A 288358-nucleotide genomic window follows, 5' to 3' on the forward strand; every position below is an offset into this window, starting at 1 on the left:
AAGCTGTGTATTAATGCTTTCAGTGTGAGAGGGATTAAAGTAACTGTGCTGTAAGCACGCTCATCTTCAGAGAAAAGGCAGTGTTTACATTAAAGTCTAGGAATGCCTCTAGGTGCAGTCACTCAGACGGCCACTGGAGGTGCTTCCTATCTCAGTGCTGCACAATGTGCATGGAGACATTAAACTTTTCTTATTCATTCAATGCATCTCTATGAGGAGACGCCAACTGGTGCAGCATTACGTTTTGATGGTGTGGTCAAAAAAGATAATCAAAATACCTTTTAAAGGGAGACAAGTAGGGGCCGGTGACCTATTGTACATGTTTGTATTCCTGACACGATAGTGTTCCTTTAATGAAGTGGTTTGTTTAGAAGTGGATTGCAGTCTCGCTGCTCAGTACTCTGCCATTTAGGTGTTAAATCACTTTTGTTTATACAAACCTAGCCACACTTCCCCTGAATGAGGCTAACACAGCCTGCATTAAAAAAAATGGTCTTATTTTTCAATCAGCTGTTGTGGCTTAGTCGAGAAGTAAAATAAGAGATTAAAAATAAGAAAAGGGCATTTAAAGCATTTAAATCGGACAAATCAGATGCATCCTATAAAAGATATAAGGAAGCAAATAATGCGTGCAAAAAGGCGATTAGTTCACTAAACTTCAAAATGAAAAAATTATAGCCAAAGAGAGCAAAACCAACCCCAAAGCATTCTTTAAATACATAAATTCTAAAAAAAACAAAAAAATGAAAGTGTAGGTACACTAAAAACTGAAACGGGGGTGTTAGTTAATGAAGACCAGGAAAAGGCAGGAATTTTAAATAACTATTTCTCCTCCGTATATATTAAGGAAGAACCCATGGCAATGGATGTACAAATGATTGCTGCTAAAAACTTGCAGAAAAATTGTAATTGGTTAACTCAAAACAAGCTGCTGCAGCAACTAAAGAAAGTTAATATAAACAAAGCTCCAGGGCCTGGTGGTATTCATCCACAAGTACTTAACCCCTTAAGGACCAAACTTCTGTAATAAAAGGGAATCATGACATGTCACACATGTCATGTGTCCTTAAGGGGTTAAGGAACTAAGTGTAGAAATAAGTGAACGTCTGTTTTTAATCTTTCAAGATTATTTCAGGAAGTGTTCCGGAGGATTGGAGGAAGGCAGATGTGGTTCCTATATTCAAAAAGGGTTCAAAATCCTTGCCTGGAAATTATAGACCTGTGAGCTTAACTTCTGTGGCTGGAAAATCATTTGAAAGGTTATTAAGGGATAATATTCAAGAATTCATTGAGAAGAACATGGTTATCAGCAAAAATCTGCATGGTTTTATGAAGCACAGGTGTAAAATCTGGCTGGCAAATGTAAAATCTGGTTGTAATCGATCGTCAACGTTAAATCTTCTTGATTTCTACTTGTCTTCAGTTGATTGATATATATACGTCTTTTTTATATATAGTCTTGGGCCAAACGCTCACCACATTAATATAGGTCTATATTAATGAAAAGTACTAATACGCAATTTGACTTACAGTTTCTTCAGGTTTAATCTTAGTTAATGATACATAATAAAACAACAAAGGATGTTACAGGATAATGGACATTCAACAGAAGATGGTAATTGCTGGACTCCTGACGGGAGAGTTACATCATTGTACAGGAAAGAGAGACAAGAGACCAGAGCCAAGAGAGCGAGAGACCTCGTGTTCAGTTACTATATAGATATGACCATAATGACGTCAGACTATAACTCTAGCCATATAAGGACAAAACCCCCAACTTACATTCCAGAGCTCTCAGACAAAGAAAGCCATATGACTTATACCATCTGTTACTAGTGATGTCCCGACCTGTTCGCAGGCGAATAGTTCCTGGCGAACATCGCTTGTTCGCGTTCGCCACGGATGGCGAACACATGCGCTGTTCGGTCCGCCCCCTATTCGTCATCATTAAGTAAACTTTGACCCTGAAAATCAACAATGAAAACCTGCGTTTTCTTGAGTGTAGCGCTAAATGTGATAGAATAATACAATAGTGAATAGTGCTCTTAATTGCACTTACCCTCTTTTACACACTTGTATACATGAAAAAAAGGGAAAAAAAATAGACAAATAATTGTGCAGTATGTTTAAGCTGAATTAGAAAATCTTTTGTGAATTCTGAAGATAGAGTCAAGTTCACTCACATTTGTTAGAGCCTTTTATAGATATAGGGCTCTAAACTTCCTGGCATCTGTGTCTTTTAGGGTAGACCACACGACCCCCCTCTCACGATATACGTATACGTGTTTTCCTCCAAGTTTAGATAGAAAAGAGACACAGGTAATCTGATCTGAGCGTAGTATTCCCAAATACTATAAATATCAATGAAAAAATAAGATATAGTATTGCTCACCTTTTTTAGAGCCTTTGTTAACCGGCTCTAAGTATATTAGCCTAGTGTCAATTTGTGGGGTGACACTACCCCTTTCTGGAATCACTTCGACAGGATACAGCAAAGAAGGTTGAGTATAAAAATATATTTATTATAAAATGAATATTCTAAAATTATGTATACAGTTTTACTAGAAAATAATAAAATCTGAAATATCATATATAAAATACAAATATTTGTTGCCAAAACGCGTTTCGCCGTCACACGGCTTCCTCAGTCGGCTTCTGATCTTCTTCTGAATAAAATCGCTTATATGTCTTTAAATCGACCGCCAAAATCTCCTAATTTTTAGTCCGGTGTGTTTCCAGTGATTCGGGTTGATGTCGTCGCGTCACTTCCGGTCCTCCGTACTACATCTCCCATGGTGTTGTGCGGATCTCGGCGTCACTTCCGGTGTGTGTCAGCGGTGTTATGGGAAATTGAGTCCAAAGTGACATCGTTGTATAGTTCGTTTTTAGTCCGTGATTGTATTTCAAGCATATAAATCATATGTTCCGGGTAGAAGTAGAACGAGATAATTGTAACGTTAGTATTCAGGAACAGTTTGACAGAAATGTGCAAATATTGAGATGACAATAGATAGAAATAAAATTATAAAAACAGAGAATAATCTATTATAGATTTGTCTATATTTGATTCCTTTGTTTAGTGTCATATGTCCACCTCTGCAGGTTTGGCTGGGGGTTGTTTTTATCCTTTAGACAGTGAAAGTGGAATACGATAAAGGTGCAATAGAAGTAATTGGATCCCTTAATATTTCTAGCAGCATACATTTTGAAGATTCTCAGGGTTACAAGTTATTTCTATTCTAAAGAGTGTAGAATTTGTTCTGACATAAAAAGTCTCTGAGTCTTTTCCAATATGGGTTGTGATTATATGAATGTCCTTAATTGTTATTTAGTCTGGGGTGGGGAATCGATATTAGTAATGTGATATATTAGTAATAAAGTTTTTTGGAGAATACAGTCTGTTGAAGGAATATTTGACTTTGAATTAGTCTTTGAATTTATTTTCAAGAAATTCTTAATTTGGTTACGGTACAATTGCTGTAGGCGTAAAATTCTTAGAAGGGTTTGGTTTTAAAATTAAGATTTTAAAATTTAAAATTTTAAAAAGATCTTTTGTATATAAATATGAACTGGACCTCACCTTTTTTAGAAAATTATTAAAAAGTCTAAAAGGTTAAGAGGTTAAAGGAAATGGCAAAGTTCGAAATCCGCATTCAAACCATGGGGGGCTAGGGTGTTCAAATTAAAAATCCACTTTGTCTCGATTTTTCCTAGCTTCTTTATTTCATCCTCCCCTCTCCAATTTAAGGTGATTTTCTGTATAGCTGAAAAACTTAGAAATTGGGGATCGTTGTTGTGTACCTCTTTGAAATGGTTGGAAACGCTATGTTTATCATATCCTCTCTTTATGTTTCGTATGTGTTCATTTATTCTCACGTATAAAGGACGCTTGGTTCTGCCCACATATAGGAGATTGCAGGAACATTGTAGTAGATATATCACTCTCTTTGAAAAACATGTAGTAATTTCTCGTATTTTGTATTTGTTTTCTTTTTTTGAATCCGAAAATTCTATAACGTGTCTTTTTACACTCTTTGTGTTTTTACAGGCTGAGCATAGGCCACAGCCGAAAAAACCTTTCTTTTGAAAGAAAGGGGTGGGTTTTTTGTCTTTTATATGGTTGTGTACCAGTTTTTGTTTCAGATTGGGTGCTCCCCTGTATATAAATCTAGGCTTCTCTGGTAGAATCGAGTACAGCATTGGGTCGTTCCTAAGCATCGGCCAGTGTTTATTAATTATTCGTTTTATTCTGTTACTTTCTTGATTAAAATTACTAATGAAGGGTAGGATGTTGTGTTCTTTTGTGGTTTTCTGTTTATATTTCAATAGAGAGGATCTGTCCATTGTTTCTATTTGTTTAATAGTGTCCACAAGGGATTTTTCTTCATAACCCTTCTCTATAAACTGTTCTTTTATTCTTATGGCTTGGGTTCCAAACGTGCTTATGTCTGTGCAATTTCTGCGGATCCTCATTATCTGTGCTTTTGGGATATTTTTTAACCAGGGTGAAAAGTGACAGCTGTTTAGAAAAATGTAATTGTTTACATCTACTGATTTAAAAAAGGTTTTTGTCTTAATTTGGTTTTCTTCTATAAAAATTGTGAGATCTAAAAAATTTACGCTTTCTTTACTGTATTCCGTGGTTAATTTAATTCCCCAGTCATTAGTGTTTAAAAAAGTTAAAAATGACTTTAAAAGATCCTCTGAGCCCTTCCAAATAAAAAATATATCATCTATGTACCGCTTGTAGGAGACCAGGTTCGTCTCCCAGTCCTTGTTGTTATTTATGAATCTCTCCTCCCAAAATGCCATGAAGAGATTTGCATAGCTAGGAGCGAACCTGGTCCCCATAGCAGTACCGACTTTTTGTAAAAAGAATTCGTTATTAAACCAAAAATAGTTATTATTTAAAATGAGTTCTATTCCCTCTGTTATAAAATTAATTTGTTCATCTGGATAAAAATCATCATTCTTCAGAAAAAATTGTGTGGCTTCTATTCCTCTAGTGTGTGAGATGATTGTGTATAGTGAGCTCACATCTGCGGTGACTAGAATGTAGTCTGGTTCCCACTGTATTTCTTGTAAAATTTGAATAATATTGAGTGTGTCTTTGAGGTAGTTTCTAGTTTTTTGTACGATTGGTTGTAGGCACTTGTCCAGGTATTCCGATAGTCTACTTGATATCGAGCCTATGCCTGAGACTATCGGTCTACCTGGAGGATTGGTGGCATTTTTGTGGATTTTTGGTAAATGATAAAAAACAGGGATTTTTGGTTTCATGATGTTGAGGTATTTATATTCTTTTTCATTTAATATCTCTATTTCTTTTCCCCTCTGTAATAAATTTTCAAATTTTGTCTTAATGGTAAATGTCGGGTTTCCTGATAACTTTTCATATGTGTCCCCATCTCCAACTAGTCTTAGGCCTTCTTGTAGATAATCCTCCGTTCTCATAACTACAATCCCACCTCCCTTATCGGCTGGTTTGATTACTTTTTCTTTGTTCTTCTGAAGTGCTTTTAGTGCTAACCACTCCTCTTTGTTTAAATTCATTTGTCTCTTATTTTTGGGTTTGATTTGATTTATTTCTTGCATGACCGCATTCTCAAACGAAATCATCTCTTTGGATACAAAATTATTTGGGAAGAAAGTGGACTTTTCCTTAAGGTCAGTGTGTACATATTTTGAAGGTGAGGTTTGATATGTTAATTTGTCTGTTCTCATAAAACATTTTTTTAAACATAGTTGTCTTTTGTATTTATTTAGATCTATAAAAATGTCGAATTTGTTTAAGGGTTGTGTAGGAACAAATTTTAGTCCTTTGTTTAGAACCTTTTGTTCGGCCAGTGGTAGGGGATTCCCCGTTAGATTAAAAATAATTGATTGTGATTGTGCTAGTGTTTTTCTTATCTTGTTGTGTGTCTTCCCTCCTCGTGTGCCCCTCCCCTTAAATTCCTTTGTCTTTTGGGGGTGGTATTCTGAGGGGAATTTGTATTTTGTGGAGATTGTGCTGCTTTGTATTTCCCTTTTTGGCGTCCCTCCTGAAAAAAATCATCTTCTTCAATATTTCTGTTTGTTAAAATGTCAAATCTGTTGGAAGTGAAATTGTTACTTTTTTGTGTTTCTTTTCTATTTCTCGTGAGGATGGGTGATCTTTCCCTGGCTTTTCTATTTAGTTCATATCTTTCCTTTGTAGGGGTTGTTGCAAATTTATTGGTTCTTGGTTGTGGTGGAGGGAATCTTAAATGTGGTGACCTAGCTCTAGAGTGGTGTCCCCTATCATGTGAATTGTTGTGCTCCCATTGAGAACGTGTGGGGTTTGATTTGTAGTTGTTTTCCCTTCTATTTGTATGGACATGGTTATTTCTGCTCTGTTGTGGGGAGTGGTCTCTTCTAGTGTAGTGTTTTTGGTGATTATTGTTATGTGTATTAGTTTGTTCTTTTGTTGCATAGGTGGTAACTTGATTATTGTCATAATCGTACCTGTCCCTCTTATATTTCTTTCTTTTGATATTTATGGTCTCAATTTCTGTTTTGTCTATTTGTTTTTGGATTGTCTTTGTTATGGTTTCATATTCTTCAGAGGTAGTATGGTTTACAAGTTGGGTTTGAATTTCATTTATGTCTTTATCTAATTTCTGTAAAGTGAGTTTTCTCCTTTTGATTATCATTTTCATAGTTGTGAAGGAGAAATTCTCTAGCATCTCCTGCCATTCTTCTATAAATTCTTCTTCCCCTTTATCAAATGTGGGATATTTGTTGTATCTTAGGCCTCTAGGGGTGATTTTTTCTTTAATATATTTTTCTAGGGTCGCTACTTCCCAAATTATTTTTACCTCTTGGTTCATGCATTTGGTTAATTTGTATTGACATTCTCTTAGGTCATGGGTATTGGTCTGAGGTTGAGAGTTGTGCATTAAAGTGGGGGTGTCAAACATAGTGTCTATATTTGTGCAGTAGTTCTTTCTTCTTTCAAATAGTGACATTTTAGCTGCCTCCACACTTACAAGGAGTAAGATATACAGAAACAAGTTCAAAATACACAAAAATGTGGAATAGGTGGCGCTTTTTTATATTCGTGTACAATTTAGAGAAAATAGCCGCTAAAACACTCCGTGGGTACTCCTATAAAACCCACCACATATAAAAGATCACCAAAAAATCAACAATGAAAACCTGCGTTTTCTTGAGTGTAGCGCTAAATGTGATAGAATAATACAATAGTGAATAGTGCTCTTAATTGCACTTACCCTCTTTTACACACTTGTATACATGAAAAAAAGGGAAAAAAAATAGACAAATAATTGTGCAGTATGTTTAAGCTGAATTAGAAAATCTTTTGTGAATTCTGAAGATAGAGTCAAGTTCACTCACATTTGTTAGAGCCTTTTATAGATATAGGGCTCTAAACTTCCTGGCATCTGTGTCTTTTAGGGTAGACCACACGACCCCCCTCTCACGATATACGTATACGTGTTTTCCTCCAAGTTTAGATAGAAAAGAGACACAGGTAATCTGATCTGAGCGTAGTATTCCCAAATACTATAAATATCAATGAAAAAATAAGATATAGTATTGCTCACCTTTTTTAGAGCCTTTGTTAACCGGCTCTAAGTATATTAGCCTAGTGTCAATTTGTGGGGTGACACTACCCCTTTCTGGAATCACTTCGACAGGATACAGCAAAGAAGGTTGAGTATAAAAATATATTTATTATAAAATGAATATTCTAAAATTATGTATACAGTTTTACTAGAAAATAATAAAATCTGAAATATCATATATAAAATACAAATATTTGTTGCCAAAACGCGTTTCGCCGTCACACGGCTTCCTCAGTCGGCTTCTGATCTTCTTCTGAATAAAATCGCTTATATGTCTTTAAATCGACCGCCAAAATCTCCTAATTTTTAGTCCGGTGTGTTTCCAGTGGCTCGGGTTGATGTCGTCGCGTCACTTCCGGTCCTCCGTACTACATCTCCCATGGTGTTGTGCGGATCTCGGCGTCACTTCCGGTGTGTGTCAGCGGTGTTATGGGAAATTGAGTCCAAAGTGACATCGTTGTATAGTTCGTTTTTAGTCCGTGATTGTATTTCAAGCATATAAATCATATGTTCCGGGTAGAAGTAGAACGAGATAATTGTAACGTTAGTATTCAGGAACAGTTTGACAGAAATGTGCAAATATTGAGATGACAATAGATAGAAATAAAATTATAAAAACAGAGAATAATCTATTATAGATTTGTCTATATTTGATTCCTTTGTTTAGTGTCATATGTCCACCTCTGCAGGTTTGGCTGGGGGTTGTTTTTATCCTTTAGACAGTGAAAGTGGAATACGATAAAGGTGCAATAGAAGTAATTGGATCCCTTAATATTTCTAGCAGCATACATTTTGAAGATTCTCAGGGTTACAAGTTATTTCTATTCTAAAGAGTGTAGAATTTGTTCTGACATAAAAAGTCTCTGAGTCTTTTCCAATATGGGTTGTGATTATATGAATGTCCTTAATTGTTATTTAGTCTGGGGTGGGGAATCGATATTAGTAATGTGATATATTAGTAATAAAGTTTTTTGGAGAATACAGTCTGTTGAAGGAATATTTGACTTTGAATTAGTCTTTGAATTTATTTTCAAGAAATTCTTAATTTGGTTACGGTACAATTGCTGTAGGCGTAAAATTCTTAGAAGGGTTTGGTTTTAAAATTAAGATTTTAAAATTTAAAATTTTAAAAAGATCTTTTGTATATAAATATGAACTGGACCTCACCTTTTTTAGAAAATTATTAAAAAGTCTAAAAGGTTAAGAGGTTAAAGGAAATGGCAAAGTTCGAAATCCGCATTCAAACCATGGGGGGCTAGGGTGTTCAAATTAAAAATCCACTTTGTCTCGATTTTTCCTATAATTTTAGAATATTCATTTTAAAATAAATATATTTTTATACTCAACCTTCTTTGCTGTATCCTGTCGAAGTGATTCCAGAAAGGGGTAGTGTCACCCCACAAATTGACACTAGGCCAATACACTTAGAGCCGGTTAACAAAGGCTCTAAAAAAGGTGAGCAATACTATATCTTATTTTTTCATTGATATTTATAGTATTTGGGAATACTACGCTCAGATCAGATTACCTGTGTCTCTTTTCTATCTAAACTTGGAGGAAAACACGTATACGTATATCGTGAGAGGGGGGTCGTGTGGTCTACCCTAAAAGACACAGATGCCAGGAAGTTTAGAGCCCTATATCTATAAAAGGCTCTAACAAATGTGAGTGAACTTGACTCTATCTTCAGAATTCACAAAAGATTTTCTAATTCAGCTTAAACATACTGCACAATTATTTGTCTATTTTTTTCCCTTTTTTTCATGTATACAAGTGTGTAAAAGAGGGTAAGTGCAATTAAGAGCACTATTCACTATTGTATTATTCTATCACATTTAGCGCTACACTCAAGAAAACGCAGGTTTTCATTGTTGATTTTTTGGTGATCTTTTATATGTGGTGGGTTTTATAGGAGTACCCACGGAGTGTTTTAGCGGCTATTTTCTCTAAATTGTACACGAATATAAAAAAGCGCCACCTATTCCACATTTTTGTGTATTTTAAACTTTGACCCTGGCCTGAACCTCACAGTCAGCAGACACATTCCAGCTATTCAGCAGCAGACCCTCCCTCCTAGACCCTCCTGGACAGCATCCATTTTACATTCATTGTGAAGCTGCATTCTTAGTGAGAGTAGGGACAGTGTAGCTGCTGCTGATTTGATAGGGAAATTGATAGCTAGGCTAGTGTATTCAGTGTCCACTACAGTCCTGAAGGACTCATCTGATCTCTGCTGTAAGGACAGCACCCCAAAAAGGCTTTTTTTAGGGCTAGAACATCAGTCTGCTTTTTTTTTTTTCCTGTGTAATGTAATTGCAGTTTCCTGCCTGCCAACCAGCCTGTGTGTCAGGCTCACAGCATATACTGTGCCCACTTGCCCAGTGCCACCACTCACTCACTGGTGTCACAATAGCTTGCATTTAAACAAAAAATACCTTTTTTTAATGTAGTATAATAGCAGTCAGTTTCCTTCACTAATGTGCTTTTCAGGTCCTGCCCAGTGCCACCACTCACTCACTGGTGTCACAATAGCTTGCATTTAACAAAAAAAAACACGTTTTGGACTGTAATATAATAGCAGTCAGTTTCCTTCACTAGTGTGCATTTCAGGGCCTACCAGGGCACAGTGTCACACCAGTGCAACTCATATCTGGTGTAACAGTAGTGAACATTTAAAAAAAAATACAATTTTGACTGTAATAGATTGAATAGCAGTTAGTTGTCTGCCAGCGTGTGTGTCAGGCTCACAGCGTATACTGTGCCCACTTGCCCAGTGCTACCACTCACTCATTGGTGTCCCAATAGCATGCATTTAAAAAAACTAAACTTTTTTGACTGTAATATAATAGCAGTCAGTTTCCTTCACGAGTGTGCGTTTCAGGGCCTACCAGGGCACAGTGTCACATCAGTGCAACTCATATCTGGAGTAACAGTAGAGTAAATTTTTTTATTTTATTTTTGAAATACAATTTTGACTGTAAAAGATTGAATAGCAGTTAGTTGTCTGCCAGCGTGTGTGTCAGGCTCGCAGCGTATACTGTGCCCACTTGCCCAGTGCCACCACTTATATCTGGTGTCACAATAGCTTGCATTTAACAAAAAAAAAAGTTTGGACTGTAATATAATAGCAGTCAGTTTCCTTAACGAGTGTGCGTTTCAGGGCCTGCCCAGTGCCGCCACTCACTCATATCTGGTGTCCCAATAGCTTGCATTTAAAAAAAACTAAACTTTTTGGACTGTAATATAATAGCAGTCAGTTTCCTTCACGAGTGTGCGTTTCAGGGCCTGCCAGGGCACAGTGTCACACCAGTGCAACTCATATCTGTTGTCACAGTAGCTTGCACGCATAGTACCACTAATCGAAAAAAAAATGACAGGCAGAGGCAGACCACCCCGCAGGGGCCGTCGTGGTCGTGGTTCTGTGATTCCCTTTGGCCCTAGAATAATGACCAGTGTTCAGAAGCCACGTACCCTGAACTTGAAAAGTTCTGAGGACATAGTTGACTGGCTAACACAGGACACCCAATCTTCTACAGCTTCCGCTCGGAACCTCAACGCACCATCCTCCTCCAGCTTAGCTTTGGGCATCTCTCAAGTTACCACTCGCCCGCCTGCCGCCACCACCAACACTAGCACCACAGCCGCTTCACTTGGTATGTCAGAGGAGTTATTTACACATCAGTTGGAAGAAATGAGTGATGCGCAACCATTATTGCCAGAGGATGTAGATAACAGGGATATGTCTCAGTCAGGCAGCATTACACACGTACGGTGTGATGATGATGATGTTGTACCCTCTGCTGCTTCCTTTGCTGAGTTGTCAGATACAAGTGAAGCGGTTGATGATGACGATGCGTCCGTGGATGTCACGTGGGTGCCCGCTAGAAGAGAAGAAGAACAGGGGGAAAGTTCAGATTGGGAGACAGAGAGGAGGAGGAGGAGACGAGTTGGAAGCAGGGGGAGGTCGTCGCAAGGAGCTAGTGGCACAGTCAGACAGCATGCATTGGCACCCGGGGTCAGCCAGACAGCACGCCAATCAACACATGCTGTTGCCACCACCAGAATGCCGTCATTACTTTATTATGTTCTTGACAGAACAGAAATCCAAAAGAACACACAAAAACCTCAAAGGAGTACCAGAGAAATTAGATACAGTATAAAAAGAAGATAGGATATTTAGGCTGGAGTGATAGTGGTAGATTCTCTAAACAGTGAAAAAATAGAGAGTCCACCAATGTATAGATGGTACACTTACAGAGATGGTACCATGTTGAGTATAAATACAAAATCTTAAGTCTCCTAAATACGACACCTTCAAGGGTGTATAGAGACTTAAGATTTTGTATTTATACTCAACATGGTACCATCTCTGTAAGTGTACCATCTATACATTGGTGGACTCTCTATTTTTTCACTGTTTAGAGAATCTACCACTATCACTCCAGCCTAAATATCCTATCTTCTTTTCATACTGTATCTAATTTCTCTGGTACTCCTTTGAGGTTTTTGTGTGTTCTTTTGGATTTCTGTTCTGTCAAGAACATAATAAAGTATTTTGATTATAACCCAATACCCCATACTTGGAGTTACCTACTAGACTAATATAGATACCGCATCAATATACAGTGCGTCTGGTTTAGTCATTATTATATGTATCAAGTTATTTAGTATTTATTGTATCAAAACCAGCTTATGAGCCTCACTTCGGTGAGTCTTCAATTTATTCACTTTTTGTTTAATACTGTTGTACCTGTCCTCAGAGAGCCATCTCTTTAAGCTACCTCCCCTTCCAACTACCGTCCCATATTCCTGCTCCCTTTCTTCTCAAAGCTTTTAGAAAGACTTGTCTTTACCCGTCTGACTTGCTTCCTCAATTCCAACTCTCTCCTTGACCCTCTTCAGTCTGGATTACGCCCCCTGCACTCCAGAGACTACTCTGACTAGAGTTACAAATGATCTAATTGCAGCTAAATCCAAAGACCACTACTACATACTAATTCTTCTTGAACTCTCTGCTGCCTTTGACACCGTTGATCATGGCCTCCTTCTCCTAACTCTTTAATCACTCGGTCTCTGTGACACAGCCCTCTCGTAGTTCTCCTCCTATCTCTCCCAACGCTCCTTCAGTGTCTCTTTTTCCAACTACACCTCCTATCGTCAAGGTTCAGTTCTTGGTCCTTTTTTGTTCTCTCTCTCGCTCTATATATAAGCGCTACAGAATCTGTTGGCGCTATATAAATGGCAATAATAATAATAATATACTGCCTCTCATGACAAACTCATTAATTTGGATTCCACTACCACCTGTACGCTCACGACACCCCTATATACTTCTCCTCCCCTGCTGTCCTACAACGTGTCACCAATTGCCTTTCTTCCATCTCTGATTGGATGTCCTCGCGCTTTCTGAAACTCAACCGCTCTAAAACTGAGTTTCTTATTTTTCCTCCTCATAACACTGATCCTCCTCCTTCACTCTCCCTGCCAACCCCATCCTTTCAAGCTCGCTGTGTTAGTGTCATTTTTGATCCTAACCTCACCTTTGCGCCTCATGTCCAGGCTGTTGCTAAAACCGGTCGATTCCAGCTTAAAAACATTGCGTGCATACGCCCCTTTCTTACGCAAGATGCTGCCAAGGAGCTTGTTCATGCTCTAGTAATCTCTCGCATGGATTACAGTAATTCTCTCTTAATTGGTCTCTCCAGAAGCCATACTGCCCTCCTACAATTGGTTATGAATGCCGCTGCCAAGCTGAGTCGATCCTTACACTGGCTTCCTGTCCCCTACAGGTGTCAATTTAAAATACTAACCCTTACCTATAAAGCTCTATCCAACTCTAGCCCCTCTTACATTCCTTCACCGATTCATAGGCATGCCCCCTCTCGGTCTCTCCGCTCTACTGGTGACCTTCTCCGGTCTGCTGCTCGCACCCTTACTGCAAGACTTATCATGGGCGGCTCCTTTCCTTTGGAACAGCCTGCCTACCCCTGTCAGACTCTCCCCTAGTCTTCCATCATTTAAGAAGTCACATTTTCAGGATTGCTTATGGCCTCCAAGAGTAACTTCTCTCTCTCAAACCTTCCTCTCGCTCTCTCCTATAGGGCCACACTCCACTCTCACTACTTTCCCACCATGTCTATTTGCTGTCTTTCTCAATACCCATGCTTTTGTGTTTTTACACCCCACCTCCTCTAGACTGTAAGCTCGTTTGCACAGGGTCCTTAACTACCTGTTGTTCCCGTTACATTTTGTTATGGTCTCATTTGGTAATTTATTGTAAAGTGCTGCAGAATAAGCTAGCGCTATATAAATACCAATAATAATAATAAAATTAGAAAGGAGGATGTGTATGATGGGGTGTTTTACCATTTATAATAACACAGTTATCGCTTTTCACCAGTTGTGCCTCAGTGCCCGCCCTCATTCCAAACAATGCCGACATTCCTCCAAATCTGGCACTCCAGGAATGCGGAGAGACTCCATTCTTTTAGAGGTTGTTCTTGTTTTCTTTCTCTATCAATAAATACCTGTTTACATGTAAAATCCAGCATTAACCCAGGGAGCGATATTGACATGTATTCAGAAGGCTTTGACCTTTTGAAACCAACCCCCCCCTGTTAATCCGGTTTAAGGTAGATTCCAAGTCAGTAAAGAAATAAAGCACACACGGTGAAGTATTCAGAGACATTTTATTTTTGTGCAGATGGGGAGAAGTGTTACCAAGATATCACTCATGTTAATCAGATCCAAACAGCACCAGGGAACCTTTTTAATACTTTTAGCGTAAAAAGACAACCCCCACCAAAAAACAGGGTTAAATCCTGATAAATTACCCCAAACAAAGATTTCAGACCCCTCCAGAAGAAAGAGGTTAATATACATATATATAAATTATACACTATATACAGGGACAGCGGCATGTCCATCATTAGTTTCACATCTTTCAGGACGTGTATCAGACGATATGTCGAGCTGCAGACTGGCCATGGACATGGGGCCTTTCTGGGTGAGCATGACCAGAGACTCTCCCAAGGTATTAACCCGATAAATACCACCCACCACAAAGCGGTAACCACTCTCTGAGCCATGGGTCATAGCTTAGTAAATCCTGAATCTACCAGCCTACATTTATGCAGAATATTAATATATATATATAGATATATACACACATGTGAGATGGGGGAGAGGCATATTGATCATGTAATTCTCAAATTGAACTATTATTCCAGTTTGACTATTTTAGCCTGAAAGTTGTAATTCCATAATTCCTTGTTTAGTGCATAAATCCCATCAGGGTGTATCATTGATCCCCGGATAGGCCTTGTAAATTATAGAATTATATCAGAGATCAAGTCACTAGCTGCTTGTGATGGCCTCCATTCGTTTCGAATGTCCCCCAGGCCGGACTAATCCTGATTACATTTTGGGTTAAATGAATGCCTGTTGCAGTGTTTAAAGCCACAAACAGCAGACAGCATTCCTCATCACAATAATCCACTACAGTAAATACAGTACACTCTGCCATCTGACCGGCATTGTGCGTGTAAACAGCGAGCAAACAGTGAGCGCAGATCAAATGCAACATTTCATACGTGACCCCCTTCTTTAACAATATTCAAAGACCCCCCCAATCCGGAGCACCCTGTATCACTGGCATCAGTCTTTGACATCATTTAAAAACAATCAACGTGGTGCGTGGTTTACAGGTCACACAGAGCAATGGGAGTTACAGGGATTGCAAGAACTGAAATCCCAATTTTAGAAATTCTGAAAAAAAGCATTAAACAACAAATAAAAGGGGAAATCAGTTAATAAAATGGCTGTAATTGGGGTTAAAAGAAGGTGTGAAGGTAAACGTCATCGTGCAGAGATCAATATGTAACGTGTCATAATGCCACCTTTTTACAAAAAATGATACCAAAATCAAACTTTTTTCTTTTAAACAGTTTCATTGGAAATGGTTGCCTAGACGCTAATTTTAGAGGAAGTAGCGGGTTGTGATATTCTATCTCAAGGAGCATTAGGTGCCCTTCCAGTTAGGGGTTCCAGATCCGACATGTTTTCCTGGACAAATAGAACTGGTTTATGTATTGTACAGCGCTACGGAATTTGCTGGCGCTATATAAATAAAATAACGTTGCTGCGCAGCACATGGAAACGGCAGTGCTGTGGGATGTGGAATTCAAAGGCAATTTCAGTCAATCAATATAGGAGATCATGGAAACTCTATTGATTGGTGTGTGCCCTCCTGAAGCATATGAATTCTGCATACAGGCAGTACTCTTCCTCTGTTGTTCACCAATCCAAAGATGCTCTATTTGACCATCTATCATTACAGAGCTGATGCCCTACCTGCGATACCTGTATTTTGTTCCTCAGGCTGTCAACATGTAATCCTGCATTTGTAGTCAGCAGCAATTCAGTATCCAGCCTTTGGGGCCTGAGAATGTAATCAACGGGAAATCTGCCCAATGCCGGCTGAGAGTGCTGGTCTGACACCAAGGCACAGGTCTGGGTCCTGAGTAGCAGATATTGGCTATCAGGCCAGTTACTGTGGGAGAGTGCAGGCTCTGCCCCGTTTCAGTTGGCACCAGCCACACAATCTCTGATACCAGCTGTAATTCATGGGGGGGGGGGGGGGGGGGGGGGGAGAGAGAATATATAAAGAGAGTGGCCTATTTTAGTCACTTTGCTTTTAAAAGAAAAAGCTCTAGATTTTACTAATTTCCTGCATATTTCTATCCATTCAGAGTAACGCTCAGCAGGTGGGGACCCCTTGAATGGTGCAGTGATCTGCTGAGCTGGCTGGAGCAGAATCAGCACCTCGAGAGGTGAAGAGATTTGCAAACCTCGTCTCTCTCTCACTAATTGCTGGCAGAGTCCCTCGCAATCACTACGTGTATGGCCCATTACGTTAACAAATGAACCCAAAACCCATTAAGGAGAGCACTTTGTGGACCTCTCTAATGGGCACAGCTTAATCTCACATGCATTCCTGCCCACATGAGGACGAGATCCCCGCAACTGCAAACAGGCAGGTCTCTACTGGCCGAGACATCTGGGGACTGTTTATCATCAGCAACGTGGAAGACAGCACAAAAAGAATCTATTCCCTGTCCAAAACTCAGATTATCCTAATGCCAACACCAGGCAGGCAAAGCAGAGAAACAATATAATAACCAGGAGCCTGTGACTAATAGCCAGAATGAACAAATAACCTGTGACTAACAGCTAAAATGAACAACCATTAGTAAAAACCATGAATACATATCCAGAGGCCAGATTCCATAAATGCCATATTCTGCCAAAAGGGACCTAATAATTGTGACTTTAATTTCTTTTAGCCATAGCCGCTGTCATGGATTTACTTTATCAATGATTTTCATTGAACACATGGCTCCGGATGGCACCCAAAGAAAAATTCATTTTCTCCATGGAGCAAGATGTCCAGCACACATGTGCTACCTGGACATGCACAGGAGCCAAGTGCATTTTATATTTATGCAGTGTCACGGGAGCCAAGTGCATTTTATATTTATATATATATACATATATACAGGGGGGGGGGGGGGGGAGATAATTCAGTGCCCATTGCTGATTTAAAAAATTGCTAAACATGCAGATCTTTGAGAGAGTAAGTACTGTCTGCATTTAAATCTATAACTCCTCATTCTAATAATTCTGGTGGCCGATATAATCTTAATCCTAATCAAATTGATGCAACTAGTAACAACATTTGTTCAAATTCATCACCAGATTATATTCTTATACTCCACTGCCCAAATACAAAAAAACAAACAACCCATAAATGTATTTAATTATGCATTTTTTTCATTTGGGTATACTTAAAAACAGTTTGTAAAAACTGCAGATCTCAGCTGTAAGCCCTCCCCTTCCAACCCCGCCCAGACTTTCTGTGGCTGTCCAATCACAGACTTCCCAATGCAGCTCAATGAGAAGTCTTTGCAAGGCAGGTGCTCTGGGCAATTGCTGCCTCGAGTTTATCTCCACTGAGCTAAACAAACCAGGAAGTAACAGGAACAGTTATCTGATTGACAGCCAGGGGGGTGTCACTGTTTATTTGTAAAAGTGCCAATTTCTATTTAAATCCACAATTTTTGTAAAAAAAAAAAAAAAAAAGACACACTCGTCACCGATAAAGCATTCAGCAAGATAAACTGCTTTAGGTGTGTATATCCCTTTAAAACAACTTAAAGGACCACTATAGGCACCCAGACCACTTCAGCTCAATGAAGTGGTCTGGGTGCCAGGTCCATCTAGGATTAACCCTGCCTGCTATGTTTACATATGGGTTAATCTAGCCTCTAGTGGATGTCTCATTGACAGCCGCTAGAGGCGCTTCCGCACTTCTCACTGTGATTTTCACAGTGAGAAGACACCAGCGTCCATAGGAAAGCATTGAGAATGCCGCGCATGCACATTCAGCCCATGACAACCAAAGGAGGAGGAGAGTCCCCGGCGCTGGAGAAAGGTGAGTCCCCCTTCAGCACGGCAGGAGTGGGACCCTGAGGGAGTTTGTTTTTCTGGCACTATAGTGGTCCTTTAAGGGGTTTAGTAACTAAAGATTGTGAAGTGCTGACAACAGAACTAAAATTTTAAAATGTAAAAATGTCTAAACTGTGAATCTACTCCGACTCAGCCATTTATTGTTTAATATCTGCAATTCTGTGAACTATCCATAATTTACAGTCACTGAATAAGCCTCTATCTGGGTCATGCACGAACGTGTGAATTCAAAGTGAATTTCACATTTAAGGTAAAAAAAGCCAAATTGAAAGCCTTCTACAAGTCAGCTATGCCTCCAGTTCGGCTACCTGGGCCTTACAATTGAAATTCACTTTGAATTCTCGTGTGAATAGCACTGTATGTCTTTGGAAATGAGAACCCACAAACATAATTCCTCTATAAAATGCCTTCTAATTAATTAAAACAATGAGTAATGAAAGCTAAAAGATTTGCTGTGACGAAGGATTGGAAAAGGCTGCAGTGTAGAAGTAATCTGATTCTGTGCTGAGAGAAAGATCTGCTTACACCCAATCTGCGATATCTATGAGCGACGGTCCCACGATGGCATTACAGCGCTCTGCAATGACGACGACATAACCAAATAGCCAATGCTAAGCAGGAGATAGAATATCAGGCTTGTAAAAATTAAAAACAATAAGAGACGTGGAATCAGTTATGTGTTTCAGTCAATCTGTACCCACAATGCTAGTTATCAAAACTGTAATTAGCTAATTTTAAAAACATTTACAATATCTGGAGAGACTGCAAATAACTGCAATCTGTAGGAGGCTGGCTGTCAACAAAGGGGTTAAAGTGACAGAAAACGTTTAAAAAAGTGAATTCATCTTAATGCCCAGCACAATCACCAGAGCTTTTATCAATCATTAAACTTTGCTTTAAAAACCTGACGCACTGGCAGGAAAGCGGCGTCTAACAAGCACACTGACATAACACCACGGCCAGAGCTGCACATTGCTGGAGTTGGTTTGGAACTTGATTATTTCTATCAGAACCTCCTTCAGCAATAACTCCTTGTTTGGCCCTCTGAGTGCACTGTCCAGGCGGGCCCCAGAATTCCAGGCGGTCCTGCTGGTGTGGGGGATCTGTGCTGAGTCCCACTCTGCTCCAGGTTCCCATACACAGTGCCCCCCTCTGAGAGCAGGCAGTGAGGGGGCATGTAGGCCATTCTTTGGCCTCCTCCTGGGGGAGTCTCATATGTAATTAAAGGGGTCTCTCTGGCTTCAGGGAATTTAGGCTGAGTTCCCCACATGGCTGAAGGAGGAGGAAGAGGCGGGCGAAAAAAGTTTAATGAACCTTCCCGACGGAGTGGGTGTGAATGTTGCTGCTGCGTGTGAATGGGTGGTGGCCCTCCAAAACCTTCTTGTCGTCCAGGTGGTGGAGGCTGGCCAGGGCGCTGTTTATGTGGCAGGTCAGGTTTCAAATCTGTAGAGTCCCTGGGTCCGGGATAGTTTCCTCCCATTTCACTCTTGGGAGGAAGGTTCATATATATTGGTTCTTCCCTTCTACCTGTTGGGAGAAGACGGGAGTTTTTTTCTGGAAAACCCACTTGTCCTCTGCTTTCAGGAGTCCCCACATATTGATATCTGACCCCTCCTCCCACAAAGTAGGGACGCAGTTGTGCAGGGGGTGCCCTATCCCACCTCTGGTAGCAGAAAAGTTCTGGGTCAGAAGGAAGGGCTGTTCCATACCAGCCACCAAGGCCCGGTGGAGGTGCAGGATGGGGGTGAGATGGAGGAGACTGAACACATGACCAGGGTGTCTGGATAAGTCCATAGGATGCATTGATGGGTGCAAGGTGAGGAGGATCCCCCAGAATCTCATAATAAAGACCTTCAGGATCTGGCCATGGTGGTGCCGAGCGCTGGGGAGGCAGTCTGGGCCCTTCCTCAACGAAGCGATAATTTGGTGGTCGAGGCCTTGGTGCACAGAAGCTTGGAGGCACAGGAAGGCTGCCTGACCTGGTGTGAAGACGGGGGACTCGAGATGGAGGGGCGACAGTTGGGGTAATCTTCCGGAGGTCAGCTGGGGAGTTTCCAGCAGCCTGCAGAGAAATGGAAGAAACGAAACATACAAATAATCACAAAACAATGTCAAAACGCAAGCATTTCTATTCAAAACATGGATAGTGGGGTCGAAGTGCAGGTTAATAGAACGAACATTAAACTGATTTAATATAGTGATGAACACAATGTTAACTAAGATAATGTGAAGGCCATTTATTTATTTTTTAGCCAAATAAATTGTGATGCGATTCCCTGCCAGAGGGGGACTGATTTCTCAGCAGTATTGCAGCTGGAAACCTTGCCACCCTGTCTGAAATAATCGGGACGGCGGATTGTGGCATGAATGTACTCCAATCTCTGGAATGGGCGTTGGCGATTTAACAGTCTGGGCCCATCATTGGCACGGGTGCAACTTTACATCTTAAATCTTGCTGCTTAATATTTAAACACTCAAAACAGTCTACACGTAATGCTAGCAGAATGCAAACAAATCTATGTATTGAACAAAAAAAGCCAACTTAAAAGGTCACTGGCCACATTTATCAATTAATTATACAGAGCAGTAATTAGTATATGGCGACCTAATGAACAGGTCACTGGGGGCATGAACTGGATCCGCAGCTCCGGCCATATGTGGTTAAACTAGCAATATTCATGATAAAACTATATATATGTATTCTGTGTGTTTAGAGTGCTTGCAGGAAGAGCTCAGTACAGAAGCTGCATAGCCGCAGGATTTGGAGCAGTTTTAAAAATCTTTATTTTGTTTTTAATTTAATACGTTTAAAAGAATGGGTTATCTTCATGCATAGACAGACACTATGCCCCTCACCAGCGTACTGTGTGCAGGATTCCTCAGGGGCCGATGCTGGGTGGGAATCAGCGTGGGAGGGCGCAGTTCTGAATAGAGAGGTCCTTCCTTGGCTAGCGTAATCTCACTACACTCCATAGACAGAGAGCGGCGAAACACAGACATCGCGGGGTGAGTGGGCCCAGATCTCAGGGATGGTTTAGCTGGGACGGTGCCAGTTGATATGGAAGACTGCAGGGCCCGTTGAGCACTCTCTGCCAGCTTCAAGGCCATGAGCCGCGCTGGGTCTTTTGGAGGCGGAGGCGGAGGGACCTGGCGGAGGAGGGATAGGGAAGGAGGATGGGTAGATTGCTTGGGAGACACTGTCCGACCTGGATGGAAAATAATATGTTTGCAAATAAATTCTAATTACTTCTACAATTTATAAATAGACTTTCACTCATTGTTGTGAAGAACAAGAGGCTTAGAGGACCCGGGCACTGTTTTCCATCACATCCAACGGTACAGAACCATTCTTTACAGCTTAGATTATATTGTGACTTTAAAATACTCTCTTTCTATGGAACCAATACAAACGACCAAGCAAAGGAAAAAGCAGGAGCAAGAGAAAGTATGTGGGGCAAAGAGAGAGAGGGCTGGGGAGGGGACAAAAACCAGAGAGGGGGGAAGAGCAAAGTGAGAGAGTGGAGGGGAATGCGGCAGAGAGAATACATGTTTATATCTAAACATTGCTAAAATAAAACAGGATTCGTGAAGCTTTACTCACTTGTAGGAGAATCCTGTTTACCAGAGACTCCACTTATCTTCCCTTTGACGTCTCGAACGGCTGTCTCATTCAGCTGGCAGGACTGCAAAAGCAAGGATAGCACTTGTGGGGGAGGAGAAAGGCTACGGGGGACTGGGCACTCCATGTCCGCCACAAGACGCTCTGGAGGGCTGTGGGTAGGAGATGGAGTGCACCCTCCCATGGGCGACAGGCTCAGTCTGCGGGGCAGGGAACGAGACGGAGTCTGATTCGTCACTTGGGCTTTAATTGTTCCAGGAGAGCGAACCTCTTCATGGTCCGAGAAGGAGAGACGGAAGGAGAGAGGATCGAATCCGAGACCATCTGTGTCAGGAAGTGGTGGCGAGAGATCAAGATCTTCTTCAATCCATGCAGACTGTGGACGTGCAGAGCCTTGGGGAGATGGCACACATGGCGGAGAGGGTGAAGTGGGTCCCAAACTCTCAACTGAGTGACAATGAGGCATTCGAGATGGGAGACCATCACTTGTAGAGCGTGGGCGTCGGAGGCGAGAGGGTCGCTGAAATCCTGTCAGTGGGAAGCACACAATGGGACAGGCATTAGAACGAAAACCACAACACAACGGCATGACAAAAAGAGAAAAAAGTGAAATAACATTGAATTTAAAAAAGGGCATTTCATAGAAAATGTACTTCCTTTTACCACGATCCTTTTAGTAGAATTAAATTATGTTTAGATTGCTTTAATGTTTATCAGAATTAGTTTCCAATGATAGAGGGGATTTACAAAAATAAAACAAACAAGCAAAAACTAAAATTATAAAAAAAAAAGACATTACAGTTATGGATAATGAGAAACGTGCACTAATCTCCATTGTATGCCTTCTCTGTGCCTTTCCAGAAAAAGGCTGTGATGTCCAAGTGAGATTGTATTAATAAAATACTAAATTAAAAAAAGCAACATTTACAAAATAAAACAATGAGTACGGACTACTTGTATTTGTTTGATTCAGATATACACTGACTGGGGGACATTATAGCAAATTAAAAGAATGACAGAATTTTTACAACCTATGTTGACTGATTCATCTGCACAATAAGCCCAAGCCAGGATCTCTGCACTGATAAACAATGCAGACATGTGAAGCTGGGTGGGTGCCCCCTGCTGGTAATCGCACAGAAATATTTTGTGAAAATCAGAAAAATGCTACAAATAAACATAAAAAAAGCTTGCATTTTGCAACTGAAATCACACATCATTGTATTTATAGTTTGGAGGTAGAGATAAAAAATGGCTGAGAAAAAGTGGGACAGGCCCATTGAGAGTCACCGAATTTCCTCTACGATGCGTACCAGTTCCACTAGTGTGAGAGCACAGAGACTCCTCGCTTTTAGCAGACCGCAGAGTGACTGTTTCAGAGACTGTTGGGGGAATGAGAGAATGCAATATGATGAGACAATATGCACAGAGTGAGTGTGCACTTAAAGAGACAGATGGGTGTGGAGGGAGAAGACAAAATGCAGGTATGTACTTACTTCTTTGGCATGCTACAGAGTCCCGGATACCACCGGGTCGAGACTTTTTGTGTTGAGACGAGTTTTTTCCAATAGCAAAGAAGGTCCTCCAGCTGCTGCCTCCACTCGACTTCTTCCGTCCACGAGACAGCTTCCTGCGAGTGAGATAAATAGAGGCAGACAGTAAAAACCTGGAGATCAGAAGTAGCCAATATAGCATGCATAAAATTAGAAACCGACCTGTCCTCAATGTTCTCCAATATCCGCTCCTGTTTGCTTGGAGATGTCCTCTCTGCACCCAGTTTCTCAGCTGCTTCCCTTTGACTCTGGCTCCGTGCCTGAGCCTCCTGAAGGCTGACAAGACGGCCAGATGGGCAGCCACCCATCAGCGAGCGAGGGCGGATTGGCCCACAGCGACCTAGGCAGGGAGTGACACAGTTTAACAAAAGGAGCAAAATACAACTTAGTGTTAAACAACAATAAGCAATGCCAAGCTCTGCAGACAAGAGTTGATAACGTGCTAATCTTTTCTAATTTAAAACAGAAAACAGATCAGTGTAATGGCCTTGTAGGCTCTGATGGGACAACACTGTACAAACAACAAAAGGAAAAACAAACATCGGCCTTTGTAATGTGAAAAGCTACCTTAATACACTTCATACAACCCCTAACAGACCAAGCAGCACCCAGCCAAGCTGACTCTGTACACAAACACCCATTACCTCAATGCCAGGCCCCCATTAATTCACTTTGCATTAAATCCAGGCCAAGACTCCTTGGGGAGGAGAACAGAAGAGGTGTGCTCTCCAACAAGGTATAATCGGCTGGGCCCAGAATGCCGAGAGATACATACCAGTACAGCACGTGGTGGGAATGGCTTGCAGAAGATATAAAGCTCCTTCATTCAGATATACACCCTGGAAAGGAGTCTCCGTGTTCAAGAAAATGGACAGAGAAATATACTGTAACTTGGAGCTAGACAATGATCTCTATTTATTGTGAGTAATTCCAGGACAAACATCTAAAAGTGAATAAATAAGAAGGAACATTTTGTTCATCTCCGTGGTGAAAGCTCCACTTTTAGAACTTTGACCCAGAATTGCTCGTTATACACAGCCAGGGCCTCAATACATTGTAACACCTCATCCAGCAGGGGCAGAGAGTGAATCTTCGCTGAAGCTCATGAAATGATGTATGGAGGAAAATTGCTCATTTTTGTTATCCTGTTTTATTGCATGACGGACATGAACATTTTCATAGATCATCGGCTTGTCTGAAGGTATTCTATCACTAAAGTGAGGATTTTAAGTTGTTCTTAAACTAAACAGGTTAGATCTATTGAAGAGTTTACTTCCAGGAAGTAAACAAACATCATTATAAAATATTAAAATCTGTTCACATTCAGATAGATGTCTTTAAACATTCCACAATGGTGGCCTTGTAATGTGGGATGCGTTCATTTGACCCACATTCGGTGTTCAATCCGCGCACTAGCTGTCAGTCCTCACTTGTTCGGTCTCTGCTGCAAGGCATCCTCCATCGGTAGGGGACTGAACCCCACATCGCCTGTTCTGTACTTGGTACCAGGCTTCCGGCAGTGTAAGAAGACGAGGTCTAATTGAGATGCAAGATGCTCTACGGAGGCCGGTCGCTTTTGCTGGTAAAGAGGGATAGAAGACAATGTGGAGAAAGATAGCGGCAGGTCTCTTCCATTGACTTTCCAAGCTTGCGTGGCGAAGCAGGTCCAGCAAAGGATAGGGCAAGTAGAAGAAAAAGAAGCCGTGGAAGTGGCATGAATAGAAAGGATTAGGGCAGAAGAAAGCAAGTGGCAGCAGCATGTATAGATCAGGCAGGGAGGCGTGGAGACCAAAGGGGACTTCAGCAAACCACAGATATATCTTGTCCAGCAGAAAGCCAGAGGGAAGTGTGTGGGCAAGATCCAGAAGCGCCATCCAGTGACAGATCAGGTGCAATAGTTTAACAGATTGAGAAGGAGCGTTTGAGTAGCAATCAGCTGCTGCAGGCTGGGGATGGAGGATTAAGACTGAGCATTCACTAATGCCGCGCCCCCTCCCCCCCCCCCCCCCCCCCTCTTTATACAAACATCTGTTTATGGTAAAGTGCTGTGGAATAAGTCTATATAAATGGCAATGACATTAATAGTTTACAAAAAGCTGGATATTGGAGGGATAGTCTGTCATGGGGGTCTGAATCACAGAAAATACACATCCCACAACTCTCAGCAAGCCGTTTGACTTCACAGCAATACCTAGGCTCCATGGACGGTAACAGTGGCAATGTTTCTACACTATATAGCAGTCTACCCAATACCACAAGTTCCTGGCCAAGGGTACGCCTGTGTGTTCTGTGCACACTGACAGCACCGTACAACCAGGTCTGCTAGAGAACTAAGCTCACTACATGCAGGTGTTTCACCAGAGAAATTATACTGGAAGTTAATTGGAGCTTATGTACATCGGCAATCTTCTGACAATTAGGAGCAAATGTATCAGGAGGCAGCCATTGCTCTTTTGCAGCAGGCCTCCAAAGTTTCAGCCTGTTAATACATTTCTAAAAATTATCTTCGTTCATATTACAGAGGAGTTTAGCTCTTTAGTAATGACAGAAACACTAGATATCCAGTGTTAAACAAAATCAGTGGATTACATGATAATTAGAGGAATCCAAATTAGCCAGTTTATCACGTGTTATTTAGTGGAATGATAACATGTTTAAATGGACAGTGCATGGCACCTTTGCTCTGCAGGTAATTTTAATGTAAAAAAACAAAAAAAACAACACTTGGTCTATGCAGGATTTCTCATCCTAGCAAAAAAAAAAAAACTTGCCCTCCTGTGAAATTATGGGAAATAAAGATGGACGACGTCAGTCACTTTATTTATATCGAGTTTAAGCAGATATATCAGAATATTGAAAAGAAGATATAATGAGCAGAAAGGTCTGGTATCTGAATATCCAACTTAGTCAACAAAGAAGATCCTTCTGGCCGACGTGTTTGTAGGGATACAATATTACGGTTTGTTTTACCTTCATGGAGGAAAGGTTATGGAGACCGTTTACACACAGTGTTACGATAGAAACTGGGTATTCCGGGAACAATATATTATTACGACATCAGGGGTTACCAAACCAACAGATTATAAGCTAATTTATTGTAATCTGTACCTGCCGCATACTATTACTTTATTGTTTGTATAATACGCTCTGCCATATATATATATATATTTGGTCAAGACACAAAACAGAATTACCATTATTTGGAACCAGCACGTAAGATGTGTCCAGCTTACCATGAAATCTGTGCCTTGTCTTACACATGGCAGGATTGAATGAACGGTTACATTATGGGTCTGTGAGCTTATCTTCCAACAGAATAATTTAACAGCACGCTAAAGCCATGTTCTTATTTTGGGGTCACTGTCACAATAAAGGTTAGGAAGAGCGATCTAAAACAAACACTAAATTCTAATAGTGAAACCTTAAAATAACTAGAATGTCATTAAGATGGAGTAACATTAATTGGGAGATATAAAACATGCCATATAAAGTGTGATTATATCGGAAGTTTACTCACCGATAGAGGTGAAGGTATCGCTAAAGAGCGTCTCCACATTACACAGGAGAAACTCCACGAGCACAGATTGTACGCGCACTTCACGAAACGCATCTGCTCCAGGCGTTCCCACAGACTCCATGTCCCGAGACCTGAGACAGAAGACAAAATAAATACATGTAAACAATATCTGTACGGGCATGAAAAATACCTGTATAGGTAAATTATAACCAGTAGAATATTAGGTACATTCCCTTCCACACATGTCCAGCTCATTACTTGACAAAAACAATTGTGTGTAAAATCACAAAATGGGATTATCCTGCCTGGCAATATTCTGATCTCTTATTAGAAACATAGAATGTGACGGCAGATAAGAACCATTCGGCCCATCTAGTCTGCCCAATTTTCTAAATACTTTCATTAGTCCCTGGCCTTATCTTATAGTTAGGATAGCCTTATGCCTATCCCACGCATGCTTAAACTCCTTTACTGTGTTAACCTCTACCACTTCAGCAGGAAGGCTATTCCATGCATCCACTGCCCTCTCAGTAAAGTAATACTTCCTGATATTATTTTTAAACCATTTTCCCTCTAATTTAAGACTATGTCCTCTTGTTGTGGTTGTTTTTCTTCTTTTAAATATAGTCTCCTCCTTTACTGTGTTGATTCCCTTTATGTATTTAAATGTTTCTATCATATCCCCCCTGTCTCGTCTTTCCTCCATGCTATACATGTTAAGATCCTTTAACCTTTCCTGGTAAGTTTTATCCTGCAATCCATGAACCAGTTTAGTAGCCCTTCTCTGAACTCTCTCTAAGGTATCAATATCCTTCTGAAGATATGGTCTCCAGAACTGCGTACAATACTCCAAGTGAGGTCTCACCAGTGTTCTGTACAATGGCATGAGCACTTCCCTCTTTCTACTGCTAATACCTCTCCCTATACAACCAAGCATTCTGCTAGCATTTCCTGCTGCTCTATTACATTGTCTGCCTACCTTTAAGTCATCAGAAATAATCACCCCCTAAATCCCTGTCCTCAGATGTTGAGGTTAGGACTCTATCAAATATTCTGTACTCTGCCCTTGGGTTTTTACGTCCAAGATGCATTATCTTGCACTTATCCACATTAAATGTCAGTTGCCACAACTCTGACCATTTTTCTAGTTTACCTAAATCATTTGCCATTTGGCTTATCCCTCCTGGAACATCAACCCTGTTACATATCTTAGTATCATCCGCAAAAAGACACACCTTACCATCAAGACCTTCTGCAATATCACTAATAAAAATATTAAAGAGAATGGGTCCAAGTACAGATCCCTGAGTTACCCCATTGGTGACAAGCCCAAGCTTTGAATATACTCCATTGACTACAACCCTCTGTTGCCTGTCACTCAGCCACTGCCTTACCCATTCAACAATATTGAAATCCAAACTCAAAGATTGCAGTTTATTGATAAGCTTTCTATGTGCAACAGTGTCAAAAGCCTTACTGAAATCTAGGTAAGCAATGTCTACTGCACCACCCTGATCTATAATTTTAGTTACCCAATCAAAAAAATCAATAAGATTACCGTATTTTTCGCTCCATAAGACGCACTTTTTTCCCCTCAAAAGTGAGGGGAAATGTCTGTGCGTCTTATGGAGCGAATATGAAGCTTTACTTACCTGTCTTGTAGCGTTGGCCGGCAGCACAGGGCGCACCGCGGTAGTGGAACTTGAATTTCATGTTCCGGTTTCCGGCGGGACTGAAAGGAAGTGTGCACAAGCTGAGTGCGCACTTCCTTTCAGTCCCGCCGGAAACCGGAACATGAAATTCAAGTTCCACTACCGCGGTGCGCCCTGTGCTGCCGGCCAACGCTACAAGACAGGTAAGTAATTATGGGAAAAGGGGAGGGGGACAGTATGGGAGAGAAGAATATGGGGAGGGGGTTGAAGTCTATGGGGAGGGGGGGGAGATGAAGTCTGTGGGGAGGGGGGGGAGATGAAGTCTGTGGGGAGGGGGGGAGATGAAGTCTGTGGGGAGGGGGGGAGATGAAGTCTGTGGGGAGGGGGGGGAGATGAAGTCTGTGGGGAGGGGGGGGAGATGAAGTCTGTGGGGAGGGGGGGGAGATGAAGTCTGTGGGGAGGGGGGGGAAGATGAAGTCTGTGGGGAGGGGGGGGAGATGAAGAGATGAAGTCTGTGGGGAGGGGGGGGAGATGAAGAGATGAAGTCTGTGGGGAGGGGGGGGAGATGAAGTCTGTGGGGGGGGGGGGGAGATGAAGTCTGTGGGCAGGGGGGAGATGAAGTCTGTGGGGAGGGGGGGAGATGAAGTCTGTGGGGAGGGGGGGAGATGAAGTCTGTGGGGAGGGGGGGAGATGAAGTCTGTGGGGAGGGGGGAAGATGAAGTCTGTGGGGAGGGGGGAAGATGAAGTCTGTGGGGAGGGGGGGGAGATTAAGTCTGTGGGGAGGGGGTGGGTGAAGACTATGGGGAGGGGGTGAGTGAAGACTATGGGAGGGGGGGACACTATGGGACAGGGGAGAAAAAACATAAATTTTACTTACCGAAAATTTCTTTTTCCTGAAGATTAGAGGCAGTGCTTATACCACAGGGATATCCAATCTGGAGGGAAAAAACAGGCAGGCAAATCTCCAAACATTTAAACCCTCCCCTAATTACCTCCTTTCCAATAAGTAGCAGCTCCTCCTGATCATACCCAGAAAATACATAAGCCAAATAGCTGCAAAACTACTGAGTATATTAGAAAAAGGGGCGGGAATTGTAGCACTGCCTCTAATCTTCAGGAAAAAGAAATTTTCGGTAAGTAAAATTTATGTTTTTCCTTTCAGATTAGAGGCAGTGCTTATACCACAGGGATATAATAAAGCAGATCCTGAGGGCGGGTTTCAGTTCACTACTGCTTGAAGCACCTTGCGCCCAAAAGCTGCATCCTCCGAGGCCAGTATGTCCCACTTGTAGTGTCTTGAGAACGTATGGAGAGAGGACCGATTAGCAGCTGAACAAATCTGAGAAGGAGAAGCAGCTGCTCGCAGAGCCCATGACGGCGAAACAGCTCTAGTAGAAGGTGCCTTTATAGGGCCTGCAATTACTGTGCCACTCTTAGAATAAGATAACAGAATACAATCCTTCAGCCATCTAGCCAGAGAACTCTTCGAAACCATCATACCTTTTCTTTGTGCCTCTGAACAAGACAAACATACCGTTATCCTTCCGGAAGGATTCAGTAGCTTTTAGATATTGCAAAAGACATCTCTTTACGTCTAAGCAGTGAAATTTACTTTCCAAGGCATTAGACGGATTCCGACAAAAGGTCGGCAAAACCACTTCTTGTTTGACATTCGCAACAGATAAAACTTTAGTGATACATGAAGGATCGAGCTTCAGAACCTCCTTGTCCTGATGAAAACCAAAAAGGGAAAATTCGCCCGAAGAGCTTGGATCTCACATACTCTTTTAGCTGACGTAATAGCCACCGAAAAAACGGTTTTCAACGAAATCATCTTCAGGGAAGCTTCCTCCAATGGTTCAAAGGGCGGCTCACAAAGCGCGGAAAGGACCAAATTTAGATCCCAGGGAGGACAGGTTTCCCCAACATAGGGCACTAAACGTGTCAGAGCTCTGAAGAACCTTGAAATCAGAAAATTCGAGGCTAAGCATCTGAGGGAGACGAAACTGATAGCAGAAACTTGTAATTTCAATGAAGCAGGTTTAAGACCTATTGCAAATCCCATCTGAAGGAAGCTTAGAATCTTCTGGATGGATGCGGAAACAGGGTTGACTTTAAACCTACAACACCGCTGATAAAAAACTTCCAAATCCTAGCGTAGATCCTTGAAGTAGATTCCTTGTAAGTTGCCAATAAAATTTTTATAACTTCAGGATCCAGACCTTTACTCTCTAAAATCTGGAGTTCAGAAACCAGGCCGTCAATCGGAATCTCCGAAGGGTCGGAAGAGGCACCATGGCTTCCTCTAGAATTCCTCCTGAAAGAGGAAGCTTCCAAAAGGTGGCCCCTGGAAAGTTCAGAAGAACCGAGAACCAACTTCTTCTTGGCCACCAGGGAAGGATTAGGATAATCCTTACAATATCCAGCCTACTATTTGAAGTATTCTGGGAATAAGAACTACTGGCGGGAAGATATATGCCAGGTTGAACTTCCGTGGTACCGACAGGGCATCTATGATATCTGGCTGGTCTGCTGGATTTAGGGACGCAAAACGACTTGTCCTCCTGTTCATTCCGGAGGCCATCAGGTCTATCTCCGGAACACCGAAGCGGTCTGTAATGAGCTTGAAAATTCTGCATGACAAGGACCAATCTGCTTGTTTCAAATGATGCCGGCTCAGGGCATCTGCCACCACATAGAATTTCCTAAAACGTGAACTGCTGAGATCGACATAAGGTGAACTTCTGACCACAGCATGATCATTGAACAAAGGCTTTCTAATTTTGTTGATCTTGAGCCTCTCTGTTTGTTCAAATATGCCACTGTCGTTCGATAGACTGAACGAATTTGAATATGTTGATCTTTGATGAGAAACTGAAATGCCAAAAGCGCCATCCATACGGCCTTTAATTCCCTGAAGTTCGAGGAATTTCTCATATCCTTCTCTTGCCAACACCCATGCTTCATTCCAACCGACAGCCGGGATTGAGGCTGTAAACAGACCCAGTAGGCACATGGCTTCTCTGATCGAAAACACACCTTTTTCTCTGAGATTCCGGATTAAACGCTTGATCTTTAGTTTCTTCTCTTCTGGCAGGAAAACTTCATAGCGATAGAATCCAAACTTAGACCCAAGAACTGGATCCTTGAACTGGCACCAGTTCCGATTTGTTGACATTTATTAGCCAGCCATGTTTTCCAGCGATTATATAGCTGTCCCCAGGACTAACTGTAGCCGATCCTGGGACTCTGCAATAAACAGCCAGTCGTCCAAACAAGGAATGACAGCGATGCCCATACCTCTTAGAAAAGCTGAGACGACTACTAGAAGCTTTGTGAATACCCTGGGCGCCGATGACAGGCCGAAAGGCAGTGCTCTGAATTGGTAATGTCTGGTTTACCGATTGGCAGCACACAGCAAACCTTAGAAGATTTTTGCTGGATTCTGCTATGGGTACCAAAGATAGGCATCTTTAAATCCAGGGACGCAAACCAACCTACTGGATGAATAAGCAGAGTCGCTGATTTTATTGATTCCCTGAGGAATTTTAATTTGATAATCCGCCTGTTTACGGCTTTTAGGTCTATCATGGGTCTGAACGATCCAACTGGTTTTGGCACCAAGAAAAGTCCTGAATAGGTGCCTTGATGTCTTTCCTTTAGAGGAACTTCTTCCACCACTCTTTATAGTAACAGACTTGATACTTCTCGCATCAGGGAGAGTTCCATATCCAGAGAATGAACCTCGGAACATAGAAACAATTTCTTTGGGATTTGTGATAATTCTAGAGCGTATCCCTGCTTTATCACTGCGAGGACCCAGTGATCTGATGTTGTCTCTTTCCAGTGATCTAGGAAGTGACTCAACTTCTTTCCTTCCTCTGTTTTAACAACTCATCCAATTTCGAGCCGAACAGTCTACCTGGTTCAAAAGCTGGTTCACACAGTGAATTTTTAGATGCCGCATCTGCTTGACCAATTTCTAAGCCAACGCGCTCTTCTGGTGACTGTTGAAATACCCATATACTTGGCCGACAATTTCAGGCTTTCTGCAGAAGCATCTATTAAAATCAGCTGTCATCTTGATATTTTTTCATAGTTTTATCGGGTCTTCCTGTTTCTCCCGTATAGACCTTTTCTAGTTCTTCCAACCAAAGTTTTTGGGCCTTGGCAACGGATGCCCCCGCAATCAAAGCTTTAGCTTGGGCTGCAGAAGAGATGAACAACTTTTTTAAGGCGGAGTCCATGCGTATTTCCATGACATCCTTCAGCCCGCTTGAGTCTCCAATCGGTAATGTAGTCTTCTTACCTATTTGAGCAATAGGAACGCCCACTACAGGGACTGTATCCAGCTTACAGTCTTATTCCGCTTCTATGGAAAAGAGAGTTTTAAAAAATGTTTAGAAGTAAACGGCTTGTGACTTGGGAATTTTCTATTCTTTTAAATCAACTCCCTAATCTGTGGGTGAAAAGGAAACATTTTGGACTTTTTCCCTGTTTCCTCAATTTCAAAAATGCACTGCACTTCTTTGGATTCTTCTGGGAATGCAGATTCCACATTTGATGAGTCACTACCTGAATTATCGCCATAATCAGAACCACTAGTTCCTAACTAGTATCGGAACTTCCCAAGATCTCAGTCTTTTCTTAGCATGTATTACAATCTGTGAATCCTGGGCAACCGAAGGCTGGACTGACTGTAATGCTGCCGACTGCATATCCACAACTGTTTGCTGCATACTTTGTTGCAACCAGCTGAGAAAGTGGACATTTCTGTTCTTTTTGCTTCCTCTGAAGCTTCTTTTGAACACAATGAGCAAAGTTTCTTTTAACAACCATCTGTCATAGGATGGCCACACACAGAGCACATTAAAAGCTTGGCTTAGATGTACATTTCCCCTTCTCAGCAACTTTATCCAAATTTTCAGGATTACATACTGGGAACAGAAAACAAGAAAGGGAAAATAAACAAAATTTTCTCCTTAAAGATTCAGGCTAGAACCATTTAAATAAAAACTTAATCAGTCTTACCTTAAATGGCCTGAGAGTGTGTTGGAGGGCAGGTGAGAAACACACTTTGCAACCGTTCTGAGAGCTCCTGGCAAACAGAGGTTGCTGCTGGTAATGCTCCTTTTAAGTCCTGTAACCAAACAAAAACGCCAAGTTCAAATTTGGCGCCTGAATCCAGGTTCGCATTGCGCATGTGCATAGCGCTCTGCGACTCCCTGGTGGAACGCAACGCAACCTGTGCGTGCGTTCCACCGACAGGACCTCCCAGCCGACGCACGCCTGCGTCCTTCGTCAGACCGGCACCTGGCACGGCAAGAGACGGCATAATAAATTCTCAGGGACCACGCCGTCCGGCGTGTTAAACGCTACTTACCCGGACATCAAGGAAGCAGAGCCTCCCGAGCCTCAGCCCTTCTCACCTGCTTCCTGGAGAACCTCCTGTCTAACCTCCCCTGCCGAAGGCAGGCAAAGAACTGGGTATGATCAGGAGGAGCTGCTACTTATTGGAAAGGAGGTAATTAGGGGAGGGTTTAAATGTTTGGAGATTTGCCTGCCTGTTTTTTCCCTCCAGATTGGATATCCCTGTGGTATAAGCACTGCCTCTAATCTGAAAGGAAAAAAATGTTCTGTACAAACTGTCCCATAGTAAGAAACACTATGGGTCAGTTTATTCAGAATATTTTTTTTCTGGGTTTCTTCCTCTAAAAACTAGGTGCGTCTTATGGTGAGGTGCGTCTTATGGAGCGGAAAAATACGGTAGTTTGGCATGATCTCCCTGAAGTAAACCCATGTTGTCTCTGATCTTCAAATCCATGGGATTTTAGATGTTCAACAATCCTATCCTTTAACATGGTTTCCATTACTTTCCCCACTACTGAAGTAAGGCTTACTGGCCTATAGGTGCCCGACTCCTCCCTATTACCTTTCTTGTGAATGGGCACAACATTCGCTAACTACCAATCTTCTGGGACTACTCCTGTTATCAATGATTGGTTAAATAAATCTGTTAATGGTTTTGCTAGTACACCACCAAACTCTTTTAATAGCTTTGGGTGTATTCCAGCAGGTCCCATTGACTTATTTGTCTTTACTTTTGACAGTTGAAATAGAACCTCTTCCTCTGTAAACTCACGTGTAACAAATGACTAATTTGTCCTTTTTTTTAACAGAGGCCCCTTTCCTTCATTTTCAGCTGTAAATACCGAACAAAAATATTCATTGAGGCAGTCAGCTAGACCTTTATCCTCTTCTACATACCTTCCTTCTTTTGTTTTTAATTTAACTAATCCTTATTTTACTTTCCTTTTTTATTTATGTATCTAAAAAATGTTTTGTCCCACTTTTTTACTGACACTGCTATTTTCTCTTCTGTGTGTGATTTGGAAGCTCTTATAACTTGCTTAGCCTCTTTCTGCCTAATCTTATAGATCATTCTGTCTTCCTCATGCTAACTTTTTGTTTTTTTACTATTTTGGCCACATTTGCGGAGTACCACAGTGGTTTCTTGAATTTTTTGCTTTTACTGACAAGCCTAATGCAATTTTCTGTTGCCTTCAGCAGTGCAACTTTTAAAATAATCCCATTTCTCTTGGACTCCATTTAAATTGCTCCAGTCTGATAGTACAGTCGGAGCATTTCATTATATAAGATTATAGTATACCATACTCAACAGTGCTGTGGTTAAGGATTTTTTAAATCATAAGATTATTCTCTAAACAGTGAATTTTAGTTAAATCAGACGGCAAAGCTGTGGCTATAACAGAATTGGAGAATTTCTACAAATCCACTATTTTAGCCTCTGTTTTCCTGTGCACAGTTAGGCCTTGTTTTCCTGTTTTTGAACAAGTTTGTCAAATAATTTAAAATTTTTGATAAACTTTTAAAAACTATTTTATATTTAAAAATAAATAAATACATAGAGGAATATTTTTGTTATTTGTTTTTTTTTGTATTTTAGAAATGCTTATCCTAAAATATTTAAAAATCAGGACTTTAATCTGCAAACATTTGCTTTTAGCCCTATAACCGTCATCATTATGGTAAAGAATACGTATATATAAAATTAAGAATGTCATGGTCGGGAAGCCAATTACTCCATAAGAGTTTCTCTTGTTTCACAGCTTTCTTCTTACCGCAGCAGGTTAGGAGCCCAGATGATGGCGAGATTGCGTGCGTGCATTCCAGTACGCTCACTGTGTGCGCTAAGCTGTGACAGATGCCTCAACAAGTACTCAAGTGTCCTGCGGGAGTTAAAAGGTTAAAGATAAAGAAAAAGTAGAAACACAAACTTAGTAGCAGGAATGTAATACATCTATACCTACATAACACTGTGCTTAAACATTACTGTATTTAAATAAAAACTACTTTTCCTGGAGGCCTGTTCTGTAAACTTTACCTGTATGGATCTGCATACACAGTTACCATTCTGATTTTATTAAATCACTATTTTAATGAATGTTAAAAACAGCACAGCATCTTCCCAAGCAATTAGAAAGGCTTTGACAAAGCTAGACTCTGCGTTTTGTCAAGCAGAGGAAAAAATACTGAGACACAGTAATCCATACTTTGTGTCAATAATCTTTTGATTGGGTTAGAATTCCAATGAAGGACAAGATGCATGAAATCTAAAAGCAGGGCCAAATGACCGAATCTTAAACCACCTGCCTTTACTTATCAACAGGGAGATAACTCAGTAGTTAGTGCTCCAACTTCAGGTGCCATTTCTAGCAAGATCATCTTATTCTTTCATCCTTCCAAGGTCATTAAACTGGGTGATAACATCCAAACTCCAGTACGTACGTGGAAACTATCAAGGCGCACAAAGCAAGCTTCTGGTTGGATAATTTGCTATGTTTATTACCTGTAGTGCGGCGGAGGCAGCTGCTGGATAAGATCGTGCACATGGATTAACTTCTCCTCTTCGGTGGCCGCAGACATGGCTTCCTACCGCAGTAAATGGAGAGAGAATGACGTGTAACAATGTCACAATATTGACACAAGATTTATTGTCACTTGGTGTATTAACCTGGATATGTCCACAAAGAGTACATCTGATATCTCCCAAATGTAGCAGAAATAGTGTTCTTCAGTACAGTCTGTACAAATAACTAAACGCTGCTTTAGACAACGGGGTGACCTGTCCCAATTGAGAGTAAAGTATAGCCTTGTATTTAAAAGTCCCCTTGGAAAGTTTAATTTTTAAAGGCAACACACAGAAAAGATGACAATAATAATCTACAACTCGATTCGGATCCATGTCTACAGCTAGAATCAGTTGGATTCAGGTAGACTGAAACGGACACAATAGTGCACTCACTTTAATGCAAACTAAGAATAATGCGTTTTATCACGTTTGCATTTACAATAGATATCGCACCATCCTTTATTACTCCTTAAATAAGACCATTTACCTAAAACAACACTTCAATAATCAGAATAACAAATATAGCAAGTAAAATAATTTGTAAGCTAATTAAGATATTGTGTATTGAGGACATTCAGTATGCAAAGTGCATAAATTATCAAGAGCAAACGGCCTACGAGGAAGAGGTTAGAAGCCTACTGGGATATACGGTTTATGACAAAGAAACAAATATTTATATAAAAAAAAAAGCACAGATCGTTTCATTATTTGGTAACATTCCATTTGAGGACTCTTGGCCTAAACTTTACATTTACAGTTCTTTAGAACTCAGGGTATAATTGTAGAAGTTGTTGTAACAGGGTAACCGTATCACAGGGGGAATCACCACAGTTAAACTGCAATGCATTGTAATGACTTGGGCTCACTGTAAATGGATGGTATAAGCGATAAGTCAGCAGTGGGTTAGGCAATTCACGGAAGTAGAGCTTGCAGAGGGAGCTGACGCAGTGCACGTCCTGCAGGTAAGTGTCTCTCGAGAGATCCGGGATTCGCTCGCTGTCAAATTCGTGTCTAGAGAGACAGAAAACAAGAGTTATGAATTAAGTAAAAACCCCAACATGCACATTTTTTTTTTACAAAGAGAGAAAGTTACAAACCAAAAACAGCATCATAATAAATCAGTGGATAATAAATCATTATTATTGGGGCAATTCCATGATCCAAAATCAGTCCCTTACCCGACTACATGTTATGGCATTACACACCAGTACCTTCTATGATTTATAACAATGACACCCAGGGGCACAAAAGGGAGCAAAATACAAGGAGGACATTGTCCCTGCTATCAGAATAGCACATTGAGCTCTCTTTAAAAAAATAGCAGAGGAAACCAAAATTGTAAGAACACAGATAAAGACGTCATGGTCACCTCAATTACTGCGCCATCTTCTACAAAGTGATGTAATAAATAAATAAATAATAACATAGTCTTAAATTAGAGGGACAAAGGTTTAAAAATAATATCAGGAAGTATTACTTTACTGAGAGGGTAGTGGATGCATGGAATAGCCTTCCAGCTGAAGTGGTAGAGGTTAACACAGTGAAGGAGTTTAAGCATGCGTGGGATAGGCATAAGGCTATCCTAACTATAAGATAAGGCCAGGGACTAATGAAAGTATTTAGAAAACTGGGCAGACTAGATGGGCAGAATGGTTCTCATCTGCCGTCACATGCTATGTTTAAATATAAATATATATATATATACATACACACATACACATATATATATATATATATATATATATATATATATACACACATACATATACATACACATACATACATACATACATACATATACACACTGAACACAATTATAAAATGCAACACTTTATTGTTTTTCATGAGCTGAACTCAAAGATCTAAGACTTTTTCTATGTACACAAGAGGCCTGTTTCTCTCAAATATTGTTCACAAATCTGTCTAAATCTGTGTTAGTGAGCACTTCTCCTTTGCCGAGATAATCCATCCACCTCACAGGTGTGGCATATCAAGATGCTGATTAGACAGGATGATTATTGCACAGGTGTGGGATATCAAGATGCTGATTAGACAGGATGATTATTGCACTGGTGTGGGATATCAAGATGCTGATTAGACAGGATGATTATTGCACAGGTGTGCCTTGGGCTGGCCACAATAAAAGGCCACTCTAAAATGTGCAGTTTTATCACACAGCACAATGCCACAGATGTCGCAGGTTTTGAGGGAGCGTGCAATTGGCATGCTGACTGCAGGAATGTCCACCAGAGCTGTTGCCCGTAAATTGAATGTTCATTGCTCTACCATAAGCCGTCTCCAAAGGTGTTTCAGAGAATTTGGCAGTACATCCAACCGGTGTAACCACACCAGCCCAGGACTTCCACATCCATCATCTTCTCCAAGATCGTCTGAGACCAGCCACCCGGACAGCTGCTGCAACAATCGGTTTGCATAACCAAAGAATTTCTGCACACAGTGTCAGACACCGTCACAGGGAAGCTCATCTGAATGCTCGTCGTTCTCATCGGGTCTCGACCTGACTGTAGTTCGTCGTCGTAACTTGGACTTTTATTGTGGCCAACCTAAAGCACTCCTTTGCAATACTCATGCTGTCTAACCAGCATCTTGAAATGCCACACCTGTGAGGTGGATGGATTCTCTCGGCAAAGGAGAAGTGCTCACTAACAGATTTAAACAGATTTGTGAAAAATATTTGAGAGAAATAGGCCTTTTGTCTACATAGAAAAAGTCTTAGAACTTTGAGTTCAGCTCATGAAAAATGAGGGCAAAAACAAAAAAGTGTTGCGTTTATAATTTTGTTCATTGTGTATGTATATGTATATGTATATCTCATTTTTTTTTAATTCATAACAGCTTTTGCAGAGTGATAGATTGCTTGAGTCAGAGCGAGAGAGCGACAGAAATAGATTCACTAAACTCAGAAATGTAGGAAGATGAAATCTGAATATCACAACTCAGGCTACAATTGCTAAATGACTTTACTGCACTGACTATTTTAGACTAAATGTTGCCATTTGTATTTCAATTTACTGTAATTCACAGTTTAATGAATCAACCTCACAGGCACAGAGGTACTCACCGGAGTTTCTGTATGTTGGACGACACTCCCGACAGACGATAAATTCCATCCACTATCCCAAACTTCTCCAGGAACTGTGAGCAGGAGCTAAGGACTTTGGGAACTGAGAGAAGAACGAGGAACAGAGGTGAGAGAACAATACAGACAGGGAGTTATGTAATGAAAGACATAACAAGATCTTAACCCCCACAAAACTCTACGTATACAATGTGTAACAGACCAAGAGAACTAGTAATTAACATAACGCCTCCTTTTATGAATAATTCATATAAATGGTGAGAACACAAATAGGAGAGCAAAGAAAATGAAAATCTCTTTTCTATACAGTTCCTTTGCAATTCTATCAAGATAGAAATTCTATTCTCTAACCATCTTTCCAAACACCCCTAAACATGATGAGGCTCACAGATTCCGTGGAATGGTTTATTCTATACCTACTGGCACACCTCTCCTCAACCAGGAAGATACTCCACCATTAAGGAGCTTTTCTATGGGGTCTGATCTTCTCTCATAAACCTTTGCTGGTTATCCATATATGAGATAAGTAATATATCCATCACTCACGATTCTACTCATCACAAAGGATGCATAAAACTGCTCATTAGGGACAGAGGCCATAACGTGAGAGGGAGGAACCTCACCATCTTCTCCAGAATTCAGCAGGTGCTCTCCTAAGTCTGTCCCAAATACTCGCTCTCGAAGAATCCCCCGCTGTCTGAGACGTTGCTTACTGGGCCGAGACGCCATGAAACTGCGCAGTAACCCGGCCAGCTTTCCATGTCTCCTACAGACTGATAGAGAGATTACACCATGAAGCAATGAAGAGTAACGTATACACTGGAGGGGTTATAGACCGAACAGCTGGATGGAGAAACAAGACAAATGGCTAGAGAACTTACCTGGTCTGGGGGAGTTGGAGCCATGGGGAGACGAGACAGCCAATTTTACATCACCCTCTGTAAACAGACAGACAGGTAACAAAGAAACAAGACCGCTCAGCAAGCCGTGCATAGAGACAGCGCAATGATAATAATCATTCATGGAGATCCCCAACAAAGCCAGCACACGTTGGGGGTTACAGGATGGGACACAGTGAGACTTATGACAGGCAAGTTTAAATGGCATTCACATCAGACAGATACTGGCAACTAAGCATTTAGCCCAACATATATCACAGCTCATTAAGTAGACAAATGAGAAACAGAAAACCCTAAAAATCTGCTACTCAATAAATACAATACTGAGCTCAATCTATCCATAAACACAGAAGGTGACCAAAATTTATAGGAGATGGATGCAATCTGAGCCATCACAAGGGTGAGAAAATCTTGTACAAGGCGCAAATTGTAGCCTTAGCAAAAATAAATAAATAAATACACAAAAACTATATACATGTGGCTTAATGCTGGAAGTAAAACGTAAAGCAATACTAGAAATCTCCCCTGCAGAAACAAGTAACGACCCAGACAGATTGTTTACAAAGCATCAGCCACAATAGCAGCAACCAGAGACACACAGAACTAGATGCAGAGCAGCAGCTACAGACACACAGCGCCAGCACAACCAGACACACGCAGCACAAGCCACACTAGTATAAACCACAGACACACAGCACTATTCACATTAGCACAAACCACCATTTACACACAGCACCATTTACACTTGCAGAAACCAGAGACACACAAAACTAGATGCAGATTACTACACTAAATTGTATAACCACACTAGCCCTGACTCTGTTAATGCTCAGGAGGAAGCTGAAAATATTTGGGCTTTCCTGCGCCCAACGTTGGTGGGGGGCAGATCCGGCTGACCTGGGGAAACTGACTTCAATTGAAGAAATTGATTTGGCCATATACTCCTTGAAAGGCCCTAAAGCTGCAGGCCCAGACGGCTTTGATGGTAGCTATTACAAGACGTTTCGTGAGGAATTATCGTCCTGGTTCAATGACCTTATAGAGGGTGCCGCCCCGGACAGGGACATGTCTTTGGCGGATATTGTCTTATTGATGAAACCCGGCGGAGGCAATTCGGAACTGGCAAACTTTCAACCAATTTCGTTGATAAACCATGATTCCAAACTTCTAGCAAAGATTCTTGCGAACAGACTGAATCATCTGCTACCACGATTTATCCATGCTGACCAGGTGGGATTTGTTTCAGGCAGACAATTGTTCGAAAATACCAGACCTAATGTGGATATCATTTGGAGACAGGTCACCACTAAAGTGCCTTCACTGATCCGGTCACTTGACGCCTAGAAGGCGTTTGACAGGAACAAGTGGTCTTATCTCTTGGAACTATTGGCGCATATTGGCATCCCTGTTCCGTATTTAACAGCAATTCAAACTTTACACCAATGTTAGGGCACAGATTCGGATCTCGGGGGCGCAGGTTGTAACGCTCACACCGAGTAATGGCACCAAGCAGGGGTGCCCCCGGTCACCCCTGTTGTGCGTGCTACCATTGGAGCCCCTTCTGCAAGCAATCAGAACCAACCCAGGGATACAGGGGGTAATGGTGGTCAGGCAGAAATTTGTGGCATCAGGCTTTGCAGATGATGTGCTCTTAACCCTGACACACCCTAGAGACTCCATGGCGACACTGACGGACGTGTTGGAGAAATATAGTGAATAAGCGGGCTACAAAGTAAACTTGAACAAGTCAAGTGCACTTCCCATTGGCCTCTCGGCAGCAGACACGACACACATTGGTCACACATACCACATTCATATAGTTCACAATCATCTCAAGTATTTAGGTATTTGGCTGACAGCAGATCCTACCCGATTATACCAACAAAATTACATCCCTATGTTCAAATCCCTCATTGACGATATGGAGAAGTGGGTCGACAAACCAATCTCGTGGATAGGCAGTATTCAATCTGTGAAAATGAATGTCCTACCTAGAATACTATTTTTATTCCAAGCTCTGCTGGTCTAAATCACCAAATCCAATCTGGCGACTCTTCAGCAGGTCATAGGCAAATTTATATGGCAAAATAAAAACCAGTGTCAAGCAATGTCCTCTTTTGTGCTAAAGCGCGGGGGGAAGGGGGGACTTTGGTTTGCCCAATCTGTATTTTTATTACCTAGCGGCACAACTGACCCAGATCGCATTGTGGCATTCTCCCCCTGAGGAAAGACGATGGGTAGATCTGGAGTCATTGTTAATGGGTTACCACTGTTTTTCATGTGGATACCTAAGGACTATCGGCCTCCCCTTTGAACGACATGCCCTGCAATCCTGAACACCCTGAAACTATGGGACGCTAATGCTTTAAAATATGGTTTAGCATCTTTCCCTTCCCCGTTGACGCCGTTCCAGAAGAATAGGACGTCCTCCCCGGGGTATGAGAGCACACGATTTTAAAGGTATAGAATATGATTGCAGCGACTTTGCCATCTATATGAGGGAGGTTCTGATATACCCTTTGCGAAAATGAAAACTAGGGCTACCCTAAAACCTTTGGATTTCTTCCGATATATTCCACTCAGGGATTAAGCTCAGGAGGATCAGGCTAGGAAGGCTAACTTTTTTGAAAACATGTGTATACAGGAACAGTTCCCAAGGGGCTTGATTACTGCATTATACACCCACCTTAGCACCAATACCTTAGAATGGGGTGAAACGTTAGAAGGGGTTGAGTGGGAGGGAATTTGGGATCCATATGTGTCACTTTACAGCAGGGATGGGGAACCTTTGGCCCTCCAGATGTTTTGGACTACATCACCCATAATGCTCTTACAGCCATAATGTTGGCAAAGCATCAAGGGAGATTTAGTCCACAACATTTGGAGGGCCAAAGGTTCCCCATCCCTGCTTTATAGTACACCACCCCTGTCAAATTGTGTAGAATGAATATCCCCACAGACTTGTGTTGGAGAGGGTGTGGACAGAAGGGGACTTCTATTGACATGTGGTGGGTATGTCCAGACGTGCAACGATATTGGACAAAGATTAAGGATTTAATAAGGGACATTCTCAGTAGAGATGTTAAGTTTGACCCTTGGGTGTTTTTGTTGGATAGACTCATGTATGATTGGACAAAAACGGATCAAAAACATTTACACAAATTAAATTTGGCAGCTAGCTTTGGCACAGGTTAGGCTTCAGAGGGAGATCCCTTCAGTAGAAGCGGTTCCCCAAAAAAATCAAGGATACTTGCCTAATGGATAAGCCAACGGCCCAAGTGCAGGGCACCATGAAGACGTTCAAAAAGGTTTGGGGCCCTTGGATGGCCAGCGATGTAGGCAGCTAGAGGATAAGCGGGGTGGGTTCAGTTCCTCACCTCAACCGCTCTTCCGCTGTGCTCGCCTCATAAGGTCTCTGGTTTCATCCTTTATCCCCTACAGGGGGAACTCTCAGGATCATACCCCTTCAGGACGGGGGACATACCCCTGCCTAGATCTCTTTTCGGAGAGAGATTGCTTCTGGGCACTTTTGGGGTTCTCCTGTCTGGACCGTCCCGCCCCCCTGCCTCCTTTTTTGGGGTATCTGCGGCTTCCCCCTCCCATCTCATCTTTCTTCCGACTCACTTCAATCTCTTTCTGTCTGTGGTGACCAACATCTTTTAGGTGGGGCCTATAACAAAAATGGGTTTATGGTTTTCCCTGTTAGAAACATAGAATGTGACGGCAGATAAGAACCGGTAAGTCTGCCCAATTTTTTTTTAAAATACTTTCATTAGTGCCTGGCCTTATCTTGTAGTTATCCCACGCATGCTTAAACTCATTTACTGTGTTACCCTCTACCACTTCAGCTGGAAGCCTTTTCCATGCATCCACTACCCTCTCTGTTTGCTAGCTGGAGGGACGATATTGGGGCTGGTATAGAGGCGACAAAATTTGCCTTACTATTACTTTCCTGCTCACTAGTGTTCTTAAGATAGACACCGATTATTTCTTTCTTAATGTTAATATTGTTGTATTTTATTTTACGCTCAATTAAATACCCTGATGGATCGTCTTTTGGACTGGAGACACATCTCAGTTACTATGTGTAATATCTGTGTTGTAACGAATGTTTATATACACACACACACAGCGCAACCAGAGAGACACAGCACAATCCACACTAGCAGCAGCCACACACACAGCACCAACCACAGACACACAGGGCTAGCACAAACCACAGACACACTGCACCATCCACACTAGCAGCAACCAAAGACACACAGCATCATCCACACACCACAGACACAGCGCTAGCACAACCACACAGCACCATCCACACACCACAGACATACAGCACCAGCACAAACCACAGACACACAGCACCATCCACACAGCACCATTAACACTAGGAGCAACCACAGACACACAGCACCAGCACAACCACACAGCGCCATCCATATTAGCGGCAGCCACACAGCGCCATCCACACTGGCAGCAACCACAGACACACAGCACCATTCACACTAGCAGCAGCCACATTGACACAGTGCCAGAAAGCAATAACCATAAACAAAGCACCAGACAGCAGATGCAACATACATACAGAACCGGCCACAGACGCTACCAAAGACAGCAGCCCCTAATAAAGCCAGACAGATCTATGCACACACCATTTCAAACCTGGATTTCTTATTAAAGACAGTACTCACAACCCACAGCGCCATATATACTGCTTGCCAAAATGCTAAACGCACCCTGTATACCTGTTGTGGGAGAGGGGTTCTTGCTGTCTGTGATCAGCTGCACGCATTCACTAGGGAAAAATCCCACCTGGGAGAGAAAAAAGGTTACCCTGATGTCTCACTGCAGCCAGTCTTATGCAGGATGTGAATGGAGAAACATTAGAGCCCTCACCTGGAAGCTGTGTTTTCCTCTCCACCAGCTGGTGTCTTCCCGAGGTGGCATATCAATCACCGACACAATGTCTCCAACCTGCAGGAAAACCAAAACAGCAAATGGTCAATACAGCCAATAGACAACAGCAGGACAACCCAGAGGGCAAATGGCACTTCCTGACAGCCAGTGCTGACACTACATGGCAAGACCCAACCCAACCCTCCCAAATTTAATTTGAAATATGTTCCCTTTCCTGGAGATTAATTATGGCATGTGCTCTCATGCCATCAATGCTTAAAATAGAAATGATCAATCTCAGGAAACATGGTGCTCCGGCTAAGCAGAATGTAGAATATCTGCTAATTAGCCTGAATTTCACACATTTGCCACAGAATGTTTAAAAAGCACCCATGATTGCATTACACCAAAATAGCACAATCTATAAAAACCCAGCTTAAATTGTCACCTCAAAGGAAAGCTCATCAGGTGCCTGCGCAGTGTATCTCTTTATCACATGAGCAGCCGCGATTGCCGGCACATTGATAGACGCCTCTTCATTTACCAACAGGCGGTTCCCATGATTATCGATCTAGATCCCAAAGAGAAGAAAAAGAAAATAGTTTAATCTCAGCAATGCTTTTTATTCAAACAGAACCATTCCTCCTCCTGTGTATTAAATATACTTTCCTGGAGACTCCCAGTCATTCCAACGATAATCTATTTATTTACAGTCCTTTTATCGCCAAGGAGGCTCGGCATACTGTTCTAAATTTAACCAGACCAGCAACTAATTAATAGAGGTTACTTATACCCAGTTTATAATCGGCTATGTGACTATTGATACAGTGTATAATTGGCTATAATCGATAGAGTGTATAATCAGCTACGTGACTATTGATACGGTTTTTAACCGGCCATGTGACTATGGATACAGTGTATAATCGGCTATGTTACTATGGATACAGTGTATAATCAGCTATGTGACTATGGATACAGTGTATAATCAGCTATGTGACTATTGATACAGTGTATAATCAGCTATGTGACTATTGATACAGTGTATAATCAGCTATGTGACTATTGATACAGTGTATAATCAGCTATGTGACTATTGATACAGTGTATAATCAGCTATGTGACTATTGATACAGTGTATAATCAGCTACGTGACTATCGATACGGTTTTTAACCGGCCATGTGACTATGGATACAGTGTATAATCAGCTATGTGACTACTGATACAGTGTATAATCAGCTATGTGACTATTGATACAGTGTATAATCGGCTATGTGACTATTGATACAGTGTATAATCAGCTATGTGACTATTGATACAGTGTATAATCAGCTATGTGACTATTGATACAGTGTATAATCGGCTATGTGACTATCGATACGGTGTATAATCGGCTATGTGACTATTGATACAGTGTATAATCAGCTATGTGACTACTGATACAGTGTATAATCAGCTATGTGACTATTGATACAGTGTATAATCGGCTATGTGACTATTGATACAGTGTATAATCGGCTATGTGACTATTGATACAGTGTATAATCAGCTATGTGACTATTGATACAGTGTATAATCGGCTATGTGACTATTGATACAGTGTATAATCAGCTATGTGACTATTGATACAGTGTATAATCGGCTATGTGACTATTGATACAGTGTATAATCAGCTATGTGACTATTGATACAGTGTATAATCGGCTATGTGACTATTGATACAGTGTATAATCAGCTATGTGACTATTGATACAGTGTATAATCAGCTATGTGACTATTGATACGGTGTATAATCAGCTATGTGACTATTGATACAGTGTATAATCGGCTATGTGACTATCGATACGGTGTATAATCGGCTATGTGACTATTGATACAGTGTATAATCGGCTATGTGACTATTGATACAGTGTATAATCAGCTATGTGACTATTGATACAGTGTATAATCGGCTATGTGACTATCGATATAGTTTAGAAATCGGTGATGTGATTATTTATATTATTTATGATTAGTGAAGGGGTCAATAAAAGTCACAAGTTACCTCCATCCAACTTAGTATGGGGCCACAGTTGATATTACTGTCCACAATTCCCGAGAGACCCTTCAAATACCGAGCAAGAAGTGGGGCGAGGACCTGGAGACAAAAAGAAGCATTTTACAAACTATACCCCAGCTCCGATATAAAGTATTGAGAGGAGCAGCACATGTTTTCATGTAACAGTGATTAAGTTGCTGCAAGAAAATTTACATTCTTTAAGAAGATCAGAAAGCATGTACAGAGTGACCCTAGACCTCAGAAGTTTGACTCGGCAATGAGGATTTTGGGTGGTAGCGAGCTCTTCCCTGGCCCCCACAACTCAAAAATAAATAAGGGAGTTGTGATGGCACTGTTTAATTTGATGATCTCCTGAATTTAGGGCCGTTAGCCAACACAGTTCCCCTGGTGTAGAAGAAGGGACCACCAATTGATCCTTTAGATGTAGTGGAATAGCAGTGTGGAGGCAATATCTGCTCAACCTTCACACATTGTTTCAATGCACAATAAATATGCAGGTTATTACCCATCTTACTGGTCCTCGTTGTATTGACCTAGAAATCATGAAAGACTGAGATAGCCCTGATGAAAATGAGCCGGTTACATGGAGATACAAACAGGTGGTCACTAAGATCTTACCCGCATTAATACACTTGCCGCTGGAAGAGCAGTTTGCATGAAGGAAGGGAAAGCAGGAAGGGACTGGTGAATTCCTTCAGCAGTCCTTGAGGAGGCAGATTAAAGCAAGGAGCACTAAAAGGGCCATTTGTTAGTGACTGATGAATTTTACCACCTATCCTATACAGGTAGGGCAAAGAGAGTTTTAAAGGTTTGGGGCAACTGGAAGGATTGATGGCTTCCCTCTGTTCTCTCTAATTCGGAGAGGAGCAGTCTCTCACCTGTCCCTGAGAGGGCAGCTCAGAGCGGGGCGGCAGTTCCAGCAACTGAGAGAAACGCCTGTCAAAGATGCAGCGATGAAGGTTTGAATCAAGCACTCGAAAATCTTCATAATTCCGCAAGACAGACCAGGAACGACCCTGGAGAAAGCAACAAAAAGCAAGGGCAAGGTGAAAAAGGAACCAAGAAAGGCTGTAACAATGGAATAGACAGAAATGGATATAAAAATAATGATCATGAACGAGTTAGAGACGTATTTAAAAAAAGAAACATGGCATTATCCCCTGGGCAGGACAGCAGACCTCTTCCTGCTCTTCACCACAACAAACAATCCCTAAAAATGGTCTGCTAGGCAGTATTATCGATTTTCTAATCATCATCCTAATCGGTGCACATGGGCCATATTCCCCACTTTCATTTAATTAAGAAAGATCACTGAAGCAAGTTAGTTAACAGCTAATTAATAAATAATTTTCAAGCGCAGCTACAAAATCTAATGAGTTAAACAAACACAGGACCTTAGTCTCAAATATTTACGGGTCACTAAAACGGGGGTTGATTGAATGCTGGAGGGAGGCAGAGATCATGATTAAAAGATGTGAAAAAAAAATCACCAGGAAATGTATTACCAGAGAACCTCACAAAAATAGCTGAAGAATCTGTAACAGCAGGGATTCAGCACATGATGGAAGCAGGAGGCTAACTTCTCATCCACCAGCTAGGTAAAGTCATAAGGCGTACTACGGTGTGATATAACCGTCACTGCATAGAAATGATTCACAAAGAAATCAGCGTAAGTTTAACGTCCCCGTCTTATTTTATCTCTCTGATCATTTCTCAGCTGATCAGGTTGACATGCTGACAGCAGTAAAGGGCAATGGTGACTCACAATCAAATAAATCACAATCTTTTAGCAACAAACATGAGTATCCAGCTCCATTTCTTAGTTTTCTGCCATGGAGTCAATGTGTCTGAGTTCTGAACATTAAAATAAGTGTTTTTTTAAACAGAAAACCAACAAAAAGGTATTTTTCTAAATACTATTTTTTTATCATGGATTAGGAAAACATAGCTGGGTAAAAAGATCCTCCATGCAGTAGAATAGAAATCACGTATGAAGGGGTTTCCCTGTAATCTACATGGGATAATAGGCTTGTTGTTTTATTAGAGACAATCTTCTTTCTTTTAAAGAAACTTCATATAAATCTTTTTATTTAACCCCTTAAGGACACATGACGTGTCTGACACGTCATGATTCCCTTTTATTCCAGAAGTTTGGTCCTTAAGGGGTTAAGAAGAAACTGTCTTATTTGAGAGAATAGCAAGTTTTATTCTAGCACAAAAACACCCAAGACCCTTATTTTCCAAACATTCAAGAATGTGCTAGAGGATTATGGGATATGCAAGTGGATTTGCATGGAATGCCCCGCTGGTGCCTTTCACAGGACAGTTGTGTTGTCAGAGTATATTTTTATTAATCAAAATATTTAAAAATAAAAATAAAAAAAGAAATAAGTGTAAAGTATTTGTACAAATGTTAAGATGCACTCATATCATCCGTAAAGATGGCAGATCCTAAATAATGGGTTGTTATTTTTAAAGAAAACATATGTAAATTGCTACTGATGTTGGTTTAACCCCTTAAGGACCAAACTTCTGGAATAAAAGGGAATCATGACATGTCACACACGTCATGTGTCCTTAAGGGGTTAAAAGTGCTCCTCGGTCACGCTGTGGAGTTTATTTGTGTGCAGCTTAGTAAAGCTGACTCACTGCTTTGTGCGCTGTGAGTTCTCACCTGTCTGCGCTTCAGAGAAAAGAAATACAAACAGATTTACAGAAAATACAGGTCTTAGAAACAAACAGAAAAGGAAAAAGACCTGAACTTTAAACAGCAGTTAAATCGGACACGTCAGCCAAAAATCAAAGAGGTTTCATATTTATAATGTCAACCTCACTGGGGTTTATCCACTAAATTGGAAATTGCAGAGAAATGGCGATGAAGTGCACATTTTAGGTTTAAAGAGCAGAGTCATGAATTCTGGGTAAATGGCGTTATGTAACAGACATTTAAGATTCTTCTAACGTCCCTCCAGCGGTTGGAATACGGGTACCAATCAGTCAATCACAATGTGCGGATGGATTGTGGGAAACCTTTATTCCAAGCACAGGATACAGTAACGAAAGCATTGTGCTGCCTAACCACGGCCGCTACACTGCAGCAGTATTTATTCCCAAGCGATATAAACAGATTGCTTACTCAGGACGCAGTTATGGAAAAGAAACAAACTTTGAAATTAATGTTTAATGTCACTTTAAATGTGTTTGTCAAATGTCAAAAACCTGCCAGACCTTCTACAAAACTGCATTAAAAGAAATGCATGCAGACAGTCTTTTATGCTCTGCCGAGTTAGAATAAGGAGCTTTCAGGTCACATTAATACTGAAAGGTCTATTTTTACCTGTCTTTTGATTTACATGGAGCACAACAAGGCGGACACACAAAAGTGAGTAATTCTATTTAAATGGAGTGCCGCCAGCTCTGATCCTGAGATCACAAACTATGACAGTGTGAATCACAAAGCCGTTTTAATTAACGCAGGATCAGATGGATTTTAGAGAAGGGCACTTCTGAATGCAGCCTGTAAATATAATAAAATATATAAACTTCCAAGAGTCCCGCACTCACTGCTCCTGGTCTTGTTTATGCCTCGATGCAATCTCCGGCCCTTGTATACAATGTCTTGATGGAGAGCACTCACAGTACTCCAGAATATTTCAAAAGTGCTTTTTATTTCAGCAATCAATGTTCAAATACAAAGTGTCGACATTTCAGTCCAACCAGACTTTTATCAAGATATAGATATAGAGATATATATATTAGTTGTGTTTGGTTTTTTTATGGCTTTTTTGTATATACACCGTGATTTTAAAAATGTAACTTTAAATGACAGTTAATCGTTTGTTTCCCTCCTGGTTACTACGGGTAAATCGCAGGCTGCCAGGGATCCAGCTGCCATCACGGCTAAGACAGGCAGGCAGCCATATTGATTATGGATTTCTTACCAATGTACTAAGTTGGGCTTATTCTCAGAGATCGAGATTAATCAGACACACAGGCATTTGATGTTATCAAGGGTTCACTTGTCACAAGGCTGTAATATCCCTTTAACCTCTGCTTTTTTTACAGTCTCACTTACCTGACAGGTAACTTGAACAATGTATATAGCATCCGTCTCTGCAGCAGAAGAATCCTCTGGACGCGAGTCAGAGATAGACAGCTGGGATATAAAGAGTTAAAATGTGTCAGTATATAGTTCAGATAGTAACAATAAAACATTAAAGTATTATACACTGCATGTTGGTGGAAGAGAGGCCTGAAACAAATCTCGCACTCATCTTACAGCAACTCCCACTAAGCGGAGCCAGACTGACAGAGAGTAACTCTTATACCAGCACAAATGTTTCTGTGTACACGAACACCAATTCCCAGCCAAAGTGTCATTTTACATTGGTTGGCTGACAGTCATGGGAGCAGCAGTCCATAAGCTGCAATACTTGCCGCCCTTGCATTGGATACAGCTTGATTGTTAGCCCTTTACCTGAATGGGACCATAGTTAACGTTTTCGTAATGATAGTGAGCGCAGTCCGCCAGTTTCACAAATGGTCCTCTGGTTATTCTGTAAACGACAGAGAAAAACAAAGTGTCTGTCACTAGGACCCTACACGGTCATTCTGTTCCGACCCTGTGGCTTTTTGTAGGGCTGACAGGTTATTCCTGCCCTACACCAAGCTACCAAATATTGAATTCTCACCATTCCAGCCCTTTTTAATCACATTCTATTTGTGAGTCAGTCCAATTAAATAAGATTCCTAAGACATTACCATTTCCACATGTATTGTGTGTGATCCAGTAACGCTTGCAAATTGTGGAATAAACACTGATCTAAACATACGATCCTGCAGTTTACACAGCACTGTACAAGAGAGAGGACCACAGACGTGCCATGCATGTTAGAACAGTGAAAGTTATGTCTTTCTGATCAGTTTTTGGTTGTTGGTAATAAACACTGTAACCACTGAACTATTTATTTTAAAACATAATAAAATCCAATAAAACAATCCATTTTCTAGAGGTTATATAACAGATATGATACATAAAACGCCACAGCGTCAGATAATGACTTCACGTTTTAATTGGACAATAACTCCCAGGGATTTGTGGTGGGTTTGGATTGAAAAGGTATATTAAAAAGTAATCCATTTGCCCCGGCCATAAAGGTACGGGTATGTTAAAACCACAATGGCCCACCTCTACCCATCCTACCGTTTGCTGGGTTTTCCCTTCACGCCGCCGGGTGCGGTGGATGAAATAAGACGGTTGGAGCTTTCAGTGCCTGAATCCAGCGTGTCCGATCCGCGAGCCTACGTGTGTAAAGATACAGACATACGCTCAGTATATTTAGGCTGCAGGGAATGTGACATGAAAAGTATGTACAGGTTTCTATCAATTAATCATTAAGAAATAAATGGCTGTAATGTCTTCACTCTGTACCATCACCGCCAGCAAACGGCAGCAGAGTCAAATCACATTACTATCACCGGGCCTGCGGGGAAAAAGGCTCAGTTAAAAGGCAAGCCATGAATAATTCTCTTCTTAAGAGCAGAAGAGATACACTCAGGAAACAGAACTGGAGCATAAGGAACAGCGCAAACATTTAACTTTCATTGCCATGGTCATGTGACAAGTTATCTAATGAACGCAAACTACATATACTGAATGCAAATCCAGGTCAGAAAAGGTGGGGAGAAATGATTTATTATCATCAACAAGTGGCTTAGCATTTGGTCACCTGGCAACAATTCACAATTGTTAAAGGACCACTAGAGGCACCCAGACCACTTCAGCTTAATGAAGTGGTCTGGGTGCCAGGTCCAGCTAGGTTTAACCCTTTTTTCAGAGAAACTGCTATGTTTACATATTGGTTAATCCAGCCTCTAGTGGCTGTCTCATTGACAGCTGCTAGAGTCGCTTGATTTTCACAGTGAGAAGACGCCAACGTCCATAGGAGAGCATTGAAAACGCTTTCCTATGGACTGGCTGAATGCGCGCACGGCTCTTGCCACGCATGCGCATTCAGTCGATGACGGGAAAGGAGGAGAGTCCCAGCGCCGGGGGAGCCCGACGGTGGAAAAACCGTAAGGGTAACCCCTTCCTCCCCCTTCAGCGCCACGGGAGTGAGACCCTGAGGGTGGGGGCACCCTCAGGGCACTATAGTGCCAGGAAAACGAGTATGTTTTCCTGGCACTATAGTGGTCCTTTAATTTAATTAGAATTTGTGATAGTTACATTTTTGATACTACCACTTTACATGTTCTTATTCCTATTAACGTGCTGGAAGTGAAGCTGGGGAGATCTTGTGCCTCTCCGTCCCAGGTTATCAGTAATGAAATAAGGGTTAAAATCAAGGAACACTGCAAGTATCTTGATAACAGTTTGACCCCTTACCTGGGTCCGCTAGGCAATGGTCCCTGAGAGCAGTTTCCTTTGTTTTTTCTGAGCTTTCCTGAGCTAAGAACTGTGGTGCAGAGGCAACTGATTGGCTTCGAGAGTGTCAGCTGATTTCTCTCAGCCAATAAGCTAAGCCCTGCACTGCTGGGTTTAACTCAGGCAGAGAGGAAGGGAGTTGTGCACCCAACTGGACCTAAGCAAGAAGTCATACTGCCCTGAAGTGGTTATGGTGCTTTGATTGATTGTTTAATGTCAGCACTGGAAGTCACACCAATGAAATCGTCCCAATAATGCATGGAGGTTAGGGTCCTGTACAGCGTCAGCCACAGCGAGCAAACTGGTTTTCAACAGATTAAAAGATGCACTTAGAGAATTAATGTGAAATCCATATTAAACCATAGTTCTAGCAATAAAGGACTTTAAATGAACAAACAATTGACTGCCTGCAATGCATGATTATTTCATGCCTCAAATTGTCATTATCTGTGAGTTTATATAAAGCCAGTCCAGCTTCTCTGTGTTGCTGTGCATTGTTCAGTAAATGAAGCCAAAAAACATACGCAATGTATTTTTAAACATTCCTTTTTTGAACATACTGCGCTTCTGCTCTGTTACCATAGTAATTGAATCACATCAGATTCCTCTTATTGCCAATCTATGCACACTCATACTATACATATACAGCACACCTACACAGACACTCTACATATACAGCACACACTCACACTCTACATATACAGCACACACTCACACTCTACATATACAGCACACACTCACACAGCACACTCACACTCTACATATACAGCATACCTACACAGACAGCACACTCACACTCTACATATACAGCACACACTCACACTCTACATATACAGACCACCTACAGACACACACTCACACTTTACATATACAGCACACCTACACAGACAGCACACCTACACAGACACTCACTATCGACATGCATTCACTATACAAGCCCACACTCTGCATACACTCACTATACAAGCCCACACTCTGCATACGTACATACACACGTTGCATTCATGTACACATTATCTATAGAACTTAGAGTTACATAATAACCACATGGATGCACATTAAACCACTTAGAATCCCCATTTTGTGCACTTCTTACAGATTCCAGTGCCTGCTACCTCCTTTGCAAGCTAAAATGAGTATATTTGTCAGATAGCACAAGCAGAGCTGTACAGCCCTCACCTGCTGTTAGAATGGTTTGGTGTTAGTGCTTACAAACCTTGAGTCATTAAATGGATGAATGCCATTATTAGAGGCTTATAGTACTTCACTTCCTGACCTGTACGAAATGATGTCACCCCTTCACTATTAATCCATGGTGAATTATACCAAGTTTCTTAAAGGGACACTATAGGCACCAAAACAACTTTAGCTTAATGGAGCATTTTTGGTGTATAGCTCTCACTGCTCAATCCTCTGTCATTTAGAAGTTAAATCACTTTTGTTTCTGTTTATGCAGTTCTAGCCACTTCTCCCCTGGCAGTGGCTGACATAGCCTGCATGAAAACAAAATGGTTTCCTTTTCAATCAGATCTTAACTTGCTTTAGAAGTTATCTCCTGCTCTGTACATAGAACATTATTAACACACAGAAAGCGAATAATAGTGCAAGACATAAACAAATATAGGTTAACCAGATGGTGCAATACAGGAACCTAGAATATCTAGGTTATTTACAGTGTTTAGGAAGGCTGTGCAAGTCACATGCAGGGAGGTGTGACTATGGCCATTATTATTATTATTACTGGTATTTATATAGTACCAGCATAGTCCGTAGCGCTTTACTATATTATCAAAGGGGATGATTTAACAATAAATAAGACAATTACAGAAATAATATGTTGAAGAGGACCCTGCTCAAACGAGATTACAGACTATAGGAGGTGGGGCACAAAACCCAACAGCACAGGAAAGAGCAATTAAACAAGGTGGGGTGAAGTAGAGCTGGATTAGAGAATAGAGTGCTGCTCTTTAGGAGAGAGCAAGAGACAGGTATGTGAGGTAGAGGTTACTCTGGGAGGCCATAAGCTTTCCTAAAAGAGATGGGTTTTAAGGCACTTCTTAAAGGATTGAAGACTAGGGGAGAGTCTGATGGCGGTAGGCAGGCTATTCCATAGGAAGGGAGCTGCCCGCGGGAAGTCCTGCAAGCGTGAGTTGGCCGTACGGGTGCGAGCAGCAGACAGAAGGTGGTCACGGGCAGAGCGGAGAGCCCAAGAACGGACATACCTATGGATCTGAGAGAGGAAATGGAGTGTTGCAGAGATTAGAGATTGTACATTCATGAGAGAAAATAAGATCGAGGGTATTGCCAGCTACAGGGGTGGGGGACTTAGCCCACTGCGATAGCCCAAGGGAGGAGGTCGTTGGAAGTAGTTTTGAGGCTAATGCGGACAAGGGTAGGTTAATGGGAATGTTAGAGTCCCCAAGAATTGGGGATGGAATATTAGAGGAGAGAAAGTAGGGAAGCCAAGCAGCAAAGTGGTCAAGGAAGAGGAGAGGGGAACCAGGGGGACGATAGATAACGGCAATGTTAGTAGAGATGGTCTTGAAAAGGCGAATTGAATGAAATTCAAATGAGGAGAATGAGAGGGAAAGGGGGGTGGGTAGAGAGGTTTGAAGGAGCAGTGAGGTGAGAGCAGAAACCCTACACCACCTTTGCTTTCAGAGTCTCTTGGGTTGTGAGAAAATTGAAGACCACCAAATAGCGGTTTCAGAGGAGGAGAGCCATATAAACAAAGTGATGTAGCTCCTTAATGGCAAAGAACTGAGCAGTTGGACTGCAGGGACATGATCTGTACACCAAAACTGCCTATAGCGGATTTACTAGATTTTTCCAGTTTGGCCATTTTAAACTTAAATTTTACTTTGAATCCCCACTTTAATAAATAACCATGACATGTATTTTTCAAACTTCACACACGCTTCCTTGGTAAATATAACAAAATGTATAAGGAACGCTACAAACACCTTTTCAAGAGAAATTGTCACTTTAATATTGCTCCCTGCTGTCAGACAGTTTGGGAGCGCTAGCTGAAAATAGGAGTAGATTTCAGCAATGGCCTCCCAAAGCTTCACTATGAGATCCATTGGATTGGCCGAGAGACCATGACTAGTGATGACCTTCTGGGAGTGGAGCAGAGCTGCAGCGAGTAGATGGTCCCACCGCTGGATTAGAGGTAAGTAATAGGTGAAAATCTATATACAGCTACAGAACACTACAGTGTTGTAAGGAATTGTATTAATTTATAAATGATGGAAAGTTCCTTTAAATCATATTTATAAAGCAAGCTGAAGCGATTAAGAGCACGTTAGGTCCCTTTAACAAAGTCCCTTAGTCACACTGTAATACAGAATTCAAATGTATGAATATAATATTGTTTAAGGGGTAATTGAGTTGGTATAAAATTCTCATTAATTACTAATGAGTTAATAGTAAAATAATGAGGATCCTATTGTGTCTGAGACTATTAATCAAGGCATCGAGAACAATAGGGCTACAATATACCATATACAGCGTGCCATTAATCATAGATTAGATCTGATAAATGAACTCTATTGCATGGCTAAAAAAAATGATCACAAGCTGCCCACTTTCTCTTTAACCAATAATTAGATGGCTGATGGGGTTATTTCAAATTTCCACACGTTAGTAAATAAGCCTGTGAGACTGACATTGGGATATTACTAGGCTCTATACAGCGCTTAGGAAAGAAAAAGGTGGGTACAAACCCACCTAATGAGGGCGCTGGTCACTACAGACAAGTGTATAGACGTAGTGAAAATATCAAAAATGTATTTGTACACTTCACAATGAATACAAATATATAAAATTAATAGCAATATTTGCCAAAAAGAAATACAAAGCAGTGCAATTCTAAGACCGGGGAACAAAGCCCGACACCAACCACTCAGCTCACAAGTAAACAGATGCGACATACAGCCCTTGGTCGCGATTCCTAAGGCTGAGATATACTTGCGGCTCACAGTACAATACAATCGTGGTGGTGAGATAGCAGTCCAGGCATTAAATTCAGCAATCCAGAGACTGCTATCTCACCACCACGATTGTATTGTACTGTGAGCCGCAAGTATATCTCAGCCTTAGGAATCGCGACCAAGGGCTGTATGTCGCATCTGTTTACTTGTGAGCTGAGTGGTTGGTGTCGGGCTTTGTTCCCCGGTCTTAGAATTGCACTGCTTTGTATTTCTTTTTGGCAAATATTGCTATTAATTTTATATATTTGTATTCATTGTGAAGTGTACAAATACATTTTTGATATTTTCACTACGTCTATACACTTGTCTGTAGTGACCAGCGCCCTGTGTTTGTACCCACCTTTTTCTTTCCTATTTTGCTTTATAGGCTATTTGGGGTGTGCCTATTGAGTGGCAGCTTTTCACCTATAGTGTGCATCTATAGTACCTTTTTTCTGGATCTATTCTTATTTGTATTGGATTTGATATCTATACAGCGCTTGCCAGTCATCACATCAGAAGCCAATAATTCCAACATTTATACACCTACACCAGCACCATGAGCCTCAAAGAGTCAAAACAGCTCCCAGGAAATACAGATCCAAATACGTACTTCAGTACAAATGAACTCTGTATATATAGCAGCCGGCCATTAGAGAGCCAATGGTTATAGTCTGACTGGAGTCTTCACTTACACACTCCAATAGAATGGCAGAACGGAGGGAAAATGTGAATACAAGCTCCCAAAATTAAACTCTGTGCTCAAAACCCCCACTACTCCTGGGTGGCAGCAATGGCTACAGTATACAACAGCCTAAATAAATGGAACAAAAGCAAAAATAATAAAAGAAAATAAAAAAAAGTTACCTGTGGACTACTCCTACATTTAAATAACAGCAGGGTTTTTTCTTTGCTTTTGTTAATAAAAAAAAATAAAAAAAAAAAATGTAACCCTGACCGAATTTTACAGATAAGTTATTTTTTGCCACAGTTTCATTCAGGAATATTCTGACTTTTAGTGAATAACGCGGTTTGTAATCCACTGCGATTTTCTGACACGCTATTTAGAAACACTTTTCACGTGTTGGGAGGAAGGCCAGGCGGGTACCGCACGCTGTAGTGGAAATTGAACACACTGTTATCCCATCTATTTTGCCCCTTCTTTAACCTGCTGCGTTTTTGTCCCAAATCTTGCTCTAGGTGATGTCATGACGTAGTTTTGTGGACAACTCCCGCAAACCTTTGCAGGTCCCATAAAGCACTGCGGAATGTTAGGACTGGTTGAGAAACTTACGGAATGTTAGGACTGGTTGAGAAACTTACGGAATGTTAGGACTGGTTGAGAAACTTACGGAATGTTAGGACTGGTTGAGAAACTTACGGAATGTTAGGACTGGTTGAGAAACTTACGGAATGTTAGGACTGGTTGAGAAACTTACGGAATGTTAGGACTGGTTGAGAAACTTCCTGGTTTAGTGAAAGCTCACTTCGGAAGCTGCAGACCTTTGGAATCAATGCAAATGAAAGAATCTCTAACGTAACGCAAGTATCATTTTTATGTTTCTTAATTTGTTAGGGTGATGATGGCTCATTCCTGGCCACAATTGTCTCTAATTTGCATGGTAAACAAAAGAGCCCCCCCACCATCCCCCATTGTATATACAGCCCTGAAACCAAATGTCCATCCTTGTAGCATGCATGGACTAATTCCAGCCTCTCTTAATGTGTATTGTAAGCAGGCTGACTTAACTTCAATAAATACATACCGGTATATCTATTTATTAGTGAAGTCTTTCCCTTGCCTAAATAACAAAGTCTACTAGGAACGATCACCCCAAGGCTCATAAGCTAGATATCATAAAGGTGAACAGTGAATCCAACCTTGACCTCACGTTCTCCGTGCCAGAAGGAATGAAACCATCACCGAAAGACCCAAATACAGTCCGGGCTTTCTGCTTTTCAGAGATGGACTGTTGTCACTGAGACAAGATGGAAAATAGACTGATGGGTAAGAAGCGGTATTTTATACAAAATATGGTAAAATACTTGGGGTGTTAGCTTTCCATTGGAAGCACTGAACACAAACTGGTTAGAAAGTTTAAAAGGAAAGGGTAGTGGTTTTGAAAACATTATTTGACAAAAAGGAGGGTGACAGTCATTGGACAGGGGGCTGACAATTTAAATGAACACAAGACATCCCGAGTAACAATGAGGTAAACATACAATATACCAGAGGCCTATTTACTAAACTGTGACGAAGACCTCCAATTCATCCAGTTTTCAGACTGTTTTATTTGACTTCAATTCTGAAAATTGTTTTTTCTGTTCATCACAATGTACTGGTTAATGAATAAACCCTGCTGTGATAAATTAATTGAAACACAGTTTGCAGTAAGTGCTGGGGGAAAAACAGGAAGTGGCTGACAAAACTCGCCAATCCTGGTGCCACAAATAAAACACTTTTGAATAAGAAAGTAGTCTCACAGTGATGCTCGTCCCTTTAACAGGGCAGTTTTAAATTTCCCATAAACCCCTGTGCAGCCCTCAGTTTTCTATATATTAGCCAGTGAGACATTGTTACAGTTTTAGCAGATCTGACCAAGCCAGTCCATAAAATGAGTTACATTATGATGGGGAACTATAACAAACACTGGAGACCTTGTACCCTTCATGTTTACATACTTTGGTCTTATTATGTTTGAGCTACTCTGCTCATTCCTACAAGAAGAGACTTCACAAGCTTAGATTATGTCTTCCAATGCCAAGCTGCCATCTCCTCCACATTCCATACTTAGTGTACAGCAATGAGAAAATGGCTCCCCAATATTCACATAATGAGGGAGTGGGTTTAATGATGGTGGTACCTACACACACGTCAGCCAATCCTAGACTTCCGTTGTTCTCAACGGGCACTGAGGCTATACCAGAACCATTTATGAAACATTAAACAACACTCCAGACCTATGCTTTATGTGCAAAGAGTGTGTTCTCTCTTTCCATTTTACAAAAAGTGGAGATTTCAATAGAAATTATCACTTTATAAATTAATCTTGTTACACCCGTATGGCTGTCAATCAGAAAAAACTGTTCCTGTTACTTCCTGGTTTGTTTAGCTCAGTGGAGCCAACCTCAAGAGGCATCAATTGCCCAGAGCACCTGCCTTGCAAAGACTTCTCATTGAGTTCCCTTTAAGGGCAAAGTAGTTGGGCACTTGCCAGCAGTACCAGGTGGGCACATGTTGTATAAATGACTGGTCAGAGGAGGCATACCATCTATTCAATAAACAGGGAGTTGTGTCGATGTGAAAACCAACTTACAAAATGTCAGATTTTGGGGGTGGGGTGGGGGGAATAAACAAATCGTTAGTTTAACAGAGAGAAAAGTCTGTTTTTGATGGTGCTCATACTCACCATTTAGCAAATAAAGCCCTAAATTTCCTCTTTATCCGCAAAATGCTTTTACTAGCTCGATATATGGGGAATTAAAACCTCCCATTGCACAGCAAAGATCAGAACAAAATCCATGGGGTCTGTGTGGCCTTGTCCCTGCAGATCTTGATGAACTACATTCCCAAGATGCTGAGAAAGCCTTTAGTCTATTATTTTATTATTTATATAGCGCCATCAGATTCCGTAGCGCTGTACAATGGGTGGACTAACAGACATGTAATTGTAACCAGACAAGTGGATGTAGAGGAACAGAGAGGTGGAGGGCCCTGCTCAATGAGCTTACATTATAGAGGATATAGGTCAATACTCGCCTTCCATTAACTCCACATGTGACATTATCTTTCCAACTAGTCTAACCAGTAATTAGTACTTTTGTGTCCCTAAAATACTGAACTGGCAACTCCATTTCAAAACTTAAGCCAAAATCCACTCATTGTAACTCACGATTTTGTGAATAAAACCCCATTTTGCATTTCTTTGTCACAAAATGCCTATCACGCTGGCAAGCAAAAGGTTAAAAGTTTATTGGCGTGACATTGCTGAGTTCAGTTTATTTTAACGAAGTGCGTACAGAATGTAGAGCATGGATGCACACAGAATACTCATACACATGTTATATCTGGAATCACGGCTCTAAACGGCAATTTATTGAAATGGTGAATATCACACAGTTGCTCCTAGCAGCACTCAAGGAAGCAGGGCGGCAGATATCATGTGACTGACGAGCATTAACCCTTTCGAGTGGCGGAGGACTGTGCGTGATTTGGAGTAGCCAGCGTTAAACCAGCAAGAACATTGTTTTAGGTTAACGTTAATCTGTCTGTTCGTGAGGAAAGGATGCTAATGTTGTACTCTGTCCGCCATCATTCCCATTGATACCCCTGAAGCATTGCGCGGGAACATCAGTTTCCATGGCAATGTTAACCTCCTGCCCCCCTCTCCCATGACCCGAGAGTCAGGGATGGGAATTCAGAAAAGACTGGAAGGGGGGCTTGGGAACAAATGGAGGCTGAAAATTCCCAGCTTTTGTTATGATAATTAAATAAGCGACACAGTGATCCCAGTGTCAGGCTGTCTCTGGGCCCGGTGAGCACTCGCTCACACAGTGATCCCAGTGTCAGGCTGTCTCTGGGCCCGGTGAGCACTCGCTCACACAGTGATCCCAGTGTCAGGCTGTCTCTGGGCCCGGTGAGCACTCGCTCACACAGTGATCCCAGTGTCAGGCTGTCTCTGGGCCCGGTGAGCACTCGCTCACACAGTGATCCCAGTGTCAGGCTGTCTCTGGGCCCGGTGAGCACTCGCTCACACAGTGATCCCAGTGTCAGGCTGTCTCTGGGCCCGGTGAGCACTCGCTCACACAGTGATCCCAGTGTCAGGCTGTCTCTGGGCCCGGTGAGCACTCGCTCACACAGTGATCCCAGTGTCAGGCTGTCTCTGGGCCCGGTGAGCACTCGCTCACACAGTGATCCCAGTGTCAGGCTGTCTCTGGGCCCGGTGAGCACTCGCTCACACAGTGATCCCAGTGTCAGGCTGTCTCTGGGCCCGGTGAGCACTCGCTCACACAGTGATCCCAGTGTCAGGCTGTCTCTGGGCCCGGTGAGCACTCGCTCACACAGTGATCCCAGTGTCAGGCTGTCTCTGGGCCCGGTGAGCACTCGCTCACACAGTGATCCCAGTGTCAGGCTGTCTCTGGGCCCGGTGAGCACTCGCTCACACAGTGATCCCAGTGTCAGGCTGTCTCTGGGCCCGGTGAGCACTCGCTCACACAGTGATCCCAGTGTCAGGCTGTCTCTGGGCCCGGTGAGCACTCGCTCACACAGTGATCCCAGTGTCAGGCTGTCTCTGGGCCCGGTGAGCACTCGCTCACACAGTGATCCCAGTGTCAGGCTGTCTCTGGGCCCGGTGAGCACTCGCTCACACAGTGATCCCAGTGTCAGGCTGTCTCTGGGCCCGGTGAGCACTCGCTCACACAGTGATCCCAGTGTCAGGCTGTCTCTGGGCCCGGTGAGCACTCGCTCACACAGTGATCCCAGTGTCAGGCTGTCTCTGGGCCCGGTGAGCACTCGCTCACACAGTGATCCCAGTGTCAGGCTGTCTCTGGGCCCGGTGAGCACTCGCTCACACAGTGATCCCAGTGTCAGGCTGTCTCTGGGCCCGGTGAGCACTCGCTCACACAGTGATCCCAGTGTCAGGCTGTCTCTGGGCCCGGTGAGCACTCGCTCACACAGTGATCCCAGTGTCAGGCTGTCTCTGGGCCCGGTGAGCACTCGCTCACACAGTGATCCCAGTGTCAGGCTGTCTCTGGGCCCGGTGAGCACTCGCTCACACAGTGATCCCAGTGTCAGGCTGTCTCTGGGCCCGGTGAGCACTCGCTCACACAGTGATCCCAGTGTCAGGCTGTCTCTGGGCCCGGTGAGCACTCGCTCACACAGTGATCCCAGTGTCAGGCTGTCTCTGGGCCCGGTGAGCACTCGCTCACACAGTGATCCCAGTGTCAGGCTGTCTCTGGGCCCGGTGAGCACTCGCTCACACAGTGATCCCAGTGTCAGGCTGTCTCTGGGCCCGGTGAGCACTCGCTCACACAGTGATCCCAGTGTCAGGCTGTCTCTGGGCCCGGTGAGCACTCGCTCACACAGTGATCCCAGTGTCAGGCTGTCTCTGGGCCCGGTGAGCACTCGCTCACACAGTGATCCCAGTGTCAGGCTGTCTCTGGGCCCGGTGAGCACTCGCTCACACAGTGATCCCAGTGTCAGGCTGTCTCTGGGCCCGGTGAGCACTCGCTCACACAGTGATCCCAGTGTCAGGCTGTCTCTGGGCCCGGTGAGCACTCGCTCACACAGTGATCCCAGTGTCAGGCTGTCTCTGGGCCCGGTGAGCACTCGCTCACACAGTGATCCCAGTGTCAGGCTGTCTCTGGGCCCGGTGAGCACTCGCTCACACAGTGATCCCAGTGTCAGGCTGTCTCTGGGCCCGGTGAGCACTCGCTCACACAGTGATCCCAGTGTCAGGCTGTCTCTGGGCCCGGTGAGCACTCGCTCACACAGTGATCCCAGTGTCAGGCTGTCTCTGGGCCCGGTGAGCACTCGCTCACACAGTGATCCCAGTGTCAGGCTGTCTCTGGGCCCGGTGAGCACTCGCTCACACAGTGATCCCAGTGTCAGGCTGTCTCTGGGCCCGGTGAGCACTCGCTCACACAGTGATCCCAGTGTCAGGCTGTCTCTGGGCCCGGTGAGCACTCGCTCACACAGTGATCCCAGTGTCAGGCTGTCTCTGGGCCCGGTGAGCACTCGCTCACACAGTGATCCCAGTGTCAGGCTGTCTCTGGGCCCGGTGAGCACTCGCTCACACAGTGATCCCAGTGTCAGGCTGTCTCTGGGCCCGGTGAGCACTCGCTCACACAGTGATCCCAGTGTCAGGCTGTCTCTGGGCCCGGTGAGCACTCGCTCACACAGTGATCCCAGTGTCAGGCTGTCTCTGGGCCCGGTGAGCACTCGCTCACACAGTGATCCCAGTGTCAGGCTGTCTCTGGGCCCGGTGAGCACTCGCTCACACAGTGATCCCAGTGTCAGGCTGTCTCTGGGCCCGGTGAGCACTCGCTCACACAGTGATCCCAGTGTCAGGCTGTCTCTGGGCCCGGTGAGCACTCGCTCACACAGTGATCCCAGTGTCAGGCTGTCTCTGGGCCCGGTGAGCACTCGCTCACACAGTGATCCCAGTGTCAGGCTGTCTCTGGGCCCGGTGAGCACTCGCTCACACAGTGATCCCAGTGTCAGGCTGTCTCTGGGCCCGGTGAGCACTCGCTCACACAGTGATCCCAGTGTCAGGCTGTCTCTGGGCCCGGTGAGCACTCGCTCACACAGTGATCCCAGTGTCAGGCTGTCTCTGGGCCCGGTGAGCACTCGCTCACACAGTGATCCCAGTGTCAGGCTGTCTCTGGGCCCGGTGAGCACTCGCTCACACAGTGATCCCAGTGTCAGGCTGTCTCTGGGCCCGGTGAGCACTCGCTCACACAGTGATCCCAGTGTCAGGCTGTCTCTGGGCCCGGTGAGCACTCGCTCACACAGTGATCCCAGTGTCAGGCTGTCTCTGGGCCCGGTGAGCACTCGCTCACACAGTGATCCCAGTGTCAGGCTGTCTCTGGGCCCGGTGAGCACTCGCTCACACAGTGATCCCAGTGTCAGGCTGTCTCTGGGCCCGGTGAGCACTCGCTCACACAGTGATCCCAGTGTCAGGCTGTCTCTGGGCCCGGTGAGCACTCGCTCACACAGTGATCCCAGTGTCAGGCTGTCTCTGGGCCCGGTGAGCACTCGCTCACACAGTGATCCCAGTGTCAGGCTGTCTCTGGGCCCGGTGAGCACTCGCTCACACAGTGATCCCAGTGTCAGGCTGTCTCTGGGCCCGGTGAGCACTCGCTCACACAGTGATCCCAGTGTCAGGCTGTCTCTGGGCCCGGTGAGCACTCGCTCACACAGTGATCCCAGTGTCAGGCTGTCTCTGGGCCCGGTGAGCACTCGCTCACACAGTGATCCCAGTGTCAGGCTGTCTCTGGGCACGGTGAGCACTCGCTCACACAGTGATCCCAGTGTCAGGCTGTCTCCGGGCACGGTGAGCACTCGCTCACACAGTGATCCCAGTGTCAGGCTGTCTCCGGGCCCGGTGAGCACTCGCTCACACAGTGATCCCAGTGTCAGGCTGTCTCCGGGCCCGGTGAGCACTCGCTCACACAGTGATCCCAGTGTCAGGCTGTCTCCGGGCCCGGTGAGCACTCGCTCACACAGTGATCCCAGTGTCAGGCTGTCTCCGGGCCCGGTGAGCACTCGCTCACACAGTGATCCCAGTGTCAGGCTGTCTCCGGGCCCGGTGAGCACTCGCTCACACAGTGATCCCAGTGTCAGGCTGTCTCCGGGCCCGGTGAGCACTCGCTCACACAGTGATCCCAGTGTCAGGCTGTCTCCGGGCCCGGTGAGCACTCGCTCACACAGTGATCCCAGTGTGAGGCTGTCTCCGGGCCCGGTGAGCACTCTCTCACACAGTGATCCCAGTGTCAGGCTGTCTCCGGGCCCGGTGAGCACTCTCTCACACAGTGATCCCAGTGTCAGGCTGTCTCCGGGCCCGGTGAGCACTCTCTCACACAGTGATCCCAGTGTCAGGCTGTCTCCGGGCCCGGTGAGCACTCTCTCACACAGTGATCCCAGTGTCAGGCTGTCTCCGGGCCCGGTGAGCACTCTCTCACACAGTGATCCCAGTGTCAGGCTGTCTCCGGGCCCGGTGAGCACTCTCTCACACAGTGATCCCAGTGTCAGGCTGTCTCCGGGCCCGGTGAGCACTCTCTCACACAGTGATCCCAGTGTCAGGCTGTCTCTGGGCCCGGTGAGCACTCGCTCACACAGTGATCCCAGTGTCAGGCTGTCTCTGGGCCCGGTGAGCACTCGCTCACACAGTGATCCCAGTGTCAGGCTGTCTCTGGGCCCGGTGAGCACTCTCTCACACAGTGATCCCAGTGTCAGGCTGTCTCTGGGCACGGTGAGCACTCGCTCACACAGTGATCCCAGTGTCAGGCTGTCTCTGGGCACGGTGAGCACTCGCTCACACAGTGATCCCAGTGTCAGGCTGTCTCTGGGCCCGGTGAGCACTCGCTCACACAGTGATCCCAGTGTCAGGCTGTCTCCGGGCCCGGTGAGCACTCTCTCACACAGTGATCCCAGTGTCAGGCTGTCTCCGGGCCCGGTGAGCACTCTCTCACACAGTGATCCCAGTGTCAGGCTGTCTCCGGGCCCGGTGAGCACTCTCTCACACAGTGATCCCAGTGTCAGGCTGTCTCCGGGCCCGGTGAGCACTCTCTCACACAGTGATCCCAGTGTCAGGCTGTCTCCGGGCCCGGTGAGCACTCTCTCACACAGTGATCCCAGTGTCAGGCTGTCTCCGGGCCCGGTGAGCACTCTCTCACACAGTGATCCCAGTGTCAGGCTGTCTCTGGGCCCGGTGAGCACTCTCTCACACAGTGATCCCAGTGTCAGGCTGTCTCTGGGCCCGGTGAGCACTCTCTCACACAGTGATCCCAGTGTCAGGCTGTCTCTGGGCCCGGTGAGCACTCTCTCACACAGTGATCCCAGTGTCAGGCTGTCTCTGGGCCCGGTGAGCACTCTCTCACACAGTGATCCCAGTGTCAGGCTGTCTCTGGGCCCGGTGAGCACTCTCTCACACAGTGATCCCAGTGTCAGGCTGTCTCTGGGCCCGGTGAGCACTCTCTCACACAGTGATCCCAGTGTCAGGCTGTCTCTGGGCCCGGTGAGCACTCTCTCACACAGTGATCCCAGTGTCAGGCTGTCTCTGGGCCCGGTGAGCACTCTCTCACACAGTGATCCCAGTGTCAGGCTGTCTCTGGGCCCGGTGAGCACTCTCTCACACAGTGATCCCAGTGTCAGGCTGTCTCTGGGCCCGGTGAGCACTCTCTCACACAGTGATCCCAGTGTCAGGCTGTCTCTGGGCCCGGTGAGCACTCTCTCACACAGTGATCCCAGTGTCAGGCTGTCTCTGGGCCCGGTGAGCACTCTCTCACACAGTGATCCCAGTGTCAGGCTGTCTCTGGGTCCGGTGAGCACTCTCTCACACAGTGATCCCAGTGACAGGCTGTCTCTGGTTTAGTGACGGTCACTCACACAGACAGATGCCAGTGTAGGCCGTCTCTGGTCCAGTGACAGTCACTCTCCGGTGGCACTGACCCATTTCTCACTTTCTTATTAACCTCATTTAGTGACACACATTATTATTAACCCCTTCATTGCCTGAGGCCTACAAAGTGCTCCAGCAAGATGTCAGGTCATTAACCCATGACCTACAGAGACCGCCCCTAATCCTGGGAAAGCCTTGCACCGGTCACTATATCCCTGCCTTAATCCTATAACCATAGCTCTTCGTAATGGCTGAGCCGTTCCCCCATCGGATCTAGTAACATTTTCACTGCCAGCCGCCTGCAGAGCATCACACCTGCATATACAAAAATATACTGAAAATAATACGGAATATATATCAGGTACTGCAGAGCATCACACCTGCTTACACAATAATTAAAATAATACGGAATATATATCAGGTACTGCAGCGTATCGCTGTCAGTGCCACACGATTCCTTCTAATGAAAAAAAACAAAAACAAATAACAAAGGGGTCTGGCTGTGTGACCAATCCTCCTGCGCTATTTGTACACCCACCCAGAGCGCCACTTATTTATCATTGCTTGTCTGGCCGCCTGCTATCTGTCCTCAACTGAGACAATGTGTGCGCGCATAGCCCATCATTCTTATAATATTATCGTATTATTATGGAGGTGACAGGGCGACACATTATATTCCGATAATAAGCGAACCCGAAACCGATCCTACCTACTACCCCAATAATACGCCGTGTTTGCCCCACACCCCTAATACCTACCTATTCTATGTATTGCCCCTACAATAGGCAGTCTTTTACCCCCGGGGCAGAGCGAGCTCAGGTTACAGGGGAGTAAGAGGGGACTGAAGGCACATGGCTCTCACCTGTCTACCTACCCCCCCATCCAGCTGATACCTACCCCCAGGGCTACTCACCACCATTTTGTAGCTTGTGACTGCTGCTGGGGGTAATTAGCCCTCTCCGGGCTCCATGTCTGCAGGAATCCTGTGATGGTGTTAATCCTGAGTCTGTCTCGAGCGCTCTCAGTATGAGTGGCACTCACTTTCATTCCACAGCAGTCTACACTCCATGCCTGGCATGCATGGCTCTCTCGCCCATAGTGCCTGTGCATGCATGTCTCTCTGTGTCTGTCTCTTTTCCCTGACAGTCTTGTTACATTGTCCCAATTCAGACAGTGGCTACAGCTGAATTAGCATGGGGAGGGAGTGAACACATGAATCCTGCACCCTGACAATAGGGTGTGAGAGCACCCCCCAGCTCTGCTCACACTCTCTCCCTAGAGGTACCTACTGTCTGCGCTCTCACCTCGCCCACCCACTGCCATTTAACAAGCACAAACCACCACAAACCTCCATCGCTCTCCCCCCAGAATGGAAATGGAACAATCCATTCAGGTGCAAATACAATGAGAGGACAGGAGATGGAGGAGGGCCAATAGGGAGAGCCAGACCTGGGTGATTACAATGCACACAATGTGCTGGCCATCTCCCCATATAACTCACACTGCCTGCCTCTGTATATAACACACACTGCCTCTGTATAACACACACTGCCTGACTGCCTCTGTATAACACACAATGCCTCTTTATATAACACACACTGCCTCTGTATACCACCCTGCCTGACTGCCTCTGTATAACACACACTGCCTGACTCTGTATAACACACGCTGCTTTTTTATATAACACACACTGCCTCTGTATAACACACGCTGCCTCTTCATATAATACACACTGCCTCTGTATAACACACACACACTGCCTGACTGCCTCTGTATGACACACGCTGCCTCTTTATATAACACACACTGCCTGACTGCCTCTGTATAACACACGCTGCCTCTTTATATAACACACACTGCCTCTTTATATAACACACACTGCCTGATTGCCTCTGTATAACACACGCTGCCTCTTTATATAACACACACTGCCTGACTGCCTCTGTATAACACGCTGCCTCTGTATAACACACACTGCCTGACTGCCTCTGTATGACACACGCTGCCTGACTGCCTCTGTATAACACACACTGCCTGACTGCCTCTGTATGACACACGCTGCCTGACTGCCTCTGTATGACACACTCTGCCTCTTTATATAACACACACACTGCCTGACTGCCTCTGTATAACACACGCTGCCTCTATATAACACACGCTGCCTCTTTATATAACACACACTGCCACTTTATATAAGACACACTGCCTGACTGCCTCTGTATGACACACGCTGCCTCTTTATAGAACACACACACTGCCTGACTGCCTCTGTATAACACACACTGCCTCTATATAACACACGCTGCCTCTATATAACACACGCTGCCTCTTTATATAACACACACTGCCACTTTATATAAGACACACTGCCTGACTGCCTCTGTATAACACACGCTGCCTCTTTATATAACACACACTGCCTGACTGCCTCTGTATAACACACGCTGCCTCTTTATATAACACACACTGCCTGACTGCCTCTGTATAACACACGCTGCCTCTTTATATAACACACACTGCCTGACTGCCTCTGTATAACACACGCTGCCTCTTTATATAACACACACTGCCTGACTGCCTCTGTATAACACACGCTGCCTCTTTATATAACACACACTGCCTGACTGCCTCTGTATGACACACGCTGCCTCTTTATATAACACACACACTGCCTGACTGCCTCTGTATAACACACGCTGCCTCTTTATATAAGACACACTGCCTGACTGCCTCTGTATAACACACGCTGCCACTTTATATAACACACACTGCCACTTTATATAAGACACACTGCCTGACTGCCTCTGTATAACACACGCTGCCTCTTTATATAAGACACACTGCCTGACTGCCTCTGTATAACACACGCTGCCTCTTTTTATAAGACACACTGCCTGACTGCCTCTGTATAACACACGCTGCCTCTTTATATAAGACACACTGCCTCTGTATAACACACGATGCCTCTTTATATAACACACACTGCCTGACTGCCTCTGTATAACACACGCTGCCTCTTTATATAACACACACTGCCTGACTGCCTCTGTATACCACACGCTGCCTCTTTATATAAGACACACTGCCTGACTGCCTCTGTATAACACACGCTGCCTCTTTATATAAGACACACTGCCTGACTGCCTCTGTATAACACACGCTGCCTCTTTATATAAGACACACTGCCTGACTGCCTCTGTATAACACACGCTGCCTCTTTATATAACACACACTGCCTGACTGCCTCTGTATAACACACACTGCCTCTTTATATAAGACACACTGCCTGACTGCCTCTGTATAACACACGCTGCCTCTTTTTATAAGACACACTGCCTGACTGCCTCTGTATAACACACGCTGCCTCTTTATATAAGACACACTGCCTCTGTATAACACACGCTGCCTGACTGCCTCTGTATAACACACGCTGCCTCTTTATATAACACACACTGCCTGACTGCCTCTGTATAACACACGCTGCCTCTTTATATAACACACACTGCCTGACTGCCTCTGTATAACACACGCTGCCTCTTTATATAACACACACTGCCTGACTGCCTCTGTATAACACACGCTGCCTCTTTATATAACACACACTGCCTGACTGCCTCTGTATAACACACGCTGCCTCTTTATATAAGACACACTGCCTGACTGCCTCTGTATAACACACGCTGCCTCTTTATATAAGACACACTGCCTGACTGCCTCTGTATAACACACGCTGCCTCTTTATATAAGACACACTGCCTCTGTATAACACACGCTGCCTGACTGCCTCTGTATAACACACGCTGCCTAACTGCCTCTGTATAACACACACTGCCTGTCTGCCTCTGTATAACACACGCTGCCTCTGTATAACACACGCTGCCTCTTTATATAAGACACACTGCCTGACTGCCTCTGTATGACACACGCTGCCTCTGTATAACACACACTGCCTGACTGCCTCTGTATAACACACGCTGCCTCTTTATATAAGACACACTGCCTGACTGCCTCTGTATAACACACGCTGCCTCTTTATATAAGACACACTGCCTGACTGCCTCTTTATATAACACACACTGCCTGACTGCCTCTATATAACACACGCTGCCTCTTTATATAACACACGCTGCCTCTTTATATAACACACGCTGCCACTTTATATAAGACACACTGCCTGACTGCCTCTGTATAAAACACGCTGCCTCTTTATATAAGACACGCTGCCTCTGTATAACACACGCTGCCTGACTGCCTCGGTAGAACCCACGCTTCCTCTGTATAACACAAACTGCCTGACTGCCTCTGTATAACACACGCTGCCTCTTTATATAAGACACACTGCCTCTTTATATAACACATGCTGCCTCTATATGAAATACCCAGCCAGGCTGCCTCGTTATTGCACACTGCCTCTATATAACACATGCTGCCTCTATATAAAACACCTAGCAAGGCTGCCTCATTAGAACACACCGCCTCTATGTAACTGTATCTATATAAAGCACCCAGCCAGGCTGCCTCAGTATAACACACACCGACTCTATATAACACATGCTGCCTCTATAAAACACCCAGCCAAGCTGCCTCAGTATAACACACACCGACTCTATATAACACATGCTGCCTCTATAAAACACCCAGCCAAGCTGCCTCAGTATAACACACACCGCCTCTATATAACACATGCTGCCTCTTAATAAAGCACCCAGCCAGGCTGCCTCAGTATAACACACACCGACTCTATATAACACATGCTGCCTCTATATAAAGCACCCAGCCAGGCTGCCTCAGTATAACACACACCGACTCTATATAACACATGCTGCCTCTATATAAAGCACCCAGCCAGGCTGCCTCAGTATAACACACACCGACTCTATATAACACATGCTGCCTCTATATACAGCACCCAGCCAGGCTGCCTCAGTATAACACTCACTGCCTCTATATAACACATGCTGCCTCTTAGTAAAGCACCCAGCCAAGCTGCCTCAGTATAACACACACCGACTCTATATAACACATGCTGCCTCTATAAAGCACCCAGCCAAGCTGCCTCAGTATAACACACACCGACTCTATATAACACATGCTGCCTCTATATAAAGCACCCAGCCAGGCTGCCTCAGTATAACACACACCGACTCTATATAACACATGCTGCCTCTATAAAACACCCAGCCAAGCTGCCTCAGTATAACACACACCGCCTCTATATAACACATGCTGCCTCTTAATAAAGCACCCAGCCAGGCTGCCTCAGTATAACACACACCGACTCTATATAACACATGCTGCCTCTATATAAAGCAGCCAGCCAGGCTGCCTCAGTATAACACTCACCGTCTCTATATAACACATGCTGCCTCTTAATAAAGCACCCAACCAGGCTGCCTCAGTATAACACACACCGCCTCTATATAACACATGCTGCCTCTTAATAAAGCACCCAGCCAGGCTGCCTCAGTATAACACTCACCGCCTCTATATAATGTGATGTAATTCCAGTAAAATACAAGTTTAGCAGGCTAAGATTGCCACAAGGCATATGTATGTATATGTGTTTGTAGTATCAGTTAGTTAATTACACGTAGCTAAGATACTGTTATCACTGTACTGACCAGGTGCAGGAATGTAAGAACTGGAATTACGCGTCCCTCTCCTTTGTATCAGATGAGCCACGTGGTTAGACCGGATGGATGAGTTTAGACTCTATTTATTAAATAGGTTAAGGGTATGTGTGGGTGTAGTTAATTGTGGGAGGAGCTACAGTGCTATATAAGGAATGTACTCTATGTATTCAGTACTCAGACTTTGCTGTATTTTGGTGACGCTAGTCCCTCTGAGTCCCGATCGGTGATCCAATAAAGAATCTCTTCCTTCCTGAAGAAACCTGTGTCCATCTCTCTGTGCTTGGCTTCCGTCAGTTTCTCCGGTATCATTTGGTGCATTGGCCGGGAAGCTCATCGTTCAACGGTAGCTGAGAGGCAGAGGCGTGAGACGGTCTATCTTTGCCCACGTTCTCTACGGCTGCACCCCTGAACTTCTGCGTGGACCTCCCTTCGTCTCGGCGCCACTGGTCTGTTGTCCAGGAGATCATCGGCCTCTACGTGAGAAGTGCTGGGGTGTCCCCGTCGATGAGTGTGAACTCAGGTTCAGGAACGAGGAGGTAAGACAACTGCTGTTTTAGACGGCAGGACCCACTAGGGGTATACCGATTGTGCGGTAGGCCCAAAGGGGTTTTGAATCTGTGTATCTGCCCCCTCTGTCGGAGGGAAGGAGCGAAGGCGCACCGCTCGATCGAACGCTCTTTAGTCAGACCGTTTGATTTGGTTAGTCAGGCGGGGTCCTGGTGTAAATAGCCCTAGCCGGACACCGGTGTCTTGTCTAGACTAGCGTTCTAGGGTGTATATTACGTTCGCTAGGTCGGAGGGACCGGGAGACTAAGCGGCGCCTGTGTAAATTCGGTTCGCTAGTTCTCATCCTATCTGGGCTAAGTGGGAAGGCGTGTAAATTTGGAACCCACTAGACTTTTGATAGTGCGACTAAGAGGCGCCTGTGTAAATTCGGTTCTCTAGCTCGCTATATATGTGGTGATTGGGCAGTGTGGCTAACCAAAACGGGTGTATATAGTTTTAGGTAGTCCATTCAAGGTACTGGCCAATAGTTTAGTTGGGAATTGTAAATGTGTTAACGATTGTTTTAGTAAAGTGTATATCTTGTTAGATAGCGCGAGCTCAGCCGTCTAGCGAGAGTGTTAATAGTGTGTTGCTGTATTATAGTGCACGGTACCATAACCCTGTATATTTACTGACATTATATAATAAGTACTAATCATTGTCGTCCATTGCATGTTTAACACCATAACCACTAATAATTGTATTGTGACCTTAACTTGTGCTTTGACCTATGCTAACCGTACTGTAACCGCTATTTGTAAAAGACGATGTTACTGGGGTGTGTTATAGACGGGTAATTCGTATATAGAGAATTATAGCGTGGGTGACTGTATAGTTACGCCAAAGGGCATAATATTGATTATATAGTGACTGGTGTAACAGCTGTGTGTGTACGGGAATTCCCTGAGTGTTTATTGTTATTGTGTACGTTTCACTTGGTAACCGTACCACGTGGTGCTGTTGCCAGAGGAAACGGGTGTGACTGTTGAATAGTACGCGTGTATAGTATTCGTTGTCGACGACGTTCCATTGTTAAGTATGGGTGCGTCGCAGTCAACGATTCCGGATCCCTTAGGATGTATGGTTAAGAATTTTAAAAAGGGATTCAAAGTTTGTGATTTTGGGGTAAAGATGTCTCCTGTACGTTTGGTCACTTTGTGTACTAGGGAGTGGCCTACTTTGGTTGCGGCATGGCCGCCACGTGGCAGTTTGGATCCAACTCTGGTACAGCGCTTACACGTGGCTGTATCGGGTAGGCCTGAACTTTACGGCCAGTTTCCTTATATTGACTGTTGGAGACAGGCCGTAAATGACTCGCCAAAATGGCTCCAGACATGCCACGAGGAGCAGTGTCGCCTCATGGTAGCTAGGACTTGCTCGTCCACTAGGACTGGTGTTAGGCCCATTTTGGACACGCCCCCTGAGTCCGAGATCCCTTTGCCGCCCCCTTACTTTCCGTTAAGAAGAAGTGACGCAAACGCAGGAAGTCCTGCACCCCTCCCCTCATTACCCTCATCCACTTCCGCTTCCTCCTCCAGTACAGGATCCACCCCCCCTCGTACTAAATCTCCCCTTCCGGAACCAGAATCCACCCCCATTAGAAACGAATATCCTGATTTGGCGCCACTTCAGACTTCCGGTCAAGCTTCATCTAGCTCGGCTCGAAGTGTTTTATTTACGACCTTTTCCCAAAACCGACCTCCCACATCCCCATACCCTATCTCTCCCCGACCGGAACCCATGACTGACGCCTCTCTACGTAGCCCCATCCAAACCCGACAGTTGACTGGTGCCCAACAATTAAAGCACTATCAGATGCCTCTTCGTCTGAATCCCGGGTCAGCTTATATCGATGCCGCAGGTCAAATGGCACACGCTGACCCAGTCTTCGTATATGTCCCATTTACCACAACCGATCTTTTAAACTGGAAGACCCATAATTCCTCGTATACTGAGAAACCACAAGCTATGACTGATCTGTTCACCTCAATAGTACAGACGCATAATCCGACATGGGCTGATTGCCAGCAGTTACTAATGACTTTATTTAACAATGAGGAAAGGACAAGAATAAATCAAGCAGCCATTAAAGCATTAGAGGATAGAGCCCGTGCTTTGAACCAAGCCAATCCAGCAGCATGGGCCGCGACACACTATCCCAACACCGATCCCGATTGGAACGTAAATGGTGCTGATATGGTTCAACTCAGAGCCTATAGAGACGCTATAATTGCTGGCATGAAAGCCGGAGGAAAGAAAGCCATTAACATGTCGAAGACAGTTGAGGTGATCCAGAAAAGCGATGAAGCGCCCAGTGTCTTTTATGACCGATTATTGGAGGCATACCGCTTGTATACCCCCTTTAATCCGGAAGACGCAGACAATTCCCGAATGGTTAACTCCGCCTTTGTCAGCCAAGCATACGGAGATATTAAGCGCAAGCTACAAAAGTTAGAAGGGTTTGCAGGTATGTCCATCACCCAACTAATGGAGGTAGCAAATAAGGTCTATATGAACAGGGATACAGAAAGTAAGAAAGAGGAAGAGCGCAAGATGCGTAAAAAGGCTGATATGCTAGCGGTAGCGATCGCAGGCGTAGATAAACGGGGCCCAGATAGAGGCAATAATAGATGGAGTAGGGAGCCTTTGAGTAGGGATCAATGCGCGTATTGCAAGGAAGAAGGGCATTGGAGGAACGAATGTCCGCAAAGAGAGCAGTACGAGAGAGACCAACCCAGGGCAGGCTACGGAAACTTTAGAGGTAGAGCGAGAGGTAGAGGAGGCCCCGGAGGGAGTAATGGTTATAGAGGGAGTAATGGGAACAGAGGAAGTGTTAGGGAAGACAGGTATATTCCAGCAGCGCAAAGGTCCCGCGATAGAGAAGGTAGGGACTTTGTAGGATTGGCTGACACTGTCATGGAGGACTATTGATACCGACCGGGCTCCATCCCCCTTGGTCGAGCGGAGCCTATGGTCGATGTATCAATAGGGGGGAAAAGGAGTGCGTTCATGATCGACACTGGTGCTGAACATTCAGTGGTGACTAATCTAGTTGCTCCTCCATCTGGAAGGACTATTACTGTGATAGGAGCAACTGGAAGAAGTGCTGAAAAACCGGTTCTTAAAAGTCGACTCTGTACATTGGGAGGCCACGTAGTAAAACACCAATTCCTTTATATGCCTGAATGTCCAGTCCAATTGCTGGGACGTGATATGCTATCAAAATTACAAGCGCAGATTACGTTCCTACCAAATGGAACAACATCCTTAAAGTTTAATGGACCTTCAGGTATTATGACTTTATCCGTACCAAAGGAAGAAGAGTGGCGACTTTATACAGTGTTGACTAGCCAAAACCCTAGGAGTGATGAGACATTGTTTAACATACCAGGAGTTTGGGCAGAGAACAACCCACCAGGACTGGCCCGCAATATTCCACCAATAAAAATTGAACTGAAACATGGGGTTTATCCAGTGAGCCTAAGACAATATCACATTCCGCAGAAGGCTAAGAAGAACATCCAATCCTATCTGGATAAGTTCATACGGTATGGTATCCTAAAATTCTGTACTTCCCCCTGGAACACCCCATTGCTGCCTGTTCAAAAGCCCGGTACAGATGAGTATCGACCTGTACAGGACTTAAGAGCAGTCAATGATGCGGTTGTTAGCATACATCCAGTTGTACCCAATCCATATAACCTGCTTGCTTTAATTCCGGGCGGGGCTACTTACTTCACAGTCTTAGATCTCAAAGATGCCTTCTTTTGCCTCCGAATTGCCGCAGAAAGCCAATGTATTTTCGCTTTCCAATGGGAGAACGCTGTAACGGGCTCAAAACGCCAAATGACTTGGACAAGACTGCCCCAAGGGTTTAAAAATTCACCTACCCTATTTGGTTCAGCTCTAAGTCAAGATCTACTGGATTTCGAGTCTATCCCAGGAGAATGTGTATTGTTACAATATGTAGATGACTTGTTGATAGCAGCAGTTACAAAAGAAAAATGTCAGCAAGCAACGCACGATCTACTACATATTCTCTGGAAGGCAGGATACAAGGTGTCCAGGAAGAAGGCTCAGTTGTGTTTGCCAACTGTCAAGTATCTGGGATTCCATATCTCTGAAGGTCAAAGGATTATGGGGCCAGAGAGAAAAGAAGCTGTCTGCCAAATACCAATACCCAAGAATAGAAGACAAGTGCGAGAATTCTTGGGGGCAGCAGGCTTCTGTAGGATATGGATTCCCAGCTATGCGATACTGGCAAAACCTCTGTACGCAGCCATCAAAGGTACAGAGCACGACCCCTTCTTATGGACCCAAGAACAGCAAACGGCATTTGAAGATGTGAAGAAAGCTTTGATGAGTGCCCCAGCATTAGGTCTACCTGATCACACACGACCATTCTACTTATATGTACACGAGCAAAGAAGAATGGCTGTGGGAGTATTGACACAGTACTTGGTATCATGGCAAAGACCTGTTGCCTACATGTCTAAGCAACTGGATGCAGTGGCCAGCGGACTTCCACCTTGTCTAAGAGCCGTAGCTGCAGCCGCCCTGCTAGTAGCTGAAGCCGATAAACTCACTCTGGGTCAAGAACTTTATGTACGAGTCCCACATGCAGTACAGACGTTGTTGGATTACAAAGGAAATCATTGGTTTAGTAACAGCCGTATGACCAAGTATCAAGCAATGTTGTGTGAAAACCCAAGAGTGCATTTAGAGACTGTAAACACCTTAAATCCAGCTACCCTTTTGCCGCAACCTACTGAAAGTCAACATGATTGTTTGGAAGTAATGGATGAAGTATTTTCAAGTAGACCAGATCTTCGTGATTTTCCCATCCAGAACCCCGATGTTCAATATTACACCGACGGCAGTAGTTATGTGAAAGAAGGGATCCGCTATGCAGGATATGCAGTGACAACAATAGACAAGGTGATAGAAGCTCGGCCACTGGCGAAAGGAACATCAGCACAAAAGGCAGAATTAATAGCACTAACACGAGCGTTACAATTGGCTGAAGGTTTAAGAGTAAATATCTATACGGACTCTAAGTATGCGTTTTTAACCACTCATGCCCACGGAGCTTTGTATAAAGAAAGAGGACTACTGAATTCAGAAGGCAAAGAAATCAAGTACGCAGCTGAAATCCTACAACTATTGGAAGCAGTGTGGGAGCCGAAAGAAGTCGGTATCATACATTGTCGAGCGCATCTGAGAGGAGATGGTGATGTAACCAAGGGAAATCGGATGGCAGATAGTGCAGCTAAGCGTGCTGCTGAATCAGGAAGACAGGAGTATGTGGGGCATATAGCTGCTCTTATACCAACTCCACTGTCCCAATGGACTCCAGTTTATACAGCTCAAGAAGAGGAGTGGTTAAAGACTGAACCGGGAAAGTATTTGGAGAACAAGTGGTATCAGCTAGAAGATGGAAGAATAGTCATACCAGCATCACTAGCGGTAGAAATTGTCCAAAATTATCACAACGGGACACATTCTGGGAGAGACAGTACTGAAGAATCTCTCAGGAAACATTTCTACATACCAAGATTGTCCAACTTGACTCAGGCCATTGTACGCAGATGTGTAACGTGTGCTAAGAATAATGCAAGACAAGGACCAGTAAAGCCACCAGGAGTCCAGTTTATGGGGGGACTCCCCATGTCCGATCTACAAATAGACTTTACAGTAATGCCTAAATCGGGTGGACATCGTTACCTGTTGGTAATTGTGTGCACCTATTCAGGCTGGGTAGAAGCATGTCCTACTCGTACAGAGAAAGCAGGAGAAGTTGTAAGATTCCTGCTACGAGAAATAATACCCCGATATGGACTACCCTGTTCTATAGGATCGGACAATGGTCCAGCTTTTGTTCATCAGTGCCTACAACAACTGACTCATATGCTTGGTATAAAGTGGAGGCTTCATACTGCATATAGACCCCAGAGTTCTGGTAAGGTAGAGAGAATGAATAGAACTATAAAGAACCAGTTGGCTAAAATGTGTCAGGAAACCCAACTTAAGTGGAACGTTCTCTTACCCATAGCTTTATTGCGAATCCGCAGTACCCCTACCAGAAGGATGGGCCTCTCTCCTTTTGAAATCATGTATGGGCGACCACCTCCCGTACTTGGTAACTTAAGGGGGGACTTGAGTCAGTTGGGAGAAGGAATTACCCGGCAGCAGGTTGTAGAGTTGGGTAAGACTATGGAGGAGGTACAGAAATGGGTACAAGATAGATTACCTGTGAATATTTATCCCCCTGTTCATAGTTATCATCCAGGAGACCAAGTGTGGATTAAAGAGTGGAATAATGTACCGTTAGGGCCCAAGTGGAGAGGTCCTTATGTTGTTCTTTTGTCTACCCCTACAGCGATAAAAGTAGCCGAAGTAACTCCGTGGATACATCACTCCAGGGTTAAACCAGCAGCAGTCGATTCTTGGCAAATTACAGCAGATCCAGAGAATCCCTGCAAGATCCGGTTGAAACGCACTACTCAGTCGGAGTAACGAGGAATTATTGTGGATTACAAATTTTATTGTTACAGGTGTGAGTGAGAAGGCCATAATAAAGCCTGTCCGCTTACCAACACATAGTGTATAAGCCAGGAAAGTCTCGAAGGGACACCTGTGAAGACGAGCAGAACTCCATTCCCTGCAGCCCTCACATCCTGGAAGCTGAGGTTCCATCGCACGGACGAAGACTGAGGATGACGGCGAAAGATGTGCTTTTGATTGTGTTTATTTATGTGTTTTTATATTCAGGAAGGTAGAGGTACCGACACTCCTAGCTGTGAGGTATGCATTAAGACTACGAGAACAGGTAACCATATTTCCCAAACCCTAATTTGGCATTCACAATACGAATGTAAAGGAGAGGTATCAAGATGTAGATACCTAAATATAGACTATAGTGTGTGCCATTTAGGAGTAGGAGAACCTAAGTGCTTCAGTCCAGAGTATCAACCTCGTACAATTTGGTTGACTCTCAGGAATGGAGATCCTCAGGGGACCCTAATTAATAAGACGGTGTTAGAATCCGTACATTCTTCGGGTGTTCTGCTATTTGATGCATGTAAGGCGATATCAAGTGGTAGAAAACCGTGGAATGTATGTGGGGATCTTAGATGGGAGAGGACGTATGGGTCTAATGATAAATATATTTGTCCCAGTAGTAAAAATAAATATGTGAGCCCTAGATGCCCAAATAAAGACTATAACTTTTGTCCATATTGGTCTTGTGTGGGGTGGGCGACTTGGGGACAGACAGTAGATAAAGACATGATAGTGACTAAGTTGCCGACTAGCCCTTATTGTAAGTCTATGGAATGTAACCCAGTCCATATACTTATTAATAACCCCGACAAGTTCCTAGATAAGTATGGAAATTTATTTGGGTTTCAGATATACGGGACGGGTTTAGATCCTGGGACATTATTGTTTATAGGAATAGAGACTGATACGGTATCCTCCCAGACTCATCAAGTATACCATTCCTTTTATGAAGAGATGAGTATAGATAATAAGATCCCCCATAACGCTAAAAACCTGTTCATTGACCTAGCTGAAAGTATTGCCGGTAGTCTTAATGTTACCAACTGCTATGTGTGTGGAGGTACTAACATGGGAGACCAATGGCCTTGGGAAGCAAAGGAGGTAATGTCCGGTTCTGAGGCAGTTGACCAACTAATATCTACACAAGCCGATTATCATTTGAGTGTTAGAGGTAAATCTGAGTGGAGATTAAAGACCTCCATCATAGGTTATGTTTGCATAGCAAGGAAAGGAATAATGTATAATACTTCTGTAGGAGAATTAACTTGTCTAGGGCAAAAAGCTTATGATGATGATACTAAAAATACAACTTGGTGGTCGGCTTCAAATGTCTCAGAACCATCTAACCCGTTTGCTAGATATGCCAGTTTAAAGGATGTGTGGTTTGATTTATCCATCACATCTACCTGGAGAGCCCCAGCAAATTTGTACTGGATCTGTGGTAAGAAAGCCTATTCGGAGTTGCCACAGGACTGGGAAGGGGCATGTGTGTTGGGTATGCTCAAACCATCCTTCTTCTTGTTACCGATTGAAACAGGTGAGACTTTAGGTGTTAAAGTGTATGATGTGAATCATAGGAAGAAAAGGGGACCCTTAGAGATAGGCACCTGGGAAGATAATGAATGGCCTCCCCAGCGTATCATAGATTATTATGGGCCAGCCACGTGGGCAGAAGATGGTACCTTTGGTTATAGAACCCCAATTTATATGCTCAACCGTATTATAAGATTACAGGCGGTGGTTGAGATTATTACTAATGAGACCTCACAAGCACTCAATCTTCTAGCGAAGCATAATACCAGGATGAGGACAGCAGTGTACCAAAATAGATTAGCCTTGGATTACCTTTTGGCAGTAGAGGGAGGTGTATGTGGGAAGTTTAACCTGAGCAATTGCTGTCTTCAAATAGATGACGAAGGGCAAGCAATAGCTGAGCTTACTAGCCATATGGTTAAACTAGTGCATGTGCCTACTCAGGTATGGAAAGGGTACAATCCAAGTAGTTGGTTTGGTAGCTGGTATGAGTGGTTTGGAGGGCTTAAGGCAGTGGTAGGTGGAGTCCTACTGATTTTACTGTTGTGTCTACTCCTACCGTGTCTTATACCCTTAGTAGTTAGGTCTGTGCAAAGCCTGATAGGAAGTATAGCAGAGAGGAAGGCTGCTGCACAGATAATGGCGATATATAAGTATAAGGCTCTAGATCAAGGAGAACCAATGCAGGAAGATGAGTGTTAAAAGATTCACATCATAAGATAAGTCTGGTCTGGTTCATGGTAACCTGAGGTATATGCAAACCAAGGTTAAGTGATGCCTCAAGTAATTGTGAAATATCAGAGGCATCAAAGGGGGGAATGTGATGTAATTCCAGTAAAATACAAGTTTAGCAGGCTAAGATTGCCACAAGGCATATGTATGTATATGTGTTTGTAGTATCAGTTAGTTAATTACACGTAGCTAAGATACTGTTATCACTGTACTGACCAGGTGCAGGAATGTAAGAACTGGAATTACGCGTCCCTCTCCTTTGTATCAGATGAGCCACGTGGTTAGACCGGATGGATGAGTTTAGACTCTATTTATTAAATAGGTTAAGGGTATGTGTGGGTGTAGTTAATTGTGGGAGGAGCTACAGTGCTATATAAGGAATGTACTCTATGTATTCAGTACTCAGACTTTGCTGTATTTTGGTGACGCTAGTCCCTCTGAGTCCCGATCGGTGATCCAATAAAGAATCTCTTCCTTCCTGAAGAAACCTGTGTCCATCTCTCTGTGCTTGGCTTCCGTCAGTTTCTCCGGTATCAATAACACATGCTGCCTCTATAAAACACCCAGCCAAGCTGCCTCAGTATAACACACACCGACTCTATATAACACATGCTGCCTCTATATAAAGCACCCAGCCAGGCTGCCTCAGTATAACACACACCACCTCTATATAACACATGCTGCCTCTATATAAAGCACCCAGCCAGGCTGCCTCAGTATAACACTCACCGCCTCTATATAACACATGCTGCCTCTTAATAAAGCACCCAACCAGGCTGCCTCAGTATAACACACACCGACTCTATATAACACATGCTGCCTCTATAAAACACCCAGCCAAGCTGCCTCAGTATAACACACACCGCCTCTATATAACACATGCTGCCTCTATATAAAGCACCCAGCCAGGCTGCCTCAGTATAACACACACCGACTCTATATAACACATGCTGCCTCTATAAAACACCCAGCCAAGTTGCCTCAGTATAACACACACCGCCTCTATATAACACATGCTGCCTCTATATAAAGCACCCAGCCAAGCTGCCTCAGTATAACACACACTGACTCTATATAACACATGCTGCCTCTATATAAAGCACCCAGCCAGGCTGCCTCAGTATAACACTCACCGCCTCTATATAACACATGCTGCCTCTATATAAAGCACCCAGCCAGGCTGCCTCAGTATAACACTCACTGCCTCTATATAACACATGCTGCCTCTATAAAACACCCAGCCAAGCTGCCTCAGTATAACACACACCGCCTCTATATAACACATGCTGCCTCTATATAAAGCACCCAGCCAGGCTGCCTCAGTATAACACACACCGACTCTATATAACACATGCTGCCTCTATATAAAGCAGCCAGCCTACCTCAGTATAACACACACAGACTATATATAACACCCTTTTAATAAAGCACCCAGCCAGGCTGCCTCAGTATAACACACACTGCCTCTATATAACACACGCTGCCCTTTTAATAAAGCACCCAGCCAGGCTGCCTCAGTATAACACACACTGCCTCTATATAACACACGCTGCCCTTTTAATAAAGCACCCAGCCAGGCTGCCTCAGTATAACACACATTCCCTCTTTATAACACATGCTGCCTCTATATAAGGAAATCTGCCAGCCTACCTCAGTATAAAACATGCTGTTTTTATATCATGCACCCAGTCAGGCTGCCTCGGTATAACAAACACTGCCTCTATATAGAGCACACAGCCATGCTGCCTGTATATAACACACACTGCCTTTATATAAAGTACCCAGCCAGGCTGCCTCTATATAGAGCACACAGCCATGCTGCCTGTATATAACACACACTGCCTTTATATAAAGTACCCAGCCAGGCTGCCTCTATATAGAGCACACAGCCATGCTGCCTGTATATAACACACACTGCCTTTATATAAAGTACCCAGCCAGGCTGCCTCTATATAGAGCACACAGCCATGCTACCTGTATATAACACACACTGCCTTTATATAAAGTACCCAGCCAGGCTGCCTCTATATAGAGCACACAGCCATGCTACCTGTATATAACACACACTGCCTTTATATAAAGTACCCAGCCAGGCTGCCTCTATATAGAGCACACAGCCATGCTGCCTGTATATAACACACACTGCCTTTATATAAAGTACCCAGCCAGGCTGCCTCTATATAGAGCACACAGCCATGCTACCTGTATATAACACACACTGCCTTTATATAAAGTACCCAGCCAGGCTGCCTCTATATAGAGCACACAGCCATGCTACCTGTATATAACACACACTGCCTTTATATAAAGTACCCAGCCAGGCTGCCTCTATATAGAGCACACAGCCATGCTACCTGTATATAACACACACTGCCTTTATATAAAGTACCCAGCCAGGCTGCCTCTATATAGAGCACACAGCCATGCTGCCTGTATATAACACACACTGCCTTTATATAAAGTACCCAGCCAGGCTGCCTCTATATAGAGCACACAGCCATGCTACCTGTATATAACACGCACTGCCTTTATATAAAGTACCCAGCCAGGCTGCCTCTATATAAGTTCCTTACCAAAAGGACAGGTATGGGGTTATTTCCTTACCTAGAATAGGGTTAAATCATGTCCCCTTGTCTAGAATAGGAGTTAAATTATTTGAGGCCTGTGTACCCTATCCTGGACTGGTCACAAGCTCCCCCCCGCCCATCTTAACACTAATGCCCCAGCCCTTACCGTCTGGCCAGCATCATGGTCCATCTCCGGGACTAAAGACAGGCTGCAAGGAGCGCTCATTTCCATCTTAGAGCTGGGGGATAAAACAGACAAGAATGACTCTACACCATCAGTATAACTAGTTACAGAATAATATAATATCTTTTTCATCAGACATCAGCTTGAACTGGGTTTTCCTTTGGAGTCTAATTTAAAAATTATTCTTTTAGTGCTCTTAAATAAGGCAGTTAAAATAAGGAAATATGCAATTATGTTTCAAGTCCTTAAAATCCTCCTTCTACAAGTTCTTTATCTAAGCTGAGGTACTCATTTTTGCCTGGCACATCTTTTTGTATATGCTGCACAGTGTCCCAATCAAATGCTTCTAAAAGAGTGAGAAAACTTGGAAGCTACAAAAAACATACATGAAAATAGGCATTACAAAACATGATTTTTACATTATTAAAAAAATTAAATACTGATTTTTTTTTTTTGTGTGTGCAATGTTCATGCCTAAAATACAGCACTTATATTGTCCTGGAATACTAAAAATGTGATTCTCTGTTAGTGCAGACAAGTTTGCTGGCTGGGAAGAATTATTGTGAAAATTAAACCTTCTTTATAGGAAGTGGGTAGAGAGGCTGTGTGATCGACAGCCAGGGGAGGTGTGGCTATGGCTGCATAAACAAAGTGATTTAACTCCTAAATGGCAGAGAATTCAGCAGTGAGACTGCGGGGGGAAACTATACACCAAAACTGCTTCATTAAGCTGAAGTTGGTTTGGTGCTTAGAATGCTCCTTTAAAATAAGTATTTTCAAAAATAGTGACAATAAGGGTAATTCACAAAAGTTTAAATTGTCTGGGAAAGTGTGTTATCCAGCAAAAGTTCCACTTGCCACCTTGGGATTTATGAGTGGAAATTGAGCACTAGTGAGGGACCTTTGCAGTCTACTTGAGCCCAGAAGCTGGCACTCCCCGCTAGCAGTGAAGGCAGGACAAGCTGGGCTTCAGATGTAGTCTCCTCACCCCAGCGATACCTATTGTACTGACAGAATGCTGTATGCCATCAGACTACATTCTGACTGTCACTCACACTCCACTGAGCATGCTATAACCGCTGGTCTGAAAGCAGTGCTCAGCGTGTCTCACAGTGATATGAGTCCATAGGGCAGTGTATAAAAAAATACTGTGTTCATTTTTTTCTGGTGTCTTACCAGTTGAGCTTATTTATTCCCTTATTTGTGCCCAAATTATCCTCATTGCATCTTCTCTGTCACTTTATTTCCCTTTTCTTTTTCCCCCACAAATTTGTCACTTTCAATGGATAGAAAGGAAAGGTGTAAACATGCAGTTTTTCCGACACTGTTGGGTTTTCTGTGACATTCTTCCTTATTGTGCAATGAATAAACAAATCCTTAAAACTTTCAAATCTGACTTTTTTAATATTGCTCATTTTGTGACTGCAATCAATAGTAAAATCATAAAAAAGGAACAAAAAAATGTAAAACAGGAAGTGCAAGAAAGACGATCATTTTGGTGCATTACAGATAAAGCAGAAAAAAGTCACCAAAGTGGAAAGTGTTTAGGAAGATTTTTTAGCATATTGAAGCCCATGGAACAACGCAGTAGGAGGAGTGGGCCTTGACAGAGCCAGGAAGTGGGCAGGTGCTAGTGTTTGGGGGTTGGATTAGTTTAATGGAGCTTGGGGGCGGAGACAGGGAGTATAAAGAGCAGCCATTTTAGAATAGGGGCCATTTTAACCAGAGCCTTTCTTACCTGTAAATTGTGTCAGGTCGGCGAGGTTCTTTTTCTTTGTCGTTTCTGCAGGATTATGGCGTCGCTAGATGAGATCCTGGATGGTGTTCGGGCAGCTGTGAAGGACAGAGGACTGGATTGGCTTCATCAGCAGTTGGGGACTGCCGGGCCTGCTCCTGCGGTACCGGCCCGTCGACCGGCGAGGAGGACGAGACCACCTCAGCGTTTGAGCCCGGGCGCTGGGCCCGCAGCGCGGCGGAGGAGGAGCCCTTCGGCGGGATGTGGTGTGACCGACGGTCCGGGTGAGGCCCGGTCAACAGAGCCAGGCAGGCGCACGGCTCGCTCCGGTGGGCGCGGCAGCGGCCTGGCGAGGACGGCCGCACAGCGCATGGTGGCGGATGGATCCAAGCCACGCGGTTCCGCGGCTGGCAGGAGGAACGGTCCGGGCGGATCTCAGAAGACGGCCGGGACGGAGGCCAGGCCGGCTGGGAGTCATGTGAGCGGCGGCACGAAGCGGACATGTCCCGGTGAGTCAGCCACTAGTGCGAATGCTGGAGGGCAGGGGAGTGATGGTGATGGCGGATGTATGACGGCCCCTCAGGCCGTGGGGGGAGGCCAGGACAGCGGAGTGATGGCAGGGACGTCTCAGGCTGAGGCAGGTCAGGGAGACAGATGCAGGGACAAGGGGACCTCACAAGAAGTGAGTGGGTCTGGGCACACGGCAGGCTGCCAGGATAGCGATGATGAATCTGGCTTGGGGCAGACGGCCGAGGAGAGGCCAGGCTCGGCACTGACAGTTGAGGGACAGGGTGCTCATACTGTTAAGCTGGTTCGGGATGTCAGCGGTAGGCGAGAGGGCCCATCTGGCCGCTCCCAGGGTCAGCTTCATGACAGGGAGGCCGCAGGGAGTGAGTGGAGAGCAGAATAAGCTTCTCTGGCGTCAGGCGCAGCGTTTCGAGGAGCAGAACAAGGAGTTCAGGGAGCAGGGAAAGATCACCTGCTCGGAGCGGGTGCAGCGTAGCAGGCTCATGTTGCAGGAGGCGTGATTCCAGGGATAGCAGGAGGAGGAGTCAGCGGAGAAGATCAGGTTCGCCGGGAGAGAGGCTCAGTGATCGGTGGAGGGGACCACCTCGTGAGGGCAGTCGCCCTGCGAGACGCAGCGTTGCTGAGGAGGATTGGGAGGAACGTAGGGAGGAAAGGCGGGTGAGGAAGGTTCAGGACAGACTTCCCAGATTTCCTTCTCCCTACAGGTCGCGGAGCAATACCCCTACGGTCTCGAGGCGAGTCCAGGCGGATGGGAGTCGGCGACAACGGGATTCTCCGGTGCCTGAAAAGGTGGACGGAAGGACGGCGCCTCTGCAGCCAGCTGCGGCCAGAGGTTCGAGTGGTGAGTTCCCACACACACGACACCCAGGACAGTTGTTAAATGATTTAAGAACATTTTTAGATTCTTGGTCTGGGACAGAGGGGTCGCCTGCGCAATTCGGGAAGGTGTGGGCGCGAGAGAGTAGTCGGGACACGGCTGCAGGGCTCGGGGGGACACAGCTGTCCGCGCACGGCGGAGGTGAGTCAGGGGCCATTTTAACCAGAGCCATTTTAACCAGAGGCTGAGTTGTCTGGGTTGGAAGGAGGGGGCGAGGAGCGTGAGGTAGGTGATGTCCCGGATGCGGCGCGGCAGAATGTGCACGTGTCCTTCGCGGGCCCCCTCGGATGTCATTTAAAAGTGGAAGTGAAAGAGAAGATATGGAAAGGTGAGTTTGTGGAGTTATTTTCCCTCCTTCCCCTAGAGGAGTTCTTAGACTTGAAGGAGGAGGATAAGAAGGATGCCAAAAAGGAGGAGGAGGAGAAAAGGCGGAGGTATCGCAAGATACCTAAGACCTTTGGGAATTGGTTGAGGGCCTTCTGCATTCTAGCTAGTGTAATCGGGGAGAAGGCTCCGGGGCGTTGCTCAGAACTATTTTGTTATTTGGATGGGATAGGTGATGCGTACCGAACCTACGGAGGTTTGGCTTGGTGGAGGTACGACGAACAATTTCGTCAGCGGCTGGCAGCGAATGCGAGCATGCGGTGGGACCAAATGGACCTGCCGTTATGGATGCGCCTTATGATGGCCCAGAAGACGGCGCCCTTTCCTGGGGCAGCCGGCACGGCCTCAGGGGCCGGGTCGGCTGGGCAAAAGAAAGGTTTCTGTTGGATGTTCAACGAGGGACATTGCAAATGGGGAAATAATTGCAGGTTCCGGCACGAATGCTCAGGCTGCGGGGGGACCCACGGTGTCAACCGTTGTTTCAAAAAGGGTAAGTCTGGCGGGGGAAGTGGGCCCGCAGGGGCGGCAGCTACCGCAGCTTCCGTTGGGAGTGTCTCCGGTGAAAATAGACGTGATGTTGCCTTGGCTAAGGCGATACGTTAACAGGGAAGATGCTATTTTCTTGTGGCGGGGTTTTCGGGAGGGGTTCTTTATTCCCTACGTAGTTAGGGGACCTGGTACGTTATGTGGGAATCTTAAGTCAGTGCGGGAACACCCAGAGGTAGTGAAGGACAAGCTAAGTAAGGAAGTGCAACTGGGGAGGATGGCGGGACCGTTCTCGGCACCGCCATTGCCCGATTTGCGAATATCCCCGCTGGGCGTGGTCCCCAAGAAGGAGGCAGGCAAATTCAGGTTGATTCACCATTTATCGTACCCGAAAGGGGCTTCGGTGAATGATGACATCGACACGGCTCTTAGCTCCGTCTCTTATACGTCATTTGACAAGGCAGTCGAGTTGGTTCGGAGGCTGGGGCATGGTGCGCTGATGGCAAAGGTAGATGTGGAAGCAGCATTTCGACTGCTCCCGATACACCCGGACTGCCATCATCTGCTCGGTTGCTGTTTTGAAGGGGAATATTTTGTTGATCTGTGCCTGCCTATGGGGTGTTCGATCTCGTGCGCCTATTTCGAGAGGTTTAGTACCTTCTTGGAGTGGGTTGTGCGGACGGAATCGGCAGGGGGTGCGGTGGTGCATTACCTCGACGATTTTTTTTGCGTGGGCCCGCGGGACTCGGACCGCTGTAAACAGATATTGGACGTGTTTCAGTGGGTGGCGCACAAAGTAGGGGTTCCCCTGGCGGAGGACAAGACGGTAGGGCCTACGACGTGCCTTAGTTTTTTGGGCTTAGAAATTGACTCCAGTAAATGGGAATGCAGGTTACCGGGGGACAAATTATCACGGCTACGGGAGCTGGTGGCCACGGTAGGGAGGGCCAAGAAGGTGACACTGCGTGGGCTCCAATCGCTGGTAGGGAGCCTTAATTTCGCGTGCCGGGTCATACCCATGGGGAGGGTTTTCTGTAGGCGCCTTGCGCAAGCTACGAGTAAGGTGCGTCTGCCGTCACATTACATTAGGGTTTCGGCGGATATGAAGGCGGATTTAATGGTGTGGGACCGGTTCTTGCAGGATTTTAATGGGACGGTGATTTTTCGAGAGCCGGCGGCATCAGGGGAGGTTGTTGGTCTATACACCGACGCTTCTGGTAGCATAGGCTTTGGGGCTTACCTGGGGGGTCACTGGTGCGCTGAGCCATGGCCTGAGGCCTGGAGGCAGAGCTCGCTGGTTAAAAACCTAGCGTTTCTGGAGCTATTCCCGGTGGTGGTAGCGGTGAGTTTGTGGGGGCGGGTGTTGTCCAACAAGCATATTATATTTCACTCGGATAACATGGCGGTAGTACAGGCGATCAATAGTTTGTCGGCGTCGTCTCCCCCTGTTTTGTGTTTGCTGCGGCGTTTTGTCCTTCTTTGTATGTCTTTTAATTTGGTGTTTAGGGCTAGGCACATCCCTGGTATGTTGAATGTGGTAGCTGATGCGCTTTCTCGTTTTCAGTGGGAACGATTTCGGGAAGCGGCGCCGGAAGCTATGGCACAGGGGCAGGCTTGCCCTGGCGAGATGTGGCAGCTCGGGACCGCATGCTTGGGGAGTGTATAAAGAATTCTCTTGCGCCGAGCACTTGGTCAGGCTACGTCAAGGTTTGGAAAGAATGGGACGAGGCGGTACAGCAGGTAGGGGGTGACAGTTCGCAGGGGCAGAGGGTGGACGTGCTGTTGTGGGTACTGTGTCGCTTGTTTGCTAAACAGGCGTCACCGGCCGTGATAGATAGGTGCATGTCTGCCATGGCGTTTTTGTTCAAGTTCAACGGGTGGGAGGACATTACGAAGAATTTTCTAATACGCCAGGCTTTGAAGGGCTTTAAGAAGGGTAAGAAGCTCGCGGACCCGAGGCGACCGGTGTCGTTTTCGGTCTTGCAAAACCTGTTAAGGGTGTTGATCGATCTGTGTAATTCCCCTTTCGAAGTAGCACTATTTTCCGGGGCGTTTGTCTGGGCGTTTTTTGGTGCTTTTCGCATTAGTGAGCTGGTGAGTGCCAACAAGTCGGGGAACGGCGGTTTGATGTTCGAGGACGTGGTCATAGGTAATGATCAGGTGCAGATATGGCTGCGCCGGTCTAAAACGGACGTTTACGGCAAGGGACGTGCGGTGGTACTGTATGAGTTGCCAGGATCAGAGGCTTGCCCGGTGGCTTGTGGCACAAGGTACTGTGAGGTTCGGCCGGAAGGTAAGGGTTGTTTCTTTTTACACGCCGATGGTTCAGCGTTGTCGCGATTTCAGTTTCTGCGGGTCTTTCGAATGGGTTTGCAGAGAATGGGCCTAGAGCCGAGTCAATTTGGGACGCACTCCTTTCGCATTGGGGCAGCGACGGAGGCTGCGCGTTTAGGTTTGGGGGACGAGAAGATCAAACAAATAGGGAGGTGGGAGTCCGTGCGATTCCGCTCGTATGTAAGGCCAGATAAGTTGGTGTAATTGCTAGGGTGCAAGAATATGGGATGGGGACGTTGCCTTTTTTCTGCCACTAATTTTGTCTCTTTTCAGGTTTGGAAGTTTGGTTGCTGGGCCACTCGTATGTGTACTGGGCGGAGAAGAGAGCCGCAGTTCGCAGAAGCGGATCACAGCTGGGCTTTCCTTTGGAACGAGTGACTCTATGTTGGTTTGGTTTCAGGGGCGCTAGTTGGCAGAGTTTGTGTAATTTCTTGTTTCAGAAAGTGGTTGGTGGGTCGGTCCCGGATGTGGTATTGATTCATGGAGGGGGGAACGACTTAGGTGGGATTCCGCAAAGGGAATTGGTGAGAAGGATGAAAAGGGATGTGGATCGGCTGAGGGAGCTGGTTCCTGGTGTGGTGGTGGTGTGGTCTGAGATGGTTCCGCGCTTTGCGTGGCGGCACGCCAGGGATCCGGCTGCAATAGCTCGATCGAGGGGTAAGGTTAATAAGATTATGTCAGTTTTTATTAGGCGTTCTGGGGGCGTAGTGGTGCGTCACAGAGAGTTGGAGGGCATGTTACCTGGGTATTTCAGGAGGGACGGTGTACACCTGTCAGACGTGGGGAACGATTTGTTGAACCTTGGGTTCCACGAAGGTATTGAGCAGGCCCTGTTTAGGTGTCGTGGGGGTCGCACATGCGCTTAAGGAGGTCAAGCCATGTGCTGTGGCGGAACAGGGCATAGTAGAAATTGGAATTTGGCGTAGAGTTTGGACTGGACAGGCCGAGGTGTAGGCCTGATGGAATTAAGGACTGGTTGGTTCTAGCTCTTCGGTGGCGACGAACCTGTGGGTGTAGGGGTGTCTGAGGTACACCCCTACAGTTAACAATATGATGTGGGGCCTCTTTGGTAGGCCGTGTTTCAAGTGAATTGTTATTTGTTATATATTGTTCAATTGGTAGGGTCATTGTCAGGGGTACTGTGTGGGGGGTATAGTAATTTAATGTATAGTTGGACAATGACCCTAAATTATGTTAATTATGTTAATTTATGATAATTTAATTAATAAAAGCTGTGGACTTTATACTCCAACAGAATTAACTGTGTCCGTGTCTTATTTAGTTTAAGGTTATAGTGCATGACGAATATCGTCTGTACAAAGGTTTATATAAAAGTTTTAGCACATGCCGAATAACGTCTGTGCAAATGTCATGTGCATGCGCACAAAACGTGTCAATGTGAAAGTGCCCCAGCATTTTGTATACCTAGTCCCTCCAATGTCCCCTCTATATACTGTTTCTGGGCTACACACGGATCCTATAAGTACTGTTACTGGAAACACATATTTACAGACTGGCAGACCACATATAACAACAGGCAGGCACCTCGCCATGCATATGCATTAATACACAGATTTATTGTATATGGATTATTTTATCCCTTCCTATGGAATAGCCTGCCTACCGCCATCATACTCTCCCCTTGTCTTTCATCTTTTAAGAAGTGCCTTAAAACCCATCTCTTTAGGAAAGCTTATGGCCTCCAAGACTAACCCTTACCTCACATACCTGTCTCTTGCCCTCTCCTAAAGGGCAGCCCACCTTATTTGACTGCAAATTCCTGTCCTAATGTGTTTTACACCCTATTGTTCCTGTAAGTTTATTTGTAATTGTCCTATTATTTGTAATTGTCCTATTTATAGTTAAATCCCCTCTCATAATATTGTAAAGCGCTACAGAATCTGTTGGTGCTATATGTGACAGACCCCTTTTGGAGTGACAGATACCATCTCGGAGAATTGCCGTTGTATGTGGATTATTGTGGATTTCGGGTACTTGTGGATCCGTACGGTATACACCGCCACGTGGAGAGAACAATGGGTCGCGGCCATTTTGACCGCATGGACTAATGACCGAACTTTCCACACGACGAATTTCGACCTTACCGACAACGTACGCCCATGCTGGTCGACGGATCCAAAGTACCGAAATAAAGACACCGGATCCAAAGGAGAGTTTTTGTTTATCTTGTACAGTTCCTGCGTAATTGGTGCAAACGTGTATCTGGCGAACGGTCCAACCGATCTAGGGGATTTTCACGTATGTTGTTCCCTTAGATCTCCGTTCCCTAATACACGTAGCACATTGTATTTTCGTTGCATATTGTGTGTGTTATTAAACCTGTAATAATTGTAAAATATTCTGCCCGGTACAGTGGGAGTGACTCCCACTGTAAATGTATTATCTCCTCCGGATACGGGGAGGAGTTGTTGTACGGCATAAAAGCCCGAGTTGCAGAATAAACATTATTCCTACTTTGACCGTCAACACAGAGTCTCGTCTCGTGCTTGGAGGGGATGGCTATTACTTGGATTCGTAATTACTGGGACCCTGTTATGCTTTAGCTGACTTCAGCTTGTGGGGGAAAGGACACCTTCTCAGCGGCGTAAACCCCTACTACACCGGGGTGCCGCTACACTATATAAATGGCAATGGCAATAATAATAATAATAATTATATACCCCACACAGATTTACATACAGACATAAAACATAGCACTGACCTTCCACACACACACACACACACACACACTAACCCTCAACACACATACACCCCTGCATTTACACACACACGCTAACCCTCAACACACACACACCCCTGTATACACACACACACTAACCCTCAACACACATACACCCCTGTATACACACACACACACTAACCCTCAACACACATACACCCCTGCATATACACACACACACACACACCTGCATTTACACACACACACACCTGCATTTATACACTTACTTACACACACACACACACACTAACCCTCAACACACATACACCCCTGCATTTACACACACACGCTAACCCTCAACACACACACACCCCTGTATACACACACACACTAACCCTCAACACACATACACCCCTGTATACACACACACACTAACCCTCAACACACATACACCCCTGCATATACACACACACACACACACACCTGCATTTACACACACTTACTTACACACACATACACTAACCCTCAACACACATACACCCCTGCATATATACACACACACACACCTGCATTTACACACACTTACTTACACACACATACACTAACCCTCAACACACATACACCCCTGTATTTACACATGTTCTGTCCCTTGATTTGCACATACTACCTGACATGTATATACACTTACACACAGGTCAGGGTTTTATTCAGGGGCATTGATAAGGCCTAGGTTTCTTGAACCGCTTTCGGGGTTATCCAGGCTAAACACACATTCAGGGTACTGCACCAGTTAATTTATTCGAGTTAGCCAGGAAGCCAATGGTGTGGCCATGTGCTAGTATTGGGAACCAGTGCTTGGGGTTCTGTATAAAGAATAATTCTAGGCCAACATCCATCCATTGGTTTCCGTGGTGACTGCTCCATCGTATTACTTTGCATCAGGAGTAGTTTCAGTCTGTCACTGGAGAGAAATCTCTCCAACTTATCAGCTTTTAGTACATCTCAGCGCTGTGCTGGAGGGCGTTTGAGGAGAGCAATCTGGGTGATTTGTCACTAACTTTGTTTCCAGGGCTGCTGATAAACTCCCTTATAATTAGTTCATTTATGTCAAATGATAGAAATTGCTCACTGCAGAGTGACTCATTGCTCACATCCTGCCCACAGCTTCCCTCACACAACATGCGCTGCTTTCCACCACCACCACAAGCACTGCAAACACACAGCTTGCTCTGACAACCTCCCACTCATTTTAACAAGGCTAGGGAGGCGTCAGACACCTTGCTGAGGGCCTTGGGAGTTGTGTTTAATAACCGCTAGAGAGCTATGTTTGGACAAATCGTTTGCCAGATGTTGAAATGGTTTTTAACTATATTAGTGACCCAGCACTTGTTAAAGGAAGCCAATTAACGGATCTTGTGCTTTACTTTGCTGGTCAGGAATTATCTAGGTCTGCAACTCTCTTGAACAAAGGTTGTCTCAGAGTGGTGGTAGCTGCAGTTAAATAACAACTAGACAGCTGAACTATGGATACCCTTCTAGTGTTTATACCAGGAGAAGGAGATACGTGGCCCTCCAGTGCAGTCTAAGACTCCCATTATCAGGGGTAGCTGAGGATGATGAGAATTGATGTCTTTAACAGTTGTAGAGGATGTATTGATACTATTAATATATATATTTAGACATGTGCGTTATAAGGTCATGCAGTCGTTACTATACTCCCTGTCGTCCAATAGATAAAGCTCCGATTAAGACAGAATACTTACAGCAGACATCGTAACGCTCTGACTCAGACACAATCTACCAATGTACCAGCCGCCATTAATACTCCAAGCCCACGCACTCAATGATGTGCGCTTTGTTTTTACCCCGAGGGGTGTATTCGCTGAACAGCCGCTATTGTTTATAAAATGTATTTATTTATAAAATATTTTACCGGGAAGGATACATTGAGATTTCTCGTTTTCAAGTATGTCCTGAGTCCACAAAACATTGCATTGATACAGGGGTACAGGGATAATAGGATACAATTAAATACAAAAACAATATTAATACACAATATATACAAAATTTAACATAGAACAGGCAGGAAATATATAATCGACCATGACAGGTGCATTCTGTTTTGAGATATGTAGAGAGGGATCTCTTAAATGACTTTAGATTTGGGGAAGATTTGAAAGTGTGCGGGAGGTCGTTCCATAATTGCGGCGCTCTGTAGGAAAAGGAGGATCAGGCTGCTTACCAAGTTACTAAATTAAAGCTAAAACAGAGTTGGAGATTTTTCCAAACCTGTCTAGTTTAGCCAACGCTTGTATCTCAGTTGTCACTTCAACACTGAATGTTTGTGTAAAAAACGAGCATTGCTGTCACCCATTGCTTAGTGAACATCACATCTACATGCTGATGGGACAAAACAGGGGCATCTCTGCCTGGCACGCATGCCCACTCAGGCTAGCCCACGCCCTGTGCTGTGTCAAAGCACTCTCATATTGGCTCTGTGCCTTGTGTATAACTTATCCATAGTGTCTAATGATGAGCTGTGCTTATTGGAAGCAATCCTCCGGTCCCCCAGATACGGGACCAGGGAACACATCCAGGACATTGCGACAGGGGTCCCACAAGGCAGAAAGCAGTTTCTAAATAAAAGCCATGAGATAAAGGGTATGGTGTGAATTATTCTGTGAATAGGGAAGTTGTCCTGCCCTTTATCTAAAAGTGGAACAACTGATAAGTAAATTAAAATATTATGGGATTCCCCACCTTACACTATAGTGGATTGTCTCATGAATTAAAAAACAATACATCTCTCTGGTGTAGTATTTGTATCCCAGCTAAACATTGGTCCCCTATACAACCTTAAAGCCCAGATTCCATGTTAAGCTGACATAGACAAATTCAGTCAGACTGCAGGTTGTGAGAGGTGCAGCTTAATCACCCGGCCGCACAGTCACCCCAACTCACCCTGCCGCACAGTCACCCCCCAACTCACCCTGCCGCACAGTCACCCCCCAACTCACCCTGCCGCACAGTCACCCCCCAGCACACCCTGCCGCACAGTCACCCCCCAACTCACCCTGCCGCACAGTCACCCCCCAACTCACCCTGCCGCACAGTCACCCCCCAACTCACCCTGCCGCACAGTCACCCCCCAGCACACCCTGCCGCACAGTCACCCCCCAACTCACCCTGCCGCACAGTCACCCCCCAACTCACCCTGCCGCACAGTCACCCCCCAACTCACCCCGCCGCACAGTCACCCCCAAACTCACCCTGCCGCACAGTCACCCCCCAACTCAACCTGCCGCACAGTCACCCCCCAACTCAACCTGCCGCACAGTCACCCCCCAACTCAACCTGCCACACAGTCACCCCCCAACTCACCCTGCCGCACAGTCACCCCCCAACTCACCCTGCCGCACAGTCACCCCCACACTGTCATCCTCATAAATACAAAGTCACCTCTCTCACACACACACAACACAGCTTTGCCATAAACACAACACAATTTCAAATTTAAGGCCAAAATAGCCAAACTCCCAAATATGCTGCTAGAATGCTGCTGCTAGATTGATTTTCCTCTCTAGTCGTTTCTCTCACACCTCACCCCTCTGCCAGTCCTTACATTGGCTTCCTGTATGCTATAGGAGTCAATTCAAGGTACTAACTCACACCTATAAAGCACTGAACAACTCTAGCCCCTCTTATATCTCCTCACAGATCCATAGGTATGTCCCTTCTCGGTCTCTCCGTTCTGCCCGTGACCACCTCCTGTCCGTTGTCCGCACTCGTACGGCCAACTCGCGCTTGCAGGACTTCTCGCGGGCGGCTCCCTTCCTATGGAATAGCCTGCCTACCGCCATCAGACTCTCCCCTAGTCTTGCATCTTTTAAGAAGTGCCTTAAAACCCATCTCTTTAGGAAAGCTTATGGCCTCCAAGACTAACCCTTACCTCACATACCTGTCTCTTGCCCTCTCCTAAAGGGCAGCCCACCTTATTTGATTGCAAATTCCTGTCCTAATGTGTTTTACACCCCACCTCCTATAGAATGTAAGCTCGTTTGAGCAGGGTCCTCTTCAACCTATTGTTCCTGTAAGTTTATTTGTAATTGTCCTATTTATAGTTAAATCCCCCTCTCATAATATTGTAAAGCGCTACGGAATCTGTTGGCGCTATATAAATGGCAATAATAAATAAATAGCGATGCTTCCAGTCTGACTACGTTAGCCATAAATCTGAAATTCACTTTAGATTCTAACTTTAGTGGATAACCCTTTAGTGGATTAACCCTTTTAGTGGATAACCCTTTAGTGGATTAACCCTTTAGTGGATTAACCCTTTTAGTGGATAACCCTTTTAGTGGATTAACCCTTTTAGTGGATTAACCCTTTAGTGGATAACCCTTTAGTGGATAACCCTTTTAGTGGATTAACCCTTTTAGTGGATTAACCCTTTTAGTGGATTAACCCTTTAGTGGATTAACCCTTTTAGTGGATAACCCTTTAGTGGATAACCCTTTAGTGGATTAACCCTTTTAGTGGATTAACCCTTTTAGTGGATAACCCTTTAGTGGATTAACCCTTTTAGTGGATAACCCTTTAGTGGATTAACCCTTTAGTGGATAACCCTTTAGTGGATTAACCCTTTTAGTGGATTAACCCTTTTAGTGGATTAACCCTTTTAGTGGATTAACCCTTTAGTGGATAACCCTTTTAGTGGATAACCCTTTAGTGGATTAACCCTTTAGTGGATTAACCCTTTAGTGGATAACCCTTTAGTGGATTAACCCTTTTAGTGGATAACCCTTTAGTGGATTAACCCTTTTAGTGGATTAACCCTTTTAGTGGATAACCCTTTAGTGGATTAACCCTTTTAGTGGATTAACCCTTTTAGTGGATAACCCTTTAGTGGATAACCCTTTAGTGGATTAACCCTTTTAGTGGATAACCCTTTAGTGGATCAACCCTTTTAGTGGATAACCCTTTAGTGGATTAACCCTTTTAGTGGATTAACCCTTTAGTGGATTAACCCTTTTAGTGGATTAACCCTTTAGTGGATTAACCCTTTAGTGGATTAACCCTTTTAGTGGATAACCCTTTAGTGGATTAACCCTTTTAGTGGATTACCCTTTTAGTGGATTAACCCTTTTAGTGGATAACCCTTTAGTGGATAACCCTTTAGTGGATTAACCCTTTTAGTGGATTAACCCTTTTAGTGGATTAACCCTTTAGTGGATAACCCTTTTAGTGGATTAACCCTTTAGTGGATTAACCCTTTAGTGGATTAACCCTTTTAGTGGATTAACCCTTTAGTGGATTAACCCTTTAGTGGATTAACCCTTTTAATGGATAACCCTTTAGTGGATTAACCCTTTAAGTGGATTAACCCTTTTAGTGGATAACCCTTTAGTGGATTAACCCTTTAGTGGATTAACCCTTTTAGTGGATTAACCCTTTAGTGGATTAACCCTTTAGTGGATAACCCTTTTAGTGGATAACCCTTTTAGTGGATAACCCTTTAGTGGATTAACCCTTTTAGTGGATAACCCTTTAGTGGATAACCCTTTTAGTGGATAACCCTTTTAGTGGATAACCCTTTAGTGGATAACCCTTTTAGTGGATAACCCTTTAGTGGATAACCCTTTAGTGGATAACCCTTTTAGTGGATTAACCCTTTTAGTGGATTAACCCTTTTAGTGGATAACCCTTTTAGTGGATTAACCCTTTTAGTGGATAACCCTTTAGTGGATTAACCCTTTTAGTGGATAACCCTTTAGTGGATCAACCCTTTTAGTGGATCAGCCCTTTTAGTGGATTAACCCTTTTAGTGGATTACCCTTTAGTGGATTAACCCTTTTAGTGGATAACCCTGTTAGTGGATAACCCTGTTAGTGAATAACCATTTTAGTGGCAAACTCCCTTAAAAAAGGGGAGTTTGTCACATGGATAATCCTTTAGCGGAGAACTCTTTTAGTGGATAACCAACAAACAAATTCTTGGTTTGTTGGTTTAAAAGCTGATTTTATATTTTTTTTTACACGTGTTTTCTTTTTTTCAAATTCTTTAGTTTTGTTGTGCATCGATAAATCATGGATATCACATAGTTTACAAGATTAGAGGCCAGCGATAGTAATATCCAGCATATTCCAGCACTGAGTATAAACAATCATTAATTATTTATTATAAGCATTAATGTCATCAGGAGAAACATGTCAGCAAAGGTATAGGCTGCAGAATTTAGGCTTGCACTATATTGCTTGGCAGGTACCTGACTATTAGACTGAAAGATATTCTGGTAATGCAAGATCAGAAGTGAAGTAATAGAAAATAAATTGAACAGTGTTCCAGCATGCTAAAGCACAGTCGTGGAAAAACAGGAAAACAAAAAGCACTGGAGCCCCAAGAAGCTCAGAGCACAGACAATATTAGCAAAGGACTACGGTGTATGGGCATAGTAAGAGCATAATACATTGAGCATAATAATTACAGAGAATCTCTTATGCCACTCCAACCTCTACGCCTTCTGACAAAGTCCCAGCACAGAAATATGTCCAGCTCGGACTGCTCCACCAGCTCCAGAGCTCAAATGATGCCCTCGGATCCAGTCCTACAATGAGCCGTGATCGCTATTCCCGGAGAGGCCTCTATTGCATACCTCGCGCCGGAGGTCCAGTCTCCCGGGCGCAGGGATGCAATGTGGTGTTCCCCTCCACAAGGTCCGAGGTCCAGGTAAGTGGATGCAGGAACTAGGCATACGTGTTGAGTTGCTCGGCAGGACAAGTCAGAGAGCCTCTTCTCTCACTTCAAGGCATGTTGGTATTGCAATGGGACAGCTTGGGTCAGAGTGGAAAACAGGAGTCACCAGATAAATAATAAAGCTGCTTCTGCAGGAGCCATTGTGGCGGCCACCTTAGGTTTCAACCTCCGGTGTGCTCACAGCAGGCCTCTCCACTGGGAACCAGGATGACCCCCACCGGTCCACAGGGGGGAGAACGGGACGAGGAAGATGGTATTCAAGGCACCAATGTGCAGCATTCAGGCATGAGAGCAGAGCGATAGCTGTCCACTGCACTCCCATCCCAAGTAGGCCTCAGAGTCCGCATATCTTTTTAAGACCACCAAAGCACCAATTGTTGGGGACATCAACAGCCCCAATAGTTGCTGGCATTGCCATCTACAAATTTCCGGCTTTGGGTGAGTGCAAACGTAATTTAACGTTGAATAAACTCCATGGCCTGCAGGAGCTGTGCTGACATGCAGCCAGCCAGCATGGTAGTCCGGCTCCCCCCCCACGGATATTTTCTTATTAAAGGGACACTGTAGGAAGTGTAACTGCTTCATTCCATTGAAGTGTTTATAGTGTCTGATGTCCCCCCAGTGCTGTCTTGACATTCAGAGTTTTTAATGGTTATATGCTAAAGCTAAAGTCCCCAGCAGCCCATCCCCTCTGTTCTGCCTAGGCTAATGACTGGCTGAGAGTGTCAGCTGACTGCTTTCAGCCTATCACAGCGCCCATTGCTGGTATGAATTGGTATGGCTAGAAGGAAGTGTGTAATCTCTACCTTAGCCACACCTAAAGCAAGGTTGGAACTATCAGACACCCAGGGCACAGAGTCAGTATTAAACTGTTGGAAAATAGTTTAATGCTGAAGGGAAAGACAGCACCAGGGGACTCCGGGCACTATTACCACGTCAATGAGATGAAATGGTTTAACACTGAATGGAGATTTTACAACAGGGTACTCCAAGCACTATATCGAAAATATTGAGTTATAGTCCCATTAATTCCTGCAGCTCTTATCATTCCTGGTCTTTTCGGCGATTCAGCTAATGTCTTGCAGCGGGTGGCAGTGTGCTTGGGCACCTTGCAGTATTTTTGTAGGGCAGATCTGGCCAAACTCCTTCTGTTACTTCCTCCATGTTCCCAGTGAGAATCTGTAGGGACACATGACGGTCAGCGTTGTTTTTTGTAAAAGATACTCCCTCTTCTGCTTTTACTGCTCCGAAAAGTTTAAAAATAAATAAGGAACACATAGGGGGAAAATGATCTGTGAAAAAGGGAAACATCTGTCTTAAAGAAATTTTACAGTGGAATGAAACACGGCATGCCCTGCTTGGAGACGCAGCATATTAAATAGGACCATCGCTGGCTCTTCCTCCAGACCTTTATACGGTTTATTCACTTTGGCCAAGCATTATTGTCTTGGATATTCACTAACATGACCCGATTTCTGCATGTTCAGGTGGGCTTGTCACCCAGGTAGGATGGTCTCAGGGACGGCCCACTGAATGTAGCCTACTGCATAGCTGTGTCAATATGAGGAGCTCTGGAGCAGGAACTGTCAGTGTTTACTCAGTGTACTCCTGGTTAGCTGTCCACCTGCTGTGGTTGGTAGTTTGTTCGATATGGCATTAGGCTAGGCAAGCATCAAACACTTAATAACGTCGATTGGTTTTGGTTTGGACTGGTTCATTTAGTGAAGTGAGAAGTGTATAAAGTATTGGTAAAGAAATTTTGAATACTTGCTTAGTTCATTTTCTACAAACAACCAACACAATGCTTTGCCTCGCAGAGACTCACTAGAACCGGTTAGATGCAAACGGGCAAACATTCAGTATGAGATACTAAATGGTTGGATGGGGACAATGTCCTTACAGAACTCCCTTTGCACCCCAAAGTGATAAATATTGTTTGAAGGACTCACCACAACCAGAGCGGTTGTTGTATCTTTTTTTTTTTTTTTAAATCCACTAAACGAAAATACAATACCATGGATCTTTTCAATTTAACTTTACACACTATGTATTTCATGTAGTATTTATAACCAAGAAGTTATTTGATGAGAATTTGTTTCAGGAGGAGTATAGGTATATTCCTGGGAAAATATAAACAGGTTTTTTTTGGTTTACCCTATTTATTATCTTTTATTTTTAGAATGATACAACAATACAAAAAAAGTGTGCAGCGCTTATGATAAATACACAAAGATATATATCAATGGTGTATCCACCTTATATGTGTATATAGATAAAAATAAGGATAAATACCCCAATATAATGGATGTCAGTGGGTTTATATCCTATACATGAGAGACAGGAAAAATCATAGCATAATACTGCAATAATAAGTCAGTCTAATATAGCAGTCTATATGGTCCACTCACATGTGTTGGAGCCTGTTAATGGATAAACTGGTTCAGGAAGTACCACTTTAGGAAAAAATTCGTTCCAATGAATTCCAGAAGGATAGAGCTTGATCCTCAAAATATGAGAGGGATAGGATAGGCAAACACCAATTAGGAATGTAACAAAAATATCATTTATTAAAAGACATATAAAATCTTACATTCAGGATTCTGTGATGCCAAAATAACGAGCACGTGCTCATTGGAAAGAATTTATCCTAAAGTGGTACTTCCTGAGCCAGTTTACCCATTAACAGGCTCCAACACATGTGAGTGGACTATATAGACTGCTATATTAGACTGACTATTATTGCAGTATTATGCTATGAGTTTTCCTGTCTCTCATGTATAGGATCTAAACCCACTGACATCCATTATATTGGGGTATTTATCCTTATTTTTATCTATATACACACATAAGGTGGATACACCATTGATATATATCTTTGTGTATTTATCATAAGCGCTGCACACTTTTTTGTATTGTTGTGTTATGGTTGTTGTGGGACTTTTGTGATTAAATCCCACTAGTGTGTTCTAGCAGCTGTTCTATAGCGCCACAAACTTTACCTTCCTTTTGGTTTTATTTTTAGAATGATGCCAGAATTCTATATGGCTGCCGCACTTTAAAGATATTATTACACTTTAATATTTTCACTAGCGCTGTGTAAAAGCACCTTATATTGTTTTGTGCCAATATCGTATCATTGTGCATTGTTTCTTTGGCCTCAGTGAAGCCAGCAGCTCCGAGGTGGCCTGTGAGACTTGTAATGGTTCTTGTGGTTTTTGAAGACAAGTCCACTCTTTGGAACCTCTGTTATCAGAAACTGCTATGTATTGTGTATTGCATTGGAAAATATTTTAATATTCCAGCCCCATATTATACCCATTCCCTGACAGGCCGCATAATGAACAATGAATACGCCATCGATTCAGACAGCTCACAGGCACGATATATATATATATGCTGCATTATATAATAGACTGCATTCTTATGTTAATCATTTTGGCTCATGTTTACAGGAAATCTAATCGCTGCATTAAGACATACATTCTAGAAAAAAATAATATTAATTGTTTGAATGCACAACATAAAGTAAGTAAGTATCTCACCCCAGCCTTGTTTCCTGTGCTGAGACCTTACAAGGAATTACCTCTCACTTCCCCATTTACTCCAGCAGAGCGCATACTCTGCCCTTTACCAGCTACAATGTAACCCAAGCTACAACACGTAGACATCTTGTGGCCACAGAATGAGAGCCACAAATAAACGTGGGCTGAAAGCAATACAGTGAGCTGTGCAAACAGAAAGGACCACATTATGGGCAGTGGGCTCACAATATCCCCCCAAAATTAGTAATGACACGGGATAGATTGTAGATACATTGATATTGGATACATAGATTAGACCCACGCTGGGTGTATTGCTGCCCCTATAGATTTATTGGATACATAGAATAGACCCACGCTGGGTGTTTTGCTGCCCCTATAGATTTATTGGATACATAGAGTAGACCCACGCTGGGTATTTTGCTGCCCCTACAGATTTATTGGATACATAGATTAGAGCCACGCTGGGTGTATTGCTGCCCCTATAGATTTATTGGATACATAGATTAGACCCACGCTGGGTGTATTGCTGCCCCTATAGATTTATTGGATACATAGATTAGAGCCACGCTGGGTGTATTGCTGCCCCTATAGATTTATTGGATACATAGATTAGACCCACGCTGGGTGTATTGCTGCCCCTATAGATTTATTGGATACATAGATTAGACCCACGCTGGATGTATTGCTGCCCCTATAGATTTATTGGATACATAGATTAGAGCCACGCTGGGTGTTTTGCTGCCCCTATAGATTTATTGGATACATAGATTAGAGCCACGCTGGGTGTTTTGCTGCCCCTATAGATTTATTGGATACATAGATTAGAGCCACGCTGGGTGTTTTGCTGCCCCTATAGATTTATTGGATACATAGATTAGAGCCACGCTGGATGTATTGCTGCCCCTATAGATTTATTGGATACATAGATTAGAGCCACGCTGGGTGTTTTGCTGCCCCTATAGATTTATTGGATACATAGATTAGAGCCACGCTGGGTGTTTTGCTGCCCCTATAGATTTATTGGATACATAGATTAGAGCCACGCTGGATGTAATGCTGCCCCTATAGATTTATTGGATACATAGATTAGAGCCACGCTGGGTGTATTGCTGCCCCTATAGATTTATTGGATACATAGATTAGACCCACGCTGGGTGTTTTGCTGCCCCTATAGATTTATTGGATACATAGATTAGAGCCACGCTGGGTGTTTTGCTGCCCCTATAGATTTATTGGATACATAGAGTAGACCCACGCTGGGTGTATTGCTGCCCCTATAGATTTATTGGATACATAGATTAGACCCACGCTGGATGTATTGCTGCCCCTATAGATTTATTGGATACATAGATTAGAGCCACGCTGGGTGTATAGCTGCCCATATAGATTTATTGGATACATAGATTAGAGCCACGCTGGGTGTTTTGCTGCCCCTATAGATTTATTGGATACATAGATTAGACCCACGCTGGGTGTTTTGCTGCCCCTATAGATTTATTGGATACATAGATTAGACCCACGCTGGATGTATTGCTGGCCCTATAGATTTATTGGATACATAGATTAGAGCCACGCTGGGTGTTTTGCTGCCCCTATAGATTTATTGGATACATAGATTAGAGCCACGCTGGGTGTTTTGCTGCCCCTATAGATTTATTGGATACATAGATTAGAGCCACGCTGGATGTATTGCTGTCCCGATAGATTTATTGGATACATAGATTAGACCCACGCTGGGTGTTTTGCTGCCCCTATAGATTTATTGGATACATAGATTAGACCCGCGCTGGATGTATTGCTGCCCCTATAGATTTATTGGATACATAGATTAGACCCACGCTGGGTGTATTGCTGCCCCTATAGATTTATTAGATACATAGAGTAGACCCACGCTGGGTGTATTGCTGCCCCTAAAGATTTATTGGATACATAGATTAGACCCACGCTGGGTGTTTTGCTGCCCCTATAGATTTATTGGATACATAGATTAGACCCACGCTGGGTGTTTTGCTGTCCCGATAGATTTATTGGATACATAGATTAGAGCCACGCTGGGTGTATTGCTGCCCCTATAGATTTATTGGATACATAGATTAGACCCACGCTGGATGTATTGCTGCCCCTATAGATTTATTGGATACATAGATTAGAGCCACGCTGGGTGTATTGCTGCCCCTATAGATTTATTGGATACATAGATTAGACCCACGCTGGATGTATTGCTGCCCGTATAGATTTATTGGATACATAGATTAGACCCACGCTGGGTGTTTTGCTGTCCCGATAGATTTATTGGATACATAGATTAGAGCCACGCTGGATGTATTGCTGCCCCTATAGATTTATTGGATACATAGATTAGACCCACGCTGGGTGTTTTGCTGCCCCTATAGATTTATTGGATACATAGATTAGAGCCACACTGGATGTATTGCTGCCCCTATAGATTTATTGGATACATAGATTAGACCCACGCTGGGTGTATTGCTGCCCCTATAGATTTATTGGATACATAGATTAGAGCCACGCTGGATGTATTGCTGCCCCTATAGATTTATTGGATACATAGATTAGAGCCACGCTGGGTGTATAGCTGCCCGTATAAATTTATTGGATACATAGATTAGAGCCACGCTGGGTGTATTGCTGCCCGTATAGATTTATTGGATACATAGATTAGAGCCACGCTGGATGTATTGCTGCCCCTATAGATTTATTGGATACATAGATTAGAGCCACGCTGGGTGTATTGCTGCCCGTATAGATTTATTGGATACATAGATTAGACCCACGCTGGGTGTATTGCTGCCGCTATAGATTTATTGGATACATAGATTAGAGCCACGCTGGGTGTATTGCTGCCCGTATAGATTTATTGGATACATAGATTAGACCCACGCTGGGTGTTTTGCTGCCCCTATAGATTTATTGGATACATAGATTAGACCCACGTTGGGTGTATTGCTGCCCCTATAGATTTATTGGATACATAGATTAGACCCATGCTGGGTGTATTGCTGCCCCTATAGATTTATTGGATACATAGATTAGAGCCACGCTGGGTGTATTGCTGCCCCTATAGATTTATTGGATACATAGATTAGAGCCACGCTGGGTGTATTGCTGCCCCTATAGATTTATTGGATACATAGATTAGACCCACGTTGGGTGTATTGCTGCCCCTATAGATTTATTGGATACATAGATTAGACCCACGCTGGGTGTATTGCTGCCCGTATAGATTTATTGGATACATAGATTAGAGCCACGCTGGGTGTATAGCTGCCCCTACAGATTTATTGGATACATAGATTAGAGCCACGCTGGGTGTATTGCTGCCCGTATAGATTTATTGGATACATAGAGTAGACCCACGCTGGATGTATTGCTGCCCCTATAGATTTATTGGATACATAGATTAGAGCCACGCTGGGTGTATTGCTGCCCGTATAGATTTATTGGATACATAGATTAGACCCACGCTGGGTGTATTGCTGCCCCTATAGATTTATTGGATACATAGATTAGAGCCACGCTGGGTGTATTGCTGTCCCGATAGATTTATTGGATACATAGATTAGACCCACGCTGGGTGTATTGCTGCCCCTATAGATTTATTGGATACATAGATTAGAGCCACGCTGGGTGTTTTGCTGCCCCTATAGATTTATTGGATACATAGATTAGAGCCACGCTGGGTGTATTGCTGCCCCTACAGATTTATTGGATACATAGATTAGACCCACGCTGGATGTATTGCTGCCCCTATAGATTTATTGGATACATAGATTAGAGCCACGCTGGGTGTTTTGCTGCCCCTATAGATTTATTGGATACATAGATTAGAGCCACGCTGGGTGTATTGCTGCCCCTACAGATTTATTGGATACATAGAGTAGACCCACGCTGGGTGTATTGCTGCCCCTATAGATTTATTGGATACATAGATTAGACCCACGCTGGGTGTTTTGCTGCCCCTATAGATTTATTGGATACATAGATTAGAGCCACGCTGGGTGTATTGCTGCCCCTACAGATTTATTGGATACATAGATTAGACCCACGCTGGGTGTATTGCTGCCCGTATAGATTTATTGGATACATAGATTAGACCCACGCTGGGTGTATTGCTGCCCCTATAGATTTATTGGATACATAGATTAGACCCACGCTGGGTGTATTGCTGCCCCTACAGATTTATTGGATACATAGAGTAGACCCACGCTGGGTGTATTGCTGCCCCTATAGATTTATTGGATACATAGATAAGAGCCACGCTGGGTGTATTGCTGCCCCTACAGATTTATTGGATACATAGATTAGACCCACGCTGGGTGTATTGCTGCCCGTATAGATTTATTGGATACATAGATTAGACCCACGCTGGGTGTATTGCTGCCCCTATAGATTTATTGGATACATAGATTAGACCCACGCTGGGTGTATTGCTGCCCCTATAGATTTATTGGATACATAGATTAGACCCACGCTGGGTGTATTGCTGCCGCTATAGATTTATTGGATACATAGATTAGACCCACGCTGGGTGTATTGCTGCCCCTATAGATTTATTGGATACATAGATTAGAGCCACGCTGGATGTATTGCTGCCCCTATAGATTTATTGGATACATAGATTAGAGCCACGCTGGGTGTATTGCTGCCCCTATAGATTTATTGGATACATAGAGTAGAACCACGCTGGGTGTATTGCTGCCCCTATAGATTTATTGGATACATAGATTAGAGCCACGCTGGGTGTATTGCTGCCCCTATAGATTTATTGGATACATAGAGTAGACCCACGCTGGGTGTATTGCTGCCCCTATAGATTTATTGGATACATAGAGTAGACCCACGCTGGGTGTATTGCTGCCCCTATAGATTTATTGGATACATAGAGTAGACCCACGCTGGGTGTATTGCTGCCCCTATAGATTTATTGGATACATAGATTAGAGCCACGCTGGGTGTATTGCTGCCCCTATAGATTTATTGGATACATAGATTAGAGCCACGCTGGGTGTATTGCTGCCCCTATAGATTTATTGGATACATAGATTAGAGCCACGCTGGGTGTATTGCTGCCCCTATAGATTTATTGGATACATAGATTAGAGCCACGCTGGGTGTATTGCTGCCCCTATAGATTTATTGGATACATAGATTAGAGCCACGCTGGGTGTATTGCTGCCCCTATAGATTTATTGGATACATAGATTAGAGCCACGCTGGGTGTATTGCTGCCCCTATAGATTTATTGGATACATAGAGTAGACCCACGCTGGGTGTATTGCTGCCCCTATAGATTTATTGGATACATAGAGTAGACCCACGCTGGGTGTATTGCTGCCCCTATAGATTTATTGGATACATAGAGTAGACCCACGCTGGGTGTATTGCTGCCCCTATAGATTTATTGGATACATAGAGTAGACCCACCCTGGATGTATTGCTGCCCCTATAGATTTATTGGATACATAGATTAGAGCCACGCTGGGTGTATTGCTGCCCCTATAGATTTATTGGATACATAGATTAGAGCCACGCTGGGTGTATTGCTGCCCCTATAGATTTATTGGATACATAGATTAGAGCCACGTTGGGTGTATTGCTGCCCGTATAGATTTATTGGATACATAGCTTAGACCCACGCTGGGTGTATTGCTGCCGCTATAGATTTATTGGATACATAGATTAGACCCATGCTGGGTGTATTGGTGCCCCTATAGATTTATTGGATACATAGATTAGAGCCACGCTGGGTGTATTGCTGCCCCTATAGATTTTTTGGATACATAGATTATTGCCCACGCTGGGTGTATTGCTGCCCCTATAGATTTATTGGATACATAGATTAGACCCACGCTGGGTGTTTTGCTGCCCGTATAGATTTATTGGATACATAGATTAGAGCCACGCTGGGTGTATTGCTGCCCCTATAGATTTTTGGATGCATAGATTAGACCCACGCTGCATGTATTGCTGCCCCTACAGCTTTATTAATAACTTTACCACTTTCTACATGACATAACCTGCATTTTAACCCCCCCACTTCCCCTTGTAAAGAAAAGCAGTAAATTGATATTCCATGGGATGCATATAAAATGTATAGACCCGGGTGTTCAAGTCTCAGTTGTGCAGGATTTAGGGATGATCTAAATCTGTTCCAGCAGGAATTACCTGTATTGAAGATATTTGACAGTAAGTGATTGATAATCCCAATCTGTAGGTAGGAGCAGGCAAAGAGGAATTCAACAATTCTAACTCGCCTCAAAAACCGTGTCAGGATTATTCATGAATTGCTGGAGGTTTTTCACTAAATTCTGTTTTCCAGTAAATTAAAAATTGAATTGCGAAATGTCAAAAAAGTGCAAATCTGGAAATTCTCCAACTGATGTATAATCACAGTTGGCTATTTGGCCTGAATTTTACAATACAAAGTGAATAAAATGCTTTGAACATATGTTGAATTCCTGACAGCTGACACTTTAATGTGGGTAATCCTGAGAGTTTGCAGCCACGAACACAGAGCTGTGTTAAAACTGCTGCCATTCTACATGAAGCCTCTTTTAAAGTTTCTTAAAGAGAGCTCTGATCACAGAGGCAAACAGATAAAAGAGACTTTTAGTAACGCAGGTCAGGTTCCAGTTAGATCATTGCACTCAGATCAGTTGAGCTAGTCCCTGTATGAGTTATAAAAGAGGGGGGCTCCCTTACCTGTCTGGTAGCACAATACGATTCGGATTGTCATGCACTGCATGCGATCTCACAGCTTGCATCTCTCTCCTGCCTAATGTAGAGGAAGCTCGTCCAGAAGCTTAAAAGGGAAATGCTTGGTTAACCCCTTTCCTGCCAGGCCGTAGGCTTGATGACATCGAGAGGTAAGTGGATAGTATCTTGCTGTGTTTTGGGTTTTCGTCCTCTAAGGCGCCTACTCAGACAGTTTTGGTTTAAACCAAACACAAAGCGATATCTTCTCCCATTTCCAGTTTAAGAAAGGATTATTTGATTGCATTTTAAACTACATAAATATTGTATTTCTAACTTAGTGCCCACAAGCTGAGGGGTGCAGCCTCCTTGCTTTCATGGACACACATCAACTTCCCATTTAGTAGGGTGGTGATAAATAAATAATAAAAAAAAGGCTGCCCTTCAGTCTGTGCCATTCATAGCACAATAATGAAAATCAAGTCATTCCCAAGAGGTTTAATAATCAGAGCCCCTATCCCTCAGGCTGTGAAATAAGTCTAAAGATTGGGGGTCGTATCGGTAGCTGGTGACTGGTCCCATAACTCCCATGTGTGATGGGTGAGGGGGGGTTTATAAATCAGGTTTATTATACTTTATTTATAAAGCGCCAGCACCTTCCGCAGCTATCCATGGGAACAATTAGTATAAAGACACAGTACAATATAATTAAGAGACAAAGCAAAATGTGACAAACAGACAGGAGGAGACGTGTGAGCTTACAATCTAGATTGGCCATCCACCTGCACTGAAATCCATAGGCTTCAAGATGCAGGTTAAATATTAAACAATATTAATAGTACCAAGATCCCTTGTTCCTCCCCACCCCCCTTATTAATGTGCAGCATGTGGTGGGTTAATAACACTCCTATCTCTATTTTCAGATAGGAAATAGTCATAGACTCCTGTTTCCAGACTTAAAATGAGGTGCGGTAAATATTAAATTTAGTCTTTACAGTTTCTGACAGGTGAACACATGTACAGTTGTGCTCAAATTATGAAATGTTGGCATGGATTTTGAAAATATGATTGATCGTGCAAAAATATATATTTTTTTGTAGACGGATAGTGATCATATGAAGCCATTTATCATCACATAATTGTTTGGCTCCTTTTTAAATCATAATAACAATCACCCAAATGGTCCTGATCATAAGTTTACATACCCTTGAATGTTTGGCTTTGTTACAGACACAAAAGGTGACACACACAGGTTAATTTCTCACACCTGCAATTAGTGTCTGTGTATTAATAGTCAATGTGTTTGTTAGCGCTCACATGGATGCACCGAGCAGGCTAGATACTGTCCCATGTGTTCCCTATTAAGGGTTAATAAGCATGTAGGGATGTATTTAAAAAATACCCCTTTCTGTCTCATTAGAGATATCTTTGCCAGAAGCTCAAGTAAGCAAGGTGAATGGTTAGAGTTAGGACCCACCTAAGAGGTCTGTCTTGACGTGGCAGGTGGGCATACCCTCTCATGGCCATTGGAGATAACTAAAAACCTCAATTTGTTTAAAAATACATAGGGATGTGGAAAGAGCGCAGGTAACTTTTTTCAGAAGACCTGCGTTACAAGGTAATTTAACTTTATAAAGATGGAAAAGGATATAAAAGATGTGAAGGACCGCCTGGCACCCCGACCAGGTTCCTCCATCAATCGCTGTTTCCTAGTAATCCCTGAGTACCAGAAGCACTGCACATGACATCATAACCACCATAAACACCACAAACCGCCGCAGCTTGGTTGGGGTTTCGCGGTCCTCCACTGACTGGACCCAAGACCAGGATCCATCTTCCAGTGGGTAGACCTCTCTTAGTCCAGAGAGCAAAGCAGGCTGCTCTTACAAGAGCAATCATTGTGAGCCAAGGGAGTGTAGTGATTATAGCAATCCCCAGAGTGTGGTTCTCCAATCCCCCAAACATGAGCCTAGACTTCATGAAGGGTAAAAGGCATCTGTTTAATGGCAGCCACAACTGGCCTTATATACAGGTCCCCATGCAAGGGGCCCTCCCCCTGGACCAGAGAGTAGACTACAGTAAAAACATACACACAATTACATTGGCTCTCAGGTCCAGGACACTCCCATACAAAATAGGTCAATCCCTCCCCTGTGCCTGGGAGATAATGGAGTCAGCACTGAAGTAAACTCCATTATTTCCATGCACAAAAAAACACATTTAAAATAATTTTAAAAAATACCTTAAAAACACACAAAATCGACTATAATACAGTACATACAGTACATACATATAAGACGGTACATACAGGTTTCAAATGAGCTGAAAAGATTTAATTGTCTAGCCAAGCCGAAGGACCACTTCCTGACGGCGATTAGAAAATAAAAGGTGTTAGAGACAATGTCACATGTTATTAATGATGTATTGACATATGGCTGTTTCAGTACAATGTTACCCCTCCCCCCTTTCTCTTTTCTGTATCCCATTTAACGTGTTTCACTTTCTGGAAAACAATAAAAATTCCAGCGATGGAATATTGAAGTAAAAACACACAAAATCACCACAAAAGTTAAATCCCCTGATAGCCCTGATCTGGGTGACCAACATATCCAAAAATCACCCAGATCAGTTCAGGAATTTCCTGGAAGTCATAATGCCCAAAACAGTTCCAGAGAATCAGGGTTTGCAGTTGGTATAGTTCGGTAGTTTAAAAAAAAAACACACAAAATAACAAACAACAAAAAAAACAAAAAACGAACAAATTACCGAACAGAGTCAATAGTGTTAACCTGGAGCTTGTTCCCCCTTATTCGTGCCTTTCTAAATGTTGTAGAACCGAACGCAGGCGATGCTGGAAGTCCAGCGGTGCTCGGGAGTTTCTCAGTCCGCTTTCAGTTCCATGAGATTCATGCCCAAACACCTGCGTTAATGCGAACAAGATGGCCGCCACCTCGTGGTCGTCCATAGGAATTGTGGCCACCCAGACAAACACTTAGAACACTGCGGTGGAAAGTGCTACAAAGTAGCAATTAGGCTTAACAAGCTCCACTGTGGTCTTCGGTTTGTGCAGCTGTTCGGTTCCCGAACCAAATATAAAATCCAACGAACCAAGTCAGTTTACAGGGTTTTTTTTTTTTAATGGGCCCATAGGTCTTTTGGTAAGAGGCTGGCCAGCATGCCCCTCCAAGAACACGTGACGTGGCTCAGTTTGTCACAAAAGAGATCTACAATATTCGGTAAATAGAGCACAGTCATACTAAAGGAGACTTCATACAGCAAATATCTTAATATGTATTGCTTTTGTTTGTATGTTATGTTTATGTACAGACTTGCAGTGAGGCCAGGTATCTAAATCGAGTAGGGGGGATGTTGCATATGTAGGCAGAAGTCCGCACACTCGAAGTTGGTTCCCAAAACACGAAGATAATGACCCAGGTACATCCATCACACACTACTAGGGTAACAACTCACAGCCTACACGGAACCCACTGAGAAGCCTTATTGACATATGTAACGGAGAACATCTCACTTTGTACAGCTCTTGATCAGGGCCGGTGCAAGGACTTCTGTCTACACAGGCGAAGACACATTTTGCTGCCCCCAAAATTTATCTTCACCTGTCTGTCTAATATTCCCACTTTTGCCCTTCTTACCCATTTTTTGCCCCTTTTGTGCATTTTACTACCTTTTTCTCTTGTTTTCCCTTTTTGTATATTGTATTCCCTGTCTGGCATTCTTTTTTATGTGTTTTGTGTCTTCTTCCCACTTTTCGTAACCCCGTTGCATCACACACTCACTCGTTTATACACATACACACACTTACTGTTACACACATACTGCTTACACACACACACACACACACACTGCTTATACACACAGTCTCTTAGACACCTGCACTGCTTATACACACTCACTGGCTCTAACAGACACACACACACACTGACCATTACACACACTCTCACACACACACAGTCTCTTACACACTTGCACTGCTTATACACATTCACTGGCTCTAACAGACACACACACACACACACACACACACACACACACACACTGACCATTACACACATACTGCTTACACACACACACTGCGTATACACACTCACTGGCTCTAACAGACACACACAAACAGTCTGTTACACACACTGCTAATACACACTCACTGGCTGTAACACACGGTCTCACACACACACACACTAACTCTTACACACACAGACACATACTAACTCTTACACACACAGACACATACTAACTCTTATACACACAGACACACACACTAACTCTTACACAGACACACACACTGGCTCTAACACACACAAACACACACACACACTAACTCTTACATGCACACACTGGCTCTAATATACACACACTGGCTCTAACACACACTAACTCTTACACACAGACACATACTAACTCTTACACACACACACACACACTAACTCTTACACACACAGACACATACTAACTCTTATACACACAGACACATACTAACTCTTATACACACACACACATACTAACTCTTATACACACACACACATACTAACTCTTATACACACACACACATACTAACTCTTATACACACACACACACACTAACTCTTATACACACACACACACACTAACTCTTATACACACACACACACACTAACTCTTATACACACACACACACACTAACTCTTATACACACACACACACACACACTAACTCTTATACACACACACACACACTAACTCTTACACACACACACACACTAACTCTTTCACACACACACACACTAACTCTTACACACACACACACACACTTACTGTTTCTTATAGTTGCTTATAGGCCCCGCTGCACTGTTGTAGCTTCCCTCCTCTCTCCACAGCAGTTGGCCGCCGGGATATGATGTCACATATCCCAGCAGCCTGTAGCTTAGGAAGATATTCGCCGCGGTCGCTCCTCGTTGTTCCGCCCCCTTTCCTCATTGGCTGCACGTTTCCTGGGCAGATTGCTGCAGAAATTGGCGGGAGCGGAGTTCTCCGTGCCCCCGCCGGTCACTTGGACATTTTTGCGCCCCTCGGGTCCGTGCGCCCTAAGGCGGCCGCTTGTGCCGCCTTATGGTAGCGCCGGCCCTGCTCTTGATATCACTATAGATGGGAACCGTGTGACCTAATCTAATGTATTGTGTATGAAGCATACCTACCGGGAGGCAACAGAATACTTAGAAAAACTACTTAGCTCACTTAGAATACCTCAACGGGTTGAATACCTCAACAGGCTCAGGAGGGGACAACAGAGAATGTGGTTATATGGGAACGCTAATATGGGAACTAAAGCTAACAAGCAAATGTTGGATAGAAATGGTGTAACGTACCTTAGTGTGACACTCCCATGATGTAATATTACACCGATAATGCTGTATTGTAAATTTTTTGCACATCCCTTCCCTTTTCCTCTTTTCTGTACCCTATTTTTTTTAAAAAACCAATAAAAATGGCAAATTAAAAAAAAAAAAAAAAAAAAGCAAAAAAATAAATACAAAATATCCAAAGCCTTGAAAAATGCCAGCCAGTAAGGTTCAATCACTTATTAAGAAGTGGAAAATTCAGGGATCTCTTGATACCAAGCCAAGGTCGGGCAGACAAAGAATGATTTCAGCCACAACTGCCAGAAGAATTGTCCGGGATGCAAAGAAAAACTAACAGGATTTTCCAGCATGACAACGACCCTCAGCACAATGCCAAGTTGACCCTCCAGTGGTTACAGCAGAAAAAGGTGAAGGTTCTAGAGTGGCCATTTCAGATCTCAAACGTGCGTTTCATGTAAGACGACCGAAGACTTTACATGACCTGGAGGTATTTTGCCAAGACGAATAGGCAGCTCTACCACCTGCAAGAATTAGGAGTCTCATCCTAACAACTATCACAAAAGGCCATTGATGCTAAAGGAGGCAATACACAGTATTAAGAACAAAGGGTATGCAGACTTCTGAACAGAGGTCATTTCATTTTTAATTTTTTTCTTTGTTGCCATGTTTGGTTTTATGATTGTGACATTCTGATATAACCTACAGTTGATTCTGAATCCCATAAGAAATAAAAGAAATGTGTTTTGCCTGCTCATGTATTCATGATACACATATCACCAATTCTCCTCTCCAAAGGTGTGCAAACTTTTGAGCACAACTGTACGTAAGAGTCACTGCTATGATGGCAGATGCTGCAGCAACACGGTTAAAGAACAAAGAGGTTCATTAGGAGCAGCAGCCACACAAACATGCAATGCGGGGGGGGGGCTAATTAAGGTGTTTTCAGATTATTGTGACAGTGGGTACCATGACTTTGAGTTGTCAGTAAAGCCTGCCTTGGGAAGTCAGTGAGATACAGGCACCATATGGGGTAAATAACCAAAGGAGCAATGCTTAGAGGCATTCCGGTGTTGGTAGATAAAAATAAAAAAATCTGTCAACAGTGACACCTGGGGAGCTAAGCGGGTGCTGCAATACAAATGCAGCTTCAGTCTAAAGAATGTTTGAGAAGTCTATGATGGAGTTATTAAAGTACAATTGAAGAGACACCCCAGACTGGAATTGACCCATTTCTCAATATATATATTAACACAATAATAATATATGCAAAAACTTAAAATAAAAAAAACTCACAGTTGAAGTGCCTGCAATTGCTGTAAATCCCCGGTGTTTGCAGCTTCTGCGGTGAGCTATGCCCGCACTACTAATGCCGTTGATTTGTTAGTAGTCAAGAAAATTAATATAGTTCTGGGACTTTCAGCCTGGTGAGAGCCCCTACAAGTAAACATATATAAACAGCAAATAAATATATTTATAGATCATTAACTTGGTTACAAAATCTACACATGTAAATGTAACTTGCACCCCCTCCCTCCCCCCCCTCGCTGCAGTTCTCCACCCCCGGTTTAAACTTGGTATCAGGAAGTAGATTTGTGGTCAGCAGGCTGGCAGTTCACAAATTACACTGTATCCACACAGCTTTGTAATGCACGTGGTAAGAACCACAGGTCAGTCTCCTCAAATAACTGAACTCTATCACAAAACTTACATTATCATCCTTCCCACTTCGGGTGCAATAATCTGTTACTTCCAATGAGAGCAATGTGCTTTAAATCCCAGATGTAACAGATGTGTAACACAAAGATGCACAAGACTGTTAAACAGTCCAAACATGTCCAACCAGCCTGTCCTTGTTGAAATGCCATTCTAGATTTTCTATAATGATGTGGCCTATTAAGGTCTCATGTCACTGACTAAATGCCATCGTCCAATTCATCTTAGCAACCCCCACTCCCTACTTAGAGAGGAAACAGAATGGTGTAGAATTCCTAGAACGATGAGAGAAGATAGTTTAGATTTGCCCAATCTTGTCCACATGAGGAAAAATACATGAACTGCACACAATCAAGCCACTTGCAGAGCACAAAGCCAGTGTTTCTCAGCAAGCAACTTTTATACATTTATTAACCTCAAATGTTTACATTTTCATTTAAAAGAAGAATCCCTCATCAAAAATAAGTAAAATTTTAACGTAAGCATGTTTGTTTTTTTTCCATTTTAAATTACTGTCCCCACCCCCCAAAAAAAATAGTAAAATCAGAACTAGTGCATACTGCTCATAGCATCCGATACTACTCAAGTCATGTGTTCATAAAGAAACACTGGGGACATAAGGTAGAGCAGTCACTGTGCACCAACAATCAAACATTTCTTGCACAGAGAAAGATTGAATACAGTGTGTCTATGAGAAGCATTAGCAGTGTTCATGCTGTATATGACGGCTCCGGACATGAAGGATCTGAAGGAAGAAGTCTCTATAGTCAACATGGGCCTGACAGTCGCTACCGGAGTGTCAAATTAACCCCTTAAGGACACATGACATGTGTGACATGTCATGATCCCCTTTTATTCCAGAAGTTTGGTCCTTAAGGGATTAAACATTACACAACATAAATGTTTTAGTGTAAAAAAAATAAAATAAAAAATCAAAAAAAAAACCAAAAAAACAAGAGAGACAGTGCATTAAGATGTTGTGGTTTTGGTGCAGAGCGTGTCCCTTTAATGTAAATGTAACGTAAAGAGTGTGGTGGATCCTGGAGTGTTCATTTAATGCCACGGAAAGCAAGGAAACATTCACACATTTTATTCAAAAAGCAAGATTTTATTTACAATATGGATTTTTTTTTTTATTGGAAAGTATATAAATAAAGTGATTTGTTCCGAATATACATAATACAATTACAGTTACATATATTGAAAATCAGTCAAACTGTGACAGTTCCGTCTGACTGCTGGACTCCATCTCAGCGAGGACTTGATCCACATTTCTGCAGGTTAGAAACATGAGAGTTGGTCAGAGTTAATAAAGTCGCCACTGAGCTACAAGACAGGCCATGGCTGTAAGTGATTTTACTTACCGTAGTCTCACTCTCAGATTTTCTCTCTGTTCCCGCAAAACACCCAACAAAGGGTCATCCTCAAATTCCGTCCCATCAGATTCTAGGAAAGGAGACAAGGAGTAACTAGCGCCAGCCGAATTATCTTATGCTGGTATTTACAGGATGTTCTCACACATCGAATGTGCTTCCAAGTAACAAACAAGCAGTAATAACAGAACATTCACTTTGACCGGTACCTTCTGCCTCCTCTAGAAGTTGAGCAGCGATTTCCAATGTTTCGGGCGGACAGGCTCTTTGTACCGATTCGGACTTCCATCTGGGAGATGCTTGAGGTGAGAAGAGTCTTTCTGAGATTACCTTGATGGGAAGCATTTAAAGATGAGCTATGCATGTGATGATTGAAATCCCCAAATAGCTCAATGAAGGACACTCCTGCAGCTATGGTGATGAACGCTCAGAATCCTGCACTGGTGGTAGCAGTAGTGTTGGAGGGGGCTATGAGAACATGTGGTGAACAGTTTAAAGGATTTTTCTTTTAAATTAAATTAATTGGATGTATTCTTATGTCACTTTACTGGTACCAAAAAGTAAAACACAAAAACATAAAAACAACACAATAAAACCCACAAAACACAATTTAATGAACCTGTAATCCAGTGTTGCTACAAACTCCTAATGTGACATCAAGCTTGATATCCATGTCTAAGATCTTGTGGTGTATGCACAGCAATCACTGAGAAATGCCAATGCTTCCCTATGAGAAGGAATGAATCCACACCCAGGACCCAGCATCAGCGTACTTTGCATGCAGACACCAGGCATAAAGTACATTAAATTACCGATTATACTCGAGTGACTGTCCCAATGAGAGCTGCTAGACGTGTGGGGATTGTAAAATGTAAACACTGATACGATTATGTGATTTTGGTGCTTAGAGAGACCATTTAAACTAGAAAAGGATTGCACTGCAAGGTGAAATACAAACTAAAAGTTTAAAAATAGATAAAAAGGGATCTCGTTCCAGGGCTCACATCATCAATTAAAGTGAATCAAATCCCAAAAGCATTCTGAAAAGGGGAATAAATTTTTTAGTAAGAGCAAACCAAGACGAAAGGCCCCAGAGGAACACAAGAAGCAGGTCTAGAAGAGGCCAACAACGGAGAAAAGCCTACTGACCCAAGAAAGTCAGATTATCAATCTTTCCTCCTACCAACTCCCTATTCCCGAAACTCAGATATTGAAAAGAGGACTGTCCTTTGTCCCCACACCTAAATTTGACAAATTTGGCTGGACAAAGGACATTCATCTATTTGCTAGGAAATTGGCTCTTCACAAGTCCTATTGCATCCAAAAGACCAAACGAGCAACCAGACTAGGTCTGGAAGTCCAAGACATGAATCTGCGTGATAATCTGGTGGAATTGCTGAACAGCAATGATCCACTCACTACACAGACAGCTCCCTTTACCAATTTAAAACCGAAAAGCAAATTCACTCCATACATCCCGGAGTTCAAGTACATTGAACTCTTCGTGGAATTAACTTGCAATGAAATAGAAGCTATAGGAGCCAATAGACATTCCAACTTTCATCCAAATAATTTGAGCTATCAGGAAAATAGAGCACTAGCCAGTCTTAAAAGAAACGAGTCAATCATCATCAAGCCTTCTGACAAAGGCGGAAATCTGGTAATAGTAGACAGGATCAACTATGTCCAAATGGTACATAGAACATTAGAAGACAAAAATACATACGTAGAATTACCGGCAGATCCTACCAACAAATTTCTAGTGGAACTGAAAAACATCCTAGATCAGGCACTACAGACTAAGTCAATAACTATGGATGAATACAAATTTATGTTCAATAAGAAACCTACTATAGCTACCTTTTATTCACAGCCCATAATACACAAGCAACAAGAAATACTATCTGGGAGACCAATAGTATCAGGCAGGAATAATCTCACACAAAACTGTAGTATCTATGTAGAACGTATTCTATGTGATCTGGTCAGGACTCTCCCCTCGTACCTGAGGGATACAAAACAGACCTTAAAAGTTTTGAATGATAAGACGTTACCACCTGATGCGAAACTATGCAGCCTTGACGTGAAGGGACTTTACAGCTCTATCCCCCACAACATAGGCATAAGGAATGTTCCTTCAGACACGAGACCTATCCCTCAATGATCATAAGTTTCTTCTGCAATTGTTGCAATTTATTTTAACACACAACTATTTCCTGTTTGAAGGAACCTACTACCACCAGGTGAGAGGGACAGCTATGGGGACTACTTGTGCCCCCTCATATGCGAACCTCCACCTGGGGTGGTGGGAACAAAACATTGTGTTCAGTTCCAAACTCACTGGATTTCATAGATACATCAAACTATGGAAGCGCTATATAGATGATGTGCTAATCGTATGGACTGGCTCAGTAGAACTGTTTGATAACTTCATAGGAGTATTAAATACTAATGATCTTAATCTCAAATTGACACATGAGTTTGGTGGAGACAAATTAATCTTCCTTGATCTGACCTTGCAGACCACACAAGGCAAACATCATCTCTCTACTACTCTTTTCATAAAACCTACGGCCACTAATAACTTTTTAAACTGGGAAAGTCACCATCCCACCTCCTTAAAAAGAGGGATTCCTATAGGTCAATACCTTCGAATAAGAAGAAATTGTTCCACTCTTGATGAATTTAACCTCAAAGCTAAATCATTAAGATCAAAATGTTCAAAATGAAAGGCTACTCTAACAGATGCCTCAAATCAGCCTATCAGAGAGCGCTTTTGAGAGAGATACCCTGCTTGAGGATAATTCTGCAAAAGATACAACTCAAAGGATCATTAGATGCATCGGCACCTTCGATTCAGGATGGGATCCAGTCAAACATATATTAGATAGGTACTGGCCCCTTATCTATCAAGACCAACACCTCAAAGAAGTCCTGATGCCATGTGTCACTTAAAGCTAGAAGAGGCCGAAACCTTAAAGACCTGCTGGTACCGAGCCACCTCCCACTACCAACAAGCGAGAGTACATGGCTCAAAACTCCAGCAACTGGTACCTTTCAATGCGGCCGCTGTAAGGCATGTAAATTTGTTCGGAGAAAATCTAAAACCTTTTCAGATTCAACCAATACCAATATACATACTGTAAAAAAACTTTCAACTGCCAAACCGCTGGACTAATCTATCTTCTTACCTGCAGCTGCGACCTTAAATATGTAGGGAAGACTTTTAGACCCTTCAAAAATCGAATCCTTGAACAGGTCAACTCAGTGAATCCCTCAAGACATACTGACACAGTAATTTCACAACATCTTAAATTGAAACATGAAGGCTCAGCACAGGGTCTACGTTTCAACGGGATCAAAAAAATTAAACTGGGACCAAGGAAGGGAGACATCGATACCAAACTACTACAAAGGGAGAGTTATTGGATCTATACATTAAATACACTTTCCCCCTCAGGACTCAATGAAGGCTTTTCATATACATCCTTTATCTGAGATCTACTAGTGTAAATATCTTCGCATTCAGTTGGAAGGAATATTCCACTGTCTGTTCCATTTACACTCTGTCTTATGAATCCTTTAAGGACTACTATAATAACTCCTCAGACCCCACCCCACCTATTATCAGCACGCTGTCTAAACCTTTTGTAATATATCCATTGTAAACTTTGTAAATAGGTTCATAGTTTTTAGCATTGATGATCTTTCTTTGGGAAACACATATAGCAGTAACTAAGGTTGTTCCTACTGTCTAAGTATTGTCAATTTAGATTTCTGGCACCATTTCGACTATTATACTAACACACTAGATGTTTTTCAGGCAAAGTTTAGACTTAAATAAGTGCCAATCCCTGGTGTAAATTTTTAAGTCACTTTGATTTTTATCCATAGCAGTATTTCACTATATTACACTAGGTGAGCATTAAGACTAATGTATACTCCGATAATGCTATCGTGACTAAATACACGATATAAGAGCGAGTCATAAGAACTCAACGCGAGCATATAGGTATCCTCACCCAAGTCCCTCATACTAACCCTAAGTAATGTGTCCTTCTTACCAGTTACCTAGATGAGTCATGATCTTCCGGACACCATTATAGCTTTAAGTCTTTATTTGCACTATCTTTACACAAGTTCAAGCAAGTGTTTACTGATGATAACAAACTTGTGGGCACTGAAAAGGTTACCATGAATTTGAATATTCACTGTACTTAAGTGATCTAAATAAAATAACATGTGATACCCATATAAGAACTATGGATATCAGGACAGAAGTATATTACCACATGAGATAAAGCGATAATGTCGTCTTATACAGGACGGGCACTCAATGCTAAGTATGAACATGGCACTTCAAGGGTCAATTTACCTGTAGAGGTTTTTGATCCTCTTGTACAGTTTGTATCCTTCCCCAGTCTAACAATCAATTAGTCACCCATTTCATCAAAACATTTAGAATGTACAACATTACTCGTCTGATGTACTCTACAAGTTGATTGAAATGATACAATTTTGTGTATCGTACATTTGTATCTGCAAAAGTGTATTGTATTGCAACATTTACATTAAACACTTCAATATCATCTAGATTGGACAGAGTACTATACATTACGGCACTCGAAGGGTTACCATGTACTAATAATGACGTCAAAGCCTAACCAGCGTGATTGGTGGATGCTGCTCAACTTATTAGCATAATGAATATTCGGATCTTTGGCGCCCAAAACGCTTACTTTACCGGCTTCTGATAGGACCAACCTTAATAATGAGTTACATGAATGCGTATAAAAGGAGACTTGAAATCAGTCTCCCGTCAGCCCCTGACGAAGGTGCACCACAGTAAGCACCGAAACGCGCGTCGGGCTCCTTTTCCTCCATTTCTTTTTACTAGGGCTATCTATCACTATGTGCAGGTAACCAACATTCTAAGTATGGTTCTGCACATAGTTTCACTTTAATTTCTTATTCTCTATTTACCCCTCATGTGGTCACTACATACCTCTTTGCAAGGGTCTGTTCTAACAGTGTATAGAATGGGATTTAATAGTACTGCTGTTTGCACCATTATTTAGACCTTGTTTTACAGTTAGCTGCACTGCGATTGAGGGGGATATCACCAATCCCCTACTGGTGCGAGTAGTTATAATATACAAGCTAGCAGCAGTCATATGTTCCAGAAAGCCTGTTATGTTAGCCGAATGGTTGTTTATTGTGCCTTAGGATGTGAATTCATAGGCTTATAGCTGTATAAGTGATACTACAAGTCACACGGCACTTTAACAACTATTCAAGCTTTGTCCAGTGACCAGCCTCCTAGCTATTCATTTCGGCTATACAAACCTGCTGTATACTCTCGTTAATTAAAGTCTCTAGTCTGTCGCTATTTAAGAGAGATTTTTTAGTAGGTAGCTGTTTATTGCTAGGATACTTTAGAGGTGAGCCATTTAGGCTTGATTGCACTATATAGACTATTCTATTTCGTACATATGCTATCTAACTATTTACTGAATTAATTCAAGAACGTTTGTTTATGTATCTACCCTATATTCCAGTTCATACTCTTCGAGTTCGGATTTTTTTCCTCTCACACTATCAATGACTCATTACATGTCTCTTCCTCTTTCACATTTCAATGTATGATAAACCAGACCACAATGTGATGCAGTCCTCCTTTCATCCATGGGGCAGTTCAATGTTTTCTAGAGCCAAGCTAGTTTGCCAAGGACAGGTGGAAGTCATTAAACCACAGAGGCCTTCACATTCCCTTTACAATATCAGAGGTGCTGTAATGGTGCTCTACCCATTGAAACCAAGAACCATCACTATACTGAATCTAGGAGAAATATTGTTGGACACTAGAGATGCTGTGGAATGTTACTTCCATCACTCTCAGCTCTGTGAGTTGAGTATGTTTAGTATAGGTATTCCCTTTACACTGCACTTATTTTTCTCTGTTTGTATTCCCTTTACACCAACAGTTCATCCCACAGTCTAATGGGGTAACTAGAGATACTACATACATCAACTCCCATCATTCTCAGTCAGGCAGAATAATAATAGAATATAATGTCCAGGACATTTAGATTAGGAGCAGCCTGTATAGTGGAGAGGTCTCTAAATGACCCAGTCCTTAAATGGTCTGCATGCTGTAGTGGTTATGGTGTTAGGAGCCTCTGAGCACCATCCTCTGGTTCTCGATCCAACGATTTAAAAAGGTGTATGAAGTTCCTGAGGTACCCCTGCTTGCTGGATTTGCTAATGCATCTTGTGAGCAACTACAGGCAATCTCAAAGGATGGTCAGCATTTTGCCATTTTCAGATACTATGATACCAGATGCAGTTAGTCTCACCTGTCCCATGATGCTGTGTACTGGTGATGCTGGAGGAGCCGCCTTCCCTTGTCTTAAAGGGACTGTTTCCATCGGACCAGTTTCAGCCTTTTTGCTTCCCGGTGCTTTAGACTTTACTCGCTTTTCATGGCGTCGTGACAGTCTCTTCAAATCTTTTTTGTCATCTGTTTTTTTTGAGGGCACATTCTGTGGTTCCCGTTCAGGTCTCTGCTCCGGGCTTTCCACAGCTGGTGCAGAATGTGCAGGGCCTGGAAGCTGCGTTAGTTTCTGTGTGCTAGAGTCTCTCTCTGGTGTCCTGGGTGAGGGTTGCTGATGCTGTATACATGGAAGGATATCACATGTATGGTGCAGGTGAGGGGGGACGACAGGACAGCTGGAAGGAATGGAGAGAGCTGGACGGCAAACTGGATAACCTGATGGGCCAGTGTTTAGTATTCTACTAGGTTTATCTGTTGGGCTGGGAACAACGGCGCCCTGTGCTGGCATTTGAGGCTGTCCACTGTAATCTGAAACAATCAGATCTGCCGACTGAACTACCTAAAATAATAAAAAAACAAAACACAATGTGTTAAATTACTAGTAAATAGCAATAGCTTATATTTACTTCTCTGCTATATCCAGGGTCCAGATAAATAAATAGTTCTCCTCGTGTGCCCCATTTCTGTATTTCACGTCCAAGTACACAATACAAACACTGTTAAACCACTGCTTACAGCATCATTACGACCATCACATCCATTTGCAGAACGGCTCTGAAGAGGAGAGCAGAAAAGCAAACTGTGTGTACACAAGCTTGAGGAGGCACCTAGGAATAAAATCTTAAGTCATCTACTAAATGAATGGTTTTTGATAAAAAAAAAAAAAGAATTAAACATTTTAGGAAATACTTATGGGTTTATGGAGAGTTATTGGAGGTCTTTATTCCAGAGCTAAAAATAGACTCCTGGAGGGATCGGAATATCCAGTTTTTAGAGGATATAACCATAAAAGATAAAATGAAAGAGTTTTCAACTCTGTGTCAAGTATATGGCCTCTCTCAATTGGAGACCTTCCGATACCTAAGAATAAAATCTTTTAAGGAAATTATTTTGTAAGTAACAAATCTATCAGTAGTAGTCTTATGACACAGATCTTTGGAAATTAAAGCTTTAAAAAAAAAAAAAAAAAAGACGAAATGCTATGCTTTGATAAGATCGGCTCCTACAAATATAAAGTCCAAACAGTTAAAGAGTTGGGAAAAAGAATGTAATTTAAAAATAGATTCTGTAAAATGGGGAAATATGCCGATACAGTTAAAAAAAAAATATTCACAACACAATTTTGTTTGAGACACATTATAAAATCTGCTATCGTTGGTACTTGGTGCCAAGTAGAATTAATAGAATTGACCATAATAAGTCCAATATCTGCTGGAGATGTGGAAGTGAAGTTGGTAGCTTTGTCCATATTTGGTGGAATTGTAAAATAATTAAAGGACCACTCTAGTGCCAGGAAAACACTCATTTTCCTGGCACTAGAGTGCCCTGAGGGTGCCCCCCACCCCCTCAGGGACCCCCTCCCGCCCGGCTCTGTAAAGGGGAAAAGGGGTAAAACTTACCTTTTTCCAGCGCTGGGCGGGTAGCTCTCCTCCTCTCCGCCCCGTTGGCTGAATGCGCACGCGCGGCAAGAGCTGCGCGCGCATTCAGCTGGTCGCATAGGAAAGCATTTACAATTCTTTCCTATGGACGCTTGCGTGCTCTCACTGTGATTTTCACAGTGAGAATCACGCAAGCGCCTCTGCGGGCTGTCAATGAGACAGCCACTAGAGGATTAGGGGGAAGGCTTAACCCATTTATAAACATAGTTTCTCTGAAACTGCTATGTTTATAAAAAATTGGGTTAACCCTAGCTGGACCTGGCACCCAGACCACTTCATTAAGCTGAAGTGGTCTGGGTGCCTAGAGTGGTCCTTTAAGAAAATTTGGGAGGTGGTCTTTAGAAGACTATACGTATGGGACACAATCTTGATAGATCGTTCAACTACAGCTCTTTTACATCTTCAATGGCCCGAGTTACTTCCACATCAACAATTTTTAGTAAGCCATGCTTTTATGGCGGTAAAGATACTAATAGCCAGAAGGTGGAAAAACTCTATGGCAACCGAGTGTAAAAACTGGGAGAAAAAACTAGCTATACAACTCAAGAATGAGATAGCATTATTTAGAATCAAAGAAAACGCACGAAAATATGAAATTGGCAAAAAAATGTTTACAAATGCTAGAACTGAATGAGTAGACCCGTCATCTTACTACATAATTTTCCTGTATATAATGAACTGAAAAATAATAGATATATATAAAATGTAATATGTATATGCTGTATCCTTATCCCACTTTGTCTTTGTTTTATGAAAGACGAATGTAATTATATAGATGTATAGCCTGAATGTTGTCTGTCAATAAGGGAATATGTGAATGTATTTTTTTTTTATACGAGATATATGTATATTTTTTATATGTTTAAAACCAAATAAAAAGGAAAAGAAAAGAAAAAAAATAAGTTTACTGAATGAGGTTTTATCCAGTGTAAAGCCTTAAGATAACATTCTGGGCACCATAACAACTTTATCAGAATTAAGTTGTTATGGTCCCAGGTATCCTTGACATTTGGCTTACCTTTAGGGGTTAAACCGTTTACAAATATTTTACCTCCAAGTTTGGAATCCGGCTCTGTTAAGCCCTGCCCGTGTCCACCCGGATTTTTCTCAAGCAGTTTTAGGAATCGGGATGTCATAGGCATCCTCTTTCAACCATTTCAGAAAAGTGGAAGGACAGGAGCAGAGCTAAATGGTTCGGGATTCAAGACTTTGTGGTAAACGTGAATCTTTTTTGTGTAACCTGCTTCAAACCAATACCTATACTGAGTGTAATGTATGCGAATGATTTTTTTTAATGTATTTTGTGATAAAAAAAAAAAAAAAATGTACGTCTGCTGGAAAATACTGTAAACTGCATTAGTGGGAAGACTCAATTCGCTTTGAAATGGCAGCATTAGGGTTAGGGAATACCTCAGTTCTGAATATCTGAACGTGGACAATTTAAAGTTATTCCTTTTGCTGCTTTATGTATAGTTTTGGCATCTTCAAGATTTTGCAGACTGACTGTTTATGGTTTTATTATGGATCTCACTGCTGACCGTTCCTCATTCCCTTATTCCAAAAAAACATTGAGTATTCAAAACAAACAAAAAACAAGAAAAACAAAAAAACAACAATTCTGTGCGGCTCAGGGCACATGCCCTCTCAGGCAGTGTGTATGACACTGCAGAGGTTATAAAAGACACAACTCGTAGCTTACTTTTAGTTTGCCATCTGGTTGTGCAGAGTCAGACAAGTAACATTCCCCTTTATTAAACAGACGATGTATTTCTAGAACACTGCGTAGTATCAGGTTTTTAACTCAGATCCTCTGTGTGCATCTCACTAACATATACATGAAACAGTGTCTTGTTAGTAAACACTATAATAAGAGCTTCCCTCAACCCTACGTCAAAAATAAAATAATGCTTTAGTACTTACAGGGGCTGGTGTAAGAATGCGGACTGAAGGGGATGGTGTCCTTCCATAAGTTGGGAGTTCTTCCCTCGCTTGTTCCATCTTCCTGCGCAGCCTCCACTGATACAAAATGTCTTCCTCTGGTGCCAAAACTGGACGGGCTCTTAAAGTTGGCTGTATTAAGGTCATTGGAGGGTGCAGGATAGGGGTACTAGGAGCTAGTGGTAAGAGAGAGGGAAGAGATGGCTGTCCAATGTCAAATATCATACATTTTACTTTGAATACATGCACAATGGTTCTACACAATCCAGTTTAGTAGCTGGAAGAGTAAGGAGGGTCAGTGGAAGAGCGGATATTTTTCCAGGAATCCTTGAGGATATGCACAGGTATGCAATAAGGGTGTCAGCGAGAATCACTATTGAGTCAACGTTTAATGATACAGCCGAGTACATAATAAAAACCTGCTTTGTTGGAGAGATTATTTGTTTCCAGAGTCTATAGATCCATGCTATAGGTTCTTTTGGTTCCTACCTTGTAGCGTTATGGGCTGTTTTGAATAGCAGGAATCGTACCCCGGATATGAGATGCTAGACAATGACGACGATCCCAGGCCCTCAGAGCTTACAGCACCGACACTGCTGAGAGAGGATTCGCTGTCCACAAAGATAAATAAAGATGGAAACATATCAGAACCATATTTGGGTATCCATAACTAACACGCCAAGCAAGATTTCTCGCCCACTGGGATCAGATCAAGTATATAGCCCCTCACCTCTGTGATATAAGCTTCTCTGCTTTCTTCTGAAGGGTCACAATGTCTGTTTCCTCAGAGTAGAGTTTGGACTCACTCAGTGATCCATCCTAAATTAGAGACAAAGTGAAAAAAAAAAACCCTCTCCATCTCCCCAAATATCTGGAATACATTGGTATAAAAACCTGCATGTATTAAACAAGCACAGTTACCGCAAGTGAAGGAGTCTTCTCGAGGTCTTGAAGGGAGAATCCAAATTTTGCTTTCACACCTAGACTTGCACATTAAAACATTTGAAAATAAAACATTGTGTCATTGTTCTGCGAGGTAATTCTGTATAGGAATAGGTATTTCTGGAAAATAATGGTCTGCTAGCTGACTAGTGCATGGCAAGGACCCATCTTTATGTATATGGAATTTAGATCTTCAATTATAAGATTAGCTTAATGACTTTTGCTTTGATTTTAATGCTACAAAATATCCTCATTAAAGCCTTCCCAGTGTCCTTGGAATTAGGAAGGAAGTGCTACTACATTAACCAGTTCAGTTAGATATGATGTGCCAGTTCCAATCATTGGTGACCTATTAACCCACAGTATCAACCCATGAAAAATAACACAGAAGAGAATGGTTTGCTCACAGATTAGATTCAACCTAACTCTGATCAGCATTTTAACAATACATAGCTCTCTAACCATGAAACCATTAGGCAACCTTGGTCGAGCCCATACCTCTGAGGGAACCCATGGACCATTTCATTTCAAGTCTGCACACGAAACAGTCACCTATCACGTGCCGCGCTGGGTCTGGTACAGAAGCTCTAGGCTTGAAATCTCACCTGGCTCTGTTTGGCACCTCTGTGTGTCGGGGCTGTCAGGTGATGTCTGAAGCCACCAGAATTCTTTCATGTCCACCTTTGGTGGAGAACGTTCCACACGGCTTGTGGGAAGGCCACTGCGAAACCTTGCAATATACCTGTGATGCAGAGAAGATTAATGCAGGATTCCATAAACTGCCAATATGGCCACACATCACAGCTGCAACATGATGTACTCGTGTACGTTTTCTTTTATGCTTGTGCTTTCTTATACAACTAAAGTTACCAATAAATCTTGAACTTCAATTAAAATAACAAAAAAGGAAACTATGTACCTTTTAATAAAATTCCTAACATTTCACAAAATCATTGGCACTGCAAATTGTATTGCAGTATTCCATGTTTGGCTGTAAAATAAAACCACAATCAGTAGAGATTCTCAGAAAATGTTCGGGAGTGCAGGGGGATATAATCTGTAAATTTGATAACATTGAGATACACCGTGTTAGAGTGCTAGGCATCATATGTAGTGATCTGCAGGGGTACGGGATAACATATCCAAGCATGGTCATACAGATACAAAGAAGGTTATTTATTCACTTTGCAATCACAGAATCAGAGTGAGGCATGTCTGAGGAGAACGGTCCATCTCGCTCTGGGGTCTTGGAAGAGCTGCCTTCAGTGGATGGCCAGGATTCATTAAAAGGTTCAGAGGAGTCAGATGCAGGAGGGCCTGGCACCAACTGCTGAGAACCCTGAAGGAAGTTCAGATCAGGAGGGCTCAGAGGGTCAGACAGAAAGGCAGGCAACATTCGGATGCGATCTGGGCTGAGAACCTGAAGACATATAGAATAGCTTTTAGTAATTCTGAATTATAAAGTGACCCCACACCTTGGTGACAGCCACATGACCTGCACATTGCGTTAGCTAATAGCTATATAATGCAGGTTAATCACAAAACTGGGAATTCAAAATTCAAAAAGTGGCCAAACCGGAATCAGGAGAATTGCAGATTTCTTCCAAATCAGCTAGTTTGACCTGAAGTTTGATGTTCACTTTGAATTGTGTAAGCACCATAACCACTACCGCTCCCTCTACTGCTTGGTGGAGCTATGATTCTGGATGCTTTTCCACTGTTTTGTCAAAGCATTTAGGTTTGACAAAAAACAAAACCAAAAAAAAAACCACACAACTGTGCCTCTCCCCAGCTCATCCTCAATGCAGCACACCAAGGTAAAACAGAATCGGCAGCCTGTATTATCAAGTGAGATGGCACAGGTAGGCTGATGGGAGATTTAGTGCATAGACTGCCAACCACAGAATGATGTTCCCGGTGTCTAGAAAGGGGAGGACATTTTCTTGCACACTCACAATATTCTTGTGTTCTGCAGACAGCAGCTGGGAATTCGAAGGGCGATAGTGCGTCTTACTTCGAGTTTGGCTGGGGAAGGGATTGCCTTGGTTTGAAAATACAGCAGCGCTACAACAAAATAAAAAATAATCAGGGTAATGAAAACTATATACACACACACACACACACTACAATAGGTAATAAGCCCATAGTACAGCGCTACTGTGTGTCTGTAGTGTGCTCAGTCTATATGTCACAATTAAAGTGTTCTATTTCTGTAATGAAGTTGGAAGAGATTTCTTTTGTGATCACCAAGATCAGCAGTTCATTTATTGAACATTAACCGTTTACATATAAGCCTGTTCTAGGAAAATGAGGTATCGATGACCGTCTCTGCACAGTCTAGGAGATGCCAGGCAATTTATTATTAAACGGGCAGATCACATTGCAGTCTCACAGCAGCAAGCACTTTGTTCTACAGAAACACGACACATACATGGACAGCGTGCAGCGATGAAAGCCCTACAAGCAAGACGCACAGATGGAAAGGGATGCTTCAGGAGTTTTTAGGGATTGTGCCACTCTTGTCCTCTATAACCTTAACATGCCCTTTGGAAAAGACCAGCTTCATCATGAATAAGAGCTTGTGTGCTTTATTCTATGTAAATATCTGCCACTTGACTAAGAATTCCCAATATGAGCCCAAGTGCTAGGCACTTACCAATGACTGATTCTGGGGTAGCACTTATCGAATCACAGTAACATGCTTCTTTACAGCTCCACATCCTACTGAACTGGTGCTTATCTATTGCCGAGCCAGCATCAACAGCACTGGATTATGACAATCAAGACTTCAACATCATGGGAAGACTCATTGCACTGTCTGTATGAAACTGTATAAATGACTCATGCTCACAATACCATTCATTTTAAAAAAAAAAAAAAGACATGCGGTCTTGTCAGGGTATTTATATCGGCAGACATTTTGTGCTATGATATAAATACAAAGTGTATGTTCTGAAGTCATTGCTAAACAGACCAGACTCCATTTTGTATCTTCAAGTTAACAAAGAGACACAAAATTTCTATCCTTTCTCTTTGACTGACTGCTTTGCCCAAGCTGAATGGAATGTGTATATAACCAAACCAAATAGATAAGACATTGAGAACGGGGGATGGACAGAATATAATAAATTCTATTCCCAGACTTAGGTGACAGAGGATTAAATAATTTTACATTTTACTTTCGATATTGTACAACGTCCCATTATAGTTTAAGGTGAAACTTAGTTCACAAACTATCAATTTTAGGAATTATAGCAGAATTTGCAGACGCATAGTCTGAAGAAAATCTTTTGATCTGACAGAAGATTTAAGTTATAGCCACCATAAAGATAACGTAAATGATCAAAAATAGCCACCAGAAAAAGTTAACTCTCTCCTGGATAGGTATGTCTAGTGGAACAATACTGCCATCTAGAGTCTGAATATTAAATTGGTTACCTAGAAGGGAACCACACCCCACATTTGTGATTGGCTATCACCTAAGGAATTTTTCCCTTTAAAAAGTTAAGACAAGGGAAGAGAGGGAGATGGAGAAAGATTCGGAGATTCAAAGATTGAAGAGAGAGACATTACGACACTCTGGGGATTCAGAGAGATCCAGGCAGAATCGGGCGACCAGAGTAACCAAGAAACTCTCACACTCCATGCAGAGAAAGAGATCTATGACATTTAGCTACCTGAGGATATCTGATGAGAAAATATCTACTTAACTGGTAAATATACAGACATTAATTAATCAATCAAAATTAATTAAAATTAATAGCATGATATATGACTGGATAAATCATGTTTGATTTCATATTTAGAAATCGTAATTATTAAAGAATATATATATGGTTATAGCATCCCATCTGCAGCTGGGATTAATATAGCCATTAATGTATTTGTGTGATTAATATCACGTTAGCATATCATGACCATTTATCCAGCTGTATTGATTGGCTCTAAAATAAGATAAAATATCTGTTTAGACAAATTAATTAAAATATCAGCTTATAGAACATAGTAGATTTTCTCATTGGATGCAAGGAAATGTTGAAATGGTTGATGACTGGTTATTAAAATTACATAGGAGTAGATCTTAACTACTTAGGAGGTCTAGCCAGCACTGCAAGGGTTATTTCTAACTGCTAGCTAAGTTCTATTGCCCTACACTGTAGCTCTGTGTGTGAAACATCACATTCTTTGTCTCTGTAAAGAAAGTCGTAAATCAGTCTTGACAGCTTGTAGATTCTATGCTGTACTAACCAGGAAGTAAATTGCCTATTGTATTGCATATTGTTTTTATACTGCATATTAATTATTATTGCCATATTGTATTACATATTCATGTTATACTCGAATTCCATTGATTATTATCATGCATGTTACTCATCATTATTATTTAAATTGTTAAGAAATAAATATCTATTTTAATAACAATTTGTAATTTTAATTACCGGTATATGGTTATACATTTCACTTATAACGATAAACGTTCTTAGGGATCTGAGAATTGAAATCGTGGGCAATTCTCATCTGTTTACATTATTATCCCATAAATAACCCCACAGTCTGCACATCCATGGAAAAGCTTCCCCAAAAGTCAGTTTGACAGCTGGTAGTAAACCGTAGCACTACGAGTTGTTTTTTAAAAGACCACTCCGGGCAGCATACCAATGTCATCACAATAAAGTTGTGATGGTGTCAAGATGTTGCGGGAGCAGTCTTCCCTTAAACCGTTTAACCACTGCTTTTCACTTAGTTTTATAAATGGCGAGCTGGTGACAGACAGAGCACCAGCGGCTCATAGTGGGAGACTAGCTGATTGAAATATGGAATTTCATAAATTGCTGGGCATAATGAACCGATGTGTTCTTTAAAGGTCTGCAAGCGGTTTAACCCCTTACGATAAGACAGTGCCTAGAAACACTTCATTGTGATGAAGTTGTCGTGTTAACCAGAGTGGTAATTTTACTTGCACACACACACACACTAATAATTCCTGTATGTCACAGCTCTGTGCAAATGCACAAGGAACATCATACCTGCCCTTCATGGCCGTGTGAGCTTGTGCTGTGTCCGTGCTGATCATGATTGCTTTACCCTCCCAGAAGAATGATAAGCACATCCTGTTTAAAACAAAAATAAACAGTTATAGCGTAAACGACATGATTGCTGACACTGACAGAGTTTGCAGACTACACGATGCATGCATCATGGAACAGACGTGCCAAAGCTGGTCATTACAAGTCTACGAAAAGACCAATCAATGCGTAATCACCAACACCACTTACCCACTCAAGGGGTAACTAAATAAAGTCTTCGTCAGTCAATGTAATATGCCCAATACCCAAACTTATAATTATTTAAATAATAAGGGACATACTGCATGACGCCATATAATAACATACTATCAGGTGATACATAAACAATAACGTACTGAAAGGAGATACAGAAAAAATGCTAATAACAATGTATAGAGCTACATAAATAATATACTGCCTGCTGCTGTATATATTAATAATACATGGTAAGGCGATATATAAATAATATACTGCTTGCTGCTGTATATATTAATAATACATGGTAAGGCGATATATAAATAATATACTGCCTGCTGCTGTATATATTAATAATACATGGTAAGGCGATATATAAATAATATACTGCCTGCTGCTGTATATTAATAATACATGGTAAGGCGATATATAAATAATATACTGCTTGCTGCTGTATATATTAATAATAGACGGTAAGGCGATATATAAATAATATACTGCTTGCTGCTGTATATATTAATAATACATGGTAAGGCGATATATAAATAATATACTGCTTGCTGCTGTATATATTAATAATACATGGTAAGGCGATATATAAATAATATACTGCCTGCTGCTGTATATATTAATAATACATGGTAAGGCGATATATAAATAATATACTGCCTGCTGCTGTATATATTAATAATACATGGTAAGGCGATATATAAATAATATACTGCCTGCTGCTGTATATATTAATAATACATGGTAAGGCGATATATAAATAATATACTGCCTGCTGCTGTATATATTAATAATACATGGTAAGGCGATATATAAATAATATACTGCCTGCTGCTGCATATATTAATAATACATGGTAAGGCGATATATAAATAACATACTGCTTGCTGCTGTATATATTAATAATACATGGTAAGGCGATATATAAATAATATACTGCCTGCTGCTGTATATATTAATAATACATGGTAAGGCGATATATAAATAATAAGAGCATAATGTATTGAATTACGTTATACTGGCTTTAACTCCGAATCCTCACAACTACGCTATCTAAATAATAACAGCCGTCAAACGGTACATGGCAGCGATATATATAATAATAACACAGTGTGCAGGGCTATGGTATATGGCGGCGCTATATATAATAATAACACAGTGTGCGGAGCTATGGTATATGGCGGCGCTATATATAATAACACAGTGTGCGGGGCTATGGTATATGGCAGCGCTATATATAATAATAACACAGTGTGCGGGGCTATGGTATATGGCGGCGCTATATATAATAATAATAACAGTGTGCGGGGCTATGGTATATGGCGGCGCTATATATAATAATAATAACAGTGTGCGGGGCTATGGTATATGGCAGCGCTATATATAATAATAACACAGTGTGCGGGGCTATGGTATATGGCGGCGCTATATATAATAATAACACAGTGTGCGGGGCTATGGTACATGGCGGCGCTATATATAATAATAACAGTGTGCGGGGCTATGGTATATGGCAGCGCTATATATAATAACACAGTGTGCGGGGCTATGGTACATGGCGGCGCTATATATAATAACAGTGTGCGGGGCTATGGTACATGGCAGCACTATATATAATAATAACAGTGTGCAGGGCTATGGTATATGGCGGCGCTATATATAATAACACAGTGTGCGGGGCTATGGTATATGGCAGCGCTATATATAATAACACGGTGTGCGGGGCTATGGTATATGGCAGCGCGATATATAATAATAACACAGTGTGCGGGGCTATGGTATATGGCAGCACTATATATAATAATAACAGTGTGCAGGGCTATGGTATATGGCGGCGCTATATATAATAACAGTGTGCGGGGCTATGGTATATGGCAGCGCGATATATAATAATAACACAGTGTGCGGGGCTATGGTATATGGCAGCACTATATATAATAATAACAGTGTGCGGGGCTATGGTATATGGCGGCGCTATATATAATAATAACAGTGTGCGGGGCTATGGTATATGGCGGCGCTATATATAATAATAACACAGTGTGCGGGGCTATGGTATATGGCGGCGCTATATATAATAATAACACAGTGTGCGGGGCTATGGTATATGGCGGCGCTATATATAATAATAACACAGTGTGCGGGGCTATGGTATATGGCAGCGCTATATATAATAATAACAGTGTGCGGGGCTATGGTATATGGCGGCGCTATATATAATAATAACACAGTGTGCGGGGCTATGGTATATGGTGGCGCTATATATAATAATAACACAGTGTGCGGGGCTATGGTATATGGCGGCGCTATATATAATAATAACACAGTGTGCGGGGCTATGGTATATGGTGGCGCTATATATAATAATAACAGTGTGCAGGGCTATGGTATATGGCAGCGCTATATATAATAACACGGTGTGCGGGGCTATGGTATATGGCGGCGCTATATATAATAACACAGTGTGCGGGGCTATGGTATATGGCGGCGCTATATATAATAACACAGTGTGCGGGGCTATGGTATATGGCAGCACTATATATAATAATAACAGTGTGCGGGGCTATGGTATATGGCAGCGCTATATATAATAACACGGTGTGCGGGGCTATGGTATATGGCAGCACTATATATAATAATAACAGTGTGCGGGGCTATGGTATATGGCGGCGCTATATATAATAACACAGTGTGCGGGGCTATGGTATATGGCGGCGCTATATATAATAACACAGTGTGCGGGGCTATGGTATATGGCAGCACTATATATAATAATAACAGTGTGCGGGGCTATGGTATATGGCAGCACTATATATAATAATAACAGTGTGCGGGGCTATGGTATATGGCAGCGCTATATATAATAACACAGTGTGCGGGGCTATGGTATATGGCGGCGCTATATTCGGTGATTTTGTTACCGGGATAAACCGGCCGCTGTCTCTCCGTTCGGGGCTCGAAGTTCGCGCGTTTCCGGCCGCCCGTCTCTTAGCAACAGTCAGTTCGCTGAGCCTGACGGGAAACGAGAATTGAGCGGCGGTTGCTCCAATTTCGCGATAAACTTCCTGTCTCCTGCGCGGCCCACTTTCACAGAACGGGCGGCCATGTTGGTGGAGATCACTCGTCCCATTGTTTCTATGACACGGGCTACAGTAAGATGGCGCCTATAGTGCAGACACGCTGTGATAGTGTGTCAAGGAAACACCAGGAGGCGACAGCTGTGATTGGATAGACAGGAATGACGAGCAGGCCGACGGACCACTAATATTGCAGATCGGAAGACAGGCCAACCAATTAGCGGAGAGAAGGCGGGGCTGTGTGCAAAGCGATTCGTTCGGGTCTGGTGAGAATATTCGGTGAGGGAGGTACCGGGGGAAACCGAATCAGATTAACCCCTTAAGGACCAAACTTCTGGAATAAAAGGGAATCATGTCCTTAAGGTTCAATTCTCTGACTAATTCCGGGCTCCAGGTCAGGAGGCTGGGCCGCGGAGCTGACAATCTATAACCTGACTGACACTATTTACCACCAATCCCACATTAATCTCTGCCGGGGAGGGAAGAGCCACGCAGACGCCCATCAGCGGGGAGGGCTGGCAGCCTGGGGGGGCGGAGGGAGGGCCGGCAGCCTCAGGCCAGGGGAGGGGCGGGGGGGCCGGCAGCCTGAGGCCAGGGGAGGGGCGGGGGGGCCGGCAGCCTGGGGGGGGGCGGAGGGAGGGCCGTCAGCCTCAGGCCAGGGGAGGGGCGTCAGCCTCAGGCCAGGGGGGCCCTGAGGGCAGGGGAGGGCTGGCAGCCTGGGGGGCGGAAGGAGGGCCGGCAGCCTCAGGCAATTGGAGGCGGGGAGGGCTGGCAGCCTGGGGGGGCGGAAGGAGGGCCGGCAGCCTCAGGCCAGGGGGGCCCTGAGGGCAGGCAGCCTGGGGGGGGGGGCGGCGGAAGGAGGGCCGGCAGCCTCAGGCAAGGGGGGGCGGGGGAAGGACTGGCAGCCTCAGGCCAGGGGGCCCTGAGGGCAGGGGAGGGCTGGCAGCCTGGGGGGGCGGAAGGAGGGCCGGCAGCCTCAGGCAATTGGAGGCGGGGAGGGCTGGCAGCCTGGGGGGGCAGAAGGAGGGCCGGCAGCCTCAGGCCAGGGGGGCCCTGAGGGCAGGGGAGGGCTGGCAGCCTGGGGGGGGGGGGGGGGCGGAAGGAGGGCCGGCAGCCTCAGGCAAGGGGGGGCGGGGGAAGGACTGGCAGCCTTAGGCCTGGGGGGCAAAACCAGTCAAGTGGCCTATTTCCCCCCGAATCAGTTCACCATCCATGCCCACCTTTTCCTGGTTTTATAACGGATAATGATGTTATGCTAATCAGTAGCTCTTTGCCATACCCGCTCCGTCACGGCTCTGACTTTCAATGTTGTCAGAGCACAGGCTGAGAATCTCTGAGCCTGTGCTCTGACTCACTAACTGAGCGCCGGAACCACGAGGGAGAGGATATGATCTGACTGCACCTACTGCTGGTGCGCACCAGTGGACCACCAGCGAATCGTTTTAATTGAATATGCTGGTGTCTCCAACATGTGAGCTGTGTTGGCCGCTGGGTGCCTCTGTTGTCATGGCACCCTGCGTGACCGCACAGCTTGCACACCCCAACAGCTGGCCCTGCTGACAAACACACTGGCACTCACTCTCATTATTAACATACACACTTACAGTCCTGCGCACACACTCGTTAATTTATTGCTTGTTGCTCCTACCTTTAGGAGTCCTCTGGGTCCTCTCCCTGGGGTCCAGTGGCTTTCATGATCATCCTGCTACTCCCTCCGCAACCGTTTAGTGATACGGTGCTGGAATTCCGTCATATTCCGTCTCCCAGCATTGGCACAGAGGGTGCGTAAGAGAGCAGATCATAAGCACAGTCAGCACTCCGTCGCCACCTGCCTCCTTCTTCACCCGGCCAGTATATTGCTGCAGACAGAGGTGTCTGTCCGACTTTCAGCTTGAGTATTAGCTCAGTAGACTAGCGTCCTGCAATATTTATTATCCAATTAATCGGCCGCACCCAGCCTGTTCACAGGTGGGTGTATTGGCGCAAAATGGGTACATGCCATTATGAATGAGCCCTTTCTTACTACAATGCCATCCGATGCCTCATACTGGCACTTTCCCTTTCACGTTTACCTGGCACAGTAACAGCCATGAATGGTCACACATACCTTGGTATATTCTGGTAATTATAATCGCGAACACATATATGCTCTATACTGGGGGAAATATTATCATGAATTTCTTACAATTTGTATCCCCATTAATATAACGTTTAGAAACAGCCATACAGGTTCCCTGCCATTCTCCAACCCTGATAAATTTATTCCACCTCACTTGCCCTGGTTACTGCTAGCTGGCCCACAAAGAGAGATTGATACTTTAATTACCAGAATTTCCAATGGGTGTCCAGTTAATTCAGCACATGCAGGGCACTGGGCAATAGCAATAATACGTGATACCCCACACTGGGGCATTTATTAGCTGGTCACTGCTTATGTACGTACATCTATAGTGTGGCATTTGTCCCATTTCTTTAGCTTTTAGCATTTTCTCCAGCTTCCTATTAATATCCTATAGACTGGCATTTTACAGTGGGGAACTTGACCAACTCCTCATTAATACCCTATAATGGGAAACTTTTCAGCTCATGTGCCCAGCTCAGTCTTTATACTCTTAGCCACAGGAGACCATTGTCCTTATCTCTTCCTTTCCCCCCCTCTTTTGGAATACTCCCAGGGAGCAGTTTGTTTTCTTCTCCCATAAAAGCCCACAGACCTCCCCAAATTTTGACTTTTACTTTCTTATTCTCCCCCCCCCCCCCCCCTTCATGTCCTTCGCTAAATAGATACCCCACAGGCACTTACTTTTGTCCTCCATTTGGAAATACTACTCCTCGCAGTGCACAGTGACCAATGTCTTCCTCTGCTCACCAGTGTATGTCTCCCTCTCGCCTTCCTGTCTCCTGGCTCTCAGACCCTTTCCCCTGAGCTCCGCGCGCAAAATGCCTGCCCACGGTCGAGCATCCGTGATGTCATTAGCAGGCGACCAAGCAGGTGCTGATTCTCAGCCCAACTCTCCCACCAGGTAGCAGCAAGATGTGGGATTCACACTCAGTATACATCAGCAGGGGTCGGACAGAGCAGCCTGTAGTTCAGCCACTGGCTGCAAAGTAGGCACCTGCCATCTGGGATCAGCCCTGTAGCTGTCGTTTTTTAAATGATTCAGGGTGGCCTGGGGGGCAGTTGCCTCCCTGCCCCCCCAGGCAGGCCCGCCCTTGGCTGCAGGGTTCAGTATTTTGTCTGGAGAGCTGCAGAGTTCAGTCTATGGAGAGCTGCAGAGTTCAGTGTTCAGTCTATGGAGAGCTGCAGAGTTCAGTGTTCAGTCTATGGAGAGCTGCAGAGTTCAGTGTTCAGTCTATGGAGAGCTGCAGAGTTCAGTGTTCAGTCTATGGAGAGCTGCAGAGTTCAGTGTTCAGTCTATGGAGAGCTGCAGAGTTCAGTGTTCAGTCTATGGAGAGCTGCAGAGTTCAGTGTTCAGTCTATGGAGAGCTGCAGAGTTCAGTGTTCAGTCTATGGAGAGCTGCAGGGGTCAGTGCTCAGTCTATGGAGAGCTGCAGGGGTCAGTATTTAGTAGTTGGTGAACTGCATGATAAAACCCATGTTTTGATAAAATATAAAATTCAGGAAAATCTCTTTTTCTATCACCCTAAGCTTTCTAATGAGACCAATGGATGGTGAGTCGGATTTCATTTCTTGTCTGATCTCTTATAGATAAAGGAATTGGTGCAGTTGTAGCACGCTGGGAAGGACAGGCTCACACCATGGCACTTGCTAAGGTGAAAGTGGAGAAGACAGGTGAGAGATCCCAACGTTGAAGGAGTTATTCGCTAAACTGTGAGCTTTGAAGATGCTGCCTTTTATATTCAGATTGTACCAAATCACTACGCGCTCCCATGTGCAGTGCTTATCTCTCATTTTAGCTCTTAGTATTTAGTTTGATGGGTATTTTTCCTGTGTGAAATTAATATATTATCTCCTGTCTCTCGTTCTTCACGATGTATATTAGATCTGGAGGCAGAGATTGCCCGGAGCCGACTTGATGCCGTCTTACAGGGACTCCTGGACAAGAGTGATATGGACCGGTAAGTTAACCATCGGTTACTGTCGATATATAAAATCTTTAAGTGAATTGCGCATCTATAGGCTTTGGCTAACTTTTAGACTATCTTCATACAGGGTTAGGTCCAAATGGATTAAATTTATACTACACACCAGTGGCGTCTCTAGGATTCATTTTAAGGGAGGGCACATGGTGGGCCAGGGACAAAAAGTAGGGTGGCACTTTTAACCGTGCCCTCGCCGCAGTTTGACCCTGCTGCAGGTTAAGCCCCGCCCCAATGTGTTTTTTTTTTTTTTAAATAATCCCTGGTGGAGGATTCATTATTTTCCACCAAGGATTATTAAAAAAAACAAAAACACATTTCCCTTGATACAGTGCCATAGTTAGCACTGTATCCATTGTGGCAGGATGGCCAGGCTCTTCACAATAAACTTCAAATGCAACAGTCAGGATAAAATAGTACTGCAGTTTGTCACTTTCCACAATATATACAAGGTTGTGCTCTTCCACAAAATAAAACAAAAAGAAAATAAATCCTACTCCAACTTGGAGACTTACTAAACAACAGTGTTACTAACTACCCAACTGGGCAGCTAATCTGGTTCCCAGTTTTAGACAAAATGAAATACAGCACTTTAAGCAGGTTTCACACAGTACCTTTTTCTCAAAATCTCAGGCTTAACTGCCTCCTCTCTCCCAGCTGTTAGACTCTCTGATGTCTTCAGAGGCTGACCTTTTAAAACCCTAGTGCTGGTTAATTACATGCACCTGGTTGTTAACATTCAAGGGGTGACTCCCACCCATTAACTCCATCATGCTGGGAATAGAGAGCGCTCCAATCTATTACTAACATAAAAAGCCTCTCTGACCCTGCCACACCATATACACAGTCCATATACACACAGACACACAGACTGCTGAGTCCATACACACACACACACACACACACAGACTGCTGAGTCCATACACACACACAGACTGCTGAGTCCATACACACACACAGACTGCTGAGTCCATACACACACACAGACTGCTGAGTCCATACACACACACACACAGACTGCCGAGTCCATACACACACACGGACTGCTGAGTCCAGAGACACACACACAGACTGCTGAGTCCATACACACACACAGACACACACAGACTGCTGAGTCCATACACACACACAGACACACACAGACTGCTGAGTCCATACACACAGACACACACAGACTCCCGAGTCCATACACACACACACAGACTGCTGAGTCCATACACACACACACAGACTGCCGAGTCCATACACACACACAGACTGCCGAGTCCATACACACACACACACACACACACACAGACTGCTGAGTCCATACACACACACAGACTGCCGAGTCCATACACCCACTCACAGACTGCCGAGTCCATACACACACACACACACACACAGACTGCTGAGTCCACACACCCACTCACAGACTGCCGAGTCCATACACACACACAAACTGCTGAGTCCATACACACACACACAGACTGCTGAGTCCATACAGACACACAGACTGCTGAGTACACACACACACCCATACAGACTGCTGAGTCCACACACCCACACACACACACACAAGTTCCTCACTAGGAGACAGACAGACACACACACACACAAGCATTTCAAGCCCACCTGTCACTGAAGGTTGTTGCTGGGTAGTCAGACACCAATCTTCTGACCTTCCCAACAGCAGCAAGGTCTGCTGCTTAACGGCAGGGGCAGGGCTTATGAGCAGGGGGCGGGGCCTGTGCCGGGAAGCCTGTCATTGCCCCATCATCTCTCCACAGACAATACCCAGCACTTCATTCCCTCGGGCTGTAATAGACTGTTACAGTCCAAGGGAATAGAATTTAATAACATGGCCAGCAAGTTGCCAGCATTTGGGGGGGGGCACATTAGGATCTAGGAGGGGCCATGGCCCCCTCTGGCCTTACCCTAATGACGCCACTGCCATACCCCTAAAGTAGTTTATCATGTTAAAGTGTTTTATGTGTGCAGATTTGATCCTTTTTTCCCATTTTATGAAAAGTGCAGATTTCAATAGAAATTTACACATTTCTAAATTAACCTGGTTACACCCTTCTGGCTGTCAATCAGACAGACAGTCCTGTTGCTTCCTGGTTTGGTTAGATCAGTGGAGATAAACCCGAGGCAGCAATTGCCCAGAGCACCTGCCTTGCAAAGACTTCTCACTGAGCTGCATTGGGATGTCTGTGATTGGACAGCAACAGAAGGTCTGGGCTTGCAAAGACTGTAGACAAGAGTTCTCCAGCCCCTGTGTCATGCCGCCCGCCCATACTAAGGGTAATGCCATCGATCTCCTACCTTTTAGGTCTTCGCCCGCCCAGTCTGCTCATACCCGGCCGGCACGTCTCGGTCCGGCAGCATTCCCACGTGGTGATGGGAATGCCGACAATCAATCACCCATAGTGGTGGCTCCTCTCTCAGCGGCTGGGTCTGTAATCATTAAAGACGCCGGCCGCTGCAACTGTGAATAACTTAAGGGTTTCCTATTTAACCCTTAAAGGGCCAGACCATTAATTATCATGTGGTTGTGTTACACACATAGCCATGATCACATGTTTCCCTACAGCCTATCAGGGAACATCTTAAGCTATGTAAGCCTATTTTGTCAATTTCTCTGTGCCCTGTCGTGGTTTCCATATTGGTTATCCGAGAGCGCGTTCCTTGTATTGATTCCTGTGTATTTGACCTTGGCTTCCCTTTTGACTATCCAATCTCTGTATTTCTTGACCTTTGGCTTGGCTCCTGACTATTCTGATATCTTCATTCCTTGACCCGTGGCTTGTTCATCGTTTACGTTATTTCTACTTCTTGTCTTTTCCCTGTCTTGTGGCTACTTACCTTTATACGTTAAATCCGGCCATTCTAAGGTCCGGTAATACGTCTTAGGTATTTCCTTATTATCTACTTTAGTTCTGCGTGTTGGGCATCTCTAGTAATCTTGTAAGTGTGTATTTTTCAGGATTTCAAAATGAGTTTCCCAGTTTTTTTTTTTTTGTTTTTTTTTAATTCTTTATTTTTGCTGTGCACATAGTTATTGCAAGCTGGAACAAGGTGCCCCGAAAGCAGTCCTCAGGCGTTATCCTCGCTAAACATGCGGGATAAGATATTAACAGGCACAATTTTATGTGATTTTTAGCTTAAGTACATATTTTAAAAGTAGATTTACATTGTAATAAAACTTGGTCAGTGTTTATTATCAATCGCGTCAGTACTATTTTCAGTCGCTTTACTGCTGTTATCAGTCGCATCAATACTGTGATCAGTCGCTTTACTACTGTGATCAGTCGCTTTACTACTGGTATCAGTCGCTTTACTACTGGTATCAGTCGCTTTACTACTGGTATCAGTCGCTTTACTACTGGTATCAGTTGCTTTACTACTGGTATCAGTCGCTTTACTACTGGTATCCGTCGCTTTACTACTGGTATCCGTCGCTTTACTACTATTATCCGTCGCTTTACTACTATTATCCGTCGCTGTAGTGTTATCAGTAGTGTTTACTACTGATATCAATCGCATCAACACTGTGATCAGTTGCTTTACTACTATTATCACTCGTTTTAGTACTATTGTCAGTCGCTGTAGTGTTATCACCCTGGCCATTCCAAGCCACCTGTACTGCCCCAGTGGGGAGCTATCTATGTGGTGGTCCTGCAGGGGGAGTCCCACTACTGACCGATACCTGCTCTGCTCGTGCTGTGTAGCAGGTCAGTGTCCACCAGAGCAGGCATCATAACGTGGAGTTCTGTCCAACCATACTGCGCTGTAAGTTTTTGGTGGTGTTCTCTGGGGCTGCAGCTGCGTTTCAGTGTGCTTGTCCCTTAGTCCTCTGGGTCAGCCGGGGTGGGAAGCTTGGTGTCTTCTTGGTGTCATCCGGGAAGCTTGGGGTTTTCATTTCATGGGCCTTTTTGTTGCAGGCTGGATAGGAGGCGAGCAGGAGATCCATCCTGGTGTTGGGGCACCATGTTCCGCTCGGTCCTTGTGGTCTTTCAAGCCTTGGTGTGCGGTCTGTTGCACCGTGCGGTCTGTTAATGAGGCACATGTGTGACAGGATTGTTGCCTGGGGGTTCGGGAGCCCTCAGGGACCTCCGCAGTGGCAGCTCCAGCTGTGTGGCATTGTGCCACCGTGTCGGCACGCTTCAGAGGGATCACCATCTCGGTCGAAGAATCACTGTGCAGCTGTCGGCCATTTTAAGGGTACCGCGTGCGAACCTCCTATCTGCAGCTTCGGGCCGCCCAGGTGAGATGCATAGATGGTAGCCTGCCTGGTGGGGACCGGGATGACCCCCCCGGCCCACAGGGGGGGGGGAAACGGGTCCGGGCAGGCGCCAGGCGAATGGTGGTTCTCTGTAGTCAGGACAGAGGGTGAGGCAGCGGCCGTCCGACCCACTCTCCCCCCGGGTAGGCCTCAATCTCCGAGTCCCAGAGTCTCTTACCAGGACCTAGAGCCACCCTGCAGAGGGGGCTCCAGCTGCACCGGGACACTCCAGGACCTCATGCCACGGACCCACGGGTCAATACAGGCTAGGTAAGGTGGGTATATACCCTAATTTTGTCAGTTCCTCGGGAGCCCTTGTGATATGCGGCCTGCTGGCATGGCCGCCCGGCCCCGCCCCCGAGTTTCCCAGTTTTAACATCATTGTCCAAAAAGGGGGAACAAAAATCTTCATGTGATATGTGCTTTCTGAAGGCTGATTTGGTTTAAATGTTGGAATTCCCTGTGAATTCACCATGGATTCCAGACCGTTCACACTTTAATAAATAAGCTGTTAGTATTTATATCAGAAGGTGTGATCTTTGTGTCTTTTTCTAGGGAGCAGATAGATGATGAGGTTGGGAAAGCGTCTGGAGATCTTCACTGCAAGTAAGACATTTGTTTTCTGTGAATGGTCCGATAATCTGTTTATAATGAGGTAAAGGAAAATGATTCTACTTAAAGCGGCTCTGACCGCCCCAAACAAAACTGAGTATTTCATAAAAATAAATCTTTGTAAACTGCTCACCGTGATTGTGCTGGGATGTCACTGGAAAATCTATCATAAGACAAATTAGGGACCACTGTGTCTTGTGCAGCACAGTGCTGACCTGGGCTCCCCCAAATGGACTGTAAGGGATAGCTTCAGGTACAACCTACCTTCGCCTGCAGCCCTCGGCCAAACACACTAAGAGATCATGTGACCATTGGGGATCTTTGCAAAATATATGCTAAGACCCCAGAAGGTTAGAGATCTGCTTTAACCAGTCATTTATTTATATTGTTTTTTTTTTTATGACTTTAATGATTAATCTTTAACTTGCAGTTTTTCCTTGCTTAGTAGTAGATATTCATTTTCCAGCTTGAAATGTTTTTTTTTAGCATTTCTTTTATTTCCCATCTTTGTGTTTATTCCACAATAATCCACAGCATGCACCAGCCCTCCCTTTCCTGATAGGTTGCACTTTGTATTAATTGGTGAGACGCTGGTCTGTAAATAACACAGTAGGGGAAGGGGCCAACAGTGTGTGCCCACTTTAGGCACCCAGACCACTTCAACTTAATGAAGTGGTCTGGGTGCCAGGTCCATATCGGGTTAACTCTGCCTGCTCTAAATTTTTACATATGGGTTAATTCAGCCTCTAGTGGCTGTCTCATTGACAGCCGATAGAGGCACTTCCGCGCTTCTTACTGATTTTCACAGTGAGAAGACACCAGCGTCCATAGGAAAGCATTGAGAATGCTTTCCTTTGGACTGGCTGAATGTGCGCGCGGCTCTTGCCGCGCATGCACATTCAGCCGATGACGACCGGAGGAGGAGGAGAGTCCCCAGCGCCAAGGGAGCCCGGCGCTGGAGAAAGGTAAGGATTTAACCCCTTCCTCCCCCTTCAGCCCGGCGGGCACCCTCAGGGCACTATAGTGCCAGTAAAACGAGTTTGTTTTCCTGGCACTATATTGGTCCTTTAAGCATTATTTCCCAAAATTCACTTCCAGCCAAAGACCATGAGAATTGTGAAACACACCGTCCCACCATGCTCAAAACATGACAAGTGTGTGGACATCTTTTTTTTAATAGTGCACAAATGCGTAAAGATAATTTGTGGACTGGACGATTTCCCTATTTTCTGGGAATTAATTGCAACTATTTTGGAAAATACAAAACAAGCACAATGGATGGAGCAATACTAGTCCTCTCTTCTCAATGGAAGTTCTGTGGAGACAGAGGGGTATACACAATAGTGCAGATGGCTATTCACAGATAAAAATAGGCAATAGATGAAAACACTCACAAAATTAGAGCCAATTGAACCTGGCTCTGGTGTCAATGGCTTCAGGATCTTTTAGGGGTGATCCAAATCCCTCTGTGGGTGTTTTGGATATCCAAGGATGGTTTCGTATTCCACCATAAACTGCAAGGGATTCAGCTTGATTGAAAATAAAATACAATTTATTGGTACATTTAAAAATAAAGTATAACTTTGGAAAGATAAGTTAAGGTAAGAGCCAAAACGCGTTTCGCCTCTGTGGCTTCCTCAGTTGGAAGAGGCGAAACGCGTTTTGGCTATTACCTTAACTTATCTTTCCAAAGTTATACTTTATTTTTAAATAAAGTTCTCCACAGAACTTCCATTGAGAAGAGAGGACTAGTATTGCTCCATCCATTGTGCTTGTTTTGTATGTATATTACAGTGTTGGTATAGGGGATCCTACACGGGTGTTTTAGTCACTATTTAGCCGTACCATTTATATTTGTTTTGTATTTTGGAAAATAACCTGTTTCAGTAGTAAATGGCAGATAGCGTTGACTTTTTATATTCTTCTTTCTTGCAGAGATTCATCTCCCAGTGCCGGTGGGAAAAGGTAAAAGGTTCAATGGGTTTAGCAGAACACAGGTCCTCGGCACGGATTGGTACTTTGATCCACACTGTAATTAGGGTCTGATAATGCACCAGCAATTTATTTTAGTAAAATATAATGCTAAACTGCTTTCAGAAGACACTAATGTTGCAAAATGTTAACAAATAGGTCACCCTGTTGTTACAAAATGTTAGATGTTGCTGTTATTTATAGAGGCCTGCCTAATTAACCCCATGGAATCCCGAGGTTAATAAAATGGCTGGAAAGATTTTTTTAAAAGCAGAACCCAAGGTAATTATTTAAATAGTCTCAGCTTTAACAGTTTATCTTTAGATTACTCCATGTTAGTTGTGACTGTGGCCCTAGTAAAGGATGAACTTTGTCAGGGGTTTAATCTGACAATAAATAACGTTATTCAAACAGGTAACTGAACACAATACACAGAAAAATCTTCTTTACAGCTCAGAAAGCGGTGTCTCCATTGCTCCAGTAAAATTAAAACATTGCTAGTTTCAGCATGTTCGAACCAACAACAGCAATCACAAAAAATGGTTAAAAATTCAATGATAAAGTTACAATGGCAAATATGCCCAAGGATTCTTATTGAGAGATAAGCAGCTGCCCAAAGGAACACAAGCTGAAGGTCATCCCTAACATTCCAGTCCTCCCCCTAGGCCCCAACCGGTTTCCAGCTCAGTGGTGGAAAAAACTAAATGGATGTGAAAAACTAAAATGGCTTCCACAGTTTATAGCAGATCTATGTCTTGCCTTGATTTTCGTGAGTTCAACACTACTACACCACTGGCCAGACTTAACACCTGGGTGGTCCAGGGCACACTTCACAGGGGGCGAGTTAGCACTCAACAATGGCTAGTGAGCAAGTGGGAATTTTGAGCCCTGATTTTTAGCATCCACATAGTATTTAGAGTAATTTATACCAGGAAATTACCATTTAGCTCAGGGCTAGATATTCTATAATCTCAATGCTTCCGCGTGACCTCCCCTACACTGTCAATACTTCTAAAGCACATTTTCTCCTCCATCTAGGCCTTCGGGGAGGCTCTCTCAGCACCGGCGGAAGAAGAGGAAAGAAGAAGATGGCATCACAGAGGGCAGCCAGCCGAAAGCTAGTAAGGACACAGACTAAACAGAATCAGTATACCAAGTCCATCAGCTATATTTCCTTCAGAGAGCATCACACAGTTTCAGAGGGGATTGAAAGGCCACATCAATTTCTAGTTAGTCACAAGCATCACTTTATTAGAGTTCTTCGGGTTTATATAATACAGAGAGAGAATTGTGGGCTCTAAAATTGGACATTGAGCTGTAACATTCCGTTGGTTTCTATCTTGTAAAGAATAATCCCTAGTGCTTAATAAACTCATCCACTTTTCCAGACATGTGTATTATTCGGCTCTTTGACCGGAGTGTGGATTTGGCAAAATTTTCCGAGGATACGCCCCTCTATCCAGTTTGTCGAGCTTGGCTGCGGAATACCCCGACAGTGAGAGCACTCGAACAGCCCCAAACACCACCACCAGCAGAAGAGGTGACCTAACCACGTCCTTGTTAAAAACATTAACACTTCAAGGGAAAATACATGACACTGATTTTTTTTGAGGAAGAGGGAGAATATTTTAACCCCTTAGTAAAATCTTAGATTTACTCTAGTATGCTGCTACTGACTCTGCCCCTGATCTGCCAGCTTGGCTGACATCATCAGAAGTGTTGATCTAAGCTAATCACAATGCTTTCCCATAGGATTGGCTGAGACTGCCAAGGGTCAGAGCCAGCACAAGCCAAACACAGCCCTGTGAACAGAGGTGTAACTAGAAACCACGGGGCACCGGAGCGTTTAACACACTGTCATGTAGACACACACATACATACAGACAGACATACAAACATGCACACACTTACATACATACACACAGACATGTAGATACACACACATACATACAGAGACACCTACAGACAGACACACACATGTAAAATGTTTGTCACCCTCCTGTTTCCTACCTTTTATATGGAGGATGACTTCCTTGGGGTCCAGTGGTGGTTCAGCCTGATGGGAGTCAGAGTTTCCACTCTGACTCACTCCTCTTTTCCTCCCGCACGGCTCCCAGTGTTTGCTGGGAGGAAGTAACAGGGGCAGTCACTTACTCCCTGCGCACTGCGGCACTTTAAGAGTGCGACCAGGCCCCCTTGTAATATTTTGCCACAGGGTGGCCCTAACAGGAATGGCCACTCAATAGGCCCCTGAATGTGCGGTCCCAGCCAGGGCTGCAACACATGGCGGTGGGCACACGGTCGCAGGGCGCCTGCGACCACGGTAGTTCCGCCACTGCCTGTGAATCAATGCACCTCTATGAGGAAAGTTAAAGGACCACTATAGTGCCAGGAAAACAAACTCGTTTTCCTTGCACTATAGTGTTAATAGGTCCCCCCCACCCTCATGCCCCCCTCCCACCAGGTTCTAGGGGGAGGAAGGGGTTAAACGCTTACCTTTCTCCAGCGCCGTGCTCCCTCGGTGCTGGGGACTCTCCTCACTCTACCGACGTCATACGCTGAATGCACATGCGCGGCAAGACCCGCGCGCGCATTCAGTCAGTCCATAGGAAAACATTCCTCAATGCTTTCCTATGGACGCTGGCGTCTTCTCACTGTGAAAATCACAGTGCGAAGCGTGGAAGCGCCTCTAGCGGCTGTCAATAAGACAGCTACTAGAGGCTGGATTAACCCCAATGTAAACATAGCAGTTTCTCTGAAACTGCTATGCTTACAGCAGGCAGGGCTAACCCTAGATGGACCTGGCACCCAGACCACTTCATTGAGCTGAAGTGGTCTGGTTGCCTATAGTGGTCCTTTAAGTGTCTCCAGGCACAGGGTGGAGTCACTGAATGTCAGTCACACTGTGCAGCATAACCCAAGGAAGTACCTCTTGCAGCCTTCTGAGGAGTGTCCAGTGTATCCCTAGGATGTAATGTAAAGACTGCATTTTCTCCTAAAAGACAGTGTTTACAGCAAAAAGCCTGACGTGAATGATTCTACTCACCAGAACAAATCCAATAAACTGTAGTTGTTCTGGTGACTATAATGTCCATTTAAAGGCGCAGATTCTAACAAGCTAAAAATGCTTAAAGAAATAATGCAATTCTTGTTTTAAGTGTAAATCCCAACTGTCATGTTACAAAAATGTTATTAATTGGAGAAAATATTTGATTATTTCTACTTATGCAGGTTGAAGGAGTTAATGGAAGCACCCAAAATTTGTACCAGTTACCCCCACCTTTGCCATGCCCAGTCACAGAGGATGGAGAGCCCATTAACTTGAGGATACCCTCTCCCCTTCGAGAAGATAGCGAACCCCTCAATCTGAACATGGTAAGGGCTATAATAACATGTTTTTCAAATGTCCAAATATTCTGATTACGTCCACACAGCCTTCTCCATCCCATCCTGTAACCTGATCTCTGAGTGTGATTCCTTGCAGCCTCCAAACCTAACGCCCAGCATGTCCACGTTAATTAACCAGAATATGGAGCGATGGAAGAAGATCCGTCAGAGGTACAAGAGAAAGATGCTTTCGTTGCAGATTTAACTTCATGTTTAATGGGGGATGTTATAATAGAAGTATAAAGGAATTTGAAAACAATGGATGCAGGATTTGAGAGTGGGAGGCTTAGAGGTAATCGGAAGAAATGCCAATACAAAAGCCTTCCAGTGGAAGCAGTAACAGTGATATAGAAAGGGTAGTAGATACCTGGAATAGCCTTCCAATGGAAGCAGTAAGAGTGATATAGAAAAGGGTAGTAGATACCTGGAATAGCCTTCCAGTGGGATCAGTAACGGTGATATAGAAAGGGTAGTAGATACCTGGAATAGCCTTCCAGTGGGAACAGTAACAGTGATATAGAAAGGGTAGTAGATACCTGGAATAGCCTTCCAGTGGGAACAGTAACGGTGATATAGAAAGGGTAGTAGATACCTGGAATAGCCTTCCAGTGGGAACAGTAACAGTGATATAGAAAGGGTAGTAGATACCTGGAATAGCCTTCCAGTGGGAACAGTAACGGTGATATAGAAAGGGTAGTAGATACCTGGAATAGCCTTCCAATGGAAGCAGTAAGAGTGATACATAAAGGGTAGTAGATACCTGGAATAGCCTTCCAGTGGGAACAGTAACAGTGATATAGAAAGGGTAGTAGATACCTGGAATAGCCTTCCAGTGGGAACAGTAACGGTGATATAGAAAGGGTAGCAGATACCTGGAATAGCCTTCCAGTGGGAACAGTAACGGTGATATAGAAAGGGTAGTAGATACCTGGAATAGCCTTCCTGTGGAAGCAGTAACAGTGATATAGAAAGGGTAGTAGATACCTGGAATAGCCTTCCAATGGAAGCAGTAAGAGTGATATAGAAAAGGGTAGTAGATACCTGGAATAGCCTTCCAGTGGGAACAGTAACGGTGATATAGAAAGGGTAGTAGATACCTGGAATAGCCTTCCAGTGGAAGCAGTAACAGTGATATAGAAAGGGTAGTAGATACCTGGAATAGCCTTCCAGTGGGAGCAGTAACAGTGATATAGAAAGGGTTGTAGATACCTGGAATAGCCTTCCAGTGGGATCAGTAACAGTGATATAGAAAGGGTAGTAGATACCTGGAATAGCCTTCCAGTGGGAGCAGTAACAGTGATATAGAAAGGGTAGCAGATACCTGGAATAGCCTTCCAGTGGGAACAGTAACAGTGATATAGAAAGGGTAGTAGATCTTGAATAGCCTTCCAGTGGGATCAGTAACGGTGATATAGAAAGGGTAGTAGATACCTGAAATAGCCTTCCAGTGGGAACAGTAACGGTGATATAGAAAGGGTAGTAGATACATGGAATAGCCTTCCAGTGGGAGCAGTAACAGTGATATAGAAAGGGTAGTAGATACCTTGAATAGCCTTCCAGTGGGATCAGTAACGGTGATATAGAAAGGGTAGTAGATACGTGGAATGGACTACGAATGGAAGCAGTAAAGGCTAACACAGTAAAGGTATTAAATGGTTGGGATATGTATTTGGCTATCTGTAAACACAAATTAGCAAATATTGATCTGATTTTTCATAATGAGGCGAAGTAGATGGGCTCTGATCTGCTGTCTCTGTCTTGGTTGTTGTTCATCTGGGAGTGTTTGATGCAGGAATGGACTTTATAACTGCAGACATAAAGCTGGAGACCCACCATTGAAATTATTGCAATCTCCAACTATGTGTTTACATTACTGAACAGAAACAAATGTATGTATGCATGTCATTGGACCGTAAAGTTTAGGAAGGAGGGACATTAACCTGAAAATTTATTCTGATAAAATTTTGAGCATATAAAGTTTACAGCATATTAATGAAACCATAAACCTATCTGCATTAAGGTTGTATTGGTGCCAAGAATATCCCTTTAATGGCTTTGCTTATAGGAAAGATGATTCTGTGTGAGTCAGTAATCAGAGAAGTGGACCCGCTGTGTGTTTGTTGCTGTAGCGTAATATGTCTAGGAGACACAAGTATAGCTATATATCTGTCGTCTTTATTGCAGGTGGAAAGATTCTTCATACCGCAACCAACAGCGCTATAGCCAGAGCATGAAAATCCTGAAGGAGATGTACGAATGCCAGTAAACGTTCCTCCACGCCATTCGCTTTCCGACAGTCAGATCCTGTTACAGTGGGTACACGTCATTGGCAGGATAGGGGCCATGGGTTTCTACAGTTTTAACAGATTGCATTTAATTTCCCCATAAAAGTTATTCTGGTAACATCCTGCAGTTATTTGGAATAGGTGTTTTTGTTAATATTAATGAGTTGGTAGATACAGGACACAAGGATCAGGAACTGGATGAATTAACTTTCCTGCATATTATTTAGTTATTAACGTTCTGGATCTTTGAAATCCCAATTTTATTGTTTTATTCTTTTAAGCTGACATTCATTTAACCAATAAGAATTTTTAATTTGTACTTTAAACTAGAATTCGTTTTAACAAGGATTTTATATTTTTATTAAAATGCAAATAAAACCGTTTTCATGTTAAACCCACCCTTACAGTGTTCGAGGTGCTTGGAGTGTTACTTAAAACATATAAAGTTTGGGTCATAAAATGAATGTTATACAGAATTCACACATCTGAATAGCTGATTTTAAAGTCACTGGATGGTATCGATCTGAGTTCTATGCGCTCATTCGTTTGTAATAACAGATCTACCTTAAGTAAATATGATAAATGCTAATCCGAACTAAATTCAGAATTAGTTGAATAATATACAAAATCCCTGATAGATCCAGACGATTCTTGGTGATGTAGGAGATCAGTGGGAGCTGTAGACAGTCGATTCTTGGTGATGTAGGGGGTCAGTGGGAGCTGTACATAGATGGTTCTTGGTAATGTAGGGGGCCAGTGGGAGCTGTACATAGATGGTTCTTGGTAATGCAGGGGGCCAGTGGGAGCTGTACGTAGATGGTTCTTGGTGATGTAGGAAGTCAGTGGAAGCTGTAGATAGATGGTTGTTGGTAATGTAGGGGGTCAGTGGGAGCTGTAGATAGATAGTTATTGGTGATGTAGGGGGTCAGTGGGAGCTGTAGATAGTTCTTGGTGATGTAGGAGGTCAGTGGAAGCTGTAGATAGATGGTTGTTGGTAATGTAGGGGGTCAGTGGGAGCTGTAGATAGATGGTTCTTGGTGATGTAGGGGGTCAGTGGGAGCTGTAGATAGATGGTTCTTGGTGATGTAGGAGGTCAGTGGAAGCTGAAGATAGATGGTTCTTGGTGATGTGGGAGGTGTAGATAGATGGTTCTTAATGATGTAGGGGTTCAGTGGGAGCTGTAGATAGATGGTTCTTGGTGATGTAGGAGGTCAGTGGAAGCTGTACATAGACGGTTCTTGGTGATGTAGGGGGTCAGTGGGAGCTGTAGATAGATGGTTCTTGGTGATGTAGAAGGTCAGTGGGAGCTGTAGATAGATGGTTATTAATGATGTAGGGGGTCAGTGGGAGCTGTAGATAGATGGTTCTTGGTGTTGTAGGAGGTCAGTGGAAGCTGTAGATAGATGGTTCTTGGTGATGTAGGGGGTCAGTGGGATTAGTAGATAGACGGTTCTTAATGATGTAGGGGGTCAGTGGAAGCTGTAGATAGATGGTTCTTGGTGATGTTGGGTGTCAGTGAGAGCTGTAGACAAATGGTTCTTGGTGATGTTGGGTGTCAGTGAGAGCTGTAGACAGACGGTTGCTGACGCGGTAGATGGGCTTTTAAAGGAGTTTCAGGAATTGCATAATTCTAGTTTTTAGTGGTAACTGACACTTGGTCTAAACTCTCTCATTTCTCTTTTCTGGTGATGGGCACGCTCCTCTCTTCAGGTTTGCTGCTGTCAGTAACCGGAGCGAGGATGGACAGGAGTCCTTCTGCAGAAAGAGCTGAGGTTAATGCTGCTGGGTTCACGGTTGAGGGGATCTTGTACCGCCGGTGAAATTCCCGAGAGATGAAGCCATGTTCATCCTGTACACGGACAGAAAAAATGAGATCCTTACTAAGCAGACTAGGGCAGACTCGCCCCTAACAGAGCTATATGCACATTACGTCACATGACTGCTATGTGCGCATTTCGTCACATGACGGCTATATGCACTTTACGTCACATGGCTGCTATATACACTTAAATTATTACCTGGCGCTCCTCGTGCTTCGCGTGGACCTCCACGTAGTCTCCCACCACCTTCACATTGAGCTCCTCGGGAGCAAAATGTTTTACATCCAACAGAACAGAGAACTGATCCTTATCCAGCTTTACCTGAGCAGAGATAGGGAGAGAGAGAGAAAGAGAACTCACTGACGGCACTGCTGGCAGAGAGAGAGAGAACTCACTGACTGGGCACTGCTGGCAGAGACTGGGCATTGCTGGAAGAGAGAAAAATCATTGACTGGGCTCTGCTGGCAGAGAGAGAACTCACTGACTGGTCACTGCTGGCAGAGAGAGAGCTCACTGACTGGGCACTGCTGGCAGAGAGAGAGAGAACTCACTGACTGGGCACAGCTGGCAGAGAGAGAGAGAGAACTTACTGACTGGGAACAGCTGGCAGAGAGAGAACTCACTGACTGGGCACTGCTGGCAGAGAGAGAGAACTCACTGACTGGGCACTGCTGGCAGGGGGAGAACTCACTGACTGGGCACTGCTGGCAGAGAGAGAACTCACTGACTGGGCACTGCTGGCAGAGAGAGAGAGAGAACTCACTGACTGGTCACTGCTGGCAGAGAGAGAGAGAGAGAACTCACTGACTGGTCACTGCTGGCAGAGAGAGAGCTCACTGACTGGGCACTGCTGGCAGAGAGAGAACTCACTGACTGGTCACTGCTGGCAGAGAGAGAGAGAGAACTCACTGACTGGGCACAGCTGGCAGAGAGAGAACTCACTGACTGGGCACTGCTGGCAGAGAGAGAACTCACTGACTGGGCACTGCTGGCAGAGAGAGAGAACGCACTGACTGGGCACTGCTGGCAGAGAGAGAGAACGCACTGACTGGGCACTGCTGGCAGAGAGAGAGAACGCACTGACTGGGCACTGCTGGCAGAGAGAGAGAACGCACTGACTGGGTACAGCTGGCAGAGAGAGCGAACTCACTGACTGGGCACAGCTGGCAGAGAGAGAGAGAACTCACTGACTGGGCACAGCTGGCAGAGAGAGAGAGAGAACTCACTGACTGGGCACAGCTGGCAGAGAGAGAACTCACTGACTGGGCACTGATGGCAGAGGGAGGGAGCACTGGGGAGGGCAGTAGCAATCAGTCAGCCAGTGCTCGATTAGTCAGTCAGGGTATCAGCGGGCATGGAACACGACATTTTAATAATAAGCTGGTGGGAAATCCCCTAGATTTGATTTTGTTTAACTTTTTTTTCTCTGTCTAATGTTGACATCCCTGGAACTGGATACCCCGAATTCCTTTATTTACCCCAATACCCAATTAACTTGTTAAATCAAATACCCTGTGTCCAAATGAAAACCAGGTAAATGCACCTGATGAGTCCTTTATCTAACACTGAATGGGGTTATTGTGTAATATCAGGGAGACCGCGAGATTGCTTTATTTCAGTGTTACCTTTCTAACCATAAAACCTAACTCTGACATCAGAACCATCTTCTACAAAGGCATGGACAGGGCATCTCATGCAAATTACCATTTTCATTGACCTTTCGTCTCTCTGTCATAGCGAAATGTTCTCGTTTTCCCCCTTTTTTTTGTTCCCCACGTGTTAGAGAAGCAGTGACGTATTGAAACGGAAGGGGAACGAAATCCTGCGAAACATTCCAAAACAAATAACACAAATACAGGGTTATTCGCTGAAGTCAGAATTTAAAGTGATTTTCAGATTTAAGGTAAAAATAGCCCAAACCAAAAAACATTCTCTGAGCCAGCTATGCTTTGAGTTTGGCTAGTCTGCTCGGAAAATGTAATATTCACTTTAAATTCTCACTTTAGTAAATAACCCTAACACCATTCCAAAATCCTCCAAATCAGCTATTTGGCTATAAATTCCGACTTCAATAAATAAACCCATGGGGATAGCGGTTTTACTGTCAGAGCAAACTAATTTTACTGAATCCAAAAATGCGAATAACACAAGATAACATATTCTGGCTTCAAAATCTACTCTTATCACAACGTGATGATAAAAGAGATGTTTTGATTCCCCAATCTGTGTCCCATTCTCCTATCACCCGGTGTGCCCTGTCCTCGCTGTACATCGCTACAAAGCTTGTTGGCGCTATTTAAACAACGGATAAGACAGACACACAGACAGCCTGCTGCTCTGACCTCAGACAGTCCGGCTTCACTTGGCTGCGTGAGGCTGGGAGAGTGGCAGTAATAGGGGTTAAGGCCCAAGGGCATCGTAGGGAAAAGTTCAGACTCCAGAACCCCTTCTCCAAACCTCTGTCCCAGTATGCGACTGGGGAAGAATGGGGCAGCCATGACTGGGCGACGCATCCAGGGGTGATGGACTGTGATATCCATAGTGAATAGCAATGTATATCCCAGGCACAGAGTGAGAATTCACAGCGCTGGGCCCCTTATATAGAACTCCAGAGGACACCCCCACCAACCCAGCTTGATAGAATGCACTAGAAATGGACAGACGCTTCCAGCAACAGAATGGAAAATATCCAGAGTTATGGGGGGGAGAGCAGGGAGGGGGAGATGATAAGATGAGACAAAAATAGACAGAAAAAGGCGAGAGAGATATAGAGACTGAAAGTGCTTGTGGAGGGGCAATGGGTGATAATACTGATTTACAAAAAGGGAGCAGTAAAGGCTAACAGTGATATAGAAAGGGTAGTAGATACCTGGAATAGCCTTCCAGTGGGAGCAGTAACTGTGATATAGAAAGGGTAGTAGATACATGGAATAGCCTTCCAGTGGGAGCAGTAACAGTGATATAGAAAGGGTAGTAGATACCTGGAATAGCCTTCCAGTGGGAGCAGTAACTGTGATATAGAAAGGGTAGTAGATACATGGAATAGCCTTCCAGTGGGAGCAGTAGCAGTGATATAGAAAGGGTAGTAGATACATGGAATAGCCTTCCAGTGGGAGCAGTAACAGTGATATAGAAAGGGAAGTAGATACCTGGAATAGCCTTCCAGTGGGAGCAGTAACTGTGATATAGAAAGGGTAGTAGATACATGGAATAGCCTTCCAGTAGGAGCAGTAACAGTGATATAGAAAGGGTAGTAGATACCTGGAATAGCCTTCCAGTGGGAGCAGTAACTGTGATATAGAAAGGGTAGTAGATACATGGAATAGCCTTCCAGTGGGAGCAGTAACAGTGATATAGAAAGGGTAGTAGATACCTGGAATAGCCTTCCAGTGGGAGCAGTAACAGTGATATAGAAAGGGTAGTAGATACCTGGAATAGCCTTCCAGTGGGAGCAGTAACAGTGATATAGAAAGGGTAGCAGATACATGGAATAGCCTTCCAGTGGGATCAGTAACAGTGATATAGAAAGGGTAGTAGATACCTGGAATCGCCTTCCAGTGGGAGCAGTAACAGTGATATAGAAAGGGTAGTAGATACCTGGAATAGCCTTCCAGTGGGAGCAGTAACAGTGATATAGAAAGGGTAGCAGATACATGGAATAGCCTTCCAGTGGGATCAGTAACAGTGATATAGAAAGGGTAGTAGATACCTGGAATAGCCTTCCAGTGGGAGCAGTAACAGTGATATAGAAAGGGTAGTAGATACATGGAATAGCCTCCCAGTGGGAGCAGTAACAGTGCTATAGAAAGGGTAGTAGATACCTGGAATAGCTTTCCAGTGTGAGCAGTAACAGTGATATAGAAAGGGTAGGAAATACCTGGGAAAGCCTCCTAATGGGAGCAGTAATGGCTAACCGTGATATAGAAAGGGTAGTAAATACCTGGAATAGCCTTCCTGTGGGATCAGTAACAGTGATATATATAGAAAGGGTAGTAGGTACCTGGAATAGCCTTCCTGTGGGATCAGTAACAGTGATATAGAAAGGGTAGTAGATACCTGGAATAGCCTTCCAGTGGGAGCAGTAACAGTGATATAGAAAGGGTAGTAGATACCTGGAATAGCCTTCCAGTGGGAGCAGTAACAGTGATATAGAAAGGGTAGTAGATACATGGAATAGCCTCCCAGTGGGAGCAGTAACAGTGCTATAGAAAGGGTAGTAGATACCTGGAATAGCCTTCCAGTGGGAGCAGTAACAGTGCTATAGAAAGGGTAGTAGATACCGGGAATAGACTTCCAGTGGGAGCAGTACCAGTGATATAGAAAGGGTAGTAGATACCAGGAATAGCCTTCCAGTGGGAGCAGTAACGGCGCTATAGAAAGGGTAGTAGATACCTTGAATAGCCTTCCAGTGGGAGCAGTACCAGGCTGGGATGTGGTGAATACTATAATATTTGACTAATAAGAATAATAAGTTGGAGGTTTTATAATGGACCATTAGATAGGAAATTGGTTTGTAGTTTCCAAAAATATTGACATTTATACAATTCTGAATAATAGTGGATTCCATTAATAATTGACTACTTAGTGCAAAGCTTAATATGGACTCTGGTTATTTGCTTCTGTCAATGTGTTATTAATTAGAAGTGGATATATGGGGTGATAATGGATTGAAGAATGCTTTAGATGTGGATAAGGCTCGAACCATGATCAGTGTGATTTCAGTTTGCAGTCTGTCTCTGTGCACTGATAGTGCTTGCTGCTCACCAAAGCTTACTGTAAATGTGAGATACATTGTGTTTATTACGACAACTAAATAGCAATATTTCTCTCATTAGGCAGTTTACCTGTGATCACTCACATCGATGACTATAGCCCTTCGGTTTATGGTATACCGGGTGGTCCATCACTAAAAGGCGATTCTTAAAATGTAAAATTTTCAAAATAAAACATAATAAAGTAGCACTGTTGTGAAAAGCCTAAAACAAAATCAGTTTATAAAGGCATATTCTACAGGATGAAAAGGCTGGTTTTCTGATGCCATTTAATCCGACTAAGTTTGGTGTTTCTACATGTTAGGGCACCAAGGGGTTAATGCAGCAGCTGTGTATGTGCTATGTTTTGTTTGCCAATACTGGGTATCCGATATCATCACAGACACCAGATGCCCTAAGCATGAGCCACGGTTTATTAATATCTGCCAGCACCCTGTCTGTCTGTCTGTACTCAGCTCAACATGTAGCCCCGTCTACACCCTGTCTGCCTGTACTCAGCTCAACATGTAGCCCTGTCTGTCTGTACTCAGCACATCACGTAGCCCCGTCTACACCCTGTCTGTCTGTACTCAGCACATCATGTAGCCCCGTCTACACCCTGTCTGTCTGTACTCAGCACATCACGTAGCCCCGTCTACACCCTGTCTGTCTGTACTCAGCTCAACATATAGCCCTGTCTACACCCTGTCTGTCTGTACTCAGCTCAACATGTAGCCCCGTCTACACCCTGTCTGTCAGTACTCAGCTCAACATGTAGCCCCGTCTACACCCTGTCTGTCTGTACTCAGCTCAACATGTAGCCCCGTCTGTCTGTACTCAGCACATCATGTAGCCCCGTCTACACCCTGTCTGTCTGTACTCAGCACATCATGTAGCCCCGTCTACACCCTGTCTGTCTGTACTCAGCTCAACATGTAGCCCCGTCTACACCCTGTCTGTCTGTACTCAGCTCAACATGTAGCCCCGTCTGTCTGTACTCAGCACATCATGTAGCCCCGTCTACACCCTGTCTGTCTGTATTCAGCACATCATGTAGCCCCGTCTACACCCCGTCTGTCTGTACTCAGCACATCATGTAGCCCCGTCTACACCCTGTCTGTCTGTACTCAGCACATCATGTAGCCCCGTCTACACCCTGTCTGTCTGTACTCAGCTCAACATGTAGCCCCGTCTACACCCTGTCTGTCTGTACTCAGCACATCATGTAGCCCCGTCTACACCCTGTCTGTCTGTACTCAGCTCAACATGTAGCCCCGTCTACACCCTGTCTGTCTGTACTCAGCTCAACATGTAGCCCCGTCTACACCCTGTCTGTCTGTACTCAGCTCAACATATAACCCTGTCTACACCCTGTCTGTCTGTACTCAGCTCAACATGTAGCCCCGTCTACACCCTGTCTGTCTGTATTCAGCACATCATGTAGCCCCGTCTACACCCTGTCTGTCTGTACTCAGCACATCATGTAGCCCCGTCTACAACCTGTCTGTACTCAGCACATCATGTAGCCCCGTCTACACCCTGTCTGTCTGTATTCAGCACATCATGTAGCCCCGTCTACACCCTGTCTGTCTGTATTCAGCACATCATGTAGCCCCGTCTACACCCTGTTTGTCTGTACTCCGCACATCACGTTGCCCGTCTACACTCTGTCTGTCTGTATTCAGCTCAACATGTAGCCCTGTCTACACTCTGTCTGTCTGTACTTAGTACATCATGTAGCCCTGTCAGCACTCTGTCTGCCTGTACTCCGCACATCACGTTGCCCGTCAGCACTCTGTCTGCCGGTACTCAGTACATCATGTAGCCCAGTCAGCACCCCGTCTGTACTCAACACATCATGTAGACCCTTCTACACCCTGTCTGTCTATACTCCGCTTAGCATGACTCCCGTCAGCACCCTGTCTGCCTGTACTCAGCTAAACTTGTGGCCACCACAGGTAAAGGAGAGTTCATGGGTTGAAGACACTTAGATAAGTTCCTGTAGAGGGAGACTGGGAGAAACTGATTAAACTGATAAACAACTGGGATTAATGCTAATCTGCGCACAGTAAATTAATAGTAGGGGAGTCAGAGGGGATATTAAAAAAACAAAAACAACAGAGAACCATCAGGTTGGGACAGGGCATCAGCAATGCAAAAGGAAAATTCGATTGTAAGCTCTTGTGAGAGCTGGTGTTTTTGACACATTTTCCCATTCTATTAATGATGTGATTTCAGAACATGGGGTAGATCTAACTTTCCTAAAATGCAAGATGCGAGTGATAGGATTTGTAGCAGATACCATCACTCACAGCAAATGCATGGTGGTAGATGGGGCATTACCTGAACCCCCACCTATTCTGCTACAACTCCTATCACTCACAGCAAATGCATGGTGGTAGATGGGGCATATCCTGAACCCCCACCTATTCTGCTACAACTCCTATCGCTCACAGCAAATGCATGGTGGTATATGGGGCATTTCCTGAACCTCCACCTATTTTGCTACAACTCCTATCACTCACAGTCAAGTCTAATGCTGTCTGTCTGTATTTGATAGAATGTGGTAAAAGGTGGCCAGTCTTTATAACTGCATTATAAATTACAGGGGACCGAGGTTCACGTTACTGGAAAAACTCAGTAAACCTCACAGTAACATGAGGATATTTGGCACCGCGACCAAGTCGTCTGAGTAAGGGGATCTTGGTACAGCCTGACACTGACTCTATATAACAGTTCATAGTTTGGAAATCCCAAAATAGCCCACCCTTCTAATGCAGGCTCATCAGAGAGAAAGGCCAAGCTCAGGAAGCAGAGCTGATAGGAAGTTACTAAACCAAAGCATAAAAGAAGACAATGATAAGAAGATAAAATATGTAATCAAGGAAAGGATTTTATTTTTTCAGGATAATTGCAAAGTCCGTCCTTGTCGCCAGGTGATGCTCTATGCATGGTAAGGCCAGGCACAAACAGTTGTGCAGGTAGGGGGCTCCGGGTCAGGACTACATTATCAGTGCATGTGATCATTGGGGTTACTGGTCCACAGATTATAATCCAGCTGTAACAAGCAAGACCTGGTATCAGGGGATGCCTAGTGGGATAGTGAATGACAGATAGTCCCCGGTAGCACCCCAACTGGCCCGGTTGGTTTGGTAGATGCTGATCCAAGTTGTTAAAATGACCACCCAGACGAGGAGACCAAGACCTGAACGTTTTACATCTGTGGGGAGAAGAAGACAGACCCGTAAATAACCCCTACTAAAACAGCAAGCAAAGAAATACAAATAAAAAAACAGCCAAGCAAGCTCCCGAAAGGAGTTTTTCAACTATTTTATTATTTTGTGAAGTACATGTTATACATCACATCTTACTGTTTAGTGTGTAAAATACTCCAACCCTTGGTTTGTGATTTGACAAAGCACTCTGTAATATATACAAGGTTCCAAAAAGGAAAACCATCTCATGGTAAATAAAGAGCTACACAATTTCTCTGATTAATCAGGTTTTTGAATTTCGAGAAAACTCCAAACTGTCATTAAATTACACAACTACTTTTGCTCCAGCTCAGTTCTCAGATGCCAGAAACACACAGTCCTTTCTAAATGCAAAATGCACTCTATTTTTCAAAATCTGTATCGGAAATCTCCATAATAGAGAGAGGAAAACCTCTTAGGTTCGTGTCTGTGTTGGTGTGGGAGACACAGAAAATCGACAGATTTCCTAAAGAAATAGTTATGTGTAGACAACCCTTGTAAACTGCATTAGATGGTATCACACTCACAGCTCTGGATCTGAGGCTGTTCTGTATACGATGGTTTGAAAAAAGCTTCCTTAAAGAACCACAGGACATTCACCAACCACAGGAACGGCAGGAGCGCAAATCCACCTGCAAAGACACCATCAGACACAGGTGGGGATCAGTAATCAAATCCTGTAGTTTGTCAAGGTAACAGTCCAAATTGTTAAACCCACTAGCTGTCATAAAAAGCTGTAGGCCTCTCTGTTTACTGAAAACAAACAAATAAGTCACATAACAAGATAAAACGAATTGCTTGGAAGAAGGGAGATCATGTATAGCTACACACTGACTGGGACTAGCAGCATTAGTCACTGAGTGCATCATGTATAGCTACACGCTGACTGGGACTAGCAGCATTAGTCACAGAGTGTATCATGTATAGCTACACACTGACTGGGACTAGCAGCATTAGTCACAGAGTGCATCATGTGTAGCTACACGCTGACTGGGACTAGCAGCATTAGTAACAGAGTGTATCATGTATAGCTACACACTGACTGGGACTAGCAGCATTAGTCACAGAGTGCATCATGTATAGCTACACGCTGACTGGGACTAGCAGCATTAGTAACAGAGTGTATAATGTATAGCTACACGCTGACTGGGACTAGCAGCATTAGTCACAGAGTGCATCATGTATAGCTACACACTGACTGGGACTAGCAGCATTAGTCACAGAGTGCATCATGTATAGCTACACGCTGACTGGGACTAGCAGCATTAGTCACAGAGTGCATCATGTATAGCTACACGCTGACTGGGACTAGCAGCATTAGTCACAGAGTGCATCATGTATAGCTACACGCTGACTGGGACTAGCAGCATTAGTCACAGAGTGCATCATGTATAGCTACACACTGACTGGGACTAGCAGCATTAGTAACAGAGTGCATCATGTATAGCTACACGCTGACTGGGACTAGCAGCATTAGTCACAGAGTGCATCATGTATAGCTACACGCTGACTGGGACTAGCAGCATTAGTCACAGAGTGCATCATGTATAGCTACACACTGACTGGGACTAGCAGCATTAGTCACAGAGTGCATCATGTATAGCTACACGCTGACTGGGACTAGCAGCATTAGTCACAGAGTGCATCATGTATAGCTACACGCTGACTGGGACTAGCAGCATTAGTCACATAGTGCATCATGTATAGCTACACACTGACTGGGACTAGCAGCATTAGTAACAGAGTGCATCATGTATAGCTACACACTGACTGGGACTAGCAGCATTAGTCACAGAGTGCATCATGTATAGCTACACGCTGACTGGGACTAGCAGCATTAGTCACAGAGTGCATCATGTATAGCTACACGCTGACTGGGACTAGCAGCATTAGTCACAGAGTGCATCATGTATAGCTACACGCTGACTGGGACTAGCAGCATTAGTCACAGAGTGCATCATGTATAGCTAAAAGCTGACTGGGACTAGCAGCATTAGTCACAGAGTGCATCATGTATAGCTACACGCTGACTGGGACTAGCAGCATTAGTCACAGAGTGCATCATGTATAGCTACACACTGACTGAGACTAGCAGCATTAGTCACAGAGTGCATCATGTATAGCTACACGCTGACTGGGACTAGCAGCATTAGTCACAGAGTGCATCATGTATAGCTACACGCTGACTGGGACTAGCAGCATTAGTCACAGAGTGCATCATGTATAGCTACACACTGACTGGGACTAGCAGCATTAGTCACAGAGTGCATCATGTATAGCTACACGCTGACTGGGACTAGCAGCATTAGCCACTGAGTGCATCATGTATAGCTACACGCTGACTGGGACTAGCAGCATTAGTCACAGAGTGCATCATGTATAGCTACACGCTGACTGGGACTAGCAGCATTAGTCACTGAGTGCATCATGTATAGCTACACGCTGACTGGGACTAGCAGCATTAGTCACAGAGTGTATCATGTATAGCTACACGCTGACTGGGACTAGCAGCATTAGTCACAGAGTGCATCATGTAAAGCTACACGCTGACTGGGACTAGCAGCATTAGTCACAGAGTGCATCATGTATAGCTAAACGCTGACTGGGACTAGCAGCATTAGTCACAGAGTGCATCATGTATAGCTACACGCTGACTGGGACTAGCAGCATTAGTCACAGAGTGCATCATGTATAGCTACACGCTGACTGGGACTAGCAGCATTAGTCACAGAGTGCATCATGTATAGCTACACGCTGACTGGGACTAGCAGCATTAGTCACAGAGTGCATCATGTATAGCTACACACTGACTGGGACTAGCAGCATTAGTCACAGAGTGCACCATGTATAGCTACACGCTGACTGGGACTAGCAGCATTAGTCACAGAGTATATCATGTATAGCTACACGCTGACTGGGACTAGCAGCATTAGTCACTGAGTGCATCATGTATAGCTACACGCTGACTGGGACTAGCAGCATTAGTAACAGAGTGCATCATGTATAGCTACACGCTGACGGGGACTAGCAGCATTAGTAACAGAGTGCATCATGTATAGCTACACGCTGACTGGGACTAGCAGCATTAGTCACAGAGTGCATCATGTGTAGCTACACGCTGACTGGGACTAGCAGCATTAGTCACAGAGTGCATCATGTATAGCTACACGCTGACTGGGACTAGCAGCATTAGTCACAGAGTGCATCATGTGTAGCTACACGCTGACTGGGACTAGCAGCATTAGTCACAGAGTGCATCATGTATAGCTACACGCTGACTGGGACTAGCAGCATTAGTCACAGAGTGCATCATGTGTAGCTACACGCTGACTGGGACTAGCAGCATTAGTCACAGAGTGTATCATGTATAGCTACACGCTGACTGGGACTAGCAGCATTAGTCACAGAGTGCATCATGTATAGCTACACGCTGACTGGGACTAGCAGCATTAGTCACAGAGTGTATCATGTATAGCTACACGCTGACTGGGACTAGCAGCATTAGTCACAGAGTGCATCATGTATAGCTACACGCTGACTGGGACTAGCAGCATTAGTCACAGAGTGCATCATGTATAGCTACACGCTGACTGGGACTAGCAGCATTAGTCACAGAGTGCATCATGTATAGCTACACGCTGACTGAGACTAGCAGCATTAGTCACTGAGTGCATCATGTATAGCTACACGCTGACTGGGACTAGCAGCATTAGTCACAGAGTGCATCATGTATAGCTACACACTGACTGGGACTAGCAGCATTAGTCACAGAGTGCATCATGTAAAGCTACACACTGACTGGGACTAGCAGCATTAGTCACAGAGTGCATCATGTATAGCTACACGCTGACTGGGACTAGCAGCATTAGTCACAGAGTGCATCATGTATAGCTACACGCTGACTGGGACTAGCAGCATTAGTCACAGAGTGCATCATGTATAGCTACACACTGACTGGGACTAGCAGCATTAGTCACAGAGTGCATCATGTATAGCTACACGCTGACTGGGACTAGCAGCATTAGTCACAGAGTGCATCATGTATGGCTACACACTGACTGGGACTAGCAGCATTAGTCACAGAGTGCATCATGTATAGCTACACACTGACTGGGACTAGCAGCATTAGTCACAGAGTGTATCATGTATAGCTACACGCTGACTGGGACTAGCAGCATTAGTCACAGAGTGCATCATGTAAAGCTACACGCTGACTGGGACTAGCAGCATTAGCCACTGAGTGCATCATGTATAGCTACACGCTGACTGGGACTAGCAGCATTAGTCACAGAGTGCATCATGTATAGCTACACGCTGACTGGGACTAGCAGCATTAGTCACAGAGTGCATCATGTATAGCTAAAAGCTGACTGGGACTAGCAGCATTAGTCACAGAGTGCATCATGTATAGCTACACGCTGACTGGGACTAGCAGCATTAGTCACAGAGTGCATCATGTATAGCTACACACTGACTGAGACTAGCAGCATTAGTCACAGAGTGCATCATGTATAGCTACACGCTGACTGGGACTAGCAGCATTAGTCACAGAGTGCATCATGTATAGCTACACGCTGACTGGGACTAGCAGCATTAGTCACAGAGTGCATCATGTATAGCTACACACTGACTGGGACTAGCAGCATTAGTCACAGAGTGCATCATGTATAGCTACACGCTGACTGGGACTAGCAGCATTAGCCACTGAGTGCATCATGTATAGCTACACGCTGACTGGGACTAGCAGCATTAGTCACAGAGTGCATCATGTATAGCTACACGCTGACTGAGACTAGCAGCATTAGTCACTGAGTGCATCATGTATAGCTACACGCTGACTGGGACTAGCAGCATTAGTCACAGAGTGTATCATGTATAGCTACACGCTGACTGGGACTAGCAGCATTAGTCACAGAGTGCATCATGTAAAGCTACACGCTGACTGGGACTAGCAGCATTAGTCACAGAGTGCATCATGTATAGCTACACGCTGACTGGGACTAGCAGCATTAGTCACAGAGTGCATCATGTATAGCTACACGCTGACTGGGACTAGCAGCATTAGTCACAGAGTGCATCATGTATAGCTACACGCTGACTGGGACTAGCAGCATTAGTCACAGAGTGCATCATGTATAGCTACACGCTGACTGGGACTAGCAGCATTAGTCACAGAGTGCATCATGTATAGCTACACGCTGACTGGGACTAGCAGCATTAGTCACAGAGTGCATCATGTATAGCTACACGCTGACGGGGACTAGCAGCATTAGTCACAGAGTGCATCATGTATAGCTACACGCTGACTGGGACTAGCAGCATTAGTCACAGAGTGCATCATGTGTAGCTACACGCTGACTGGGACTAGCAGCATTAGTCACAGAGTGCATCATGTATAGCTACACGCTGACTGGGACTAGCAGCATTAGTCACAGAGTGCATCATGTGTAGCTACACGCTGACTGGGACTAGCAGCATTAGTCACAGAGTGCATCATGTATAGCTACACGCTGACTGGGACTAGCAGCATTAGTCACAGAGTGCATCATGTATAGCTACACGCTGACTGGGACTAGCAGCATTAGTCACAGAGTGCATCATGTATAGCTACACGCTGACTGGGACTAGCAGCATTAGTCACAGAGTGCATCATGTATAGCTACACGCTGACTGGGACTAGCAGCATTAGTCACAGAGTGCATCATGTATAGCTACACGCTGACTGGGACTAGCAGCATTAGTCACAGAGTGCATCATGTATAGCTACACGCTGACTGGGACTAGCAGCATTAGTCACAGAGTGCATCATGTATAGCTACACGCTGACTGGGACTAGCAGCATTAGTCACAGAGTGCATCATGTATAGCTACACGCTGACTGGGACTAGCAGCATTAGTCACAGAGTGCATCATGTATAGCTACACGCTGACTGGGACTAGCAGCATTAGTCACAGAGTGCATCATGTATAGCTACACACTGACTGGGACTAGCAGCATTAGTCACAGAGTGCATCATGTAAAGCTACACACTGACTGGGACTAGCAGCATTAGTCACAGAGTGCATCATGTATAGCTACACGCTGACTGGGACTAGCAGCATTAGTCACAGAGTGCATCATGTATAGCTACACGCTGACTGGGACTAGCATTAGTCACAGAGTGCATCATGTATAGCTACACACTGACTGGGACTAGCAGCATTAGTCACAGAGTGCATCATGTATAGCTACACGCTGACTGGGACTAGCAGCATTAGTCACAGAGTGCATCATGTATGGCTACACACTGACTGGGACTAGCAGCATTAGTCACAGAGTGCATCATGTATAGCTACACACTGACTGGGACTAGCAGCATTAGTCACAGAGTGTATCATGTATAGCTACACGCTGACTGGGACTAGCAGCATTAGTCACAGAGTGCATCATGTAAAGCTACACGCTGACTGGGACTAGCAGCATTAGCCACTGAGTGCATCATGTATAGCTACACGCTGACTGGGACTAGCAGCATTAGTCACAGAGTGCATCATGTAAAGCTACACAAAGACTGGGAATAGAAGTATTAGTAACAGCAATGAATCGGAAAGCACCCTGCCCAATACAGACAGACACTCACCCAGGTAATATTTTCTGCACAGCTGCAATTTTTCTTCATTGGGGACCCGTTCCAAGTTCATGTTCGATTTTCAGAGCAAAATAAAGGTACAGGTCACTGCAAGCAATGATGGAATCACAGGGGGACTGATCACAGGATTACTGTAGGAGGAGAAAAAGGTATAAACATATGGTTGAAGTGCTTTCCATGCAACATACTGGATTATTTACTAAAGTGAGAATTGAAAGAGATTTCTGAATTTAAAGGAACAGTATAGCATTAGAAATACAAACCTGTGAGTGCCCCCACCCATGGTTCTATATAGCCCCCCCCCCACCATAAAATGATTGACATTAAGGTTTTACATCTTTTCCCAGTGCGAGGCTCCCTCTGCCCTGCTCACACATCCCGTGACATCACGTATTTAATGCTTAATATGGGCTTCCACGTCAGGTGCCCGCGTTTTATTCTGTTAGAGCTGTCAGGAATGCAGCCTGGAGGGGTGGATTTAACCCTGTAATGTAACAAGGACAGGACCACGGTGCCCAGACCACTTTCAGGTCAAAATAGTCAAAATTGAGAAATTCTCAAAATCTGCTTCCAGTTCGGCTACTTTGCCCTAAATTTGGAATTCACACCTTAGTAAATACCCCTGAAATACTGGGATTCATTGTATCGCTGTAATTCCTAATTCCCCTCTCTCATATCAGCAATGCCCCGATGACTTGTCAGAGCTCTCCGACTGCTTGATTAAACTGTTAATGGCTCTTCTATTACCACATTCCACGTAGGTCCGTCACCCTGACATATGACTGAATCACACACCATGTATCTGCTTGCCGGCTTACTTCTTCTCAAGCCGTGCAAACTCATCCAGCAACAAAAAGACTGGGGTAGACAAGTACCAGCCAACCTTTCCAAAACAGGATTCAAATCCTTTACGGAGTCAGAATGGACACTGACTGCTAAATGTTTGAAGTAGCTGAAGATTTAAATGCTTAAACTGAATATTTTGGCAAATTGCCTTTTACATTCCTCCTTCCTGCCAGACCTGCTTTGTGTTGCTGCTGGGAGAGATGGCACAGGAGAACCATATTTGGTAATGTTTGAGCTGAGGACTTACAACCCCTGTGTTCTTTGCACTGTCTAAATAGAGATTTTAGGTCCTACTATAAATAATGAAAATGACAAAGAATAGTTATGAGAAATACTGATTAACACTGATGTAATCTCATCTTTACACCCTACTACAAACCAATATAGTCAGCCCACAACCGGCATTCATCGGTGAATTAGAGATCTTTACTAGGGATTACCAACAAGCACCGCTGCTCGATCTCCAGTAATATACAGAAGACGGTGTAAAAATATCACCTTGCTGGTATTGCACCTCCAATCAATCTAACAATAGATTCCACTAATGATGAACACGTCAATGTTGTTTGCAGGAAAAGAGAACTATGCGCCACTTGTGGTGGGACTGTCTCCTTGTCAAGCCGTTCTGGCGCAATATACACAACATAATGAACAGCTTTTTGGATTCTCCTTCAAAAAATTTTTTTAATTCTTTATTTTTGAGTGCAAATGATTACAAGTGTGCCTGAAGTGCCACAACAGCATTGACAAGCTTCATTTTGTTACACATTTTGAAACAGTAATATGGCATGAGAAAAAAAACGCACAATTTCCTACACCCTGTTCCAAATTATTATGCATGGATGGCGTGTCTCAGGGCTCTTTTGATCACTGAAAACAATCTCGGACACCTGTGATAATTAGATTGCCAGGTGAGCCCAATTTAAGGAAAAACTACTAAAGGAGGGTGTTCCACATTATTAAGCAGAGCACCATTTTCATGCAATATGGGGAAGAAAAAGGATCTCTCTGCTGCCGAAAAGAGTGAAATAGTTCAATGCCTTGGACGAGGTATGAAACCATTAGATATTTCACGAAAACTTAAGCGTGATCATCGCACTATTAAGAGATTTGTGGCTGATTCAGAGAACAGACTGGTTCGTGAAGATAAAGGCACATTGAGGAAGATTTCTGCCAGCTCCATGCATCGGATCAAGAGAGCAGCTGCTAAAATACCATTACATAGCAGCAAACAGATATTTGAAGCTGCTGGTGCCTCTGGAGTCCCACGGACATCAAGGTGTAGGACATCAAGCAGAAACGGCTGCATTGGGCAGAAAAATACATGAAGACTAATTTTCAAACAGTCCTGTTTACTGATGAGTGCCTGTGCAACCCTGGGTGGTCCAGATGGATGGAGTAGTGGATGGTTGGTGGACGGCAACCCTGTTCCAACAAGGTTGCGACGTCAGCAAGGCGGTGGTGGAGTCATGTTTTGGGCCGGAATCATGGGAAGAAAGCTGGTTGGCCCCTTTAGGGTCCCCGAAGGTGTAAAGATGACCTCTGCAAAGTATGTGGAGTTTCTGACTGACCACTTTCTTCCCTGGTACAGAAGGAAGAACTATGCTTTCCGTAATAAAATCAACTTCATGCATGACAATGCACCATCTCATGCTGCAAAGAATACCTCTGCATCAATGGCTGCCATGGGGATAAAAGGAGAGAAAGTCATGGTGTGGCCTCCATCCTCCCCTGACCTCAATCCTATTGAGAACCTTTGGAGCATCCTCAAGCAAAAGATCTATGAGGGTGGGAGGCAGTTTACATCTAAACAGCAGCTCTGGGAGGCTATTCTGACATCTTACAAACAAATTCAAGCAGAAACTGTCCAAAAACTCACAAGTTCAATGGATGCAAGACTTGTGAAGCTGCTATCAAATAAGAGAGCAGGTATTAGGCCCTATGCTATGCGTGTGAGTATCAGACTCATTTGTAAGGCCACTGATTCCTCATGCCAGCAGTCGGTAGAGCCAAATTCCCCGCTCCCACCGGGGCATTTCAGGCTTTGGGGCCCAGATGAGAGTCAGCAGGTCACCTTAGGTGGGAGTATTGCACTCACCAGGCACCTCAGGAGGTGGGGCAGCTCCGTATCTGGAACGGAATCTACTATGTCACGTATTTTGAAGGTTTGAGCGCGGTGCGAGTCCTCCAATGCCGCCAGCCTCTGTTCAATTATCAGGTGTTGTCGTTGCATCAACTTCAATTCCTGTTGCAGCAAAGTGGCTTGTCGTGCATGGTTGCAGGAGTCCTGCTCCAGGGCTCCCATGCAGCCTGTCAGGCCTTGGATGTCTTTCCTGCTGTCAGCCACATCAGCCTGTATGTCCCGTCTGAGGTCCACCAGCAGTTTCTGCATGATTGACTTTGTGACCGGGGTTGAGTCCGGTTGCAGCTTGGGCTGTGTTGGTACCAGCGAGGTAGGTAAGCGGGTTTTCTCCGCATCTAAGGTCTGCTCATCAGAATCATCAAAGTCGTCGTTGACGTAAGCGGCCATATTGAGCTCCAGAGCACCATGTACCCGCCGCCAGAGATATCCTATGCTCACGCCTGGCCGGGGCTGTTCTGGCTTTTGTTTTTCCTGCCTATCTCCTTTGTGCTTAATAGGGGGGCCCAGCTTGTCTCGCGATTTGGGTGTAAAAGTGGTTATTTTAGCAGTTTATTTGCTGCTATAGAACACACAGAGAGTGCGTCCAGTCAGCTTGGCTCTGCCCCCGGCACCTATGTTTTTACATCACATGACCAGAGCAACCTCCAGCTATAAGAAGTCCCTTACAATTAGGGTTCTTATTGTAGCCAAGCAAGTGGTCCCATTGTTAGTCCATTGGTCCCACTGAGGTTGTGGTTTAAGAGGATGGAGGAACTGCATGCTATAGCGGAAATGCCTTGGTGCCACTGATAAACCTTTCACCTATAATATGGTCACAATGGGTTCTTAGATCCAACTCTATTGAATTCCAAAGTTCACTATAACCTCTGAAAAGTTCTCAAGACTGGTCGTCCCCCTCCCAGCCCCCTTCTCTGGACGGACACACACCTTTACATCTATTTATCCCCTTCCTTTCTGAGCTCCCCCTTTCCCTTGCCTCTTTTAACACGAACAGCTCCTGCCATGTTGACCAAGTTTACCATACTACTACTCACTCATCGGATAGATTTGTATTTGTTCTATGGAACCTGCACAGCCCAGCTTTTGTTGCCATTGAAAATTGACTTTACTTGTCCTGTGGGCCTGCATGCCCAGCTGTGTTCCTTTATTGCAGGACCTTTGTAAATCAAATGGAAATAATAACGCATTCCCCAGAACACACTGCTGCATTTAGTGGTACATACCGTATGGATTAGTACTAGTTTATTTTGTTTTCCACTAGTTACAAATGGGACAGTGAGCTTTATTACTCTTGATATTGAAGTGCATGAAAATTACATAATTTCGAACTATGGTCCCAAACCAGTTTTTATGAAAGAGTAATAGCCCAGGAGTTATGTATTTCCCTTTTCTATTCCAGTGGAGATGCTTTGGTTACCCCTGATTTAGAGTTCTGATTGAGAAATCCCTGGCATTCTTGGATATTACCATCAAAATGCGGGGGAGGAGATGGGGAGATAGTAGGTGCGTTATATACTATAGATAGAGGTATATTAGGCGAAGGGGATATCATCGGAGGGACCTCAGGCTGTAAATGAGCTGTCCGAGTAAGAAGTGTACTGAAAGCCTGAGCAAATTGATCCATATGGTGATCATTCTTCTCTAGCTTTCTCTCGCAAGCTGCTATGTGCTGACACAATTCTGCAGAATCTATGGCCATGTCGTAATGTCAGGATTACTAAGTGACCCAGCACTTAGAGTAACATTACACCTAGGACTAAGGATAACGTATAACCGGACCTTAGAATGGCCGGACTTAACGTATCCAAGAATAGTCAGTAAACTTCCCGAGGTCAGGGATACAGAACGAGACACAGCGATGAGGGAAAGCCAAAAGTCAAGGATACCAGACATCAGGGAAGTCAAACGAAGCCAAAGTCAAATACCAGAAATATAACGATCAGGAACACTCTCTCGGATAACAACGACAGGGCAAAGAGTAAAAGGAAAAATTAGTTTATATAACCCTCTTGCAGATCCGATTGGCCGTAACCAGCCTTTGACCCCAAAACGCGCGGGTGCGTCTTTTGCGCGAGGCAAAAGACGTGGTGCTACAATATGCCGTGGATCAGCAGCGGCCGGCATCCACCGACATGCTGCAGAAGTCAGGCATATTGGCGCAGCACCGCTGAGTGGCATCTCCATTACCATAAGGAAAGCAATTCTTAGTGCAAACATCACAAGGTTAGGATAAATACATGAGACTGATCATTACTTTGTCAGTGGGCAAACGTTCAAAATCAGCAGGGGATCAAATACTTTTTTTTCTCTCAATGTAATAGACAGTAATGTCTGTGATATCTTATTATAATAAATACAATATATGTTATTTAATAGACAGTAATGGCTGTGATAATATTGTAATAATAAATGCTATATATGTTATTATACAGACAGTAATGTCTGTGATATAATATTATAATTAATAAATACATTATATGGTATTATTATATAGACAGTAATGGCTGTGATTTATTATAATTAATAAATACATTATATGGTATTATTATTGTTATTATACAGACAGTAATGGCTGTGATATAATATTATTATAATTAATAAATACATTATATGGTATTATTATTATTATATAGACAGTAATGGCTGTGATATAATATTATTATAATTAGTAAATACATTATATGGTATTATTATTATTATATAGACAGTAATGGCTGTGATATATTATTATTATAATTAATAAATACATTATATGGTATTATTATTATATAGACAGTAATGGCTGTGATATAATATTATTATAATTAGTAAATACATTATATGGTATTATTATTATTATATAGACAGTAATGGCTGTGATATAATATTATTATAATTAGTAAATACATTATATGGTATTATTATTATATAGACAGTAATGGCTGTGATATATTATTATTATAATTAGTAAATACATTATATGGTATTATTATTATATAGACAGTAATGGCTGTGATATATTATTATTATAATTAATAAATACATTATATGGTATTATTATTGTTATTATACAGACAGTTATGGCTGTGATATATTATTATAATTAATAAATACATTATATGGTATTATTATTATTATATAGACAGTAATGGCTGTGATATATTATTATTATAATTAATAAATACATTATATGGTATTATTATTATATAGACAGTAATGGCTGTGATATAATATTATTATAATTAGTAAATACATTATATGGTATTATTATTATTATATAGACAGTAATGGCTGTGATATATTATTATAATTAATAAATACATTATATGGTATTATTATTATTATATAGACAGTAATGGCTGTGATATATTATTATTATAATTAATAAATACATTATATGGTATTATTATTATTATATAGACAGTAATGGCTGTGATATAACATTATTATTATAATTAATAAATACATTATATGGTATTATTATTGTTATTATATAGACAGTAATGGCTGTGATATAACATTATTATTATAATTAATACATTATATGGTATTATTATTATTATATAGACAGTAATGGCTGTGATATATTATTATTATAATTAATAAATACATTATATGGTATTATTGTTATTATATAGACAGTAATGGCTGTGATATAACATTATTATTATAATTAATACATTATATGGTATTATTATTAATGGCTGCCAGTTGCCCCTGATTTACCCCCTGGGGGTATTGGGGGGTATTGGGGTATTCCTGTCTCCCCGCGGTGTAAACATATAATAATCAGACAAAGTGTAAACAGCCTCCTGAGTCTCACCCGCCGCTTCCGGTTGTGGCCACGCCCGCGCAGAGGCTGTCGGGTAATGTAGTGCTGGGCGCGGTGCAGGCCGGGAGTTGTAGTTCTCTCTCTCAGACTGGTTTCTGCTGCTAGTACTCCGCCCCCGGGGTGAAGGCGGGAGTGTGAGTGGCTGCTAGGGATCGGCCCGGTCTCTCAGAGCGGAAACTCTACAAAGGGGGAAAAGGCGGGACTCCGACACCGGACGTGAGGTACCGGAAGTGAGATAGCGGAAGTGAGATAACGGAAGTGACGCGCTGTGTGCCGGAAGCAAACCCTCCTGGTGGAAAATGGCCGAATACTTAGCTTCGATTTTCGGGACCGAGAAGGATAAGTAAGTATCGGGGTTTAAACTCGGTATCTGGGCTGGGGGCCCCGGGGGGCCGGTCTGCAGCCCCCATTAACAAGATCAGCCAAACCGGCCGGAAACTCCCCCGGCTCCCGGCTCTGAACCCGGACACATGGCGCTGGGACCCGGCCTGAGAGCGGGGAGCGACCGGGAGCCCGGTAACAATGGAACCCCCCCCAGTAACCATGGAACCCCCCACCCCCCCGAGTAACCATGGAACCCCCCCCAGTAACCATGGAACCCCCACCCCCCCGAGTAACTATAGAACCCCCCCCAGTAACCATGGAACCCCCCACCCCCCCGAGTAACCATGGAACCCCCCCCAGTAACCATGGAACACCCACCCCCCCGAGTAACTATAGAACCCCCCCCAGTAACCATGGAACCCCCCACCCCCCCCGAGTAACTATAGAACCCCCCAGTAACCATGGAACCCCCCACCCCCCGAGTAACTATAGAACCCCCCCCGAGTAACCATGGAACCCCCTCGAGTAACTATAGAACCCCCCCGAGTAACCATGCAACCCCCCACCCCCGAGTAACCATGGAACCCCCCAGTAACCATGCAACCCCCCCCCCCAGTAACCATGGAACCCCCCCCAGTAACCATGGAACCCCCTCCAGTAACCATGGAACCCCCCCCCAGTAACCATGGAACCCCCCCCAGTAACCATGGAACCCCCACCCCCCGCGGTAACCATGGAACCCCCGCGGTAACCATGGAACCCCCGCGGTAACCATGGAACCCCCGCGGTAACCATGGAACCCCCGCGGTAACCATGGAACCCCCGCGGTAACCATGGAACCAGCCCCCCCCCCCAGAGTAACCATGGAACCAGCCCCCCCCCCCCCAGAGTAACCATGGAACCAGCCCCCCCCCCCCCCAGAGTAACCATGGAACCAGCCCCCCACCCCCAGAGTAACCATGGAACCAGCCCCCCACCCCCAGAGTAACCATGGAACCAGCCCCCCACCCCCAGAGTAACCATGGAACCAGCCCCCCACCCCCAGAGTAACCATGGAACCAGCCCCCCCCACCCCCAGAGTAACCATGGAACCAGCCCCCCCCACCCCCAGAGTAACCATGGAACCAGCCCCCCCCACCCCCCGAGTAACCATGGAACCAGCCCCCCCCCCCCCCGGAGTAACCATGGAACCAGCGCCCCCCCCCCCCGAGTAACCATGGAACCAGCCCCCCCCCCAGAGTAACCATGGAACCAGCGCCCCCCCCCCCCAGAGTAACCATGGAACCAGCGCGCCCCCCCCCCCAGAGTAACCATGGAAACAGCCGCCCCCCCCGAGTAACCTTGGAACCGCCCCCCCCAGAGTATTATTGTTAAATAACCTCATTTACAGGAAGTGTGTAGAGCGGCAGTGTTACTGACAGCCAGGGAGCATGTGGCTAGAGTTGCATAAACAAAATGATTTAACTCCTTGATGACCGAGAACTGAGTAGTAAGACTGTAGGAGCAAGGTTTGTAAATCCAAAACTGCTTCATTAAGCGTAAGCTGTTCTGGTGGTTAATGTCTAGGGATATTAAAATGACTAGGGATATTAAAATGACTTGATTGAATTGGTGTTGAAATTGTGTATTCCAGACCTCCCACTGACATTTATTTATATTTATTATAGGGTTAACTGTTCCTTCTATTTCAAAATTGGAGCTTGTCGCCATGGAGATCGTTGTTCTCGGCTTCACAATAAACCCACTTTCAGTCAGGTAAGTCTGCAACTTGAGCAAAATCTGTTACATTAATGGTAATGTATAGTAAAGTCAAAAGGCTGCAGCGCAGCAGCCTGGCGTTGTCCCCCGCCACCCGGTTTAACCAGACCAACGGGTTGTGATCCGTGAGCAAAGAGAAGGGCTGTCCATATAAATAGGGTTGCAACTTTTTCAGGGACCACACCAAGGCCAGGCATTACTTCTCGAGGTAACAGCTTGTGCCACAGATCGCTGCCACCTCCTCTGCTCGCTCATGGTAGGGCTTCAGCATGTTCACGTGGAGCATGCGTCGCCCTCCTGCTCCAGAGCAAGGGCCGATCACATAAGTGATGTCGCACTTTTGCTTCACCACTTTGTTTGGACCCTGCCAGGCAGCCTGTAGCTTGTCATGCTGGACAGGTTTTAAAATTAAAACTTTCTGCCATACCTGAAAGCTACGGTCCCTGGCTCCTCGATCGTACAAAGTGCGCTGGCGACTCTGCGCCGCCTGGAGGTACTCTCGAACGGACCTAGTCAACTCCTCCAGACGGTCAGGAAAATCCAGGACTAATTCAACGATGGGGGTCCCATCCTGGCTTATCCAGGGTAAGAGTGGCTCCTGTGTCACGGAGCCCTTGGACCTGCTTCACTTGCAGGATTACGGTCTGTTGATGATGTTGCCGGTTATCTGCATCGGCCTGTAGTTGGTCCGCTTAGTGCAGGATTTCCCAGTGCTCTACGTATGGTGCAGGGATGGCATACTGGGTGGGAGGCTCTGCCTGGTAGTAGTGCACTGCTGCTCTGTCAGGTGGTGGTTGTTCCTGGCTGAGCCCGGTCCCAGTTCTGGGGGCAATCCCTGCTTATGTGCCTCATTTTCTTGCAGAGGTGGCACTACTGGCCCAGGGGGTGCTGCTGCAGGTCTGAAGAAGGGTCTGGGTTGGATTGGTCTCTGCTGTTGCTGGGCATCCAAATATTTGTCAGCTCGCTTTGCGGCTTCTGTGATTGTAGTGGGGTTACGGTCTCTCACCCACTCCTGTATGTCTGGAGCTAACCCATTAAAAAAAATGCTCCAGTAGCATAAACTGTAACAAGTCCTCCATGATGCATGCTTTGTGTGTTTTCACCCACCCCAAAGCGGCCCGGTGTAGTCGGCAGGCCCATTCAGCATTGGAATCTGTATCATCCTCTGGCGTGATGGCATACCTGGCGAGTATTACTGCTTTTACCTAAACATAGTTTCTAATCTCATCGGGAACGGTGCGGTAAGCCTCTGACGCCCTCCCTGACAGTGTACTTGCTAATAGGGGAACCCAATCATCCGCATTAATTTTATGTAGGGCACATTGTCTCTCAAAATCCTGGAGGAAGGCATCAATAACTTCCTCCACCTCTACAAGTTTTTTAAAAGAACTGTACAGTATTTTAGGCTTCGCCTCTGGCACTGCTTGGGTTCTTTCAGGGGTTTGTTGATCTCTTTCCCTTAGTATAAAATCCTGGACTTCCGACATGGTTCGGGCAATGATGTCTGTGGATGGGTTTTCGCCATAAAAAGACAGACAAAATTGTAATTCTCTTTCGAATGTCGTTGGTTTCCGTTCATGTACCCAACCGCTCCGTTCGGGAGCCGAACCGCCATCTGTTCGGTATTCCACCATAATTTCAACAGTGAGGGTAGTATCCTTCTTGCTGATTGCTGATATCTCTCTTACTTCTAGGAGATCCTTTACCGTGGACTGTTTCAGGACTGAGTAGTCAGTCTCCATCCACGGTCCATCTGGTGCTGCTTAATCCATTGGTTCCTCTGTGAGTTCTGGATCCCAACGCTGCCAACCAATGTAGCGGAGCCCTAGTCCTAGCGGGACTGTCCTCCGCTGGGTACTTCAAAATATACTCCGGAACAAGTAAAACACTCCAATGGAACAGGCACAGTAAAATAAATGCTTTTATGCCATCTCCCATGCAAGGGGTCTCACAGGCAGAAAATGCAAGGGTTGCAATCTCTGGATACCTTGTGCTTGAGAGATAATTGCCTGAGTCAACTCCTCCAATTTAACTATCTCTCAAGTACAAAAAAAATCCTCAAAATATCCGTCCCCCAACCATACATAGGAACCCCAGAAAAAGTACATTTCCCTAATAGCCCCGATCTGAATGACCAACATATCCAAGAATCACTCAGATCGGTTCGGTAGAACAGGAACGGCATCGTGTGGAAGATTTGACTGTCCAGACACGAGGTGGTAGCCAAAAATAGTTCCAGGAGAACAGGTACCCTGGCCAGTCTCTGTTCGGGAGGTTCCTGTTCGAAAACTATACAAGGAAATGTATTGCTTTCATAATACGAATGCTCCCCCTGTTCGGTACTTTTATATCTCCCGAACGCCATTTGTGTGTATGGTCAGAAACGGGCAGCGGTAGACAGTTTACCAGTGTTCGCACGAGTACAAAATTAGTTCCAGGCACTCGACGAACAAGTACCGGTGCCCTCGTTCGGGAGACAAGATGGTGCCATTATTCCAGCCACATGTTCCATTATACGAAATGGCCACCCAGAAGAAGCACTCATTAATGGTTTCCCTTGCGGTTTCGCACTTAAATGGTTGGTTTTATCATTCTAATGGGGTACAGGGGTGGTCCTCGTTCAGGAGACGAATGGATTCCGTTCATATGAAGTCTCCCGAACTGCTAAAGAAGAATCACACAAAATAACCGGGGTTAAATACACAAAATAACAGGGGGAAGATACGGACAGCCAATATATGGGATAAAAGTAGCTTGCAAATGTCCATTCCACTACACTTGTCAACATAAAATTTGAAATGAAACACATGACTGTGCAGGTTATTTTATAGATGTGTATTTGATTCGGGCTTTTTTTTTTTTTTTTTTAACTAATATAACTTTTCTGTGAAGTTGCTTTAAATGTTTAGCTAATTCTTTGGTTCATGCTGTAATCAATGCTCCTACTCATGCAGAATGAGGCTTTCAGTGATATCTGTGAACATCTCAGCTAGTTCTTGGCCCCCTGAATGATCTTTATATTATCCACTGTCAATCTTTTTTCATTTTTTTTACATATACTTCCAGACAATTGTGCTGCTGAATCTATACCGCAACCCTCAGAACACAGCACAGAGTGCAGATGGATCTCACTGTGAGTACTTAAGTGGCAGATGTGCTTGATGTTCTTTCCTAATAACTTTACAAGCTGAAATCTTCTTTGGGGCTCTCTACAGGCAGCGCATTTATTTCACACATTTTTAAACGTTTGTCTCACTCAGAGAACTGTCAGTGGCACTATAGTCACCTAAACACATTTAGTTTAATGAAGCAGTTTTGGTGTATAAATTATGCCTCTGCAGTCTCACTGCTCAATTCTCTGTCATTTAGGAGTTAAATCCCTTTGTTTATGAACCCTAGTCACACCTCACGTGGCAGTGACTGACACAGCCTGCATTAACAAAACTGGTTTCACTTTCAATCAGATGTAATTTATCTTAAACAATTTTTTATCCCTTGATCTGTAAATTGAACTTTAATCACATACAGGAAACTCTTGCAGGGTCTAGCAAACTAATTAAGATTTTCTTATCCCCTGCTATGTTAATAAACAGAACTTGCAATAAAGAGAGCCTAAATAGGGACATGCAGGGAGGTGTGACTAGGGTTCATAAACAAAGGGATTTAACTCCTAAATGGCAGAGGATTGAGCAGTGAGGCTGCAGGGGCATGTTCTATACACCAAAACTGCTTCATTAAGCTAAAGTTGTTTTGGTGACTATAGTGTCCCTTTTAACAAAAACAATATTTTAAACAGACCTCATGTTAGAAAATTGAAAGTTTACCATTTGGTAAAACTGTTCCATAAACAATATTTTTCCAGTCTGAGGATTTCTTCCAGTTAGATTTTCATATATAAATGAATCTAAAAATGTCTCTTTTACATGGCTTGTAACCCCTTCAATACTTGAGTATGAATGTTTATTTTGCAGAATACAATCTAGTCCATAAAGTCTCACTTACCCTCATGTATACTCTTGGTTAGCTTAATATCCTGCAGATTAACTCATTTATCTGCCTGAAGTCACTAGTTACTGATATGCGTGTAAAGTTACTGAAAATGTCAGCCCCGCCCCCTGCTTTCAAACAGTACAGGAAGTTTCACTTAGTGATAGTATTTTTACAAGAGGGCAGTAGACTAATAAAATTGTCATTACATATTTAAATACCTTTTTATTTTTGAAATATGATTAAATGTATTCACTGTATGTGGGCATTGTGCTCAATGCAGACATTTGTTTTTACATCCTGTTTAAATATTTCGTAAACTGCACTATTAGTAATGCCTTCAGAGTCCTTACAAATGTCTATAAGCAAGGTTTTTGATCATTTTCATTTATATATTTTTGTCACACCTACTGTATGTGAGAAAAATAGGCTTTTTGCTTTAATACTAACATTTCAGATGCTGTGTGAAATATTGCAGAATAAATGGACACTAAATACTGTAACATCTTTTCATTCCCAAATATTGTTATAGTAGCTAAAAAATTCAATTTCTGTAAATTTACATATTTTTGTTTGTCTGCGAAGCAATATATACACAAAATTAAGGGCAGTTGAGACTAATCTTTACCTTTCCGTTTGTTACCTGGTTTGCAGGTGGTAGTTAATTTTAAGGCTTTCTGAATTCTCTGTGTATCTGGGCACTGTGTGATCCTGTTCATGCATTTTGGCACCCTATGTAGATATCTTTGGGCAGGTTAAGAAAAGTTCCTTGTCTTTACATCCCTCCGTTACAGGCCATGTGAGCGACGTTGAAGTGCAGGAGCATTATGATGACTTCTTTGAGGTAAGTAGTCGCATGTCTTTCGGTCCTACTTAGTGTTGTATTGCTTCACCACTTACTATATCAAACTCATTCCTGCAGGAAGTTTTCACAGAAATGGAACAAAAGTATGGTGAGGTTGAAGAGATGAATATCTGCGACAATCTTGGCGATCACCTTGTGGGGAATGTGTATGTTAAGGTAAGCTGATAGCTTTTACAGTGTTTGTTATGGTGAGGATGGCAGGGTATCTATGACCGCTGTGCATATACATTTGGGATTTTACAGTAGAATTGGTGTTTGATGAAAATTCAAACAAAACAAGTTTATTTTAATATAGTTTTTTTGTTTTTTAAGTTTTCTAATAGAATTTTCTCTAAAGTAACTGCTCCTCCTTAATGGAGAATTGTCACTTCTCTAGAAATTACTCCATTGATTAAAAACATTGATAGAGCCCCATTAACCTTTTTTTGTGAATTATATAATTATTGATATCACAACCCCGCTCTGTCCAAGCACAGACATGGCACACATAATAAGAAAGAAGAAAAATAGAAATTAATTTCTCCTGATTGATTTATGCTCTCTGCCAACAGATGTTTGGGTTTCTACATTTAAAGGGGCACTTCACTGTCCAAATACAAAATAAATGACTTTTTAGTAGATGTAATCCCAATGAAAACATACACCATTTAATTATACTCTTCGTTGGGGTGTGTGTGTATGTATATGTATAATCTATCCGCTTTAGTTTTAAATTGTTTGAAAAAAGCTTGATGTTGCTTGCTCCAAAACAGAAACAATCTCGAATGCTTTGTGAAAGGTCAGGCACTTCTGTCAAGTCTATTTTGTATAGATTCGGTAGCAATGCCCATAACTAACGGGTCACTAAGAGCCATATTCGTGTAATCTCCAAAACTACAGGAACTAGATAATTTCTCCAAGCTTAGTGCAAACACAGATACAGTCTCATGCGCCCCATGACATAAATTATAAAACTTTTTAAGCGCTCCCGCAATTTCTCATGAGCCATGTCTTAAATTCTGTATTATTTCTGCCAAAGACTTGTTGGCTGGCTTGCCTGGATATTCCAGGTCTTTCAAAATGTCATATGTTTTAGCACAAATAGTTGTGAGACAGAGAGCAACAGACTTAGTATCTCAAATGTCATTGGCAAGTAAATACTACTCTATCCTTTCAGTCCAAGAAACCCAGGTTTGTGGTCGTATCCACGTCTATGTAACTGGTACTTTTATTAACTGGATCCATCTGAACAACCAATAACTGCCACCTGTCCTTTTTAAAATGCAAACTCTGCCCTGCTGATGACCTCATGCCTGCATCGAAGCGCAGTGCCATCCAACCAAAGATGGAGCAAGCACTCTCTAACAGAAGTGTGGATTTATACATTCAAAGGGACACTCCACTGTCCACATACAAAATAAATAAAAACAACTTGTTAGTAGATACACCTACAATAAAAACATACATAATTTAATTATACCTTTTTAATTGGAGTTATATAAAAAAAAAACAGCTTGCAAAACCTGAAGATCTCTTGTCCTCTGCATTTACAAACCCTCCCCTTCTAGCCCCACCCAGACTTTCTGTGGCTGTCCAATCACAGACTTCCCAATGAGCTCAATGAGAAGTCTTTGCAATGCAGGTGCTCTGGGCAATTGCTGACTCTTGAGTTTAGCTCCACTGAGCTAAACCAACCAGAAAGTAACACAGGGCCTTTTGTCTGACAACCAGGGGGGTGTAACAAGGTTCATTTATAAAAGTGCCAATTTCTGTTGCAAAATAAATTATAGGGCACACTTTTCACATACAGAATTTAAGCAAGCTAAACTGCTTTAGCAGTCTGGAATGCCCCTTTAATTTTAGATTTCCGATAAATAAACCTATTGTTAAATATTGGGACGTGACCGTTACACTTAAAGGGGTTTATTCACTAAAAATGTTGTAGTTAACTAAAAACCAAATTGGCATTTAGGTTAAAATAGCCAAACTACAACCATACATAACTAGCACTGTGTGAATGGATAATTTCCCAAATCATTTTACAAAGCCGAAAGGTCAGTGGGAGAAATTCTGTCATTTATTAAATACTGTGCTGTGTAAATAAATAGAATATCCAGTGAATTTCAGACTTTCGGCCAGATTGTCTGAATTGGAAGAATTCTTTAATTCAGCTATGCTTCCAGTTTGCTATATTTTGGTCTAAAATTTGAAATTCATTTTGAGAAAGCTCCTATTGTCATGCTCAAGATTACTAAACATTTCTTTTATATTGGAATGGGTTTGAGTCTGTCCTACATTTGTTTAGGGGATACCTAGGCAAGTATAGAGAGAGTGCAGGCAAAACTTTTCAGATTTGATACTTTTTTTTGTGTTATGGGGTGAGTGCAATTTTAATTTCATCTCCATTCCAGGTTGAAGATCTCTGGTGGTGGATAAATATAATTCCTCTTTGGCAGCATTCTGATATTGATATCCCACTGGTTACAGAGCTTTGGCTAGTAGAAATGCTGTCTGCTGACATTATCAGAAGTGATAGCCTGATCCAATCACAATGCTTCCCCATAGGATTGACAGAGTAATAAAGAGGCAGATCAGGGGCAGAGCCAGCATGATTCAAACACAGCCCTGGCCAATCAGCATCTCCTCATAGATACATTGAATCAATTAATCTCTATGAGGAAAGTTCAGTGTCTGCATGCAGAGGGAGGAGATACTGAATGTTTGGATGCATTTTATGCAGCCATGACACAGGAATGATCTCTAACAGCCATCTGAGGAGTGGCCAGTGACGTTATCACTAGGCTGTAATGTAAACACTGCATTTTCTCTGAAAAGCAAATAGCCTGAAGGTAATGGTTCTACTCACCAGAACAAATTCAATAAGCTGTAGTTGTTCTGGTGACTATAGTGTCCCTTTAAATTTGGAGTTCAAGAATGTGCAAAATCTGTGTGTCTACCTTGTGATATGTGCTAGGACCATCCGAATCTGTGAGCTTGAGGTTTCTGTGGACATCTGTACAAGCAGAATTTGTTGTGCATTATGACACAAAGATGGTCACCTTGGTTAAACCAAGAAAAAATTGGGGGCTTTCCAATACAAATACAGAGATAATCACTCACAAAAATGACTATTAATCCTGGACCACTTGAGATAAAAAATCTTTATGAATTTAGAATGAATGTTTCTGTAGAAATGTGAAATACTTTAGTACCACAGAATTTTTAAATTTCTTATAACAATAAGTTACTTAATTCTACTGAACATTCAAAGGTAAAAATCTCTGGGTCGTTTTTTTTTTCTGCCCGATTGCTGCCTGTGTTTTAGATATAATTTCACTCTGTCATATGAAGGTTTGTGTTTCTGTAAGATAATGTTTGTCCCATCTAAAGGTTGTATTCACTGCCATTAAAATCAGAGCTTCGCTCCTCAGCAATATTGCATATCAGTCTTCCCCCACGATCAGCATATCTATCTCCTCTAGTGTTTTCATCTTCCTCCTCCTCTTCAGCGTTATCCGTTACTGTGTGTCTACGTGCTGTGCAAAAGTCACCGGTTTCCCAGAAGAAACTGAACTCTGAGCCCTCAGGCTCCCGCATATCATCCATTTCTTTAGCACTGCAGCGTGGTAGTTGGACCTCGAAGGTCTTATGGAATCGTTTGTAATCCACACGGAAAGCTCCTTTTTCAAGTGTCATGCAGGGCTCAAAGCGGTGGCCCCAGAGGATTTCTGTCTCTAGGTAGGAGCTTTTGGCTTGGCAAGTCATTCCTATTGAGAGAAAGTGTCTAGTTAAATCTCTGACTTGGCAAAAGCTATATATACCCTTGGTGTTTGGCGTTCTGGACATCTATAAACAATGTCTACAATATAAAAGGGTTACTCCAATAATCATAACCACTACAGCCTGCTGGTAGGAGTACCCCATTTCCTGGTAATTGGACAACACTGGATGCTGATTCTGCCAGCCATTCATTGGCTGAGTGTCCGCTAATTGCTCTTAGCCAATGGTTACAATTCTCTGAAAAAAAAATATGCACAGAACTGACATTAGTTGGCCCAGAACCTTTGTTGCAGGCTGCCTGTTGACGCCCCAGTGACCATGCTGGAGGTGAAGTTACACATACAGACTCCAGGTACCATGTCTACTTCAACTCACTGAAGTGGCCATGGTGCTTGAAATTACCCTTTAAAATTTAGAACTTTGGCAGAGGAGAAAAATCACTGAATTACCTAAACCCTATTAGAAGCAGTACGATCTAGTTATTGGTGTTAACAGTTGGCCTAATATCATTTTGTATCAATCACAAACAGCCCAGGTCTTTCCAGAGTTACTTGCCTGTTGCTTCAACAATGCCCTCCAAGATGACAATAATCTCAAACTGCTCTCGGATTAGCTGCTCCGGACCCATTTCCCAGAAGGGACTGTTCTCGTCAATCACGTGGCAGATCACTTGTGGCTCTACCAAGAACAAACGATCTTCCCCAGTTTCATAGCCAAGATTTATCTCGGATTGTTCAAGTGGGAGGAATTCTCCTTCATATGTTTGTCTTGACTTGATGAGCTTGGCCCTGATTTTAGCATCCACCATATGGCTGTCTCGCAAATCACCTATACGAAACATTAGACAAAGCCTCTCGTCGCGAGGGCACACAACACAGTTTTGACTAAAAATTAATGTCTGTGCCCGTTTCTTGGGTCTAGAAATCTTCACAAACATGCATCCCACCATAAGGGCATCGATCATGGAACCTACGATGGACTGGGTCATTATGAGGTAGACCCCTTCTTGACAGTTGGCAGTCACCATGCGGGAACCGTAACCAATGGTACGTTGGGTCTCGACAGAGAAGAGGAGAGCTGAAATGAAGCTGTCCACGTTCTGGAAGCAAGGATACCAGTCATCATTTCCCACATTGTCCAGGTCTGTGCGCCAAAAAGCATCCAAATAGTAGATGGCAGCAAACAAAAGCCATGTAAGAATGTAGCACATCATGAAGACAAAGAGAAACCAGCGATACTTAAGGTCAACAATAGTGGTGAAAATGTCTGAAAGGAACCGTCCCTTCTCCTCAATGCGGCCCAGGTTTACCTGGCACTTCCCATCCTTGGTGACATACCTTTGACGCTCTCGCTGGGTGGAAGCCTTTCCTTGATGGTGCTCTGCCTCCATGAGTTTGCAACGTTGCTTAATTTGACGTTCAGGTCCTGTAGCTGGAGCAGAAAAGATTCCACGAGGTGGCATGTTGAGGTATCGAGGTCCATGAGTGATGTCTGGTACGCTAACGGCATGTCGGGGATACCAGCGACCATTCCCTACTCCCCCATCTCTCAAAGAACAGCGTCTATACTTGGGGAGGTCAGATGAGATGCACACACTTGGCCGTGCACGATTTGGAAAAGGGTAACTGTCATTAGTGCTCATGTTACGCTTATAAGTGCTTGGGGGCATTATGTCTGGGAGTGGAAGTGGAGGATGAGTGGGCGGTGGCAGAGGACATACAGCCTGCTTGGGCTCTGCTGTACACGTTGGTACGATCACACATTCTGGCTGGAGGACAGAAGGAACAATGTTACAATTTTATCAAAGCACATTGAAAAGGTTTCTGTGGCTCAGGTTTAGATTTCTAACGCCTTACCTTCTGTGGAAAGCTGTGGTAGCGGCTTGTGTCAGTGGGTGGCCGTGGTAAATAAGCAAGGACCTGCCTGGGTTTGCTGGCTTGGCTGATGGAAGCACAACGTCCATTTAGTTCAAAGTTACGCCCCTTGTCTGTAGCAGGTCCCTCTCCGTGCAGGGTCACTCCTGGCATGCTGATGCTGACTGCTGACTCTACAAGTGGGGGAGTGTGAACACCACGCTGGTATTCTGTCCGTGTCATTAAGGTCCTGTAAAAGATTTATCAATGTGGGACCTTCCGGGCTACATATAGGGATAGAATGACAAATCCCTTAAAACGCCAATCCTTAATGTAGTGGAAGTGCAGCACATGTCTTGTGCTTATGGTGTAAAACCATTTAAAAGCCCTATACTGTAACGATAATTAGCAGTTAGTTTAGTGTTTGTGTGTGCTCCACTGTCCATCAGAGTCCCCCTGGGCAGCCAGAAAGCTATGGTTCAGCCCGCACCCTGAGTGCACCCTATATCCCATTCACACAACTGCTGTCACTAATCTGTCAGTGGCCAGTGAGCTGTGCTCCCCTGTATAGCTCACTACAGCAGCCACATGCCACCAGACACCAAGGATGAGACTTCCCACAGCAAGCAAACCACTTAGTAATACGTAGAAATAAGCAGGGAATGGAAGGGTACATGCTGGTAATTGGTGATGGGGTATGAAGCTGGTAATTAAAATGGGTAGACCTGTAGAGGAAGTGAGTTACACACTATTGGAAATACTGATTATTCACACCAACACTCAAATCCTCAATTCATACTACACCCACGCTGATACGCCCCCCGAATTCATACGACACCCACGCTGATACGCCCCCTGAATTCATACTACACCCACACTGATACACCCCCCGAATTCATACGACACCCACGCTGACACGCCCCCCAAATTCATACGACACCCACGCTGATACGCCCCCCGAATTCATACGACACCCACGCTGATACGCCCCCCGAATTCATACGACACCCACGCTGATACGCCCCCCGAATTCATACGACACCCACGCTGATACGCCCCCCGAATTCATACTACACCCACACTGATACGCCCCCCGAATTCATACTACACCCACGCTGATACGCCCCCTGAATTCATACGATACCCACGCTGATACGCCCCGAATTCATACTACACCCACGCTGATACGCCCCCCAAATTCATACGACACCCACGCTGATACGCCCCCCGAATTCATACTACACCCACGCTGATACGCCCCCCGAATTCATACGACACCCACGCTGATACGCCCCCCGAATTCATACTACACCCACGCTGATACGCCTCCCCGAGTTCATACTACACCCACGCTGATACGCCTCCCCGAGTTCATACGACACCCACGCTGATACGCCTCCCGAATTCATACTACACCCACGCTGATACGCCTCCCCGAGTTCATACGACACCCACACATAGAAGCTCATTTAAGCAGGGCCTTCTTTACCTCTGGTTTGTATTGGTATGTAAATTACCTGTAAATGTAAATATCCCCATTTGATTGTATAGCACTGTTGAATGTGAATGTTCCGACACTATATAAATGATGTTGTTAATAATAAATAGTGATGCCATGTTTTTGTGAAATAAACTAATGCTGTTAAGATTTACAGGGATTAATAATAAATGCTTGCTCCGTCATGACATATCCTATCTTCACGATTTGTTTGTGTTCCTCCCACTCACTCTTTGCTTGTATGCTTAACCAATATATAGTAAAACCTCATTACACTATTGTCCTGTCACACTTGTTATTTTTTCTATATTTTCCCTTTTGTGTTATCCTGCATAGAGCTTTTAGAAGTTTACATGTTCTGCTACTCGTTGCATGACAGTTTGGCCACAGTTATTTAACGTGTGTGTCTGTTCTCCAGACCTGTAATACACTGATTTTGTATGTCTGTTGGCTTGGGTTAAATTTTGGGTTCCACATACCTGTTTCTGTGCTTCGTGGATCCTCTGCCTTGTTGTGTCCCAGATCTCGGTGTCAAATCCTAATTACGTTAAATCAGATTAAGTGCAGCTATATTAAGCTGTTGTCAGGATGTGTGTGACGTGACTTTGTCCTCAGCCATTCCAGGTATCTCCTCACTTTCAGCTTTTCTGTCCAATCCTCTGATAACCTCCTCCCTGCTGGTTTGTTATCCCAGTGTGTGCTGTGTGCTGGTGTTCTTAGAATTTAGGTTCTTTCTATGTTTCCCTGCAGTTCCGGAGAGAGGAGGATGCAGAACGTGCCCTTGTGGAGCTAAACAATCGCTGGTTCAATGGACAGGCCATTCACGCAGAGCTGTCACCAGTCACAGATTTCAGGGAGTCATGCTGTCGGCAGTATGAAATGGGGTGAGTCCTTTAATCTCCAGCCTTCCTCCCCATATTTCACTGACAATGTACTCTGCCTATTATCCTATCCTACATTTTATTATTATTTTTTTTTTTTTTACTTGTTTTTTAAATCTTGTGTTTCTACATCTTTTGCCATTTGGCCGCATGGTCTGTATGTCCTCCTGCATCGTGTCTTGTGTTCAATATTTACCTTTTTGGGGACTGTTTGTTTGTGTTTCAGGGAGTGCACCCGAGGCGGGTTCTGTAACTTCATGCATTTGAAGCCCATTTCCAGCGCACTCCGGCGACAGTTATATGGACGCGGGCGCAATCGAGCGTAAGTTTGTGGTGTTATATCTGTTAGTTCTCCGAAACTCTTCCTTTTTTAAGTGCACCAATCTATATTTTTGGCCCCGTAAGAGGCTGGTCCATCACTGCTGGGACTCGAGGACCCAAGTGCTGTCCTATAGGGAGAATTGTTCTCTGTAAGACCTGATAGCCAAATTGCTTTTGGCTGTTTTTGCCAACTTGTTTCAGCTGTTTTGACAATTCCAATCTTGCCTCCCAATAATGCTGTAATTCTGTCTATAAATCCGCTTTATACATTGGTCCAGAATGAGACCGGCTGGATGTCAAATCTGCTCTAAGCATTGTTCAGTAGTTTTTATTCAGTGTCCTATTAAAAAAAAAAACATTTTATTTCGTAGAACTGGACCAAAGGCTCCATCCCCCAAGCGGTTCTCGGACAAACAACGGCCCAATGATCGAGACAGGCGTCGACGTTCAAGATCCCCACGACACCGATATGGACGTTTCTGAAACTCGTTAACACCATTGTGACAGAGAAATGTGGAATTACTCAACCCAACCACGCCTAGGACTATAAACCGTTTCACTGCTGGAGGGTTTTACGCATTTTGGTTTTGAAGCCATTTTAGTTCCCTCTGGTACTGAAGCAGTTAAAACTGTAGGGACCATCCTCTGGCTGTGTCAGTTTAACCCTCTCCTTACCAACTCTCAAAGGCAACCTTTAAAAAAAAATAAAAAAAAATTTAGTTTAAGGGAGAATTGGATTCAACTGACAGAAGGGCCCAGACGTCAGAGCAATGCTGCCACAACGGTCCAATCGTCAGTTTCTCTGTATAATCTACTTTAAAAAAAATAAACCCACGCTCCTGTTACTTGAGGAGAGGGGTGTTTTACCTGGACCTCTAGGTGCTGTACTACAATTCCTATAATTCTCTGCCAGCCATCATCAGTTGGAGGTCCAGCTTAGACATCCTTCTTCTTTGTGACTTTCCTGAAGAATAGTGCGTCCGGCCCCCGTTCCTCTTACTCTTGGCAGTTGCCGTTTTGTGACAGTCACGTTTTTGCTAAAATGAAGGCTAAAGTAATCTGCCATCTCGATTTTCCAGCCAGCCTCATGAGGTACGATAAACCCAATACTTTGCAATGAAACTGGCTGGGACATCTTGAAATGCTAAGTTTGGATTCCAACTCCTATCGGCTGTGACTAATATTTCTGATTGTGATGGAGATGTGTTAATTCAGCAGCTGGAAGGCTGCAAGTTGTCTGCCCCTGTTGTAAAGATATCTTCCCTATTTTTATATCATTTTGTGAACAAAACTGAACCATCAATTCTTATTGTGTAGCTGCAGCTGTTACAAATCTACAAAGAGGGAATCTGTGTAGCCCTCAAACATTCTGTATAAGTTGCCTTAAAGTCCTATTAATGTATAAAGCATTTTCATACTCTTTGTGGATGATACACTGTTTTTTTTTTTCCTGTGATTTGGAATGTGGCGTGGTACGGCCCAGGACCAATCTATCTGTGGGCTGTAGCCTAGTACTGTCCTAGGAAGGAGGACACTATGGGAATGTTTCCATCAACATCATAGGAGAATTTTCTTCACAAGCTCCATACCCCCGCAACAGCACAAACCGTTTGGCCAAAGTTGCCTTTAACAGTCCTTTAAAATATTCTAGAAATTCTTTATTATGGGTGTCTATTTGCTAACAAGTGGTGTGTTGTTGTTTTTTTATTTTTATTTATCAGCTTGAAAATCTAGACCTAACTCGCCAAAGATAATTTTCCCAGCTCCAGTTTTGTTAGCCACGGATTGGCAAATAAAGTGATCCGCTAAGCTGGGGCATGTTATGGAAGCTCACATCCTCCTGACAGTTACTGCAGAGAGCTACGGAGCTGACAATCCACGCTGACGGCCGGTTTCTGATTGGCTGTTCTGTAGCGTAGAGAGCAGTTAGTAACACATTCACTGCTGTTCAATAAACAATGGATTTTTACAAAATTAACCCTCCAAGCACCATAACGATTACAGAACTGCCTTGCGAGAGGTCAGACCATCCTTTAACCCCTTAAGGACCAAACTTCTGGAATAAAAGGGAATCATGTCATGTTTCCTTAAGGGGTTAAAGGGTTGAACGGTTACACAGCAGGGCACTCCTTGCACTATAACCACTACAGCACATAGTATTCCTTTAAATCTGAATGGCAGAAATAGGCAGTCTGTGGCTGATAGGGGTGATATTTTCCCAGACCGGCTATTTTTGTCTGTTTCCTTTCGGATTTAATTTGCCAAATTTGGAGGTGAATAATCTTGAATGTGCTGATGTCCCTAGAACTCTGTAGCTTGAGTAGTCTGGCTTCCTGGAGTAAAACCACTTTTGCTACTTATTAACGACAGATTGACAATGGATCTTTTACCTCAGTCATTCCATCATCACCGCTGTCCCCTCCTGGTAGCGGAATTATTCAGGCCATCACCATTCATATATTGTGTGGCTGCATGTGTCATGGTGCAGTTTAGTTTGTGTAAAAAAAATTAAAGGAAATATTCTGCAGCGTGGTGTCAGGTTTTTAATGTCTCCACTTATTTTTACCCCATGTTACTCCATTCAGATTGAAGTTACTCACCCACTCACAGTGACAATACCCCTTAGCATCAAAACGAGATCCCAGTATAGAAGGGTGCAGATTGTGGTGAATTGTGGTTTTCCATTTTGAATTTATTCAAAAATCTATTCCTTAAAAGGGGAATTATAAAATATATATATATAGATGTTATAAGTAATCCCACGTAAGTGCATGAAAGTACACGCAGGTGCCGATTCCTTAGTTCAAATCTGTAACCACTGAATCTGCATCTACCAGAGAGGTGAGACTTCCACTCTCTAATTGCTGATATGCAAACTGACCAGATAAGCATGTTAGAGTAAGGTAATGAAGGTAATGAAACCATGCCTTATTTTAATTAAAGCATTAAATGTGTAACCCAATTAGGCAGAGAAGTTATATTTAGAATTATCATAAAATATATCTTATAATATCAGTGGGTTGTGTTTTATATTCTAATACCAATTCTATCAAAAAAATAATTTATTGTAACAAAACGTGTTACACAGCATTAGAAAGACGTTGTACACAGAGAGCCATATTGGATTATATAATTTCTCACCATTTCTGTTTGTAATTCGAGACTTACGGCAGTGCCCCATGGAGTGTAGCAAGTGTTCTATCAGCTGATTTATTCCTCAGTTTCTTTAATCAGCCCCACAAATTATTAGCGCTGATACATGGAAATGGGAGCGGATCTATACAGACACCTGATTATCTCTCAGAGCAATCCATCTCATTGGTCACTTTTGAGTTAAGGAAATCCATGTCACCATACATGAGGCAGTTTTCTTTTTGACTGTAACCTTTGATAGAATAAGGATAATTCATTCTGTTCTGCATGAAATAATCCTTAAAGGGACACTATAGTCACCTGAACAACTTCAGCTTAATGAGGTTGTTCAGGATAGAACTATAGCTCCCTGCAGCCTCATGTAAACACTGTATTTTCTGAGAAAATACAGTGTTTACATTGAAAGCTAGGAACACCTCCAGTTGCAGTCACTCACAGTGAACCAGAGGGACTTCGGAGTTGATGGAGGCATAAAACTCCTCAATCCACTCAGATCTGCTGTCAGCAGAACACAGGGCAGCACTGTGCACAGCATCCTGTGATTCAGTATCTCCTCCCTCTGCATGCAGACACTGAACCTTCCTCGTAGAGATTCATTGATTTAATTCATCTCTGAGGAGATGCTGATTGGCCAGGGCTGTGTTTGAATCATGCTGGCTCTGCCCCTGATCTGCCTCCTTGTCAGTCTCAGCCAATCCTATGGGGAAGCACTGTGATTGGCTCAGGCTATCACATGTCAGCAAACATCTTGTTTTTCTGGGTCCAACAGCATGCAGAGTTACAGCTTCTGGTTTGAATACAGTAAGATTTTTACTATATTTATGGAGGCAGGGGGGCTAGATGGTGGTGTTAGCACTATAGGGTCCAGAATGCATGTTTGTGTTCCTGACCCTATAGCAGTGATGGCGAACCTATGGCACGCGGCCATAGGTTCACCATCAATGCAGAGTAGGCAGGCGCCTACTCTGCTTCCGGGTCGGGAGGCAGGGGGAGGGATCTGTGATGCAGCTTCCCTGTCCTCCCGCGCGATGCTGTGTGGAGCGTTGCCGAGCGTTACCATGGCAACGCTCCACACAGCATCGCGCGGGACGACAGGGGAGCTGATTCACAGATCCCTCCCCCTGCAGTGCTTACCACCACCGGACCACCAGGGATGGCTGTGCCGCCCCCCTTCTTCATTAAAGGTAAGAAGGAGGGGGGGGGGAATACTGACACACAGCACCCGCACCCCAACCCCTACAGCAGTTCCTCTACCCCCCCAAGCACCCCTATCCCCCCAGCAGTACCCCTACTCCCCCACAGCAGTACCCCTACCACTCCCAGCAGTACCCCTTCCCCCCACAGCAGTACCCCTACCCTCCACCACCCCCAGCAGTACCCCTTCCCCCCAGCAGTACCCCTACCCCCACATCAGTACCCCTATCCCCCCAGCAGTACCTCTACCGCCCCCCAGAAGTACCCCTACCCCCACCAGCACCCCTCCCACAGCACCCCTCTCATACACACTCACACAGCACCCCCACACACACACACAGCACCCCCCCCCCCCCACACACACACACAGCACCCCCACACACACACGCAATTGCCGTGTTGGCACTTTAAGGAATAAAAAGTTGGCATGTATTGCGGTTTGGGCACTCGGGCTCTAAAAGGTTCGCCATCACTGCCCTATAGTGATCCTATACTGATATAAATTTCATGGCAGTTTAAAAATATAAATTGTCCAAAGATTTCCACAATTTTGGCCACTAGTGTAGGATAACTTACAGAAAGCTTTGTATATATTATACAGTGCCTAGATCCCCAAAGTCCATACTATTGTGTTTTTATATTAAGGAACAGGTTCTACTGAACACCTTACCCGATATTACATGGTGTTCACACCCAAATGTTACAATTTCTTCCATAAGCTGTAGATTGTGGTAGATTCTTAAACTTTGTGAATTTGGGCTAATCCCTTAGGGAAAAATGACAGCCCATTGGTTTTTAATAATGCTGCTTAACTTGACGTTTTCAGCCAGATCTCTCATTTCACTTAAACAAGGCAATACGTTCCGTGTGGATTATGCATTAGAATTCAGGGCCTGAGCTGTAGAAGTTAGATGGAACAATCAGGTGTTTGTGGATATTTTCCTTAATAGTCTGTCTGATGGTATTTTGGATGAGGTACCCACCAGCAATCTTCCGGAAAACGTAGAAGATCTGATTCCTTATCAATCTCTTATAAATGAACATATGAGGCACAGACAGAACTCTAGCGACAGACCTAGAAGGTATTCCATTAGAATGGCTCCATCTTTTAACCCTGCTCACTCTATGGCCTTATCTATGGCTGAACCTATATAGAGCAGAAAGAGGATGGTTATGTTTGTACTGTGGGCAAAGGGGGCATCACCATTTAATTTGTCCTAATTCTGGTACTATGCCTCCACAAGGTACTGTATATCCTCTTTCTAGTAAAGAAAATATGGTATTGGAGGAATATAAAAAAGAACAAAGGTTTGTTAGGAGCTCATCATCGCCAGCCAGGGCAGGAGTTTTCTTTTTGTCCAAAAAAAGGTGATCTCAGACCTTGTTTAGATTATCAAGAATTGAATAGAATTAGTGTGAGGAATGCTCATCCTATCCCAATGATTACCAAGTTATTTGATAGGTTAAAAGGTTCCAAAGTATTTGAGAGGGGCATATAGCCTAGTCAGAATTCTTAGAGGGGACGAATAGAAGACATCCTTTAACACTTGATATGGACACTACAAGTATACTGTGATGTCTTTTGGGCCATGTAATGCGCAGACTGTCTTCCAAGATCTAATTAAAGCGACACTCCAGCCCATTGAAGTAGTCTGGGTGCCAACTCCTATCACCCTTAACCATGCAAGAGTAATTATTGCAGTGTTTATAAGCTGCAATAATTACTTTGCAGGATTAAGTCCTCCTCTAGTGGCTGTCTATCAGACAGCCACTAGAGGGACTTCTGGGTTCTTAAAACATGAAAAGTGTTTTAAACAACACTGGACATCCTCACGCTGTGCATGAGGACCTCCAGCGTCGCCGGTATCCCCATAGGAAAGCATTGAATAATGTTTTTCTATGGGGATGTCTAATGCACGCGGCCATTTCCACACATTTGGTCTCGCCAGCCCGCTGACGTCGGCAGGGGAGGAGCTTGGGCAGAGCCTGACCCAGCACCAAGGGATATCGGCGCTGGATTCAGGTAAGTCACTGAAGGGGTCTTAACCTCTTCAGAAACATGTGATGGGGAGAGGGAAGGGGGGCACTGCAGTGCCAGAAAAACAGGTTTGTTTTCATAGCAATGGAGAGTCCCTTTAATGATGTGTTGAGACAACAGGAGTTTGCTATGGTATATCTAGGTGATATATTCCAAGGGCAGAGACACAAACGTTAAAAAAAAAAAAGTACTGACCAGACTATTACAAAATTGATTATATTGTAGACTAGAGAAATGCCTTTATGACCAATCGCAAATCAGGTTCCTAGGATACATCATTTAAAGAAATGGTTTCGCTATGGATCCTATTAAACTAGAATACATACCCTATGGACTGATGGCAATTCAAAGATATATAGGCTTTTCTAATTATTACAGACTGTTTATCAAGGTATTTTTGTCTATAGTAACACCTATAACAAAGGTGTGTCAAACCCAAATACTAGACACCTTACTTTAAAAGCTTTTGAAACCTTAAACACAATTTGCCTCAACTCCAATACTGGTACATTCTGGTCCTAGGACTAGCCAACTACCAAACATTTGTTTAAAAGTTAATTCCAGGAAATTCGCTCCCAGGTTCCTGGGTCCTTACAAGGTCAATAGACATGTTTATCCTGTAGTGTATCCTCTTTCTCTACCTGTTTTGTTTAAAACATTTAAATGTATAATAGGTTCACCAGTCATATTTTGCTTCCATCTTCTGGTCAGGGTGAGGAGAATATGAAATGTAATCCATTCTTGATGCTCGTATTTCAAGGTTGGCTGCAATACCTGGTGGATTGGAAGGGGTATGTCCCTGGGGAATGATTATTCAAATATCCATGCTCCTCATCTTAGGTCATTCCATACTCTTTTTCTCGTCCTGGTCCTTTGACCCAAATGGGCAGTTCTCGTAGGCGGGTCCTTTCAAGGTACCTGTTGTTACCCAGGCCAGACCACCACCTGGGGACATCCTCAAAGGAGAGGGGGACCTTTCTCATGGTCCCTCTTCTCTCCTAGTGCTTACGATGCAGGCTGCTCCACAAAAAAGTTTGAATTCTGCTGTTTTGGGGGGCGTGACTATAAAATGTAAAACCGCACTTTGAAAAAGGTTCGAAGGGAAGAGGTCAATGACCTGTTGTGATTCTAGTTTTGATCCCAATAGCACGTTATATTACTTGTGTAATACGCTGGTTCTGATCTTGGCATTCTCGGACTATTCTACTTTCAGTACTCCTTTTACTTGGCTATTGTTATAATCGCTATTCCTGATATCTGGCTTATGGCTTGTCCCCGACTATTCTGTTCTTGCATATATTAAGCCCCTACCGCTAAGGTCCCCTATACGTTGATCCTTGCTATATATCTTAAATATGCTCTGCAATTTTGGGCACCTGTGCTAAAGGATATTTATGCACAAGAAAAAGTGCAGAGGTGGGCTACAAAAGAGGAATGGAAGATGTTGGTTATGAAGAGAAGTTAACACATTTAAATCAATGACTTACTTAGTTTTATGACATTCCAAACCAGGGATTTTCACATGAGGTTTCCCTGATTTAGATCTTTACTGTAAGTGTTAAGCCCCAGGTGGAATTGGTAACAACCCCACTGACCAACCACCGCCCAGGATATTCTCGGTATAGTCTATTTAAATCTCCTTAGTTTGAAAAACAGCGCCTCAAAGGGGATACGATAGCATTATACAAATATATCCGGGGCCAATACAAACCATTGTCTGGAAATCTATTCACAAACAGGACTTTACATGTGAGACAAGGTCACGCATTTAGACTGGAAGAAAGGAGATTGTCTAAGGCAAATTAAATTTTTTTTTTTTACCGTAAGAACAATGAAAATATGGAATTCTCTTCCTGAAGATGTGATTTTATCGGAGTTTGTAAAGATGTTTAAATAGCAACAGATGAATATGTGCAAAATCATAATATTCAGGGATATTTTTAATTTGTGGGGTAATAGCTTCATGATCCATGTATAAATCGGACTGCCATTCTAGGGTCAAAAATATTCACCCCACTAGTTTGTTGCAAAAATGGAAGCACTTCAAACTGGTGGGGGGGGCTTCTTTTGAGTGAACTGGAAAAAGATAAGAGAAAGGCCGAACTTGGTCGACGCAAGTCTCTTGTCAGTTATGTGATTAGAGATCCATGCATATTAGTACTGCTGTATACAAATAGGGAAGGAGTTTAGTACTCCACACTGCTACAGAAAATCATTGGTAGTGTACACCCTCAGAAACACTTATTTGTTGCATTTTACAGGGGTATTGTAATCACCTTAATGAAGTGGATTTGGTGCATGAACTTTTTCCCTGCAATCTGGCAAGGTTTACATATGACTGTCAGATTGATCTTACATACAGCACAATCTCCCAGATACTTCGAATGCTTCTCATAGACCAGCCTTGGATTAAATTGCCACACATGCCCAGTAGGATCATTTCTCTATGGGAAGCATTGGACTATTGATTGTCTAATCCAATTACTTTCATTAAATGAGGAACGGCTGCAACAGGGAGACCGCGAGGTGTTGGAATTAAAAATTATTTTTAACATTCCATTAAACTGTTCATAAAACATGCTGCTTTAATTTGATGCTTCTAAATATTACCGCAGTCCTAATCGTATCGAACCTGTCAAATCGTGCATTTGAAAGCTGGTGTCATTTATTTATTCACATGCTCTATTTTGCACATTTCATGTCACGTTTTGACCCAGCCTCCTGTCTCACTGGTGAGCGTGCCGGCGTCCTCATCTCTCCTGATCGTCCAACACCGCTGTATGTCAGGAAGATCAGCAAAGGTTTCTAAATGATATAATTCAGCTTTTTTTTTTTTAGTTAAAAAAAATGGTAAACTACAAGTTCCAGAAAATAAACCACTGCTCTGGGCAGATGCGGTTTACATAGTGTTATTGAGAGTTAAAAAGCCAATTTTCATTCATGTGAGGGTTACAAAGAGTTAAACAGCTGGCGTGACTGTGTCTACACATGAACATTTAACATGCTGGATAAAAACAGCTGGCAATCCAGACTCCACACTCAGAGAGGCTCCGGATTGGTCGATTAATGTATGGCAACGCTCAATGCCGATGATGTAATTTGTGAGAATTTACATGAAAGAACAGGACATTAAACGGAGCATCTTTCTGTTAGTGGTATTCATTTAAAACATTATCAAAATGGGAAATGTTTAATTGTGCTAGTATTGAGAGGAATGTGCTAATCATTGTACCCCTTATAAGACACCACTGCAGCTAAGGTTAGAGTTGGGGAACCGGCCTTCTAAGCTCTCCCACTGTATGTAGCATTTTTTCAATTTCTAAACACTTCATAGTCTTAAACATACAAATACATCTTAAATCTTCCACCTAAACCCATTATGATGTTTGTATATTTTGTGATGTAATCGGGAACCAGTTGGAAGGTAACGAAATGAAAAGAATTCCAGCTAGCCGTCAGAAATATTTAGAAAGACATGGCAAAATTGTCATTTTATTTAAAATGCTAAACAGGAGGTGAAACATTAAACATTATTAATCTCAATCAAGTCTTTAAATAAAAAAGTGCATAGAAAACAATATTCTTACAAATCTTTGTACAAATATTTACACTATCCACAACACACGCTGCTTTTATATTTGAATCTGAAATTACAATAAATCCACTCATTCTCGCCCAAAAAAATCCAAAATCTAAGAAAAAAAATATATACATACATATACACACACACACCACATACATATAACACTATTATATATAGATATATCCGTACATAGTTCTAGAGATATCTATATAAATATTCTTTAGAAAATGGAAAAGAAGAAAAATCTGTTTGGACGACAGGCTTTATGAAATGGTGTCAGAGCGCAGGGAATTCTATATGTTTTGATGTGGGATAAACACAATTCACGAGGCAGCTAAGGGGGAATGTTAACCTTTGAAGGGCTCAGCAGGGAAGTAGCAGCAAGTCTTAAAATGATTGTCACCCCCAAAAGTACTCGTCTCCTAGATCAGATAAAGATGTCCAGAGGGAGTGAATTAATTTTACATGACACCCTTCCACCCCCCAAAAAAACCCACCAAAGTATGAATCCACCAGGAGAAAAAGGAAATGAAATAAAGAAATTCACATGTCCTTGCCATTAAGTGACTTAAGACAGCGCTGCAAACCCTGACCCCCCACAAACACCTCCGAGAATCCAAGGGAGTTCCCATGAAATAGTGTTGGAGGTTTACAAACAGGGCTGATAAGTCCCTAAGTACTGAAAGTAGCAGCAAAAGACAAGCTGTATCAAGAGGACAGAATCAAAGAAGACCCTGAGAGGAAGGAGATGAGACCCAAATCGCCCCGTACTCTAGTAATGTAAAGTCAGGGCAGAGGGTAAAGTGCGGTTTTCTTTAATGCTTACCCCTCCGCCTCCCTCTCTAGCAATTAAAGTTCATAGAGCTAGAATGCTCACAGCCCGCTACGCAAAGCAGGCATTACTGGAGGCCTGCGCGTGCCACTGTGTCATTCTAAAAGCGTCTCAGCGAAGAAGGTGCCAGCACCTCCATTTTGCTGGGTACGAGTCCTGTTTTCAAGATCGTGCTGTAGATCAGTTGAGGAATCTGCGGCATTTCTTTGCACCACAATTACACGGCAGCTTGTTGTTTGCATCTTCTATTGGAAACTTGTAGTCATAGGTCAGTTCCTCTCCACGATAGATGCTGCGAAGTGCAAAGATCACAATGTGTTTCTGTCCCTCTACATGGATCACCCGCGAGTAACAGTTTGGTTCGCACGAATGGTTAATAAATCGTGCAGCATTGCCGTGCATCGTAGCATCCACCACATCAAAATCGTCAATACGAAACATGTAGCATCCAATCCCCTGCAATAGAAAGTACAAGGCATCAATCAATATTCGTTTTATAAAGGATCACCAAATGAAAGTCCTTGGGCTTGTGGACAACAGCTGCTCATAGTCTGTGCCTGTCACTCGACCATGACTGCAATGTGCGAGAAGCAGGAGTCTTGCATATAGTGACTGCATTGTGCAAGAGACAGGAGCCTCACATATAGTGACTGCATTGTGCAAGAGACAGGAGCCTCACATATAGTGACTGCATTGTGCAAGAGACAGGAGCCTCACATATAGTGACTGCATTGTGCAAGAGACAGGTGTCCCATCATATTATTAAGCCAGACAGAACTTCATATATTTGTTGTTCAGACATGTCACATTGTTCTTTAAAGTGTCATTCTTCTTAAAAGTGTCATAAAACATGTTTACACATTGCAACATGCGACTTACAGCTTGTCTTTTACTACAGGATAGATTTGACTGGATGAGTGTGCGCGCACGCATGTGTAATATACATATCACAATAACTGGACAGGCAGCCAGGGATAGAAACGGTAACTACCTTGCTGTCATAGAATTTCTCTCTCTTGTCAGTCAGCACCGCACGGATGACATTACCGGAATACTCGATCACCATTTCTCCTGCATCAATGTTTCTTTTGCAAAACAACCCTCTACCATGGATTTCAGACCTAAAAAAGGAAAAGGAAAAAAAATACAAAATAAATAAATGTGTGTATGTCAGTCAGAACACACAGATCTGACTAGCACAGTAAAAATAAAAGGAGATGTGTATATCACACCTGTAAACGCCTACTGCTTCTTTAGAGGTCCTCTTCAGGTGTCGGAATCTCATTGCCATTGGCAGATCCAGACTGGTGGCTCGCCTAACAAACGTGACAGATTCATTCTCAGTGAGACATTTCATGGATGCAATTCAAACTCTGGAAATCCAGAGCGACAGTACAAGGAGCTGGGCCCTCACAATCAAAGGAAAGAACGAGTGAACTGGAATAACGATGGATTGATATCACAGAGCAAAACATAGAAAGATACCAAAGGTTCTCAATAGTTTCCAAACAATTCATGCCATCTCAAGTGTATTATCCAACTTAATGGTCACGACAGAAAACCAAAAGCGGAACTAAATCTGGGATTCTAAAAACTAAGAAAATTGATGACGGTTCCAAAAGTTCTCGGTCCTAAAAACAAGATGAACAATTTCTGCAGAGAGGCAGTTCTATCTAACGCAGAGCAATACAAACCGCCGGTCCTGTATTAAACGACACGCTGTATAAAAGCATTAGCCATTAGAGCAGTGCAGATACATCATGATATACATTGTAGCAGAAAGTTCACTATCGCTATGTGGAATTGTGCATAAATAACAAACCAGCAATTACCTGGTGGATTTTAGCTGAACCTCCTCCTCCTCCTCCTCACCACAAGGGACGATTTCAGGTAGAGTTCGATGCCGAGAAGCCAGAAAGTTGAACATATCAAATGTGCATTTTCTACGAGTGTCAAACAAGACAAGAACAAAACATATGTGAAAAAGTGACTGCAGTTGTGTCTCACTAAATGTTTTCTCCCCTTTCCAAAAATCATCACTGTATTTATTTTCTGCCTAGTGCAGCGTGTACATCTCAGGATTCCTCCATACATAGGGCTTCATGCTTATAACGGGAGGGAGAGAACAAACCAGAGAGTGAACTACTGTAACAGACATCAATGGGCGGTGACAATGGTCTATTGTGCTCCATACCTGACATAATATTCACTGCGAGCACAACCAGAGGGGTTTATGGGTAAATCTTCTTCTTCTACTTCCTGGGGATGGAAAAGGAACTTGTAACCACGGCAACGCTCTGCTCCAGAGAGCTGCTCCAGCAGGAAGAGAACAGCATCATGCTGAATGCCCAACATTCGGGCGCCGTTCAAACCAGCTGATAGGGAAAGACACAGATTTACCAACTTATTCACACACTGTAAACCTGGCAGCAAAGCCTACTCTGACACAGGAATTAATGTCAATGTCCAAAACACAACTCAGAGCAGAATGACCCACAGAGCAAACATTACTCCTATCTTTATGGATCAGTAGATACAAAAACTGCTAGTATAACTAGACCAATGGGAATATGGGGGTGGAGCACAAATCTAACGTATACAGCATTCATCACGCTATGTAAAACACATGAATACAATAAAATCAGGTTTTATAATTCACTTTCTTCGCGACTGGTTTGTAAAATAAAAGTGTGTGGGAGCCTGGAGTGTCCCTTTAATAATATAAACCCACCCAGTATAACTAGCTGTAACCTAACCTACACAGTGCATCTAACGTGTGTGGGAGCTTGGAGTGACCCTTTAATAATATAAACCCACCCAGTATAACTAACTGTAACCTAACCTACACAGTGCATCTAACGTGTGTGGGAGCCTGGAGTGTCCCTTTAATAATATAAACCCACCCAGCATAACTAACTGTAACCTAACCTACACAGTGCATCTAACGTGTGTGGGAGTCTGGAGTGTCCCTTTAATAATATAAACCCACCCAGTATAACTAACTGTAACCTAACCTACACAGTGCATCTAACGTGTGTGGGAGCCTGGAGTGTCCCTTTAATAATATAAACCCACCCAGCATAACTAACTGTAACCTAACCTACACAGTGCATCTAACGTGTGTGGGAGCCTGGAGTGTCCCTTTAATAATATAAACCCACCCAGTATAACTAACTGTAACCTAACCTACACAGTGCATCTAACGTGTGTGGGAGCCTGGAGTGTCCCTTTAATAATATAAACCCACCCAGTATAACTAACTGTAACCTAACCTACACAGTGCATCTAACGTGTGTGGGAGCCTGGAGTGTCCCTTTAATAATATAAACCCACCCAGCATAACTAACTGTAACCTAACCTACACAGTGCATCTAACGTGTGTGGGAGCCTGGAGTGTCCCTTTAATAATATAAACCCACCCAGTATAACTAACTGTAACCTAACCTACACAGAGCATCTAACGTGTGTGGGAGCCTGGAGTGTCCCTTTAATAATATAAACCCACCCAGTATAACTAACTGTAACCTAACCTACACAGTGCATCTAACATGTGTTAAAGGGAACACACAAGGGCACGGATATGCTTACCAGAGAAAGACAAGCCCTTAAGTCTTCCTACACCTCGAGCCTCCTGCACCTTCTCTAGAACAGCTTTCCAAGCAGCTGTAAAACATGAGCGATTGTTAAATTGGCACAATAGCTGTTCTTCTCACAGCTTGTAAACAGAGCAGCCATTACTTCTCCACAGCAAACAGGAAATGTGCAAACCAGCCAGAGCAAGAATTAAAAAAAAAAAAACTGCTTTAAAACTGCTAAGAAGTCGACATTTGCAGAAGTGAAACACACACCTTCAGCGCTGTCCGACTGAATGTAGAATCCATCCTCGCTAATGATTTCAAAGCGCAGATGGGGCCCGCTTCGCCTCGGTATTCGATTCTCCTTCTCCTCACGGAAACGGAAGTCCTCAAAGGTGGGTATGAACCCTGAAAGCCAAAAGATTTAAAGTAAGATCGGAATAATTTGTAGTTTCCTAGAATTTGGCTACAATTGTTTAAATTGTTTTTCCCCACACAATCTACACTCATAAGCACATAATGACAAAGCAAAAGGCAGATTTTTGACATCACTGCAAATATAATGTATATATATGATATGATAAACAGGGCATTTTACACTCATTTTCCCATTTCATTTTGGTTCATACATTATCCATAAGATGTCAGAGAGGTAAAAACAGACCCCTTCCACGATGGCCCGTACCTTCATTTGGTTCGGAGCAGGGAGAATCCATGGGAGTTTCATTCTGACATTCTTCAATTTTCACATCAACAGCAATATCTACATGAAAGCTGAGGAAATGAAAGCAAACTGTCCGTTAGTTATACGAAGAAAAAACAGAAACTGTCTCCGCAAAACTCTCTGAAATGACAGGATATTTCACCCCTGTGACCAAAAAAAATGGATAAATCAGATATCAATCAGATCACTTGTACAAGCTGAACTTATATGTAGGGGAGGGACATCTGAGACAAAGTGTCGACCATACACCTTCCAACTGCAACATCACTGGAAGATTAACTACAGATTGTGCAGTAAAGGCCAATAACTAAATTATTCGTAATAAAAAGCTGGACTAAGGATATTCACCCATCATTCAAGCTTTCGTCCTTCATGGAATCCAGATTGAGCACCTCATGCACCACTGGAGCTTTTATTCTGTTCTGTCTCGGTCTGCATTGAGGAAACAGAAAAACAAACAAAAAGGCATTCAATTCGTGTGCCTTGTTGTCAGAAATCATAGGCAGCAGTATGTCATGGTAAACCAGGTCAATCATAGCAATAATGGATAAAAGCCTGAACCGTACAGAGACCTAGATGTTGGAGAACTATTGACATTTTCTAGTTCTTAGTAGAAACAAAGAATAGAATAAATACCCACTGTTATTGTGGGCCGCTACTGGGAAACAAAAAAAAAAAACACAATATAACCCTAAGTTCAGAGGCGAATAAAAGTCAAGAAACCAGTAAATCTGGGTGCCCAATATTTAAAGCCGATTAAGAAATTAGATTTTGTATAAAGTGCAGCTAGTTAAAGTAGACGTTTCTAAATGCTTGAAATTTAAAACATGGAATGTAGTTTGACATGGTGGGGCCAATAGATGGCGCTACGAGCAGACAATGCTGGTAATGTTAGGGGAGATTTTGATTCCTTACCGGGTAGTCACTTGTACATTACAGGCTGAGTTGCAATTTGTGGCTGCGGAATTTGTAAGCACAGGGCTGTCCGAGCTTTCGATTTTGACTTTCTTGATGGGGGACCCGTTGCGGGCTGCATTGCATGGTCTCTTCATGCGAAGGGGTGGTAAAGGGAGGACCTTTGGGGGTGCAGGTTGTATAAGTTGAAGTTGAGGTTGGGACTGTGGCTGAATAGGTGCAGAAGCAACGCTCAAAAGTCCAGTATTCATGGCAACACCTGTATTCATGGCTACACCCTGCAGGACGCATGTCTGAGGGATGCCAGTGAAGGTCGGTGTTACCAGAGCCGGAGCTCCTAAAGTCAAATGGCCTGTATTCTGCACCACGTTTAGCATGGGTAAGACACTGAGCAGTGGTCCACGGAGAGTCCATGACTGTCCTGGAGTCAAAGGCGAGGATGCCGTGGCCTGCACATACAGAGTGTTAAGGTTGGGGGAAGCGAGAGTTGCTTGTTGAGGCAGAGGAAGACAATGTACTGGAGCTTTACATGCAGCGCGTATAGGTCTTAGAGCAGGAGCTCTAATAATTTGGGCATGGAGGGTTGTTTCCACTTTGGGAATTTCTTGAAGAGGGATTGAAGTAGGACCTGCTGAAAGCTGATCTGTGCTGTTTCGTATAGGTCTTGGAGCAGGAGCTCTAATTTGGGCATGGAGGGTTGTTTCCACTTTAGGAATTTCTTTAAGAGGGATTGAAGTAGGACCTGCTGAAAGCTGATCTGTGCTGTTTCGTGCCATACCCAAAAACATCGGGCCCACTTTATTCACTAGTATAACCTTTGTTTCTGGGTTAGCTACAGCAGACGAATCTGGAGCATACGAGAGGTTTTGGGGAATTGCAGTTGTTGGAAGACAAACTCTTTGCAGCTGAGGTGGGTCCCTGAGAGGTGGAGGTCCATGAGATGACTGGTGAGCCACACAATCTGTGCCATTAGAAAGGGGAGCAGTGAAAGTGCCGTTCTGTATGGTGTTGGATGCTGAGGAGGGGGCTGCACGGGAAGTGGAGACAGGTTGCTGAGCTTGCTCAAGGTGTACACCAGCGTCATTGTTTCCAGTGTTTTTTAAAACAAACTCCACAATGTCAGAAGGAAGGTGAGAAGGCGGTTTCCCATTGCCAACGGTTCCACGAGGTCCCTGGCAGCCATCTTCACTGTCCGTACTGTCGTGAATGCCATCCAGCTGCTGAATATGACCAGAGGCTGAAGAAGAGAGCAGAGGGCTGAATGGTTCATTGGAAACAACAGTTCTAGTCAGCTCATAGTACTGCTCTCCAGGTTCTTCCTCTGAGCTGCTTCCACCTTCGGAATCATCTCCTGGGTGCTCCGTTCCAACTACCAGCTGGGCTCCACATTCTAAAGGACCAGTTGCAAGCCCACCATCTAAAGAGGACACTACCTCCATGTCAGTCACCCCACACAGAAGCTGCACTGGGGTATCACTATCAGGGGAAGAATGTCGGGTAAGTGGACAAGCTGGAAGAGGAGAAGGGCTAGTGGTATCATTCGAGAGACGAGCGGAAGATTGCCGCGTGACTCGACAAGATGGAGCCGGTCTCCGGGACCTCCTAAGAGGAGTAACTTCTGGATCGCTGACAGTTAGGATGTGATGAGACAATGGAGAAGACGATGGGCTCCCTGAAACAAGCAAGATGCAAGTTATAGATATTACGTATGCATTTCATTAGAGCAGAGTTTATTATGCGGGTGTCTCCTATATTTTCTCTACTCTTGCGAAGAGCTACCTGTAATGCTCACCTTGCATTACCTACCATAACATAAGCTGGACTTCTGATTCATCGATCATGTTTGCGGAATTTAAAAACTACAACTAGGCCATGTTACCCATCACTTCACGTTTCATTAAAATGACTTAAAAAGCATTTTCCCACTTTTTGTCGACACTTCAATATATAGAGGGTGTTGTGTTCCCTAAAGAACTGTCTCTATGAAATAAGCCCTTCATTCGACTAACATCAATGGTTTACCTGGGGAAGGAAGAGGCCGAGAGCCCCCAAGAGGTCGTCGAGATGGCGAGAAGTTAGGAATTTTCAACCGTGCACCAGAAAAAGAACGAGGGGCGGTTGCTGTGGTGAGTGGTTCTGGAGTTGGTGAAGAGCGGTGTGAACTATTATCTGGAGGAGGAGAAGGGAGAGCTGGTTCTACATGCTTTACAACTAAAAGAAAAAGGGGGGAAAAAAGATCATGTAAGAATATTTGCTAAGCTAACAGAATATTACTGGCCTTGTTTTTAATGAGGCCGTTGTGGATAAAAAGGAGCATTTTTACATTCTCAACCAACAATCCTTAAGGCACATAAACCCTCGTCTGACCTCCCTTCCAAAACTGCCAAGACTGGCATTGTGTTCAATATACGGTAAAAGTGACGCTCCAAGCAACATAACCCCTGCAGCTCAGCGTATTATCAATGCAATTCGATACAATAGTAACAGGCCCTGAACATGTTTTAATGAGCTGAATTAAGTGTTAAAACAAAGCAGTTCTACATGAAAAATGGCTGAGTGTGCAGTGATAAGAGGTTCACCTTCAGTGCTCTTTATTGTGAGCGATTAGGGAGCTGACTGACCTGGGCATTAAGTCAAGTAGCAGAGGGACATACTGGGAGAGCAGTGAAAGAAAGGGGTGTATTTACCCAAATACCAACATTCGTTATTCATTAATCTGCAAATCACTTCCACATTATGTGGTTGCTGGGTAATCCGGAATGAAGGCCAGTAATGAAGAATGCTGGGGTCAGGTAAACCGACTGCTTCCAGCTATTTACGGCAGCTATAATCAGTTACAGTAACAGACATTGGTGACAACCATCAATTTGTATCAAATGTGTGTGAGTAAAATGTATATAACTAACTGTGCTTACTGGCAGTCTGAGCATAAACCTGTCATTAAGCAAATGGCACTTTTCTATTCCCATTGTGAAGTGTGATTATTAGAAACTGGAGTCATTGGATACTGTAAATAAAATATAGCTATAAATATCTGATAACTACCTAGGTGGCAGCACGGGAAACAGGACACAGAAGTATAACCACTTGTAAGGATGTTACTCAAAGGATAAAACAATAATGCACAATGTATCAAACAAAATAACAGTTCAATTAGCAACACGGATTAATTCAACTAAAACGCAGTATCTGCAATGTCATAAACATGGGTTTCCAAAACGAACATACACTGCGTGGCAGCACTAACATTCAGTTATTGCAAATCTATGGGAATCGTCTCAATATTTTCATTTATTTCTCACTACATTAGATGTCCCTTATACACCGTAAATATAGGGCAAAGTTATACAATTAGAGCAGTCAGAAGGAATATTGCATTGGTTTCTATGGTTGCAACTTTTATGTCTAGGTATCTATATCCTTGACAGTATCACCAGTGCTGGTTGGCTGCCCGCCACAGATCACCCAATGCTGGTTGGCTGGCCGCCACAGATTACCCAGTGCTGGTTGGCTGGCCGCCACAGATCACCCAGTGCTGGTTGGCTGCCCGCCACAGATCACCCAGTGCTGGTTGGCTGCCCGCCACAGATCACCCAGTGCTGGTTGGCTGCCCGCCACAGATCACCCAGTGCTGGTTGGCTGCCCGCCACAGATCACCCAGTGCTGGTTGGCTGCCCGCCACAGATCACCCAGTGCTGGTTGGCTGCCCGCCACAGATCACCCAGTGCTGGTTGGCTGCCCGCCACAGATCACCCAGTGCTGGTTGGCTGCCCGCCACAGATCACCCAGTGCTGGTTGGCTGCCCGCCACAGATCACCCAGTGCTGGTTGGCTGCCCGCCACAGATCACCCAGTGCTGGTTGGCTGCCCGCCACAGATCACCCAGTGCTGGTTGGCTGCCCGCCACAGATCACCCAGTGCTGGTTGGCTGCCCGCCACAGATCACCCAGTGCTGGTTGGCTGCCCGCCACAGATCACCCAGTGCTGGTTGGCTGCCCGCCACAGATCACCCAGTGCTGGTTGGCTGCCCGCCACAGATCACCCAGTGCTGGTTGGCTGCCCGCCACAGATCACCCAGTGCTGGTTGGCTGCCCGCCACAGATCACCCAGTGCTGGTTGGCTGCCCGCCACAGATCACCCAGTGCTGGTTGGCTGCCCGCCACAGATCACCCAGTGCTGGTTGGCTGCCCGCCACAGATCACCCAGTGCTGGTTGGCTGCCCGCCACAGATCACCCAGTGCTGGTTGGCTGCCCGCCACAGATCACCCAGTGCTGGTTGGCTGCCCGCCACAGATCACCCAGTGCTGGTTGGCTGCCCGCCACAGATCACCCAGTGCTGGTTGGCTGCCCGCCACAGATCACCCAGTGCTGGTTGGCTGCCCGCCACAGATCACCCAGTGCTGGTTGGCTGCCCGCCACAGATCACCCAGTGCTGGTTGGCTGCCCGCCACAGATCACCCAGTGCTGGTTGGCTGCCCGCCACAGATCACCCAGTGCTGGTTGGCTGCCCGCCACAGATCACCCAGTGCTGGTTGGCTGCCCGCCACAGATCACCCAGTGCTGGTTGGCTGCCCGCCACAGATCACCCAGTGCTGGTTGGCTGCCCGCCACAGATCACCCAGTGCTGGTTGGCTGCCCGCCACAGATCACCCAGTGCTGGTTGGCTGCCCGCCACAGATCACCCAGTGCTGGTTGGCTGCCCGCCACAGATCACCCAGTGCTGGTTGGCTGCCCGCCACAGATCACCCAGTGCTGGTTGGCTGCCCGCCACAGATTACCCAGTGCTGGTTGGCTGCCCGCCACAGATTACCCAGTGCTGGTTGGCTGCCCGCCACAGATCACCCAGTGCTGGTAGGCTGCCCGCCACAGATTACCCAGTGCTGGTTGGCTGCCCGCCACAGATTACCCAGTGCTGGTTGGCTGCCCGCCACAGATTACCCAGTGCTGGTTGGCTGCCCGCCACAGATTACCCAGTGCTGGTTGGCTGCCCGCCACAGATTACCCAGTGCTGGTTGGCTGCCCGCCACAGATTACCCAGTGCTGGTTGGTTACCTTGCACAGACAGCTCAGAGCGGTTACCTGGTAAAGAGAGCGGGCTGTGAACTATGGTCTTGTTATCACTGGGATCCTCGTTTGCGTCCAAATGTTCTTCTCCTTCTCTTGGACGATATTCCAGAATCCGACATTTGTACCAACACCTTCGCCGTGCATCCAGTGTGCTCCAGTATAGCCGTGAACATCTGAAAGAGTGAGGGGACTTTAAAAAGGCAATATTAAATCGAAAAGGAAACTACAGGAAAACCAGGAGTCACTTGTTTCTACTAGATAAAATATTCAAGACAAACTCAAATGAATGCAAGCAGTAATATAAGGAAGGCAGAATTCAGGTTTAAAACAAACCTATTATTTGTTAAGTAACGGACGCTGAGAATCATTTGTCCCCTGCACTTCCAGTAATCAGTAATAACAGATCCTTTGCATATTAACTGCTTAATCGCTTGCCCTGCTCACTTGCTACAGGGGAGTGTTTTGGGCAGTCACTCAACTGTGCACTTTCACTGATTGCTCACAAAGAGCTGTGATTGGTGTAGATAATTTACCAAATGTTCAATGAATGAAGATTGGCAATGTCCTAGCTAGCAATCATTTTTATTTTGGGCAGTAAACAGCTCTTCTTTAGACTGCAACCAAATTAGCTAACTGCATGGAAAGGGGTAGATCAAGTTGGCAGTAGGGGGGTATAAACCACATTAACTTAACTGTCTCTGCCATTTGAACAGCTTGAATTCTGCTCTTTTGAGGTAAGTTTATAAGTCAGCCATCGGTGTAAACACAGGTACTAAACATTTAGTGTATAAAAATGGATGGGATTTAGGTCCTATGAAATGTCACTAGGTCATTGAATGACAGAATGCATAGATATTATAGTTAAAAACAGAAAAAAAACTCAACACTTGTACAATACTGATATAGTCCAAAGACCGCGCAATTACCAAAAATGGAGACTCTCGTCTGATAGGGGGTAGGGTAAAACAGGAAAAAAGAAGGTGTAGCGGCTAAAGTGTCCCCTAAAGGACTTTTTTTTTCTTTTTTTTTTTTTTTTTTTTACACATATTACTCACTGGTATCCGACAGGATAAATCTTCCCCTCCGAGACAGATAAATCTGAAAGCAATCCCAGGCTGTCTATCTTCATGGAACCTGCCAGAAGAGAATCCATTAAAACACAACTAGAATGGATGCAGAACAAAGACTGCAGAAAGCTCCGTATCCCACTTACCAATCATCATATGAACATTCTCCGGCTCCAGACCTTGCAGAAACTTCCTCCTAAAGCTCAAACCTTCAAAGTCCACGAATACTCTGCGCATCACGTCAAAACCATCGGAGGCCACTGTTTGCTTTTGAAATGTAAAGGCACATGGTACATAAGTATGTTTGCGCACGGTAAGGGAATAGCAGGAAAAGCCACTTGGGAAACTAAATGAAGAACCATAAGAACATGGAGACGAGTGGAGGACGACACATAGAAATCTGATGACATCACCCAGGGAAAATATGAAATGTAGTTTAACTAATCAAAGGAAAGACTGGTTAAAGGAACACTAACATTTTCATCTCAGTGCCTGGAGTCTCCTGGAGCCATCCTTAGATATTTTAATAGGTCATTAAATTAAAGTTCTTCATCGTGATAGCAAATGCATAGATTTGGAGAAAAATATTTTTTTAAATAATGTTGAGTCGTGTCATGCCAAGGAATTGAGAGCCAGGGAGAGCAGAGGAGATCTCTCACAGGATGTCACTCTGTTCTCCAACCATAGCAACAACAGAACATGCAGTTACGGCCACCATCAGCTAATGCCTGAGCATCAGTTGCTGTGGTTGCCTGAGAGTGTCAGCTGACCGTGTTCAGTCTATCACAGCACCCGTTATTTGTACGGATTTGTTTGGCTAGAAGGAAGTTTCAGTATCTGCCTTAGCCACACCTCCTGTGGGGGCAGGGATGTGGGAAACCAGGGACTGTGTAAAAACACAGAATTGAGAGACCGTGCCGGGGGACATTCAATGAAATGGTTATTGTACCTAAAGTGTTACCTTTAAGCATCAAATGAGTGATAGCTGAAACAAAACAGTGGAGCAGCTGATACTTTAATACAGGGGTTCCCAACCCAGCCCTCATGTACCCCCTAGCAGTCCAGGATATAGAAATCACCCTATTGTGTCTAAAGGGAGTTGTTTTTTTCTAAAAACAACTTTGACACAACTGGGTAATCCCTAAATCCTGGACTATTAGAGGGTACTTGACGACTGTATTGGGAAGCACTGCTTTAACACAGTGATGTCAATTAGTGGCCCTAAAGTTCCTGCCCTACAATTCCTATAAATGTGCAGCATTTCAATTAGGAGACAAAAGCCAAAGAACAGCAAAAGTTATTCCATTACTATTTCAAGACTACACTAACATTTTGTATGTTTCATTTCTATCAGTAAATGCAGGGAGACAATATTTCAATTGCAGGTATTTTAAAAAAAGCCTATACAGAAAAGAAAGACGTTCCCAAGGTAGGTGGATAAAAAAACAAACAAAAAAAAAAAACAAACAGACCCCATACACAGCAAATAAATACGAAAATAAGTAAAAGACTTTCTTTCACCATACAGTTTCTTATTAGACACATTGCCCAGGCAAACTGAAAACTGCTCAATGTAGATGCCTGATCTGCTTAATTCCCCCCTGACAAGTTCTAATTACATGAATTGGTAATCATAGCTTTCTATGAAAAAAAATCCCCGTAATGCACCTGGGACAAGCTTCATTTATTAAAAACACACAACTGAAGCTACTTGGCAATACAAGCTCTGGTTATCCAACAAGTAGTTCCATCTTACACTCTAGAACTACATATCCCACAAACCCTTGCTGGGCAGTTATACAATATGTACAGAGTTCACACTGAAAATAATGAGTGAAGAATTCTTAGATCTGCAGAAGCTCTAGACGTGCAGCTAACAAGGGAAATTGACAGATGTGCTTTTAAGTTTTGGTTTATATTTAAAGGACCGCTATAGTGCCAGGAAAACACACTCGTTTCCTGGCACTCTAGTGCCCTAAGGGTGCCGCCCTCAACCTCAGGGCCCCCCCTCCCACCGGGTTTTAGGGGGCGGAAGGGGTTAAATTTACCTCTTTTTCAGCGCCTGGCGGGGGACTCTCCTCCTCCTCGGCTGAATGCGCATCACGAGACACGCGCGCAGCCAGTCCATAGGAAAGCATTCACAATGCTTTCCTACGGACGCTGGCGTCTTCTCACTGTGAAAATCACAGTAAGAAGTGCGGAAGCCCTCTAGCGGCTGTCAATGAGACAGCCACTAGAGGCTGGATTAACCCTATTATAAACATAGCAGTTTCTCTGAAACTATGTTTATAGAAAAAAAGGGTTAAACCTAGCTGGACCTGGCATCCAGACCACTTCATTAAGCTGAAGTGGTCTGGGTGCCTATAGCGGTCCTTTAAGGTAGGAATGACAATGCTCAAACCAGGCTTTCCAGTACAGAATGTACCAAACCCCACAGGACAGTGGAGGAATAAGTATTAGCGGCAAGGAGATTGCTTTACCGTGCCATCCAGCATCTTCTTATGTTTCTGGCAGAACATCTTCTTGTCGTCCTGGAAGCTGCAGCGGCAGGCACGGGCACACATGAAGTGGTAGTTGCTGGCACAAGTGGATACGCAGCAGCCAACGGTAGCGCCAATCTTTGAGCAATACTCACACCGCTGGCAATTCAAGGAAAATAAATAGTATCACAGCTCTCCTAAAAACAATCTTCTAAACATGCACTCTGCAGGACAGCACCAATAATGGAGTCAAGAACAACTCATTATCGCGGCTCAAATAGGCAACATAGAGATCTGTTAATTCTCAGGAAATGACACAATGGAATAAAACATTGAAAATCATGAATACTTTGTTAACCTTTTTCTGACGTGATGTTCTTTTCCCACATTAATGGAATAAAGCATGTTCTCTATTCTAGCGTCACTATAAAAAGATACAATCTCACCAGAACCACTACAGCTTAATGTGTGGATATATATTCTTAGGTTTGGTTCTGTACAGATTGCGAGACTGACTCTCTGTGTGGAGATGTTGCACGTTCCTCATAGAGATTAATTGATTCAATGCATCTATGAGGCGATGCTGATTGGTACAGTGGCACATAGAGACCTTTGTGAAAGCAGTGGATTAGCGGAGATAATCAAAATTGATGAACTCCACCATGGAGGCGGAGCCTGCCGTGGTGAGACTAGTGCAACGTGGGAGAAATCACTTTATTGTCTAAAGAGAGGGGGGCCAGGGACCTAATTCCAGCACTATAGTGTCAGGGATACATGTTTGTACTCCTGACACTATAGGGTTCCTTTAGGATGAAGCACAGGATTCGCTGAGATTGGGTATCTCTGCCAGGTAAGCAGGACAGCTCCAGCGAGGTAAGAAAGGTAAATTACATTTTATTTTTTGCCGATCAGGATGGGACCAATAATCCCATTATGTAGAATAATGCTAGAGTTAGAAAATACAGGTTTATAATTTCCTTTAGTAAACTATTCAATATCTGACCAACCTTTGTTGCTTCATCCATCAGAAATAAAATCCAAATGGAAAAGAGCTTCTGAAAGCACACTCAGAAATATAAGATCAGCTTGGAATTTATGAGAGCTGTGTAATGTATTAGGAGTCAGACTGTACGTATTGAAAATTCATAGGACCAATTGATGATGTGGTCTCCACGGATGTCTAACAACCTCCCGGCTACCTGCTAGCTAATAATTCTGGGTATTAAAAGGTCCACAAACAGCTGGGGGGACCGAGAGCCCAAGATATAGACAAATATAGTTCTATATGACAAATGGGGCTCACCAGCTGTCGACCTCGAGCTACGGCTGCATGCACGTTCTTCAGAGAGCCATCGTCTTCTTCAAACACCTCAGCCGACCAGATAGCGCAGTTTATGTGTGTCCACTCATTTTGGCCAATATAGAGTAACCTTCCAGCACCCTGCACAGACGAAATATAAGAAAACCCATGAAAAGTGCCAGTACCCATACTGCGAGAAGGCCATCAAATGAATAACGTCTGAAAAATCTAATTGCCCAAACAATTCCTGTGGTAACAGTAAAAGGGAAGAAGTTTCTGGGATACGTGCAGATCACCCACTGTAAACAACTGTTAAACCGGATTGGACGATAAATTGTAGTCACTTCCTGGTGACAATGACAGCTTTAAGGTGCAGGCATTCTTAAAAAGTCTATTTATCTGCAATAAGGAAGCGACTGAAGTGGCTGTACACCCACATTTCTATTCCAAACCATTTTCTTGTGAATTCCCTGCACACTTTTATTGAAAAATCAAAAAGTATTATATGAGGAAGGGGTGAGTGGTTATTGATTACTGCTTTAATTGCAAACCCATCCACTAATTACTATACATAATAACCGAAGATCTCACAAAACTATTTCAGGTCTTCTCACACAATGACAACAAAGTCGTAAGCTTTAACTGTATTAGGTACCAATTGAGGCAGTGCCCTCTATCCAATGTTGTCTTTATTTACAGAATAACATTTCTGTCATGGAAGCTGAAGCACAACAGCCCAGTATTACAACATGTAGTTTTAAAAAGTTGGTACCCAATGAATTCAACACTTTCGATACGAACCTTTGGTTCATCGTCGCCATACTTAAGACAGAGCGCACACTGGCGATTGTCTTCACGACATTTGGTTTTTCTATCCAATTCTTCTTCCACATCTTTCTTAACTAAAACAAAAATAAAATAATTTTTATCAATACATCTATTAGTAATGCACCAACTTCTTGCTCAGTACTGTACATTGGGGCGGCACATCAAATTTAGGAGTCTCTATTTAACGGAGCTTCCCATTTAGTCAGTAGGATACAGATTCACAAACGTAAGAGGAAGATTGATCACCAAACAATTGCACAAGAGTGTGGCAGTCCGAGTTAAGATCTCCAAAGCTTGAGAGAGAGAGAGCAGACTCATAAGCAGGGCTCTAGAAGGTTGCTGGCAGAGCAGAGAGATGTGTGAGCAGTACCTTTAGGAGAGGACTCTGTCTGTTGTGATATTCTGTTGGCTGCTGGCAATTCATCGGCTTTCTGCTGCCAGTTAGCATAGGTGTGATCAGAGGAAGGTGGCATTACAGCGTTAGAAAGAATCCCCCTGAAATAAAAATAAAGTCAGAAAACTGAATGGACATCAACCATGAGAAACTCACACCTAGGTAGGAGAACTTCATCTTATGGAATTCTTACAGGTTAAAAAGAAAGATGGATTTTAATTCCTCCCCTTTCCCACAAGAGAAAAATATAAAGTTGTACAGATGACAAGCAAAAAACAAAAAAGAAAAAAAAAAGAAAGAAAGAAAAACACAGACAGAAGAACAGGTTACAGGTTAAAGGTATAATAGGACATTCCAACAGGACTACATCATCTAAACGGCAGAATGGGGTCATTTAGAAATACAGAAACTCACTTTGTCACAGATTTATTGCTTTGCTCCCAGAATATGGATTCTTCTACATGGAACCAACTGAAACATTTCTCCATAAGCTGTGCATTAAAAAAAGAAAATACATAAAACCAGGCTCTAAATGGGAAGCTTCTTTACAGAAAGAAAGCAGGACATGTGTTTAAAAACTCACATTAAAAGGTACACAAAATAAAAGACCGAGACATCGTGTGCCATTTTACCTTGATGGCTAAACAGTTTTTGAACGGATTAACTCTGTAGTGCTCAGGTCGCCAGTTGTGACATTGTTGTGAAGTTGCCGTGGTCTAGTAAAACTTTGATGAGGGCACTCTCAGTCCCAAGACCACTAATCGGAGCGCTGAATGAAGGGGTGACAGAGGAAGTGGCGAAGCATCCAGCATACCAAGAACTTGAGGGTGCTCCATATACTGACTGAAAGTGCCATCATTTAAGGTGATTGGGATTTCCACCCAGCGCTCTAGAACTCTGAGCCGGATCGGAGGATGGTTGCGGCCAGTTGAATACTTCACCGTCCATCTAATTCAGGCTAGCCACCTCTGATCTGAGAGCATCTCATGAATGGCACAATTGTGGGGATGTGGGCACAGGAACCCCCAAGTTTTACCTGTTTTCATTAATTCAGTGCCAAGGTATCTGGCCGCTAATTAAATTACCTGCTCAAGTACAGACACCACCGGGTATGTCCCAATTCTATTGTTCTCCCTGGGGACCTCTTGTTGACAATAAAATCAGTTATTTTTCACCCTGGCTGATTAGGCATAATTACACGGCCGAAAGCTTTGAGTGTGGATACAAATTATAGTGTGAATATGAAAAAAATAAAACTATCAAATGACTCCTCTATCCATGTGACCTTGGTGATTGGATGGTCTTTTTACCACAGTGCCTGATGAAACCTGAATAAAATCACACCCTATTCAGTTATTGCATTATCAGTTTTTACATGAGCAGCCTCAAGCATTTATTTTTCATTTCCAGGAGGAAACCGGAATCATATGACCGTTCCACTTCTTATGCTGTAGTTGCCAAGGTTTACGATTCACCGGTACAAGCTGACACGAGTTATGGGACATGGAAACGTTTAACACTGATGATCTCACCTTGAGGTAGAGGCCCTTTATAGCATCTCCATCCCAGTCACTATCACTATTCTCCTGCTTGACATTGTTCTGTATAATCCACGCCATGTCATCATTAAAATTGCACTGCAAACAAGGGCAGAGAATCAGAATTCAAGGTGGAGCTGGTTGGGAAAAGAGAAGTGGAAATCGGGAAGAAAAAAATATCAAACAGTAAATGATGGAAACTCTGCCCAAATCGGCACAGGGAAAACTTACTATAGAACTGTAGTTGCCCTCTTCTAAGATCTGTGCCAACGACTTTAAGTCACATGGGTTGCGGGGACATTTGTTATCGGTGGAGCACTATAAATGAAAAGTGAAAATATCAGAGACTGCATTTTCTCTACCTGCCCCCTTCATAATATATATTTTTACATTAGAACTTCACACTCCACTTACTGCTTGAAAGGTCACGTTGGAAGCACTTTAGTGCAAGTTTGATTTTATTTTTTTAAATAGGGCATTGATATATGCTTCACTTCACCATAAGACTATCAGAGGATTTGCATGTAATACGTACTAGCCATGAACTCTGAGAACAGACTGTAAAAGGAATGCACTGGAAGCAAATATTCAAAAGTCAAACATGGATTACGGTCGCCTAAGCACTTGGCTGGCATAAATCGCTAGCATAATTCAGTAAATGATGGGACATTCATTTCACATTTGGTTTTGTACCTTTTCTGCCTTAAGTAGATTTTGCAAGTTTCTACCATTGCCAGAGATCGCAAATTAAATCAAACAAACGCTTTACGCTTATTAACAGAGAATAAAATGCGGAGACCAGTGCTTTTAACATGCGATATGACTGGATATTACACATGCTGTCTGCATAGAATTATAACGCACTGCACAAGATTATCAGCACAGTTTCAGGGAGAAAATGAGAAAACACAACAGAACACACTGCTCCAAGAACACACAACTACAGAGTAAAGAGAGTACAAGGTACAGACAGGCCTTTACTAAACGCTCAGATGATGGGAGTTAAAATTCTCACCTGTTTACATTTCAGGAGAGGGTCAGAAAATTTAGAGGTGAAGAGCCCCTGCAGCACCTCATGAAGACCAGCAGTCAGTTCAGAGAGCATTGCTTCCTTCCATATTGTACCACTACCTCCCAGGCAGGGTGGGCACGTGTAAACTACACTGTCTGGCAGGTTAGACAGAAGCTCGTACCCCTCGTCTACAAAGAGAAAAAAAAGACAGATAGATGCGATAGATCAGGCAATAAGGGGAGGTAAACACACAAAATGATATCTACCATACTCACCAGAAAGGCCTTCACATTTGGAATGAACCCACTTATCACATTTCACACACTGCACCATCTTACTCTCAAAGTCATTCTCATCATAGCATCGGCTACAGATGGGGCAAAAGTGTCCTGAGGAAAGAAATCACCGTATACAGCCATCATACAGAGACAAACTAGCAACACGTCATAGAAGCTGGCAAACAGACAGCATCCAATAGAACAATACGCTGCGCTGGCAAACAGAGAACCCAGCAGCACAGCATAATGATAGGAGCAAGAAACAGCATAGATGGTTTGTCAAAAAGGAATGCAAGAGGGTGGCACAGTGTCAGAGGATGCAAGAGGGTGGCACAGACTGTCAGAGGATGCAAGAGGGTGGCACAGACTGTCAGAGGATGCAAGAGGGTGGCACAGACTGTCAGAGGATGCAAGAGGGTGGCACAGACTGTCAGAGGATGCAAGAGGGTGGCACAGACTGTCAGAGGATGCAAGAGGGTGGCACAGACTGTCAGAGGATGCAAGAGGGTGGCACAGACTGTCAGAGGATGCAAGAGGGTGGCACAGACTGTCAGAGGATGCAAGAGGGTGGCACAGACTGTCAGAGGATGCAAGAGGGTGGCACAGACTGTCAGAGGATGTAAGAGGGTGGCATGGAATGTTAGCAGACAGTCGAGATGATCAGGCATGGGACTCACCTTTCTCATACAGTGTGGAACACTCTACGCAGAGATTGTATCCATCAGACAGCCCCACATCCCCTTCCACAGCTGAAGAGGCACCACAGCTCTTACAGCGAACACAAGCTGAACACATCTAGACAAGAGACAATCAGGATTTTAGACAGGAGGAAACTGACAATTCCCTTATAAGTAGACCAATAATTTGATATTAACCCCTTAAGGACCGGACTGTTTTTGCGATGTTGTACATTTGCGACCTGGCATCTTTTTACACTTTTGTGGTGTTTGTGTTTAGCTGTAATTTTCCGCTCTCTCATTTACTGTTCCCATACAAGTTATATATTGTTTTTTTCAGGACAAAAGGGCTTTCTTTACATACCATTATTTATATAATCTCATGTAATTTAATTTTTAAAAAAATGAAAAAATATGATGAAAAATTGAAAAAAATACATGTTTTTTGACTTTTATGTGAAAAATCTTTTACTCATCTACAAAAGCGAATGAAAAAAACTGCTAAATAGATTCAAAATGTTGTCCTGAGTTCAAAAATACCCAGTGTTTACATGCCTTTTTGCTATTTTTTGGCATGTTATAGGGCTATAAGTACAAGTAGGATATTGCGGTTTCAAAGCATACATTTTAAAAATGTATCAATAGTGACATTGTAACACTATTATCTGTCATAAATCGCTAAATAACACCCCACATGTACATATTTTTTTAAAAGTAGACAACCCAGGGTATTCAATATGGGGTATGTCCAGACTTTTTTAGTAGCCACTTAGTCGCAAACACTGGCCAAAGTTAGCGTTCATATTTGTTTGTGTGTGAAAAAAGTAAAAAACTAAATTGAACGCTAATTTTGGCCAGTGTTTGTGACTACCGTATATACTCTAGTATAAGCCGACCCGAATATAAGCCGAGGCCCCTAATTTTACCCCCAAAAATTGGGAAAACGTATTGACTCGAGTATAAGACTAGGGTGGGAAATGAAGCAGCTACTGGTAAATTTCTAAATAAAATTAGATCCTAAAAAAATTATATTAACTGAATATTTATTTACAGCGTGTGTATATAATGAATGCAGTGTGTATAATGAATGCAGTGTGTGTGTATGCAGTGTGTATATAATGAATGGAGTGCAGTGTGTGTATATGAGTGCAGTGTGTGTATAATGAATGCAGTGCAGTGTGTGTATGAGTGCAGTGTGTGTATGAATGCAGTGTGTATGTATGAGTGCAGTGTGTATGTATGAGTGCAGTGTGTATGTATGAGTGCAGTGTGTATGTATGAGTGCAGTGTGTGTATATGAGTGCAGTGTGTGTATATGAGTGCAGTGTGTGTGTGTATGAATGCAGTGTGTGTATGAATGCAGTGTGTATATAATGAATGCAGTGCAGTGTGTGTATGAGTGCAGTGTGTATGCAGTGTGTGTATGAGTGTAGTGTGTGTATATGAGTGCAGTGTGTATAATGAATGCAGTGCGTATATGAGTGCAGTGTGTATATGAGTGCAGTGTGTATATGAGTGCAGTGTGTATATGAGTGCAGTGTGTATATGAGTGCAGTGTGTATATAATGAATGATGAATGCAGTGTGTATGTGTGAGTGCAGTGTGTGTGTATGAGTGCAGTGTGTGTGTATGAGTGCAGTGTGTATGCAGTGTGTGTATAATGAATGCAGTGCAGTGTGTGTGTATGAGTGCAGTGTGTATGAATGCAGTGTGTATATAATGAATGCTGTGTGTGTGTGTGTGTGCGCGTGTGTGCGTGCGTGCAGGTGCAGAGCATTGGTGGGGGTTGGGCATTTTATTAATTATTTAATTGTTATCTTATTTTTTTTTTTTTTTTTTAAGGTAATTATTTTTTTTTTTATTATTAATTGTATTATTTTTTTTTGTTATTATTTTAATTTTTTTTTTCTTATTATTTGTTTTATTAATATTTTTTTTTTTTTCGTCCCCCCTCCCTGCCTGTTAGCTGGCCAGGGAGGGGGGCTCTCACTCCCTGGTGGTCCAGTGGATGGGCTGTAGGAGGGGGGCTGGCAGGAAGCTGTAACTTACCTTCACAGCAGCTCCTGTCAGCTCCCTTCTCTCTCCTCCGTCCGTGCAGCTCCCAGGTCAGCTTCCTCTGCAACTCTCGCGGCCGCGCGGAGCGTTGCCACGGCTCTGACCCCGCGGCTCTCGCGAGAGTTGCAGAGGAAGCCGACCTGGGAGCTGCACGGACGGAGGAGAGAGAAGGGAGCTGACAGGAGCTGCTGTGAAGGTAAGTTACAGCTCTGCCAGCCCCCCTCTCCCCCCAGTCTGTATTATGGCAATGAAAATTGACAAAATACAGACACTCACTCGAGTATAAGACGAGTGGGAGTTTTTCAGCACAAAAAATGTGCTGAAAAACTCGTCTTATACTCTAGTATATACGGTAAGTGGTTACTAAAAAAGACTGGACATACCCCATTTGCAATACCTTGGGTTGTCTTCTTTTGCAAATGGTATGCCATCATGGGGGTAATTCTCATTCCTGGGCTACCATACGCTCTCAAAGGCAACTTAACCAACCTGGCCATTTTCAATGTAAAAATATTTGACCCATATATTTGACCCTGTAACTTTCAAAAACGCTATAAAACCTGTACATGGGGGGGTCCTGTTCTACTCAGGAGACTTTGCTGAACACAAATATTAGTGTTTCAAAACTGGAAAATGTATCACAACAATTATATCATCAGTAAAAGTGCTGTTTGTGTGTGAAAAATGCAAAAAAAGTCACTTTCACTGACAATATCATCGCGGATATGTTTTACTGTTTTGAATCACTAATATTTGTGTTCAGCGAAGTCTCCCGAGTAAAACAGTACCCCCCATGTACAGGTTTTAGGGTGTCGTAGAACGTTACAGGGTAAAATACAGTGATAGCAAATTAAATTCTCTGTACTTTCGGCCTGGGTTGGCAGGCAGGTCCCTTAAATTGCAATCAATAAAATAACTTAATTATGTAAAAATATTACATAAATACGCACGTAGAATTTAAATATATATGCATATTTATATCTTTGAAGTCTACGTGTATATTTATATAATTATTTATGTAATTTTGTATATGGACATATGAATAGTTCGCATTCTTTTTTATTTATTTATATATACATAGATATATATACACAATTTCATTCTAAGTGTATTTTGATATAAATATATATATTAATATCAAAATACAGTTGGAATAAAATTTCGTATAGATATAATTTTTTTTTAATTTTTATTATTATATTTAATTTTTTAAATTTAATTTCAATTATTTATTATTCATATTTTATAATAATATATATATACAATTATATAATATATATATATATACACACGTGTGTAAATTAATTATAAGTGTATTTTTATATTAATATATGTACATATTAATATAAAAATACACTTAGCATGACATATATATGATATATAGACATATATTATATAGGTATAATATATGTCTATATATCATATATATATATACACATATATAATAATATTTTTTTTTTTTTATTAACTATAACTTTAAATTTTTTTTGATTTTACAGTTGCAGGGAGACTGCCTGTCAGCACAGACAGTCCCCCTGCAGGCAGAGACTAGGACACCTATTGTGACCATGTGGTCGCCCTGTTGGGCGATCACATGGCCACAGGGGTCCTAAACCGCCATGGGGAGACTGTCTAGGCTGCAGGCAGTCTCCCCACACCGGGAGAACCGCCGATCGCCGCCGGGGGAACGACGGCGATCGGGTAAGTACATAGGACGGTTAGGACGGTTCAGGACCGTCACCGGTCGGCAACGCAAAAATGCCGATGACGGTCCTGAACCGTCCTCCGTCCTTAAGGGGTTAAGTATCTCCAATTTATATACAAACTATATAAATAGCTAAACTGACTTGATTTGTATCTAAATAGTGTGACTCTCCTTCCTTTATTTTAGATTTTTTAATCCAACTACAAAAACTTTAGTTAGGGAGAAAGTACCGAAATACTTTAAAAAGGACAGCACTATATGTTTCTATTACTAAGATATGTAACAGGGTTGATGTTCCAGGAGAGATAAGCCAAATGGCAAATGATTTAGGTAAACTAGAAAAATGGTCAGAGTTGTGGCAACTGACATTTAATGTGGATAAGTGCAAGATAATGCATCTTGGATGTAAAAACCCAAGGGCAGAGTACAGAATATTTGATAGAGTCCTAACCTCAACATCTGAGGAAAGGGATTTAGGGGTGATTATTTCTGATGACTTAAAGGTAGGCAGACAATGTAATAGAGCAGCAGGAAATGCTAGCAGAATGCTTGGTTTTATAGGGAGAGGTATTAGCAGTAGAAAGAGGGAAGTGCTCATGCCATTGTACAGAACACTGGTGAGACCTCACTTGGAGTACTGTACACAGTACTGGAGACCGTATCTCCAGAAGGATATTGATACCTTAGAGAGAGTTCAGAGAAGGGCTACTAAACTGTTTCATGGATTACAGCAGCGGTTCCCAAACTGTGCGCCACAAGAGTTATTTTTCCGGTGGTATGATCAGAGATCTTCCTCTCCGACCCGCTAGCACTTTGCTGCAGCCGGCAGGGGAGGGAGGGAGAGAGGCCCGGGGAGCTCTAACCTGCAGCTCCGCCGGGTTCTCCTCTCGCGAGCTCAGAGCGTTGCCACGGCAACGCTCCGAATCTTGCACGAGTTTACTGTCACCACCAAGGATTGCAGGAAATGTCCCGCCTCCCAGGCAAAGGTAAGCAAAGGTAATTAAAGAAAAAAACTTACAAAAAAATTATATATATTAATATATATTAATTTGTCCTTCTACCCCCACACCACACAATAGCTCCCAAATACATACACACGCACACGGCAACCCCCCTCACACACGCACACGGCAACCCCCCTCACACACGCACACGGCAACCCCCCTCACACACGCACACGCACAGCAACCCCCCTCACACACGCACAGCAACCCCCCTCACACACACACACGCACAGCAACCCCCCCTCACACACACACACACACACACAGCAACCCCCCCTACACACACACACACACAGCAACCCCCCCTCACACACACACGCCAACCCCCCCTCACACACACACACACACACAGCAACCCCCCCTCACACACACACACAGCAACCCCCCCTCACACACACACACAGCAACCCCCCCTCACACACACACAGCAACCCCCCCTCACACACACACACACAGCAACCCCCCCTCACACACACACACACAGCAACCCCCCCTCACACACACACACACAGCAACCCCCCTCACACACACACACACAGCAACCCCCCCTCACACACACACACACAGCAACCCCCCTCACACACACACAGCAACCCCCCCTCACACACACACACACAGCAACCCCCCTCACACACACACACACACACAGCAACCCCCCCCCACACACACACACACACACAGCAACCCCCCCCCACACACACACACACACACACACACACACAGAGCAACCCCCCCACACACACACACACACACAGCAACCCCCCCTCACACACACACACAGCAACCCCCCCTCACACACACACACAGCAACCCCCCCTCACACACACACACAGCAACCCCCCCTCACACACACACACAGCAACCCCCCCTCACACACACACACAGCAACCCCCCCTCACACACACACACAGCAACCCCCCTCACACACACACACAGCAACCCCCCTCACACACACACACACAGCAACCCCCCTCACACACACACACACACACACACACACACACACAGCAACCCCCCTCACACACACACACAGCAACCCCCCTCACACACACACACACAGCAACCCCCCTCACACACACACAGCAACCCCCCTCACACACACACACACAGCAACCCCCCTCACACGCACAGCAACCCCCCTCACACGCACAGCAACCCCCCTCACACACAGCAACCCCCCTCACCCACACACACAGCAACCCCCCTCACACACACACACAGCAACCCCCCTCACACACACACACACAGCAACCCCCCTCACACACACACACACAGCAACCCCCCTCACACACACACACAGCAACCCCCCTCACACACACACACACACACAGCAACCCCCCTCACACACACACACACACACAGCAACCCCCCTCACACACACAGCAACCCCCCCTCCCCCCCACACAGCAACCCCCCCCTCCCCCCCACACAGCAACCCCCTCCTCCCCCCCACACAGCAACCCCCCCTCCCCCCCACACAGCAACCCCCCTCCCCCCCACACAGCAACCCCCTCCTCCCCCCCACACAGCAACCCCCTCCTCCCCCCCACACAGCAACCCCCCCTCCCCCCCACACAGCAACCCCCCCCTCCCCCCCACACAGCAAAGCCCCCCTCCCCCCCACACAGCAAAGCCCCCCTCCCCCCCACACAGCAAAGCCCCCCTCCCCCCCACACAGCAAAGCCCCCCTCCCCCCCACACAGCAAAGCCCCCCTCCCCCCCACACAGCAACCCCCCCCCTCCCCCCCACACAGCAACCCCCCCCTCCCCCCCACACAGCAACCCCCCCCTCCCCCCCACACAGCAACCCCCCCTCCCCCCCACACAGCAACCCCCCCTCCCCCCCACACACACACACACACACACACTACAGCCCCTATCCCAACATACCCCAGTTTAAGCATGCGTGGGATAGGCATAAGGCTATCCTGGATACAAGATAAGGCCAGAGACTAATGAAAGTGTTTAGAAAATTGGGCAGACTAGATGGACAGAATGGTTCTTATCTGCCATCACATTCTATGTTTCATCAGGATGAAGTATTACAAGGCACGATCAACTGTCTATTTTGACCAAACAAAGAAGTGATTAATTATATAGAGATAATGCAGTCATAGAAAATTTTACAATACATAAAAAAAAAAAAATGAAAGTATTAAAGGGTTACTTATCACGAATGATAATCTCAGCCACAAAGCCAGCCGTGGTGACACCGGTGTGGGTGAAAAGATGAGTTTTAACCCTTTCATCTCCATGGAGAGTAGGGCCGGAAACCTAAACTGCAATTTCTGCACTATAGTATCAGGAATACATTTGTACAAGCGCCGAAGAGGAGTGGACAAGGGGATGGGACAAAGCATTGGACAAACAAAGTGTAACAGGTAGGGAAGTAGGGCATTTAATAACATCAGACCCTATGTCAGGACATATAATTTGGCCAGTATTCCTATAAGCTTCTGCATGTACACTCACAGCGCTGCCCGCAAGTAAAGAAGCAAATTATGCCTGTCACCAGCTTGAGTGTGTGGACGGCAGATGTAATTTTTGCACAGAACTAAAATCGAATCACATGTGCCGAAGGTGCAATAACAACCGGCACAACACTGCAGATATCTAAAATGTTGCACATACAGACTCCTCCCTCTGAGTAATGGTCGTGGAGTTTGGAGTAACCGTTCCAAGTACTTCATACCACAACACGTTTTATATATAACTCCTATTGTTTCTGTTTCTCCTACTCCCTGTATGCACACTCTATGCTGACTGCCAGGTGTAAAGGACAGAGCTTAGAACTATGACTGACAGGGAGCTAAGATGTAGATATATGGATTTCTAGTGCAAGTACATATTTGTAAACATAATATTAAAAGTTCTGTGAAGAAGCAGTTCCCCTTGAAAGAAAACAGAGTACCGTATATACTCGAGTATAAGCCGACCCGAATATAAGCCGAGGCCTCTAATTTTATCCAAAAAAACTGGGAAAACTTATTGACTCGAGTATAAGACTAGGGTGGGAAATGCAGCAGCTACTGGTAAATTTCTAAATAAAATTAGATCCTAAAAAAAATATATTAATTGAATATTTATTTACAGTGTGTGTATAATGAATGCAGTGTGTGCGTATGAGTGTGTGTGCATGAGTGCAGTGTGTGTGTGCATGAGTGCAGTGTGTGTGTGCATGAGTGCAGTGTGTGTGTGCATGAATGCAGTGTGTGTGTGCATGAATGCAGTGTGTGTGTGCATGAATGCAGTGTGTGTGTGCATGAATGCAGTGTGTGTGTGCATGAATGCAGTGTGTGTGTGCATGAATGCAGTGTGTGTGCATGAATGCAGTGTGTGTGTGCATGAATGCAGTGTGTGTGTGCATGAATGCAGTGTGTGTGTGCATGAATGCAGTGTGTGTGTGCATGAATGCAGTGTGTGTGTGCATGAATGCAGTGTGTGTGTGCATGAATGCAGTGTGTGTGTGCATGAATGCAGTGTGTGTGTGCATGAATGCAGTGTGTGTGTGCATGAATGCAGTGTGTGTGTGCATGAATGCAGTGTGTGTGTGCATGAATGCAGTGTGTGTGTGCATGAATGCAGTGTGTGTGTGCATGAATGCAGTGTGTGTGTGCATGAATGCAGTGTGTGTGTGCATGAATGCAGTGTGTGTGTATGAATGCAGTGTGTGAATGCAGTGTGTGCAGGGCCGGTGCAAGGATATTTGCCGCCGTAGGCAAAAATTTTTTTGCCGCCCCTTCCCCCCCCCTTATGTCCTGACTTCCCCTCCTCCTCCCTCAGTGGTCCTTACCTCCCCACCCCCATGTTCCTTCACCCCCCCCCCCCCCAGTGGTCCTGACTCAACCCTCCCCTAGTGGTCCTTACCCTCCCCTCCCCTAGTGGTCCTTACTTCCCCCTCCCCCTCCCTCTCATAGTGGTCCTTATCCCCTTCTCCCTCCCATAGTGTTCCTTATCCCCCCCATCCCTCCCATAGTGGTCCATACACCCCCCCTCCCTCCCATAGTGGTCCTTATACCCCCCCTCCCTCCCATAGTGGTCCTTATCCCCCCCCTCCCTCCCATAGTGGTCCTTATCCCCCCCCTCCCTCCCATAGTGGTCCTTATCCCCCCCCTCCCTCCCATAGTGGTCCTTATCCCCCCCCCTCCCTCCCATAGTGGTCCTTATCCCCCCCCCTCCCTCCCATAGTGGTCCTTATCCCCCCCCTCCCTCCCATAGTGGTCCTTATCCCCCCCCTCCCTCCCATAGTGGTCCTTATCCCCCCCCCTCCCTCCCATAGTGGTCCTTATCCCCCCCCCCCTCCCTCCCATAGTGGTCCTTATCCCCCCCCCCCTCCCTCCCATAGTGGTCCTTATCCCCCCCCTCCCTCCCATAGTGGTCCTTATCCCCCCCCTCCCTCCCATAGTGGTCCTTATCCCCCCCCTCCCTCCCATAGTGGTCCTTATCCCCCCCCTCCCTCCCATAGTGGTCCTTATCCCCCCCCTCCCTCCCATAGTGGTCCTTATCCCCCCCCCCTCCCTCCCATAGTGGTCCTTATCCCCCCCCCTCCCTCCCATAGTGGTCCTTATCCCCCCCCCTCCCTCCCATAGTGGTCCTTATCCCCCCCCTCCCTCCCATAGTGGTCCTTATCCCCCCCCTCCCTCCCATAGTGGTCCTTATCCCCCCCCTCCCTCCCATAGTGGTCCTTATCCCCCCCCTCCCTCCCATAGTGGTCCTTATCCCCCCCCTCCCTCCCATAGTGGTCCTTATCCCCCCCTCCCTCCCATAGTGGTCCTTATCCCCCCCCTCCCTCCCATAGTGGTCCTTATACCCCCCCTCCCTCCCATAGTGGTCCTTATACCCCCCCCCTCCCTCCCATAGTGGTCCTTATACCCCCCCCCTCCCTCCCATAGTGGTCCTTATACCCCCCCTCCCTCCCATAGTGGTCCTTATACCCCCCCCTCCCTCCCATAGTGGTCCTTATACCCCCCCTCCCTCCCATAGTGGTCCTTATACCCACCCCCTCCCTCCCATAGTGGTCCTTATACCCACCCCCTCCCTCCCATAGTGGTCCTTATACCCCCCCCCCCCCCCTCCCATAGTGGTCCTTATACCCCTTTTGTTAGTATAAATTTTTTTTTTTTTATTATTATTATTTTTTTATTATTTCTTCTTATTTTATTTATATATTTTTTTTTTCGTCCCCCCTCCCTGCTTGATATATGGCAGGGAGGGGGGCTCTCCTTCCCTGGTGGTCCAGTGGCAGTTCAGTGGGGGGGAGAGGGGGGCTGGCAGAGCTGTACTTACCTGTTCTGAAGCTCCTGTCAGCTCTCTCCTCCTCTGCGCCGTCCGTTCTGCTCTTCTGTCAGCTTACACTGTAAGTCTCGCGAGAGCCGCGGCTCTCGCGAGATTTACACTGGGAGCTGACCGAGGTGCTGACCGGACGGCGCAGAGGAGGAGAGAGCTGACAGGAGCTGCAGAACAGGTAAGTTACAGCTCTGCCAGCCCCCCTCTCCCCCCAGTCTGTATTATGGCAATGCAAATTGCCATAATGCAGACCTTGACTCGAGTATAAGCCGAGTTGGGGTTTTTCAGCCCAAAAAATGGGCTGAAAAACTCTGCTTATACTCGAGTATATACGGTATTACACATAAAAGGTTAACAGAACTTAAAGGGGATTTTCAATGTTTCATTCAACAGTGTAATCCCCACCCCACCCAAAAAAAGACTGTGTGGTCTTACCCAGCTTTCCCTGCTGAGGGGTGGTTTGACTGGATAATTGGGTCCCAGACAGTTGACGTGATAATTAGTTTGGCACAGTTCACACTCCAGTAGAGGCTGACAATGAAAAACAGAGGTTTAAAATTTCCACAATACACTCAAGGAATGCTACCATGCAGTAAGATAGTGGATAACTTACCTTTTTGGTCTTTCCTTTGCGCCCACATACATTACAAAACTTGCAGCGGCGACAGCACCAACTTCCCTCCTGCTCTGGCCGGGGGCGCTCATTCTCCTCAAGGCAGAAGTAGTGGAAAGGCTCACAGCACACCTGGCAGAACAGGAACTAAAAGGAGCCAAACAGGTAAGGTCAGAACATGTGCAAAATCGGGCAGTGTCAATATCACAAGTCATATAACCATCACCAGCCAGTAGGTGTGCAGGCTACCTGATGCTGCCCACGGCTGGCACACAGCAAGCACACAAGGGGTGGCTTCACGGGAAAAGAGGTCAGGATGCTGAGGCCTCCCATTAACCACACGTTTTGCAAGTCGCAGTCTTCCTGAGAGAGAGAAATCATGAAATGTCAGGTTGGGGTTTCTATTAGGACAGGCTATGGCAAGCCCAAACATCGCAAGTGTCTAAGAGAGCAACCAATGAGATTTAGAATATCTGGCTCGTACTATTGGTTTAACAAAAGTAAGCTCACCTTGAAATCAACACGCAAGCGATGGGTCCCGTCTACGGACTTCAGCTTGGCTGATACTCCAGACAGGGTAGGCTCCTAATGGAAGATATATTTAAACATAATGCATTAACTCAGGAATGACAGATACATTTAGCTTGAAACTGTGTTAAGTGTAGGATACTGATGTTACCCAAGTCAATGGCATTCAATGTATCAATCTTGGAAGGAAGAAGACTGAGTTGACATTGTATTTGGAGCACTAACTGCCAAGTCAGTTCATTGGCTTCCATTTTTATGTTATTGAAGATGAAGAAAAGTGTGGAGAACCAGACCCTTTTCCAACGCTCCTTACCTGTTCATAACCCCTACGGGCCCTAAGTATCATCGGTTGCTGGGGATTTTTGCGGGGCTTACTGGGTTCCTCGGGCTCCTGCGGTAATAAATCTGTGAAAGGAGAGTCACAATATTAGGATTTGCCAGGGCACTTTAAATACTTTTTAATTGTGTTGGCTCAATCCTGATGTATGTTAGACGTGACAAAGAAAGTACTGCATTACACCTATTTCTGTAAACCTCAATTCCCTGAGCCCAATAAACTGATCAGATGTGGATTTCTTATCATTGATTTGTTCTAGTGACACAGAATGTGTAATACTTGGTATTGTACCTACAGATATAAATCCAGCAAGTTCTTAATATGTTCACTGCTGCATCAAAGAAAATTATTTACCATTGGATTTAAAAAACAAAAACCTGTCAATGTCATTATTTAAGACCAAATCCTTTTATCTACAATACGTTGTTCTTCCTTTGTACAGAACATAGTTATTAGTGAGGATGTTCTCCTGTGTAAAACACACAGAAACTCTTTGTAAAAACAAAGGCTAAAACCTACCTTTGCAAATACCTTGTGGCACATGACCCAATTCCTTTATTTTCCCTTTCAAAACCTAACTGGAGGATATAGGACGGTGTAACCCTTTCACTTCTCAAATTTAAAGGTAGCGTCATTCTCCAAAGTCATATCTTGGACCTGGAGAATCTCTGCTTCTCATCCATCCCATTCCCATCCCCACGCCCCATCAGATACCACAAGCCATTAACTAATGGAACACCTGACTTTGCAACTCAATGGAACTTTCACTCCTTTCCAGTTCACCATTCAAAAACCACAGTCACGTCATACTATGGAATATCACCTCCAAGCAACAACACGCAAGAGACACAGACAAATAAGGAAAAGAAAGGGTAAAAAAAAGGAGGAAAAACAAACAAGGACATGAAGAAGGACTCGGACCAAAATATGTTACGTTAAATTATGTTTTATTTCGGTTTTATGTTATTACTAAAACCTATTTCGGATACATTAGGTTTCTACTGAGAAAAAAAAAAGTTATAAAAAGCAATGATTGCCATTTTCATGTCATGATATGCTGCGTACCATCAAGAGTAAAAACACGTAAAAAACTTGTGTTGGCGGATAAGCCTTCTGCCAAGAACATCAGTTGACAACTATGAAATGCTAGATAAATGGAAGTGGATGGGGTTTTTTTGCGTTATTTATATTTGGCCAGGGTCATGGGCATCCACTGGCCCAATTACACAGTAAACAAGATGGGACTATTGCAAAGGTCTGAAGACTAGGACATAGAACCACTGGTTTAAGACAGATACTTTGGATATTATGTAGTATATGATTTACTTACAAAGAACTCCAATAAGGTTTTGGGAACCCCCCAAGGCCTATAGTTATAAATTTCTAAGATAAACACACCACACACAGAGAAGCCAAGGGGATCTAAAGGAATGTTGGGAGAGGGCAGCGGGAAGCCCTCAACATCAACTGTTTACCATGCAAGTCATTGTGCAGGAGGGGGTTGGTTTCAGGAAAGCAATCAGACGTTTTGCTGGTGTTATGGGTTAACCATGAAACCCCAAAACCTTAATTTAAAATTAAACTTGTGGAAATGGGGTTTCGCGTCTAGACCACAGGCTGTTGTCCGCAGGTATTAGATTTACTTAGCCTTTCATACAAGAGGAATGTACTGTAATTTAGTGAGGTTTCACCTTAAGGCGTATTTGATAAGTTTTTCCACTGAAATCAGTTCACAAGTCAGGAGCTGAATTTACTCATATTAAGACCTGATTATCCTGTGAGCAGAAGAGAAGCACTTACCGTGGTTTTATCACACTACACCAAAGTTTAAAAAAAAAAAAAAATACATTTGAAGCCTGTAGCTTTAGGACCCTGAAGATATCCAGCGCTAAAACCAACAAGGACACACCTCAGCTGGCACCAGGTTTGTAGCCTCCATAGAAACAAATTTCAGTGCCCTCAATCTACAAAAGGGTTGGCAGACCTGTGCAGCTCCAGCCGTGAAAGTACAACTCCCATCATCCACAGCAAATCGCTGGCACGGCAAAACAGGATGTGAATTAGCCTAGATTCCAAAGATGTTTTTGGAGCTCAATCTCTGGCTGAGTACACCAGTACTCACGCTGGCCATACCTTCTTGTGCCAGCTCGGCGTATTTTCTCTTACCAGACTCTCGGCGTGACTTCCTCCGTGTCGCACTAGGGCTGGGCTCGTAATCAGAGTCCTCCGAATCAGGGAAGAGATCGTAACATGGACGCTGCCTGACGCAGCGACGAGATGACTTGCGTTGGAGTGACTGGGTATCCTGAACAAGATCTGGAACTTCAGTTTCAGGGAAAGTGTCATCAGATTCAATGGGGCTGTCTCGTGGCGGAGCAGACGTTCTAATCCCTTTCCTACCTACAAGAAAAAAATACAGATTTCATGACAGAATTTATTAACTGTTACGACTCAACAACCAAACCGTAACATGAAAAGAGTAATAAAAACTAAGGCAATACATTTGGTGTCTAGATAAAAAGGCAGAGGAAAAAAAGAAAACTGGGAAAAGAAACGAGAAACACCTCTCCATAATTAGCATCTTGAAATGGTGGCATAATAAGCGCTACGGAATCTGTTGGCGCTATATAAATGGCAATAATAATAATAATAACCACTGACTTCTTGTTCACGTGTTATAGTATATTTCCATTTATTATGGTGGACTGCAATTGTTTGAAAGCATTTTACAAAAATCTGATTCACAAAAAAAGTCACAAAAAAGTCAAAACATTTATCATATTTAAATCCAAAACCCATCTTTAAAAAGGTATTCGATTAATTTTCAATTGATAATCCTACCTTTCACTGGAGTAATTTAGCCCAAAATGTTCTGCGTGACGTGTAAAAACTAACCTTTTTTCTGTAACCTCTCCTGTCTGCGAGCTTCAATCAAATCACATCTCCGATACCTGGCATAAGAAGAGAAGAGATAAAGTGCTTTAATGCAAAGGACAAAAAAACTCAATTGAAAACGACAAACATAGTAAATACTTATAATCTGTAAAATGTGGCTTATGTTAAACAAGAAGGGTTTATTTTCCATTAACATGTAAAGCTATCAAGTCCCCTTTAAATTAAAATTAGACAGGTTGCAGGAGTAGAAACAGAAATCGCCCCTTTTTTAAGGGCTGTCTGACATCCGGTGAGGGGTCTTTTCCCGCTAGCTCTACAGAGCTAAAGGAAGTGGCAGTTGCGCTAGTCACTTCTCAATGAGCATTAATAAAAATGCAACGAGACGCAATGAAAAGCATTTGATTGTCCAGTGTGTCAGACAGAAAGTCTGTTACGGTATAAAGGAGAGGGCTTGCAAATGCTGCAGACATCAGAGCAGCAGTTTTTAGAAGCCTTTCCCCTAATATACCCTGAAGAAAATACGCAGAAAAACACACTTATGGTTTCTTTGGAGGTATATTTACTAAGCAGTGAAAAAAATATTTTATATGAGCTGTTCCTATATGGCACACGTACCCAGGGATGAAATATCCAAATATTGCATTTCACGATTGCCTCTGCACATCTCACTTACACAACCATAAAATATGTTCAGTTTGTTAATTATAAAACCCTATTGGCTTCCCCTAACCTAAACTATATTTTCTGTGTACAAAAAGTATCCCCATTATGACCGTGTAAAGAAAACAAAATTTACTATGGCACAAAAAAAATAAATAAAAAATAAAAAATACAGGGAAGTATTCCCTAAACACACGGAATTGCAGGAACAAAAACATTATCCGCAAAATTGAGCCAAAATAGATTAGGAAAAATTACAATTGTCACAACTTGCCTATTTTAGCTACAGTTTTAAAACTGGGGTGTCAATTCACTATAATTTGATGGTAAGTGAATACAAATAATGGATTAATTTATAGGATGCATTTTTAATGGCTACATTACATTATACTCTTTCAGAAGAATATTCTGGTTTCTATACAGTAGTAGCTGTCCCGACACCTTAACTTTAGATTTAAAAAAAATAAAATAAAAAAAACTGAAAAGTAAAATAACATCTATTGTGCCACCAGAATCATTTGCAAACAGATTTTCAGATAAGTTATAAAAAAATATGGTCAATGCGTTCACTTGTCACACAAATAAACTATGTTTGAAAGGGTCCAGAGATATCTAGAACTGCATTCCTAATAAAAACCTACACTAGGCCCCATTATCAATCTGCATGTGTTTTATACAAGACATAGCCTTCGCAATACAGCTAAGACACTCACACACAGCATTGCTTTTTAGTGTTGGGGCCTCCGAATTTGGTCTTGTCCAGGCAATTTACACACTTCCCGCAGTCCGTCGTTACCAAACAGCCTTTGCACTCTCCACATCTAGCCATGCGCAGTCTTCCCCTCTGCAGCGTCTTTGGCCGGCGAACAGATGCTTTTGTAAAGGAGGTCACTGTGTTTGTCCTTACTGACGGGCTCTCTGGCTCCGAGGCAGACGAAGAATCTAACAATAAATAAATAAAAGTCACATCACAAAAGAGAACCATTAATCCAAAAGCAATGTCAAGCACTGGACATGCCCGTCTGCCTACAGAGCAGAAATGACCTATATCCGCTCCCTCTGCATATTGTGCTGAACGAATCTCAGAGATAGCGGTATTGTAGATATATATTTTAATTTTAAAAAAGTACTTTAAACATCAAAATCACTAAAGCATGGTCCCAGGCAGCTGTAAGTAGTCATTGAGCACATACAATTCAACCCTACCGCCGTGCTTATGGTGCTTGGAATATCCCTTTAGATAGACATTGTGCACCCCCTTCTGGGATGTAGAGTGCCAAATCAATAACGGAATGCCCCATACGCTATGCATTAATCTGCATTCCAACAACATGTACCGGGTGCCCAAAAGGTAAATCCCCAGATGCTGTAGAACTCCATCAACAAGAGTGGGATCGCTGTGGTTCTGAGCACGTTTACCCATGAATGCATAGTATCACTGGTACAATGTCTGGGAATATTATGAAAAAAAGATATCAAAGTATGCAGCGTGAGAGAGGAAGAGAAAAACAATGGTTCACCTCCAACTCAATGTGTGCCAGGAATGAACTCGATTATCATGTCTTGAACTCTGAGAAATTCCGTAGCTTGCCCTATTAGACTATAATGTAATTTGCTAAACCTTTAATATACATTTAACGGAAAATAGAGCATCACGGAAAAAAAAAAAATGGTTAACACAAACTATATGTGATCTTCAACTAATTGCCAGAAAAGTGACTGTTTAAAAAAAAAAATGACTGTCAAGTGATACATGTCCCTTTAATCCCCTCCCCCATGCTGTGTTTGTGTACGTGGGGCATGCGTTTCTATGGTATTCCAAGAAGAGGTCAGAAACCATCCATCGTATCTCATGGCAATGGCACTATCCTGAACATGGAAATGCTGTAGAAATAAGTCAATTTATACTTATCCCCCCGTGGCTCGACTGCAACGTTTACTAGGGTGAGGGGACAAGTTCTAATTTAATATCCTTTATCACAATACCAAAATGATGTTGGAGATACAAAAAAAAAAAAAACAATGAGCTCACACAAAACGTTCCACATTGCAAAGATTGTCTCAAAACAGGCTACGGTTAATGAATCCAATTAAATTAAAAAAAAAAACAGAATAAAATCTTACCTTCTACAGGTGCAATGGATGAAATCGTAGCCTCTCTCTCTCGCAGGGGTAATGCACTAAGTCGTGGGATGTCTTCAGGTATCACAGCCCGAGGCTGTCCCAGAGCCACAGCAGGGTGTCTGCAAACATGTTTAATCCGTGGACCTTGCAGAGGAGAATCCTGACCCTGAAAGTGGTGTGGGGGGGGGGAACAGAAAAACAAATTCACAGGCTAAACCAGGGTAAAGCCACCCACCCACCAAGATCCAATGAGATCAGTTACCTGACCGAAGGAACCACTGGTTTTATTTGTATTGTGGGGTGTGTAGTCAGGAGAGTCGGGAACATCCTTCTAGGATTACACCGAGGAGGAGAAAAAAAAAAACAATGTCAAATAATTAGATACGTAATAAGAAGACTAAATAAAGCACAGCAAAGAACATGAATTTCACTGCTTACCAAATCAGCACTCTTCTGCTTGTCTATTTTAATTAGCTGTAGTTTTGCCTTTTCCAAGAGATTGATGACCTTTTTGTCCGTGCCATAGAGGAGAGGTTCATTAATGGCAGAAGTACTTTTGGGAATGCTCTCCACAGGAGATGGCGAACTCTGTCTAATGGCCACTTTACAAACCACTCCAGGTCTGTCCACTGGTTCGAGTTTGATGGACTCCAGGGGAAGTGGTATCTCTAAAGTCTCAGGCTTGTCGATAGCATCAAGTGCAACAGTTGGAAGCAAAGCATCAGCATGGCTCTCCGACCCATAGTTTAGAATCTCCATTGGCTCACGGAGCATTTCAGATTCCCCAAGGAAGTCTGGGAGGGATTCAGGCATTGCTAATGCAGAGTCAGAGTCAGATTCATCATCCAGCTTTTCAGAAGTAGGGTCGACAAACAAAGGCAGAGCCAAGTGGTTGGCTCTTCGTCCTCCAGGCTGCATATCACTTTGCTTTGTTGGGGTCAATGACAATTCAGGTGCAGACACAACCGGCAAAAGACTTGAATTAAGGTCCGTCTGCGGGGTTCTATTTGAGAAAGCCTGAAGGGCTGGGGTCTCACAGTCCTGTAGGGATACAGATTGGTAGATCTTCAGATGTGCTTCACTTGGTGTAAATTGGGGAGCACGAAGAAGAGGGGACCGTTTGGCAGATTCTAACTTGGGAATTGACTGAGAAGGAAGTGGGGATGGCGGAGGAGATGTAGGAGAAGTAGGTGGCAAGATCTCGTCAGGAGATCCTGGGGATGACAGTCGAAAGAGAGGTTTAGCAGGACACGGACTTGGCTGCAATTCAGGAGCTGATGAGTTCCAACAAAATGTGGGTGCACGCAAAATGTTCTTCCTCTTGTTCTCGTCAGTAGAAGGAAAAGGATGGAGGGAAGGTGAAGAAGCAGCAGAAGAGGCAGTGGAGGTTGAACGCGTGGACTCTGAACGTGGTGAAAGTGCAGGTAGTAAAGCAAAGTGCTCTTCTTCATCAAATAGATTAAAACAGGAGTCAGACAGAGCTGGAATGGTATCAGAAAGAGTCTCTTGCACCAGCTCAGTCATGCTTTTATCACCTAGCTCTACATTCTCGTCAGAGGGTGCTGACTTTCCTAGCGGTTCTGAAACAGGAACTGACGATTGCTCATCCATAAACCGACGTGGAGTTTTAATGACACGTGAAGAGCGGACACGTGTTAACGGCAAGACAAGCTCACTGATGCTATTCAGGACTGTACTGCTTCTGGTTGCAATTTTTTTGGAAGACTGCACTTCTAACTGTGGCTGTGCCCTGCTCTGAGCCTCCTTTACTTTGGCCAATAGTCTCTGTGCAGCTGTGCGCTCTGCTTTTTGGGAACGAGTAATCTGAGCAGGTTTTTTCTTCCTTAAAGCTCTTGTCTTGAGAGTTGCTAAAGAAGAGTCTGTTAAGGTAGGAAAATCATTTGTCTTGCTTAAAGCAATGTCTGACTCCTTGGGTTCTGGATCTGGCAAAGAATGAATCTCTGTTGCGTGACTGTCTGTTTCTTCAGCATCCAGCTGAGAATTTGTCACTTCTGGAGATGAAAGAGGAACTCTCAGTTCTTCTGCCCCAAAGAGTGAACCATCAACAAGATCACATGCATTCTCTACGTGAACTTCAGCAGGCCAGCACGCCTCCACTCTGCGGTCTTCAGCAGGAGAGCACTCTTCCTCTCTGTGATCTTCAGCAAGGGGGCACGCCTCCACCTGGTCTTGGATGGGCTGGCATGAAGCCTCTTGGAGATTTTCTGTGAGCTGGCACAAATAATTCTGGTCATCATTGAGCTGGCACGAATCCTCCTGGTTATCTGCAGTGCGCTCGCATGAATCCTCCTGGTTATCTGCAGTGCGCTCGCATGAATCCTCCTGGTTATCTGCAGTGCGCTCGCATGAATCCTCCTGGTTATCTGCAGTGCGCTCGCATGAATCCTCCTGGTTATCTGCAGTGCGCTCGCATGAATCCTCCTGGTTATCTGCAGTGCGCTCGCATGAATCCTCCTGGTTATCTGCAGTGCGCTCGCATGAATCCTCCTGGTTATCTGCAGTGCGCTCGCATGAATCCTCCTGGTTATCTGCAGTGCGCTCGCATGAATCCTCCTGGTTATCTGCAGTGCGCTCGCATGAATCCTCCTGGTTATCTGCAGTGCGCTCGCATGAATCCTCCTGGTTATCTGCAGTGCGCTCGCATGAATCCTCCTGGTGGTCTTCAGTGGGCTTGAATTCTTCAACACTATGATTTTCGGTCAACTCACACGTCTCATCTTTAGAGTATACTTTAGCGTTTCTTCCTTTTTTCCGTAATTTCTTTTTCCGCTTTGACGATCCTACATCAGACCGCAGACTGTCCTTCACATCATGAACAAGGTTTTCTTTTGCATTTAGTTTCTCCTCCAACACAGGGCTTGGTGGCTCACGAGGCAAGGGTGGAATAGAATCTACATTTTCCTCTTTTACATGGGACAAATCTTCTTTAGAGGTTTTCACTTCCCAAGAGTGAACAACAGTCTCTAGTTCACTTACTTGTCTGTATCCAGCACGGAGCTTCCATTTCACTTTGGGAACCTGACTTGCTCGCTTTCCTTCTTTGTTAATAGTAGGGAGAGTCTCATTTGGCTTAGCAAGTACGTCAGTCTCTAAAACACTCCCCAAGTCAGCAGCTTTGGCTTTTCTAGATCTGCGTGTGGTTTTTAAGACATCATTATCTTGCGGAGGGTTAGGTGGAGGTACAGCCTTATCTCTCTCCTCTTTCTTTGATGTGGATAGGTCCTTCTGGGAAATATTTTCATTTGCTTCATCCTCTCTGGCTTTTGTCTTTCTAAGAAGAACCACTTTAAGGGAACTTCTACTTTCATTTGCAAGGACTTCCACTGGGCAATGGATTTCCTTTTGTTTAATAATTACGCTACAATCGAGAGAGCTAATTTTGCTTTCACATGTAGTCCTCTTTGAGCCACGGCATCGCCTTTTGTTTTTTGGAGGCTCAATAGAGCAAGGTTTCTGTTCAGGAGGTGCAGAGAGTTCATTTTGACAAAGCTGCTCTTTATCAGAAGGAAGAGTTGGAGAAGAGGAAAGAGGAGAACTTGGCTTTCTGGATGTATCCTGCTTCTCGCTTGGAGAATGAAAGAACAAGGATTTTTCCAAACCATACAGGGTAGGATCCAGTGGGGTAAGATGAACTCTGACTACCCTTTCAGGGGTGAAAATATGCTTCGGAATGTGCACAGCCAGGCGCTCTTGCTTAGGTGGAGAGAGGTCTGTTACAGGAAGAGGATTCTGGCCTAAGGAAACAGAATATATCTATATCAGTGGAATTAGTCTGAGGTATTCGACAATTAAACAGTTTAAACTTACACAGACAATTAACATTAATACTAATCTAAAACATTTATTTCACATATAATTCAGACAGCTTCTGGAAGCCGCTTACAACTCGAGTAATCCTTAAAACCCTCTGCAGCACTAGAACAGCCTTCAGAGCGGTCAACCAGGCAGCAGGTATTGCTCAGTTGTGTCTACCCAATGCCATCATTGTCCCCATGCACCACTCTCAAAAGAAAGTCCGGAACACACATACCGGGTCCACATGAGACTTGTGTAAACTAATAGAAGCTGTGATAAAGTTTCTATCAATTTAAGGAGCAGTTTCACTTATCCTGTCATTTGGGACTATACTACTTATCCCATCAAGTACTGCTGAGCATGGAGGTTACTCGGTACGAATAGACCCCAGAGAGCATAAATGTTCCTGGTTGGAGGGGGCTGCCTGCAGTTGGTGACATATTTTATTTATAAATTTGCATTATTTGTAAGGAATTATCTCTGCAAAGCATTAAATACAGGGGTAATCTTTATTATATCACAAAGAGCACAATAAAAAGAAAAACAGAAGGAATATCCAAGAAAGAATATAATGAGAATATCTGAAAAGCGTGTACCAAAAGGTATACATAGAAACAAGAACGCAGTAGGAACTTTCTAAAGAGAAAAAAAAAAAAGCAGTGTCCTATCGACAGAGACCGCTTTGTGCATTGTTGCTCAGGATGGAAAATATGGCAATTGTTTATATATGCGTCAAAATTGGTTTCCATCCTGCTGTTGGCAGATTTATGGGTGTAAACCACAATGGTTTCAAATTTACAAACAGAAAACGGAGCTGTCAAATCTTGACATGCACGATGCAGATATGGAAGTGCAGTTTTACCTTTCTTTGATCTCAGAGTGAGGCGAAGAGATTGACCCTCTCTTTGCTCCTCAGCGTTGAATCCCTTGAACTCCTCCTGTAAAGGCAAACATAGGTCAGAAGTGCAAAACAAACATGGACAATAAAAAGTTACCTAGAAATAAATAACTAGAAAGTACACATTAACACATGATATAACCAGGTAGGTCCCCAGGTGTAAGGCTGATAAAACAACCTCAGGGGTTCTACTTATAGGCCACCTTGCTACGGCCTCTCTTAATCCAACCCAACCTTCCTACATAACAATCTGTTATGTTTCTATGCACCCTTTTATTTTATAAATAAATGTTTTGAATATTTCCCTGCCCCACCATATTCATAATACTTTCTTCTTGCCAGAAAAAGAAAGATTACCAATTTTAAACCAGTCGCCTGAGAGGGGATATGATAACATTATACAAATATATTCAGGGCCAATACAAACCATTGTGTGGAAATCTATTCACAAACCGAACTTTACATAGGGCACAAGGCCATGCGTTTAGAATGGAAGAAAGAAGATTTCGTCTAAGGCAAAGGAAAGGTTTTTTTTACTTTAAGAACAATAAGGATGTGGAATTCTCTGCCTGAAGAAATGGTTTTATTAGAGACCATACAGATGTTTAAACAGCAACTAGATGCATACTTGCAAAAACAGTATTTAATGATATAATCTTTCAATGTAGGTTAATAGCCGTTTGATCCAAGGATAAATCTGACTGCCATTCTGGGGTCAAGAGGGAATTTTTTTCCTAGTTTGTTACAAAATTGGAAGTGCTTCAAACTGGGTTTTTTGCCTTATTTTGGATCAACAGCAAAAAACATGTGAGGAAGGCTGAACTTGATGGACGCAAGTCTCTTTTCAGCTATCTAACTAGTTAAAGTTGTGACAGCTCCTTCTCCTGACCCACAAGTTGTTCAAATCACCAGGAATTACAGAAGTGATTTCTGGGAACTGTAGTTGAAATAGTATTTTGGATATTATAGATATACTTTACACACACAGGACTACAATTTTAAGAAACACCTACTCTGCTGTTCAAGGATTTAGTGGATAAAGACAGATAAAATAAAATAAAAAAAAATAAATCTGTTTAACCATGTTTGTGTTTTCTCTATTTTGGCATACAGACATATAACAAGGTTTTTGTAATTTGTATTTCGTAAAGCTGGTGTGTGCTATTCCTGCACAGAACCCCATATTGTGTTCAGCTACATCTGCTGATACCCCCAGTGTATGCCTTTGGCACTATTCTGTGAAGCTACAATGCCATATAAGAGACAAAGCTATTTCAGTTTCTATAGTTATGAATTTTCATAGATGGATTTGACGGGTCTATGTCTCATTTTAGGGTATTATAGCTGTTTGACTGTTCAAATAACCCCACAAAGGGCTTTCATTTGATAAAGCAGACAGCCCAGGGTATCTTACATGGTGTATATTGTGCCTTAACTTGTCACCATTTTTTCCATATATGTTGCAGTATTTCTTACACTTAATATGTACCACTGTCATAGAAATCCCCAAATTATGCTCAGTTATATCTTCTGAGTAAAACAATATGCCCAATGTATGACCTAGACACTATTTTGTGAAGTTATAGTGCTGTAAACGAGACGTGAAAAGTTCAGGTTTTTAAGTGTGAATTTCCATGGAGGGTTTTGATGCGTCCGTGTCCCACTTTGGAGCACTTGAGCAGGCTAATATTCCAACTATCCCAAAAAGCCATACCATTTCTTAAAGAAGACATCCCAGGGTATTTCAAAAGGCATATTTTGAACCTTAGCGTGGGATCATTTTTCCGCTAGCTTGTACCAAGTGTAGTGGTAATAAGTGTTTTTTTGCATTTTTGACACACAAAGTGAGTTTGCACAATATATTTTGCAAATTTTATGTGTGCTATGGCTGTATAATACTTCCTATATTGCTCAGCTATGTCGGCTGAGTACAGCAATACCCCCGTATGTACCTTTGCAAGGTATATATAGATGTTGAAAAGGCACATTTGAGACTAACTTTGAAGTTTTATGCTGTGTCCATGTTCCAATTTGGAGTAGTTTAGATGGTTGGTTATTGAAACTTCCCCACAAACACATACGGTACTATTTATTAAAGAATACACCCTGGGGTAATTCAAAAGGCATATTGTGAACCTTAGCGTGGGATCATCTTTTCTTTGATTTGTTCCAGGTGTAGTGGTAATGAGTATTTTTAAAACTAGTTTTTAAATTTTCTTCTGCTTATTAATTTTTTTAAGCTTTCCTAAAACTTATTTTTTACAGATTTAACATTTTTATAAACTTTTTTTTTTTAACATTTACCCCCCTAGCTAGCACTAAGCAGCACTAACCCTAAATTCCCCAATTTCCCATAACACTCACCCATCGAAACTAGCAAAATATATCATTTTTAAATATTTAAATTAATTAAATTGAACCCCTGAGGGTTAAAAAAAAAAATTACAAATATATATATATATATATATATATATATATATATGTTAACCCTAAGGGGTTGAAAAAAAAGAAAAAATTCAGATCACAGTATAATACTGTGATCTACATTTTGATCACTGTAGGTAGTGATCAACTGGCAGGGAAGGGGTTCATTTTTATTTGGGCTGGGTAAAGGAGGATGGGATTTTTTTTTTTAAACTTTACATTTATTTATTTATTTTTTTAACGTTAACACCAAACTCCCCACTAACTTCCACCCACCCACCCCAGCTAGCTAAATATATAATTTTAATATATTTACAATTATTAATAAAATAAAATTAACCCCTAAGGGTTACAAAAAAAATAAATAAAAGTTGACCCTCAGGGGTTAGAAAAAAAAAAATTAAAAAAATTCAGATCAGAGTAAAATGTAGTCCCTGACAATTGATCACTGTATGAATTGGCAGAAAAGGGGTTCATTTTATTAAAGCAGGGGAAAGGGGGGGGTGGAATTTTACTTGAACACTCTTCTTTTTTTTTTTTACACAGTTAGAAGATCAGCAGTGATCAGTCTCCCTGCACTTCACACTGACCATGGAAGAGCAGGAGGTCGGAACGCGAGTCCCTGCAGCACATGTGCTCGCTCTGACAGCCTCAGAGCGATCACTGCTGCAGGGGTAGCGTGATCGGGTGCTCCCGGTCTGCTTTGAATACAGAGGCAGACCGGAGGAGCGATCTGGGGTTAACTTTACCGCATGACGTACCCGGTCCGTCATTCGGCGTTAACTGCTTCCCCACCATGACGGACCAGGTCCGTCATCCGACGGGAAGGGGTTAAGTTACATGTAAGTATTTTTATTTTGGATTGGTCGCTTTTGCATATGCAATATCTACCAAAACACATTTTTGAAGATGAACAGTCATGTCACTGACCTTAGCACATCCAGAGACTAGAGCTAGCTGTTCTATTTTTTTATTTTATTTTTTTTGCTCTTTATATTTAATTTTAATATACATGCTTTAAAGCAAAGCATATGGTTTTTAAACACACAAACCAAAATAAAGCAAGAAAAACTTATATAATAAACATTTATAAACTTTCGACAAATGAGATCAGATTGCATTATTGGTGATGCCTCTTAACTAGGGGAGTTTCTTGAACCTACCCCTGCCTCCTCATTCCGCTTACCCACCCCATCCCAGTTTCAGAGCAGTCTATTAATGAAAGAAAAAAGAAACTGACAGCAGAGCCTGCTCTGCATGATCACGCCGATATCTTCTCCCTCTGTCAGGATGTTACAAGGTGAAGAAATCTCCCAACTGCACATGTGTTTAATCTGTCAGTCATGCCCAGTGCACAGCATTCCTAGGGATAGAACACGGATTGGTTAGATCAGTGTCCCTCCCTGGAGTGGGTGTGAAAATCATAAGAAAGAAGTAGCAGGTAAATATAAAAAAAATAATTTACCTTTTTTTCCAGTCTGCTGAGTGAGGCAACTGTCTCATTCAAAGATTAAGCTTTAGAAATAGACAGTTGTCTCAAAATGATGCATGTCCCTTTAATTATGGTGGCATGAAACACTAAGTTTTATTTCCAATTATCTTTAGAATTCAGTTGAAACGGTTTGAGAGATAATGTTAGCGTGTTTCCTACTTAACATACATGCCCCTTCTGTAAACTGTGGTCTGACCGGTAAAGCCCCAGGCAGTGGGCACTCCCCTTGCTGCAGCCATTCCTTCCTCAGTTCAAGATAATCTCAGGTCCAATCCAATGATTTATTGAGAAACATTGGGGACCTAGTGGGCATGCGTTGTGCTTTCCATAAAGCAGCTCTGACTCCAATGCTCTCTAGCTTTAGTGTTGCGACCCAAACGTGAAGACCTTAAAGTACTGACAATCTATGCGAGGAAGAGCCTAACGTGGGATTGTCTGACAAACGATGGAGTTTTAAAATTGGCAGAGTGCAGGAACAGCGCATTCGCACCAAAACCAATACATTAAGGACATCGTGATGTTAGTGCTTTGTGTCCTTTTAAACTCACCACCAGTTACTGCTTAGTCTCCCCCACCCCCCTCGGCTATGAACCCCACTAATAAGGGCAGGCACAGATTTTCTGACTCAAACCATGATGTTTCATAGAGGCCAGAACACAAGAGGGGCATTACATAGATCAAAAGCAAACCATGACTGAACTCCTTCACCATGCTCAAAATAAAAAAAAAAAATTACTGAAATTTGAATGAATGTTTTAGGATATTTGGCGGGACAGGGCACTCCTAATGGCTCTGGTGCTTGAAATCTTTCCATGATATAACAAATACAAATTTGAATTTCTGTCCAGGGCTGTAGAATAATCACATATTTGCCAGAAAAACTAGATTAAAAGAATTAGTATTTTTTTCGTTATGCAAGTTAAACAAGACTGCTAAAACCTGTCAGGCTCAAGAATAAATGCAAACTTTTATTCAATCAACAATCAGTTACAATCAATTCAAGCCAAGTTTGGAGAAACTTTCTTGAATTCCGTTATTTTATGCCTGATTTTGTGCTATTATCCCTGAACACTACAAGAGTTTAAAGCTTGGGTATATTCTTCTTCTAAATGTCCTGATAAATGATACGTCATACCAAAATGTTTATTTTACTGGCCGGCTGAGGGTGTCACCCCCCCTCGTTAGTCGCCGGCTGAGGGTGTCATCCCCCCTCGTTAGTCGCCGGCTGAGGGTGTCATCCCCCCTCGTTAGTCGCCGGCTGAGGGTGTCACCCCCCCCTCGTTAGTCGCCGGCTGAGGGTGTCACCCCCCCCTCGTTAGTCGCCGGCTGAGGGTGTCACCCCCCCTCGTTAGTCGCCGGCTGAGGGTGTCACCCCCCCTCGTTAGTCGCCGGCTGAGGGTGTCATCCCCCCTCGTTAGTCGCCGGCTGAGGGTGTCATCCCCCCTCGTTAGTCGCCGGCTGAGGGTGTCATCCCCCCTCGTTAGTCGCCGGCTGAGGGTGTCATCCCCCCTCGTTAGTCGCCGGCTGAGGGTGTCATCCCCCCTCGTTAGTCGCCGGCTGAGGGTGTCATCCCCCCTCGTTAGTCGCCGGCTGAGGGTGTCATCCCCCCTCGTTAGTCGCCGGCTGAGGGTGTCATCCCCCCTCGTTAGTCGCCGGCTGAGGGTGTCGTCTCCCCGTCACTGACTGGCTGAGGGTGTCTTTTCGCATTACGAACTGGTTGGGGCTGGCTGGATGTGGCCGGCTGAGGGTGTAATTCCCCATTACTGGCTGGCTGAGGGTGTAATTCCCCATTACTGGCTGGCTGAGGGTGTAATTCCCCATTACTGGCTGGGGGTGGTTGTGGCTGGCTGAGGGTGTAATTCCCCATTACTGGCTGGCTGAGGGTGTAATTACAGCATCAGAAAAAAAATAAATAAAGGGCACTGGATGATGACAACAGACAGAAGCAGTTTGTAAGGGCCCAAGTCTTCTTCCAATGTAATCTAGATAGGAGCTGTGGCCTGCAACAAGATAAATCTCCTGCTCAGTCAGCAAGATACAATGACTGAGACGGTCTCCAACAAAACAATACACCCCCCCCCCCCCCCGCTTAATAAATGATATAGACACGACACATCCTGCGGTATATAAAGTATTCTCCAAAAGCTGCCCTGCACTTCTCTCCATAGTCTATATAATAGTCTCTTATGGTATAAAATATGATACCAATATAATATTTCACCATTCACAGAAAGGCTGTCTGTAAGTACCCAGACTGCCTGGCTCACACAATCCATGCTTTACGGCATTAACCAGACTGCCTGGCTCACACAATCCATGCTTTACGGCATTAACCAGACTGCCTGGCTCACACAATCCATGCTTTACGGCATTAACCAGACTGCCTGGCTCACACAATCCATGCTTTACGACATTACAAATAATAAGGGGGGGGGGGCTCTCTCAAAAGCTCATCTCTACAAATTTCTGTTAATCCAATAAAAAAAGTATTACAAGAAACTAAAAAACACCACCCCACCCCCCCCCCCCGTTACTGGCTGGCTGAGGGCTTCATCCCCTCAACTCCCAGTTACTGGCCGGCTGAGGGCTTCATCCACCCCCCTCGTTACTGGCCGGCTGAGGGTGTCATCCCCCCCCCTCGTTACTGGCCGGCTGAGGGTGTCATTCCCCCCCCCCCTCGTTACTGGCCGGCTGAGGGTGTCATTCCCCCCCCCTCGTTACTGGCCGGCTGAGGGTGTCATTCCCCCCCCCCTCGTTACTGGCCGGCTGAGGGTGTCATTCCCCCCCCCCTCGTTACTGGCCGGCTGAGGGTGTCATTCCCCCCCCCCTCGTTACTGGCCGGCTGAGGGTGTCATTCCCCCCCCCCTCATTACTGGCCGGCTGAGGGTGTCATTCCCCCCCCCCCTCGTTACTGGCCGGCTGAGGGTGTCATTCCCCCCCCCTCGTTACTGGCCGGCTGAGGGTGTCATTCCCCCCCCCTCGTTACTGGCCGGCTGAGGGTGTCATTCCCCCCCTCGTTACTGGCCGGCTGAGGGTGTCATTCCCCCCCCCCTCATTACTGGCCGGCTGAGGGTGTCATTCCCCCCCCCTCGTTACTGGCCGGCTGAGGGTGTCATTCCCCCCCCCCCCTCGTTACTGGCCGGCTGAGGGTGTCATTCCCCCCCCGTTACTGGCCGGCTGAGGGTGTCATTCCCCCCCCCCTCGTTACTGGCCGGCTGAGGGTGTCATTCCCCCCCCCCCTCGTTACTGGCCGGCTGAGGGTGTCATTCCCCCCCCCCCTCGTTACTGGCCGGCTGAGGGTGTTATTCCCCCCCCTCGTTACTGGCCGGCTGAGGGTGTCATTCCCCCCCCCCTCGTTACTGGCCGGCTGAGGGTGTCATTCCCCCCCCCCTCGTTACTGGCCGGCTGAGGGTGTCATTCCCCCCCCCCCTCGTTACTGGCCGGCTGAGGGTGTCATTCCCCCCCTCGTTACTGGCCGGCTGAGGGTGTCATCCCCCCCCTCGTTACTGGCTGGCTGAGTGTGTAATTCCCCATTACTGGCTGGCTGAGTGTGCAATTCCCCATCACTGGCTGGCTGAGTGTGTAATTCCCCATGACTGGCTGGCTGAGTGTGTAATTCCCCATTACTGGCTGGCTGAGTGTGTAATTCCCCATTACTGGCTGGCTGAGTGTGTAATTCCCCATTACTGGCTGGCTGAGTGTGTAATTCCCCATTACTGGCTGGCTGAGTGTGTAATTCCCCATTACTGGCTGGCTGAGTGTGTAATTCCCCATTACTGGCTGGCTGAGTGTGTAATTCCCCATTACTGGCTGGCTGAGTGTGTAATTCCCCATTACTGGCTGGCTGAGTGTGTAATTCCCCATTACTGGCTGGCTGAGTGTGTAATTCCCCATTACTGGCTGGCTGAGTGTGTAATTCCCCATTACTGGCTGGCTGAGTGTGTAATTCCCCATTACTGGCTGGCTGAGGGCGGCTCTGGCCGGCTGAGGGTGTAATTCCCCATAGGTGGCTGGCTGAGGGTGGCTGGCTGAGGGTGGTTGCGGCTGGCTGAGGGTGTAATTCCCCATTACTGGCTGGTTGAGGGTGGCTGGTTGTGGCTGGCTGAGGGTGGTTGCGGCTGGCTGGTGGTGGCTGGCTGAGGGTGTAATTCCCCATTACTGGCTGGCTGAGGGTGGCTGGCTGAGTGTGGCTGGCTGAGGGTGTAATTCCCCATTACTGGCTGGTTGTGGCTGACTGAGGGTGGTTGCGGCTGGCTGAGTGTGTAATTCCCCATTATTGGCTGGCTGAGGGCGGCTCTGGCCGGCTGAGGGTGTAATTCCCCATAGGTGGCTGGCTGAGGGTGGCTGGCTGAGGGTGGTTGCGGCTGGCTGAGGGTGTAATTCCCCATTACTGGCTGGTTGAGGGTGGCTGGTGGTGGCTGGCTGAGGGTGGTTGCGGCTGGCTGGTGGTGGCTGGCTGAGGGTGTAATTCCCCATTACTGGCTGAGGGTGTCTGGCCGTGGCTGGCTGAGGGTGTCTGGCCGTGGCTGGCTGAGGGTGTAATTCCCCATTACTGGCTGAGGGTGTCTGGCCGTGGCTGGCTGAGGGTGTCTGGCCGTGGCTGGCTGAGGGTGTCTGGCCGTGGCTGGCTGAGGGTGTCTGGCCGTGGCTGGCTGAGGGTGTCTGGCCGTGGCTGGCTGAGGGTGTCTGGCCGTGGCTGGCTGAGGGTGTCTGGCCGTGGCTGGCTGAGGGTGTCTGGCCGTGGCTGGCTGAGGGTGTCTGGCCGTGGCTGGCTGAGGGTGTCTGGCCGTGGCTGGCTGAGGGTGTCTGGCCGTGGCTGGCTGAGGGTGTCTGGCCGTGGCTGGCTGAGGGTGTCTGGCCGTGGCTGGCTGAGGGTGTCTGGCCGTGGCTGGCTGAGGGTGTCTGGCCGTGGCTGGCTGAGGGTGTCTGGCCGTGGCTGGCTGAGGGTGTCTGGCCGTGGCTGGCTGAGGGTGTCTGGCCGTGGCTGGCTGAGGGTGTCTGGCCGTGGCTGGCTGAGGGTGTCTGGCCGTGGCTGGCTGAGGGTGTCTGGCCGTGGCTGGCTGAGGGTGTCATTCCCCATTTCTGTCTGGTTGTGGCTGGCTGAGGGTGTCATTCCCCATTTCTGTCTGGTTGTGGCTGGCTGAGGGTGTCATTCCCCATTTCTGTCTGGTTGTGGCTGGCTGAGGGTGTCATTCCCCATTTCTGTCTGGTTGTGGCTGGCTGAGGGTGTCTGTCTGGCTGGTTGTGGCTGGCTGAGGGCGTCATTCCCCATTTCTGTCTGGTTGTGGCTGGCTGAGGGTGTCTGTCTGGCTGAGGGTGTCTGTCTGGCTGGTTGTGGCTGGCTGAGGGTGTCCCCGCTCCCCGCTCCCCCAGACCCACCTCCGTGCTGTCACTGTCCCCGCAGTCCCGGCCGCAGGCCCCCGCCAGGCGCTTCATGTTCTCATGGAGTCCGAGTATCTGCAGCTGCGCGGGGTCCGGGCTCTCGGCGGCTCCTTCACTCCCGAACGGCACCCGCGCCCTGTCCGCCCGGTTCCCGCTCCTGCCCCCCCACGGCCGGCCCGGGAAGCGGCCCCGACCCGAGGCTGCGGGAACAGACGAGGCCGCAGCCGCCATCTTTACCGCTCTGGGAACTACAATAATACGGCTCAGTGCGCCGGCGCCAAGCTGTCCGCGAGACCTGCCCGCCCCCGCCTGGAGCATCACGGGAACTGGAGTCCCCGCCGCGCCTCCACATCCGCCCACAGCCGGCTGGCGCACTACAAATCCCGGCGTCCACCGCGCCAGCCGACTCAGGGCCGCGTAATGCGCGCGGGGAGAGCAGGGAAGCCGTGACAGGGAGAGGCTGGCCGTGCGGGGCCAATCATAGAGCAATGCTGGCAGCGGTACAACTAGAGCATGCCGGGAGCTGTAGTTCTATCGTGTACTCTGCCAATAAAGCCCGATGGAGGATGGGACTACAACTCCCTGCTACCCCCAACAAACGCTTCGCTTCTGGGAAGCGAGTCCAGAGAGCCCTTTACAGAACGAACACAAAGGGCAGCGAAACTGCAAGATCCAGCATGCTTTGCGGCCAGTGCGTGGAAGGCCGGGCTCAGCTGACTACGTTTCCCGTGATGCTCAGCTAATCCTATACTTTAATAGGGCAGAGCTCAGCAAGGAAGGGCTGCACTGTGTGCTGGAGAATGGAGCAGGACTGCAACTCCCCAGTGCTCAGGCAGCCAATGCCATTACTTACACTCACATCCCTGAAGCAGTTTCTCGCTGTAACGCTGACTGCGTGGAGACTGAGTGCTTGGTTCATTTTACAAAAATTGAAGATTTCAATAGAAATTCTCACTTTTATAAATGAACCTGGTTACACCCCCCTGGCTGTCAATCAGACGCCCAGTCCTGTTACTTCCTGGTTCCGTTTGCTCAGTGGAGATAAACTTGAAAAGGCAGCAATTGCCCAACTGCAAAGACTTCTCATTGAGCTGCATTGGGGGAGTCTGTGATTGGACAGCCACAGAAAGTCTGGGCGGGGTTGGAAGGGGAGGGCTTGTAAAGGGTGCAGACAAGAGATCTACAGGTATTGTAAGATATATATATATATACACACACTCTCCAAATGATATCATTAGATGCATATAGGTTTTCATTGGGAGTATATCTACTAAACCTATTTTACTTTGTATTTGAGCAGTAGAGTCCCTTTAAACAGACACTATATTGCAAAAATACAACATAAATCACTGTTTAGTAGATCGACTCAATGAAAACATTCATGCATTTAATTATGCATTTTTTTTATTGTGGGTATAGCTAAAAACAGTTTGTAAAAGCTGTAGATCTCTGTCTGCATCCTTTGCAAGCCCTCTCCCTCTCTAAACCTGCCCAGACTTTCTGTGGCATGTCCAATCACAAACTTCCCAATACACGTTATTTGCCCACTAAAACCTGTGAAACTAATAAAGAGAAGGCCCTGGTGCAAAAATAACCTTCCACAATGCTTTGCCAGCGATGTACACTATATGGACAAAGGTATTGAGACACATCTTTTAATTCAGGTGTTTCAGTCAGACCCATTGCCACAGGTGTATACAATCAAGCACCTAGCCATGCAGTCTGCATATACAAACATTTGTGGGGGAAATGGGTCATTCTCAAGAGCTTCGTGCAGGGGTAGGCAACCTTTTAGCAGAATTGTGCTGAAATAAGATTGTGATGGCACGTAGCATGCCGGTCCTAGGTTTTTAAATTGAGGTTTGTATGTTGCCATATTCGTACTTGTGTGTGTATGAGCTACTATGTTGTATATGTTCATGAGTAGTTTGTGGTATCGTGTATGATACCTATGAATGGGGGCTGCTTATGGAATTGTGTGTGGATGGATATGTCACATTGTGTGTTTGGTAGTGTGTGTATGTGAGAGGCTGCATGTGGGGTTGTGTGCATGTATGTGGATTGTTAGTGGTGTTGAGTTTGTGCAGATTGTGTGTGGGCTGTTTTGTATTATTTTATGAGGGGAGGCTTATTCTGCAGCTCTGTGTATATCTATCAGTGTGGGTTGCTTCCCTGGGTTCCAATGGGGACCAGGCTTGTCAGGTACAGGTGTAGGGCAGGAGCTGCAATAGCTGCCGAGGGCTGCTCTACTCCAGTGTGGATTCCTATTCACAAGTGCTGGGAGGATGTGATCTGAGATCACTTCCTCTATGTGCTGCAATGCATAAATTGAGGATTGTCCTTCACCACCTTTTCGTATTAGCAGATATCTGAAGTTTCACTGGACTCTTGATAGGCCAGAGCCTGTTGTGAGGATATTTCTGGGGTGATAAATATTTTCCTAAAAATTATTAAAAAATAATTACATTTTTATTATATCAAAAATAGATATCTTAGCACTGTTTCCCTGATTTAAAGCTGAGAATTACCCACTATTTTAATTCTTTTATCTCCTAGAGGAAGTTTCACTAGAAGATTTTACTCCACACATTAATCACAAATTAATTATAAAAATATAATTTACTGTGACAATAATAATATAATAATAATAATAATATGTAACATGCGTGACAATCAGTGAATATTTAGGTATAACATAAGTATACAATATGGCACTGGTTTTAACACAATATAGACCTAAAAAGCAAGTTATATGCAACAGTTGTGAACAAGATTTACGACAGGATACCACTTAAAATCAATTTAACCCCTTAAGGATACATGACTGCTATGTTTACATGTAAGGGGTTAAAACCTTAGGGACATTGCACCCAGACCACTTAATTGAGCTGAAGTGGTCTGGGTGACTATAGTGTCCCTTTAACATAGAACACAGCTTTAAACAGCAGCACAGCTTAAAGCAATAAAACTTTGGCTGACAATCAATTCACACTGAATTAACTCTTTCACTGCTGGCTACAATCCTCATAGACAAGATATCCTATTATATTGCAATTTTTACAACTACAATAATTCTCATACACATTCCAATAACATTGGTAAATAATATGCCATTTCTTCATTGATACTATATCCATGAATATTCTTAACTTGGTATTATATATATATCATCATCATCATGCCTTATCTCAGGTTTTATCTATAACGTTTATGTAAGTCGCATTCCTTAGCTCAGACATGAATGAATAGAGTTACAGAGAGAAGTAAAAATGTTTCTGTCTTGGCATTCAGTTACAAAATGGAGTCACCTCTGTTCTGATGGTGACTTACAGTATACATTTTTAATTTCTGTCTTAACACAAAATGTCTGCCAGTCTAAATATACTGATACTCTAGCAGCCTTGAGTGTCGTGCAAAGACACCTCGAGTGCCGTGCATGGCACACGGGCCATAGGTTGCCTACCCCTGGCTTAGTGTATTGAAGCGTGGTACTGTGATAGGATACCAACTTTGCAATAAGTCAGTTCATGAAATGTCATCCCTGTTAGATATTCCACGGTCTACTGTAAATGGTATTATTAGAAAGTGAAAGTGTTTAGGAACAGCACAAACTCAACCATGAAGCTGAAGACCACTTAAAGTCACCAAGTGCTGAAGTACATGGTGCATAGAAGTCGCCAATGCTCTGATGATTCCTGTGGCGAAACCAGCCTTGCCACTGTCCACTGGAGGAGCCTGGTTGCTCGCCTGCTCCCTTTAGACTATGGCCAGGCAGTTAAAACCTTTTTATTTTCCATGCAGAAAAGTGTATTCGTGCCTTTCTGCAGACTGTTAAAGCCATGCTACCCCAGATAGCTATGCCATGGAGCCCAGCCATATACTGAAAGACTGTATGAAAGACTTTGGCTCCATGGCGATTGAACTGTATGTATGTGATCTGAGCGCCATCCGGTGATAATGTGCGCTCAGATCTAAGCTATCTGGGGATAGGTAGAATGTGTATGTTCTATGTGATAAATGTAACAGTATGTATTTTTATGTCTTTTATTGTCCTTTGTCTGCCATGTGGTTAATGGAGTTTTGCCTCTGTCCTTGGAAATAATTGGATTACTTCCTAATTATCTCCAGGACAGAGAGGAGGGGCTGTGATGCATTGTGGGATTGTAAGCTTGTGATTGGTCAATGTCCAATATGTTTCCCAGTCTTCCATCTGGTCCCCTAGGGGAGTGTCCACCAGGTGGGAGACCTGCATAAAAGCCCCAGTAAATCAGTTCTGCTTGACCCTCAAACGAAGTGTCGTCTCGTTCTTGGGGGGAATTGGATTGTATGCTGTTACAGTGCGACTACCAGGAGTGTAAACTGTTCGTATGGTTTTTCCTGTTCGGCTGTTTACAGCATTCGTGTGTTTCCTGTTCGGGAGCATGGAGCATTCCCCTGGTTCCAGTTCGGGAGATTGGTGGATTCATGTGATTGCAGTAGCTGTCTGTGCATCTGAAAAGGGTAATATCGCCTAAACGTTTTTTAACCTCTTGTGTGCAAAACGGTCCGTTACAGTATAGTTTTGGGAGCCCATGCGTCCACCAACAATCGTTGAGTAGTCTCCGAAACTCCCTAGACTTCTCACAGTCTCCTGAAATCCGCCATGCCATGGGAAGGAGGGATCCTTTCACCAACAGAGGGTGACAACCTCCCGCTGGATCGTGAAGCAGGCCTGGGAAAGATGGCAATAGCCTGGGACAATCCACCGAAATCTCCAGAAGTTGAGGGAACCATGACTGAATTCCCCCAAAAAGCCACAAGCACAAGTTCGTCTTGTTGGCGTCGAACCTGAACGAGCATGCGTGGAATCATGGAGAAGGGGGGAAATGCGTACAGGAGATCCCCTTGCCAGTCTTGCAGGAAAGTGTGCATGGCCTCCGCCATCGGGTCTGGTCTGCAGCTGAAAAACTGTGGGAGCTGGGCATTGAACTCGGAGGTGAAAAGGTCGATGGACCACAGAGAGAGAGACGACACAGCTGATAATACCTCCACGTCCAATTTCCAGTCGCTGTTGTCTGAAAGATACTGTGAATTCCAATCCGCCTGGACATTGTGTAGGCCTGGTAGATATTCTGCTTGGATCACCAAGTTCTGAGCTAGACAGAACTCCCAAAATTCTTTTGCCACTCTGGCCAGGATTGCCGACTGGGTGCCGCCCATGTGGTTTACGTACCTCACCGCTGAAATGTTATCCATGCGGAGGCGAATGCACGCCTGTGTTTAGTCCCTCGCGAAGCTCCTGATTGCGAAAGAACCCACCAGAAGTTCCAATGCTTTGATGGTATTTGGAGTCTGACCAACAACCCCCCGTTGACGCACCTTCCCAGTGGGCACCCCAGCCAAGGCTATGGTGAACTCCGGTTGTGAACCGAAGATCGCCCTGCCATTCCACGCAGACAGGTTCATGATCCACCACTACAGTTCGTCCCTAGTTTCGCCATCCAGGGTAACCAGATCCGCGTAAGATGCACCCTTCGCCGATGAGCTATCTTCAACTTTTGGAGTGTCCTGTAATGGAGAGGGGCCAGGAACACCACCTGGATAGACAAGACCAGCAGGCCGATAAGCCTTGCCAAGTGACGCAGGGTGGTTTGCGGACAGAGGAGCACCCTGCGAAGTTCCTTGCGGATCACCCGAATCATGGATGACGGAAGTCTCAACGATTCCTCCTCTAAATCCAGGAGGAAACCTAGAAATTCCATGCTCCTGGATGGGCTCAAGCCAGTGGCGGATCCAGAGCCTGATCTCGGGAGGGGCACTTGTAGATTATTAAAAAAAAATAATCCTAGCACAATAACCACTACAGCTCAGTGTAGTAGTTATGGTGCCAGTAGTGCCAGGATCCCACCCCGGAGTAAGTAGTCATACCGTTTAAGAACAGTTTGACAACTTACCTGGGGTCTGCTGGGATATAGGGCATAGGAGAAGTGGTGTGTGTTAGGGGTGAAGTGTGTGTGAAAGGTGCAGTGTGTGTGTGTGAGCGGTGAAGTGAGTGTGAGTGCGTAAGGGTGGCAGTGTGTGTGGGGGCACTGTATGTCTGTGTGGGGCAGTGTGTGTATGGGGGGCACTGTATGTATGTGTGGGGCAGTGTGTGTATGGGGGGCACTGTGTGTATGGGGGGGTCGTGTGTGTGTGTTTGGGGCAATGTGTGTATGGGGGGGCAGCAGGGTGTGTAGGGCACTGTGTGTGTATAGGTGTGCAGTGTGTGGGACAGTGTGTATGGGGACAGTGTTTGTGGGACAGTGTTGTATGGGGACAGTGTTTGTGGGACAGTGTTGTATGGGGACAGTGTTTGTGGGGCAGTGTGTGTATGGAGGCAGTGTTTGTGGGGCAGTGTTTGTGGGGCAGTGTGTGTATGGGGGCAGTGTGTGTATGGGGGCAGTGTGTGTATGGGGTAAGTGTGTGTAGTGTTTGTATGTGGGGCAGTGTTTGTGGGTCAGTGTGTGTAAGGGGGAAGTGTGTGTATGGGGCAGTGTTTGTGGGGCAGTGTTTGTGGGGCAGTGTGTGTATGGGGACAGTGTGTGTATGGGGACAGTGTGTGTATGGGGACAGTGTGTGTATGGGGACAGTGTGTATATGGGGACAGTGTGTATATGGGGGCAGTGTTTGTGTGTATGGGGGCAGTGTTTGTGTGTGGGGTCAGTGTGTGTAGTGTGTGTATGGGGTCAGTGTGTGTAGTGTGTGTATGGGGTCAGTGTGTGTATGGGGTCAGTGTGTGTAGTGTGTGTATGGGGTCAGTGTGTGTATGGGGTCAGTGTGTGTAGTGTGTGTATGGGGTCAGTGTGTGTATGGGGTCAGTGTGTGTAGTGTGTGTATGGGGTCAGTGTGTGTATGGGGTCAGTGTGTGTAGTGTGTGTATGGGGTCAGTGTGTGTAGTGTGTGTATGGGGTCAGTGTGTGTATGGGGTCAGTGTGTGTAGTGTGTGTATGGGGTCAGTGTGTGTAGTGTGTGTATGGGGTCAGTGTGTGTAGTGTGTGTATGGGGTCAGTGTGTGTAGTGTGTGTATGGGGTCAGTGTGTGTAGTGTGTGTATGGGGTCAGTGTGTGTATGGGGTCAGTGTGTGTAGTGTGTGTATGGGGTCAGTGTGTGCATGGGGTCAGTGTGTGCATGGGGTCAGTGTGTGTATGGGGTCAGTGTGTGTAGTGTGTGCATGGGGTCAGTGTGTGTATGGGGTCAGTGTGTGTAGTGTGTGCATGGGGTCAGTGTGTGCATGGGGTCAGTGTGTGCATGGGGTCAGTGTGTGTAGTGTGTGTATGGGGTCAGTGTGTGTATGGGGTCAGTGTGTGCATGGGGTCAGTGTGTGTAGTGTGTGCATGGGGTCAGTGTGTGCATGGGGTCAGTGTGTGTAGTGTGTGTATGGGGTCAGTGTGTGTAGTGTGTGTATGGGGTCAGTGTGTGTAGTGTGTGCATGGGGTCAGTGTGTGCATGGGGTCAGTGTGTGCATGGGGTCAGTGTGTGTAGTGTGTGTATGGGGTCAGTGTGTGTATGGGGTCAGTGTGTGTAGTGTGTGTATGGGGGCAGTGTATGTGGGGCAGTGTGTATGGGGCCAGTGTGTATGGGGGGAGGGGAGGAGGGAAGGGAGGCTTTTTAATTAAAAAAAAATGTATTTAATAAAATATATTTATGTCCCCCCTCCCTTCTTACCTTTATTGTGGAGGAGGGGGGACATTTCTGGATCCTTGGTGGTCCCAGTGGGGAATCCCTGGTGGTCCCAGTGGTAGGAGTGAACTCTAGCCCGCGCTCCAGGGCTAGAGTTCACTCTCGCGAGATTTGGAGCGTTGCCGTGGTAACCGCGGCAACGCTCCAAATCTCGCGAGAGGAGGACCCGGAGGAGCTGCTGGTAACAGCTCCCGGGTCCTCTCTCCCTCCCCTTCCGGTCGGCTGTTAGTAATGTGCCTGCGGACCGGGGAGGGAGATCACTGATCACTGATCTCCCTCCCGGTCCGCAGGCACATTGCAGGGCTGGCACTTGGGCAATGCCAGCCCTGCACTAGCCGGCAGGGGAGAATCTCGGGGGGGGCAATTGCCCCATTGCCCCCCCCCGGATCCGCCAATGGCTCAAGCAGGATTTCTCCCAGTGGACGATGAACCCCACTGAGTAGGTCCATGGTCCATCACAGATGATGCGTGAGGTGGAACGCTCCTGAGCCATGATTAGCATGTCGTCCAGGTAGACTATCAGGCGTATGGCCTGACTAACTAGCCAGGGCGCTGCAGCTTTGTGAAGCACCAGGGCGCCGAGGAGAGACCAATAGGAAGATATGTAAAGCGCCAAACTCTGTCCTTCCAACAGAATCGAAGTAGATCTCAAGGTCTTGGCTACCGGTACCGTTAGATACGCGTCCTTCAAATATAGTTTCGCCAGCCAATCTCCGCATAGGAGTAGGTCCCTCAGAAGGTGGGTGCCCTCCATCTTGAAATGGCGCTAGTGAACTATAGCATTGACAGGGCATAAGTTGCTAACAGGGCGCATTTGCCCACCTTTATTTTGCAATAGGAATATATTGCTTATGACCCCTTCAGTTCGATTGCCTCCTTGTCACGGAGGGCTGACAATTCCTCGTCGATCAACCTGCAGTCTCTGACTGAGAGAAAACAGATCTGCCGAGGAGTTGGAATATTGGAAAGCGTGCTCACAAGTTCTATATGAAAACCTTGAACCGTGTCAAGTACCCATGCATCTGAGGTAATTGTTGACAAAACTGGGAAAATATTACGGAGCCTGCCCCCTACACAAACATGAGAAAAGACTTGAGGTGTATGAAAACTCACCGTATGGACATCTTGAGCCAGTTTGTCCACGGAAACCTCTCGAGTGCCATGGTCGACCCCATGATGGGAAGAAGGGGGACTGGGTCCTTGTCTCCTGGAAATTGGAGCGTTGCTGGAAAGAGCCTTGTCCCGAGCCACAGGACTGGAAATAGTTGCAACTGGCCAGATGGCCCCTGAATCTGTGGGCCCTGGTAGAGACCTGCCCCTGGAATACCCTTCTCATACAGGATTGGGCCTTATCAAGGGTAGTAAATGCCCCTACGAAGCATCCCAGATCCTTAATAAAGGAATCGCCAAATAATAAGTCCTGGGCATCCTTACCAGCATCAGTGGGGGCGAGATTGGCCAATGTGGGCTCTATTTAAACAGGATGGCTTTATGCTGTTCTATGGATAGGGAGGCATTAACACTCGCGACCATGCAAATCGCTCTCTGGACCCAACCACGGATTCCTCCGGGTCTACCATATGGTTTTCAGCTCTGGCGTCCTCCGCCAAGTCAAACAATTTTGCTAGGGGTCCAAACACATCGAGGTGTTGTCTTGGCACGATCTAAGTGCCGAATCCAACACTTTGCGTGGGTTCCAACCCAATTTCGCCAGAAAATTGGTCATCTTGGGGTCTACCTCTGGGGTGTCATACACTTTGTTAGGCACTACAGGCCTGGGACACTTTGCCCTTAATTTATTGGGGGCCGCTTTTCCGAGTGGGTGCCATACCCAGTTCTTAAGGTATCGTGCCACATGGTCTGCTGGGAGCCACTCAGCCAACCTCGGATGGTGGAGCTCATCCGGGTCGAATAAGGGCTCGTCCAATAGATCCATGAGGGTAGCACCTGTGTTCGCGGGAGAAGCAGCCCCAATATTGCCTCAGGAGATCTCTGCCTGAGCGGAGGCAAAGAGGTCAAGGACCAACTCAGCAGAATCGTTCTCAGACTCCTCACTAGACACGATTTTCTGAGTCTGTCGCTCTCTTTTTGTGCTTGCGCACATTTCCATCGCCATGCCCATTCTGCCTGGCGTGGGGTTCACTTGCATGAATGAGACACACTTTCTGGGGCGACCGAAGGTACGTCAGTCATAGGAGTTCTGGAGGCAGAGAGGGAGGTAGGTTTGGCTTTATGAAGAGCCTTCCCGAGTGCCACACCTGAAGCATCCACTGACGGACACGCGTTGCACGCCGTAGAGCTTGTAAAAGGAGCGTCCACTGGACACGTGAGCAAGGCCTGGGAGATGGTTTGAGACAGGGCTGATGGCATGGACCTCCATCACTGAGAGCTGTAACGCTGAAGCCTGTGCTCCCTCATCGTGTCCAGACAGCCCACCAACGGGAGCGGGGAGCCCAAGGCAGCGGGGACTTGGATGTGCGCAACCTGCCCAACGCACATATGACCCTGCACTGGAACAAAACCCGAGGGAGACCAAGATTTTGCACCGCATGATCCCCCGTGCCGGGCACATCATAACTCTCCCCAGCGAAGGGACTTTACCTACATTTACTGCTTTTTTATACGCTGTCATACCACGAATAGATAGATTATTGTTAGCGTTACTGATACATGTTAGACGATTGCTGTTAATTATCCAGTCTAAATCATACTTGCGCAGCTAGTAGCATACACCTGCTTAGCCGTAGGGTATTCGATAAAAGGCATATAAAAATAACACCCTAGGCCATAACATATGCCATATTGCCACTAGAGACCTGACTAATGTAACACTCCCGCCATATAGGATTATTGCACTATATGTTTAAGCGGATGTATGAGCTTATATACATTGCATACAGTTTTATCTCGGTTTTCTTCGCCTTACTAGTTTTCTTCAAACCTTTCATCAAGACATATCTGTGTTCAAGCCCACAAAGCGCAGTTATTAGATACTTAACCATGCAGCTTAACACCCACGTGCAGCTAGCATAACATGTTTTATTGGTTGATTGTGTACAGTCGGTGCCGCAATACATGCAACTGCATTCCTGCAAAATATATGTGTTCAAATGTTCTGATCAAATCGCCTCTGCGCAGGCGATAATCTGCATTTCCTTACATGAACCGATACTTAAGCCTCTGCGTAGGCGACTGTTCGCTTTAATGAAAATCTGCCTGATATGTTAACTCATGATACGATACCAATAAACATATTTAAAAAAAAATAAAATAAAAAAATATATATATAAATTCTGAAACAGCAATGTCCTACTTGTACTTATAGCCCTATAACTTGCAAAAAGCATGTAAACACTGGGTGTTTTTAAACTCAGGACAACATTTTGAATCTATTTAGCAGTTTTTTTTCATTAGCTTGTGTAGATAAGTAAAAGATTTTTCAAGTAAAAGTCAAAAAACATGGTTTGGTTTTTTTAAATGTCACAATTTTTTTTTTTTTTAAAGTAAATTATATGACATGATATAAATAATGGTATGTAAAGAAAGCCCCTTTTGTCCTGAAATAAACAATATATAATTTGTATGGGAACAGTAAATGAGAGAGCGGAAAATTACAGCTAAACACAAACACCACAACTGCGTTAAAACAGCTCTGGTTGTACGTACAACATGGCCAAAACAGGCCGGTCCTTAAGGGGTTACTGTTTCCCCAGATTGCGTGGAGAAATTGAGAAAGAGATATGACTCAGATAGACAGATCGGGTGTCTTACCAGAGTGTAATTATAATTTTATTTACAGTAATTTCCTTTATCTAGCTCTTCATTCAGTGTATTGTAAGGTTTATTGGCATTCCACTGTCACTTTAATAGGACACATTGTGCCATACAAACCTCCTATAGCTAGAACTATATATAATATATACAATAGTGTTACTTTGTAAACAGCGCTCGCTGATTATTACATTCTATTGTACAACCTTTCTAATCAATAATAATGTCATGGAAATAAAGAAGAATAACGTCATGGAAATAAATAAAATTCATGTTTCACTGCACATTCCATTGGTTCTCTGTCACCCTCTGTCGTTCGCTGACAGGAATACAGACTCAGGTTCAGGCAGGTGACAGACTCAGTTTCAGTTCAGACTGAGAGCTGTCACATGGAGTAGGGAACCCAGGGTGAGGATTCTCCCTTAATGGGTGTGGCTATAACAGTCATTCTGCGTCACAGGTAACAATGTATCCCCTAGAGGTGAACCCAGGCTGAGGATTCTGCCTTAATGGGCGTGGCTATTCTATTTTCTCAGTCACAGGTAACCATCTATCACCTTGAGGTGAACCCAGGCTGAGGATCCTCCCTTAATGGGCGTGGCTATTCTAATCTCTCAGTCACAGGTAACCATCTATCACCTTGAGGTGAACCCAGGCTGAGGATCCTCCCTTAATGGGCGTGGCTATTCTATTTTCTCAGTCACAGGTAACCATCTATCACCTAGAGGTGAAGCCAGGGTGAGGATTCCCCCTAATGGGCGTGGCTATTCTATTTTCTCAGTCACAGGTAACCATCTATCACCTAGAGGTGAACCCAGGCTGAGGATCCTCCCTTAATGGGCGTGGCTATTCTATTTTCTCAGTCACAGGTAACCATCTATCACCTTGAGGTGAACCCAGGCTGAGGATCCTCCCTTAATGGGCGTGGCTATTCTATTTTCTCAGTCACAGGTAACCATCTATCACCTTGAGGTGAACCCAGGCTGAGGATCCTCCCTTAATGGGCGTGGCTATTCTATTTTCTCAGTCACAGGTAACCATCTATCACCTAGAGGTGAAGCCAGGGTGAGGATTCCCCCTAATGGGCGTGGCTATTCTATTTTCTCAGTCACAGGTAACCATCTATCACCTAGAGGTGAACCCAGGCTGAGGATCCTCCCTTAATGGGCGTGGCTATTCTATTTTCTCAGTCACAGGTAACCATCTATCACCTTGAGGTGAACCCAGGCTGAGGATCCTCCCTTAATGGGCGTGGCTATTCTATTTTCTCAGTCACAGGTAACCATCTATCACCTAGAGGTGAAGCCAGGGTGAGGATTCCCCCTAATGGGCGTGGCTATTCTATTTTCTCAGTCACAGGTAACCATCTATCACCTAGAGGTGAACCCAGGCTGAGGATCCTCCCTTAATGGGCGTGGCTATTCTATTTTCTCAGTCACAGGTAACCATCTATCACCTAGAGGTGAAGCCAGGGTGAGGATTCCCCCTAATGGGCGTGGCTATTCTAATCTCTCAGTCACAGGTAACCATGTATCCCCTAGAGGTGAACCCAGGCTGAGGATCCTCCCTTAATGGGCGTGGCTATTCTAATCTCTCAGTCACAGGTAACCATGTATCCCCTAGAGGTGAACCCAGGCTTAGGATCCTCCCTTAATGGGCGTGGCTATTCTATTTTCTCAGTCACAGGTAACCATCTATCACCTAGAGGTGAACCTTAGTGGCCGCCCCCAAACCGTTCATTGGCTGCTGTCTGTAAATTCCGCCCCCTGGCTCTCACTCATGCCTCATTCTTACAATCTTAATTTGTTAAAAGTGCTCATCAGATCACAGGAGAGGACATCTCCATAGACGATCACAGGAAAACCACCAACTCAGGTAGGAACTGGCACACTGTAACCATCCAACTGCTACTAATTAACTAATACACCTACTGACACACTGTAACCATCCAACTGCTACTAATTAACTAATACACCTACTGACACACTGTAACTAGCCAACTGCTACTAACTAACTAACTAATACACCTACTGACACACTGTAAGCATCCACCTGCTACTAACTAACTAATACACCTACTGACACACTGTAACCATCCAACTGCTACTAACTAACTAACTAATACACCTACTGACACACTGTAACTATCCAACTGCTACTAACTAACTAACTAATACACCTACTGACACACTGTAAGCATCCACCTGCTACTAACTAACTAATACACCTACTGACACACTGTAACCATCCAACTGCTACTAACTAACTAACTAATACACCTACTGACACACTGTAACTATCCAACTGCTACTAACTAACTAACTAATACACCTACTGACACACTGTAACTATCCAACTGCTACTAATTAACTAATACACCTACTGACACACTGTAACTATCCAACTGTTACTAACTAACTAATACACCTACTGACACACTGTAACTATCCAACTGCTACTAATTAACTAATACACCTACTGACACACTGTAACCATCCAACTGCTACTAATTAACTAACTAATACACCTACTGACACACTGTAACCATCCAACTGCTACTAACTAACTAACTAATACACCTACTGACACACTGTAACTATCCAACTGCTACTAATTAACTAACTAATACACCTACTGACACACTGTAACTATCCAACTGCTACTAATTAACTAACTAATACACCTACTGACACACTGTAACTATCCAACTGCTACTAACTAACTAACTAATACACCTACTGACACACTGTAACCATCCAACTGCTACTAATTAACTAATACACCTACTGACACACTGTAACTATCCAACTGCTACTAACTAACTAATACACCTACTGACACACTGTAACCATCCAACTGCTACTAACTAACTAACTAATACACCTACTGACACACTGTAACCATCCAACTGCTACTAATTAACTAACTAATACACCTACTGATACACTGTAACCATCCAACTGCTACTAATTAACTAATACACCTACTGACACATGGTAACTAGCCAACTGCTACTAACTAACTAACGAATACACCTACTGACACACTGTAACCATCCACCTGCTACTAACTAACTAATACACCTACTGACACACTGTAACTATCCAACTGCTACTAACTAACTAACTAATACACCTACTGACACACTGTAACTATCCAACTGCTACTAATTAACTAACTAATACACCTACTGACACACTGTAACCATCCAACTGCTACTAACTAACTAACTAATACACCTACTGACACACTGTAACCATCCAACTGCTACTAATTAACTAACTAATACACCTACTGACACACTGTAACCATCCAACTGCTACTAACTAACTAACTAATACACCTACTGACACACTGTAACTATCCAACTGCTACTAATTAACTAACTAATACACCTACTGACACACTGTAACTATCCAACTGCTACTAATTAACTAATACACCTACTGACACACTGTAACTAGCCAACTGCTACTAACTAACTAACGAATACACCTACTGACACACTGTAACCATCCACCTGCTACTAACTAACTAATACACCTACTGACACACTGTAACTATCCAACTGCTACTAACTAACTAACTAATACACCTACTGACACACTGTAACTATCCAACTGCTACTAATTAACTAACTAATACACCTACTGACACACTGTAACCATCCAACTGCTACTAATTAACTAACTAATACACCTACTGACACACTGTAACCATCCAACTGCTACTAACTAACTAACTAATACACCTACTGACACACTGTAACTATCCAACTGCTACTAATTAACTAACTAATACACCTACTGACACACTGTAACTATCCAACTGCTACTAATTAACTAACTAATACACCTACTGACACACTGTAACTATCCAACTGCTACTAACTAACTAACTAATACACCTACTGACACACTGTCAGGGACTGGGACTGGGGGACGGAGGCAGATACTGAGTGCAGGGACTGGGGGACGGAGGCAGATACTGAGTGCAGGGACTGGAGGACGGAGGCAGATACTGAGTGCAGGGACTGGAGGACGGAGGCAGATACTGAGTGCAGGGACTGGAGGACGGAGGCAGATACTGAGTGCAGGGACTGGAGGATGGAGGCAGATACTGAGTGCAGGGACTGGAGGATGGAGGCAGATACTGAGTGCAGGGACTGGAGAACGGAGGCAGATACTGAGTGCAGGGACTGGAGCACGGAGGCAGATACTGAGTGCAGGGACTGGAGCACGGAGGCAGATACTGAGTGCAGGGACTGGAGCACGGAGGCAGATACTGAGTGCAGGGACTGGAGCACGGAGGCAGATACTGAGTGCAGGGACTGGAGCACGGAGGCAGATACTGAGTGCAGGGACTGGAGGACGGAGGCAGATACTGAGTGTAGGGAATGGGTGACGGAGGCAGATACTGAGTGCAGGGACTGGAGGACGGAGGCAGATACTGAGTGCAGGGACTGGGGGACGGAGGCAGATACTGAGTGCAGGGACTGGGGGACGGAGGCAGATACTGAGTGCAGGGACTGGGGGACGGAGGCAGATACTGAGTGCAGATACTGGGGGACGGAGGCAGATACTGAGTGCAGGGACTGGGGGGACTAAGGCAGATACTGAGTGGGGACTAAGGCAGATACTGAGTGCAGGGACTGGAGGACGGAGGCAGATACTGAGTGCAGGGACTGGAGGACGGAGGCAGATACTGAGTGCAGGGACTGGAGCACGGAGGCAGATACTGAGTGCAGGGACTGGAGGACTGAGGCAGATACTGAGTGCAGGGACTGGAGGACTGAGGCAGATACTGAGTGCAGGGACTGGGGGACGGAGGCAGATACTGAGTGCAGGGACTGGGGGACGGAGGCAGATACTGAGTGCAGGGACTGGGGGACGGAGGCAGATACTGAGTGCAGGGACTGGGGGACGGAGGCAGATACTGAGTGCAGGGACTGGAGGACGGAGGCAGATACTGAGTGTAGGGACTGGAGGACGGAGGCAGATACTAAGTGTAGGGACTGGAGGACGGAGGCAGATACTGAGTGCAGGGACTGGGGGACGGAGGCAGATACTGAGTGTAGGGACTGGAGGACGGAGGCAGATACTGAGTGCAGGGACTGGAGGACGGAGGAAGATACTGAGTGCAGGGACTGGGGGACGGAGGCAGATACTGAGTGCAGGGACTGGGGGACGGAGGCAGATACTGAGTGCAGGGACTGGGGGACGGAGGCAGATACTGAGTGCAGGGACTGGGTGACGGAGGCAGATACTGAGTGTAGGGACTGGAGGACTGAGGCAGATACTGAGTGTAGGGACTGGAGGACGGAGGCAGATACTGAGTGCAGGGACTGGAGGACGGAGGCAGATACTGAGTGCAGGGACTGGAGGACGGAGGCAGATACTGAGTGCAGGGACTGGAGGACGGAGGCAGATACTGAGTGCAGGGACTGGAGGACGGAGGCAGATACTGAGTGCAGGGACTGGAGGACGGAGGCAGATACTGAGTGCAGGGACTGGAGGACGGAGGCAGATACTGAGTGCAGGGACTGGAGGACGGAGGCAGATACTGAGTGCAGGGACTGGAGCACGGAGGCAGATACTCAGTGCAGGGACTGGGGGACGGAGGCAGATACCGAGTGCAGGGACTGGGGGACGGAGGCAGATACCGAGTGCAGGGACTGGGGGACGGAGGCAGATACCGAGTGCAGGGACTGGGGGACGGAGGCAGATACCGAGTGCAGGGACTGGGGGATGGAGGCAGATACCGAGTGCAGGGACTGGGGGACGGAGGCAGATACTGAGTGCAGGGACTGGAGGACGGAGGCAGATACTGAGTGCAGGGACTGGAGGACGGAGGCAGATACTGAGTGCAGGGACTGGAGGACGGAGGCAGATACTGAGTGCAGGGACTGGAGGACGGAGGCAGATACTGAGTGCAGGGACTGGAGCACGGAGGCAGATACTGAGTGCAGGGACTGGAGCACGGAGGCAGATACTGAGTGCAGGGACTGGAGCACGTAGGCAGATACTGAGTGCAGGGACTGGGGGACGGAGGCAGAAACTGAGTGCAGGGACTGGAGGACGGAGGCAGATACTGAGTGCAGGGACTGGAGGACGGAGGCAGATACTGAGTGCAGGGACTGGAGGACGGAGGCAGATACTGAGTGCAGGGACTGGAGGACGGAGGCAGATACTGAGTGCAGGGACTGGAGGACGGAGGCAGATACTGAGTGTAGGGACTGGAGGACTGCGGCAGATACTGAGTGTAGGGACTGGAGGACGGAGGCAGATACTGTGTGCAGGGACTGGAGCACGGAGGCAGATACTGAGTGCAGGGACTGGGTGACGGAGGCAGATACTGAGTGCAGGGACTGGGTGACGGAGGCAGATACTGAGTGCAGGGACTGGAGGACGGAGGCAGATACTGAGTGCAGGGACTGGGGGACGGAGGCAGATACTGAGTGCAGGGACTGGGGGATGGAGGCAGATACTGAGTGCAGGGACTGGAGGGCGGAGGCAGATACTGAGTGCAGGGACTGGAGGGCGGAGGCAGATACTGAGTGCAGGGACTGGAGGACGGAGGCAGAAACTGAGTGCAGGGACTGGGGGACGGAGGCAGATACTGAGTGCAGGGACTGGGGGACGGAGGCAGATACTGAGTGCAGGGACTGGAGGACGGAGGCTGAAACTGAGTGCAGGGACTGGAGGACGGAGGCAGATACTGAGTGCAGGGACTGGAGGACGGAAGCAGATACTGAGTGTAGGAACTGGGGGACGGAGGCAGGTATTGAGTGTAGGGACTGGAGGGCCCTCAATCCCTCTGTTACTGTGTCACTATACCCCACTCCCTCTAACATGTAAACTCACTGAGCAGGGCCCCCAATCCCTCTGTTACTGTGTCACTATACCCCACTCCCTCTAACATGTAAACTCACTGAGCAGGCCCTCAATCCCTCTGTTACTGTGTCACTATACCCCACTCCCTCTAACATGTAAACTCACTGAGCAGGGCCCTCAATCCCTCTGTTACTGTGTCACTATACCCCACTCCCTCTAACATGTAAACTCGCTGAGCAGGACCTCAATCCCTCTGTTACTGTGTCACTATACCCCACTCCCTCTAACATGTAAACTCACTGAGCATGGCCTCAATCCCTCTGTTACTGTGTCACTATACCCCACTCCCTCTAACATGTAAACTCACTGAGCAGGGCCCTCAATCCCTCTGTTACAGTGTCACTATACCCCACTCCCTCTAACATGTAAACTCACTGAGCAGGGCCCTCAATCCCTCTGTTACTGTGTCACTATACCCCACTCCCTCTAACATGTAAACTCACTGAGCAGGGCCCTCAATCCCTCTGTTACTGTGTCACTATACCCCACTCCCTCTAACATGTAAACTCACTGAGCAGGCCCTCAATCCCTCTGTTACTGTGTCACTATACCCCACTCCCTCTAACATGTAAACTCACTGAGCAGGGCCCCCAATCCCTCTGTTACTGTGTCACTATACCCCACTCCCTCTAACATGTAAACTCACTGAGCAGGGCCCTCAATCCCTCTGTTACTGTCACTATACCCCACTTCCTCTAGGATGTAAGCTCACTGAGCAGGCCCTCAATCCCTCTGTTACTGTGTCACTATACCCCACTCTCTCTAACATGTAAACTCACTGAGCAGGCCCTCAATCCCTCTGTTACTATGTCACTATACCCCACTCCCTCTAACATGTAAACTCACTGAGCAGGGCCCTCAATCCCTCTGTTAGTGTGTCACTATACCCCACTCCCTCTAACATGTAAACTCACTGAGCAGGGCCCTCAATCCCTCTGTTACTGTGTCACTATACCCCGCTCCCTCTAACATGTAAACTCACTGACCAGGGCCCTCAATCCCTCTGTTACTGTGTCACTATACCCCACTCCCTCTAACATGTAAACTCATTGAGCAGGGCCCTCAATCCCTCTGTTACTGTGTCACTATACCCCACTCCCTCTAACATGTAAACTCACTGAGCAGGGCCCTCAATCCCTCTGTTAGTGTGTCACTATACCCCACTCCCTCTAACATGTAAACTCACTGAGCAGGGCCCTCAATCCCTCTGTTACTGTGTCACTATACCCCGCTCCCTCTAACATGTAAACTCACTGACCAGGGCCCTCAATCCCTCTGTTACTGTGTCACTATACCCCACTCCCTCTAACATGTAAACTCATTGAGCAGGGCCCTCAATCCCTCTGTTACTGTGTCACTATACCCCACTCCCTCTAACATGTAAACTCACTGAGCAGGGCCTCAATCCCTCTGTTACTGTCACTATACCCCACTCCCTCTAACATGTAAACTCACTGAGCAGGCCCTCAATCCCTCTGTTACTGTGTCACTATAACCCCACTCCCTCTAACATGTAAACTCACTGAGCAGGGCCCTCAATCCCTCTGTTACTGTGTCACTATAACCCCACTCCCTCTAACATGTAAACTCACTGAGCAGGGCCTTCAATCCCTCTGTTACTGTGTCACTATACCCCACTCCCTCTAACATGTAAACTCACTGAGCAGGCCCTCAATCCCTCTGTTACTGTGTCACTATACCCCACTCCCTCTAACATGTAACTTCACTGAGCAGGGCCCCCAATCCCTCTGTTACTATGTCACTATACCCCACTCCCTCTAACATGTAAACTCACTGAGCAGGGCCCTCAATCCCTCTGTTACTGTGTCACTATACCCCGCTCCCTCTAACATGTAAACTCACTGAGCAGGGCCCTCAATCCATCTGTTACTGTGTCACTATACCCCATTCCCTCTAACATGTAAGCTCACTGAGCAGGCCCCCAATCCCTCTGTTACTGTCACTATACCCCACTCCCTCTAACATGTAAACTCACTGAGCAGGGCCCTCAATCCCTCTGTTACTGTCACTATACCCCACTCCCTCTAGGATGTAAGCTCACTGAGCAGGCCCTCAATCCCTCTGTTACTGTGTCACTATACCCCACTCTCTCTAACATGTAAACTCACTGAGCAGGCCCTCAATCCCTCTGTTACTATGTCACTATACCCCACTCCCTCTAACATGTAAACTCACTGAGCAGGGCCCTCAATCCCTCTGTTAGTGTGTCACTATACCCCACTCCCTCTAACATGTAAACTCACTGAGCAGGGCCCTCAATCCCTCTGTTACTGTGTCACTATACCCCGCTCCCTCTAACATGTAAACTCACTGACCAGGGCCCTCAATCCCTCTGTTACTGTGTCACTATACCCCACTCCCTCTAACATGTAAACTCATTGAGCAGGGCCCTCAATCCCTCTGTTACTGTGTCACTATACCCCACTCCCTCTAACATGTAAACTCGCTGAGCAGGGCCTCAATCCCTCTGTTACTGTCACTATACCCCACTCCCTCTAACATGTAAACTCACTGAGCAGGCCCTCAATCCCTCTGTTACTGTGTCACTATAACCCCACTCCCTCTAACATGTAAACTCACTGAGCAGGGCCTTCAATCCCTCTGTTACTGTGTCACTATACCCCACTCCTTCTAACATGTAAACTCGCTGAGCAGGGCCTCAATCCCTCTGTTACTGTCACTATACCCCACTCCCTCTAACATGTAAACTCACTGAGCAGGCCCTCGATCCCTCTGTTACTATGTCACTATACCCCACTCCCTCTAACATGTAAACTCACTGAGCAGGGCCCTCAATCCCTCTGTTACTGTGTCACTATACCCCGCTCCCTCTAACATGTAAACTCACTGAGCAGGGCCCTCAATCCATCTGTTACTGTGTCACTATACCCCGCTCCCTCTAACATGTAAACTCACTGAGCAGGGCCCTCAATCCATCTGTTACTGTGTCACTATACCCCGCTCCCTCTAACATGTAAACTCACTGAGCAGGGCCCTCAATCCATCTGTTACTGTGTCACTATACCCCACTCCCTCTAACATGTAAACTCATTGAGCAGGGCCCTCAATCCCTCTGTTACTGTCACTATACCCCACTCCCTCTAGGATGTAAGCTCACTGAGCAGGCCCTCAATCCCTCTGTTACTGTGTCACTATACCCCACTCCCTCTAACATGTAAACTCACTGAGCAGGCCCTCAATCCCTCTGTTACTATGTCACTATACCCCACTCCCTCTAACATGTAAACTCACTGAGCAGGGCCCTCAATCCCTCTGTTAGTGTGTCACTATACCCCACTCCCTCTAACATGTAAACTCACTGAGCAGGGCCCTCAATCCCTCTGTTACTGTGTCACTATACCCCGCTCCCTCTAACATGTAAACTCACTGACCAGGGCCCTCAATCCCTCTGTTACTGTGTCACTATACCCCACTCCCTCTAACATGTAAACTCATTGAGCAGGGCCCTCAATCCCTCTGTTACTGTGTCACTATACCCCACTCCCTCTAACATGTAAACTCACTGAGCAGGGCCCTCAATCCCTCTGTTAGTGTGTCACTATACCCCACTCCCTCTAACATGTAAACTCACTGAGCAGGGCCCTAAATCCCTCTGTTAATGTCACTATACCCCACTCCCTCTAACATGTAAACTCACTGAGCAGGCCCTCAATCCCTCTGTTACTGTGTCACTATACCCCACTCCCTCTAACATGTAAACTCACTGAGCAGGCCCTCAATCCCTCTGTTACTGTGTCACTATACCCCACCCCCTCTAACATGTAAACTCACTGAGCAGGCCCTCAATCCCTCTGTTACTATGTCACTATACCCCACTCCCTCTAACATGTAAACTCACTGAGCAGGGCCCTCAATCCCTCTGTTAGTGTGTCACTATACCCCACTCCCTCTAACATGTAAACTCACTGAGCAGGGCCCTCAATCCCTCTGTTACTGTGTCACTATACCCCGCTCCCTCTAACATGTAAACTCACTGACCAGGGCCCTCAATCCCTCTGTTACTGTGTCACTATACCCCACTCCCTCTAACATGTAAACTCATTGAGCAGGGCCCTCAATCCCTCTGTTACTGTGTCACTATACCCCACTCCCTCTAACTTGTAAACTCACTGAGCAGGGCCCTCAATCCCTCTGTTAGTGTGTCACTATACCCCACTCCCTCTAACATGTAAACTCATTGAGCAGGGCCCTCAATCCCTCTGTTACTGTGTCACTATACCCCACTCCCTCTAACATGTAAACTCATTGAGCAGGGCCCTCAATCCCTCTGTTACTGTGTCACTATACCCCACTCCCTCTAACATGTAAACTCACTGAGCAGGGCCCTCAATCCCTCTGTTAGTGTGTCACTATACCCCACTCCCTCTAACATGTAAACTCACTGAGCAGGGCCCTAAATCCCTCTGTTACTGTCACTATACCCCACTCCCTCTAACATGTAAACTCACTGAGCAGGCCCTCAATCCCTCTGTTACTGTGTCACTATACCCCACTCCCTCTAACATGTAAACTCACTGAGCAGGCCCTCAATCCCTCTATTACTGTGTCACTATACCCCACCCCCTCTAACATGTAAACTCACTGAGCAGGCCCTCAATCCCTCTGTTACTATGTCACTATACCCCACTCCCTCTAACATGTAAACTCACTGAGCAGGGCCCTCAATCCCTCTGTTAGTGTGTCACTATACCCCACTCCCTCTAACATGTAAACTCACTGAGCAGGGCCCTCAATCCCTCTGTTACTGTGTCACTATACCCCGCTCCCTCTAACATGTAAACTCACTGACCAGGGCCCTCAATCCCTCTGTTACTGTGTCACTATACCCCACTCCCTCTAACATGTAAACTCATTGAGCAGGGCCCTCAATCCCTCTGTTACTGTGTCACTATACCCCACTCCCTCTAACATGTAAACTCACTGAGCAGGGCCCTCAATCCCTCTGTTAGTGTGTCACTATACCCCACTCCCTCTAACATGTAAACTCACTGAGCAGGGCCCTAAATCCCTCTGTTACTGTGTCACTATACCCCACTCCCTCTAACATGTAAACTCACTGAGCATGGCCTCAATCTCTCTGTTACTGTGTCACTATACCCCACTCCCTCTAACATGTAAACTCACTGAGCAGGCCCTCAATCCCTCTGTTACTGTGTCACTATACCCCACTCCCTCTAACATGTAAACTCACTGAGCAGGGCCCTCAATCTCTCTGTTACTGTGTCACTATACCCCACTCCCTCTAACATGTAAACTCACTGAGCATGGCCTCAATCCCTCTGTTACTGTGTCACTATACCCCACTCCCTCTAACATGTAAACTCACTGAGCAGGGCCCTCAATCCCTCTGTTACTGTGTCACTGTACCCCACTCCCTCTAACATGTAAACTCACTGAGCAGGGCCCTCAATCCCTCTGTTACTGTGTCACTATACCCCACTCCCTCTAACATGTAAACTCACTGAGCATGGCCTCAATCCCTCTGTTACTGTGTCACTATACTCCACTCCCTCTAACATATAAACTCACTGAGCAGGGCCCTCAATCCCTTTGTTACTGTGTCACTGTAACCCACTCCCTCTAACATGTAAACTCACTGAGCAGGGCCCTCAATCCCTCTGTTACTGTGTCACTATACCCCACTCCCTCTAACATGTAAACTCACTGAGCAGGGCCCTCAATCCCTCTGTTACTGTGTCACTATACCCCACTCCCTCTAACATGTAAACTCACTGAGCAGGGCCTTCAATCCCTCTGTTACTGTGTCACTATACCCCACTCCCTCTAACATGTAAACTCACTGAGCAGGACCTCAATCCCTCTGTTACTGTGTCACTATACCCCACTCCCTCTAACATGTAAACTCACTGAGCAGGGCCCTCAATCCCTCTGTTACTGTGTCACTATAACCCACTCCCTCTAACATGTAAGCTCACTGAGCAGGCACTCATTCCCTCTGTTACTGTTTCACTATACCCCACTCCCTCTAACATGTAACCTCACTGAGCAGGGCCCTCAATCCCTCTGTTACTGTGTCACTATACCCCACTCCCTCTAACATGTAACCTCACTGAGCAGGCCCTCAATCCCTCTGTTACTGTGTCACTATACCCCACTCCCTCTAACATGTAAACTCACTGAGCAGGCCCTCAATCCCTCTGTTACTGTGTCACTATACCCCACTCCCTCTAACATGTAAACTCACTGTGCAGGGCCTCAATCCCTCTGTTACTGTGTCACTATACCCCACTCCCTCTAACATGTAAACTCACTGTGCAGGGCCCTCAATCCCTCTGTTACTGTGTCACTATACCCCACTCCCTCTAACATGTAAGCTCACTGAGCAGGCACTCATTCCCTCTGTTACTGTGTCACTATACCCCACTCCCTCTAACATGTAACCTCACTGAGCAGGGCCCTCAATCCCTCTGTTACTGTGTCACTATACCCCACTCCCTCTAACATGTAAACTCACTGAGCAGGCCCTCAATCCCTCTGTTCCTGTGTCACTATACCCCACTCCCTCTAACATGTAACCTCACTGAGCAGGCCCTCAATCCCTCTGTTACTGTGTCACTATACCCCACTCCCTCTAACATGTAAACTCACTGAGCAGTGCCCTGAATCCCTCTGTTACTGTGTGTCCAAGTTATCTTGTTGCAAATACATTTTTGTTAGATCACCCATTGTACAGAGGAAAATGTTTTCACTAATAATAATTGATTAATGATTATAATATATCCATCAATTTTATACTGTATCTACTGACCTTTATTTCATTTTTAGGATTATGACTGGACGAGTGACAAAGACCGGTGAGTTTCTATTTAAAATAAAATGAGATTGTTGATGTTTCTCAGTCAGTCCAGGAACCAGTTTGTCATCTAAGAACCACATTTTGTATCTCTGAAATAAGTAAGAACTACACATATTACATGATCACATCTTATGTATCAAATAAAGACTGCAAGCTCTCCGTACATCTAACAGAAATGTCAAGTTCTGTCATTACGTTTTACTCTATAGAACATTTCAAACCATCAATAAATAGAAAGCAAAAGGCCAGAGACAGTCGCTCAGAAATAAATAAACGTTAATAGCGGGAGATCGGGTGCAACAACTTGGAAGACAGAATGATCTATAAGATTAGGCAGAAAGAGGCTAAGCAAGTTATAAGAGCTTCCAAATCACACACAGAAGAGAAAATAGCAGTCAGTAAAAAAGGGGGACAAAAATTTTTTAGATACATAAATGAGAAAGGGAAAGTAAAACAAGGATTAGTTAGATTAAAAACAAAAGAAGGAAGTTATGTAGAAGAGGATAAAGGTCTAGCTGACTGCCTCAATGAATATTTTTGTTCAGTATTTACAGATGAAAATGAAGGAAAGGGGCCTCAGTTAGGAAAAAGGACAAATAAGTCATTTGTTACACGTGAGTTTACAGAGGAAGAGGTTTTATTTAAACTGTCAAAAGTAAAGACAAATAAGTCCATGGGACCTGATGGAATACACCCAAAGCTATTAAAAGAGCTTAGTGGTGTACTAGCAAAACCATTAACAGACTTATTTAACCAATCATTGATAACAGGAGTAGTCCCAGAAGATTGGAAGTTGGCGAATGTTGTGCCCATTCACAAGAAAGGTAATAGGGAGGAGTCGGGCAACTATAGGCCAGTAAGCCTTACTTCAGTAGTGGGGAAAGTGATGGAAACCATGTTAAAGGATAGGATTGTTGAACATCTAAAATCACATGGATTTCAAGATCAGAGACAACATGGGTTTACTTCAGGGAGATCATGCCAAACTAATCTTATTGCTTTTTTTGATTGGTTAACTAAAATAATAGATCAGGGTGGTGCAGTAGACATTGCTTACCTAGATTTCAGTAAGGCTTTTGACACTGTTGCACATAGAAGGCTTATCAATAAACTGCAATTTTTAAGTTTGGATGCCAATATTGTTGAATGGGTAAGGCAGTGGCTGAGTGACAGGCAACAGAGGGTTGTAGTCAATGGAGTATATTCGAAGCATGGGCTTGTCACCAGTGGGGTACCTCAGGGATCTGTAATTGGACCCATTCTCTTTAATATTTTTATTAGTGATATTGCAGAAGGTCTTGATGGTAAGGTATGTCTTTTTGCTTTTGATACTAAGATATGTAACAGGGTTGATGTTCCAGGAGAGATAAGCCAAATGGCAAATGATTTAGGTAAACTAGAAAAATGGTCAGAGTTGTGGCAACTGACATTTAATGTGGATAAGTGCAAGATAATGCATCTTGGACGTAAAAACCTAAGGGCAGAGTACAGAATATTTGATGGAGTCCTAACCTCAACATCTGAGGAAAGGGATTTAGGGGTAATTATTTCTGATGACTTAAAGGTAGGGAGACAATGTAATAGAGCAGGAGGAAATGCTAGCAGAATTATTGGTTGTATAGGGAGAGGTATTAGCAATAGAAAGAGGGAAATGCTCATGCCATTGTACAGAACACTGGTGAGACCTCACTTGGAGTATTGTACGCAGTACTGGAGACCATATCTCCAGAAGCATATTGATACTTTAGAGAGAGTTCAGAGAAGGGCTACTAAACTGGTTCATGGATTGCAGGATAAAACTTACCAAGAAAGGTTAAAGGATCTTAACATGTATAGCTTGGTGGAAAGACGAGACAGGGGGGATATGATAGAAACATGTGAATACATAAAGGGAATCAACACAGTTAAGGAGGAGACCATATTTAAAAGAAGAAAAACTAATCACAACAAGAGGACATAAAGTCTTAAATTAGAGGGACAAAGGTTTAAAAATAATATCAGGAAGTATTACTTTACTGAGAGGGTAGTGGATGCATGGAATAGCCTTCCAGCTGAAGTGGTAGAGGTTAACACAGTAAAGGAGTTTAATCATGCGTGGGATATGCATAAGGCTAGCCTTACTATAAGATAAGGCCAGGGACTAATGAAAGTATTTAAAAATTGGGCAGACTAGATGGGCCTAATGGTTCTTATCTTGTATGTTGTCATGTGTTACATCATTAATCTGTGATGTCAGACTGGCTGTAATATTGACACCACTGAGTATGTTGTCATGTGTTACATCATTAATCCGTGATGTCAGACTGGCTGTAATATTGTCATCACTGAGTATATTGTCATGTGTTACATCATTAATCTGTGATGTCAGACTGGCTGTAATATTGACATCACTGAGTATAATGTCATGTGTTACATCATTAATCTGTGATGTCAGACTGGCTGTAATATTGACATCACTGAGTATGTTGTCATGTTTTACATCATTAATCTGTGATGTCAGACTGGCTGTAATATTGTCATCACTGAGTATAATGTCATGTGTTACATCATTAATCTGTGATGTCAGACTGGCTGTAATATTGACATCACTGAGTATATTGTCATGTGTTACATCATTAATCTGTGATGTCAGACTGGCTGTAATAGTGACATCACTGAGTATGTTGTCATGTGTCACATCATTAATCTGTGATGTCAGACTGGCTGTAATATTGTCATCACTGAATATAATGTCATGTGTTACATCATTAATCTGTGATGTCAGACTGGCTGTAATATTGACATCACTGAGTATGTTGTCATGTGTTACATCATTAATCTGTGATGTCAGACTGGCTGTAATATTGACATCACTGAGTATAATGTCATGTGTTACATCATTAATCTGTGATGTCAGACTGGCTGTAATATTGACATCACTGAGTATAATGTCATGTGTTACATCATTAATCTGTGATGTCAGACTGGCTGTAATATTGACATCACTGAGTATGTTGTCATGTGTTACATCATTAATCCGTGATGTCAGACTGGCTGTAATATTGTCATCACTGAGTATGTTGTCATGTGTTACATCATTAATCTATGATGTCAGACTGGCTGTAATATTGTCATCACTGAGTATATTGTCATGTGTTACATCATTAATCTGTGATGTCAGACTGGCTGTAATATTGACATCACTGAGTATGTTGTCATGTGTTACATCATTAATCCGTGATGTCAGACTGGCTGTAATATTGACATCACTGAGTATAATGTCATGTGTTACATCATTAATCTGTGATGTCTGACTGGCTGTAATATTGACATCACTGAGTATGTTGTCATGTGTTACATCATTAATCCGTGATGTCAGACTGGCTGTAATATTGTCATCACTGAGTATATTGTCATGTGTTACATCATTAATCCGTGATGTCAGACTGGCTGTAATATTGACATCACTGAGTATGTTGTCATGTGTTACATCATTAATCCGTGATGTCAGACTGGCTGTAATATTGACATCACTGAGTATAATGTCATGTGTTACATCATTAATCTGTGATGTCAGACTGGCTGTAATATTGACATCACTGAGTATATTGTCATGTGTTACATCAATAATCTGTGATGTCAGACTGGCTGTAATATTGACATCACTGAGTATGTTGTCATGTGTTACATCATTAATCCATGATGTCAGACTGGCTGTAATATTGTCATCACTGAGTATGTTGTCATGTGTTACATCATTAATCTGTGATGTCAGACTGGCTGTAATATTGACATCACTGAGTATGTTGTCATGTGTTACATCATTAATCTGTGATGTCAGACTGGCTGTAATATTGACATCACTGAGTATGTTGTCATGTGTTACATCATTAATCTGTGATGTCAGACTGTCTGTAATATTGACACCACTGAGTATGTTGTCATGTGTTACATCATTAATCTGTGATGTCAGACTGGCTGTAATATTGACATCACTGAGTATGTTGTCATGTGTTACATCATTAATCCGTGATGTCAGACTGGCTGTAATATTGACATCACTGAGTATAATGTCATGTGTTACATCATTAATCTGTGATGTCAGGCTGGCTGTAATATTGACATCACTGAGTATGTTGTCATGTGTTACATCATTAATCCGTGATGTCAGACTGGCTGTAATATTGACATCACTGAGTATAATGTCATGTGTTACATCATTAATCTGTGATGTCAGACTGGCTGTAATATTGACATCACTGAGTATGTTGTCATGTGTTACATCATTAATCCGTGATGTCAGACTGGCTGTAATATTGACATCACTGAGTATAATGTCATGTGTTACATCATTAATCCGTGATGTCAGACTGGCTGTAATATTGACATCACTGAGTATAATGTCATGTGTTACATCATTAATCTGTGATGTCAGGCTGGCTGTAATATTGACATCACTGAGTATGTTGTCATGTGTTACATCATTAATCCGTGATGTCAGACTGGCTGTAATATTGACATCACTGAGTATAATGTCATGTGTTACATCATTAATCTGTGATGTCAGACTGGCTGTAATATTGACATCACTGAGTATGTTGTCATGTGTTACATCATTAATCCGTGATGTCAGACTGGCTGTAATATTGACATCACTGAGTATAATGTCATGTGTTACATCATTAATCTGTGATGTCTGACTGGCTGTAATATTGACATCACTGAGTATGTTGTCATGTGTTACATCATTAATCCGTGATGTCAGACTGGCTGTAATATTGTCATCACTGAGTATATTGTCATGTGTTACATCATTAATCTGTGATGTCAGACTGGCTGTAATATTGACATCACTGAGTATATTGTCATGTGTTACATCATTAATCCGTGATGTCAGACTGGCTGTAATATTGACATCACTGAGTATGTTGTCATGTGTTACATCATTAATCCGTGATGTCAGACTGGCTGTAATATTGACATCACTGAGTATAATGTCATGTGTTACATCATTAATCTGTGATGTCAGACTGGCTGTAATATTGACATCACTGAGTATAATGTCATGTGTTACATCATTAATCTGTGATGTCAGACTGGCTGTAATATTGACATCACTGAGTATGTTGTCATGTGTTACATCATTAATCCGTGATGTCAGACTGGCTGTAATATTGTCATCACTGAGTATGTTGTCATGTGTTACATCATTAATCTATGATGTCAGACTGGCTGTAATATTGTCATCACTGAGTATATTGTCATGTGTTACATCAATAATCTGTGATGTCAGACTGGCTGTAATATTGACATCACTGAGTATGTTGTCATGTGTTACATCATTAATCCATGATGTCAGACTGGCTGTAATATTGTCATCACTGAGTATGTTGTCATGTGTTACATCATTAATCTGTGATGTCAGACTGGCTGTAATATTGACATCACTGAGTATGTTGTCATGTGTTACATCATTAATCCGTGATGTCAGACTGGCTGTAATATTGACATCACTGAGTATAATGTCATGTGTTACATCATTAATCTGTGATGTCAGACTGGCTGTAATATTGACATCACTGAGTATATTGTCATGTGTTACATCAATAATCTGTGATGTCAGACTGGCTGTAATATTGACATCACTGAGTATGTTGTCATGTGTTACATCATTAATCCATGATGTCAGACTGGCTGTAATATTGTCATCACTGAGTATGTTGTCATGTGTTACATCATTAATCTGTGATGTCAGACTGGCTGTAATATTGACATCACTGAGTATGTTGTCATGTGTTACATCATTAATCTGTGATGTCAGACTGGCTGTAATATTGACATCACTGAGTATGTTGTCATGTGTTACATCATTAATCTGTGATGTCAGACTGTCTGTAATATTGACACCACTGAGTATGTTGTCATGTGTTACATCATTAATCTGTGATGTCAGACTGGCTGTAATATTGACATCACTGAGTATGTTGTCATGTGTTACATCATTAATCCGTGATGTCAGACTGGCTGTAATATTGACATCACTGAGTATAATGTCATGTGTTACATCATTAATCTGTGATGTCAGGCTGGCTGTAATATTGACATCACTGAGTATGTTGTCATGTGTTACATCATTAATCCGTGATGTCAGACTGGCTGTAATATTGACATCACTGAGTATAATGTCATGTGTTACATCATTAATCTGTGATGTCAGACTGGCTGTAATATTGACATCACTGAGTATGTTGTCATGTGTTACATCATTAATCCGTGATGTCAGACTGGCTGTAATATTGACATCACTGAGTATAATGTCATGTGTTACATCATTAATCCGTGATGTCAGACTGGCTGTAATATTGACATCACTGAGTATAATGTCATGTGTTACATCATTAATCTGTGATGTCAGGCTGGCTGTAATATTGACATCACTGAGTATGTTGTCATGTGTTACATCATTAATCCGTGATGTCAGACTGGCTGTAATATTGACATCACTGAGTATAATGTCATGTGTTACATCATTAATCTGTGATGTCAGACTGGCTGTAATATTGACATCACTGAGTATGTTGTCATGTGTTACATCATTAATCCGTGATGTCAGACTGGCTGTAATATTGACATCACTGAGTATAATGTCATGTGTTACATCATTAATCTGTGATGTCTGACTGGCTGTAATATTGACATCACTGAGTATGTTGTCATGTGTTACATCATTAATCCGTGATGTCAGACTGGCTGTAATATTGTCATCACTGAGTATATTGTCATGTGTTACATCATTAATCTGTGATGTCAGACTGGCTGTAATATTGACATCACTGAGTATAT

The 288358-nt window shown here is 44.2% G+C and overlaps 8 protein-coding genes across 15 annotated transcripts; 2 read left to right on the plus strand and 6 right to left on the minus strand.

The window, feature by feature from the left end:
* Window positions 1-18057: 18057 nt before the first annotated feature.
* On the minus strand, window positions 18058-111722 carry ARHGAP33 (Rho GTPase activating protein 33). 4 transcript variants are annotated; one of them, XM_063436573.1, is made up of 23 exons: window positions 111669-111722; window positions 85612-85684; window positions 52561-52658; window positions 51835-51913; window positions 51433-51513; window positions 48236-48373; window positions 47343-47435; window positions 45749-45871; window positions 45301-45378; window positions 45150-45216; window positions 40387-40443; window positions 40129-40278; window positions 39488-39590; window positions 37272-37416; window positions 36343-36425; window positions 35615-35722; window positions 26821-26951; window positions 23466-23643; window positions 23247-23380; window positions 23064-23132; window positions 21733-22278; window positions 20988-21337; window positions 18058-20193 (listed from the first exon to the last, which is right to left on the minus strand). In XM_063436573.1, the coding sequence occupies exons 2-23, from the start codon at window positions 85675-85677 to the stop codon at window positions 19150-19152; spliced, it is 3921 nt and encodes a 1306-aa protein (XP_063292643.1). In that variant the 5' UTR covers window positions 85678-85684; window positions 111669-111722; the 3' UTR covers window positions 18058-19149. The 4 variants fall into 4 exon arrangements, with proteins under 4 accessions (XP_063292643.1, XP_063292642.1, XP_063292644.1 ...); XM_063436572.1 differs by having other exon boundaries at window positions 45141-45216; XM_063436574.1 differs by lacking the exons at window positions 85612-85684; window positions 111669-111722 and adding an exon at window positions 68787-69229 and having other exon boundaries at window positions 45141-45216.
* Window positions 111723-119875: 8153 nt separating this feature from the next.
* PROSER3 (proline and serine rich 3) lies at window positions 119876-144076 on the minus strand. Of its 2 annotated transcripts, none has more exons than XM_063436320.1 (13): window positions 144035-144076; window positions 136000-136083; window positions 132928-133036; window positions 132157-132392; window positions 131578-131714; window positions 130952-131010; window positions 130761-130849; window positions 130520-130641; window positions 130013-130206; window positions 126457-126993; window positions 120310-120430; window positions 120092-120173; window positions 119876-120001 (listed from the first exon to the last, which is right to left on the minus strand). In XM_063436320.1, the coding sequence occupies exons 2-13, from the start codon at window positions 136080-136082 to the stop codon at window positions 119935-119937; spliced, it is 1836 nt and encodes a 611-aa protein (XP_063292390.1). In that variant the 5' UTR covers window position 136083; window positions 144035-144076; the 3' UTR covers window positions 119876-119934. The 2 variants fall into 2 exon arrangements, with proteins under 2 accessions (XP_063292390.1, XP_063292389.1); XM_063436319.1 differs by lacking the exon at window positions 144035-144076 and adding an exon at window positions 139164-139272.
* On the plus strand, window positions 139572-156110 carry LIN37 (lin-37 DREAM MuvB core complex component). Its single transcript, XM_063436321.1, has 10 exons — window positions 139572-139585; window positions 143029-143112; window positions 143324-143399; window positions 148243-148293; window positions 150235-150264; window positions 151309-151391; window positions 151659-151810; window positions 153502-153645; window positions 153755-153828; window positions 155842-156110. Exons 2-10 carry the CDS (start codon window positions 143079-143081, stop codon window positions 155921-155923), a joined length of 726 nt encoding a protein of 241 aa, XP_063292391.1. The 5' UTR covers window positions 139572-139585; window positions 143029-143078; the 3' UTR covers window positions 155924-156110.
* A 77-nt stretch (window positions 156111-156187) lies between these two features.
* On the minus strand, window positions 156188-160354 carry HSPB6 (heat shock protein family B (small) member 6). The gene is made up of 3 exons (XM_063436322.1): window positions 160105-160354; window positions 157961-158083; window positions 156188-157791 (listed from the first exon to the last, which is right to left on the minus strand). Exons 1-3 carry the CDS (start codon window positions 160300-160302, stop codon window positions 157612-157614), a joined length of 501 nt encoding a protein of 166 aa, XP_063292392.1. The 5' UTR covers window positions 160303-160354; the 3' UTR covers window positions 156188-157611.
* Window positions 160355-165383: 5029 nt separating this feature from the next.
* On the minus strand, window positions 165384-179414 carry PSENEN (presenilin enhancer, gamma-secretase subunit). 2 transcript variants are annotated; one of them, XM_063436512.1, is made up of 4 exons: window positions 179188-179414; window positions 172388-172527; window positions 166295-166399; window positions 165384-165733 (listed from the first exon to the last, which is right to left on the minus strand). In XM_063436512.1, exons 2-4 carry the CDS (start codon window positions 172446-172448, stop codon window positions 165594-165596), a joined length of 306 nt encoding a protein of 101 aa, XP_063292582.1. In that variant the 5' UTR covers window positions 172449-172527; window positions 179188-179414; the 3' UTR covers window positions 165384-165593. The 2 variants fall into 2 exon arrangements, with proteins under 2 accessions (XP_063292582.1, XP_063292583.1); XM_063436513.1 differs by lacking the exon at window positions 179188-179414 and adding an exon at window positions 173215-173301.
* U2AF1L4 (U2 small nuclear RNA auxiliary factor 1 like 4) lies at window positions 179407-195862 on the plus strand. 2 transcript variants are annotated; one of them, XM_063436510.1, is made up of 8 exons: window positions 179407-179539; window positions 181188-181275; window positions 184345-184411; window positions 186006-186109; window positions 186188-186286; window positions 193991-194124; window positions 194348-194443; window positions 194814-195862. In XM_063436510.1, the coding sequence occupies exons 1-8, from the start codon at window positions 179496-179498 to the stop codon at window positions 194923-194925; spliced, it is 744 nt and encodes a 247-aa protein (XP_063292580.1). In that variant the 5' UTR covers window positions 179407-179495; the 3' UTR covers window positions 194926-195862. The 2 variants fall into 2 exon arrangements, with proteins under 2 accessions (XP_063292580.1, XP_063292581.1); XM_063436511.1 differs by having other exon boundaries at window positions 179408-179539; window positions 186060-186109.
* Window positions 189396-193960, minus strand: LOC134577651 (G protein-activated inward rectifier potassium channel 4-like). Its single transcript, XM_063436509.1, has 4 exons — window positions 193720-193960; window positions 191746-191992; window positions 190445-191657; window positions 189396-189876 (listed from the first exon to the last, which is right to left on the minus strand). The coding sequence occupies exons 2-4, from the start codon at window positions 191983-191985 to the stop codon at window positions 189494-189496; spliced, it is 1836 nt and encodes a 611-aa protein (XP_063292579.1). The 5' UTR covers window positions 191986-191992; window positions 193720-193960; the 3' UTR covers window positions 189396-189493.
* Window positions 195863-204315: 8453 nt separating the features above from the next.
* Window positions 204316-256551, minus strand: KMT2B (lysine methyltransferase 2B). 2 transcript variants are annotated; one of them, XM_063436133.1, is made up of 37 exons: window positions 256313-256551; window positions 246982-247057; window positions 242742-246058; window positions 242566-242631; window positions 242304-242469; window positions 240893-241121; window positions 239520-239575; window positions 238791-239024; window positions 236601-236692; window positions 236270-236344; window positions 236009-236122; window positions 235760-235906; window positions 235582-235677; window positions 225097-225214; window positions 224417-224530; window positions 224145-224329; window positions 223361-223447; window positions 223124-223228; window positions 222006-222082; window positions 221568-221692; window positions 221171-221271; window positions 220373-220510; window positions 219070-219228; window positions 216736-216856; window positions 216578-216656; window positions 215535-215695; window positions 212479-212667; window positions 210457-212128; window positions 209890-209973; window positions 209503-209591; window positions 209091-209225; window positions 208831-208905; window positions 207437-207617; window positions 207075-207185; window positions 206475-206558; window positions 206234-206363; window positions 204316-205698 (listed from the first exon to the last, which is right to left on the minus strand). In XM_063436133.1, exons 1-37 carry the CDS (start codon window positions 256544-256546, stop codon window positions 205423-205425), a joined length of 9498 nt encoding a protein of 3165 aa, XP_063292203.1. In that variant the 5' UTR covers window positions 256547-256551; the 3' UTR covers window positions 204316-205422. The 2 variants fall into 2 exon arrangements, with proteins under 2 accessions (XP_063292203.1, XP_063292202.1); XM_063436132.1 differs by having other exon boundaries at window positions 242566-242634.
* Window positions 256552-288358: the final 31807 nt, after the last annotated feature.

The sequence above is a fragment of the Pelobates fuscus genome, chromosome 11 (assembly GCF_036172605.1).
Source record: "Pelobates fuscus isolate aPelFus1 chromosome 11, aPelFus1.pri, whole genome shotgun sequence".
Lineage (NCBI taxonomy): Eukaryota > Metazoa > Chordata > Amphibia > Anura > Pelobatidae > Pelobates > Pelobates fuscus.

What these genes read in the sequence shown, in the direction of transcription:
- PSENEN (XM_063436512.1), bottom strand. Translation starts at nt 172,448, where the DNA reads ATGAACTTGGAACGGGTCCCCAATGAAGAAAAATTGCAGCTGTGCAGA. An exon ending in GTGCAGAAAATATTACCTGG is followed by an intron (nt 166,400 to 172,387) that starts GTGAGTGTCTGT and finishes GTGTCTTTGCAG; the next exon opens with GTGGATTTGCGCTCCTGCCG. An exon ending in ACAGCCTCAGATCCAGAGCT is followed by an intron (nt 165,734 to 166,294) that starts GTGAGTGTGATA and finishes TTCTCCCCACAG; the next exon opens with ATGTAAAACGTTCAGGTCTT.
- ARHGAP33 (XM_063436572.1), bottom strand. Translation starts at nt 85,677, where the DNA reads ATGGAAATGAGCGCTCCTTGCAGCCTGTCTTTAGTCCCGGAGATGGAC. An exon ending in AGCTGCCCTCTCAGGGACAG is followed by an intron (nt 47,436 to 48,235) that starts GTGAGAGACTGC and finishes TTTTGTCTCCAG; the next exon opens with GTCCTCGCCCCACTTCTTGC. An exon ending in TAAACAGGATTCTCCTACAA is followed by an intron (nt 21,338 to 21,732) that starts GTGAGTAAAGCT and finishes TTTTCCATCCAG; the next exon opens with GTCGGACAGTGTCTCCCAAG.
- KMT2B (XM_063436132.1), bottom strand. Translation starts at nt 256,546, where the DNA reads ATGGCGGCTGCGGCCTCGTCTGTTCCCGCAGCCTCGGGTCGGGGCCGC. An exon ending in GAAGTCACGCCGAGAGTCTG is followed by an intron (nt 236,693 to 238,790) that starts GTAAGAGAAAAT and finishes CTCCTTTCACAG; the next exon opens with ATTTATTACCGCAGGAGCCC. An exon ending in GACAGAGTCCTCTCCTAAAG is followed by an intron (nt 221,272 to 221,567) that starts GTACTGCTCACA and finishes TTTTTGTTTTAG; the next exon opens with TTAAGAAAGATGTGGAAGAA.
- HSPB6 (XM_063436322.1), bottom strand. Translation starts at nt 160,302, where the DNA reads ATGGATATCACAGTCCATCACCCCTGGATGCGTCGCCCAGTCATGGCT. An exon ending in GTGAAGCCGGACTGTCTGAG is followed by an intron (nt 158,084 to 160,104) that starts GTCAGAGCAGCA and finishes ATCTCTGCTCAG; the next exon opens with GTAAAGCTGGATAAGGATCA. An exon ending in CGAAGCACGAGGAGCGCCAG is followed by an intron (nt 157,792 to 157,960) that starts GTAATAATTTAA and finishes GTCCGTGTACAG; the next exon opens with GATGAACATGGCTTCATCTC.
- U2AF1L4 (XM_063436510.1), top strand. Translation starts at nt 179,496, where the DNA reads ATGGCCGAATACTTAGCTTCGATTTTCGGGACCGAGAAGGATAA. An exon ending in ATTATGATGACTTCTTTGAG is followed by an intron (nt 186,110 to 186,187) that starts GTAAGTAGTCGC and finishes TCATTCCTGCAG; the next exon opens with GAAGTTTTCACAGAAATGGA. An exon ending in GGACGCGGGCGCAATCGAGC is followed by an intron (nt 194,444 to 194,813) that starts GTAAGTTTGTGG and finishes TTTATTTCGTAG; the next exon opens with AACTGGACCAAAGGCTCCAT.
- LOC134577651 (XM_063436509.1), bottom strand. Translation starts at nt 191,985, where the DNA reads ATGACACGGACAGAATACCAGCGTGGTGTTCACACTCCCCCACTTGTA. An exon ending in ACCACAGCTTTCCACAGAAG is followed by an intron (nt 191,658 to 191,745) that starts GTAAGGCGTTAG and finishes TCTGTCCTCCAG; the next exon opens with CCAGAATGTGTGATCGTACC. An exon ending in GGGCATTGTTGAAGCAACAG is followed by an intron (nt 189,877 to 190,444) that starts GCAAGTAACTCT and finishes TTCTCTCAATAG; the next exon opens with GAATGACTTGCCAAGCCAAA.
- PROSER3 (XM_063436320.1), bottom strand. Translation starts at nt 136,082, where the DNA reads ATGTGCTTATCATTCTTCTGGGAGGGTAAAGCAATCATGATCAGCACG. An exon ending in GAGAAGCTTATATCACAGAG is followed by an intron (nt 130,642 to 130,760) that starts GTGAGGGGCTAT and finishes CTTTGTGGACAG; the next exon opens with CGAATCCTCTCTCAGCAGTG. An exon ending in ACAGCCCATAACGCTACAAG is followed by an intron (nt 130,207 to 130,519) that starts GTAGGAACCAAA and finishes TCTTACCACTAG; the next exon opens with CTCCTAGTACCCCTATCCTG.
- LIN37 (XM_063436321.1), top strand. Translation starts at nt 143,079, where the DNA reads ATGGCACTTGCTAAGGTGAAAGTGGAGAAGACAG. An exon ending in GACAAGAGTGATATGGACCG is followed by an intron (nt 143,400 to 148,242) that starts GTAAGTTAACCA and finishes GTCTTTTTCTAG; the next exon opens with GGAGCAGATAGATGATGAGG. An exon ending in TGGAAGAAGATCCGTCAGAG is followed by an intron (nt 153,829 to 155,841) that starts GTACAAGAGAAA and finishes TCTTTATTGCAG; the next exon opens with GTGGAAAGATTCTTCATACC.